Source organism: Natrix helvetica (genome assembly GCF_964273705.1).
Source record: "Natrix helvetica genome assembly, chromosome: 3".
In the NCBI taxonomy this organism is placed as follows: domain Eukaryota; kingdom Metazoa; phylum Chordata; class Lepidosauria; order Squamata; family Natricidae; genus Natrix; species Natrix helvetica.
The window spans coordinates 52,034,751-52,303,274 of NC_138549.1; the positions used below are offsets into that span (position 1 = coordinate 52,034,751).

At 42.6% G+C, this 268,524-nt stretch overlaps 3 protein-coding genes across 14 annotated transcripts; 1 reads left to right on the top strand and 2 right to left on the bottom strand.

Annotated features, from left to right (window-relative positions):
* Positions 1 to 38,882: 38,882 nt before the first annotated feature.
* On the bottom strand, positions 38,883 to 58,902 carry APOO (apolipoprotein O). The gene is made up of 8 exons (XM_081946255.1): positions 58,672 to 58,902; positions 52,620 to 52,730; positions 50,480 to 50,599; positions 50,094 to 50,148; positions 48,129 to 48,224; positions 46,570 to 46,661; positions 44,718 to 44,825; positions 38,883 to 39,193 (listed from the first exon to the last, which is right to left on the bottom strand). The coding sequence occupies exons 1-8, from the start codon at positions 58,777 to 58,779 to the stop codon at positions 39,185 to 39,187; spliced, it is 699 nt and encodes a 232-aa protein (XP_081802381.1). The 5' UTR covers positions 58,780 to 58,902; the 3' UTR covers positions 38,883 to 39,184.
* On the top strand, positions 58,853 to 136,994 carry LOC309388698 (uncharacterized protein CXorf58 homolog). Of its 2 annotated transcripts, XM_081946257.1 has the most exons (8): positions 58,853 to 58,992; positions 77,649 to 77,748; positions 83,908 to 84,002; positions 84,911 to 85,022; positions 87,187 to 87,318; positions 102,434 to 102,663; positions 121,588 to 121,729; positions 135,969 to 136,994. In XM_081946257.1, exons 1-8 carry the CDS (start codon positions 58,928 to 58,930, stop codon positions 136,113 to 136,115), a joined length of 1,023 nt encoding a protein of 340 aa, XP_081802383.1. In that variant the 5' UTR covers positions 58,853 to 58,927; the 3' UTR covers positions 136,116 to 136,994. The 2 variants fall into 2 exon arrangements, with proteins under 2 accessions (XP_081802383.1, XP_081802382.1); XM_081946256.1 differs by lacking the exons at positions 102,434 to 102,663; positions 121,588 to 121,729.
* Positions 85,478 to 235,806, bottom strand: KLHL15 (kelch like family member 15). Of its 11 annotated transcripts, none has more exons than XM_081946245.1 (5): positions 235,440 to 235,782; positions 235,106 to 235,172; positions 232,451 to 232,587; positions 193,978 to 194,689; positions 137,134 to 143,295 (listed from the first exon to the last, which is right to left on the bottom strand). In XM_081946245.1, the coding sequence occupies exons 4-5, from the start codon at positions 194,680 to 194,682 to the stop codon at positions 142,186 to 142,188; spliced, it is 1,815 nt and encodes a 604-aa protein (XP_081802371.1). In that variant the 5' UTR covers positions 194,683 to 194,689; positions 232,451 to 232,587; positions 235,106 to 235,172; positions 235,440 to 235,782; the 3' UTR covers positions 137,134 to 142,185. The 11 variants fall into 11 exon arrangements, 10 of the variants coding, with proteins under 10 accessions (XP_081802371.1, XP_081802370.1, XP_081802374.1 ...); XM_081946244.1 differs by having other exon boundaries at positions 235,376 to 235,782; XM_081946248.1 differs by lacking the exon at positions 235,106 to 235,172 and having other exon boundaries at positions 235,446 to 235,782.
* Between the last annotated feature and the right edge of the window lie 32,718 nt (positions 235,807 to 268,524).

The following is a 268,524-nucleotide window of genomic DNA, read 5'->3' on the forward strand; positions in this document are numbered from 1 at the left end:
CCCCAGTTACTTTTACCCAGTAGCGTTTCCATGCAAAGGAAAAGGATGGGACAAAATATGTGACCGTTTTTTAAACCAGTGGCAAAGAACTCTCTCGCAAGCTCAACTAGAATTCGATTGGTGGGGTTTCCCCTTCCTAACAACACTGTGCACGATCTCCCCACCCACCAACCGTTTTTTAAAAAAAACCTTTTCACAAGCAAAGCCGGTTGGTTAAGATGCTGGTGTGTTGCGGGGCAGGCGATTGAAGCGGTGCACGCCCCTCTCCTGGGAGGAAGGCAGTGATTGGAGAGGAGGGTGGTGACATTGCTTAAAGGAAACCCACAGCTATTTCCAGGTTTGTTTGGGTAATTTCGTCCTTCTGCCTGCGCCAATGGGCTTTAAACAGTCCATCTTCTGCTCGGCAAGTTTCTCCTTTCCATCTGAGAATTAGCTAAGGGGAAGCTACCAACCTAGGGGTGACGCCCTCTGCAGCCAACACAATACATGATCTTTTTTTCCTCACCCTCTTAGCACCCCCTGCTACCCCCCCTTACCAACTGCTGTTTGCACCTATTTGCTAGAACCTGTTGTTAACTTTCTAAGCAGTTCAGAGAACTGTTGTTGGAAGAAATCTCCTTTTGTTTTTTTCTACTTTACAAAGCTAATCCTGTAAGGAAGCCAGGAAGGAAACATTCTGGTGTTATTTCTAGCCTCAACTTTATTGCCTTGCTTACATAAACTGCCTCTTCATTAACCCTTATTGCATTCTTGGCAGTACACCCAGACTTATGTTGCCTCCGGAGCTTCTCTGGAGTTTTTTTCCTTTGGTGGTATTTTGCTGGGACTTGACTTTCTTAAAGGAGAAGGCTTGTTTTAAGCTTTTTACACTACTGTTGGAGGAAATATTCCCCTGTTGGAGTTCTTCCAGACATGAAACATAATCAGCACTTTGAAGAAATAATTGAATAATGAAATAGAGCTGCCGGAAAGAAGCTTTTAATGACAAGCAACCAAGATGAGTGACATTCAGCAAGGCTTCTTGGCTAGCTAGAAAGATTGACATTCAAATGTGAGTTTGAATCTTTCTCAGTTTTGGTCTAAAACTGGTTTTTGGTGAAGTTTAATTCTGTGCTTGGTGATGTTTAATCTTGTGTTTATTGATGGGATAATTTTCCCAATTCACCTTTGTTTGTTAGGAAAAAGGTTAATCTCTGTTCCTGAAAAACAACTGGGTTGAGAAATCTGGCTAGTTCCTGTGTCTTTTTGTTCTGGTAATTGGTTTAAGCAGCAACAGCTACTGTGTTTGCTCTTTTGCTACATTCTAGCACTAATTGCTTTCTTTGTAGTTAGGCTTATCTCAAATGTTTACACTTGAGCTTGTCTGGGTTATGAGCTCTGGCAGTGACACAGACAAGGCTTGATTTAGTTTTAAAAGGATTTAATTTTAAACTGTTGTGATTTAATTATTTGTATTGTGTTTGATTTTTTTTCCTGCTTCATGGTTTATTTTTCTATCTGGGGAGGGAGGTCTACCTTCACTGCTTTATTGGTTCCTGGCACTGTCCTTTCCAAGAGGCAGGCTGCAAGCTGGGCACTGATTTTTTTACTGCTTTTAGGGGAGGGCATGTGATCTTTCCTTAAATTTTGATGGTTTCCTTAGGATAACTTGTGAGGTGAGACCAGCTGGTTGTCAGACCTGCAATCATATTCCTTTTAGGGTCTTTGGCCCGCCACACACTGTTATTTTACTATGCTGTTTCATTAGTGGGGTAATTGGGAGGGGGAATAGTAAGGAGTAGAATGTTTGCTGTCAAAATAAAGCATTCCTTTCTAGAAGCCCAAGGTCATTCTTTGTCTCTGCACCTCTGCACCTGACCGGAAGTGGATGGGTGGAGATGCCAGTGTGGCAATGGAAGATTGGACCATGTGATGGACTTGTGGGTGTGGGGGCAAGATCATGAACTTTCAACTGGATGGAAACCGCAGGAGGTTTTCAGATTCGGGTTTCCACAGATGTGCCAACATGTCTCTCTTAATAAATTGGAACTTAGAGCAATGTTTTGCCTTGGACTCTGATTTAATTTTGGATGATATTTGGAACGCTGACACTAGTATCTTTAAGATCTTTAAGTGGTGCAAATGGATCTAAGGATTGCTTCTCCTGGGTGTGCTCTTTCTGGAGAACTTAAATGACCTCTCTGCTAAAGGGTTTCACCTTATGAGCAAGAGTTGGCTGTTTCATAGTTGTCATTGCATTTTAACTATTTTAATTCCTCAGGGTGCTCTTGCACCCTGCCTGATATGTAACTCTTGCAGGTCTTTTTAATCTAATGATTGGTATTTAGGGCAGTTTTTTGAAAGCAAATAAGCTTTTTGTATTTTTGTACAGGTAATCCTTGACTTACATCAGTTCATTTAGTGATCAAAGTTACAATGGCACTGAAAAAAAGTGACTTATGACCGTTCTTCACACTTATGACTGTTGCAGTATCCCCATAGCCATAAGAGGCCAGGCAAGAAGAAGCACCCCTCGACATGAGTGACATTGAGTTGGCCATGTCCACACAGTCACATGACAACCCAGCCACACTTACCCAGCTGGTCATTAGGGCAGAAAACTGGTTAAATTATTTGAATCCCATTGGTTTTGGCTAATAAAATGTCTTCACAAAAACAAACATGCTCAAATAGCACCAAGGAACAATGTTAATTAGTTTGATCATTTTTTGATAACTTCACTATCACCTTATGAAAAAGCAACTGATCTTTTGAAATAACTGCATCAGTTTGAACATGGTCGTTACAATCCCTCTTTGAAGAGAATTTCTGACAAGAATCCAGTGTTTCCTCATGTTGACACTGGTTGCTCTTAAATTGGCTTCTGATCTACAGATGTGATGACTGGGTGGATCATCCAATCAAAGAATGAAAACATTGGGCACCTCTTCCCATGTTAAATTCCAGCAGGAGAGAGCAATTTAAAAAAGGGGTTTTGGATTACAAGTCAGAGCAAGGCTCAGAGTGTAGCCTAAGAAACAGTCTCTCCTGTCAGGGAGACAGTGTTAGAAATCATTTTTCGGCCAGGCTGGGATGGTATTGATTAGATATTTGTAGAAAGGTGAACCTGATTTAAAGTACATTTTAATAAATGTTCATATATTATATGCACTAACCTGTATCTTCCCTGTATTCCAGACTTTAGCTTAAAGACTAAAAGGAATTTCTAAAACCTCAAAAGATTATAGTGGTGGTAGCAGAAAAACAATTATAAAGTAAAATGTTTCCAGAACAAGGAGATTATGTGACAGTAGGTGATTCATGATTATGTTCCATGAGTTTCAGTGGTTTGGAAGACTATAGATTCTTCCATGGATCTCTCAATTGTCTTTTTTTAAACCTTAAAACCTTTTCCTTCCTCGTTTATTTTAAGAAAGTTTCTTGCCATAAAGGTGAACATCTTTCAGTACCTAAATATTGAGCGGATGAAAGAACCCTGCAAGTGTAATGACAGCTGTCCTTAAGCAAAATAAATAAATAAATAAATAAACAAACACCCTTTTCCAAGTTGTTAACAATTTTCTCAATAGTTGGACCCAGCTGTTTACATTGAAGGCTTGGAGATATACAGCAAAAGCACCGAAATCCTTTTGGTTTGAGATTAAGTGGATGCTTTTTTTTTCTTCTTTTCTTATTACTTTCTGGTTCCTGGTTTGGCTAGACATTGCAAATAGGGTATTTTGTTCTTTCTCCCAGTTCAGCACTTTGGGATTATAAATATAGCGAATTGAGTGAATTGAAAACTACAACTCTTGGGGAATTGGTGGGCCCTGTGGATTACAAATATTATCTTCTGGGAGAAGAAGAAGAAGGAAGAAAAACAACCAGTTGCAAAGAAAGATTGATTGGATGAATTATAAAAGTTATAAGATTGTGAAATTGGGTGGAAATTGGAAGGGAAACAAGTGTTTTCTCCTTGGTTTATCAAAGTAATGGGATTGGAGATGGTTAGGGAACAGGAGATTAGTGTGGTGTACTTTGCTAAATTAAGTTTTACATTTACTTGATTAATAGACACAAGCAGAAATGGCAATGCTTGATGAAGAGGGCAGGCAGTGGTGGGATCAGCCAATTCTCCTCACTTTAACAAACGATTTGGCCAAACTGTTTGAATCCCACCTCTCCAATTGGCAGTTGGATCAGCCTCCCAGAATACCGCCAATCAGTTGCCTGTTGCCATTGCCGCCAATGCACCAACTCCCTCCCCCCAGGTATGGCTGATGCAACATTTGATGCATAAGACGTACCCAAATTTTCACCCTCTTTTAGGAGGGGGAGGTGTGTCTTATACTCTGAAAAATATGGTACATAAAGGAAACAATAGATGCCAGGCATATTTATACAGATGAAGAAGGAGGAATATTGATGGTGGAGGTAATAATAAATCAAAAACAAGTATTGTTGGTAGCAATATATGTAACGAATAACAAACAGGGAGAATTTTACAAAACACATCATATGAAAATAATGGAAATGGACTATGAAAATTTGTATGTTAGGAGATTTTAATGCAATAGTGGATGCAAAACTGGATTGTAACAGCAGGAAAATACATAAAAAGGCAAGAAAAACACTACCAAGGATTTTTTAAAAAAAATGACAGAAGAATTTTCACTCCAAGATACATAGAGGGAAATGAACTTAGAGAAAAGTCAATATACGTTTTATTCAGATAGACGAATCATGGTCGAGAATTGATATGATGTGGCTGACACCTGAATTAAGAGCAAATTTACAAGAGATATAAATTGAAATAAACCTATGGGTAGACATTATCCAATAAAAATAAAATGGAAAGGCCAAAGGAAAAAAAGAGATGGATGTTAAATCAAGTGATACTAAAAGATAAAGAATTTATTCAAATGATGGAAAAAGAAATAGGTTTTTTTTTAAGGAGAAGAGACTTCACTACAAAACTTATGGGATACAGCAAATGCATATATTTGGGGATTAGTTATAACCTATACAGCAAAAAAGAACAAGGAAAGAAGGCAAATACAAAAGAGATTGGGAGAAGAACATAAAAGATTGGAAATAGACTTACAGAAAGAACAGCAAAAAAGAAATTTAAAAAAACAAATAGTTAATAAAACATAAACTCAACTTAATGGAAACAGAAGAAAGCTGAACTACCCAAGATATCTGAAATAGTGAAGTATAGTGAATATTTAAATATATTAAATGAAAACATAACGATGATGGAATTAACAGAGGTGATTAAGAGACCAAAAAAACCAATAAAACACCAGGACCAGATGGATTACAAGCAGAAATTTATAAATGCCCATAAGATACCTTATGTATTCCAATGATGTTAGAGACTAAAATACCAAATACACAGATAAAAAATTATAGACCAATATCACTATTAAATGCAGATTACAAGATATATGCTTCAATAATTGCGGAGAGATTTAAAATATTTTTTAATAATATTTTTTATTTTCAAAACAAACACAACACAGGCTTCCGGTTCCGGCTGCTGATCCGACGGGCAGGCTCTGCTCGCCCCGCGCTCTTCTGGTGGGCCCCCCGCCACTTGGGGGGCACAGGACACCCCATAAAGGCTCCTGCTGAAGGGGCGGCACAGCGGGGGATCCCCTGAGTCGGTGGCAGCCGGGGGGCCCCCGCATCGCCCTAGGCACTGGGAGGCATGATGGGGAGGCGCTGCGGCGTCTTTGTGAGGAGGCAGCTGGAAGAATGCGCGATTTGAAGGACGCGGTTGCTGTGTGGTGAGGTGGAAGAAAAGGAAAGAAAAAACTGCCAGCTGTCTTTAAAGTCGTTTTCAACTTGGCTGGAGAGGCGTGACTGGAGGGAGGGGGATTTCCCCCCCTCGGACAGGCGGCTTTAAAACCTTTTGCTCTCAGCCCTAGAGGAGGAGGAAGGGAGAGAGCCAACTAATGATTTCACGCCCATAACAAAGGCGGATTTTGGATTTTAACTTTATAAATGAGGTGATGATCTGAAAACTTTGGAAACTTTCTGTTATGCCTCTAAACCCCGAAGCTGGCAGGGCAAGATGGCACACTTCCGTTGTCTTTATAAACAATGAAAATTGACTCCACCTATAGAAATTCAGGCTTCCTGTCTTTGTCCTCTGACACTCAGACAAATCTCCTGTTGAATTGCATCTCCCTGGAACAAAGGACTTTTTTACTCTACTGCCAGAAGCAATTAGAATAATTTCCTCTCTGCTTGGACTCCTAGCCTCCTAAACTCTCTCGGCGGTTTCCCTCCTTAATTTCCTCTCTGTATTGACTTTGAACTTTCACTGCTCAACATAATGCCACTTAAAAGACCACCTCCGGGGAAGCCGGGCTTTGCTGTCTCCGCCCCCACATCTACAGTTTCAAGTCTGAGTGGACAACAAACGTTAATATCACTGATGCAACCCAAACCTGCTGAGACGGACTTTCAACAGATGTTCCAACAAATTTTAAAGGGACAGGAGGACATAAAAAGTGAACTGAAGGAGATGAGAGAACAGCTGAAAGCGAACCAAGACCAGACGAGTAAAAACACACAAAGACTGGATCTTTTGGAGGGAGGGACGGCTGAGATGAGGGGGGAGGTGCAAGGGGTGCAGAAGGGGAACCAGGAGATTGAAATCCACCAAATGAAAACAGAATTTGAAAGAATGTCCTTTTTTCTTAGGTTCCAAAATATAGTGGAGGCAGATGATGAAGACTTAAGGGACATCATGACAAACATCTTGGCTGAATATATACAGAAAGAAAAACAACAGATGGGGTGGGAACTGGACCTGGTTTATAGAGTAAATTCAGCATATGCTAGAACACATAATGTTCCCAGGGAGGTACATGTTAAATTTCTCAGAAAGACCACGAGAGATGAGATTCTGAGTGCACAAAGAGGGCAAGTGTTGAAATATCAAGATAGAGAAATAACCATTCTGAAACAGATCCCCAAGAAAGTGAGAGAGAAAAGAAAAAATTATTCGCAATTAGCGAAGAAGCTTTACCAGAAAGGGGTGTGGTTTAGATGGTTGATGCCTGAAGGTATGTTAATTTTCTGGGAGGATACTAGAGTTAGAATCAACACAACCATAGAGGCACAGGCCTTTATGGAAAAAAATAAAGCACTCCTAGATGTACCTGATTATCTTACACCCGACATACAAGACACGGGAGGGGCCGGAGCTCTGCTGCCAGGGGGAGAAGGGGCAATACCAAGAAAACTCAGATCACAAAAATGAAAGGAAATCGGCTTTATACAAATTGATTGAAACTTTTATATGAATTTATATGCTGACAAATTACTACTATGTAATATTGAATTATTTGTTTAAATGAATACTATGAGTACGGGGGGCGGGGATACCCTTCACACATTGTAACTGCCAAAATTTGTAACCTACTCCAATACCCTTTTCCTTATTATTTTTTTAAAAAAACCAATAAAACTTTGTTTAAAAATAAATAAATAAAACAAACACAACACAAAGAATCCTCCTTTTTTGCATAATGTAGAAAGTGTATTAATTGGTTGCAAAAAAATTTGTGCATCTCTTCCACAGTCATCAATCATAATTCATATTAACTCAAGTATTTTAACTCAGATATTTATACATATTACCATCATCATACCTCCATTTTCATTTGACTACAATTGTTTAAACGTCCTTCATCATAAAATATATCAAGATTTAAAACATAATCACATACTGGCATTTCATTTGCTATTTGTAAAATCATCCAATAACACTGAATCCTTATGTCCTATTCTAGCTAAACATCTATAATATCTAGTAACAAAAATTTCTAATCCTCCTTACCAAATCACTGTTTACAATTTATATCCAGTTTCCTTATGTTGTACCCATACATATATTTTCCTTTGTATCATTATCCCTCATTTATTTAACTGTATCCTGTATCATAACATTTCCCCCGCTAATAATCAAAATTTAACTAAATTTAACTTAGTTTTTTTATTAGCCTTTATATATAACCAAAAAGATTTCTAATCTTCCTTTCATGGGTACCATTCAAATATTCATATCCAATTATTACTTATCATAACAATACATATGTATATATTATTATCATGATCAATTATTTATTTGACTATATCTATTGTCATTAAATTTCATTAAGTTTAACTAGTTTTAAATTATGCACTTCCATCTATCAACCTGTATCTTTCCAGTAGCAAAACAGTCTCATGTCTTCTGCCATTTGTGGTATCAGTCCTCTAATCATCTCCTTAATCAAATTTGTATGGACTTTTCTTAGCAACTCCTTGCTTATAAAATCTCTCATGTAATTTCAATGCCCTTCTTCTGTCTCCTTAATCAGCTTATCTTTAATTGTCAGTAGTATTATCAATGATGTTGCTAATAAAATTTCTCTCTTTAAATCCATACATTCTTTTGTTTTTTCTTCTTCTGTATCTTGCCATCTGGGGTAGAGTTCCCCTCCATTTAATTCCTCTTTCAGTGTTCCACTCTTTCCATTTCCACACACAAACCAATCACCATAGATATCAGCGGATTTAATTTCTTTTTTTAAAAAAGAATTTTATTGATTTTTAAACATTTATGAGAAAGGGTAAGTGGATATACAAAAATTTTGGCAGCTCCATCGTGCTAGAGGTAGAAATCTCTCCAAATCTCACAACTTTTACAGAAAAGAAAAAACAAAAGATAAAAGATAAGCAGAAACAGCGTCTTGTTATACATTGTATCAACCATGTGTTCAATCATCTCTTTTGCCACTTTCTAATATATCAACAATTACAGTGATATTTCAAATACATTTATTTTTATGACCTGAGTCTTTTCGATATTGCTTCCTCCCTCCTGTCTTCAGGCAGAGCCGCAGCCCCTCCCTCCTTCAAATCTTGTATATTGTCACCTTTTTCACTACCTCTTATATTTTCGTCTTCTAGGAGGGCACTATGTTTTTTAATGAAGGCCTGTGCCTCCACAACTATGTTAATTTTAATTCTGTATCCCTCCCAGAAGATCAACATTCTTTCTGGCAATAACCATCTAAACCAAATTCCTTTATTATATAATTTCTTTGATAAGGAGGAATACTTCCTCCTCTTATCTCTTATTTTTTTCAGAATTTGCTTAAGAATGGTAATTTCTTTGTCTTTATATTTTAGTGGTCTCCCTGTTTGGGCCCCTAGCACCTCATCCCTCGTGGTCTTCCTAAGAAATTTAACATGTACTTTCCTTGGAACATTATGTATTCTGGCATATGCTGAGTTGATCCTGTAAACCAGATCAATATCCCACCACAACTGTTCTTTATCTCTCTTAATATATTCTGTTAAGATTGTACTCATAATATCCTTAAGATCTTCATCTTCTGTCTCCGGTAGGTTCTGGAATCTGAGAAAAAAGGACATTCTTTCAAGTTCTATCTTTACCATAAAATTTTCCAATTCTCTATTCCCCTTCTGGACTGCCTTAACCTCCTCCCCCAGCCTGACAGCACCCTCCTCCAGGACACCGATTCTTTGTTTATTTTCTGTTGTTTGCTGCTGTACACCTCTGAGCTCTTCTTTAAAATCTGTCACCTCTTTTTTCAACTCGTTTTGTCCCTTCATAAGAACCTGGAACATTTGGATAACAGATAAATCTTTTGAACTCTCTCCAGTCCCTTGTTGTAAAAATGATGGAATTTTTGTCTGTTGAGTCGTTGGGCTGGATGTAGAGGAGGTAGGTGCCAAGGCTGCCTTGCCTGAAGGTAGTTTTCTGAGCCCCATTTGTCTGAGTTCAGAGATGACTGTAAATCTTTTGCAAAAGAAAGGGTGTCTGTGGAGCGTGCGGCTGGGTGAGTCCGAGAAGACAGGCAAGTCCAAAAGTGAAAGTTAATCCTCAATCACAGTTCCAAGCCAAAAGAAAAAAAAGAAAAGAAAATCAAATAATCCAAATCCAGAAAGATCACATAACAGGAGGAGCTCCAGGAGTCCTTCAGGGGGGAGTAGTAATATAAAGCCAGGAATTTCTTCAAAGGTAGTTTCAAAAGGCAAATTTCATTTATAAGTGCGAAGAAGAAGACAGAAGCAGGACATCTTGGCTCCCCCTTTCACAGGGAACCAGGGAGCAGAACATCAAAAGTTTCCATAAAGATTTTAAAACAGCTCAGCAATCACCTATTGCTATTGTGATATAAATCTTTCTCACATAGTTAGTGCAAGTGACTAATTCAACTTTTGCTCTCTCTCTCTCCATTCCGAGATTGAGAGATAGTCCAAATGCCGCTTTACCCGAGGGGGGTGAAAGCACCCCCCTCCAATCTTCCAACTTCAAATAGATTGAATCCACAACTTACAAAAGGCTGCTGCTCATCAGTTGAAGAGGGTTAGAGAGATTGGAGCAAACTTCTCACCTCCAGCACTTCAGCCACTACTTCTGATTAATTGCTTCCTTCCGGAGTCCATTCAGCAAAGGTGCAGGCAGCCGACTGCTGCGCTATGCACCCCCCCTCACTCACTGGCTCCTGAAGCGAGGCTGGAAAGCCCCCACGGCTGCTGCCGATTCCGGGGGTTCCAGCAAGCCACCCTACAGCAGGTGGTTCCTCCGAGACTGCCTGTGCTCCTAAAAGGAGCCCACCGGGGAAACGAACAACGGACGCCCAGCGTCCGTCGCCTTCGGAAACCGGAAGCGATCTCCGGATTTAATTTCTTTATGGTCATTTTCCTCTTCAGTTTTTAGGACTCTAACTTCCACTTTTTCCACTTGATAAACATCAATGTCAGCGTTCCAAATATCATGCAGAATTAAATCAGAATTCAAGGCAGAATCATCCTTAAAGTTCCAATTTAATAAGACAGACACGTTGGCATTGTGCTATGAAATCCCAAATCTGATTTACTTCCTGGGATTCCACCCAGTTGAAAGTTCATGATCTTATCCCCACACCCACAATCCATCACATGGGCCAATATTCTTCTACCACGCTGGCATCTACACCCCTCTGCTTCCGGTTAGGTGTCGAGGTGCAGAGACAAAAGATGACCTTGAGCTTCTAGAAAAGAATGACAACAATACATTCCACAATTCTACTCCTTTCTATTCCCCCTTCCCAACTACTGCACTAATGAAACAGCATAGGAAAATATTAGAAAGTGTGGCAGACCAAAGATCCTAAAAGAAACACAACTACAGGCCTGACAGGCAGCCTCTCCTCAGAAGAAAAATGTTTCCTGAAAAGAATAACATAAAAGTTAACATAACACAATTAATCACCTCTTCTCCCCCCAGGGGAACCCTTTGACTTATCGGGAAACTTCTCATGGAATTGTTTTACTAACTTCTCCACTTTTAGGTTCCCACTGTTCACCCAAGTACCTTCAGACAAAGGGTATTTATTATTTTATTTATTTATTTATTTATTAGCGTTTATATACCGCCCCCTCTCCCGAAAGGGACTCGGGGCGGTGTACAGTCCATATCAAAATACAAAAAGTTAAAACATAGTAATAACTACATAAATACACGTATGAGAGGAGGATAAAATATGCCAAACTGTACAGCTAAATAAATAAATCGATACAAAAGTTTAAAATCCCAATGTCATATCAAATTTAAAACACTATCCCTCTAAAAACCAGTAAGAATGTGTATGCCAGGAGGTAGACGTTATAAATTATGCCAGACCAGCCAGTCGGAACAGGTGTGTCTTCAGTTTCTGTCGGAAGGAGCGGAGGTCAGTAGTGGTTCTAATGTCGGGGGGGAGGTCATTCCAGAGGGTTGGGCCCATCACAGAGAAGGCCCTACTCCTCGGTGTCGCCCGTTGGCATTGCCTCGTGGATGGCACCAGGAGAAGGCCCTCCCTGTGAGAGCGAATTGGCCGCAGGGATGTATGGGGGAAGTATGGGGGAGGATGCGATCCCGCAGGTAACTAGGCCCTATGCCACTAAGTACTGTAAGCGACCCCTATTCAGCCTGGAGTCTACTATTTTTTTCACTTCAGATTGTGTTTCCCCTTCTATCACTACAGGAGGAGAGTGAGCTTGGGTGAATGCTCTTATGCTAGACCCAATTACTGGTTTCAACAAGCTACAATGAAATTCTGGGTCAATTTTCCCTAGACTTCTAGGTAGACTAAGTCAACTGTAACTGGGTTAACTATCTTCACTATTGGGAATGGACCTAGAAATTTTGGACCAAATTCCTTGCTAGGCATTCTTAATCTTATGCATTTGGTAGATACAAAAACTTTGTCCCCCACACAAAAAGGGGTTTGGAGCAAGCGATGTTGATCAGCTTGCTTCTTGTAGGCTTCTGCCGCATCTGCTAGAGCCTTCTTTGTATTCTCCCATCCTTTCTTTAGCGTGTCCATCCATTCATTCAAAGACATGGAGGAAGGAGGTTCTCTAGGCAACTCAGGCATGGCAACAAATTCCATGCCACTGGTAATCTGGAAACCTGTTGATCCTGTGCTGCTGTGGACCGCATCGTTGTACGCCACTTGGGCGAAGGGTAGCAAGTCCAACCAGTTGTCTTGCTGATAGTCCACAAAACACCGGATGCATTGTTCCACCACTGCATTGGCTCTCTCTGCTGCTCAGTTCATGCTGGGATGAACCTCTGAGCTCAGTTCTTGTGTGGACCCAATGGATCTCAGGACCTTTCTCCAGAACCTGACTGTGAACTGGACTCCGCGGTCTGAAATAATCCTCTTGGGCAATCCGTGCAGGCGATAAATGTGTTTTACAAACATTTTCACTAATTTCTTTGCGGATGGCAATCCTGAGCAAGCGATGAAGTACGCCTGCTTAGAAACCAAATCAATAACTGTCCAGATTACTCTTTTCCCACTGCTGTCTGGGAGTTCCACGATGAAGTCCATTGTGACCTCTTCCCATGGCCGGTTAGGGCTTTCTGCTACAGGTGCTGCAGGTTCTGGGCTCTTGGATTCAATCATCCACGGCTGGCCCTTTTCCTCTTCCGAGGCCTCCCCCTTGGTAGGACTTTTCATCACCTTAAGTAGGGGATCCTCTTCCAGAGCTCGTTTGGGTTTCCCCCCCCTCCTGTGGCCTCCCCCTTGGTAGGACTCTTTGTCACCTTAAGTTGGGGATCCTCCTCCAGAGATTGTTTGCCCTTTTCCTCCTCCGAGGCCTCCCCCTTGGTAGGACTCTTTGTCACCTTAAGTTGGGGATCCTCTTGCAGAGGTTGTTGGCCCAGATGGCCCTTCTGTGGTGGCATCTGGGGCCCTCTCTTTACCACCGTGGCAATTGGTACACATGTTTGTTCTTCAGCATTTCCCTCCTCCAAGGCCTCCCCCTTGGTAGGACTCTTTGTCACCTTAAGTTGGGGATCCTCTTCCAGAGGTTGTTTGCCCTTTTCCTCCTCCGAGGCCTCCCCCTTGGTAGGACTCTTCGTGACCGAAAGTTGGGGATCCTCTTCCAGAGATTGGTGGCCCAGATGACTCTTTTGTGGCGGCATCTGGGATCTTCTCTTTACCACCGTGGTAGTTGGTGCGCACATTTGTGACATTGTGGCTGGAGCCAAGCACTCTGACGCTCTGTGGCCAAGTTGACAGCAATGTTGGCATTTTATTGGCCCCCACAAGGAAAGGAACCTAGTTACATTTCTAAACTTAGGAACTGCCTCTACACATTATTCTGTTATCCATCCTACAGTCTTCCCCTCATTCATCCCTTCTTCCATTTTTGAGAACTCTTCTCTGTAGGAAGGTGGGGTAAGAACCTGTTGGGGCATTGCAGGTGCACATTGTCCTGCCATCCATCCTGCAGGCCTCCCTTTGGTAATCCCTTCTTCCCTTGTGGAGATTGCTTCTCTGTAGGAAGGTGGGGTAAGAACCTGTTGGGGCATTGCAGGGGAGACGGGAACTGGTGGGGAGGTCAATCCCTCGGTTGGCCACTGCCCAGTTTTCTGCCATGGTATCATCTGCTGAGGGAGGGCAGGTGCCCACTGGTATCCCTCCCATCCATGACCTGGGGTTAAGACCCATCTCGGGGTTGCCTGATTCAGGTTTCAGTTCAACCAACGATGGCTGACTAGGGGGGTTGATGTGCCAAGGACCCTTCTGCTGGCTTGGAGGAGTTATGGGCCAAGTAGGTGCCCTCTGCTGGCTTGGAGCATTTTCCCATGTTGATGGCACAGGAGGTGCCCAGTGGCATCTCATCCATCCATACTCTGGGAAGAAAACCCAATCTGGTGGTGCTTCATTCACAAGCTGCAGCCCAATTTGTGGTGACTGACAAGTGAAAGATGCTGGCCAAATCCCTTCTTGCTGTCTGGGTTGAAATTTTGATAGGGAATCTGTCTTCAGCTCAGTTGCAGGGTAATAAGTCATTTCATTTATCGCTGTCTGGAAAGGAGTCAAAATCTCCACTCCAGGCTTTTTTTCCAAGCCTTGGCTGGGGGAAGGAGGGGGAGCATACACTCACGTTTAGTTGTCCGAAATGGTCCGGGAAGCCCATCAGAGATGATTGTGTGAGGGTGGCTGGGATCTCCATTTATTTCATCTTCTGGCCATCCTCTAGTCGGGTGTAGAAAAAGTCTTTCCAGCCCCCTCCGTTCCATCCCCCTCAGGCTGTGCCTCTTGCCAGATGCAATAAATCTTGAAGCAGAAAGTGCCTTTGAAGATTTGCAGAGAAGCGTCTCATCTCAGCTTCTTATCTCCAAAAGCTTACTCATAATTGTTCGCTGATATTTTATGCTATCCCGGTCAGTGTTGGGAATTCAGCACCCCTTTCCAGCCCCCCCCCATGCGAGGGGGGTTGCTGGCTCTTTTATTTTAAAGGGAGATTTGGGATAATGTCAGCGTTCCAAATATCATGCAGAATTAAATCAGAATTCAAGGCAGAATCATCCTTAAAGTTCCAATTTAATAAGACAAACATGTTGGCATTGTGCTATGAAATCCCAAATCTGATTTGCTTCCTGGGATTCTACCCAGTTGAAAGTTCATGATCTTATCCCCACACCCACAATCCATCACATGAGCCAATATTCTACTATCACACTGGCATCTACACCCCTCTGCTTCCGGTCAGGTGTCGAGGTGCTGAGACAAAAGATTACCTTGAACTTCTAGAAAAGAATGACAACAATACATTCCATAATTCTACTCCTTTCTATTCCCCCCTCCCAACTACTACACCAGTGGTTCCCAAACTTTTTCAGTCCACCGCCCCCTTGGTGCTACAAACTGATCCTCAGTGCCCCCCACCCAGTGGTGGAATTCAATTTTTTTTACGACCGGTTCTGTGGGCGTGGCTTGATGGGAGTAGCTAGGGGAGTCATGTGACTGGGTGGTTTGCATGAAGGAATAAAGATAGTAACAGTAAAATTCAAAACTGTAACAATTAATTGCACATGTATTCAAAATCCAATTTAAAAACCTTTGTAGTTAGTTAATTCAACAAAATTGTTGAACATGATCCAGTGATACCAGGTTTTCAAAGTCTGATAGTCATTTATCAAGAACCTTAATAACTAGTAACTTAGTAAACTCAGTAAAATTTAGTAACTACTTCACTGTTCAGTAAATTCTTAATGTGATGGATGGCTTGATGAAGTGATACCAGTTTCCCAATGTCATGTTTTAAGTCACTTAGCAGGAGTCTTAAATCACCATGTTCAGTAATCTGGAGTCGATTTCTTTGCTTGGAGACCACACTGAAGCCATGTTCCACCAAATATGATGTTGGAAATGCAACAAGGAGCTTCTTAACCACTGTCCATAGTGCAGGATAGCGATCAGAAATTTCTTTCTGTAACCAAAACTCTTGGTACGATTTCTTAAACTTTGGCTTCAGCTCAATGTCACCAACATTTGCTTGAATTATTTGATGAGATTATTGCATGGTACCTAGGGATTCCCAATATGGAAAGTGAGAATGGGAACATTTTAACAGATCTATATGTTCTCTTGGGTTATAATTTTCACTAAAGAACCATGGGGATGGAAAGGGAAATAGAGACAATGGTGTCCAATCTCCCTCCTCAACAGTTTGGAAGAATAACTCTAGCAAAATGTAGCCTTTTACCTCTTTGGGGAATCATTTACTATTATTATTATTATTATTATTATTATTATTATTATTATTATTATTATTATTATTATTATTATTATCATCATCATCATCATCATCATTATTATTATTATTATTATTATTATTATTATTATTATATTGTATCACAGCGGCCAGTTGTTTCGCCGGATTTGGCATTGATTACTAGTCGGGCCCCACCCAGGGGCCTAGGACGTCGTAACATATTTTTGTAATATACGTGCAGATCCAAACAGTGCAGCTTTTTGCATTTGGCTGATGGTTATTTTGTCAAGTTTTAACTGCTTTAAATGTAATTCCAGTGCTTTTGGAATAGCACCCAGTGTGCCGATTACCACTGGAATTACCACTGCTGGTTTGTGCCATAATCGTTGAATTTCAATTTTTAAGTCCTGGTATTTCGCGACTTTTTCATGTTCCTTCTCCTCGACCCTGCTATCACCTGGTATTGCGATGTCTATGATTGTAACCTTATTTTTCTCAATCAGTGTGATGTCTGGTGTGTTATGCGCTAGTATTTTGTCTGTTTGTATACGAAAATCCCACAGGATCGTGACCATCTGATTTTCGGTGACTTTTTCAGGCTTATGTTCCCACCAGTTTATTGTTGTTTTAATATTATAATTTTTGCACAAATTACAGTGGATCATTTGTGCTACTGAATTGTGCCGCAATTTATAATCAGTCTGTGCGATTTTTTAACAGCAGCTGAGTATGTGGTCAACAGTTTCATCAACTTCTTTGCAGAGTCTGCATTTGGCATCATCAGAGGATTTTTCAATTTTGGCCTTAATGGCATTTGTTCGGATAGCTTGTTCTTGCGCAGCCAGGATTAGTGACTCTGTTTCTTTCTTTAATGTACCTGTTGTTAACCATAACCAAGTTTTTTCACTGTCCACTTTATCTTTTATTTTTTCCAGAAATTGACCATGTAATGCTTTGTTCTGCCAACTCTCCATTCTTGATTTTATCACATCTTTGGGGAATCATTTATTATTATTATTATTATTATTATTATTATTATTATTATTATTATTATTATTATTATTATTATTATTTATTTTATTTATTTTTCCCAATACAACTCATGCAAAGGGTCATCCACAACTACATTACATTTTCCACACTCATATTTGTGATTCCTTATAACTTCTTTAAACTAAACATTTTTAGTACAAATCAACGCATTGACATATATATCACTAATGCAGTTTCCTATCTCTTCCATTGACATAATTAACACCTTATGTATTGAATACAAGTATATCAAGTATAGGTTAAACATGAATTGAATAACATCTAATTCAAATGTATAAGCTGTGAATTTATTATATAATCACAGGCAAACATTGCACTTATGCCTAAGTCCTCTACCCACGCACATTATAAGACAGATAAAACTATCTTAGCTGGCTGTTGTAAATATTACTCTGCTAATTCAACAAGAAATGCTACTGCATGAATTCTTAATGCAGAACACAACTAAAAGTGACAATTTTCTTTCAAAGTTAATTCAAAATGTATATCCAAATGTTCCTCTTATTTTTTCCCCAAGCACTAGGGAGGATTATATTCAAAACCAGACACTTTTGCTCTGTGTGTGTGTGTTTGCTTGCTTCTGGTCTCCAGAGTCAGAAGGGCCGGTTGGTACCCCCAGAGGTCATCTAGTCCCACCCCCAGACAGCACCTCCCCACCCCACATTCCCCAGCCCCACCTCCTCTGGGAAGGATCCAGTGGGGTGGGGGGGAATGCAGAGCCCCTGCAGAGAGCCCCTGCTGCTCTCCCTCACCCTTCACTCTTACTCCCTCCCTCTCTTCGCAGGCCGAGCGGCCGCAGCATTACTGGGACGGTGATCATGGATGTGCTGTCGCCCCGGGGAGGGGAGGTCTGGCCGCCAGCAAAGGGCTTCCGCCGAGGCACCCCATGCGGACAAAATAGCAAGCGAAGGAGGATCAGACAGGGCACCGAGGCCCCTTCGCCTCCCACTTTGTCTTGATGAGGTCACTGCAACTTCCAGGCGCGGACGGACGGAGGTAGCCAGAGGGCGGGCGAGCATGCGAGCAATGGAGGATCAGGCAGCTCTCTCGCTCGGCCGCCCCCCCCCCCCGGGCTTCCCCACCACCCTAGCTACCTCCGTCCGTCCGCGCCCGCAGCTGCAGCGACCTCATCAAGACAAAGTGGGAGCGAAGGGAGGCGAAATGGCCTCCCTTTGATCACTCGTTCCCCCTGCCTGTCCGCACTATGCTAGCCCTGCTCTCACTGATTGACTGGCTCACCAATTGTCCCACCCACATCTAAGAGCCCTATCTATAGAAAGCCAAGCAGAAAAAAAGTTAACTGGGTTTAGATAGGGCTCTTAGAGGCGGGCGGGGCGATTGGTGAGCCAGCCAATCAGTGAGTGGGCAGGGCTAGCATAGTGCAGATGGGCGGGGGAAGTGAGCAATCGAGCAGCTTTTGGATGGGCGGGGGTAAGTGAGCAAACTTGTTCTGAATAGCTGCCTAGAGGAGGCCACCTCCAGCACTCCTTTGCCACCCCCCTGGCCTCTTACCACCCCCCTGCTGCCCCCCTGGCCTCTTACTGCCCCCCTAAGCCATCTCACCGCCCCCCAGGGGGCGGTAGCGCCCACTTTGGGAACCACTGCCTTAATCCATTCATTTTAAAAGGCTTGCATAAATTCCATCCATGAACATAGCATTTAAAAAGCAAGACAACCCACTGTCCAAAACCATTCAAAGCTTAACTCCGCCGCTTATTTCTTCTGTTCTCAAATTTAAATTAACTTTAAGTTTTTTATAGGCAGTCTCTTTTAAAACGGCAAAAATTCCTCACCAGCTGGAAACACTTTCTCTTTCCGTATCCTTCTGTTTTGGAGCTGCCCCGACTTCATCAGCCTAATGGCTGGATTTTTTGTCACTGGCTTGAAGAACTTCTCTTGGATCTATCAGGGACTTTGCCATGTCACTGAGATCAGCAAGATGTATTCTTCCTGTTCACTGTCTCTGTGGGATGGTTTAGATCCGATTGGACCACCCAGCAGCAAAAGTATCGGCTGCGGTTTCCAAGCAATGAGACAGCACGTCCATATCGTCATGACATTGGCTCCTCCTCCGCGAGATTAAAAAGATTATTGAACGAATTTATACATCAGACCAGAATGGATTTTTACCGAGAAGGCAAATTAAGAATAATATGAGAATTATCCTGAGCATAATGGAGTATTACGAAGTACATTCCAAAAAACAAATGACATTGATGTTTTTAGTTGCACATAAAGCATTTGATAACATAGACTGGAAATTCATTTTACTACAATTAAAATATATATGGGTTTTGGGGAGAAATTCGTTAACATGATAAATGCAATATATTCTAAACAAACAGCAAAAGTGATGGTCAATGGGAACATGACAGAGAACTTTAACATAAGGAAAGGCACGAGGCAAGGATGCCCTCTGTCCCCTTTACTATTTATATTAACACTGGAAGTATTACATAGAAGTATTAGAAAAGACTTCTAATTATTAGTCAAAAATGTTACAAAGAAACAAAAAAAGAGCTGGTGGAGAAGATAGATATTCAGATAGTGAAGAAAGTTAAATATTTAGGAATTCAATTAACAGCAAGATATGCAACTATTAAAGAAGATAACTATATGAAATTATTATAACAAATTAAATTAGATTTGGAGAAATGGAAAAAACTGCAGCTATCGATGATAGGAAGCAGAGGTGGGTTGCTCCCGGTTCAGACCGGTTCGGGCAAACCGGCAGTGGTAATTGGGCATGGGTTGCCGAACAGGTAGTGACGGCTGGCTGGCCATGCTCCCGAACTGGCCCGCTTGGGTGCTTGCCCTGCCTCGCCTTCACCATGTGGATCCACAGAACTGCCTCCTCCTGCCCACACACAGGTAAGCAGAAATTACCGGCATTGCAGCTGCCCCCCCTCCCTGCTGTTTGGAGCACTAAACAAAGTGCAAAGCGGCTCTCAAATAGAACAAAGTGGGCACGGCACACCTTCTTCGGAACAGCTGAGGATGGAAGATTTCTTTCAGGAGCGATGCCAGCGAGGAAGGTGGACAGGGTGAAGGGAGGCATAGCCCAAGCTCTCTGTGACAGGTAAGCAAGTGTGGGGAAGCGAAGGGAGGAGAATGCTGGGCAGGAGCCATAGGAGGAGGAGGGCAGCGACTCTTCTTCTTTGTCATTGCTCGGAGAAGGATGCTCCTGACTCAAGGAGACCGAAAGAGGGAGGCTCGAGGTGGCTCTCCACCCTAATTCATAGGCAGCCAGAGGTTGGTCTTGCCCTCGGGCAACAGCTCTGCCCCCCCTCATGCCCAGCAAGGAAGCCCGCTCCTCCCGCCCTCCCATCAGATCCACCCAAGGAAAGAAAGAGAGAGAGCCTGGCTCAGCTGAGCTGCCTCTTCCCAAGCTAGAAGAAGCAGCAAGCACCAGGCTGCCACCCCTTCTGGGTTAGCCTTAAATTTCAACCAACACCGCCTGAAAAAAGGAGCTTTATTTTCTCACTCGCGCCAGGGAGCGTCACGGTCTCTGCTCTGCAAGATACGCATCTTACCGGAAACTGGCAGCTCCGGATCTTGTGGCTTTTTTGGAGTTTTCTTTTTTAAAATGCCTCTCCAAACAATCTTGAAAACTTCCGAGGTTGTTTTGGGAGGGGGCAGTCGGGCAGCGTTTCCCCTCTCACAGGGCACCTGCAGCCTTAGAGTCTCGGAGCCTATAGCCTTGGAGCAATTCCCTGCCCTTGCACAGTAAAGAAAAATGCACTTGCAAGAAGTCAAACCATGGATACTTTCAAAGATATTTTGTTAGACATTCAATATAGTTAGTATGGGGAAAAGTTAAAGAGAGACATTATATGAAAACACTAGTCTGGCTCTCCACAATGGAGACACTGATACATGCTAATGTGATTTATGTGGGAAAAATTGTAAGATATAAGGGCATTTTGAATGACAAAGGGGAACTCAAATCTAAACAAGAACTGACCAATCAAGAGATTGATTTAGCATGGTGGCCATATATGCAAATAACTTATAAAGAACCAACAGAACTAGATCAAATACTACTAGGGACAGATGAAAAATTAATTTTAAAATATATAATTATTTACTGAGTATTAAACTGGAAGAAGAACAAGTGAAAGAAACAATGATAATATGGGCTAAAAACTTTGGCTACCCAATAGAATTAGATAAATGGCAGAAACTGTGGGATAGAAATTGTAAGCTAACAATGTCAATGGCCTATAAGGAGAACTTATATAAAATGTTTTATAGGTGGCTTCTACCATCAATGAGGTTAGCAAAGATGTATAAAAATTTATCAGCTAAATGCTGGAAGTGCAATCAGATAGAGGTTCATACTACCATATGTGGTGGACATGCTCAAAGACAAAAAAATATTGCAGGGGGAAGCTGAATGCTGGAGGGAGATGTCAAACCCCCCCTCCAGAACAGGAGGCCTGCTCCATGTACCCTGTCAGAGAGGATGAAGTGAACCTGGAGGACCCCAAAAAGCCCTGATGGTCAATCGGCATCAGGACGAAAGACAGCTGGGATGGCATGAACAGAGAAGTCACCCTCACTCATGGTAACCGAAAACCGGGGTGGAAATTGGAGCCAGAAGCCCCCTCTGACCAGGAGGAGCTAAACGAAGCCTCACTGAGAGAGGATCATCTGAAGAGACATGTAACCCAGTTGATGATGGAGATTTTGTAAAACCTCAACATCCGGGGGGAGCCAGAACGGCAACAAAGAAGCATTGGAAGGGCAGCAGCTGTAGATGATGCCAGGGTGGCTACTCCCCTCTGGGCCCTGCTGATCAAGCAGATAGCACAGCAGCAGCAGCAGGGGACCCAGCAAACCCTCCCCCACAGTTGGCGTGTGGATTGGGGCCCACTCCCAACCAATCCTGAAACCTGTGATTAGAAAAAAAAACTCCTTCCCTTGGGGTGAAGTTTGATGGGAACCCGAAAAAATTGGAATTCTTTGTGGCACACATCCTTCCCTTCCCTTTTCAAACCAAAGGATCCCAAGTGTGAATGGTTACCCTAGCCCTGGAAGGAGATGCTGCTAGATAGACGGTGACCCAACATGATGCTGATGCGCCAGAACTGCGGGACTTCGACCGGGTCATGATGGCTCTGTGATGACATTTCAAGGACCTCCTGGCAGACCACAAAGCACATGACCGCATTAAAGTTGTGAAGCAGGGATGGCAGCCAGTGGCAGAGTATACCGAAGAATTTTGAGACTTGCTGTGTCATGTGAACTGCCAGAGGATATCCTGGTAAGCTGGTTCAAGGATGGGCTTAGTGATGACCTCGGCAATGCCTGCATGGCCCGAGATACACCGAACCACATACATGAATTATATTTCACTGCTGAAGAGGCTGAGATCAACATGGTCAGGAACCAGTATTGAGCGGGACGAGTGTGGAAGAAATTCCCACCCCAATGGAAGCAAGAACCTTTTAATTTGCAAACAACATCTTATCCTAAACCCTCAGCCTGTTTCAAGTGTGGAAAGGAAGGGCACTGAGCTGCAGAATGCCATTCTCAAATGCCTGCTAGGAAACGAGAGCACCCATTGGGGGAGAAACCTTCGAAACCTGGCCAGCACAGGAAGGAGATGGCCCTGAGGAGCAGGGAGATCATAGAATCTCCACCCCCTCCCCTCTTTGAGGAGGAAACCCCGGCTTCTCAGCAGGAGGAACCATACTCATTTGGAAGTGACCCAGAGGATGAACCACTGGTAAACAAACCAATTAAACCATTTCCCCTCCCCCTAAGACTGTTTATCCCCAACTGGGAGAGGTGGATAAAAATCTCCACTTTAGTGGACTCAGGGTGCACCCGCTGTTTGATCAGCTGGTGAGCAAGTTGAGGATTAATGTAAGGAAGCTGAAAAGCCCAATAGCTCTTTGCCAACTAGATGGATCAATAGCAGTGGGGGAGTCAGCTTCTTTTGCCACTGAGCCTCTACAGATAGGCATTGGGAGCCATGAAGAAATAATTATATTTATAGTGGCACCTGGCCTGGAATGGCTGCTAGTTTTGGGCCTTGCATGGCCAAAAAAATGGAACCCCAAAATTAATAGGAAGCAAGGTATCATAAAAGTTCAGATGCATATGACTTTTGCTGAGAATACACACCAAGAAACTGAGTAGGCAGAACCCCATAGTATAGGCATTGCTGCCTATACTATGCCAACCCAGGACATACCCAAAGAATACAAAGGCTGATGTTTTTAGCGAAAAAGCCTCTGACGAGCTCTTCCCCCCCCCCCACTCCACTGACTGTGCGATAGAAATCCTACTCGGTGCCAAACTCCCTAAACCCAAAATGTATAGCACGTCCCTGAGGGAGCTGGAAGAACTGAGAGCCTTCATTGAGAAAAACTGGATTTTAGAAACTTAAATATGATCAGGGTGGAGAACATGTACCCCCCTCTCCCTCATGAAAGACATGCTAGAACACCTTGCTAAAGGGGGAAAAAAATTCAAAGCTGGATTTAAGGGAGACTTACTACTGTATCAGAATTAAAGCGGGAGACGAATGGAAAACATCATTTAACACTCCCCTTGGATCTACCAATTCAAAGTGCTCCCATTTGGGCTACAAGGGGCCCTTGCAGTGTTTATGCAATTAATAAACGAAGTGCTACATGAGCATTTGTATAAGGGAGTTTTGGTTTATTTAGATGACATTTTATTATATACCGAGACCAAAGCAGAAAATGTAACACTAGTTTGGGCTGTTCTGTACAAACTCCGCTCTGCCAAACTTTATGCTAAACTCTCTAAATGTGAATTCCACCAAGAAAAAAATGATTATTTATGATACCGTATTTCACACCAGGGCATAGAAATGGATCCTTTAAAAGTGCAGGAGGTACTTGATTGGGAACCACCCAGAACACATAAAGCTTCCTGGGATTCGCCAACTTTTACTGCCGGTTTATCCCCGCTTTCGCCTAGATTGCTCTCCCCATCACCAAGCTTTTAAAAACAGCTTTTGAACTGGACAATGGAATGCCAAGCTGCATTTGAAAAACTTAAATGGCTGTTTTCAGCAGAGCCAATTCTAAAGCACCTGGACACAGAGAAACAATTCATCATACAAGCAAATGCAGCGATGTGGCAATAGGAGTGGTCCTGTTTCAGAAAAATGAGCAAAACCAATTACAACCATGCACTTACACATCCAAAAAAATTGAATGAATCTGAGCAAAGGTGGGCCATTTGGGAGAAAGAAGCTTATGCAGTTTGGTAGGCACTTTTAACCTGGAGGCATTTCTTAGAGGGGAGTAAGATCCCTTTTGAAGTCTGGACGGATCATAAAAATTTAGAAGCCTTAAAGACACCAAAAAAATTCTCCCCAAAACAAATACGATGGGCTCAGTACTTTAAATGGTTTGAATTTACGCTCAGATATCTCCCAGGGGGAAAACATTTCTGGCAGATGCACTATCCAGAAAACCGCAATACAATAGTACGAAGCCAGATGTAATCAAACCCATGATACAAAACATCAGCTAGCTGCTAAAGTAATCACTAGGTCCCAGGCAAAACAAGAAATATTGATGGACAATGACACCACCCAAACTTTTAAACAAGCTTTAGCCACCAATGAACGGTTTTTGAGCCACAAATCCAGCTGCTTGATGAAAAATAACAGCTTGGGTGGAAGGGAAGTTGTATGTTCCAGCTAGCCAAAGACTGCACTTAATGGCAAGGTGCCAAAACTCCAAATTAAATGGACACTTTGGTTTTGTGAAAACTTTACACCAAGGGAAGATCCCCGGACTCTTACAGAAGGTAGCTGAACCCTGGAGAGAGATTGCTATGGACTTTATTGTAGAACTACCAGAAAGTGCAGGGAATACTATCATTTGAGTCATAACAGACCTGTTTTTAAAACAGGCACATTTTATACCTTGTCAAACGATCCCAACTGCCCAAAGTCTAGCCAAGTTATTCCTGATACACATTTATCGTCTTCAAGGAGCCCCGCAGAGAATCATCTCCGACAGAGGAGTCCAATTCACCTCAAAATTTTGTAGGGCATTTTTAAATTTACTTGGCACCGCCCAAGGGTTGAGCTTGTCACACCAAACCCAAACTAATGAGAATTGTGAAAGGTCTAACACAATATTAGAAGAATATCTAAGATGTTTGATTAATTTTCAACAGGATAACTGGATTGAACTTTTACCTTTTGTGGAAGTGGCATTCAATAATTCTGTAAACTCAAGTACTGGTTTTACCCCTTTTAGAGTAGCAACAGGCCAGAAGTTCAGCCCCATGCCTGAACCAACCACAGAAGAACACACTATCCCCTCACTTAAGGAGTGGATAGACACTTTACGAAACACATGGCCAGTAGTTAGATTAGCTTTAGAGGAAGCTAGAGCAGCTTTTAAAATTCAAGCTGACAAGAAAAAACTGGAACCCAAACCTTTCCATGTTGGAGATAGAGTATACTTATCTACAAAATTCCTGAAGTCATTGCAGCCATGAAAGAAATTAGGGTAAATTTCATTGGATCTTTCCCTATCACTAGGGTCATCAATTCAGTAACAGTAGAACTACTCTTCCCAAAGACACTTAGGCAAGTCCACCCAGTATTTCACATTAGTTTACTCAAATGAGAAATAATCTCACCACTCAAACCACGTGCACCTACACCACCTGTTCCTATCATGATAGAAGTTGAACAACACTTTGAAATCAAGGAAATCCTTGACTATAGGATCCACAGGATGAAAACCCAATACTTAGTTGCTTGGAAGCATCTACCCTTATCCCAAAATGAATGGGTTTTCGTCAGATGATTCATCAGATGATTTCATCAGATGATACAGCAGATGGGATAGGATGGACGTAACAGGAAGAGGACCCTTACATTACCAGAATTTAGCCAATAGGATGAGTGGGCAGTAACAAGGCCGAGCTTCTGAAAATGTATATAACTGTCATACATTTCTATGGAAGACGTCCTCCTTGGCTCCACCTTATGAGGATGGAGGTTTCTTTTGCAAAAGATAATAAATAGCTCTTTATTATTGTTCTGTTTCTTGGTAATTTCGCACCAAGGGTTATTCCCTAGGAATTATTCTCACAGAAACTGAACAAAGAGAAAAGCAACCTAAAACTAAGGTGAAACTTCCTGACAGTGAGAACAATTAACATCTCTGATATCATCTTTTCTGCCTGCAAAAGAAACCCACACTGGACTGACACTGAGCTTTTCATCAGCACTGCACTACCTGGCATTTGACAGCTTTGTTTTTTTGTTTATAAAACTTATTTGCTGCCCATCTCATTTCCAATGACATTTTTAATGGGCTTTTTGGGATGGTATTTGCTTTCTTATTCAACAAAGCTTTAGCAGACCAGTGTCCAACACACACATTGGCTATTTCCCGCATCAGTTATTTATTTATTTATTTATTTATTTATTTATTTATTTATTTATTTATTTATTTATTTATTTATTTATTTATTTATTATTTATTTATTTATTTATTTATTTATTTATTTATTTATTATTTTTTATTTATTTATTTATTTATTTATTTATTTATTTATTTATTTATTTATTTATTTATTTATTTATTTATTTGTATTAGGATCCTAAAATAGCCAAAATGAGTTTGTATATCAAGTCTGGTCCTTTCTTTCTTTTTTCTTGCCCACATTAAATGCATTTCATGTAGATGGAAAGTCTGAATGCACTGAACAACTGTACACGACTATCAGGGAGGACAGATTAAGTGAATCTCTTGGAGAAGGTTTTTTCTTGGACTCCCCCTCCCCAAACAAAAATAAAAAACCCCACAGGAGAAGAAGAGAAGGAGGCCATGCCTGCTGCTAGAGTTCGTTCTAAGGAAAAGAAACAGAATGCCAGACCATGAGGATAATTCCAAAAGCTGAGAAAAAAACCCACCATTTATTCCTCTGTTTCAGAACAAGAAATCTGAATTATTCCAAATGCTGCCTAAACCTTTGCATATTTTTACAGGGAAGCCACAGGGGGGAAAAAGTTGAGGTCTGGGCACACAGCTCTCCATGATGGAGCCTTCCTGGGGAGCAAAGCAAGAACTTACAGCTCCATCCTGAGGGTGGTGGCAGGCAGTGGGGAATAGGCGAGCTCCACAGTAGCCATGGGAGGCCAGTCTGTGTTGAGCTTCAGGAATGGAAGACAGGCAGGAAAATTCCCTTCCTCATTTTCCTGCCTTTCAGGAAAATGGCTCCATTCCGAGTCTTCAGCGTTGCAACCCTGGCATACACTGAAGGTTCGGAATGGAGCTTTTTTTGCGAATGGCAGGAAGGGAATTTTTCCACCTACCATCCTTCCCTCAGTTTGTGCTGAGCTTCAGGAACGGATGGAGCAGTGAGCGGGGGCGGGGCCAACCAGGGATGGTTTTTACCGGTTCAGCAAACCATTTAAAATCACTGCTACCAGTAGCCGTGAACTGTTCCGAACCAGTCAAATTCCACATAAGACAAAACATCAGCTATGGATTCATCTTTGGTGCTTTAGTTTTCCACTACTTTCCTGATTATAACTTTGGAGCTCTGGAATTGTTTTGGAAAAAAATCTGTTTTTGTCTTTTTACCTTCCATTGCTATTGGATTAAGGTAAAAAGAACCTGAAGCTTGGAGGAAATAAGGGGGACCAAAAACATATTTTTATTTTACAATTGTGGTCAAATTTTTTTACTATTTTTTGTTGTTGTCCTTTTTGTTGGAATTTGGTCTTTTTTCTTCTTTTTCTTTTCTTTTTACTACTGCAATTGGATTAAGATAACAAGAACCTGAAGCTTGGCCCATCAGACTTGGAGAGGCCACCTTCAGAATTTGGGGTTTTTTTCTCTTCTTTACTCTCTTCTCTTTTTTGATATTTGGATTATAAAAATAAATCAACAAGATGAAGAAGATAGCAGCATATTCCTCATTGACAGCAACAGCCTCCAGCCCTACAGTACAAAAATCATCAAATACAATAACACAACAAGATAAAGCTAGTATGGAATTAAAAGTATGCTACAGGCTATGCATGAAGACCTCAAAGAAAGAATGGACAAAGTGGATGAAGACCTGAAAGGGGTTAAAGAGATAATGGGGGAAATGAGCAGAGATTGCAGAAAGTGGAAGAAAAGGTGTAAATAACAGAGAAGAAAATGGAGGAGATGGATTATAGACTGGCAACAACAGATAAAAATGAAGAAAAAATAAATATTTTGTGGGAAATGGACAAGGCTGATTTTTATTTCAGATTCCAAAATATTGAAGAGGAAAAGGAAGAGAATCTAGCAGAAAAAATCACCGATATATTGGCAGACGGACTGGAAGAATCCAAGGAAAAGATATTAAACAGGGTCCATACAAGATATGCTATAAGAAATAAATTACCCAGAGAGGTACACATAAGATTTACTAAGAAAACACTGAGAACAGAGAGCCTGTAAGCTGCAAGGAATACCACAATAAAATACAAATCTAAAGAAATAATAGTCCTTAAACAAGTGCCAAGAAGGGTGAGAGATCTAAGAAGAGAATATCAATTCTTGACCAAATGCCTAATAAAAAAGGAGTTAATTTCAGATGGTTAATACCAGAAGGGATACTTAGTAACTTAGCAGGAACAAAGACATAGGCTGGATACAATAGAGAAGGCAAAATTATTTTATGAACAATACTTTGGACCACAAGAAGAAAGAGGGAGAGGCAGAGAGAGAAAAGAGGAACAAAACTACAAGAAGAGAAGGAGAAAGAACAGAGAGAACTAGCTAAAAATTGAAGAATATGGAAAAGTAGCAGATTTAAAAATAAATAAAGACAAAAAGAAGATTTTGACAAAGAATATGTTATCAAGACAAAAGGAAGAATTGGTGGAAACTCTGAAGATTCAAATCACGAATAAGGTCAAGTATTTGGGGATATACTTGACAGTAAGATGCAGCACACTTAAAGAGAACAACTACCATAAACCTAAACAGCAGATTGCGATAGACTTGGCAAAATGGGAAAATCTGCATTTATCAATAATGGGGAGAATATCTATAGTTAAGATGAATATATTACCTAGGATTCTATATTTGTTCCAGACAATTCCAGTTAGACTAGGTAAAGCCTACGACCTAAACAAAATAGTGTTGAAGTATATTTGGCAGGGAAAGAAAGCAAGAATAAAATTTAAATTATTACAAGATGCTAGAACAAGAGGAGGATTTGGCCTACCGAACTGGGAGTTATACCATCAGGCAAGAAGCTTGATGTGGGTTAAGGAGTGGATAACATTAAGAAATTCCAGGTTATTGAATGTAGAAGGACATGATTTGCTGTTGGGATGGCATGCTTTCCTATGGTACATGGGAACTAAAATGCAGGGGTATTTTAGAAGACATTACACACGCGAGGCTTTGTTATTAAACTGGGAAAAGATTAAAGGACAACATTATTTAAAAATTCCAGTCTGGTTATCAACTATTGAGGCATTTTCATATCCAATAACATACAAAAAGGAACAAACAGTTAGATATGATGAAATATTGAATGCAAAGGGTGAACTTAAATCTATGCAAGAATTGGAACAGCAAGATATAAAGATGAATTGGTTTTCATATGTGCAAATATATTCTAGATATGATAAAGATCTTAAAATGGAAGGCTTCCATGATAAAATGACTGAGTTAGATAAAATTTTGACAGGTACTGATGAAAAGGTGGTTAAAAAACTATACGGATATTTATTAGAGGTTAAATTAGAAGAAGAACAAGTTAAAGAATCTATGATTGCTTGGGGAAAACATTTTGGGCATGGGATTGATTTAGAGAACATAGTGATTGGCAGAAATTGTAGTCTCAAAATTATAAAATGAAAATGTCAACAGCGTATAAAGAAAATGTATATAAGATGTTTTACAGGTGGCATCTATCCCCAATGAGAATAGCAAGAATGTTCAAGAATAAATAGGAAAAGTGTTGGAAATGTCATCAGATACCAGGTTCATATTACCATATGTGGTGGACTTGCATAGAAGCTAAAAGATATTGGACTAAAACCCATACTTGGTTGGAAAAAATGATACAAAAATATATTGACTTTAAGCCAGAGATCTTTTTGTTGGAAATCATACCGGAAACATACAATACAGAACTGAAATATTTGATTGTAAATGTGTTAAAAGCAGCTTGAATTGCATTTGCTAAAAACTGGAAGAATGAGAAAACACCAATGCAGGAGGAAGTTATTCATAAAATAATAGAATGTGCTGAAACGAGTAATGACATTTGAAATTAGAGAATAGGAAGATAAACAATTTTATGGGAGATGGGATCTATTTTATCTGTGGTTAGATAAAAAAACATGGAGGTGAAAATTATTGAAGAATGTCACCAATATTAGAATAATAGAATGATTTAAAATAAGACATAAAAATACTTATTATTGGATATATTGAAGATGATGTAATGAATTACTATAATATAAATGCACCAGCGTAACTCGTTTAAGATGAAGAAATAATAGTGATAGTCAAACAAATTTATATAATAATGATGTATATAAATATATTTGACTGAAAATATGTGATTCTGTATAAAATGTAAGTGATGACTATGGAAAGGATGCACAAAAACTCTGTGACCAATCGACACACTGTATGTAATGGAAGATACTTTTATGTTACATGCCTTGTCTGTCTATGTTTGTTGAAAAATAAAAAAAATATTTTTTAAAAAAGAAGAATTTTATGGAAAACTCCACAAAAAGGTAACAGAATATGAATATGAAGAAATATGCATATTAGGCGACTTTAATCCGATAGTAAACAATGAGCTGGTTTATAAAACTGCAAAGTTGAAAAAGAAGTTAAGGAGAATACTGCCTAAAACATTCTTTACAATGATGGAGGAATTAAGTCTACAAGATGTATGGAGAAGAAGACACTCGAGAGAAAAACAATATACATTTTATTCAAATAGACACATGTTGTGGTCAAGAATAGATATGATTTGGTCAACAATAGATCTAATTGCTAAAACACAAAAGATTGATATAGAAACAAATATGTGGGCAAACCACAATACAATAATAATGACATGGAGAAATCAGAGAGAAAAAATGAGATGGACATTAAATCAAAATGTATTAAATGAAAAAGAATTTCAGCAATATATAGAAAAGAATTGAACTTTTTAAAAAAAGAGAATAAGAAGAAGGACACATCCCTTCAGAATGTGTGGGATACCAGCAAGGCATATACTAGAGGACTAGTAATGACTTATCTAGGAAAAAGAAGCAAACGAAACAGACAAACACGAAAGAAAATAGAGGAGGAATACAGGAGACTGGAAATAGAACTACAAAGAAGCCTACAAAATGCTAAAATAAAAAATTTGATGGACCTAGAAAACATAAATTTAATGGAAAATGAAGAAGTGGCAAATAAAGTAAAGACAAAATTTCTTTGAAAACGCAAATAAACCAGGACGATGGTTGGCGTATAAGATGAAAAAAGAGAAAGAAAAAAATTCATAAATCAATTGTTAGACTAAGAAAGGAATATTTGTTATCAAAAGGAAGAAAAGGAAAAAATAGTAGAAAAATATTATAAGGAATTATACCAGCAAGACACAGTGGCAGAGGAAAAGATAAAACAATATCTAGAGAAGGCGGAAATACTTAAGATTCCAGAAAAATTGAAAAAGGCACTAGAAGAGAGAATAACAATGATGGAAGTAATAGAAGCAATAAAAAGACCAAAAAAAAGGGAAGACACCAGGTCCAGATGGATTACCAGCAGAATTCTATAAAACACTACAAGATGTGCTAAGCAACATCATGCTAGAAATATTCAATGAGCTGTTATTGAAAGCAAAAATACCGGATTCTTGGTCAGAGGCCTATATAATTCTTATCCCAAAAGAAGAAACAGAGTTGCAGCAAATAAAGAACTATAGACCAATTTCTTTGTTAAACGTGGATTATAAAATCTTTGCATCGATAATGGCGGAAAGACTCAAAAGACTGTTAAGTGAATTTATACACTCAGATCAAAATGGCTTTTTACCCAAGAGACAAATTAGAGATAATATGTGAATTATATTGAATGCATTAGAATATTACGAAGTACACCCTGGGAAACAAATGGCATTGTTATTTTTGGATGCACAGAAAGCTTTTGATAATGCAAATTGGCAATTTATGATAATGCAACTGCAAATGATGGATTTTGGGGAGGGATTCACTAAATATGATTAAAACTATTTACAAAGAACAACAGGCTAAAGTGATGGTAAATGGAGTCATGACAGAAAAAGTGCCGATTAGAAAAGGGACCAGACAAGGGTGCCTGCTATCTCCACTATTATTCATATTGACATTAGAAGTTTTGAACAGAAAGATAAGGCAAGATAAAGATATAAAAGGAATGAAAGTTAAAAAGGAAAAATATAAATTGAAAGCATTTGCAGATCCAATTGAAACAGGTCTAAAACTACTAAAACAAATAGAAGATATGGAGGAGTGGCAGGATTGAAAATTAATAAAGATAAAACAAAAATTCTAGAGGAAAACATAACATAAAAACAGAAAAGAGAAATAATGGAGAAATTAGATATTCAAATAGTAAAAAAAGTGAAATATTTGGGAATACAGTTGACCAAGATGTGTAACTATTAAGGAAGATAATTATTATAAACTAAGAAATCAAATTGAAATAGATATAGAGAAATGGGAAAACTTACAGCTATCACTAATGGGAAGAATATCGGTAATTAAGATGAATATACAGTATTACCAAGAATATTATTTTTATTCCAAACAATACTGATAAAACTGGAAAAAAGTACTTTGAAAAATTAAATAAAATAATAGGAAAATATATTTGGCAAGGAAAGAAAGCGAGAATTAATATAAGAATGTTACAAGATTCAAGAACTAGAGGTGGATTTGGTGTACCAAATTGGGAATTATACTATCAAGCAGCAGCTCTAACGTGAATAAAAGAATGGATATTACTACTGTGTTTCCCCAAAAATAAGACAGGGTCTTAATTTCTTTTGCCCCACAAAATATGGCCTTGAGCTTATTATAGGGGAAGGGGTTATTGTTTTGGGGTTACCGGGCAGCTACTCCCTTGCAAGCGGGCTCCCGAAGAGCTGGGCACAGCCTCAGGGGCGAAGCAGCCATGAGGTGACCACGCTCACGAGCAACCACCTGGCAAACCCCCTCTCCAGCCGGGCATTCACTGACCTAGGGAATATCCCTAAGATGCCAAGGCACGTGGCGCTCTGCCCGCTCCCCAGCTCCCGCGACTTGGCATATTAGGGATGCCCCCTAGGTCAGTGCATGGAGCTCTGCCTGGCTGGAGAAGGGGGTTGCATGAGTGCCTGTTCTGCCCCCAGCTCACATGCCTCCCAGCCTCACCATGCCCTGGCCCAGCTCTCCATGCAGAGCCAGGACGCCGCCGTGCTCCGAGCATAACTTCTTCTCCGGCTTCCAAACTCCAAAACTGATGAGTCTTCCAGCAGCAGCCGCTCTAGGAGTGCGCTGTATGGTTGTGGGCTGCCTGCCGGACAGAGAGTCTTCTGGACAGAGAGTCGGCAGCCAAGTTTTGGAGTTTGGAAGCCGGAGAAGAAGTTATGCTTGGAGCACAGTGCTGGCGCCCTGGCTCTGCACGGAGAGCTGGACCAGGGCATGGGGAGGCTTGGGAGGCATCCGAGCTGGGGGCAAAACAGGCACTCGCGCAACACCCTTCTCCAGCCGGGCAGAGCTCTCTCTGTCTGGCAGCCAGCCCACAACCATACAGCCACTCCTAGAGCGCGCCGCCGCCGCTGCCTGGCTCTGCATGGAGAGCTGGCCCAGGGCATGGTGAGGCTGAGAGGCATGTGAGCTGGCGGCGGAACAGGCGCTCGCGCAACCCTTCTCCAGCCAGGCACAGCTCCATGCACTGACCTAGGGGGTATCTCTAATGTGCCAAGCCACGGGAGATGGGGAGCGGGCAGAGCATCACATGGCTTGGCGCCTTAGGGATACTCCCTAGGTCAGTGAATTGCGCTCTGCCCGGCTGGAGAGGGGGTTTGCTTGGCTGTTGCTCTTGAGCGTGGTCACCTCATGGCTGCTTCGCCCCTGAGGCTATGCCCGGCTCTTCGGTAGCCCGCTCGCAAGGAAGCAGCTGCCCGGAAATTCCCCCCTCCGGCCAGGCAGAACGCCACTCCCCAACCTAGCGGTATCCCGAAGGTGGCAAGCAATGTGAGCGTCTTTCCCCCTTGGCTCGGTGAGTGGTGCTCTGTCTGGCCGGAGGGGGGGTGTGTCCAGGGGGTGGGGTTATATTTTTGCCCATGTGAAAAAGGTGGCAAGGCCTTAGTTTCAGGACAGGTCGTATTTTCGGGGAAACACAGTAAGAAATGCAAGGTTACTATCCTTGGAGGGATACAATATGCAACTAGGTTGGCACACATTTTTGTGGTATGGGAAAAATAGAATACATGGTTATTTTCAGAGACACTATGTACGCAGTATGGGAAAAGGTAAAAGAAAAGCACTGTATGGGAGTACCAATGTGGCTTTCAACGGTGGAAGCTTTGACACATCCGAATATTAGTAGTATGAAAAAGGTTATTAGGTACAAAGATATATTAACAGTGCAGGGAGAACTAAAACAGAAGAAAGAATTAGAAGAACATGGGATTGATATAGGATGGTTTAAACAAATGCAAATACAAACAAGATATGAGAAAGATGTTAAAGAGTATGATTTTAATATGGAAAACTCAGAATTAGATAGGATACTCATGGGAACGGATGAAAAAATGATTTAAAAATGTACAGTTACCTACTTAGAATAAATTTAGAAGAAGAGGTTAAGGAAACAATAAGATGGACAAAAAACTTTGGATATACAATAGAATTTGAAAAATGGCAACAACTATGGGAAACCATTGTTAATTATAAATCAACAATGGTGACAACATATACAGAGAATTTATATAAAATGTTTTATAGATGGCACATGACACCTGAAAGATTAGCAAAAATGTTTAAGGATAAATCAGCTAAATGTTGGAAATGTCATCAATTGCCAGGAACATATATGTGGTGGATGTGTAGGGACATAAAAAGTTATTGGGTTAAAATACAAACATGGTTAGAGAAAATAATACATCAACCCGTAGAGCTTAAGCCAGAGATATTTTTATTGGGTATTCTTCCAGAGAAATATAGTAAAGAAGATTCATATTTGAGCATACAAATAATAACAGCATCTAGAATTGTATTTGCACAAAATTGGAAAGCAGACAAAATCCCATCGGAAGGGGAGGTAATAAAAAAGATATTAGACTGTGCAGAAATGAATAGGTTGACATTGAGAATAAAGGACAAAGAGGAATCAGTGTACTACAGGACATGGGGGCGATTTTATGAGTGGCTTGAAAAAAGATATAATAGAAAGAAAAAGGAACAAAACATAAAATAAATATCTCAGACACATGATTAAAATAGGGGGAAGGGCAATAAGAAAATATCAAAATGTAAATATACAGGCGGAAAAATGATATGACTTGACATATGTTTAAATAACAACTATAAGAATGTATATTTAAGAATGAATTTGAAAGGAAAAATAAAAAAAACTTTTTACAAAACAAAAAAGAAACCATTGGCAGGATGAATTGCACAAAGCATTATTGGCAGACCCCTGGGTAGAAGAAAACAGAACATTATTAACCCACAGAGAGGGGATAGCATAGAAGCGGGATGTACATACCCGAGCCACTTAGGCTCAAAGTATTAAAACAATGCCATGATGTCAAGCCTGCAGGCCACTTCGGCTTCTTAAAAACGTTATATCTAGTACGATGTCACTTCTGATGGCCTGGAATGAGGGCGGCGGCGGTGGATTATATCAAAGGCTGTTCAATATGTGCCTTCATTATATATTATACAGTAATGGACAGTGGTCGATCTATTTTCAAAACAGGCCTATTTTATACCATGCAGGAGTATACCATTAGCAAAACGATTGGCTGGGATGTTTCTCCAACACATCTACCACTTGCATGGGGTACCTCGCTGCATCATTTTGGATAGGGAGGTGCAATTTCATTAGAACATGTTCTCGGGTTTTATTTTAATTTTCGCTTCTTGAGGATATGCTGTTTGGAAAAGCCGTCGATTCCAAGACCTCATTAGTTCAGGGTGAAATTTCCCCTGACACTGTGCAATGTGTGCTGCCATGAAAATGAGACCAGGAAATCCCCCTGGACTCCTTCAGCAAGTGGCAAGCCCCAGTAGAACTTGGAATTGCAATGGATTTTATAGTTGAGTTCCCAGAAAATGGGGGAAACACCATAATCTGGACAATAATAGATTTATTTTCCAAGCAAGTCCACTTTATTGCTTGCTCTGGACTGCCTTCAGCAAAGAAGCTAGCTAAGCTATTTGTCGAACACATCTACCACCTGCACGGAGTACCCCAGGGAATCATCTCTGGCCAAGGAGTCCAAATTTAGAATAGAATAGAATAACAGAATTGGAAGGAACCTTGAAGGTCTTCTAGTCCAACCATCTGAGTATGAACGGTGCGGCGGAACAAGTGAACACAATGGTGGAACAATATATATGTTGCTATGTGAATTACCAACAAGAAAATTGGTCCAATCTATTACCATTTGCAGAAGTGGCTTACAACAATGCAATGCATAGCAGCACCAGACTGACTCCTTTCCAAGTTACCAGTGGCATGGCATTTGTCCCCAAGTCTGAACTGCCCAGAGAACCCCTCCCCTCTTCAATGTCTTTAACAGAGTGGATAGATTCTCTGAAAAGGGGGTGGAAAAATAGTAAAAAGGCGCTAACAGACACGGCAGAAGAGTATAAGAAGCAGGCAGACAAGCACTGTTCTCTTCAACTCCCATTTTGGGGGGAAGATAAAGTTTTCCTATCAACCAAATACATACGGTTGAGGCTGCCTAGCAAAAAACCAGGTTTGGGGGTCTGTTTCCAATAGTGAAAATAATTAATCAGTGCCAGTTCAGCTTAGCCTCCTCCGCATCTTAGCGAAAATGCATCCTGTTTTTCATTGCAGTCTGCTAAAACCAGCCCTTGAGTCTAGATTAAGACCTTAGACCCAGCCACCTCCGCCTCCTCCTATAAGTGGTGCAAGGAGAAACTCATTATGAAGTTAAGAAAATTTTAGATTCTAGATTGTATAGGGGCCATTTGCAGTATTTAGTTCATTGGAAAGGGTACCCTTTGTCTGAAGTTACATGGCTTAAAAGTTGGGATGTGAAAGCAGGTAGATTAGTTAAGCAATTCCATGACAAATACCTGTCAAGCCAAAGGGTGCCCCTGAGGGGGGTGTAGAGGTGGTTAATGGGATATTTAACTCCCTGCATTACTCTCATTACAGGATACATTTTTCTGCTGAGGGAGGGCAGGCTGTCAAACCTGGAAGCCATCTTTTACCTTTGGGACTTCAAGACTGCCACATTTTCTACTGTGGGAAAATGGGAGGGGGGAATTGTACAGAATGTGGATGATATATAGTCCAAATAACATTCTTTCTCAGAAAGTCAAAGCCATCTTGCTCTGCAGCTGCGATGAGGTGACTGGGAGGCATTTCCAGTTTTGGATGGCGCCTGATTGGATTATGTGATGGACATGTGGGTGCTGGGCAGGAACTTGAACTTTCTTTTGGGTGGGGAAAACCTGGAAACTTTCAGATTCGGGTTTTCCCAGATGTGCCAATATGACATCTCTAATAAAATGGAAATTTGAGGAAACTCAAGCCTTGGAGTCTTCTTTTGTTAGGGGTGTTACTTGGAACCCTGACAGCCCGCTTTTTTCAACTTTTAATCCCATCAGAGATATTTCATGCAAATAGCTATAAGCACTTCAAATTTTATCTGTCATCCCCATTCTAGGGTTGGATATTTGGATTTCTATACTGCACAATTTTTTTATTGATGTCCAAAAATAAATCATTAGTTATGCTATAATTAGTTCCTACCAGTTGAACATTCTAATCTATACTCAATTGTGCATTCAAGCAAGAAAAAAATGCTTAAAGGAGAGTTTTGTTCCCATCAGTCTAGAGAAGCAAGCTCACAGATGCGCCATTATATACCATATTTTTGGGAATATGAAATACACCTTTCCCCCACCTAAAAGTGGGTGAAAATTTGGGTATGTCTTATAGATTGAATATGGGCATTTTTGGCCTCCTGAATCCTCAGCACGTCATGTTTTTGCCCTCCCCATCCCACAGAAGCAATGTTCCACATGTTCCGGTTTTTCCCCAAAACAGGCCCATTTTTGGGCTCCCAAGCCCTCTGTGTGTCATGTTTTCGCCCTTCCAGGTCCCCAGCAGGACTTTGCACGTCAAAAACAGGCATATTTTTGGTGAAAAAGGGACATGCGGAGCACTGCAGTGCTTCTGGGGGCCGGGGAGGGCAAAAACACGACATGTGGAAGCCAAAAACTATTTTTTTCTTGTTTTCCTCCATAAATTTAGTCCTCCTTATAGTCCAGTGCATCTTATAGATTAAAAAATATGGTACTTCCCATTGACTTTTGTTATCCAGAAGAAATTAATTTGCAGAGGAAAGGAAAAATTCAGACAACCTATTGTAATTTTTATTTTTTTTACCCCTACCAACTTTGACAAGACAGATTACCTTTGTTATTTACCAAAAATGTTATTCATTTTCTCTTAACTTTCTATATAAATGCTAGTAAAATAGCACAATGTAATTAATAGAAGAAAAACAAAGAGATAAATGTTTTTTCAATATTCATTTTAATTAAGTCTACAAACAGTGACAAGAGACGAAGAAGTTTTGACATTAATTTGCAGTCTAATCTTAAACAGTTATGTAGCATTACATCTCATTAAATTTAATTAAACTTATTTCTTTACAAGTATTGCTTAGGAAATCAGAGAGAGACTCAGGTCTCGAAGGAGCTTAAGATAATCATGCAGAACTTTGACCATAAGCCCAAAGCTGGCAGAACACAATCATAGTATTTCTTATTCGACAGTTTTAAGCCAATCTTTCCAAAGCAAAGACAGTGGCAAACCATGTTCAATCTTCACAGATTCTGTAATTTAAAAAAAAGTGTTGATTTCCATGTTTTCTATCCATCTATATTCAAAAGAATAATGATATGTTAGATTATCTTGAAGTACATCCTCACCATCCCTGTTCTAGGATATTCAAATATGGTTTATAGTAATCTGGAATGCAACAAATCTTTTACATCTTTATACATTCACAGAAATCAACTGGCAAAAGTTAAATTCTGACTTAATAGAAAAATGTGAGAGAATTATTCAGGAGCAGTATGAAGAAATCTATGCTTTTCTGTACTGTTTTCCAACTGAAACAAAGCCCTAGTTTCACATTGATGGATGGAAGGAAGTATTTCAATTGTTCCTTTAGACCTGTATTATTTTAATTACTCAGAATATTTCGGGCACATGGGAAGTAAAGATACAGTTTCAATATGGAAAAAAGAAAGCCCATCACTGCTTCTTAGAAAAAAGTAAGGTTGAATAAGGTCAGCAGAACAACTAGAGTGGCTAATTCTATAAGCAAAAATGAAGGAAGTGGGTTGATAGAGTGGATTGTGATACATAATGCATAGAATAAAAATGAACTAGAGAAACATAGCCATATCATCTACAAGGAATACAAATGAAAATGTTTTCCTAAATATGTAAATACAGAGTTAAATAAATGGTTTTATATTTTTGTGTTTTTACTGCTTGTTTGCCTTGTATTTAGACTCTGGAGCAGTTATTTGTCTGCGAGCCTTTAGGTTTGACCTTTAGAGATACGGTAGTACCCTTGAGACTTTCTGAGTGTACCGTCTCAAAAGAATAGTACCAGATTCCTATTTGATGTTAAAGAGACACACATTGGTATTTTGAATAATCTGTAAATATCATTACCCCATGGATAGAAGTTTTTTGTTTGTTTACAATAGCAAGAATTATTAATTGCATGGATGGCAACATAGGAAACATATGTTGGATCAGTTTCTTCTCCAAGTTGTTCAATGTATTTTTTCCAACTGGCATCAGCTAGTTCTCTGTCTGAAAGGTATTTTTCCTGGAGAAGCCAAAGTATGATTTCTCCCATTGAACAGCATAGCAGAATTTATATTCTAATTCTTATTTTAAAAGTTAAGTCTTTACAGCAGGGGTGTCAAATTCAAGGCTGCGGGCCAAATCCGGCCCATGAGATACTTAAATCTGGCCTGTGGGGCTGGCCTGGAAATATCAAAGGACAAGCATGCAGTGCTTCTGCTGGCCAAAGCAGGCCACATGCTCCCCACCCTCCCACAGCCCGTTTTTGGCCTCCTCAATCTCCTGCAGCATTCTGCCGGCCCAAAATGGGCCGTGCAGAGGCCTTGTGAGACTTCCATGAGGCCCGTTTTTGGCTGGCTGAGTGCTGCTAAAGGCCATAACGGGCGAAAACGAAGCACAGGTGGCCACATGTGCCCCACACACCCCATTTTAACTGGCAAAGTGCTGCAGGAGGCTGTAAACGGGGCAGAAGGGGCCATCCCATCTCTTCCTGCTGGCCCACGGAGAACTACAATGCTGATCCAGCCCTCAAAGAAATCCAGTTTTACATCCCTGCTTTACAGAGTTATAGTTATCATTGTAATTTTAAAAAACTGTGCATGTTACCATGTCTTTGAAATTATCAGAAAAGATAACTTCAGCAATAAAACACAGTTAATGGTTTTTAAAGTAACCCTCTTGGCATGTTTGCTTTCTCAGCATATTTAAAAATAAATAAAATTTAATCTAACTTTACTGAATATTTTTTAAAACACTTTTTCTAAAATCCAATCAAACAAACAAGGCAAACAATGGACATTAAGTTTTAAAAAGTCAGCAATAAGAAAACAAGCCTAACTACCAATCTCACTCTGAGTTTGCATATTTCTTTACTTTCTTCCTAGCAGGTTTGCATATTTCTTCTCTTTTTTCCTAGCAAGGTTGTCAAGGAGGATTCAACTTTACATGAATCGTAGCATACCATTCTGTAAATTATAATGCACTGTGATATATTGGTTTAGAACTGTATCTATTTGACTACAGAGAGCCAGGTTCAAGTTTGCTCTCAATCATCTTGAGCTCCTGACCAAAAGGCAGGATATACTGTAAATGTAATAATTCAAGTGAATATGATGGCCAAATCTGAAAAACGTATTCTCAACTACTGTATCCATAGTTTATAAACGTTGTTAGGAGGGCAGCATGTTTAACAACGGTCATTAAATGGAAAATTTTAAACTGCTAATAGCTATGGTGAAAAAATGGAGGGGGGAAGTTATTTATTTACTTAAATGATTTATAGAGCCACACTTTCACAGCAATTATTCTGGGCAACATACAAAGTTTAAAACCTTTGTAACAATATAACCCCATGGTATCTTGGTTAAATAATAACCCTCCCTACAAAAGCCAGATCACCATCAAAGGTCACTGAACTACCTAGCCCAAATGCATAGGGAATTGCGCAAGAAGAATTCAGCATGTTTAAATGTATTCTATTTAGACTATTTTCATCTATTCCAATTGTTCATAGGTCTTAATTGTTGCTCTACTAATATTATAAAACACCTCAAATAATTTCTTTTAACTAGATAGTATTATGATTTAGTATATACTTTCTGTACGCAAAGTGGACAGTTTCTGGTCAACTAAAATTGCTGATCTATATATAGTGGATTAGTTTGATTTGGCGTGTGTATTAAATTATTCCACTTGTTAATTAGAATATTAGAACAATTTGGAGCAGAATTCAGAAATATTTATTTTTATTCTGTTTCTGATTAATTGTTAGAATAAAAATAAATATTTCTGAATTCTGCTCCAAATTGTTCTAAAAATGTTCTAATTAACAAGTGGAATGACAGCACTAAGTGGACCTTTATTCTGTCACTGGTATTCCTTATAAAGAGTACAATTTTAACACTACAATTTTGTCCTAAGAACAGTATATGCTTGCTTTTTTTTACCTGTTCAACAAGTAGTAATGGAGTATTTTATTTTACTGCTCTTTCTTCTTGTACTTTCAGGTCTTTATCACTTTCTGTATCGGACTTCATGAACAAGGACATTTTAAAAAAATACCGATTGAAGTTATTTAGAAACAAAGTTAATTGACAGATAACCAAGAAAGAAAGTCTTACAAAATTACCTCCTGAAATATTTAGAAATATTTAACATCTCAGATTCTATATGTTCATGTTAAGATGGTAGCTAATTTTTATTTCTCCTAAGCATGCATTTTGGAATATTTGAGAAAAAACTGTTATGTGGGCTTGGATTTTTTGGGCGGAACATAAAGTGACTCCTTTGATTATGTAACTTTGCCTATGGACAAAAAAATATATTTTGAGATAAATCGTCAGATATCTGAGTAAATGAGATACTTAGATTAAAAAACAAGATAGTATTGCGTATTAAAAGGAAAGTGTCTGCATCTATTTTAGTAATAAAATGGGAGTTAGCAAACTTTTCAGATTACATATTGATCACACTGATTTATTTCATTTTAATCTCAGGAGATATGGGGGTATTGCTCTGGAGACTAATACATGTCACTCATAGAAAAAAACATAAACCTAGTACAAAGTCCCTGTCCAACCCAACCCACTCTGATGCAGTTCCATAGAAAATGTAAAGAAAAATCCAGTTATCTCTTCCGGTTTCTGGCACGCGCACGCGGCACTCAGTGCTGAAAAGGTTCGCCAACACTCCGCTAGATAGGCTCAAGATCCAAATGGATTTTCACAGATTTGAACACTGGGCCCTAACTAAAAAAAATGAAATTCAATGTAGAGAAAAGTAAACTTACACTTTTTACACTTAGGCAAGAAAAACAAAAAGTACACATATAGACTAGGAGAAACCATGCTTAATAGCAATAAATGTGAAAGGGATCTTGGAGTCTTAGTGGACAACCAATTAAATATGAGCCAACAGAGTGCAGTGGCAGCCAAAAAAAAGCCAAGGCAATCAGTGGTGGGATTCAAAAAATGTTACTACCGATTCTGTGGGCGTGGCTTGGTGGATGTAGCGTGGCTTGGTAGGTGTGGCAGAGGAAGGATACTGCAATATCCCCATTCCCTTCCCACTCCTGGGGGAAGGTTACTGCAAAATCCCTATTACTTCCCCACCCTACTAACCTGCTTTCCAGCTCCGTTCTTCTGTTCAGGGCAACAAAAGATCAGCTGGGAGGCAGCGGGGGCGGAGCCAGCCTATTTGCCGGTTCTCCAAACTACTCAAAATTTCAGAACTAGCTGAATACCACCTCTGAATGCAATCCTAGGTTGCATTAACAGAGGGATTCAATCAAAATCATGTGAGATGCTAATACCACTCTATAAAGCCTTAATAAGACCACATCTGGAATACTGCATCCAGTTTTGCTCACCATACTATGAAAGAGATGCTGAGACTCTAGAAAGAGTACAGAGAAGAGCAACAAGGATGATTAGGGAACTGGAGGCTAAAACATGAAGAACGGTTGCAGGAAATGGGCATGGCTAGTCTAGTGAAGAGAAGTACCAGTGGTGACATGATAATAATGTTCCAATATTTGAGGGGCTGTCACAGAGAGGAGGAGGTCAACCTATTTTCAAAAGCAACTGAAGGCCAGACAAGGAATAATGGATGAAACTGATCAAGGAGAGATTTAACCTAGAAATAAGGAGAAATTTTCTGGCAGTGAGAACATTCAACCGATGGAACAGCTTGCTTTCAGAAGTTGTGGGTGTTACGTCACTGGAAGCTTTCAAGAAGAGACTGGACAGCCATCTGTCAGAAATGGTATAGGGCAGGGTTGACAAGCTTTTTGAGCACCGAATGCCGAAACGGGAGCACGTGGGGGAGTGCCAGAAACCAAAAGAGCAGCTCCCTGGCGCACTCGCGTGGGAACTCTGGAAAAGCAGTTAACTTCCAGTACATGTCCCATAGGTTTACCATCATGGTTATAGCATATGCTGCTTGGGCAGGGGGTTAAACTAAATGACCTACAAGGTCCCTTACAACTCTATTATTCTGTTATACATTGGCAACATAAACTTTATCATGTCCTCTTCTGGCTTAGAGAGACTAGCAAGACAAAAATTTAAAGATTTATGATTTCTACTAAGATTTATCTCGAATTGTAATGATCAACTAATACAGAGTAAATAAAGCTCATGTTCTATAGTTGCTATAATATACAACTGCCATTAGTAAATCCAGCATAGGCAATGGCAAGGGAGTTGTAGTCCAAAGCATACTGACGTTATCTAAACATTTGCCACTCACGCAGCCCCATTCCAAATGGGCTGCAGCGTAGTTTTGGGCCAAGACCCAGGGTTGAGGACCCCTACCCTAATAGATCTCCAGGCCAAATGGCAGAGTCAGGTCTTCAGGCTTTACCTAAATATTACTGAAGCTTGTGGAACAAGCATATAATAGCTTGTGTTTATCCCTGCATAGCTTTTATAACTATAATATAAGAACAAATAAGCAGAAATAAGAAGTACATGCCAAATCAAAACAAAAAAGCCAAGAACCACCAAAACAAACTCATCATCTCAAATACCATACCTTGCTACTTGCTTTTGCAGACTTTTCCTTTTTTGAACTATCTTTCCAAAGAGATTCTAGGTTTATATATGCTTGTAGACTCCAGTCATAGAGGCGAAGGCCAGTTACCTTTCAAAAACCAGTGATATGATGATAGTCATCTTAAGAGGTATACTTTGGCTTTATCAAGTTCAAGAAATAGTACATTTCTAAGTAGGTAAGTAGTATAATAAATCATGATATTAAGATAAAAAGCTATAATTATAAAGTAAACAAGACAGCAAGAAATAGCTGCTATTTTATTCAACTTATATGAAGATACCTTGATCATATACAAACACTGATATTCCCATTATACAACATTTTCAATTTCTCCAGTGCCACCATAAAAGTGAATTTATAGGTCAGCCACAAGTATTGCTCAGTATGACTTTTTCATAATATAAATAAAGTATATAGTTGAGGTTTATTTGGAAAAGGCAGCACAAAACAAAAAAGCACGACTATCTTACCAAATTTGAAATAAACTACAAATAGAAATCTTGCTTTAAATTATTGCTTACAAAAACAAAGAGAAATTCCTGTGCCTATTTTACATAGCAGCATCTTGCACTTAATCCCATGTTGACAAACAGTATTTCCAGAAAGCTTTTGAGGTGCCTCAAATCTGTATAGAGAAGGGGACTATTTTCCCCTTGTGTAAACACCCTTACATGTCCAAGCTATGATTCAATAGAAAGCATATTACTGAGTTACAAAATGTGAACAGACATAGCTAAAACTATGATTTAGAGAAGTGTGAGAGTTGACAGAAACAGATGGAAAAATGAAAATCATTTCACATTTAAAAGAATGTACTTTCAGGAATGTCTGGAGAGGGAATGGAATTGGAATGCCAAGACTCTGCAGATTGTGAGACCCTGTTGCCAACCCCAAGATCATGCTGCGCAGGTGTCTGAACGATGCAGATCGTTCTCATAACAAAAGGAACTGATTTAATTGGATAATGCAATGAACTGAATGGCCAAAGAGGAAAAGCAAGTTTAACTCTGTGGGTTTACAGAGCTGGTTTTGTTTCTTCTGTGTCAAAACTGCCAATGTAGTGTATTCAATAAAGTTTTACTTTTTGGGAGGAACAATGTCCCAGGAGTTCTTTTTTTGAATTTGCTAGCTGGACAGCTGACAATATACAGCTTTGTTCCATGATTCAGTATTTAGCATTGGAAAATATTGTACTATCTCAAATTATATTGAAGAAAGGTTGGCTATACAGTGCTAAAGTATTTTTTTAGCTGCAACTGATTAAGTAGACAAACTTTATAGGCATTCCATAAAATTAATACACAAAGCTGCTACAACTTGATATTCCAATATTTGCATTGTTTCATGAGCAACGCTATCAAGCTATTTATGCAAGCTTAATTTTAGCATTTATAAAATAAAAACCAATTTTTATTCAGTTATGTAAAAAAATCTGTCTTCAACATTAGTAAAAGGAAAACATAACTGATGAGAAAAGAAACTACAGGAACCCACAAAGTTTTTTCATAAGAGGCTCTGTAGAAAAAAATAGTGATATTAAATATGTGCTAATAAAAACATTTGGTCTCCTGGATTATTAATTTTAGTAAAAAAAATAGACTTGCAAATCCCTAAGATCTCCTTAACTGATATACTGGGATAAACAACAAATAATGATGGACTGAGACTAAGTAGACTCAACTATGTTTGTATGTGTATGTACCCAGGCATATTCACTCATGTCTATATTTACACTATATTTACTCAACACTTTAGACTAAATATTTAAATGAAATTACAAGATTTCAAGAAATATAAGGGTACATAAATAAGGATTATTTTCAATAATTACCTTGGCAACAGCAACTGTTTGCTGTGGATAGTAGACAGCAATACCAATCCCCACGAAGCTTATTGGATACACCAATCTTTTAATTTTAGAACCTATTCCATAGAAGAAATGTTACTTCTAATGTGTGATATACTGAATAAGATGAAATTAAAAGGGCTTACTTACTTACTTAGAGTACGGGATACAATGTCAGGGAAACCTACAAATGCTACACACAATGCAATCCTGAAAGCCTAAATTGCTAGTTCATTCTGTTTAGTGCTTGCGTGCCTATCCTTGGTACACCACAAGGGACAAACTAGTTTATACTAGCTGACTAGTGGTGTTCAGGTTGCTGACTCTTCCAGGCTCCTCTGCTGATGACACCAGCAGAGGAACCTGGAGCTATGTCCAGAGCCAGCTTCCCCTCATCACACACACAAATGTAGCTAGGTTTTTCCTATCACAGTGGTATCCATTTATCTACTTGCAATATTGCATGCTTTTAAGTTGCTAGGTGGCTAGGGGCTGGGGAGGAAGCGATAGAAGCTCACTCTGCCTCACAGAGCTGGGCTTGAACCGCCAGTGTGCAGACCATTTCTGGCCAGCAGTTCCAGCGTCATTAAGCCACTGCATCATAGTGTTCCCAAAAGGGCAGATTCTCAGCCAGATGAATTTGGTAATAAGTAGGTTGGGGAAAGTATGTTAAATGATGACAATTAGATATAAAGATATAGGAAAACAGGATAGTGAAGAGCAAAGGAATACTAAACGCTGTAGCAAGATGATGCAAGCCTGGCTTTGGTCATTGAAAGACCTTACCCACATATTATTAATTTATAATTCAGTCTCCAAATTCTAAAACATCTTGAAAAGTACATATTGTCTAGCCACATAGATTGATTCAACAAGTGATAAAGACTTGCTCTAGTAATTAAATGCTGTTTATGACTAACCAGTGCTTATACTGTGTCATTATTCATTTATCAATCTAGCCCAGAATGATGTCTGATTAATAGCAGACAAGGTTTAATCAGGATTCTTTTCTACCTCTACTTCATCTACTAGAGACTAAAAACTTATACCATATACAACATGTACCTTATAGCTAAGCCATGATCTTTAACATACGAATTCAGCAACAATATGAACACAATGCTTACTTGTGGTGTATGTCTATTATATATATAGTAATTGATGGCTTTAAAAGAGGATCATGATTTATGTAATGTTTATTCTGTACAAGATTATGTATATTCTCACTGTATAAAAAGGAGTCATTAAATGCATAATCATCATGTTCCTTAATGGAATTTACTTTTGAATTGGTACAACTGTTGGTTTGTAATAGGTATTTTTACACCTGTATTATACATAGTCTTCTTGTCTGAAACATGTTGAGCGTATTCCAAATAAACTCTTAACACTGATGTGTTTAAATTTTTATTTGTAATTTAATGATGGTAACACTCTGGTTGAGCATCACAGTATCAATTAATTGTATATTGCAGTTTAGGTTCTGCCTTGATGAAAGAGAAAATGGACACCAACATTTGAACAAACATTGAAAACAAACATACCTCTTGCCAAGAACAATCCAACAATACCAGCAAAACCTATAACACCAAGCCTTGGATAAAATCCTGGAGATGGAGCTTTGATGATTTCATAACTCTCTTTTAAAAAAAACAGTATTACATTACCTATTTATAATTATTTACTAGAGCATTTAAAGATTATTCCAGACTTTAAATGATTATTTTTATGTTTCCATTATCAATAACTAATTACAAAATTAGAAATACATTTGATATATTGATATCGAATATAATAAAGGTATATTAATTAGAAATATATTTGCATGGTGTCCTTGTGACAATTTGTTGATAGGTTAAACTAAGAAACAATGACTGACTAAGAAGTATCAATCAACTTTTATGTTTAATTGGGATTTGAATCAGGTACACCTGCCATAGTCAAATATTAACAGTTGGTTCTTTGGTTTTCCCTGTTCTTTACTGTTGCCACTGTTCATTGGTAATTAGCATATCAAGATCCATTTCCCAGGTTAGCATTACATTTGAAATATAAGTGTATGGGGTTGGGGTTATTTATTTATTTATTTTAAAAGCTGTTTGTTCTCTTGGAATTTCCTCAAGTTTAGACTGGATTTAAAAAAAAATGTAATTAAAATGTAATTTAATTTTTTTGCATTCAGATTAAGACATTTAAAATTTTGACCAAGTTTTAGACTTTTTACTAGATTGACATACTTTATCATACAAGTAAATACAGTATGTTATATATTACTTTCTTGAAAACCCTTCCTATTCAATGTATGCTCTGTGAGAGGAGGAAGGTTAAGGAATAAGACATTGCTTGAAGAAATTGTGTGCTTTTTTTACTGCATCCTCTCAGAGTGGTGAGATCAGAGAGTAAAGGATTTTAAAGAGAGTAAGGTATTTGCATAGTGTGCCCGTTTTAGGCTGTCAATGCAATTTATTCCTTTTGATGTGTGGAAGAGCAAATAGTTTACTCTCTTGTAATCCCTTCCTCTTCAATCTCCCCACTTTGAAGGAGAAAATAACACAAATCAGGCATAGGACAATGCATATTGCCATACATATGTAATACGTAAATGAAGATCACTGATTGAGGGACATTACAAAAGTCAAATTGTCTTAAATTGGCTATAAAGTTTATTTTCAGCCCCATCATAATTCTGAATGGTTGCTGAATCAGTAATTGGTAAGCAAGGATTATCCGTACTTGCTGAAATGTACGGAGGAGCCTGTAGATTACTAACTTCTCTGTTAAAACAGTTTCAAATGGTAACTCAAGAAATGGATGTTCAGCAAGGATTACCTATATCATGGAATTCTTAAGAATTTTTCCTTATCACTCACCTCCAACCCTCATGTTATTAAAGTGGCCTAAACATATTTTTTGCTCAAAAAGCAACCTAATGAAATTATCTGAAAGAATGTTATGGCCTGTTATAATTAGTCAATAGGAAAATATATGCCAGGTGAATGTTAAAAGAAGAGAGAGAGAAAGAGAGGTATTGGGTTCTGGAACTGTTCAAGCAGACATTAAATAGCATTTTTTAAAGATACTAGAGTCGGGAATGACTAGCACATATGTGCGAGGGGAAACTTTACCTTTACCTTTACCTTTAAAGATGCTTTGGTTTGAATTTCTACACAGAGCACAGGGTTTGTACTCTGGATCCCAAATGGTATTTTCAACTATACAAACATTAATTTACTTTCACTATGAATGCCTATGTCTAAACCAAATTTAGATATCTGAAGTCTAATTATAGAAAATATGTTCCAAATAATCTTTTTAAGTCTCCTTCTACTCTTATCAGAAGGGTGGCATGTGACCTTATTCATAAAACAATCATAGTTAGCGGGAATGTAAGCAGATTGAATAATGAAGTTACAGTACTTTAAAAATATGTACAGGAACACCAGCACCTAACAGTATATTATAGTATTTCCAAAATGCGTATAGTCTAATTTCTGGAAACATGCTCTCACCTTTAACATATTCACAGGCCTTTTCTACCTTAGGCATAGCATTCCCAGTACAGTCCTAAAGAGGGCAAAGTTGAAATAACCATTAGTATGTTAAAAGATTGCAGCATTTCTTCCAAAGCAACTTAAGTATGGGATATTTCTTGCTCTTCCCAGTGTAAACCACAGGCCCTGGCATTTTTAATCCAACCCTGATTAAATTTGTGAGGTCCGACAAGATTGGCTACCACCAAAATAACTGAGTTGACAAAGTAATAACACTGAAATTACTGTGTTTATAGTTTAGATTGCAAGAGAAAAGATTCTACTCATACAATTTCTGCAATAAAAGCTACATGCTTATACCAATTATTCACTCCTTGGGATGGTAACAAAATTGAATGCTATACCTGAACCCAAGCTGCATATGGCGCCAAAGATTGCCGCAGATGAGAAATAGTTTCTTCCAATTGTGACTCTGTTTCTTCCACATACTTTGATTTTGGTGATGGATTCGTATAGAGCGAAAGCTGTAAATAGAAGTAAATAGTTACTACTTATGTTTTAATACCATGTTTCCCTGAAAATATGACCCACCCCAAAAGTACAACCTAACCTGATTTGTGGGGGAGGTAATATAAGGCCAATCCCAAAAATAAGCCCGTGAAGGGGTAGGCATGGCCAGCACAGGAGGCAGCCCTTCCCTTTCCCGTCACCTCCTTACCCTTACCTTTATTTTGATTTTTATACCGCCCCCTCTCCCCAAAGGGACTCGGGGCGGTGTACAGTCAAATGAAATAGATAAAATGGACTACAAACATGCAAACATAAAAACATAGAAGAGGAGGCAATACAACACTGTACAGGTAAAGCAGATAAAAACAGATCAACAATCCTAAAAAATACCCAATTAAAATTACCCAGTTAAAATATATCTGCCAAGAGGTATAATAAGGTTATGAATGGTCCAGGCCGGCTAAACGGAACAGGTGAGTCTTCAGTTTTCGTCGAAAGGAGAGAAAGTCGGTGGAACCTCATGGAGGCTTGGCCCCTTAATTGCGGCCTGCGGATCAGTTGCACCAGCGGGGGCCAGGCAACCTGGCCCAGATCTCTGGAGCACTTCTCCAGTCGCCGGCCTGCCAGGGCCCCCTTCGCCAATGGTCGTACTGCCCTGCACAAGCTTCATGACAGTCCTGCAGCAGGATGGAGATTTCCCCTTCCTCCTTTGCACCCCAAAGCCCTGTCTTCCTTGGCTGCTGAACCCCCTGCCTGCACCCCTCTCACTGAAGCAAGACACTCAATTCAATACCGGTATTAACCGTGCAGGCCTCCCAGTGCAACGCTCTGCCATAGCTTTGGAGCAAACCGCCTTCTTCCCTGTGCAGGGAAGTACATCCCCAAAAGCCTTTCATCAAAGCCTTCAGCCTTGCAATCCTGGGATATGCATCTGTGCAGGGCTCCCAAGAAAAGAACGCGCTGTGTGTGTTTTTGTGTGTGTGTGTGTGTGTGTGTTTTCTCTCTCTCTCTCTCTCTCTCTCTCTCTCTCTCTCTCTCTCACTCACACACACACACAAAGAGACAATTGATTGCTTGAACTGCTGTGCACTTTTCACCCAGAGGGAGATGAAGTGGGCAAAAAGTGTTTGGGTGCCTGACAGGCGCTGGCCTGCATTGTCAAGTGTTTGGGCTGCGAGCGCTGGCCTGCACATTTACTCAGTGCTGCAGGAACCAGGCTACAGCTATGCTGAGCCTGGTACTTTTAGGGCCCTGGCCCTTGTGGCTGCTGCAGCACTCATGATTGTTTGGCGAGGCAAGCATGTGACTGCCCCTTGTCACCTGTAGTGGCTCTGCAGCCACCTCACTTTCTGCTAGGCCCATCCTACCACCAAGCGCCGGTTGCTACCCAGCAGCCTCCATTACCTTCCACTGGAGCTACCCCACACACAGCTGGCATGAGAGCTGCAGCACCCACCTGGGCTGTAGCCTGGCACCTGCAACACCAAGTAGGTGTTCAGGCTGGCGCTCAATAGCCCAAAGGGCACCCCTTCCAGCCGGGGTTCTGTGTCCAGACAGGGAGCGGTTCCCAGGACCGCCTGATTCTCAACCAGCCAGCAGCATGGTGGAAGGGGGCTTCCTGCCCACCTGAAAGAGAGGCTGGGTTGCATAAAAGGGCTTTCACCTCCAATACCCTCTCAAGCACTGGGCTGCGGGCTCCACCCCAGGGAGCCTCAATCAGGGCCAAGCTCTCAGCACGCCCTGGCCTCCACCCACCAGGAGGGCAAACAGCCCCCGCGAGGCCAGCAGCAGCCCAAAAGAAAATAAGAGCACGTCTTATTTTCGGGGAAACATAGTAAGTGTGTATTGGGGAGTTCTCCACATGGGATATTCTGCTACATAAACCACAACGAGGCAGCATTACAACACTGCAATGTACCTTCATAAAAAAGAATAACTTCATTAAAAAATAATAAATCTAATTTATAAATCTACATTCTGAAATTAGATAATGATTAAATAAGAAAATCACTTAGAGAAAAGATAGATTCATACCTCATCAACTTTTAATAGGTTCTTTTTGGAGGATTTATTCCCAGCAGAATCAGCATATATGTGTACAGCAAACAAGCTTAAGCTACCAGGTGCAGCAATCAACTGCCTTATCTAAATATAATAAAAATGCGGATAATTCATATGCACCAATGGAATTGAACTGATACATATTTGCAATTCAAACATGAATTAAGCAAAGTTATTGTCACGAGTCTGCACAGTTTTAGCAAAGTAGAAACGGAAGGATGCATATAAATACACAAAAGCACATTTTTGAGTCTCAATACGGCTGTTTCTTGAATCTCCTATATTTGGCATGTAATACCATGTTTTCCCAAAAATGAGACCTGGTCTTACTTGGGGGGGAGGGGGGGCTTGAAAATAAGCATTCAAGCTTATTTTCAGGGAGGTTTTATTTTTTTTAAATACAGGAGATGGCGAGAGCAAGGGGTGACAGGAGTGACAGCACAGCTCCCACTGGCCCTGCCCTCTCCATCCCATTGTCTGCTTGCCCGTGGCTGAAATGGGCCAAGCTCTTGGCCTGCCCCAGCCTCCACCTGCCCTGCCTGCTGGCCCAGCTGCTGCTAGGACACTTCTTGGCCACAGCACCTTGCAAGAAATCTTCGCCCACCTGGCAGGATAGATGGAGGCTGAGAACTTGACAGTGGGACAGAGAGGGTGAGGCCAGTGGTAGCTGCCCAGACTTTTCGCCCAGAGGGAGATGAAGCTTTGCCTGTTTGGAAAAGGGATGCTTTGAAACAGAACTAATCACATCCCCTTTGCAAGCACATTAAGCTTTTGAGTCTCTGTCATTTCTGTCCGGGCAAAATGTTTGGTCACCTATGGAGTGCTTGGGAATGGAGCAAATTGCTTTGTCTCCCTCTGGGTGAAAAGTGTGCAGCACAGCCAGGTGGTGGCAGTGGTGATCCCAACGCACCACCCACTCCATCCCACCATCTCTCGGCTTGCCTGTTGGCATGCTGAAGAGCTATCCACACAGGGCAGTGGGATTGTCTGTCTGCCCCATGCCTTTGTTTCCACTTGCTGCTGGTGCCACCATATGAGCCTCCTGCGAGCCTCCCGTGATACAGGCAACCACACAGCATATCTGGATCGTCTGTCTTCTCCCCACCCACCTCTGCCTCACATGCTTGGACTTACTGGTTTTTGCGCTGTGCCAAGGGGCAGGCTATCATGCTGGCCATGCCCTTCCCCCTGGGCTTATTTTGGGGGTAGGGCTTATAGTATATTAGGCCCACCCCTAGAAATCAGGCTTGTTTTTCGGGTGGGTCTCATTTTAGGGGAAACACAGTATATCAAATATGTAAGTTTCTATTTAAGATAGAGTTGAAACCTGTATTATTGGAAGAAAAAAATTCTACAGGAGCCAGGAATGTAAGACAAAGCACTGGGCTGACTGTGTGGGAAAATCCAATGACATTTTTCAAGAAGAGATGTAAACATGTTTTTGAAAAGAATTCATTCACTTGATCAAATTACAAGGTCAGATTTTTATGATCAATTAGTATTTGCTTTAGACACTGTGGCCTAATCTTAGAAACAAGGGAGTGGCAAATGTTTCTTGTACAGCAAGATTAACTTTTATTCAAATGGTTCATCAGGGATAACTCTTCGTTTGGAAGTTCAATGCTTCTACAACTTCCTCAAAAATAGCAGAAGTTTAAAACAGTCAAAACTTGAATGCATACAGCTGTCCTAATATTTCTTGCCATTAACATGTAGAATTCAAAACTCAAAAACAATCACATCACAAATAGATATGTGCAGGTCCCTGTGCAAAAAATACAGGATAGTTTTAAAGTAGCCACAGTGAGCTTTCAAAGGAATGCAGTTACTGTGCAAGACTACTTGTTATTTGGGTATTAAGGACTCAGCTAAAGCAACAGTGATCTGACATAGCTACAAACCAAACAATTTGAAAGGGACGGTATATGTTCTTCCACGGTAAAGGTAAGCCTACTTTAAAAAATAAAATTGCTTATGTATAGATCTCTTTACCACTATACTCTGTATTAATAATGTGAGATGTCAATGGCTCATACTTAATCATGTAAAATTATGAATTATGGAAAACCCAGGCATATACCTGAGAATTTAGTTTTTGCTAACTGAGTTGCTGAATCAAATTTTCAAGGACATAAGGGTCCCAATACAGGCTATTTCCATTTTGTAATTTGAACAGTTCAAATTGATAAAAAATCAATCCATGCAGAAGCAAGAACCAAAATAATATGACATTATAGCTATATTTTCTTAGATTGGACTTTGTTATACAAATGATTTGCTGTCTTAAATTTTGTAATGCTAATACAGGTGGAACTCGAAAAATTAGAATATCGTGCAAAAGTTCATTTATTTCAGTAATGCAACTTAAAATGTGAAACTAATATATGAGATAGACTCATTACATGCAAAGCAAGATAGTTCAAGCCGTGATTTGTCATAATTGTGATGATTATGGCTTACAGCTCTTGAAAACCCCAAATCCACAATCTCAGAAAATTAGAATATTACATGGAATCAATAAAACAAAGATTGTACATACAACAATATCGGACCTCTGAAAAATATAAATATGCATATGTATTCAGTACTTGGTTTAGGCTCCTTTTGCAGCAATTACTGCCTCAATGCCACATGGCATGGAAGCTATCAGCCTGTGGCACTACTGAGGTGTTATGGAAGACCAGGATGCTTCAATAGCAGCCTGCAGCTTTTCTGCATTTTTCGGTCTCATGTCTCTCATCTTTCTCTTGGCAATGCCCCATAGATTCTCTATGGGGTTCAAGTCAGGCAAGTTTGCTGGCCAATCAAGCACAGTAATCCCACGGTCATTGAACCAGGTTTTGGTGCTTTTGGCAGTGTGGCAGGTGCCAAGTCCTGCTGGAAAAAAAAGTCAGCATTCCCATAAAGCTCGTCTGCGGAAGGAAGTATGAAGTGCTCCAAAATCTCCTGGTAGACGGCTGCGTTGACCCTGGACTTAATGAAGCACAGTGGACCAACACCAGCAGATGACATGGCTCCCCAAATCAACACAGACTGTGGAAACTTCACACTGGACTTCAAGCATCTTGCAGTGTGTGCCCCTCCATTCTTCCTCTATACTCTGGATCCTTGGTTTCCAAATGAGATGCAAAAGTTGCTCTCATCAGAAATGAGGACTGGACCACTGAGCAACAGACCAGTCTGTTTTTCTTTAGCCCAGGTAAGACACTTCTGACGTTGTTTGTTGTTCAGGAGGGGCTTGACAAGAGGAATACGACATTTGAAGCCCATGTCCAGGATCTGTCTGTGTGTGGTGGCTCTTGATGCACTGACTCCAGCCTCAGTTCACTCCTTGTGAAAGTTCCCAACACTTTTGAATGGCTTTTTCTTGACAATCCTCTCCAGGCTGCGGTCATCCCTGCTGCTTGTGCAACTTTTCCTTCCACACTTTTCCCTTCCACATAACTTTCTATTAATGTGCTTTGATACAGTACTTTGGGAACATCCAACTTCTTTTGCAATTACATTTTGAGTCTTTCCCTCCTTATGGAGGGTGTCAATGATGGTTTTCTGCACAACTGTCAGGTCAGCAGTCTTTCCCATGATTGTGATTCCTACTGAACCAGACTGAGAGACAATTTAAAGGCTCAGGAACCCTTTGCAGGTGTTATGGCTTAATTAGCTGATTAGAATGGGACACTTTGAGCCTAGAATATTGCACCTTTTCACAATATTCTAATTTTCTGAGATTGTGGATTTGGAGTTTTCATGAGCTATAAGCCATAATCATCACAATTATGACAAATCACGGCTTGAACTATCTCACTTTGCATGTAATGAGTCTATCTCATATATTAGTTTCACCTTTTAAGTTGCATTACTGAAATAAATGAACTTTTGCACAATATTCTAATTTTTCGAGTTCCACCTGTACATGCTGTTCATTAGAGTTGGCCAAAACAAAATTGACATAAATTACGTCACTTTTTTTTACCCAATATCACAATAACAAATATTTTTTTAAAAAAGCCCAATGCATTAATGAAAAAACTCAACAGCAGCACCCCCCCCCCCCAAGTATACTGAATAGCACAACAGGCATATTCAAAGATTTGTCTTTGAAGACTTAAAGTAAAATCCACCCTGATATTTTGAAGGGGCCTGAAGACTTGGTTCTTTATCCAGGCTTTTGATTGGGATGATTGAAGCCTCGTTTTAATTTAGGTAATGTTCTTTTGTTTAAACTTGGTTGGTTATACTGCCATATCTACTTTTTTGGGGGGGAAGTTATATTGTCATGTTTACGTTTTCTATCATTTGTAAACTTCCCAAAGTCTCTGGGAGTTGGGCAGCAGATAAATTTAATAAATAATTACTATATATCCTAATTTTTAAAATGCTACAAATTTCCAATAATAACCAACCTTACAGGATTATTCTTGTGGGGAAAATAGAACATAGTGTATATTCACTGCCTTGAGTTACAAAGTAATAAAGGCGGGCTACGTACCTATCTAATACAGATTGAAATTATGTATTATTTATTTATCTAAAAATTCAACAGTAAAATCAATTACTTGAACAAGTGAAATCTCTAGAATATGTGCAAGCAGGAACTAGATTGCCATCTGTTGGATATCCTTAACTACATTGAGTAGTTAATGTAAGCTGAACTCAATGGTCTCTATTTTATTATTCTATTTTAATAGGGATAAAAAGCTATTAACTGACAGCACAAGATGTTATAATTAAGGAATAAACCAATATGTCCAAATTGTATTATAAATGAACATTCAGCCTGGAGTCTGAAAACAAATTTTCCATTCAATAGTGAAGAGGACATGAATTCTCTTTTACAGGGTTAGTTGACAATATGATTTGAATGTTCATATGGATTAAAAGGTAAAGGTTCCCCTCGCACATATGTGCTAGTCGTTCCCGACTCTAGGGGGCAGTGCTCATTTCCATTTCAAAGCTGAAGAGCCAGTGGTCGGAAGACATCTCTGTGGTCATATGGCCATCATGACTAAACACTGAAGGCTCTGATACCTTCCCACCAAAGGTGGTTTCTATTTTTCTACTTGCATTTTTACATGCTTTCGAACTGCTGGGTTGGCAGAAGTTGGGACAAGTAACGGGAGCTCACTCCCTTACTTGGCACTAGGGATTCGAACCGCCGAACTGCCAACCTTTCTGATCAACAAGTTCAGCGTTTTAGCCACTAAACCATCCCTTCACATGGATTATGAACTGGATTATGAACTGGATTATGTTATTTCTATACCATTACCTGTTGGTATAATTCGTCCATACCAGATTAATATTAAGCTTTGTTAATTGTTGTATTTTTTTAAAATATCTGCTCCTAAGACAAACTGCATTCAAAATAAGAAGTTCCCCTTCTACCATATCTTTCCCCAAATCTATGTCCTCTAGATACGCAACCGTATACTGGCTAGGAACCATGGAAATTGTGACTGAGGACTTCTGGAGGCATTCAGGTTGACAAAAGCATGCATTCATTCAATTGTCTATTTCAATGTTGCGATTAACTTTAAAATACAGCAGCTGAACTAACTTTTTTTAAAAAAATGTGGGTGTTTCAGACTTTTTTCCATTTCATTTTTTGCAACATTTAACATGAGGAAGAGTTTATATTTTGTGACTTTTACTTAATTCTAATAAAGATAACACTTAACTTATATGTTCGGAAATGTTACTTTAGTTTTATCGATCATCTCTTTATTAGACATTGAGCTGTCCATATCTCATTACGCGCTTGTCTTCTTTCTTCTCTCTTACTGTTCCTATTTATTTACTCGGTAACAAATGTTGTCGTTCGAGGCTGGATAAACTGGCACGAGTGCAATATCATGCCCTGTTCACCTAACCTATCTCCAACTAACAAGCAAAAGTCCAAAGAGTAAATACTACTCTACAGTTGATTTCAGAGAGCTCAAAACTGTCTATTGCGTGGAGCGCACCAAAGATAGAGAACGCTATGTCGCCAATTTTGTTCCTGAAAGTACTAAGGAAACTTTCTCACCTTGAACATAGCGGCAAAAATGTTTTCTCCTGATGTGTGGCCAGGGCTGATGACGTAAAAGGTATGCGCTTGATATACGGGTACTGTACTGTAAGAGCCGGCGGACATTACGTGCCACTTAAAAAAAGAACACTAATCAGAGGCGGGTTTTGTCTATCCTGCTTTCTGTTAAGTAGAGCGTCTGGTATCTAGGCAACAGCTAAAAGCGGTTGAACTGGAGACGCTGTGAAAACGGGTCTTCGAGCCAAAGTGCGGTATGATGTGGAACGATACGCCCCTATCGCCTTTCGTCTTAAACGAAAAGGAAAAAGAAAAGCAGAGGTAAAACTTCCCCCCTGTTATTCCAGGAGTTTGACTGTAATATGAGATCGGGTTAGCATAACCAGGTTTTGAACTCTGTTGCGAACGATAACTTGTTCTCTTTGTAGTTTATAAAATCATATAAGCTACATGTTAGTTCTAGCATACTTGCCTAAAATAAAAATCAATAGTCTCTTTTCAGCATGAAAATGTAACTTACTTTGTTGCCTCCAAACTCAGGGATAAGAAGTTGATGCCTAAATCTGAGACACATACGAAGGGGCTTCTTTGCCTAGCTGAAAATATGAATCACCAATATGATTCAGGCAAAGCAAAAAAAAATTAAAGGGGGGGGGGGGGTCAAGTATTTTTATGGAGTACAGAAACTACAGAAACATGACATTTGGTATATAAAATACATTAGAAAGCAAGTCAAACAATAAAAGACATTGATCAATCAATCACAGTAGAGCTGAGAGGGACATTGGAGGTCTTCTAGTTCAATCTCCTGTTCAAGCAGGAGATCCTACATTATTTCAGTCAAGTGACTGTCCAGTCTCTTCTTAAAAACTTCCAGTGATGAAGGACCCACAATTTCTGACAGCAAGCTGTTTCACTGGTTAATTGCCCTCACTGTTAAGAAGTTTCTCCTCAATTCCATGCTGCTTCTCCATGATTTGACATCCATTCTTGTCCTGCCCTTTGGTAAACTGAATCCCTCCTCTTTGTAGCAACCTCATATACTGGAATACTGCTATCATGTCCCCCCCTAGTCCTTTTCTCTAGACTAGCGAAACCCTAATCCTGTTCTTCATATATTTTAGTCTCCAAGCCTTTAATTATCTTAGTAAACAATAGAAAAGGCTGATTCTAGAAAGCATTCCACAAATGGCACATTTGGGTTACATTATTCTTTCCCATCTGGGTTTCTATCAGCCTTAAAACTTGCAAAGGAGATTCCGCTTCCTGTTTCTGGGGACGACGGACATGCTGTCTGCCGTTCGCCGTCTTGGTGCCCCCCTGATTTAGGGGGGGGCACAGGGTGCCTTGTAGGGGCGTCCTGCCGGAGGGGCTGCTTGCTGGAGCTCCCTGGAGCGGGAGCGGCCGCAGGGGGGCTGCCAGCATTGCCCTAGGCACTGGGAGGCATAGGGGGTGCGCAATGCCACGCGCGCCTTCGTCCTCAGGAGATTGGAAGAAACGCTATACGTGAAGGCAACAGCTGAAATGCGGTGAGAGGGGAGTTCCCCCGGGGTCTCCTTTTTTCTTTTCTGAATAAACTTGTAAATAAGGATTAGCAGTTTTCCTAAGACTCTTCGATCCTGGGAAAGTGTTAAGATTGGAGAGGGGGGACTTCCCCCCCTCTCGGAAAAGCGGCTTTATACGATCTCACTCTCAGAGGAGAGAGAGAGAATTGGAAAAAAACTCTTTTGATACTCACTTCTTTCAAGCAATGGGGCAAGGACTTCCTAGAACAATTGCGAAAGAAAGAATCTGAGCTGACTTTATAAACTATGTATGGAAACTTTCTGAACTGTTGCTCTCTGATCCTCTGGGAGGGCTGAGCCAAAATGGCGTTTCTTCCCCCTTTCTCACTGCTTTTACAAATGAACTGTATTGTATGAAAATTGTAGAATTGTATGAAAAAAATATCTGGTTTAGATGGCTACTTCCAGAAGGGTTGTTAATTTTCTGGGAGGGAGGTAGAGTGAGAATTAATACAGTGGTGGAGGCGGAAGCCTTCATGGAAAAACACAAGACTCTTCTAGACGGAACAGGAGACAGTGTGCAAGATATGAAAGAGGGAGGGGCCATGGCTCTGCCAACAGACAGGGGAGAGGAGGCAGCAATGAGGCTCAGTCACAGAAATGAATTAAAAGTACATTGCAATTGTTAATACAATGAAATGGTTAGAAGTGATGTAATAAATGATTGAAGATGTTAAAGAATTTGAAATCTAAACTACTAATGTGTATGTAATAATGATATTTTGATATGTATAAAATAAGAGAGAGATGTAAGATCCCGGGGAAGCACCACCTTCCGTATGATGTAGCTGTCAAAATTTTTCTCCATACTTATGTACCCTTTTCCCCAAAATATTTGTAAAAACCAATACATTTTTTAAAAAAAAACTTGCAAAGGACTGCCACAAAGAAGAGGGAATCAACCTATTCTCCATAGCACCTGAAGGCAGGACAAGAAGCAATGGATGGAAACTAATCAAGGAGAGAAGCAACCTAAAGATAAGGAGAAATTTCCAGACAGAACAATTAGTCAATGGAACAACTTGCCTCTGGAAGTTGTGGGTGCTCCAACACTGGAGTTTTTTAAGAAGAGAGTGAATAACCATTTCTCTGAAATGGCAATAGGGCCGTGATGGTGAACCTATTGCACGTGTGCCACAGGTGGCATGTGGAGCCATTTGTTAGGGCATGGGAGGCATTGCCCTCCGGAGCCTTCAGGAGGCTTCAGGAGGCATTGCCCCCCGGAGCCTTCAGGAGGCTTCAGGAAGTCACTTCCGGTTTGCTCATAGGACCGTTTTTTGCCTTCAGGAGGCTTCCCTGAAGGCTCTGGAGGGCAAAAAACGGTCCTACGAGCAAACACAAAGTCACCGTTCCCAAATTTCCGGGTTGCCCATAGGACCGTTTTTCGCCCTCCAGAAGCTTCAGGGAAGCTCCTGAAGCCTCTGGAGGGCCTCTGCAGGGTGGGGGAGCCTGTTTTTGCCTTCCCCAGGCTCCTAGAAAGTCTCTGGAGTCTAGGGAGTGCAGAAAAAGCATGCCAAAAGCGGGAGGGGAACTCTGGTCATGCGTGCGTGGGTGTGTGTGCATGCATGCAGGGGTCACGCATCTAGCATTATGCTTCCCCCACTTTTGGCACACATTCCAAAAAAGGTTAGCCATCACTGGTATAGGGTTTTCTACCTTAGCAGGGAGTTGGAACTCCAAGCTCCCTCCCAACTCTGTTATTCTGTTAAGTGTTTTCAAGAACATTCTGTTCCACAAAGTCTCAAATTGAGAGATGGGCGGCAGTACATTTAATAATAATAGTACCTACCTTGACCCTTAGTGATAAACTACCTTGACATAATTGTAGGGCTTGTGTGCTCTGAGGAACATAATTCAGAGAACTATGCCAGAGATTCAGCCGTACTGGACAAGTCTCATCAGAGGAGGAAGACAAAGAGTATCTCTCTCATAAAAAATATGTTGAAATGTAGTGGTGAAATCCAAAAATTTTCCCTACCAGTTCTATGGGCATGGTTTGGTGGGCATTGCTTGGTGGTCATGTGACTGGGTGGGTGTGGCCAACTTGTAAAATGTGGTGAAACTCGCTTAACAACGCTCTTCCTTAGCAATCAAAATTTTGGGCTCAATTGTGGTCATAAGTTCTGTTTCTTTCTCTTTCTGTCTGGGCCGGGATTACGGCGGTGGGGACAGCGACTCCTCCCCCACTGCTGCCACTGCACAATCAGGTGAGTAGCTGGCTGCGCAACGCGGGAGAGCCCCTGCGTTTCCACCAAGGGCCACCCGCCATCAGCCTTACCAACACGCTGCGTCCTGCGGCTCTTTGACCCCTCTCCTGTGGCTCCCTGTTGATTCATTCACGCAACCTGCTCTCCATCCTGAGAAGGCATAAGCCTCTCCGCAGAGCCCCATAGCTGAAGCGCCCCTATCATTTTCTCCGCACTGCCCGGGACCAGCTGCTTTTTGCAATTCCGCGTCCTTTGCAGGTAGCTCAGCGTCAGCTGCGGTCCCCTTCGTGTTGGCTAAGGAAGGAGGGGAATGGGGAGCAGCAGCAGCTGCCATGCAGGGAGGAAAGCTCCAGCTCTCCTGTGCAGTGCAGGAGAGCCCCGTGCAACGAGAGCCCGGGGCAGTACAGAAGAGGGGTCAAAGAGTTGCAGGATCCAGTGCATTGGTAAAGCTGATGGTGGAGACGCAGCCACTGCTCTGGGGCTGAGAGGGGCGGGGGGGGCAGTGAGGGTGCTCTGGGAGGGCAGGCGGTGCACGTGTGCAGCAGCCTGGGACATCCACCTGGCGCCTGCCCCTCCGGAGCACTACCGCCACATCCCACTCAGCCCCAGAGCAGTGGCTGCATTTCCACCAAGGGCTGTCTGACCACCCGCTGGCCAGGCCAGTCTGGATGCTGACTTCGGAATGTAAGTGAGCGTGGGGCACCACTGGAAAGGCCGGGTGGAAGGCAGGTAAGCATGGCATGGCTGTGGGGAAGGGAGTAGCATGCTCCCTTCCCCGCAGCTAGCCAGCCCCGACATGCTTGCCTGCCTTCCACACAGCCTTCTGCACAGTGAAACATCAATATCTGCCTATCCTTTGGAAGGGCTCGGTAAGTGATAAAAAGGCCAAATCCAGTCTAAACATCTGTGACCAATCATAATAATATTAATACCAGCAGGTCTTTGGCAAGGACTCGATAGGTGGATATAAGTTCCAAATGCAGTCTGAACATCTGGCTGACTGTGCAATGAATCCAGTGATGGGATTCAATTTTTTTTACTACCAGTTCTGTGAGCACAGCTTGGTGGGCGTGGCATGGCTTGGTGGGCATGGCAGGGGAAGGATACTGTAAAATCTCCAGGAGAAGATTAGTGTAAAATAGATGGGGGTGGGGCCAGTCAGAGGTGGTATTACTGGTTCTCCGAACTACTCAAAATTTCTGCTACCGGTTCTCCAGAACTAGTCAGAACCTGCTGAATACCACTTCTGAATGAATCATAATATGCTTTCTGTTGCTTAGTGCTAAAAAGACAAGTTCTTCCATATCAGTAGAAACGGCCTAGGCTAGCAAACAAAAACATATTTTCCTGAAGTTAAAAATGAGGTCTAGATTGCTAGGTTAAAATGCTAATATCATTTTTTTAAATGCTAATAATGAAGCCTAAAATTCCAAATAATATTATTCGGATGAGGATGATGATAAAAATATTTTTAAATACCATATTTAATATGGTAAAAAAATTCAGAAATCGTCACACTGGAAAGTTATCCCAAAGCAGCTAAAACATATGGCAATTCTTCTATTTAAATTGTTAACACTATATTCATATATAATGAGTAATAAATAAATACATTTCCAATGAGTATAGAAAGTTATTTCTATATTTTTAATAAAGATGAAAAATGTTCATATAGAAAAGTAAACAGTAACATTAGGAATAATTTAATGATTAAAGGTGTTTTATGGTTTTGTGGAACTAATGGAAAGGATTTGACATTGAATGGAGAATGCAAAGTCATACACTGGCATGACTAGTCCATTTATCAAGGAACATATAGTAAGAAATAATGGAGTGAAAGAATAGACAGACATGACATTGGCATTCAGGTGATCAGGAAGGCTAAAATAATTTGATGGCAGATATGGGTAGATAGTAATATGAAAGAAAGTAATTATGAGGGAGAGACAAGAGGCCTATATTTTTTTTTAATACAGAGACAGTTTTATTGCATGATCTAGCAATTGACTTAAATGAGCCCGAAGGAAAAGGAATTATCAAAGAAAAAGTCAATGTTTTAATAACTGTCTCCATGTGCCTCTCCTATCAGGGAAATCCCATGCATCAATTGCAAAAAATCATAAATATACCTTTTAATTCATAAATTATTCCCCTTATTCCTACTTATCTTTCTATATAGTCATTATTTTCCTTTTTATTGAACATATACATTATCATTACAAATCACATGCAATTAAGATTGTAATCGTGTGAGATAAAGTACTGACTAACTAAGCTAAACAAAGTCAAAACAAAAACATGAAAAGGAAAATGGGAAAACAGGATGTAAGGAATTCAGTAAATGTTGGTAAAGGACTGATTAGAAATATACAGTAAATGGAATAAAGTCACATAAAGATCAATACCACAAAACATTACAGTTGCTACATCTCTCAAGATGAAATTCCTAAAATAATTGTATCTCAGTTTTTCTGAAAAGTATCATGGCTAGACAGTTTGGTTCCCAAAGTGGGCGGTACCGCCCACTGGGGGGGTGACTTAGGGGGGCGCTAAGAGGCAAGGGGGTGGCAGAGGGGGGCTAAGAGGCAAGGGGGCAGCAGGGAGGCGCTAAGAGGGCGAGGAAAAAAAGATCATGTATTGTGTTGGCTGCAGAGGGTGTCGCCCCTAGGTTGCTAGCTTCCCCTTAGCTAATTCTCAGATGGAAAGGAGAAACTTGCCGAGCAGAAAATGGACTGTTTAAAGCCCATCGGCGCGGGCAGAAGGACGAAATTACCCAAACAAACCTGGAAATAGCTGTGGGTTTCCCTTTAAGGAACGTCACCACCCTCCCCTCCAATCACTGCCTTCCTCCCAGGAGAGGGGCGCCCGCTACTTCAATTGCCCGCCCCTCCAACACCGCTGGCGTCTTAACTGACTGGCTTGGCTTGTGAAAAGTTTTTTTTTTTAGGGTCGGTGGGTGGGGAGATCGTGCACAGTGTGGGGGGGGAGGAACCCTACCAATCGAATTTTAGTTGAGCTTGCGAGAGAGCTCTTTGCCACTGGTTTAAAAAATGGTCACATATTTCGTGCCATCCTTTTCCTTTGCATGGAGACACTGCTGTGTAAAAGTAACTGGGAGGAGGGGGTGATGAGCAGAAGTGCAGTTGCTCTCTTTTGGTGGTGTGGATTTTGGTTAGGGAGGTTTGGATTACCAGCAGGAGGGAGCTTGCATTGCAATCTTCCATTTCTAGCCTTGGAAATACGGGTGTTGTTAAACTCACGGGAGCTTTCTTTGATATAGGTATATGTTATGGCCCAGCAGGAGCCGTTGGAGCTGCCACCAGACTCCGAGAGTGAGGGTCCCTATCAGTCGGCTCTGGAGGACCCTGGGCAGGGTTCTGACTCTGAGCAGGGATCGAAGAGTCTGGTCAGCCACCAGGACGCGCCTGAGGCATGGAGCAGCGGTGAGAGCCAAAGGAGGGGGGGCTCCTGATGCCATGCCTTAGAGCAGTGGGGAGGAGTCACGGGACAGTGACTCAGACATCAGGGAGTTCTTAGATGCCCGTTATCGCCGCACCCACAGGCGCAAGGAGCAAGGGCGCAGTTACCGGCGGTAATTGCTCTCAGCTGCTGATAAGTAGACTCCCCTTCAGTCTATAAAAGGATTGATTGAGCATACGCCCTTTGCAGAAGTCAACAAAGGAACTATTCGGAAAGTTCTGTCTTGGAAGCTTAGCATGCTGGACAGCTGCTATCGTGTCTCTGTGCCGGAGGGTTCTGAGAGTCTTGTGGTGGATTGCTGCCAAGGATCTGTCTATCTGTCCAATAAATCCTGTTGAAGTAGTTTTGGTCTGGAGTGTATTCTGTGTTGGCGAGGGAAGAAGGCGGGGTCAGAACAGATTGACTTCTGCCCCAAACGAAGTTCCATTAAGCTGAAATGGAGCAACTACATGCTGAGAATGCCCTCTTGGCACAACAATTGGCTTTGTTGACTGGACAAATAGCCCAGGGGCTTGCTAACCCCCCTCCCAGCCAAGGAGAAAATGTCCAGTGGCTACTCCAGACAAGTTTGATGGCAACCAAAATATGTTTGCAGCGTTCTTGGGACAATGCCAGCTGTTTATCAGCTTGAGAGCGGAGGACTTTCCCACTGACCGGACAAAGGTGGGATTTATTATCAGCTTGCTCTCAGGCACAGCAGGGAGGTGGGCTACTCCCTTGCTTTCTCAGCCGAGCCCCCTGCTGGACGATTTCCAGGGTTTTTGTAACCATCTCAGGCTGATGTTTGAAGATCCCATTAAGTGGGAAACAGCCACCAGACTCCTTAAGGATTTGCAACAGGGGCGTGGTTCTTTGCAGGATTATGTCAGCGAATTCTGGCTGCTTAGTCAGGACTCTGCTTGGAATGAGCCAGCCCTCATGGACACTTTTCAGGATGGCCTGTCAGATGACCTGCAGGACAAGCTTGTGAGGGTGGACAGGCCTCCAACGTTCGACGCGTTAGTTCACTTGTGCCTCCGGATTGACAGCCGGCTGCAGAGACGGAGGCCTCACCGAGCGTCCCGGGAGGTTACTAGAGTGCCGGTCCCTCAGGAGACTACAGTTGCACGGGAGGAGCCCATGGAGTTGAGTGCCGCCAAACCCCACTTGTCACGCATGGAGATGAACAGGCGGCATGCAGGGGGGTTTATTTATTTTATTTTATTTATTTATTTATTTATTCGATTTATAAGTCGCTCCCTCTCCACGAAGGGACTCAGGGCGGCGTACAATTAAATATACAAGCATATGACACGGAGGAGGAATATACATAAAACATTTTTACAATTCATAAATAAAATAGCCATAGAGTTAAAAGCAGTAACAATAAAATTAAAACAATTAAAATACCCTAAAATTTGAAATTTATCATTTAAAATTGCCAGGGGGATTAGAGAATATAGTTCTAATTTAAGCCAGGCCGGCTAGTCGGAACAGGTGGGTCTTGAGTTTCTTGCGGAAGGAGCGGAGATCGGTAGTTGTCCTAATGTCGGTGGGGAGGTCATTCCAGAGGGCTGGGCCCATCACAGAGAAGGCCCTACTCCTGGGCGCTGCCCTCTGACACTGCTTAGTGGACGGCACCCGGAGGAGTCCCTCTCTGTGAGAGCGAATTGGTCGCAGGGATGTATGGGGCAGGATGCGATCCCGCAGGTAACTAGGTCCTGTGCCATGGAGCGCTTTAAAGATGGTAATCAACACCTTGAAACGCACCCGGTAGACTACAGGGAGCCAGTGCAGCTCGCGCAGGAGAGGTGTTACATGGGAGTACCTCGTACTCCCCATAATTGCCCGCGTGGCCGCGTTCTGGACCAGCTGCAGTCCCAGGGTGCATCTCAAGGGGAGCCCCATGTAGAGAGCATTGCAGTAGTCCAGACGGGACGTCACCAGCGCATGAGTGACTGTGCGAAGGGTATCCCGGTCCAATAGGGGGCGCAATTGGCGCACCAGGCGAACCTGGTGGAACGCCCCCCTTGCCACGGCTGCTACATGGTCATCCATAGACAGCCGGGCATCTAGGAGGACGCCCAGATTGCGCGCCCGCTCTACGGAGGCCAGTTGCTCGCCCCCAATGGCCAGCGATGGGATCCACTGGTTGAACCGGGGGGCCGGTAGCCAGGGCCACTCCGTCTTGGAGGGGTTGAGTTTAAGTCTGTTGTCTCCCATCCAGACCCGTACGGCTTCCAAACACCGGGACATCATTTCGACGGCCTCGTTGGGGTGGTTCGGGGTGAAGATGTACAGCTGCGTATCGTCAGCGTACAGATGGTATCCCACCCCAAAACCACGGATGATCTCACCCAGCGGCTTCATATATGTGTTGAACAGGAGGGGTGAGAGGACCGACCCCTGCGGCACCCCACAAGTGAGGGGCCTCAGGGTCAACCTCTGCTCCCCTGCCAACACACATTGCGTCCGGTCGGAGAGGTAGCAGAACCACCGCAAAACGGTGCCCCTTACCCCCAGCCCCTCCAGCGGGCGCAATAGGATACCATGGTCGATGGTATCAAAAGCCGCTTAGAGGTCTAATAGGACCAGGATAGAGGAACAACCCCTATCTCTGGCCCTCCAGAGATCATCTACCAACGCAACCAAGGCCGTCTCTGTGCTGTGCCCGGGTCGGAAGCCGGACTAGCACGGGTCTAGATAATCAGTTTCCTCCAGGTGACGTGGGAACTGTTGGGCCACCACATTCTCTACAACCTTCGCTAAAAAGGGAAGGTTGGAGAGGGACGATAATTAGCTAGCTCAGTTGGGTCCAGAGAAGGCTTCTTGAGTAAGGGCCTCACAACCGCCTCTTTCAAGGCGGCTGGTAGGAACCCCTCACTCAATGAAGCGTTCACTAGTCCCAAGAGCCAGCCTCGTGTGACCTCCCAGGATGCCAGTACAAGCCAGGAGGGACACGGGTCCAATAAACATGTGGTGGCTCGCAGTCGCCCACGCAACCTGTCCAAATCATCGGTGGCAACAGAGTCAAACTCCTCCCAGAACTCCTCAAGACTCGCCTCGGACATCCCCCCTGGATCACTGAGGGGGACCCATTCCCTCCGGATTTGAGCAATTTTATCCTGCAGATATTCCCCAAATTCCTCTGCCCTGCCCTGCAAGGGGGCTTCCCGCGGCCTCTGTGACAGGAGGGAGCGGGTCACCCGAAATAGGGCGGCAGGGCGGTTGTCTGCGGACGTAATAAGAGCGGCACAATGTCGGCGTTTGGCCACTCTTAATGCCACAAGGTATGTCCTTAAGTAGGTTCTTACCTGTGTTCGGTCAAATTCGGAACGGGAGGATCTCCATCTGCTCTCTAGGCGTCTCTTGTGGCGTTTCATCGCCCTTAGCTCCTCGGTAAACCAAGGAGCCAGGGTGGTTCGTTGCCACAGGAGAGGCCGCAAAGGCGCAACCCGGTCTAAGGCCCCGGCGGCCACACTATTCCATGTGGCTACCAGGTCCTCCATCTGGGAGCGGGTCAGGTCTACAGGAAGTGGCCCCAGCTCCGTCTGGAACCTATCCGGTTCCATCAGGCGCCTGGGGCGGAACCATCTAGGACATTCTGGTTCCGCCTCCCCGCGTTGGGGGGTAGTGCCAGGGAAGTCAAGCCGGAGAAGTGAGTGATCTGACCATGACAGGGGTGTGATGACTAAGTCCCCTATTCCCAGATCACTCGTCCACTGGCCAGAGACAAAAACAAGATCCAGCGTGTGGCCTCCCTCGTGCGTGGGGCCCTGAATTAATTGAGTCAGGTCCATGGCTGTCATGGAAGCCATGAACTTCCGAACCACCTCGGATGCTTCTCCCATCGACGGCAGGTTGAAGTCCCCCATAACTAAAAGTTTGGGGGTCTCAACCGCCATCTCTGCGATCAGCTCGAGGAGTTCAGGCAGGGCCGCTGATGTATAGCGAGGAGCCAAGTATACAATCAGCAGGCCCAGCTGTCTCCCTGGGCCCCATCTCACGCCCAGAGACTCACACCCGGGTGTCTGTGGCATAGTGAACTCTCTCGGTTCCAGACTCTCCCGTATAACCACCGCTACCCCACCACCCCTACCCTGGGCCCGTGGCTGGTGGAATACTCGGTAGCCTGGTGGGCACATTTCCACGAGGGGTAAGCCTCCCTCGTGGCCCAACCAGGTCTCCGTTATTCCTGCGAGGTCTGGCTCCCCCTCTGAAATCAGGTCTTTTATGAGGGGGGCCTTGTTGACAACAGACCTCGCGTTACACAACATCAGCCTCAGCCTCAGGGTTGTGTTTTTACTGTGGGGATCCTGGACACCTGGCTTTGGTTTGCCCCAAAAAGGGTAGGGGGGCTGCGCGGCCTGCGGCCTCCCCCTCAATTCCTAATCAACGTGTAGAGAAATGGGCGGAGCCCAATCTGAGAGAGACTTTAGGTTGGGCACAGGCCGGAACAGAGGTGGAGGGGCCTCCACGGCACATGATTTTAGCAGCACACATTCTCTTGTCGGGTAGTCCGCAGGGAATTCCAGCCCATGCCTTGCTCGATTCCGGGGCTACCACAAACTTTATGGATGCAGCGTTTGCTACTAAATGAAACATCCCTCTGTGTCCGGTGGACCCTCCAATGCGCGTTGAGACCATTGACGGTCATGTGCTTCTGTCTGGGCCTATCAAGGCCGCCATGCAGCCTTTGCGCTTGATCCTTGGGGAGCATGAGGAGGCCATCCAATTTTACGTGGCTTCGGGCCTGCATTTCCCCGTGGTGTTGGGCTTGGCTTGGCTGCGGGTGCACGACCCTCAAATCTACTGGTCTCAGAACTTGATCATGTTCCCGTCCTTGCAATGTGTCAACCACACCCGTCAGGTTTGTGCGGCCCAGGTGCCCAGTTTGCCCGAGGTGACAGTGCCGCCGGATTTTGCGGAGTTCGCGGATGTCTTTAGCGAACAGGAGGTGGATCAACTGCCGCCGCACCGGCCTTACGACTGTCCCATTGACCTAGTACCTGATGCGAAACTCCCGATGGGTCGTTTATATTCCATGTCTGAGCCGGAGTTGGCCGCATTGTGGGACTTTATTGACAAGAACTTTGCCCGGGGGTTTATCCGGCCTTCGACTTCGCCCTTGTCTGCCCCAGTTTTGTTTGTAAAAAAGAAGACCGGGGATCTGAGACTTTGTTGCAATTACTGGCGCCTGAATGCCATCACGGTACGTAACCGTTACCCGTTGCCCCTGATTCCTGAGTTGTTGGAGCGGCTTCGAGAGGCAACAGTGTTCACGAAACTGGACTTGCGTGGGGCTTACAACCTGGTCCAAGTCAGGGCGGGGACGAATGGAAGACAGCCTTTGGCACCTGGTATGGACATTTCGAGTATACGGTCATGCCGTTCGGCTTGACCAATGCCCCGGCTGTCTTCCAACACTTTATGAATGATATCTTCCGGGACCTTTTGGATCAGTTTGTCGTCATTTACCTGGACAACATCTTGATCTACTCCACGTCCCGGAGGTATCATCAATGTCATTTGCATCTGGTCTTGCAGCGACTCCGAGAACATCGCTTATTTGCCAAGCTGGAGAAGTGTCAGTTCTGGCAGACTACCATTAAGTTCCTGGGGCACCGTATCTCCCCTGAAGGACTTGCGATGGAGCCAGGCAAGGTGGAGGCGTTACGTAGTTGGCAACCTCCTCGATGTATGAAGGATGTTCAGCGACTCCTCAGGTTTGCCAACTATTACTGGACCTTCATCCCCAGCTTTGCTTTCTTGACCGCGCCCCTCACTCGGCTCCTGCAAAAGAAAGTGCCGTTTCGCTGGGGGCCCACGGAACAACAGGCGTTCGTGGCCCTGAAGCGCGCTTTTACAAGGGAGCCGATCCCGAAGCACCCTGATCCCCATCGCCCCTTTGTAGTAGAGGCGGACGCGTCTGACATCGCGGTGGGGGCGGTGTTATTGCAGGCTTACACCCCTGATGGTACCCTTTTCCCTTGCACTTATTACTCTCGGAAACTCAATCCTTCCAAGCACAATTATACCATCTGGGAGAAGGAGTTGTTGGCTATCAAGGTGGCGTTTGAGGCCTGGAGACATCACCTGGAGGGGGCCAGGCATCAGGTCGAGGTCTGGACGGACCATCGGAATTTGGAGTTCTTGACAGCGCGTAAGCTGAACCAACGCCAGTGTCAGGCGTTCTAAATACCATGCAGAATCAAATCATTGTCCAAGGCAAAGTTATCCTTAAAGGTCCAATTTATTCATGCAGGCAAGTTAGCACGTCTATGGAATTCCAACTCTAATGTTCATCCTTAAAGTTCCAATTTAATAAGACAAACATGTTGGCATTGTGCTATGAAATCCCAAATCTGATTTGCTTCCTGGGATTCCACCCAGTTGAAAGTTCATGATCTATCCCCACACCCCATAATCCATCACATGTTCCAATCATCATCTTACACGCTGGCATCAACACTCTTCTGCTTCCGGTCAGGTGTCGAGGTGCAGAGACAAAAGATGACCTTGACTTCTATAAAAGAATGTCAACAATACATTCCACAATCCTACTCCTTTCTACTCCCCCTCCCAACTATTACACTAATGAAACAGCATAGGAAATTAATAAAAAGTGTGGCAGGCCAAAGATCCTAAAAAGAACATAACTACAGGCCTGACAGGCGGCCTCTCCTCAGAAGAAAAACGTTTCCTGAAAAAAAGAATAACATAAAAGTTAACATAACACAATTAACCACCTCTTCTCCCCCCAGGGGAACCCTTTGACTTATCGGGAAACTTGTCATGGAATTGTTTTACTAACTTCTCCACTTTTAGGTTCCCACTGTTCACCCACGTACCTTCAGACAAAGGGTAACCCTTCCAGTGCACTAAGTACTGTAAGCGACCCCTATTCAGCCTGGAGTCTACAATTTTTTCCACCTCAGATTGTGTTTCCCCTTCTATCACTACAGGAGGAGATTGAGCTTGGGTGGATGCTCTTCTGTTAGACCCAATTACTGGTTTCAACAAGCTCCAATGAAATTCTGGATCAAATTTCCCTAGACTTCTGGGTAGACTGAGTTGAACTGTAACTGGTTTAACTATCTTCACTATTGGGAATGGACCTAGAAATTTTGGACCCAATTCCTTGCTAGGCATTCCTAATCTTATGTATTTGGTAGACACCAAAACTTTGTCCCCCACATGGTAGGGGTTTTGGAGCGAACGATGTTGATGGTGAGCTTGCTTCTGGTAGGCGTCTGCCGCAACTGCTAGAGCCTTCTTCGTATTCTCACATCCTTTCTTTAGCGTGTCCATCCATCCATTCAAAGGCATGGAGGAGGATGGTTCTCTCGGCAGCTCAGGTATGGCAACAATTTCCATGCCACTGGTAATCTGGAAACCCGCTAATCCTGTGCTGCTGTGGACCACATCGTTGTATGCCACTTAGGCAAAGGGTAGCAAGTCTGACCAGTTGTCTTGTTGATAGTCCACAAAACACCGGATGTATTGTTCCACCACTGCATCGGCTCTCTCTGCTACGCAGTTCATGCTGGGATGAACCTCTGAGCTCAGTTTTTGTGTGGTCCCAATGGATCTCAGACCTCTCTCCAGAACTTGGCTGTGAACTGGACTCCGCAGTCTGAAATGATCCTCTTGGGTACTCCGTGCAGGCGATAAATGTGTTTCACAAACATTTTCGCTAATTCGTTTGCGGATAGCAATCCTGAGCAAGCAATGAGGTGTGCCTGCTTAGAAACTATATCAATAACTGTGCTGTAGGTTCTGGGCTCCTAGATCCAATCATCCACGGCTGGCCTTTTTCCTCCTCCGAGGCCCACCTGATCCGGTTCGAGCAGGTTGACGGGTCGCTAATGGGAGGAGCCTATGCCACCCACCTAACTGAACCAGTGAGGCTAGAACTAGCGGATCACTGGGAAGTAATTCGATTCATAATAGCCCCCAAAATGACAGATGCAGTCATACTGGGACTTTCCTGGCTAGACAAGTGGGGACAGACCATCTGGTGGCAAGGGAGTACCCAAAGACTTAGGATATCAGGGGGCCCCCAACCCCTCCCACACCAGCAAGCAGAAACACCACCCACGCTGGAAACCCCCCAAGAAAGCCCGCAAGAACAACTGGCAACCACATCCGACAAAACCCCAGAGGCCGAATTGATTCCGATAGAATATCAGGACCTCGCAGAAGTATTCAATGAGGCTGAGTGCGATGTTCTGCCTCCTCACCGGGAGACAGACTGTGCCATCAAAATCATCCCCGGGGCAAAACTACCCAAGCCCAAACTGTATGCCATGACGCCCCGGGAAATACAAGAGATGCGCAAATACATAGACAAAAACCTAGCAAGGGGGTTCATTGAGCCAGCCAAGCCACGGGTCGCAGCACCAGTCCTCTTCAAAGAAAAAAAAGATGGCACCATGAGGCTGTGTGTAGACTTTTGAGGTATAAATGGGGTGTGCGTACACAACCTAAAGCCCCTCCCCTTCATGAAGGATATGCTATCTCATCTGGCCACAGGAAAAGACTTCAACAAACTAGACCTCAGAGAAGCATACTACCGAGTATGAATCAGAGAGGGAGATGAGTGGAAAACAGCATTCAACTGCCCCCTAGGGAGCTTTCAATTCAAAGTGATGCCTTTTGGACTGCAGGGGCCCCCAACGGTATTCATGCAATTAATAAACAAGGTGTTGCCTGAGCACCTCTACAAGGAGGTCCTCGTCTACCTAGATGACATCCTTATCTACACAGAGACCATGGACGTCCACGTACCCCTGGTCCGCCAAGTACTGGAGAAACTTCTGGCAGCCAACCTGTACGTCAAGGTATCAAAATGCGGATTCCACCATGCACAGTTAGACTACCTGGGTTACTGAGTGTCAAATGAGGGAATAGAGATGAACCCAGCGAAAGTGAAAGCCGTCCTAAGCTGGCATCCCCCTTGGACCCACAGACAGCTATAAAGTTTCCTATGGTTTGCGAACTTCTACAGGCAATTCATCCCCTCCTTTGCGAAGATTGCCAAACCCCTGACAGACCTCCTGAAGACAGGAAGCCCAGGAACGAAACCTCATCCGGGACAACCCCTACCATGGGACCTAACCTGCCAAGAGGCGTTCGAGACACTAAAAGAAATGTTTGCAAAGGAGCCAGTGCTGAAGCATCCAGACCCAGAGCAACCTTTTGTGATCCAGGCAGACGGCAGTGATGTGGCAGTGGGAGCGGTGCTACTCCAAAGTAACAATCAAGGAAGCTTACAACCCTGCGCCTACACCTCCCGCAAGCTCACAGACACAGAGAGATGATGGGCCGCATGGGAATAGGCTTTCGCAGTGAGATGGGCACTGCTAACCTGTAGACACCTGTTGGAAGGGAGCCAGAAACCATTCTAAGTCTGGACCGACCACAAAAATCTGGAGGCGCTTAGGACCTCATGGAAACTATCACCTAAATAAGTCTGATGAGTTCAATACTTCAACCGTTTTGATTTTGTCTTAAAGCACATTCCAGGCGGGAGGAACTTTCTAGCTGACGCCCTCTCCCGCATGCCTCAGTACAAATGCGAACGGGAGCACGTAGTGGACGCCATCATTCCCTCTACCCAAACCGCTGCCCAAGTGACCACCAAACGGCAACGCCGTGACCAGCAAGACCAACTTGCAAGCGACCTAACCATGAGGCTCAAAATTGAGTTGCTAGCAGACCCCTGGTTCCAAACCAACCAACACATCTTGACAAAGAGAGATGACCTTGCATGGAAGGGGACAAAACTCTACGTCCCAGAATTCCTACGTACCCTAGTTCTCCAGAGGAGTCATGATGCCAAACCAGCACTTTGGGTTTCCTAAAGACTTTACACTTAGCCCGGAGGCAATTCTGGTGGCCTGGCATGAAGAAAGAGGTAGATAGATATGTGAAAAGTTGTACCATTTGCACCACAATGAAGTGACGACCAGGAAAGACCCCTGGATTACTGCAAAGAATATCAGAGCCAACGAGGCCGTGGGAGGAGATTGCAATGGACTTTATAGTAGAGTTGCCAAAAAGTGGGGAAAACACAGTGATTTGGACTGTAATAGACCTGTTCTCCAAACAGGCACATTTCATACCCTGTAGCGGAATACCCTCAGCTCACAAGCTGGCTAAACTGTTGGTGAAGCATATCTACCGACTGCATGGAGTACCTCAAAGAATTATCTCAGACAGAGGGGTCCAGTTCACGGCTACGTTCTGGAGGGAGTTCCTGCGGTCCATTGGATCATCTCAGGGTCTTAGTTCAGCTTTTCATCCGAGCACCAATGGGGCAGCAGAGAGACTGAACGCCATGGTAGAGAAGTACCTGAGGTGTTACGTGAACTATCAGCAGTCCAATTGGGCAGACCTTTTATCTTTTGCTGAGGTCGTGTACAATAATGCTGTCCACAGTAGCACAGGACTCACACCATTCAAAATAGTGAGCGGTATGGACTTCGTTCCAATGCCTGAGTATCCAAGGGATCACCCCTCCTCAGTCAGCTTGGCTGACTGGATGTCGAAGCTGAAAGCGACCTGGGAAAGTGTCAAAAAGGTACTGGCTAAAGCGGCACAAACCTATAAGAAACAGGCAGACAAACACCGGGCTCCGCAACGGTCATTCTGGGTGGGAGAGAACGTTTATCTCTACACAAAATATTTGAGATTTAAATTGCCTAGCAAGAAACTGAGGCCAAAGTTTATGGGACCATTCCCTATAGTAAAGATCATCAACCCAGTCACAGTGCAATTGAAACTGCCTTGATTGTTGGGGAAGATACACCCAGCATTCCATAGCAGCCTCTTAAAACTCGTGTTTAGATCCACTCTGAGACCACTACCCCGGGAGCCCCCAGGCCCTATGGTCATAAGGGGCCAAACCCATTATGAAGTTCAGCGTATCCTTGATTCAAGGTGGCACAGGAGACAACTCCAATACTTAATCAAGTGGAAGGGGCATCTTGGGTGAAAAGTAGAAATATCCAGGCTGATCGCCTTATAGCAAAATTCCATGCAGAAAATCCAAGCAAGCCTGGGGGAGGGACACATCCCTAAGTTATACACCTGTACTCAAATTGCTTTGTTTTATACAGGTTGCTTTCAGGAAGTGAGGGGAGCCGGATGTCAACGCCTAAGGCGTTTCCATGACTACTATCACCTTGAGAAGGGGAGGGAAATTCCATGCATACTTTTGGCCAGAGTAAAACTCCCATATTTCTCGTAAATTAATTAGGGCAACTCTTAGATCTTCACAGCTATAACATTTCATAGAATACAGATAATTGAACAAACCTTATTGCATTACATTGTTGATTAAATTATCTTTCCATTGATATATAATTTTATGGCACTACTTGAAAAAAAGTGGTGTTATTAGCTTTCAAATCTCAAAAATACACTTTTCCCAAAAGGTTTCCGCAATTTTGGCCACTACTGTACTATCTGAGGCTGGTCCAGGATCTTGGCGCATTATATTTCATCTCAAACTAATTTAACCTCATTCTGGATTTGTTCTGAATATTATTGATGTTGGATGCTATGTATCTTATCTAAGGTTATGGATAATAAACAATATAGGAATATCTGACTTGTTACTAATAACTTCAGTTTAGAAATATCTGACTCTTCTGAGTTGTCTATTTAAATAATTTCCCAATATTTTGAAGTTATTGCATAGTTGTATGCAAACTTGGTAACATTTACTTTTTTCCACCAGGGTTAAAAGAGAGCAAGCAGCTATAAAAATTCAGAAGAGATGGTGGATGCATATGACAATAAGACTATTTAAACTTCTGAAACACACAATTCGTGCAGCGGTAATGTCTTGTATACCTTGTATGCCTGACTAAATATAGGATTATTGTTTTACCCTTTAACTTTTTCTTTCCACAACCCCTGTTTTAAGATAGATCCCCTAAATGCAGACATATTGGTTGTGTTCAAATAACAAATATTTCTGAAGTAAAAAAGTTTCTGTTTTGTTTCATAATATCAAAGTTGTAGAAACAGCACAGCTATCATCTGAAGCAAGCTATGTCAAGAGGCTGCTGAACAACTAAACTGAAATCCAAGTCAGATACCAGGCAAAAGTTTCCAAACAATCAGAAAACAAGCAAAAATAGCATCCAAGGACAAATTCAGAGGGTTATAAAGCAGAGATCCACACATGTTGAAGGAATGAATGAAATAGCATTGTTCCAGCTATAGCCTGCATTCAAAGCTGGTACTCTAAAGTCAGAACTCTCAAAAACATATACAGACTCTAGCATAGGAATGTCAATCTCAAGGCCCATGGGCCGGATCCGGCCCGCACAGCCATCCTGGAAACGGTAAGGGGGTGGCCCACATTGCTTCAGCCAGGCCCATCCCATCCCGGTGGCTGTGAATGTGCAAAGGAGATGGCAGGTGCACAGGCAGCAGGCAGAGTATGGGGGAAGGCATGTGATGCACAATACCGAATGCACCTGCTCTCATCCCATGTGGTTGTGACAGTGCAGGTGGCTGGCCAGCACATCCAGCAGGCTGAACCACGTGCCTCTCCTCTGCACCTTTGCCTCTGGCTACTGATGCTGCTGCAGGCCAAGACAAGGTGAGGAGGATGTGGGGTGGCTACTGCCAGAATCATCGGCCTGCCTACTCGGTCCCATCTGTTTTTGCTTGCGGTTGGAGAGCAGGTCGCCATTGGTCATCTCGGCCTCCTCGAGGGTCTTACCCTTCAGCTGCATGTGGAGTGCAACACACCTCGCCACCGCTGTGGGCTGCTGCCACCACTGAGGCCGCCAGCAGCTCATGCAGGTCCATTAGGCCGCTGCCATCATTGCCTGGAGCACCAGGCCCGCCCAGCACAAAGGAGGCAAAGCAGCCAGCTAGCAAGCTTGAGTAGAGGTGATAGAGCACACTCAGGCCTAAAAGGTAGCCACTGTGAATAGGGAAAGCTGGGTCCCCATCAGCGCTATGGTCTCCCAAGCCCAGCCAGGATTGCGTGCCTCCCCCTGTCTCTGCTGGGCCTGGGTAACCATGGTGCTGATGGGGATCTGTCTTTCCTTTATACCTAGCCACTTCACTTCCTTCCTCCTGAGTGGCAGCGGCAGCAGGTCTGCCAAACGATGGCAGTGGCTGTACATGGGGAACATCCTCCACAGGCAGGCCAAGGGCAAGACCCAAGAGAGTGCTGAGGAGAAGATGACCAGTGGCTACTTGCTCTCCAACTGCAAGCCAAATCAGACAGTGGGACAGAGTAAGCGCATCCATCGGTCTTCATCACTTGCCACTTCCCCACCTCCGTCTGCTGCTAATGTTGCTGTTGTGCATGCTGCTGAGACGGTGAGCCCGGTGGAGCAGGTTCCAGAGCTGCAGAGTGCGCCAACTGAGGGGCTGGAAAACATTGACACCCCCCCCCCACGCATAAAGGGCAGTGAGCGAGTGATGGCTGATCATTTCCGGCATCAGCCACTCACCCCCACCCTGACCCCCAGAGGACAATCATGATGCTGATGTGGCCCACAATGAAATCAAGTTTGACACCCCTGCTCTAGCACAATTAGCCATCAGGTCAGATAAAAAATCATTTTGACAAATGGTGCCTGGTGTCTGAATAAGGTCAACACTCTATTTCTCAGATAAATGCCATGTTTTTTTTTCAGATTCATTTTTTTGTGCCATCCAACTATTTTACCATTTTCCCCGATTCTGTTAAAGGTTCCCAACCACATAAAAATCTGAATTTTTCCTTTACATTACAAACTACAGAATTTGATGCTATCTGGAAAATTAACATTCTGAAAGTTTGGCACGCACGCTTGTGTGTGTGTGTATGTACCATGTTTCCCTGAAAATAAGCACCAACCAGAAAATAAGCATGATTTTTAGGATGCTTGCAATATAAGCCCTACCCCCAAAATAAGCCCTAGTTAAGATTGTCAGCCCTTGGGGTGGTGGACGTGGCCAGCACAGTAGGCAGTGAGCACATGGGGCTGACGGTGTCTGGCAGGAGCAGCATCCCGCTGGCCATTGGCTGGCAGATGCTGGGGCTATGCAACCCACGCTGCGCGGGTGAGTCCAAGCACCGTGACCGCTGGCCTGTCCATTGAAGCAGGAGGTGGAGGCATGGAGGGGCGGTTCTGACTGCGTCTTGGGAATGGGAGCTCTCTACCTTTCCTGTTCTCTGGGGCCGTCACAGTTGAGGCAGTGGATGGAAGCATCATCCTGTGTGTGAAGGCATTGGATGGCGGCTGAGCACGCAGGGGCCATTACGTGGCACCAACTTCATCCCACCACCTCATCTCACTTTGCGGCGGCAGAACCACCCCCTGGCAGAGGCACAGGAGGAATGCAATTCAGCCCCTCCAAATGTGCCGCACGGCCGCAAGCAAAAACAGATGGGATGGGGTAGGCATCCAGTGGACTGGATCATGTGCCTCCACTTGATGCATGGATATCTGGCCCAGCAGTTGCAGTGTTCAGACTCACCTGCACTGTGTCTTATTTTTGGGAAAATGTGGTAAGATGAAAGATAAAATCTAACAAAAACCAAGAAGGATGAACAAGATAAGAAATAAAAAAAGAACAGAAAAATGCAAAAAAGAAATACTTAAAAAATGACTTCTGATTACTTTTATAGCAGTTTTAAGTATAAATGTAAATTAAACTGTCTTATTTTTTTAATTAAAAACAATATATTATGATTTCATTTTTTTCCGTTTCACACAAAAAGTCACTAAAGGGTTCTGATCAGTATTAAACCAAGATAAACAGAAAAGTGGGAAAAGTGTATTTTTGAGGTTTGATAGCTAATAACACCACTTTTTTTCAAGTAATGCCATAAAATTATATATCAATTTCCATAATTTAATCAAGAATGTAATGCAATAAAGTTTGTTCAATTATCTGTATTCTATGAAATGTTATAGCCAAATAACCAGAAAAAGGAAGCACAACTTGCTTAGGTTGATATCCGGTAGCTTTCCTTTATCTCTGTAGCCAATGAATATGAGTGTTTAGAGCGCCAATTAGGTGTCATCTTGTTTTGTCAATGAGCCAATCAGATCACAGTAAGATTCAGTTATTGATGTCATGTATTGAAGCTGAGAGGAGGACATTTGTCAGTGTGTTATGTGATCACTATCAAATTGGTTGGTTTTTTTTTGAGTTCTTTCATTTAGTGAGCTTGTAAAACGTAATAAAATTAAAGTAATAGTGCAAAGAGTTGACTAGAAAGCAATGTAAATAGTATTATTAAGTGAACTAAAGTGAACTAAAGTGAACAAGGCTACAATTATAAAGAAATTAGAAGAAAAATTGCTGGAAACTTAACCAAAGGTGGCATTTCTAAATTTTTGAAGAGGCATAAGGAGACTCAGTCACTAGAAAACCAGACTGATAAAGGCAGGAGAAGGTGCACAACAGCAAGTGATGCTAGAATAATTAAGAGATTGTGTCTACGTGATAGAAGAAAATCATCTGGGTGTATACAAGATGAAATGGTGCAATGCAATGTGAAATTGAGTGAAATTTACTGTTCGGCGCAGACTGCAGGAATTTGGCCTAAAATCTAGAATTCCACAAAAAAAAAGCCACTTTTATCTCTCAAATAAAAGTTGAAAAGACTAAACTGGGCTAAAACCCATGTTACCTGGACAGAGGATATATAATTTTATTAAGGTAACCAACTTTTTTACAATGAAAAGGAGGACAAATAAATTGGAAAAAATATATTGTAAATAAAAGAAATATTTTATTCATTGCAACAATAATACACTAAAATATTATATATGCATAATAAAAACATTTGCAACATTTTATATTGTAATTATGCTTACATGCATGTTAATTATTATTTAAATGAGTACTTTTCCATTGAATTAATATTTTTTGTCAATGTATCATCTTCTAACAATATATTGGAAATATCTGAACAAGAAATATCCTTCATATTGAATTTTACGGCAAGTGCTGCAGCTAGAGTATCAACATTCAATCTCGATTTCTCACTTGTCGAAAAATCATTGGCAATTGAAAAAAACTCTTTCAACTGCTGCATTAGTTCCAGGGCAGCACAATGTAAATTGAACAAGTATAAATAAATGTTCACATGGAATATGTTCATTTTTGAAATGGCTGAAAATATCCACCCATCTTTTATCAATTTCAACATGTTGATTTTCCCATTGAATTAATTTTTCAGAATTTAAATATACATTCAGTCTTCTAATTTCTTCAAAGAGACAATTGTCGTCTATTTTAATGTCTAGCATTTCTTTAGATAAAAATTCAACACAAGATTCAATATCTGTTCAATATACTTGCGATGAAGTAAAAAAAACACCATTAAAAACTGTTTAATAAAATACGTCACATAACGCGCAACAGATTAGCCTTCAAATATCAAAAAGGAGGACATGTAGGAGGACACTTTTTGAGGGAGGACAGAACTTACAAAAGAAAGACTGTCCTCCCTAAAGGAGGACGGTTGGTCACCTTAATTTTATGGTACTACTAAAAAAAGTGATGTTATTAGCCATCAAACCTCAAAAATACTGTACACTTTTCCCAAAAGGTTTACACAATTTTGGCCACAACTGTAGATTAAACTGTCTCTGGAATTCTAAAGATTCATTCTGATTCTCTAGGAAAAGTATGAACTTAGTATTTAGTACAATGCTATATTAAGGTAAAATTCATATGTATATTATTTTGGTAAGTAATAAAACTTATATTTGATTTTTTTTATTGAGCATTCAGCTTTAATTTAAAAAACTTTTAACACTTTTACTGTAAAGATGTAAGAAAAAAAGTGCCCCCCCCCCAACAACAAATTCTCCATTTAAAAGACATGTAAAAGCAATAGGTTCAGAAAGAACATAAAGAACATGCCATTCTGAGATGGGAATTTTTCAAAATCTCCCCTCCTAAACAGAGATATTTGAGCTAAATTAATAGCTCAATGGATTTCAAAGATATAGAATAAAAATTGCATTGCAGATTCAGGGACAACAAGTAAAAAAAAGGATATATTTAAAAAATAATAATTAAACATATCCATATCTGAGCTTTAACTGTCACCATTCAAAATATATTAGAGTGCAGTATTGTACCTTTGCAATATTATGCTCCCCAGGGATCTAGACCTGCAATATATATATTCTGTATATTAGCTAGGCTTTATAGCTTGATAGTGACACTAGTTGCATTTCTCTGCATATATCACAGTTTCTTCATTATTTTCTTTCAGCAATCCACTACAAATTTTGAGTTTTCTGCCATTAGTAATAGGAAAGTAAAGATTTATTTTCATCAGTGAACTGATCATTTATTGGCAGTAAGAAACCAATTATTCTATTTCCCAACATTTGAAACAGGGAGCATTTAAATTATAGTACATATTCTAAATTAATTTTATATAGTATAAAAAAATAAAATATTTCCAAGTTTTTTAAAGCCTCATTCTTTCTTATATGTGTAAAATGTTTAGCTTTTTTGCATCATTATCTCACTGTGCCTTTTCCCCCCACTGAAAATGTTGGAGCCATGGCCATATATCTCTGTCTTACATTTGTAGTAATTACAAATAATGTGTTGCAAAATTTAGTGCCAATAAATATCTCAATATTCTAATTAAAATTTATTGAAAAACAGATATTCTTTTTTCTGAGTGAAAATTTTGAAAACCAGGGCTCTAATATTGTAGTGTGGATCACTTTATTCAGTATTCTTCCAAATAGTCATATAATATGATTTCTTTCAGGATTTTCCATGTCTCTTTCCCGTATAAATACTGAGTATGCTGAGTACTCATTGAGCTATTTGCTTGTTCAAATGTTTCTCCAAATAGTTCAGTTTCCAAATCTTGGGCTATTTTAAGCATACTGTTACCTCTGTTTCTCTTACTAACCTCAATTTGCAGACACAGTGATCATAACATTTCTGTAAATATAGAATGTTGCAAATCTATTGGGTAAATACTGTATTTCTTTCAGGAGTATTGCATTAGCTATGATATTCTAAAAAGAGTGAGTCCTTTAGAAGCTGAACTTCTTAAAGAACCTACTATTCAATATAAAGTCCGATTCAGGTAAAAATTAGTACTTATATTTCCTTAGTTCCATGTATGAGATTACTTTTGTCAATATGACAATGTTTTTGTATACAGAGAAAGAATCAGTGCATTTTAAGCACCATTCATATTTTATAGTATTAGGGAGACAGCCACTAAATTCTACACTACCACTACCAAGCCAATTGTGATTTTGTTTACCATATTGTTCAAACATAGTGCATGGATCAAATTGTGATTAAGGAGAAATATAGAAACCAGATTAATACCAAAATAAGAAATGTGAAGAGAAATTAATACTTTATTTTTTAATCTGTTTTCAAAAAAGTATTTATTTATGCCAAAGGAGAGCATTCAGATTTACAAAAGGGAAGTCTGAAATATAGTTTCTATTCAGTAATTTATGTGAACATCTAGCTTTTAACACGTACATATGTTAATCTGATTAAACTGATCACTTATTGATAAGAAAGATGAAGCAAGAGTTATACTGTACATTCACAATTGGTTTTTATTTATAATTGCTGAGAGATTTTTCAGAATTTTCTATACAGTTGTAATTCAGAAAGGGGAGACATTCACGAAATGTTCTTAGGAATTGGATGTAGACAAATGGAAATTGTTTCTCTTCATAATATTTACTGCAATGTAGTCAATTACCAAAAGGCATTTTTGCATATAGTACCTACAGTATGCTGACTCAGATTATGATAAAAAAAGCAGACTCATTTGTTTCTACATTGTGCTTAAATCAGAAAAGTAGTTCTTTTGGTTGCCTTAATTTACAGCCATTAAAAATGTTTAAAATAATAATGAATCATATTGTTTGAATAGGAAACACTTAAACGAGTTATGACTTCTAAGGCAGAATATAAATAAATTTTCCATAAAAATAGTTATTCAGTTTTTATATTTCCTCCTTTCAGATTTGCTGGATCTGATTTCCCCCCTTTTATTATATTTAAAATCTTTTGTAAATCAAGAACAAAAAACAACCAATATATCAGTGGGAAAAGAGTAATAACATCAAAAAGTAAGGTAATATACTGTTGGCTTGGATTATTTTTTATTTATCCAAACTTTTTTTGCATGTTTATTATCTATCATGTTATTTCAGCTAGAGTAGACATGTAACATACTTATCATAATTTGCAAATTTAAGCATTATTTAATATTTAATAAAATATGATTTGAGGATACCTTTACCTATTAATATATCTGTTAAAACTCTTTTTAACAGGTGGTTCTTGAGAAAGAATTCTTTCAGATTTTTAAAGAAATAGTTATTTTCAGGGGTGAAAACAACTTACCTTCATTACCGGTTTGCAAATGTGAGCGTGCACGCTAGCTTCACTCACATGTACCACCTCCACACATGAGCAGAGCGTCAAAAACAGGACGTGATGATGATGATGTCTTGGTGGGTGGACGGAGCCTCCTGCCACCACCACTACCGGTTCACACGGACCGGATAGAACCGGCTGAATTGCACCACTGGTTATTTTAGGAATATAATTGGATCTCTGAATTCTCAAGGGTTGTCGATGTCAATGTTTCCTGCAAAATATGTGAAATTCCACAAAAAGTTGTGGAGTTGAAGTCCACACATCTTCAAGTTGCCAAGGTTGAGAAACATTGGTGTAAAAGATTAGTATAATAAATTTCACCATTGCCACTACAAAATACATGAATATGGAGGTCCAACTATATATAGCAGCAGGGCTAAGATATTGCTTGGTAAATAATCTTAGAAATGTAAACCTTTAAAAATCATTTATTTATTCCTCAAATTGTACTTAATTAATTTATATTATGCTTTTCTGCTCAGTAATTATTTTAAAAATATTGCTTAGTATCAATAACATTTAAAATAATGAAATATAGAAAACAAACATTAAAAATAACTATCAGTTAAAATATGCTGTGTCTTGGTTGCTCTTCTGAAGGCAGAGAAGTGCAAGTTGAATATAATTTACAAAGGATTTTATTCCATAGTCTGAAAATAATAAAAAGAAAGGTTTTCACAAACAGATAAATGGAAATTTAAATGGGCAGAATTTAAATGGTCACCATATTTTACCCAATTCTGTCCCTCTCCCTCACCCCAAAAATGGTATGGGAGAGAACATTGAGATATCAAGTTCTCAATATATTGGCTCCCCATGTTGTGCTAAATTGCCATATTTTTTGGAATATAAGATGCATCTTTTCACCCCAAAAGAGAGGGTGGACATTTGGGTGCGTCTTATACACCGAATGTAGCCCCCACCCCACCGGAAGCCAAAACGTGAAGCAGTGATGGTCTGTGGCAATCCCTGCAGCCAGGAACAACTGATTTGGAGTATTCCAGCAGACCGATCCACCCACCAATCAGCTGTGCTGAATCAGATTGCAATAAGTACTTAAGCTGACCTAGCTGGTCAGAGTTTGCAGCAGCAATCACATTCAGAAAGCACACACAAGTAAGTAGGAGTCAAAATAATAATAATATACAATACAATACAATACCAAAAGCAGGTTTTCCAAGGTAGCAGTAAATACAAACAAAACATAAGCAGTTTCACTTTCAGTTCTCAGCTAAGCAAGGCTCCTTCCTGTCTCCTTGTTGCTCACATGGCAAATACTGTTCAAGAGTCCAAATAACCCTCATTGGCTGACTTAGTTGCTATGCCTATTCATTGGCTGACCTTGTTAACATGTGTTCCAAGTCAGGAAGCGAATGCCATGGACACTGGTAGGCAGAGGCAGAATTTTTCTTCTTCTTTTTCTCCCCAAAAACTAAGGTGTGACTTATACTCCGGAGCGTCTTATACTCCGAAAGGTATGGTGGATGTTGGGGTAGATTTGTGAGGGAAGAGCAATAGCAATAGCACTTAGACTTATGTACAATTTCATAGTGCTTTGCAGCCCTTTTTAAGCAGTTGTACAGAGTCAGCATATTGCCCCCATCTGGATCCTCATTTTACCCACCTCAGAAGGATGGAAGGCTGAGTCAACCTTGAGCCTGGTGAGATTTGATCTGCCAAACTGCTGGCAGCCGGTGATCAGCAGAAGTAGCCTGCAGTACTAACCACTGCGCCACCACAATAAAAGGGAAATGCCCTTTTATTGTAGGAATAAGAATATTTTCCATTAAGTATCTGAATTCATTCTTAGTGAAATATTATCGCTTTTTAAGTTTATATTTTCTAATATTTTCTAGGCAGCTGTTGATGCTTGCAAATTAATGGGCTATCGGATGTATTATAATCAGATTCTTCAAGATGAACTTCAGAATAAAAGGCATGGAATAACAGATGACATAGATATTGCTACAATAAGAGATTACATGCAAGTAAGCAGTGTTTAGATTTATCAATCACATGGGATTATATAATTTTAAAAAATACTAAAGTTCCATTCAGTGAAATCCAATCTCCTTAGAATTCAAATTAAAAGCATTTTCAATACATAGTTCTTGAATTGTTCTGTTGAAAGGACCTATAGCATTTGTGATAAATACTTCAACCATTAAATTACTCTTGCTGTTAAGCAGTTTTTTTCCCCTAATATTAAATCAAAATCTACTTCCTGTAAATTAAAATCATCACTTCATATCTTACATTCTGGGACAATACCATAGAAAACAGGCGCCGATATTCTCTGACAACTCTTTAGAGCAGTGGTGAAATTCAAATTTTTTTACTACTGGTTCTGTGGATGTGGCTTGGTGGGCATGGCAGGGGAAGGATATTGCAAAATCCCTATTCCATCCTCACTCCCGGGGGGAAAGATATTGCAAAATCTCCATTCCCACCCCATTCTGGAGCCAGCCAGAGGTGGTATTTGCCGGTTCTCCGAACTACTCAAATTTCCACTACTGGTTCTTCAGAACCTGTCAGAACCTGCTGAATTTCACACCAGCTTTAGAGATTTGAAAATACAGATAGCCCTTATCACCAATTATTTAACAACCATTCAAAGTTACAATACTGAAAAAGTGATTTATGACCAATACTTATGACTACCACAGATTCCCTGTAATCACATGATTAAAATTCAGGTACTTGGGACCAGCATGTATTTATGATGGTTGCAGCATCCTGGGTTCATGTGATCAATATGACCTTCCCAGTCAGTTTCCAAGAAGCAAAGTCAGTGGGGTACCATATGATTTGATTAATGTCTGTGTGATTTGTTTATAATAAACATAGTAAAAAAGTTCATAAAATTGAATGTGGTCATGTGATACCTCAATTAATGACAAATATACTGGTCCCTGTTATAAGTCAAGGACCACCTGTAGTTGTCATACTCTCCACCCAACTCATTATACGTAGTCCTTACCTATAACCATTTGGTCAGCTATCGTTCCAATAGTTTTTACAACTGGTGCTCAGAGTTCAGGCTGTCTCAGCATCCCTCTGGTCACATGATAGGGATCTGATTGCTTGGCTACCCATTCACACTTATGACCAATTACCAAGCATCCCACAATTAGTGATTGCCTTTTGCAAACTTCTCTTTTGCCTTCCCCAGAAAATTGATGGGGAAGCCAACAAGGAAGGTCGGAAGTGCTGGAGTAAATTCTCATGCACCTTCCCCCAACCCTTTTGCAATCATGCCACACTTGCAACTCATGCACTCACATGCAACATCACCAACCTGCACTGTGCCTTCCCTGTACCTACCCAATTTGCACCACGTCTCTGAAACAACCTCTCCTATTATTATTATTATTATTATTATTATTATTATTATTATTATTATTATTATTATTATTATTATTATTATTATTATTATTATTATTATTATTATACGATTGTATCACAGTGGCCAGTTGTTTCGCCGGATTTGGCATTGATTACTAGTCGGGCCCCACCCAGGGGCCTAGGACGTCGTAACATATTTTCGTAATATACGTGCAGATCCAAGCAGTGCAGCTTTTTGCATTTGACTGATGGTTATTTTGTCAAGTTTTAACTGTTTTAAATGTAATTCCAGTGCTTTTGGAATAGCACCCAGTGTGCCGATTACCACTGGAATTACCACTGCTGGTTTGTGCCATAATCGTTGAATTTCAATTTTTAAGTCCTGGTATTTCGCGACTTTTTCATGTTCCTTCTCCTCGACCCTGCTATCACCTGGTATTGCGATGTCTATGATTGTAACCTTACTTTTCTCAATCAGTGTGATGTCTGGTGTGTTATGCGCTTGTATTTTGTCTGTTTGTATACGATAATATAATTTATTATTATTGTTGTTGTTGTTGTTGTTGTTGTTTGAAATACTTAGTTGAGTAAAGGCATGATGAAAATAATGAAGGTCAATATTTACAGTTCTATCTCTTGACTATGAATGTTTTTATCGCATATTCCTTGATTTAGATAATGTGTATCATAAAATGACTAGCATGCCATTTTGGAATATTTTATACAGTGTGACAGAAATGTATTTGCTGAATCTGATAGTAATATGATAAACTAGTAATATGATAAAAGTTTAGCCTAAGAAGAAATAAAAGAAGTGTTTAAAGAATTTGGATAACAGAACAAAAAGAGCATGTATGGTGATTCCTTTGTTGCTAAATGTATTCATTTATTAATATATAAATGTTAACCTGTGGTAACATTAGAGACGTGATGGTTGGTGATATACCAGAGGTGGGTTGCTCCTGATACGCACCGGTACGGACATACCGGGAGCGGAAATTGGCCGTATGCTTGCACACTCATAGCGTCGGTGGCGTGGCCACGCCTCCATACCGGTATAGTCCCCTGGCCTGCCCCTGTTTGCAAGGTGCTTCTCAAAGAGAAGGAAGTGAGCGTGGGAGCCGAGGCAAGAGCAGTGTTGAAGCCCTCTCTGAAGCAGCTGGAAAAGGTACGTGTGGGTCAGAGGGGGGGGGAGAGGAATTCAAACTTCATCCTCTTGGTGCGGTGTGGGGCTTTGGGCAAAGGCTGGAGGGAAGGGGCCTGACTTGCTCATGCTCTCTCCCTCCCTAGTGTAGTTTGATGCAGGCAGAAGGCCACATTTTGCAAGCCTGCAGTCAGTGAAACTGGGCACCTGTGAGGGCTGGCTTTTTGCAAAGCTTTATCTAGCTGTGTAGGGGAGAGAAATAGATGGGGACCTGGGGAGGAAGTCATTCCTTCTTCCCTGACAGCTGGATATAGCTAGGCAAAAAGCCAGCCCAGCTTCACTGACTGCAGGCTTGAAAAAGGTAATGTATCAGGCCTGCAGCCAGTTTCCTTTTGGATCTTTGGCTGCCACATTTCTGTCTACTATGATGTTTCTATAGTGGGGAAATGGGAGGGGGATAGTAAGGAGTAGGATGTGATGTAACCAAAATAAAATTCCTTCTATATTGCCAAGGTCATCCTTTGTCTTGGTACTTCTGCACATCACTGGAAATGGATGAGTGGAACCCAGCATGGCAGTGGAAGGTTGGACCATGTGTTAATTCTTTGTCATGGTACCTCTGCACCTGACCGGAAATGGATGGGTGGAACTTCCAGCATGGCAGTGGAAGGTTGGACCATGTGATGGACTTGTGGATATGGGGCAAGATCTTGAACTTTTGAGTGGGTGGGGAAAACCAAGCAGCTTTCAGATTTGGGTTTTCCCAGATGTGCCAACATGAGTCTCTTAATAAATTGGAACTTTGAGCAATACTTTATTTTGGACTCTGATTTAATTTTCGATGTTATTTGGAAACCTGACATTAACCAGAATCTCCCTTAAAATACTTCATCAGCTATCCCAGGATTGGGAAGCTATTAGGGATACTGAATCCCAGTACTGACCCAACCCTGCGTAGTGCAAAATTTCAGATGGAGGAAGAAAAGAAAACTCCAGAGAAAGCCACAGATGATGGATTACCAACCTATATCGAGACCATTTATGTGCCTTATAAAGCTGCAGTCGAGGCGGCAGAGTTAACTGAAAGGCAAAGCCTCGGGATTTATCACCTCTAAGGAATTTCTGCTGGAGGGGAAGGGGGGTGCCAGGGAAGCTCCAACACATGACTGGAGAAGGTCAGAGCAGACACCAGCTAGCAGATCTGATGAATGGAGATCCCAGCCACCCTCACACAGTCATTCTCTGACCGGCCTCCCAGACCAATTCAGATGGCTAAACATGAGTGGAGTCAACCCCCTCTTTAGCTCAGGAACACTTAAGTGGACCCTGGCCCAGCCCACGTTCTTCTTCCCTAGCAGAGACACTGCAATGCACTGAAGTGGAGATTTTGGCTCCTTCCACACAGTGACCAGTGAGTCGACCCAACCCCTTGCTACTGGAGCAAAGCCAACATCAGTGCCCCTCCCTCACAGAGTGCTGACGGGTCCTCAATTGAAATGGGGAATTCAATCCAGCAGGCAGAAAGGGCCCTGGGGCACATCTCCCATTAGCCAGTTACCGATATTTCAGCTGCAACCTATGAATCAAGCACCACAGGGGTGTGCTTTCTTCCCGGGTCATGGATGGGCCCAATGCCAATGGGCGCCTGCCCCTCCTCAGCAAATGATGCCATTTCAGATAACTGGCCCGGGGCGGCGCCAGGGACTGGGGGTCCCACCGGTTCCAGCCCCACCAGCAATGCCTCAGCAGGCATTTGCCCAGCCTCCTGCCCTGCCGGCTCTCACGCCCCCATGGTTCCGGGCAACATTTGATGGGACCCTGGAGAAGCTAGCTTACTTCCTGAATTGAATCTGGACAAACTGATCAGGTTGGAGCACAATACCCTTCCAACAGAGAATTGATTCAAGAAATAGCAGAGGGGATGAATGAGTGGGAGGCTGTACAATGGAAAGCGGAGTTCAACAAGGAGGAGGCTCCTGAGCTAGAAGATGCAAACAGGTTCATCCAACTGATGCATGCCTGATTTAGCAATGTGACCCAACACATGGAAGCAGAAAAGCAGATGCAGGGATTGCGACAGGCTGATCATCCCGTGGAAGAGTTACTTTGGGAGTTCAGAAGAATGGCTGGAAGACTAAGAGATTGGCCAGAAAGACTCCTAGTGCACACATTCAAAAATGCCTTAGATCCCGAACTGAGGCAAGCTTGTAGCATACAGGGGCCCCCAGAATGAATCCAGAATTGATATACCACTGCAATCATACTGGACCACGATCTTCACCCTCATCAAAAGCCTGTGGTAGGGAAACCTGCTAGAAGGCCTTTGGGCCACCAAACGTAGACACAGCAAGCTGAGAAGCCTCCACCCCCCTTCCCTCGGGGGGAGGGGCAATAAAATGCTGCCAATGTGGTCAGCTGGGCCACAGAGCATCAGAATGTCTGGCTCCAGCCCCAGTCCCACGAGTGTGCCCACCACCCACCAGCGCGACAAAGAAAAAAACCCAAAAGCCACCAGAAAAGAGTCGGCTGGTACAACAACCTGAGAAGCATAATCCCCAACCTAAGGAGACAAAGTCCAACCATTGGGGAAGCTCCATCCATATCGGAGGAGGAGGAGAATACAGAAGATGACCCAATGGTGAGTGGACCCATCCTCCCCTTCATCATCAACTCAAAACTCCAAGTGCCCAAAATGGAGGGAAGAGGAAGTTGGGGCAATTGTGGACACCGGCTGCACTCGATACTTAATCAGTATGTTGATTGTGGAGCAACTCAGCATATGCACAAGACCCCTAACCCATCCCATTTGGTTTGAGCAGGTGGATGGAATGCTAATGGGGGGGGGGGGGGCAGCCATGCAAAGTACTAAATTGGTAAAGTTACAGATAGGCTGCCACTATGAATTCCTCAGATTCATCGTAGCTCCATGAATGCAGGAATCAATTATCTTGAGCCAAAGGGTCACCCACGATTGAACCCAATAGCCCAGACCGCCCAGAACCTGCAGCACCTATAGCAGACATTAAACCCCAGGGATCCAACAAGTACCAAAAGACTACTGGGATTTGGTGGGGGTGTTCAGTGAGGAAGATTGCAACTATCTTCCCCCTCACCGGCCCACAGATTGCGAAATAGAAATCATACCTGGGGCTATCCTACCAAAACTGAAAATGTACTCCATGACTCCCAAAAAGATGGTTGAATTGAGGAAGTACATCAACATCAATTTGAAGCGGGGCTTTATTGAACCAGCAAAGTTGAAAGTAGCGGCCCCAGTACTCTTCAGAGATAAGAAAGATGGCAGAAAGATGGCGGGGGTTTAACGCTGTATGCGTGAAGAACACCTATCCCCTCCCTCTCATGAAAGATATGTTGAACCACTTGGCTAAAGGCAACGTGTTCACCAAGCTGGACTTGAGAGAGGCGTATTACCGCATACGAATCAGAGAGGGAGATGAATGGAAGACTGCTTTTAACTGCCCCATTGGCAGCTTTCAATTCAAAGTCATGCCATATGGGCTACAAGGAGCACCCGCAGTCTTCATGCAGAACATAAATGAGGTGCTACATGAGCACCTGTACCGTGGAGTGCTTGTTTATCTCAATGACATCTTGATCTCTGAAACCCTGGAAGAACACATGAACCTGGTACGGCAAGTCCTGGAAAAATTTATAGCCACCAAACTATATGCAAAGTTATCAAAAGTGTGCGTTCCACAAAATCTCACTAGATTACCTTGGTTATCGCATCTCCAATGAGGGGATAGAAATAGATCCAGGAAAAGTGAAAGCTGTGTTAGACTGGAAACCCAAGTACTCGCTGACAACTACAGAGCTTTCTTGGATTTGCCAATTTCTACAGGCAGTTCATTCCAGCTTTCACAGAGATTGCCCTCCCATTGACTGAACTATTAAAAACAGGGCCTTCCCTGACAAAGCCAAAAGCAAACCAACCCCTAAAGTGGACTGTCAAAAAGCCTTTGAAAAATTAAAACGGCTCTTTGCCCAAGAGCCCATACTGCAACACCCCAACCCAGAACAACAATTCATAATCCAGACAGATGCCAGTGATGTAGCGGTAGCGGCAGTGCTACTGCAAAAGAATAAAGAAGGTCCCCTCTTGCCGTGCGCTTATGTCTCCAAAAAACTCACCAATACTGAAAGGAGGTGGGCCATTTGGGAGAAAGAAACATATGGGATCAGGTGGTCCCTGCTCACTTGGGAGACATTTCCTGGAAGGGGGGAATGTGTCATTCAAGGTCTGGACTGACCATAAAAATCTTGAAGCTCTCAAAGCCCCAAAGCAAGTTCACTGGGCACAATACTTCCAAAGGTTCAGATTCGAACTGAAACACATCCCTGGAGGGAATAACGTGTTGGCAGATGCCTTGTCAAGAAAACTGCAGTACGACAGTAAGAAGGAAGAAGTGATTCACCCCATTCTTCCTTCCTCCCACCAAAAGGCAGCCCAGGTCACCACCCACAGCCAGGATAAGCTGACGACAGCGATGAAATCGGCACTCCTGGCAGACCCGTGGCTCAACAATAACAAGGACATCCTGATGATGAAAGATGGCTTAGCCTGGAAGGAGTCCAAACTTTACATCCCCGCGAGTTGAGGCTGGAAGTTCTACAGTGAAGCCATGATGTGAAACTAGGAGGCCACTTTGGATTCCTAAAAATGCTCCACCTTGCCAGCCACCAGTTTTGGCCAAAGATGAAATCAGAAGTGGAAGATTACGTAAAAAACATGGCTTAGCCTGGAAGGAGTCCAAACTTTACATCCCCACGGGTTGAGGCTGGAAGTTCTACAGCGAAGCCATGATGTGAAACTAGGAGGCCATTTTGGATTCCTAAAAATGCTCCACCTCACCAGGCGCCAGAAATCGGAGGTGGAAGATTACGTAAAATGCTGTGCTATCTGCATGATGATGAAAACGTCACCAGGGAAGCCCCCTGGACTATTACAATGTTTGGCCAGTCCTAGCCGACCATGGGAAGAGATTGCAATGGACTTCATCATCGAGCTCCCAGACAGCAGTGGGAATAGAGTAATCTGGACAGTTAATGATTTATTTTCCAAGAAAGCGCATTTCATTGCTTGTTCAGGATTGCTGTCCGCAAAGAAATTAGCGAAAATGTTTGTGAAACACATTTATCGCCTGCACGGAGTGCTCAGGAGGATCATTTCAGACCACAGAGTCCAGTTCACCTCCAAGTTCTGGAGAGAGTTCCTGAGTCCATTGGGTTCACACAAGGACTTAGCTCAGTGTTTCATCCAAACATGAATGAAGCAGCAGAGAGGACCAATGCAATGGTGGAACAATACATCCAGTGTTATGTGGACTATCAGCAAGACAGCTGGTTGAACTTGCTACCTTTTGCTGAAGTGGCATACAACAACGCAGTCCACAGCAGCACTGGATTAACTCTTTTCCAAATTGCCAGTGGCATGAATTTGTTCCCATGCCTGAGCTGCCTAGAGAACCTCCCTCCTCCATGCCTCTGACTGAATGGATGGACACGCTAAAGAAAGGATAGGAAAATATGAAAAAAGCTATAGCGGAAGCGGCAGAAGCCTACAAGAAGCAAGCTGATAAACACCGTTCGATCCAACCCCCTTTTCATGTGGAGGGCAAAGTTTTCATATCTACCAAATACATAAGATTAAGAATGCCTAGCAAGAAATTTGGCCCAAAATTTCTAGGTCCATTACCAATAGTGAAGATAATTAACCCAGTTACAGTTCAACTCAGTCTACCCAGAATTCTAGGGAAAATTTACCCAGTATTTCATTGTAGCTTGTTGAAGCCAGTAATTGGGTCCAGCATAAGACTGTCCACCCAGCCTTCCCCTCCTCCTGTAGTGATAGAAGGGGAAACACATTATGAGGTGGAAAAAATCTTAGACTCCAGGCTGTATAGGGGTTGCTTACAATATTTATTGCATTGGAAAGGGGTACCCTTTGTCCGAAGCTACTTGGGTGAAAAGCTGGAACTTAAAAGTGAATAAGTTAGTAAAACAATTCCATGATAAGTTTCCCGATAAGCCAAAGGGTCTCCCTGGAACGGGGAGAAGTGGTTAATTCTGGTATATTAACCCCTACATTATTCTCTTTTCAGGAAACATTTTTCTTCCGAAGAGAGGCCGCCTGTCAGGCCTTGCAGCCAGTTTCCTTTTGGATCTTTGGCCTGCCACATTTCTATCTACCATGCTGTTTCTATAATGGGAAAATGGGAGGGGGATAGTAAGGATGTGATGTAACCAAAATAAAATTCCTTTTAGATTGCCAAGGTCATCCTTTGTCTTGGTACCTCTGCACCTGACCGGAAATGGATGGGTGGAACTTACAGCATGGCAGTGGAAGGTTGGACCATGTGATGAATTTGTGGGTGTGGGGGCAAGATCTTGAACTTTCGACTGGGTGGGGAAAATCAAGAAGCTTTCAGATTTGGGTTTTCCCAGATGTGCTAATATGACTCTCTTAATAAATTGGAACTTTGAGCAATACTTTGTTTTGGACTCTGATTTAATTTTTTGGTGTTATTTGGAACTCTGACACAATGTGGCTCCCACCTGCAATCAAACTTGACTGGGGAGGTGAAGCACAAGCAAGCACTGAGGAGACCACAGGAGGAGGGAAGCCAGGCAAAGGAGCATGCTATAGTGCACACACTTTCCTTCAGCCCCCTTCTTTTGGAGGGCTCCGATCAGCTCCCCTCCAGCTTCTCTGCCTCTCCTCTCACCCCAGCCTGCCAGCAGGAGGTGAGTGGGTGGGCTTCTTGCTTTTCCCACCCAAACAGCACACTTCATTTGCAATGGGGGAGGTGGTTGGGGAAGGTAACAGGGTTAGGGGGGAGGTTGGCAGAGGAGCTGCTTTCAAGCCACTCTTCAGCCGAGAGATTGAGTAAAGGAGAAAAACAAATACTGCCACTTCAAATCGGAACTGAGCATGCCTAGCTGTGGAATTCTCGGAGTTGAAGTCCACAAGTCTTAATGCTGCAAACTTTAAATTGAAGTTTTAAATTGAAAAGCTGCTCGGAAGGATGATTGCAAAATGACATTTAGCAGTTTGTTTCTGGGCTAGCTGAACAACAAACTGGAAGGATTCTTATGTGGTTCTATGTTTTTGAAGTTTTGGGGTTTATGCAATATGGGCTTTGTGCTTGGATGAATCTCTGCTTGTGAATGGAGCCAAACTTTTTATAGGTTTTTTATCTCATTATCTCAGGAATGTGGAATGAGCCTCAGGCGGGTTTCTTTGTTAGCAGAAAGAAAGAAAATCAGCAGAGCAATTTAGGGCTAGAAGGCTACTCAGAGGTCATCTAGTCCAATCCCCTGCTGCAGCAGGAAACCTTACATTGTTTGGATTATTTTGGTGCCTCTAACTGAGAGGAAAATTGCCAGAAAGGATAAGGAGTGTACTAGGACAAGGCTGCCATGCAGAGGAAGGCAGAGATAGTCCTTGACTTATGACTACAATTGAGCCCAAAATTTTGGTTGCTAAGCAAGAGTGTTGTTAAGTGAGCTTCACCACATTTTACCCAATCCATGATATCTCATGGTGAGTGACATCAAGTTGGCCACACCCACCCAGTCACATGACTGCCAAGGCACACCCACAAAATAGGCCACCCCAACATAATAGGTATTAAAAAAATTTGAAACCCACCCATGATACACGTATGTGTGTACTTTTGTATACAAAAGACAGCTTGTTTCTGGCTGAAAATGGAATAGGTTACAGCAAATTTTAGACTGTATGATGCAATAAGGAATAATTTATGTACTGTATTAGATACTAAAACCGAATTGTTTGATGGGGAACATGGATTGATAATTACACATGAAAATAAATGGTAAACATCTAACAGTAAGAAAACAAAAATGTTAAGATATGCAAATGTTTATTAAAAAATGGAACTATGTGATCTGTTGCAAGGAACATTTGTCAAAGGTGAAAGTGTCTTTACAATAGAGTGTGTTTCTGCCCACTTTCTATGTGGAAGCTGATGCTTGACTGTACTGTACAGTTCAGGATGGGCTACTTCCAAGGCCTCTATATCTCCCTGAATTTTTAAGAACTTTTGAAGTACATTAATCGCTCTGCCATTGAGGAAGGCATTGAGGAATCTGGTAAGGAAATATCTCTGAAACAATGACTCAACCGGTCAAGGATTGTCTAGTTATTTTTAATTATTTAAACTGAATGCTTCCCAAAAAGAAAGGTTGTTGCCCAAGAATTCTAATACTATACCAGCCTCCTTGCTATCTAGCAATCTCCCTATTTGACCTACTTGATTCTATCTTTGGGTTGGCAGTAGAGTTTCTCAGATCTTGAGAGGCTTCATTCAATCTGATTTCTGTAGGAGTGAGATCTAAGGTGGAATTCCCAGGTGTTCATGGCTACCAGGACAGCCATGGACCTATCTCAAATTATCCAAGGCCCAACACAGGACAGTGGTCATTCAGCTGATATGGTCTTCTTGTCGAGTAGTCACAATGTGATCTAAAAGTGGAGGAACACTCTATGAACTTTCTGTCATGATCAGATCATTCCCTGGTGGCCATGTGTCTCTGGCATAGCTCCAGAGGAAGTAGGACCTAGCTCCAAGGAAGTAGGACCTATTTGATTGGTCCACCTTGGTGACTGATGGATGTGGAAAGGTTCCAGAGGGAGCTAGAGGTTGTGCCTGATGGTCTGCTGCATGATCCTACTGAGGCCTCCGCTATCTCCATGTGGGAGATGTGGGAGAGGAAACTTCTGCCAAAGATTGGAAGGGCTCCAAAGAAATGATGCGTTCTGCCCAACCCATCACGTGTTGCCTGGTGATCATGCAGAAGAAGTCCGGCGAGGGAAACCCGACAACCCTGCCACCCCCACCCCCCTCTATCTATCTTGCCCACTCTGCGTGGCCCCTAAACTTCTTGAGACACCTCCTGGGAAAGCCCATGCCAAGCAGGTGCAGTGTCTCCTTTTAACAGCCAGGCTACCTTTTTGTTAAGCATGCCCGAACAGGTATTCTCAGTGGTGGCCACCAAAGTCACTCGCCCTTTCCTTTCCTCTCAGCGCCTTTTGGAAAGTGCTGCTCCCATGGAGGGAGATCACTTTGACTTTGGGGGCCATGTTTTGAACACTCTGACGCTTCTCATGGTTGACAGCTATCGACACAGTTCTTATTGGGCAGTGATGAACTTTTCGGCTTTCTTTGCTTTTGGGAGCTGAATTTGGTGGATGCGGGGCGTTCCGCGCTGACTGACAGCTTTCACTGTGATTGTCATCGAGTAGTGGCAAGGCTGCTTTTATAGGGGTTCGGAGCCTCCTTTGCAAGTAGCGGCAAATGCCATTTATTCCCCTCTTCAAGAGAAGCAGGTGGAAGAGGAGGAGGAGGCTGCATGAGTGGGGAAGTTTGGAGGTTAAAGGAGGAGGGGAGAGGCACTGAGAAAGTCAAAGCCCTCCCTCCTTCCTTCCCTCTTTTTCTTCAGCAGTCTCTCCCCCCCCCCCAATCCCAAGCACATCGCCCGCCTTGACTCCACCCTGTCCAGCTGGCGCAGCTCTGCTTTTTGCAAAGAAAAGGAGGAGGGGAACAAAAGTCCCAGGGCAAGAAATGCGCCTTGCAGGATATCGAATATCCCATTAAGCTGCACCTCCCCCTCCATTTTCCCTTCCTCTCCCGGCCTCCTCCATCTCCCTCCCTCCCTCCCCACTCTCTCTCTTGATGAGCCCGAGCCAACACAGCCAGCCAGGTTCGCTTGCTTGTTTTCCGGTGCTGTTTTTCAGAAACAGAAGCAGTCTTGTGGCCCAGCCCATCCCCTGCCCCTCCTCCTCGACAATAAGGCCACAGCCATATTTCTGGGGTCAAAAGAAAATAAGACCCTGTCGTATTTTCAGGGAAACATGGTTTGTGTGTGTGTGTCTGTTTGTATGTATATGTATGTATGTGTGTGTATGTATGTATGTACGTACGTACGTACGTACATACATACATACACTGGATCACGAAATCTCCAGAACTGTAAAGCCTAGAAACTTGAAATGTGGCAAGTATGTTCCTCTTGGCTTCTAGATGTTTGCTTAGAAAAGAGTTTTCGAAATGACCATCAGATCATTCATATTTGTTATATTATTATTAACATGCTCTGATGCTAAGGAGTTCTACTCCCTCCCTCCCTCCCTGAAAAAAATTATGTTCAAACTGCCACTTGGGCTTGGCCAGCGCATGATTAATCCGGCCTGCTGACTGGGATTTTGGAGAGGAGCCTGAGGCAGAGAAGGAGATAAGATAGGAAAGGTTTCTGTGGGGCAAGGCTGAGGGAGAGAAGGAGATAGGATAGGGGAGGATTCTGTGGTGCAAGCCTGAGAGAAAGAAGGGGATAGGATAGGTGGGGCTTCTGTGGGGCAAGGGTGTGGGAGAGAAGGGGATAGGATAGGATAGGTTTCTGTGGGACAAGCCTGAGGGAGAGAAGGGGATAGGATGGGAGACATTTCTGTGGGGCAAAGCTAAGGGGAGAGAAGGGGATAGGATAGGAGAGAAGGGGAGAGGATAGGGGAGGATTCTGTGAGGCAAGCCTGAGGGAGAGAAGGGGAGAGGAGAGTCCGATCCATAACTACTCATTAATTTTCAAGCTATAAGTGTCGATTTATCAAGCCCAATCACATAGTTTTGAAGCAGAGCACGGGTATTCAGCTAGTATCTTATAAACTTGTTTAATTGATTGTCTCTAATGTGGTTAATTTTGCCATCTCTGCCAATTTGAAAATCCATTCTTCAACAGTTGGCGTCCCTTTTTCTTTCTAAAATTTGGCATTGACAATATTTGCAGCAGTTTACCATGTAAAAAAAATAAGATATCTAAATAGTTTTTCTTTTGATTTGTCCATAATGCCTAAAAGAAAAGCTTCAGATTTAATTAGTATTTGCATTTTGAGTATTTTCTGCCTTATCATTATTATGTTTCTTCAGTACAATTTATCATACACATAAGACCACCACATATGATAAATGTTCCTGGAAGTTGATTACAGTTCTAACACTTATTAAAAGTTCCTGTATACATTTTTGCCAGTTTGTTCCTAGTCAAATACCATCAATATATTTTATTTTTAAAAATCTTCGGAAAATACTAATAAAATGGATTATCTGGTTTCCTTCCAGCCAGGATTGAGGTCCAAATTTGGGACAAAGACAGCATTGGCATTGGATGACCTCTGGTTGAATGAGTTGTGCATTCAATCCTTTCTCTACTTTTAACTCTTAGCAACTTGATATCATTTTATGCTATACCTCTGGGCCAACTTTGAGGGCTGGCATTGGGCAGCAGTGTATTGTGTTGATTTACTTCCTTCCTTTGAGTCCAGTTCCATTCAGTATTAATTGCGAGAAAAAGATTTGGCTTCTACTATGTGGAATGCTGCAAGGCTCAATACTATTTATTATTTGGCATATCATACATGGACTAGCAACATATATTAATATTTCACGTAGATTAGCAAAACACAAATAAATATACAGTAAATGTTAAAAATATTTACATTCAAATAGCAATGTCTAGGCCAGAGATGGCTAACCTTTTTGTTATTGAGTGCTGAAAGTGTGCGTGTGTGCACATGTGCGTGCCACACCCATAATGCAATGTATGTGTGACTACCTTCCTTGCGCCCCACCCCCCTGCACATGCACACATGACCCCCCTGTGCTTCCCCTGCCCCCCACGCATGTGTGTGTGACTCCCCCGTGCCCCATTTGGGGCTAACAGGCCTCCCTGAAGCTTCCTGGGACCAAAAACAGGGCATGGGGGGAGCACTGCACCCCCCCTGTACTCCCCCACCCTCCACACATGCACATGCATCTTTCTCCATGCATGCACGCATGTCTCCCCCTGCCCCCACGGATGAATGCACATATCCTGGATGCACCCCACCCATCCTACATGTGCAGCAGAAAGCTGAAAGCCACCTGGCCAGTGGGAGGCACGCACGCATGCGCGGTGGAGCTCAGCTGGGCCAATGGCTCACATGCCCACAGAGAGGCACTGCGTACCACCTATGGCACATGTGTAATAGGTTCGCCATCACGGCCTTATATCATGTGGGACCAGGTTGTTTAAGGGGGACTCCAGTCCCCAATTATCTACCCATCCCATCAGGTGCAGCAGAAGGGCGTGTTGTGGGTTCCGTTAATCAAGGAGCTTTGTTTAGCAGGAGCCAGAAAGAGTCTTTTTTACTGTTGTACCCACCATTTGATACATCATTTCCTCCCACCCGAGGTGAGATTGGCCCCAACTTTTCTGGCCTACCAGAAGAATTCTTAAAACATGGATGGGCATCAGGCTTTGGGATCTCATAGAGCCTGTTAAATGGTTACATTGCTACAGTGAATTCTCCTCTGTCTTTTTATTATTGTATTTTAAATGTAGATTTTCATTGTTTTTAATGGTAGAAGATTATGGTTTTACTTATGTTTAACTATATATGCCACTGAGAATCATATGCAAGTGAGATGGGCAGTCATATAAATTTAATAAATGAATAAAATCAATATATAATTAAGCTACCCGCCTTAATTGGATTATAATTAACATTTCATAAATGTTGTTTCTTTATGGCTTTCTAGTATGCCAGTTATATGGATGAAACTCCAGCATATTATGGTGGAAGACATAATTGTTGGAGAAGGCTGACATTGGAAAATTGGCCTAGAGCAATGATAGTGTATGACATCATGGATTATGCACAGTCTGGGAAGCTGTCTGCTAGACTTAGAGCTGAACTTCCATTTCTATTGCTGAAACCACAGAACGAAGAGACATGTCGTACTCAAATCTTGGCTGTTTGTCAAATTAGGTAAATAATGTCAATTGTCACCAAATTTGATTGCTAACTTTCTTTGGAATGTCTTTCTTCCCTTTTACTTTTATTTGTTAAAAGACAGATAAAAATTAATACCAAGAGAAATGTCATATTTGTACCTACAATATTCTGTATTTTTCAGACTGTAAGACTCACTTTCACCATCCCCCCCAAAAAAGTGGGTGGAAATGTCTGTGCATTTTATAGAATGAATGTTGCCAAAGCCCTGCCCACCCATCTGCCCCCATCCTTCGGCCTCTGCTTTCCAGCAATATGTCTCCTTGCAGCAAACAGCCTGGTCAGCTTCAGCACAGCCTGATTTAGCACAAGCAGCTGATTGGCGGTTGGATCTGTCTCCTGGAATATCACCAATCAGCCTTTCCAGGCTTCGGGGATCACCACCACCCATCGGTACCATTGCCACCCATTGGCGCTGCCACCTATCGCCATTTTTTGCCTCTGTGTGTCCCATTTTCGGCCGTGTGTCCCATTTCCACGTGGCAGGGATATACCAATGGGCGCCAGCAATCCCTACAGCCTGGAACAGCTGATTGGTGGTATTCCGGGAGGCAGATCCAACCACCAATCAGCTGTTCATACTAAATCAGACTGTGCTGACCTGGCTGTTTGCTGTTCGCTGTAAGTAGGCAAATTGCTGGGAGGCAGAGGCAGATTTTTTTTCTTGTTTTCCTCTCCAAAAGCAAGGTGTGTCTTATAGTCTGGAGCGTCTTATAGTCCAAAAAATATAGTAATCCCAAACTGCAATTTCTTAAACCTAACTCACTAATGTTATTTGTTTCTTTAATATGGCTGTTCATATCAAATATATGATTTTAGTGGCTAATAAAAACAAGATGAAAACAATATAATAAAATTATAAATACCGTATTTTTGGAGTATAAGAGGCACCGGAGTATAAGACGCACCAAGGTTTTGAAGAGGCAAATAAAAAAGTAGGTAGGTAGATAGATGGATAGAGAGGGAGAGAAAGAAAGAGAAATACAGTAGGTAGGTAGGTAGAGAGAGTAGGTAGGTAGGTAGGTAGGTAAAGGGATATATATAGAGAGAAATAGAGATAGATAGATAGAGAAATACAGTAGGTGGGTAGTGTGTGTGTGAGAGTAGGTAGGTAGGTAGGTAGGTAGGTAGGTAGGTAGGTAGGTAGGTAGGTAGGGGAATAGAGAGAGAGAGAGAAATACAGTAGGTAGGTAGGGAGAGAGAGAGTAGGTAGGTAGGTAGATGTTTCCAGGTGTATTTATCCATGTGCTGGAGAAGGAAATCGCTGACAAACCTTAAGACTTTGTTTCTGCTGGCACAGCACTTGATCAATGTAATTCTCATCAGTTATAAAGAGCTTTCCAAAAGGAAAAAAAAAGGTTTTGCACTCTGCAAACCTCCCAAAAATGGCCCGTTTTTCGCAAAAACGGGCCTGTTTCTTTCAAATAAAAGATATAAATAGCCTTGGGGGGCTTGCAGAGTGCTCCTGGGGGGTGGGGTGGGGGCAAAAAAGAGCACAAATGGCCTGTTTTTCATTAAAACGGGCCTGTTTTTTGTCAAAAAAATTGCATGGGTAGCCTTATGGAGGCTTATAGAGTGCTGCTGGGAGCTGGAGGGGCAAAAAATGGCCCATTTCTTTGCTTATTTCTGCTCTCCCCAGCCCTCAGCAGCTCTCTGAAAGCCTTCATAAGGCTATGCATGGCCATTTTGGTGAATGGGCGGGGCTTCGGGAGGCAAAAAATGCTGTATCCAATGTATAAGACGCACCCAGATTTTCAGCCTCTTTTTTGAGGAAAAAAGGTGCGCCTTAAACTCCGAAAAATACGGTAATATAAATTGTAAATAAGAAAAATAACAACTGTAAAAAAACAACCAACAACGACGACAATTAATATTATCCCATACAGCAGTTGCACAAGATGGTGGCACATTCACACAGCCCGAGCTCCTGGTATTGGTGTAATTGGCTTGGAATAATGTGTGTGCACAGTGCAGCGCAAGGGGCAAAATTTGCCTACACCCACATAGAGTTGATAAACATTGGGATTGCAAATCAATTTGGGATTACCAGAAATTTTCAGCAGTCCCACAACATACTGAACTGCATGGCTAGGCCTCCAGGATCTCCATGGATTGTTGTCGGGTCAGTGGGGAGGTGCCAACGAAAGCGAAAGGAGCGGAAACAAAAGCACAGCTGTAGAGCCAATTTGCTGGCTCGGCTTCAAAAGCAGCCCCAAAGATGAGTGTTGCTTAATGTCTTTTTGATGAATGCCAGATCCCTCGTCCACAAAATTAGAGCTGCAGATGGCAGCAAACAGGCTTCTCCGTGAAAGTTGTGTAATGATTGTCACAGAGACCTGGCTACATCCATCTGTACCTGATGCGTCAGTGGGGTTAACTAGCAATGTCATATATCACTGTGACAGAAATGGCAACTCCGATAAGAGCAAGGGAGGAGGACTCTGTATCTATATACATAGTGACTGGTGTGTTAACAGCAGAGTAGTATATACATATTGCTCCCCAGATGTGGAACTGATGACTGTCACATGTAGGCCATTTTATCTGCCTAGAGAAATCACTGTGATAATTATCTCCCTGCAAACAGCCAATGTTTCATCATACTTGAAAGCAGCCACTGTTGTCCCAGTCACGAAGAAAACAGCAATTAACTGCCTAAATGACTACAGACCTATTGCACTAACATTTGTTGTGATGAAATGCTTCGAGAGATTGAAGCACCTTAGGACATGCCTCCCACTGGACTTTGACAAACATCAGTTTGCCTACAGGGGAATAGGTCGACAGACGACGCCACAGGACTATGTGCTCAGTCCCTACCTGTATTCACTGTACACATATGATTGTGTATCATCTGACCCATGCACTGTGATCATTATGTTCGCAGATGATATCGCTGTATTGGGTCTTATTACAGGTGGAGATGAAACAGCGTACAGGGGGGGAGGTTCAAAAACTATCCACATGGCACTTACAAAACAACCTGCATCTGAACATCAGCAAGACAAAGGAGATGGTGTTAGACTTCCAGAAGAAGAGTGAGGAACCTGCCCTACTTTACATTGAGGGTTATGTAAACCCTCTGCATGGCAGTCTTGTCCTACTAAACTCCTTCTTTCTGGCAATTTTCCTTTCTGTGATGTGTAATTCAAAACTATACGGGCTTCTCCGGCCCCCTTTCCTGTCCCAGGGAAGCCCGTCTTGCTCCGCCCCATGGAAGCCCAACCCAGGAGAAGCCGAACCAGCCTCTCTGAGGAAAGCCTGGATCGAATCCTAGATAAACACATGCAAGCGCGGGAACTAGAAACCAACATGGCCTTCCTGAAGGAGACCCCCTCAAAAGCAGACATGGAATAGGACCACCAAATCCATGCATGCTAGATCCCTCTGCCCACTCTCAGAATGCTACTGGCCTACAGATTCAAATGGCTCTGCCAGGATACAAGAGAGGGAGGAGAGACAGTGAATCATGAGACTGGGTTGTGCAAGGAGGTAGAAGGAGAGAGAGAGAAGTCAGTGACTAACCCTGCATTTCAGCAGCAGCAACCACAGCCTGTACTCAGGAAGAGCCGCTGAAAAGCAAAGGCAGCAGGCGGGAAGGGGAAAAAAATCCACAGCAACGCTGCCATTCTCCACCATGTCCAAGCTTCTTCTGGGAAGGCTACTTGACATCTTGGACATCAATTTGATTCAGACTAAGTTTTAATCTGGAATAAACCACCCCATTTACAAACCACCAATCATTGCTTGCCAACCTAACTGCACACGCTAAACTTCATTTGCCTCAGGGCAGTGGGCTCAGCCTGGATGAGCCTCCTGCATGTTGCACCCCCCTCCCAGCCTTCGCCCGTACTTCTGCACCGTTTTCATATACCCACTTTGTCGGGCTGCCCCCTGTCCCCACTGCGACTGCAACAGCGGCAGCATCGCGAGATGCTAGCGCTGCGGGGACAGGGGCTTTGGCCCAACAACTGGCCAAACCAGTCCCAAACGGTAGGAACCCTACCACAAAAACAAGCCCTAGTTAGGCCCCTTCCATTGTCTGGTTGTCTGAGGTGGGGCGAGGTGCATATCTGCCCCACTTGCTTACCTTGGTTACCTCCCAAGCCCTGACACCTGTCGTGCTGCTACTTGACTTCTGCAGCCATTTGCGGCCACTCCCAGCTGGATGCCACATAGCGCATCATGCTGCTGCTGCTCATGGCATAGTGCTGTGTGGCACATTGCACCAGTGTCGCTGCTTGCTGCAGGATGCTGTGTGATACATTGCAATGCTGCCACCGCTCACACACGCAATGGCTCAATACGTTACATAGTCTTTTGCTGCGAATAGCAGCACCAGTGTGATGAGCCATGGACTGTCTTGCTGCTCGTAGCTGCTCATAGCAGCAAATGTCAGGCAGCAGCGTGACAGGTCTCGTGGCATGGGAGGCCTGGCTGCAGTGGTCTTAAGGTAAGTGGGTAAGACATCCCCTGAAAATAAGACCTGGTGCTTATTTTGCCCCCCCAAATAAGACCGGGTCTTATTTTCAGGGAAACATGGTAATGCCATCTTAATGTCTTTTTAGTACTACAAAAGGGAGACAATTGTTTATGTCATAAAACAGAAAATTGGTTTAATCATAGTATTGTATGCATAGGAAGATGACCCTATCTTTAAAGTACCCCCCCCCTTTCCCAAATGAAAAGGAGTTAGTTAAAAAAAGTTAATATAGAACTCACATTTCTGATATAGAAAATTTGTGTAATATACAGGAACCCACATTATCAACTGAGAACATACAAATAACGTATATTTGTGATACATTTGGTATACCTGTTTGTGTCTATGTTTACATATCTGCTGCAAACTACATTCCTCACCATCCAGTTCCCAAAAGGCATAGGTGATTGTATTAGTAACTATTCATTTAAAAAACCTGCCTGTAAAATAGCCACATTTAATCAATAATTCATACTAATATGCATGTACCAATTATTCTTTCTCTCATACATAAATCTCTCTTGCACATAGAAACACATCATGCATTCCCCTTCCTCTTCCATCAGGAATAGTAAAAAAAGAGAGAGAAAAGCACACCAACAAATGGAGTAGGAATAGGTGAAGGAAAAGAATGAGAACACATTTGGATGGTGGTAAGACAGAGGGAAGCAGTAATTGGATAGAGAAGGAAAAAGGGAAAGAAACTGTATTTGGTCATTATGAAAAAAAGATATGCATTCAGCAGGCAAAGAATCCCCTCTCCTTTCAGTTTAGATTCAGATCAGGACATGGTATGAGTCAGTGTTGGTCACATCTGTTGCTTGCCTATGGAAGGCAGGAAATGGAAGTGATGCATTCATCCTTCTTCTTTTTTTAGAATTGTTTTATCTTTTTAAACATTAAAAAAACATAAAAAATTCTCATCCATTACTTACAGCATGTTGTTTGGTTACAAGCTTTGTGCATCCATATTTCCAATTACCTATACAATCACACATTTTTCATCTAATATGAATAGGTACCTTACTTTCATTTTGCATCATATGTTCAATTACAATTTAAAATTTCTTTCCTTTCAGCAAGCCTAGTTTCCTTGCATTCTTAATTATCTATTTAATAACAATATACCTTTATGTAATCACTTATCTCATTCTAATTATTTTTACAGTGTAAAATTCCCCCCCCCAACTATTTATGTTTAAACATCACTACTTTCAATTATGCATAGTCCCATTGATTATCCATCTAATATGTTTATGTTCATTGTTGTCCTTGTACATCATACATTCAAACAAAAATATTATTCTTCATTTTCAAATAAAGTATTCTAAATGCTCGCTTCATAAATGTACCAATCCTTCATTACTTCCTTACTAAACTATTCATCAACAACAAAATAACTTTGTATTATACATCACTATCTAGTATTATGCATAATATTACCAATCATCTATCAAATGTACACAGATTCATTATTATCCTTATCCTTCATTTTAAAACAAAATATTCTAATTATTCAGTTCATATGTAAGTCAATCTTTCATTGTATCATTATTGATCTATTTAACAACATAATTGTATTATCGCTTGTCTCCTTCAATTAAAACATACATCACTATTATAATACTGCATTTGTTTGACTCACTATTATTTCTTCATCTTAAACGAGTTATGCTGGTGCATTTATATTATAGTAATTCATTACATCATCTTCAATATATCCAATAATAAGTATTTTTATGTCTTATTTTAAATCATTCTATTATTCTAATATTGGTGACATTCTTCAATAATTTTCACTTCCATGTTTTTTTATTTAACCACAGATAAAATAGATCCAGTCTCCCATAAAATTGTTTATCTTCCTATTCTCTAATTTCAAATGTCAACTTACTCATTTCAGCACATTCCATTATTTTATGAATAACTTCCTCCTGCATTGGTGTTTTCTCATTCTTCCAGTTTTTAGCAAATACAATTTAAGCTGCTGTTAACACATTTACAATCAAATATTTCAGTTCTGTATTGTATGTTTCCGGTATGATTCCCAACAAAAAGATCTCTGGTTTAAAGTTAATATATTTTTGTATCATTTTTTCCAACCAAGTATGGGTTTTAGTCCAATATCTTTTAGCTTCTATGCAAGTCCACCACATATGGTAATATGAACCTGGTATCTGATGACATTTCCAACACTTTTCGGATTTATCTGTAAACATTCTTGAAATTCTCATTGGGGGTAGATGCCACCTGTAAAACATCTTATACAAATTTTCTCTATATGCTGTTGGAATCATCATTTTATAATTTTGTGACCACAATTTCTGCCATTTCTCTAAATTAATCCCATGTCCAAAATTTTCCTCCCACGCTATCATAGTTTCTTTAACTTGTTCCTTTTGTAGTTTAACCTCTAATAAATATCCATATAATTTTAAAATTACTTTTTCATCAGTACCTGTTAAGATTTTGTCTAGTTCAGTCATTTTGTTATAAAGACCTTTTGATTTTCTATCTTCATTATATCTAGAATGTATGTGCACATATGAATACCAATTCATTTCTATTCCTTCTTGTTTCAACTCTTGGATAGATTTGAGTGCATTCAGTATTTCAACATATCTGTTTGTTCCTTTTTATATATTATTGGATATGAAAAAGCTTCAATAGTTGATATCCAGACTGGCGTTTTTAAGTCATGTAATCTTTTAACTTTTTCCCAATTTAGTAACAAAGCCTCCCTTATATAATGTCTTCTAAAATAACCATGTGCTTTAGTTCCCTTATACCATAAAAAAACATGCCATCCCAACAGTAAATCATGACTCTCTACATTTAATAATCTAGAGGTTTTTTTAGTGTTATCCACTCTTTAATCCACATCAGTCTTGTTGCTTGATAATATAACTCCCAGTCAGGTAAGACCAATCCTCCTCTTGTTCTAGCATCTTGTAGCAACTTAAGTTTTATTCTTGCTTTTTTCCCTTGCCAAATAAACTTCAAAACTGTTTTATTTAAATCTCCAAAAAAGTCTTTGCCCAATCTGATTGAAATTGTCTGGAACAGATATATAATTCTGGGTAGAATGTTCATTTTAATTGTAGAAATTCTTCCTATCATTGATAATTGTAAATTTCCCCATTTCATCAATTCAGTTGTAATTTGTTGCTTTAATCTAAGATAATTGTCCTCCTTAAGAGTACTACATCTAGCTGATAAATATATCCCCAAGTATTTGACCTTGTTTGTGACTTGGATCTGCAGAACTTCCAGCAATTCTTCCTTTTGTCTTGATTTATTTTATTTATTTATTTGATTTAATTTCTAGACCGCCCCCTCTCCCCAAAGGGACTTGATGATATGTTCTTTGTCAAAATCTTTGTTTTGTCTTTGTTTATTTTCAAACCTGCTATTTTTCCGTACTCCTCTATTCTTTCTAACAATTTGGATGCTGTCTCTAGTGGGTCTTCCAGAATAAAAACCAAGTCATATGCAAACGCTTGTAGCTTATATTCTTCTTTTTAAATTTTCATTCCTTTTATTTCTTCTTCTTTTCTGATTTTTCTGTTTCAAACTTCTAATGTTAAGACAAATAGTAACGGCGATAGTGGGCAACCTTGTCTCGTACCTCTCTTTATTTCAATAGAATCTGTCAATTCTCCATTTACCATTATCTTTGCTGTTTGTTTATGATATGCCATTTGTATAGTTTGAATAAATTTCTTACCAAAATCCATCTGTTCTAATTGTAAAACCATAAATTGCCAATTCACGTTATCAAAAGCCTTCTGTGCATCAAGAAACATCAAAGCCATTTGTTTTTCGGGATGGGCCTCACAATATTCCAAAGTATTCAAAATCATTCTCATGTTGTCTTTAATTTGTCTCTTTGGTAGAAAACCATTTTAATCAGAGTGGATAAAACTATTTAAGTACTTTTTAAGTCTCTCTGCTAATATGGATGCAAATAACTTGTAATCTGAATATAATAAAGAGATTGGTCTATAGTTCTTGGTTTGTGTTAAATCAGTCTCCTCTTTGGGTAACAGTGTAATATACGCTTCTGACCATGATTTAGGTATTTTACTTTCAGACATCACTTCATTCATAACTTCTAAAAGTGGGAGGGACAAGGATTCTTCTAATGTTTTATAAAATTCCACTGGTAATCCATCCGGTCCCGGGGCCTTTCCATTATTTTGTTTCTTAAGTGCTTCCGTTAGCTCCATCATCATTATTTTACCTTCCAACATTATTCTGGTTTCATCTGATATCTGGGGAAGATTAGCATCCTGTAAATATTTTTTGATTCCTCCCTCTTCTATTTTCTCTTGTCCGTACAGCTTAGCATAATAGTCTTGTATAATTTTCTTCTTCTCAGCATTTCCATACTGAATTTGTCCTTGGTCATCTCTTAGCTGCAATATTTTCTTTGCTTCTCTCTCTTTTTTCAATTTATATGCCAACCATCTGCCTGGCTTATTTGCATTTTCAAAGTAGTTCTGTTTGGTGCCTCTAATTTTTGTACCAATTCTTCTTTTTCCAGTAGATCTATTTTATGTTTGATTGTATCCATTTTTATTTTAACATCTTTTTTTTGTGGAGATCTCTATAACTCTTTTTCAAGTATTTTATAATTGTTCTCTAAAGCTTTATGTGTTTGTCTTTTCCTTGTATAATCTATTATTAGCCCTCTAGTAACAGCCTTCATTGTGTCCCAAAGATTCTGCATTGGTGTATCTTCTTTTTTATTTTCTTTAAAGAAAAAGGTCAGCTCTTTTTCCATTTTCTGTACAATGTCTTTCTCTTTCAATATGGTATTATTTAATGTCCATCTGGATCTTGTCCTTTGGCCCTTCCATTTAATTACAATTGGGTTATGATCCGCCCAGGTGCTTGTTTCAATCTCAACTTCTTGTACGTTACAAATCAGTTCTGTTGAGGCCCATATCATATCAATCCTGGAAAATGATGAATGTCTATTTGAATAAAAGGTATATTGTTCTTCTGTAGGGTTTCTTTCTCTCCAAATATCTTTCAAACTTGTTTCCTCTATCATCCTGAAAAATGATTTTGGAAGCAATTTTTTATTTAACTTCGTTGTTTTGTATGTTTTATAGTCCATGTTCTGATTTACAATGCCATTGAAGTCTCCCATCATACAAATATCAGCATAGTCCAGATCAACAATTTTTTGTGGAGTTTTTTTGTAAAATTCATCTTGTTTTTCACTGAGAGCATAAATTGCTATTAAAAGTATTTTTTTCATCCTTCTTGACCTCTCAGCAACTTTTAATACTATCAACCATAGTATTGGGGGTTGTCTTGGACTCATAGCTTCCATTCAATGAGCAAGTGGAAGCTATGGCCAGGAAATTCTTGGCACAACTACAGGTAGTGCAAACATTCTTGGGCTGGGACAATCTGCTAAACATCACTTAGGCTGTAGTTACTTCTCAAGTAATTTGGATTATTGCATGAGGCTGCCCTTAAAAACAATCTGGAAGATGCAGCTGTTCTAGAATCTAACAGTGTAGGTGTCAAGGTTCCAAATAACACCCCCAAGCAAATAAGACTCTGAGGCAAGCATTTCCTCAAAGTTTCATTTTATTAGAGATGTCATATTGGCACATCTGGGAAAACCCGAATCTGATATCTCCCAGGTTTTCCTCACCCAAAGGAAAGTCAAAGTCTATTCCCCTACACCCACATTACATGGTCCAATCAGGTCACCATCCTAACTGGAGTTGCTTTGCAGTCACACCTCTCCGGGTGCAGGCTGAACGTCCTTGACTCCCAGTGAAAGAATGTTGTTATGGCTATATATCTCACATACACCCTCCTGATTCCCACAGCATGCCCATCCACAAAGTGTGACAGCCCTGAAGATCCAAAGAAAAAGATGCCTCCAGTGCTGACAGGCTGCCCCCTTCAACTGATAAGCATGTCCTGAAACGAGATGAATGTAGGAGGTCCCTAGCCACCTCCCCGCCCCAGGACGACCCTTTGACTTATTAGGGAATTTATCACGGAATTATTTTACCAGCTTATCTGCCTTCACATCCCAGCTCTTAACCCAGGTAGCTTCAGACAAAGGGTATCCTTTCCAATGTACCAAATATTGCAACCAACACCTATGTAATTTAGAATCCAAAATTTTCTTAACTTCATAATGGGTTTCTCCTTGCACAACTATTGGTTTAGGTGCTGGGCGATCTTGTAGTCTCAGTCCTGAATTAACAACAGGCTGCTGTGAAAGACTGGATGCACTTTCCCTAACAGGCATGGGAGGATAAGTTGAACTTTTAACTGGGTTAATTACTTTCACTTTTGGAAACGACCCCAAGAACATAGGTCCTAGCTTTTTGCTGGGCAATTTCAACCTAATGTATTTGGTAGACAGGTAAACTTGCTCTCCCACACGAAAGGGGGGTTGCAGAGATCGACATTTATCTGCTTGTTTTTTGTATACTTTGCTGCTTCTGCTAGTGCTTTCTTGGTGTTCTCCCAACCACTCTTGAGCAACTCCATCCATTCAGCTAGAGTCATGGAGGAAGGTGGCTCTCTCGGCAGCTCGGGCATGGGAACGAGTTCCATGCTGCTTGTGGCTTGAAAGGGGTTATTCCGGTGCTGCTATGCACTGCATAAGTCACTTTTCCGAAAGGCAGCAGATCCTCCCAATTTTCTTGTTGGTAATCCACATAGCATCTTATGTAGTGCTCTGTCATGGCATTCTGAAGCTCCATTCGTTTTCGGATGAAAAAATGAGCTGACTCCCTGAATCAACCTGATGGATTGCAGGTTTTTAAAAGATTTAAATCAATTGATCGCTAAATTTATGTGGCAGGGAAAAAAACCAAGAATAAAAACCAAGAATAAACATGACCATTATATTGAAATACCCTTGGCTACCCACGATGGAAGCATACATATACCCAAATTTAATTAACATGGAAAAAATTGTCATACACAAAGAGTTATTGAACAAACGATAAAAACCAGATTAGAATTGGCATCACAAGGGGTACACCTAGAATGGTGGTCTTATCTATAGATACAATCAAGGTTTGCAGAGGATAGGAAAAAGGAAGGTATTGCCAAAGGTTACACAATATTAGATAAACTTCTGACAGAGATAGGTTGATCAAAGTGCTGTACAGATTTTTGTTGGAATATAAACTTGAGTAACAACATGTCAAAGAAACTATGGTCACCTTGGCTAAATTTTTTGGTTACAATGTGGAATTGGCTAAATGGGAAGACTTTGGACACTTAATCAGAAACTAACAATGGCCATGGCTTATAAAGAAAATCTGTATAAGATGTTCTATGGATGGCATCTTCCCCCAGCACAACTCTCCAAAATGTTTAAAAAGCTGGCCCCAAATTGTTGGAAGCACAAAAAACCTCCAGGCACCTTTTATCATATGTGGTGGACATATGCAATGAGGCAAAAATATATTGGAAAATGATACAATTATGGATGGAACAAATGGTGGGAGATCAAATTTTGTCCAAACCAGAAATTTTTCTCCTAGGCATAATACCGGAGAGATATAAGAAAGATGTGCTCTAACTAATTATACATGTATTGCATATAGCTTATGCGCAGTGTTGGAAAAAAGAAAATATCCCATCAGAGTTAGACATATCTGCTGAAGAAGATAGGCTCACCCTCGAATAAAAAAATAAAGGGGATTCAGAATACTATGAAGTTTGGAACAGATTTTATTATTTTATTATTGATTGTTGGTATAAAACAACATGACAAGACTGGAACAAATTGTAAATAATGTGATTGGATAGAAGGATAGATAATGTATTAAGTAGGCCAGCCATTGCAAACCTTTTTTGGTTCGCTTGCCATAAGGGGGAGGAGCGCAGGGGGGTCGTGCTCAGGCGTGCCGCACCCATAATGCAACGCATGACCCCACAGTGCGCATGCGTGCATGAGAGGCGCTCCCCCCTTTTTCCATGTTTTTTTCACCTTCCCCAGGCTCCAGAGACTTTATAGGAGCCTGGGGAGGACGAAAACATCCTCCCCCACCCCCTGGGCCTTCCCTCCTGAAGGTCCCTGAAGCCTCCGGAGGGCTTAAACCGACCCTATGAGCAAACCGGAAGTCCGTTCCCGAACTTCCTGTTTGCCCATAGGTGTTTTGCACTCCTATAAAGCCTCTGGAGTCTGGGGAGGGCGAAAAATGGCTTTAAAAAAGGCTGAACTCAGCTGGCCAGCGCGCGCATGCACGTTGGCCAACTGACAGAGCAACGCCTTGCGTGCCCTGACAAATGGCTCCGCGTGCCACCTGTGGCACGCGTGCCATAGGTTCGTAATCCCGGAAGTAGGCTAATAGTTATTGGACGAGATTATTTGTATATAATGTGATTGTATGGTCATTACGACTTCACTGGGCAGCACTGTTTTAAATATAAAAACAATAAAATATATTTTAAAAAATTATCTCTAGAATTTGGCAGTGAATTGAATGCTTCTGTCTGAGACTACTTGGCAAGGCACTCCATGCAGACGATAGTTCTGGAGACACCAGAACTGCCTCTGGGCTAAGTGGAGGGTTTTTAGGAAGCCAAAGTGACTGGCCAGCTGGGAGGCGTGGCTGCACTGCAAGACCTGCAGCCTCAAGCTGGTAGGGACATATAGTTTGGACCCCTTCCAAGCCAGTTCCTCTCTTATGGTCAGGATGTCCTGGTTTTCATTAAACCACTGATTGTCTGGGAGTGTGGCTTTTAGCTCAGCCATTAGCTGCCCCGCCCTGGGGTCATTTTAGCATTTGGTCTGGTCCCTGGTGGTGATTTGCCTGCTGATTGAGGTTGGGGGATGATTGCATGGGTGACTTCCTTCCTCCTACTCTCGAACTGTGGCTTTCTGGATAGTGCATCTGCTAGTAGGTGTCTCCCCCTCCCCCCCCCCGGATGTATTTTAACTCAAAGTTAAACTGTTTGAAGTACTGTGCCCAGTGGGCTTATTTGGGAGAAAGTTTTCAGGGTTTTTTTTAGGGCCTCCAGGTTTTTATGATCAGCCTTGAACTGCACTTTGCTCCCTTCTAAGAAATGCCTCCAGGAGATGAGAACCCAGTGGACTGCGTAAACCTCCTTCCCATATTGCCCACCGTCTCTCGGTGTAGAAGAATTTTTTGGACACATACGCGCAGGGCAAAGGTCAAGCCTGAGAATCATTTTGCAGAAGCACCGCTACCACGGCTACGTCGGTGGCTTCAGCTTGAACGATGAACTGCCGCTCAGGGTCAGAGTGTTGGAGGATTGGCTCCTCGGCAAAGAGTCCTTTTAATTTCTCGAATGCTTTTTGGCACCCTAGCAGTGGTGGGTTCCGGGCCCGGCATCGTTCACATGAACATGCGTGGCACACGTGCACATGCAAAACGCGCACATGCATCTTACCTTCTAGCGATGCCTCTGCAAGCCTCGGTGACACACCAGCTGCTCAGCGCATTGTCGCGTAGGCACTGTACTCACCATGCGCATGCGCAGAAGCGCCAAAGGCTTTAAAGGACAAGTAAGGAGCATGGGCAGGTGGCCCTCCAGAGCACCATACCGGAACGGTACCCGGTGCTCTGGGCAGTCTCCGGTGTTAGGGTTCTAAATACCATGCAGAAATAAATCATTGTCCAAGGCAAAACATCCTTAAAAGTCCAATTTATTCTACAGGCAATTTAGCACCTCTATGGAAAATTCCAACTCTGAATTACATCCTGTGGGTTCACCCAGTTGAAAGTTCATGATCTATCCCACACCCACAAATCCATCACATGTTCCAATCATCATCTTCCACGCTGGCATGTACACCCATCTTCTTCCGGCCAGGTGTCGAGGTGCAGAGACAAAAGACGACCTTGAGCTTCTAAGAAAATCCATAACAATACATTCCACAATCCTACTCCTTTCTATTCCCCCCTCCCAACTACTACACTATTGAAACACCCTAGAAAATTATAAGAAAGTGTGGCAGGCCAAAGATCCTAAAAAGAATATAACTACAGGCCTGACATCCGGTACACCTGTACCAGGGCGTACCGCCTTCAACCCACCATTGCACCCTAGCGACCAGGCCAGTGGTTGGGTTGGACACAGCTTTGAAGGGGGGGATATTTTTCAGTAGCTCCGTTAGGGGTATGGCAGTGACGTGCAGTCAGGTGAGGCAAGTGAGGCACAGCCTCACCGCTCTCATCATGAAAAGAAAAGAAAAATGTAAAAGGAAAAAGCTGAGCGAGTTGCTGCCTCACCGTGGATGACTCTGCTTAACTGTTAAAAAAAGCCTTTTAAAAGCGCCCTCTACTGTGAGGCAGGAGAACTGCATGCCTCCTCTAGTCTGACTTTAGGTGTTTTATGACCACTCGAGCAGAGTTAAGCAAGGGTTAAAAGCCTAAAAATTCCTGACGTAGGGGAGGCACGCAGTTCTCCTGCCTCATAGTAGAGGGTGCTTTTTAAGAGGCTTTTTTTTAACAGTTAAGCAGAGTCATCCACGGAAGCCAGGCAAAGAGCTATGCTGTAGCACACACACCCTCAGCCTCTTTCTTTTGGAAGGCTTGGATCGGCTCCCCTCTGGCTTCTCTGCCTCTCCTCTCACCCCAGCCTGCCAGCAGGAGCTGAGTGGGTGGGCTTTATTGCATTCCAGGCATTTCCCACCCAGACAGTAGGCTGCATTTGCAATGGTGGAGGTGTTTGGGGAAGGCAGCAGAGGAATGTGAGGGATGGCAGAGGAGCTGCTTTCAAGCCACTTGTAAAGATATCCAATCCAACTTTTGTGTGTGTGTGTGTGTGTTTGAGAGTGAGTGAGAGATGGAAGGGGGTAGGAGAGATAGTCCAATCCAACTTCTGTGTGTGTGAGAGAGAGAGGTGGGGGAGGAAGGGAGAGAGGGAGGGAGGATGGAAGAGAGAAGAAAAAGAAAATGAAAAAAGTAAACTTATTTCGCAAAGGAGAAAAACAAATGCTGTCATTTTAAATCGGAACTGAGCATGCCTGGCTGTGGGATTCTGGGAGTTGAAGTCCACAAGTCTAAAAATATTTGAAACCCACCACTGTGTCAGTGCCTCACCAGCCATAAACCTCACCACACGTCACTGGGGTATGGCTACTTCTGCAAATACTGGAATACATTACCTATGGAAGTTTGCAAACCCTAGGAAGCTCTGGAGCTGCTTGCGATTATGTGGGAATTGCCAGTCCAGCACCACTTTCACTTCCCTGGGATCCATCTTGATCCCATCAGTTGACACTCTTAGTCCAGGTAGTCTAGGAAAGTCTTATGGAATTCACATTTAGAGAGCTTCGCATAGAGCCTCGTGGTGAGGAGTTTTTCAGTACTTGTTGCACTAATTTAACGTGTGCTTCCAGCATTTCACTAAATATAAGAATATCATCTAGGTAAACCAGAACCGGCGAGATGCTCATGATTAGCTCATTGATTAGCTGCATGAATACAATGGGGGCTCCATGGCATGACCATAAATTGGAAGCTGCCTAGCGGGCAGGTGAACACGGTCTTCCATTCATCCCCCTCCCTAATCTGTATCCGATAGTAGGCTTCTCTTAGGTCCAGCTTGGTGAACACCTTGCCCTTCGCCAAGTGGCTTAGCATGTCCTTCATTAGAGGGAGGGGGCAGGTGTTCCCCACGCATATGGCATTAATTTCTCACCCCGTCTTTTTTCTCTTTGAACAGCACGGGGGTCGCCACTTTGGATTTGGGTAGTTGAATGAAGCCCCTTGCTAAGTTGGCATCAGTGTATTTTCTTTTGGGGTCATGGAGTACATTTTTGGCTTTGGCAACTTGGCTCCAGGTGTGAACTCAATCGCAGTCTGTAGAGAGGTGGGGAGGGAGGAAGTTGCAGTCCTGCTCGCAGGACTTGATATGGACTTGATCGCTTGATATGACGGTGGCCGTCATATCCCGATATTCCTTAGGCACTTGAGGACAGCCGGGGAGCCCATATGTGGTGGCTGCAGTGTTTTCCAGCCGGCTGGGGCTGCCAGGGTTCAGTGCCTGTTGGCATTTATCCCACAGAATTGACCAATGCCTATTCTTAGCTTTCGGTAGCCATCTTCCCACGTGATAGTTGGGCCCCATTTGTCCAGCCAAGCGAGACAATATGATTGCTTCAATCATTTTGGAGGCTATTATGAAACATATAAGCTCCTGGTGGCATCCCATCTCCAATCTAACCCGCTCCATGACTAAAGTGGTTGGGGTTCCACCTATTAGTGTCCCATCGACCTGCTCAAAGCATATGGGGTGTACCAGGGGTTTCCTGCTTATCCCTAGCTGTTGGACATTGGGGAAGCTGATCAGACACCTGGTGCAGCCGGTGTCTATGATGGCCTCTAAATCTCCCTGGGCCCAGTTTACCATCTACTATATGGAACTTAATGGAGAGGGGTGGATGGTTTCACTTACCATTGGATCCTCTTCCCCACTGCTCCCACTCGCGGACCCTGGAAGGATCTCTGAAACTGGAGTTTCCTCCCTTCCACTGGATAGGGGAGGAACTTCAACAGTTTGTTTGGTGATTCTTCCATTGTCTTGTGGCTTCCTTGGGGTTTTCCTTCCCTGAGATGCTAATGGATTTCAGCGTTGAGGTACTGGGGCTGGAGCCAGGCACTCAGATGCTCAGTGGCCTTGCCAGCTGCATCAGAAGTGCCGGTTGTGGTGCTTCAGCCGATTTTGCAGGGGATCAGTGACCTAGAGCCCTCTTAGCTGGTTTCTCAAGGGTGGGCTTCTGGTGCAGGTGGATCTCTAGGTCCATGGCTATGGCCATCGGGTACCAGTCCTGTATGCAGTCCAGAACTGCCCTATAGGTGCAAGTTTACCTGAGGTCCTGGTCCAGCACTTCTTTGAAGTGGTAGATGAAGAGGCGTTTAGGCCAGTCTCTCAATTTTCCAGCCACCCTTCAGAATTCCCAGACGAATTCTTTTGGGAGTTGGCCCATTTGCTTCAGGCTTTTGATTTCAGTTTCAGCTTCCTCTCTGTGGAACTGTGGGGAAGGGGCGCTAGCAATGCAGGTTGTGAGGCCAGTATAGACTGTGGGGCTGGAGCTGGCATCCACTGGTATTGCACCCACCCCTGGCCAGGGTAAAAGGCCCAGCCAGGGGATTTGCCAGTCAGCTGGAGGCAGTCTGACAGCTGACTGGCAAGGGGTTTTGGGGGGTCTTGGCAGCTCCAAAGGTTCACCCCCGCAATCCTGGGCTGCAGTGCCAGTTCTCGCAGGAGCTGTCATCCCAGTGGACCGGGACCGGCGAGGGAGGATAAGGAGCAATCCGCTTTGTGCTGTGGAACGAAGTCAAAGCTCCATTCTGGATAGTTGCGACTCCTCGATCCGGGAAGGTGAACATGGGTCAACTCAGCATGGGCTCCCCTAAGGGGCCAGCCCGGGCCAGGACCCAACCGGGCTGGCCTCTTAGGGGAGCCCATGCTGAGTTGGTCAAACTGTTCTGGAAGACCTGCTAGCAATTGGCTCTGCAACAGCAACGGGAAACCTCATTCCCTAAAATTGGTGGACTCAGGAGGTCTCGTTCTCCACTTGAAGACTCGCGTGCGCCCATTGTAATTTGGAGCTCCTAAAACATCTCACCCTGACTGCCAACTCCTGAGACCCTGCAGCTCCTGTGCCTTGCCCCATAGGGAAGGATCCTGCTGAGCGATCTGCCAGGGCACTGGCTCTTTGGGCCGGGTGCCCCACCAACGCTCAGGTTCTGCGGCCTCCGCTGCTGCCACCATGCTCTCCAAAGGGGAGTAGATGGTCTCTAGGATGACCTCTGAGCTAGTCCCTGTAGCTCCTTCTGTAGTTGCTGTCTTCTCCTCCATCTTCCCTGGGTCTTTCTGCTGCCTGACAATCAGGTTGGCATTTGGGGCTCAGGACTCCGGACAGCACACCGTGGAACTTTCCCATTTCTTTCCCATTTCTTCATTTTCATCAGTCATGTCATCTTCCAATTCACAGGTATCATTTGGGAAAAAAGAGTGCCTTGGATACTATTAGAAACTTTAATTCACTTAAGTCAATGCTTTCCAGAAGTGAAAGATGAGAAGGTAATAGCAATGTAAATTTGCACATATGTTCCTTAATAGGAATAAAAAAAATAAGTTAGCAACATGATCTTCTAGAGGTGTCTGTGGTGACATTAACTAGCTTCAAAACAAGTGCAATTTTGTCACTGAAGTCACACCCTTGTTATGTGCACTGCATGTATATAAAGAGGGTTGGGATTTCAGTCATCTGGCCAAGCTCACTATTTTTAAGACTACTGCTATATATATCTCTGCTTCAGAGCAAAAAATAGTAGTTTTCACAGTATTTATTTTAATATTTAATGACATTTCACATCCATAGTAGCATTTGTACTGTAGGATCTGTGAAAATAATATTCAAAACACAAGGTCTTTTCTAGGTCTATGTCAACTGGTTTCATAACTACCTCCCTATCAAGACAAGAACCAAAGGCAGACCAGAGAATGTCACAACGCCGCTCTTATCAAGCTAGGAAGAAGATTGCAAAAATGAAGAAAATTTATAAAGCTGTGAAAGAAGAGGTGAGAAGGATAAAGCACGTGGAATATTTGGTATTTAGAATGGGGCGTTGGTTCTTACCTGATACGCCCCTTCTCCTGGCGGTGGAGACAGCGGTCATGCATGGGTTAATTCAGTCAGTAACCAATAGAACTGAGTCTACCAAAGTGATGTCATCGTCTCTGTGGAGCATGCTCCCGCTTTTGTGATGAAGGAGATAAGTAGACTGCTGTGCTGTGAACAATCGCTCTCCTTGAATGACTACGCATTATGCTCCCAGAAGCTCCCTGTGAGGTAGGCCAGATCCCCAAGGGTGGGGATGACCGCTGTCTCCACCGCCAGGAGAAGGGGCGTATCAGGTAAGAACCAACGCCCCATTCTCCCAAGTTGGTGGAGACAGCGGTCATGCATGGGACGTACTAAAGCTGGCGTGTCCCCGGGAGGGCATGAGACTGGCCTAAGAGCTGGAAGAAGGGAGAACGTGTTGAAGGACGTGTCGTCCGAAGGTAGCATCTGCCAATGCATATTGATCCACCTTGTAATGTCTAATGAATGAATTAGGGGTGGACCAAGTAGCTGCCCTGCAGATTTCTTCCACTGAGGCTTGCCGTGCCCATGCTGCCGACGTGACCGCACTTCATGTGGAATGAGCCGTGATGTTAGGCAGAGGAGTGAGACCATGCGAGATGTAGGCCCGAGCAATGGCCGATCTGATCCATCAACCAATCGTAGAAGGGGAAGCTTTCAGCCCTTTGTTGGTAGGATGGAAGGATACAAGGAGGGCCTCGGTACGTCTGAAGAGGGCCGTCCTGGCTATGTAGACTTTAAGCGCCCGCCTGACATCCAGCTTGTGCCATTTGTGCTCCAGCCTGTGCGCTGGGGCAGGGCAGAAGTTTGGGAGAGTGATATCTAGGGAGCGATGGAATGCAGAATTGACCTTCGGGACAAATGTGGGATCAATGTGGAGAATCACTTGGTCCGTGTGGAAAACACATAAGTCAGAGCGGGTGGAAAGGGCCGCCAGTTCTGAGACCCTCTGTGCAGAGGTTATGGCCACCAAAAAGGCAGTCTTAAGTGTGAGGTGGTGCAAGGTTGCCGACCTGAGAGGTTCGAAGGGAGGGTCAGTGAGAAAGTCAAGGACTTTAGACAGGTCCCAGGAGGGAAAGCGATGAACCCACTGTGGGCAGAGATTGGACGCCCCTTTAATGAATTTGTGGACGTGAGGGTGCAGAGAGATGAGTTCATCCCGGTGAAGTGAGAGAACAGAAGAGAGAGCCAACACCTGCCTCCGCAAGGTGTTTGGAGAGAGACCCTTATTAAGGCCAAGTTGTAAGAAGTCGAGAAGTGGGGCCACTGAAGCCTTTAGGGGGTCTATCTCTTGGGAATGGCACCAAGCCACGAAGATCTGCCAGGTAGATTCGTAAATTCTGTTTGTAGCCGGGTGGCGTGAGGCCTGAATGGTATTGATTACAGTCTCGGAAAGATTGTCCGCCCTCAGGACCGCCCGCTCAGCCTCCAAGTGGTTAGGCGCAGCCAGTGCAGGTCGGGGTGGTGGAGGGAGCCTTGGTGAGGAGGGAAGGAATCATTGGTAGAGGCCATTGAGCCTCCACAGACAGATTGATCAGGTCTGTATACCATGGGCGGCGAGGCCAATTGGGAGCAATCAGGATGAGCTCGGCCTCTTCCTCTATCACCTTCCAAATCACCCTCTGGATCAGGGGGAAGGGAGGGAAGGCGTACAGGAGACCGCGAGGCCACCTGCACCTTAGGGCGTCCGTCCCTTCCGCGCCTGGTGTTGTGTATCGAGTCAAGTACCTGGGCAGCTGGTGGTTGGACACAGCTGCGAAGAGATCCAGGGATGGAGTTCCGTACCTGGAAGGCAGCTGCTGAAAGATGCGGCGATTCAGGCTCCACTCTGCGGGGTCGATCATTGCACGGCTTAGCCAGTCGGCCGTGGTGTTGTCCGACCCCGAAATGTGCTCAGCTCGTAGATAGAGAAGGTTGGCTTCCGCCCAAGCCCCTAGGTGGAATGCACAGTTCATGAGAGACGCCGCCCTTGTCCCCCCCTGGCGATTGACATGAGCCTTGGCCGTTGTGTTGTCCGTCCGGATCAGCACATGAGAGTTTTGAAGGGAGTGCTGGAACTGGAGGAGGGCCAGATGGATGGCCTTTAACTCGAGCCAATTCATACTGTGGGACAGGTCGGAATTGGTCCACAGTCCCTGGGCCACCTGATGGTCCAGGTGTGCTCCCCAACCCGTTAGACTCGCGTCCGTCGTGACCACGAGGCGCGGGGGTTCCCTGAAGAGAGATCCCTGAGCTATGGCCGGGGATATCCACCAGTCCAGAGAGCGCAGAACCTCTGGAGTCAGAGTGACCTTCACTAGGGAACAGCTGCTGTTGGTCTTCTGGAATGGCAGAAGAAACCATTGGAGGCACGGCTTCACAGGGACGATGGAAAAGCAGGAGACCATCTTCCCCAGCAGCTGAGATAGCTGGAGACGAGGGACCCTTCGGCTCCCTTGTACCTCCATGGCTAATTCCCTGAGACTGACCTGACGTTCTTGGGAGAGGAAGACTCTCTCCTGAGAGGAGTCTATGAGGGCTCCCAGGGAGACTAAGCGAGAGGTGGGAGAGAAGTGACTTTTCTCCCGATTTATGGAGAACCCCACGTTCTGCAATACCTGAAGGGTGTCCTCTAGGTCCCTGAGGGTCTGGGTGTGAGACCTGGACAGCAAGAGAATGTCATCCAGGTAGCAGAATATTCAGATGGGCATAGGCTGCAGATGGGCGGCCACCACTGACAGCACCTTCGTGAATACCCTTGGGGCTGAGGACAGGCTGAAGAGAAGGGCCCGATATTGGAAGTGGTGGCCTGCGTACACGAAGCGGAGAAACCGCCTGTGTTGCCTGTGGATGGGGACATGGAGGTAAGCCTCCGTGAGGTCTATTGATGTTAGGAGATCGTGCTTGTGAACACTCTCCAGAATTGACAGGAGAGTGCATTTTGAATCTCCTGTATCTGATAAATTGATTCAGAAATTTTAGATCAAGGATGGCCCTCCAGCCCCCCGAAGACTTCGGCATGATAAAGAGATGAGAGTAAAATCCTCGATCTTCCTGGCCTGGAGGCACAGGTTGGATGGCCCAAATATGGAGCAGATGGGAAACCGCCTGCTCTACCAGGGGCCTCTTTTGAGGATCCCTGGAGGTCGGGCACATGACAAAGTGGTTCGGAGGGCTGGATTGCAAATCCAGGAGAAGGCCGAATTGGATTGTGGATCTGACCCATATGTCGTTGGTGATGTCGTCCCAATGATCTGCGAAGGTGGCAAGGCAGAGGGAGGTCCTCCAGGCAGTGGGGAGGTCCTCCAGGCAGTCACTTCTGCCTCTTGAAGGAGCGACTGGAATTGTCCCTGAAGGGCTTCCTGGGCTGAAACCTCTGATTGGTTCTTCCTGATTTATTAGAGAAGGAAGGGTTCTGTCTGGGAGGAGCCTGTCGCTGCGGACAGGAGGTAGAGGCACCCCCGTCCTGTCCGTGAAAGGGCTGCCTATGATAGAAGGATTGACTCCGACCTTCCTGTTTTTTAGTGGCTGGTTGAAGGACCTTCCTCTTATCTTTGGATTCAACCAGAAGGGGCTCTAAGGGAGGACCAAAGAGAGGAAGAATAAGGGGAGGAAGCAAGCCTCCATTTGGCACGTGCTTCTGCCTGCCATTGTTTTAGCCAGATAAGCCGGCGGGTGGAGATGGAAGACGCAATGGCCTTAGATGCGAATCGGGCTGCGTCTAATGAGGCGTCTGCGGTGTATTCCAGAGCCGCCCTAATTTTATTGATATCTCTGCGCGACCTGGAATCCCTAGCTGGAAGACGCGCTTGAAGTTGTCTCAGCCACAGGAGGGCCGAGCGGCTGAAGAATGAAGCTGAAGTGCCAGCCCTAACAGACCAAGCTGAAGCTTGGTGGCCTTTGACCAGAGTCTGTTTGATCCTCTTGTCTTCCGGCCGCAGTTTTCCTCAGGAGCTGCCGAGGCCGCATTAGGAGAGGACAGGGCAATGATTGGTAGATCGATAGAAGGTACCTCTAAAGCCTTGGCAAGGTCGGGAGAGACATTGTACAGGTGTTTATCCAAGGGATTGGGGAGGGGGGTGGTACCTGGGGATGCCCACTGATTTTGGACAACATCCAAGAAGAAACGTGATGATGGGATCACCTCCTTTTCCACTGTAGGCTGGGTGAAGAGCGGATCAATGGTGTCAGCCTTGTCTGCTTCCGCAGTCTGAGCCGTCTTAGGAGAAGGAATGCCTGCGATCTTCCTGGCTTTGAAAAGGAGAGATTGAAAGACAGCAGGTTTAAACAAACCGACAAAGGGAGGTGGATCGGGAGGAAGACCCTCATCCTCAGACAGATCTGAGTCACTTGCTGGGTAATCCTCTCCCACGAAGACCGATTGCTGGTTGGAGATGCCGGGCAGGTCATTTGAAGAAGAAGCCGAGAGATCACCATCTCTGTGCCTGGAGCTGGAGGAAGAAGCAGACCTGCGAGAAGCAGAGCGGTTAGCAGACCTGTGATTGAGCCCAGCCACAATCCCACGTTCTATGGCTCAGAGATCATATCAGCCATGCCTGGCAAATAGGAGCAGTGCCTGCGGGGACAGGGAGTGATAGGTTCCTGGTAGAGGGGATCCTCATCAGGGGTAATGCTCCTGCCACAATCAGAATCATCCCCACTTTCAACCAAGGCCTCTGTGCCCCTAGCCTCTTCAGGCTGCAAGATTGAGGCAGCTGAAGAACAGTCCTCCTCCGAATCCGAAGGTAGATCAGGAGCTGGGCTAGAGTGGGCAGGCCTCTGGGCCTGGAACAGGTGAGGCTCGGTGTGTTTGGTCTTGGCTCTGGCCTTCTTGGCCGGGGCCGGAGGGGCCCTATCATCCTCCCGGGGGGGGGGTTCCACAGCACCCCCTGTATCAGGCCTTGGATTGCTGGGCTGGATGGCATCCCCTGGAGCAGGCCTTCGCTTGCGGCCCTTAGAAGCCGAAGGCCCGGTGGCAGGGGCAGTAGTCACAGGGATTGGAGGTAGCTGAGAGCCAGGATTGGGAGAGGAGCCATAGCCAGTACTCACAGTTAGTGTCCAAAATGGCCGCCGCACTTTTTTCGCACCCAAACAAAATGGCCGCTGAGGCTAAAGAGCCTATGGGCCGGAGCCACGAGGTAGCCGGCGCTGCGCTGAGGGCGTGGGCGGGTTAGGCCCTGCGGCAAGGCTGTGGGGCCAAGGGCGAAGCCGCGGAGGACAGCTGGGGCCAGAAAGCCGATCTGGAGAAGCGGCGGCAGAAACGGAGCCTCCCAGCGACGAAATGGCTCCATGCGGCTTTTTGCGGGCTCCATGCGGAGATCGGAGGCTTCTGGCGGCAGCAGCGGCAGTCAGCGTAGCAGGAGGGCTCCCAGGCGGAGAATCCCTTGTTGGAGAGCCTCTTCTGGCTCCCTTTGAAGGCGCTGCTGCTCAGAGGAGCCTTAGAAGCCTGAAGGCAGAAACAAGGCAGACCTCGCCGAGGCGAGGCAGTCCTCTCCAGCCCCAGGGGCTGTTGAGAGAGTGCTTAAACCTCAGCAGGAGCCCAATGGAGAAGAATTTTGTAGAATTTAGCAGAGAAGTCCAAATAAGTTCAAATTTGCAATAAAAGGAACTAATATTCAAGTTTTGTAGAGGAGAAGCGATTAGCACAGCCAGTTCTTAATCGAACTGAGTCTAGAAAGCGGGAGCATGCTCCACAGAGACGATGACATCACTTTGGTAGACTCAGTTCTATTGGTTACTGACTGAGTTCACCCATGCATGACCAACGTGGGAGAATATTACTGCTAGATCATTAGAAGTCTATCAATATGTTTTAAAGGGATTTAATCAAGTACCAGGTTTTTGAAAACTACTTTTAGTAGAGTGTTCAAATGGGAGAATATAATTTAATTGTACTGTATATGGATGGCATACTTGTATATGGTATGAAATAACACCTTAAAAAAGAGAATAAAACAGCTGCTGCTTTTTCTGTTATTATCCAACCTGATAAAAATAATCTTTGAATTCTGCCTTGAGAGAATTGATAATAACTGCAAGAGCAAGCCTGAAGTAATCTTGTAAGGCTTTCATTCTATTAAAGTTTTTGAAATTATTTCTCTTTGCTTAGAGAACTTTTGTCTTGCAAGAAGTCTTGAAACTACTTTTCTTTCTCTTTTTTTCTACTGGTGGCAGTGTTTACTTCTTTTGGTTGTGAAGTTGGGTTCCTTATCTGGTTATTTTCAATTTTTGGCTTTTTCAATTGGATTATGGCATAGAAAAGATTGAAGATTTTTATTCTATTTTTTGGGTTATTTCTTTTTTCTTCTTACATTTTTGATAGTAGACTCTTTTTATCTTTTTTCTACCTTGGACCATTCAATGGTCACTTTGGATTATAACTGATTTTTCTACTTTCTTCTTTTTACCTTTAACCACCTTATGGTCACTTTGGATTATAACTGACCTTTTCTTTTTCCTTTTTATCGCTATACCAAGCGGATTACAATTAGAAGATATTGGAGATGAGTAAAAGAATAATAACCACCGGCTCTGCAACAACAACACCTTCCTCCTCACCAGCAGGAGGACAAAGATCAATACAGACAATGTTGCAACAGGAAAAGGAAAAGGGAGAGAAGGCAGTTACCTTGGAGATGATTATGCAAGGAATTCAGAAACTACAAGCAAAACCAGACACCATTGAAAAGAGGACAGAAAACATGGAAAAAAGAATTGAAAGTATAGAACAATGAACGGAAAATAAGGAACAATGATGAAAAAATTGATAATATTCAACAAATGGTGATGAAATATGAAGATAGGCTACAAAAAATTGAAGAAAAGGGTGACCAAAGAGAGAAGAAAATTGGAGAGATTGATAACAGACTAATCCTGGTGGAAAAGGATAATATTGGAATACTGAATTGGGAGATCGAAAGGTCAGAATTCTTTTTAAGATTTCAAAATATAGAAGAAGAAAAAAGTGAAAACCTGTTACCAATAATGATAGAAATTTTGACAAATGTCCTTGACCTAACCCAAGAGAAGATGGCTGATGCTATAGATGAAACATTTCAAGTTTATACAAGATATGCAGCGAGAAATCAACTGCCAAGGGAAGTTCATGTAAGATTTACCAAGAAAGCAATTAGGATGCAAATACTTCAAAAAGCAAGAGATAGAAACCTGGAGTACAAAGGTAAGGAGATCATAGTTTTGAAGCAAATACCAAGAAAAGTAAAAGAATCGAGAAGAGAATACAAATTTTCGACTAAAATTCTATTCAAAAAAGGTGTTAATTACAGATGGTTGCTACCAGAAGGTTTAATGTTTGTATGGCAAGGACAAAATAGACTCAATTGAAAAAGCAGAAGCATTCTTCAAATAATATCTCAGAGGGAAGGCCGGGGAGACTGGACATAAGGAATCAGTGACAGAACTACAAGCGGTGTCTTCAGCCTTGACTGAAAAAGAAGAAGGAGCTGTAGGCAGGATTGAGATAGAAGAAGGTGCTGTAGGTGGCGTGGACATTAGAGAACCACGGGAACCTAGAGCTACCAGAGCAATAAATCCTATGTATAAAACATAAACATGGAAGAGAAGAAAATGATTTCAATTAATATAAATGGACTCAATTCAGCAAATAAAAGAAAGAAAATATTTCACAAATTAGGGAAACTAAAATTGGATATAATTTGTCTACAAGAAGTGCATATTCAAAAGCAACATGAACATTTATTAAGGCAACCAAAGCTGGGGAAAATATTTACTTCATTGGCAAACTGTAAGAAAAGAGGAGTGATTCTTTACATTAAAGATGCAATCCCAGTGGAACAAATCTATACAGAAATTATGGACAATAATAAGAAAATGCTACTAATAGCAATCTAATTGCTATCTAAGCAATCTAGCCTAATGATAAACAAGATGAATTTTACAGAAAACTACACAGGAAAATAATAGATTTGGCTTACTCAAATATTTGCATGATGGGAGACTTCAATGGAATTGTAGATAAGAACATAGACAAAAGAACAAGGACAAAAGAACATGGACTCCCAAAAAACCCAAAAAGTTAAATAGAAAGATACTCCCTAAATCCTTTTTTAAAATGATCAAAGAGACGGGTTTAAAAGATGTTTGGGGAGAGAGAAACCCTACTAAAAAACAATATACTTTTTACTCAGACAGACATTTATCTTATTCCAGAATTGATACGATTTGTGTAGTGACTGAACCGGCCTACAATATACAGGAAATTGAGATTAAAACAAGTACTTGGGCAGATCACAATCCAATGACAATTAAATGGAGAGGACAAAGAAAAAGATCTAGGTGGACACTAAATAATATCATTAAAAGAGAAAGACTTTGTACAGAAATTCAAAAGGAATTGGCCTTCTTCTTTAAAGAAAATAGGAAAGAGGAGACATCAGTGCAGAACCTCTGGGATACAATGAAGGCTTATACTAGAGGCCTAATAATTGACTATACAAGGAAGAGAAATATAAGGAAAAGACAAACACTTAAAGGACTTGACAATGAATATAAGGGTCTGAGAAAGAACTCCAGAATTCCCCCAAAAAGAAAGATATTAAAGTAAGAATGGATGTGATTAAACACAAAATTGAGTTAATGGAAAAGGAGGAATTAGCCCAAAAAAATTAGGGGTGCTAAGCAGAATTATTTTGAAAATACTAATAAACCAGGCAGATGGTTGGCATACAAATTGAGAAAAGAGAGAGACTCAAAGAAGATACTGCAGTTAATGGATGAACAAGGGCAAACTTGTTATGGCAATGAAGAGAAGAAAAAAATTATACAAGATTACTACGGTAAATTATATGACCAAGAGAATATAGAAGAGGCAGGAGTGAAACAATATTTACAGGAAGCCAACTTACCACAGATACCCAAAAAAACTGCAATAATGTTAGAAGGCAAAATAACTATGATGGAGCTAACCGAAGCACTTAAAAAACAAAAGAACGGGAAGGCCCCGGGCCCGGATGGGCTACCAGCAGAATTTTATACGACCCTGCAGGAATCGTCTCTTCCATTATTAGAAGTAATGAAATAGGTGATGTTAGAGAGGAGAATACCGAAATCATGGTCTGAAGCATATATTTACCAAAAGAGGAGGCCGATTTACTACAAATCAAGAACTACAGACCAATTTCCCTGTTAAACTCAGAGTATAAGTTGTTTGCCTCAATATTGGCAGAACAACTTAAAAAATACTTAAGCAGTTTTATTTACTCTGATCAAAATGGGTTTCTGACAAAGAGACAAATTAAAGATAATATGAGGATAATTTTAGACACTTTGGAATATTACGAGGCACATTCTGAAAAACAATTGGCATTGATATTCTTGGATGCTCAGAAGGCATTTGACAACGTGAATTGGTGTTTTATGTTGTTACAACTGGAACAGATGGGTTTTGGCGAGAAATTTATTCAAGCCATACAAACTATACTGTATATTATAAACAAACAGCAAACATAATGATAAATGGAGATTTGACAGAGCCTATTGAAATAAAGAAAGGAACGAGACAAGGCTGCCCATTATCACTTTTTGTCTTAACGTTAGAAGTTTTAAATAGAAATGTCAGAGAAGGAAAAGAAATAAAAGGAATGAAAATCAAAAAGGAAGAATACAAGCTACAAGCATTCGCAGATGACTTGGTCTTCATTTTAGAGGATCCATTAGAAACAGCACCTAAATTGATAGAAAGATTAGAAGAATATGGGAAAGTAGCAGGATTGAAAATAAATAAAGACAAAACGAAGATTTTGACACTTGATTCGTAACTTGCATCTCCAAAGTTTCCGCCAACTCTTCCTTTTGTCTTGCTGGTATATTCTTATATACCAACAAGACAAAAGGAAGAGTTGGCGGAAACTTTGGAGATGCAAGTTACGAATAAGGTTAAATATTTGGGGATATATTTAACAGCAAGATGCAGTGCTCTCAAAGATAACAACTACTATAAACTTAAACAACAGATCGCGATGGACTTGAAGAAATGGGAAAAATTACAATTATCAGTGATAGGGAGAATATCTACAATTAAAATGAACATTCTACCTAAAATCTTGTATCTGTTCCAGACGATTCCAGTTAGACAAGGGAAGGAATTTTTCAATGACTTAAATAAAATAGTGTTGAAGTACATATGGCAGGGGGAAAAAGCAAGAATAAAATTAAAATTGTTACAAGATGCAAGAACAAGAAGAGGATTGGGCCTGCCCAATTGGGAACTATACTATCTGGCTGCAAGTTTGATGTGGGTTAAAGAATGGATAACACTAAGGAATACCAGATTATTGATTCTTGAAGGACATTATTTATTGCTGGGATGGCATGCCTTTTTATGGTACAAGGGAACTAAAACACAGGGGTATTTTAGAAGACATTACCTACGGGAGGCCTTGTTATTAAATTGGGAGAAGGTTAAAAGACAATATTATTTAAAAATTCCAGTCTGGCTATCAACAATTGAAGCTTTTTCATACGCAATACTATACAAATACAATACTATTTCATACGCAATAATATACAAAAAGGAACAAACAGTTAGATATGGTGAAATATTGAATGCAGAACTTAAATCTATGCAAGAATTGGAAAAGGAAGGTATAAAGATGAATTGGTTTTCATATATGCAAATACAAGCTAGCGATGACAAGGATTGTAAAGAGGAAGGTTTTTATAATAAAATGACGGAGTTACATAAAATTTTGATGAGTACTGATGAAAAGGTAATTCAAAAACTCTATGAGCACTTGCTAGAGTTTAAGTTAGAAGAACAGGTTAAAGGATCTATGATAGCCTGGGGAAACAATTTTGGGCATGGGATTGAACTAGAGAAGTGGCAGAAACTATGGTCTCAAAACTACAAAATGACAAGGTCAACAGCATATAAAGAAAATTTGTCTAAGATGTTTTACAGATGGCATTTACCCTGGACGAGAATTGCAAGAATGTTTAAGAACAAATCAGAAAAGTGTTGGAAATGTCATCAGATACTGGGTTCATATTACCATATGTGGTGGACCTGTGTAGAAGCTAAGAGATATTGGACTAAGATCCACATGTGGTTGGAGAAAATGACAAAAAAAACGCATAGACTTTAAACCAGAGAATTTTTTATTTGGAATTATACCAGAAATATACAACAAAGATTTGAAATATTTGATTGTAAATGTTTTAACAGCAGCTAGAATTGTATTTGCAAAAAATTGGAAAAATGAGAAAATACCAAAGGAGGAAATTATCCCAAATATAATGGAATGTGCGGAAATGAATAAATTGACATTTGAAATTAGAGAACAAGAAGATGAACAATTTTATAAGGTTTGGGATTTGTTTTATCAATGGTTAGATAAAAAATCATGGTAACGGAAAATATTGAAGTATTTTTTATATTTTAAGAATAATAGAATGATATATGCAATACTATAAGGGTTTAGCATTGTTAAACAGATTAGAATGATGTAATGGAATGATATTATATGCATGAATTCAATATTTAGAATATTCTATTTAAAATTAAGGAATAATAATTATAGTTGAAAAATTGATATATAACAATAAGGTACTTATGTTTATCTATTGAACAATTTGTGATTTGATATATAATTATAAGTAGTGACCATGGAAAGGACGCACAAAATTTTTTAACCAAACAACACGCTATATGAAATGGCAAAAGGTTGTATATGTTTATGTTTTTGTTTGTCTTTGTCGGTTTAAAAAATTAAAAAAAACTTTTAAAAATATTCTTTGAAGGTGTGTGTGTGCTTTGCTGGACAATGAATTTTGTGATAACATGGTTTGAGTATGTTATGAATCAAATTAGAAAATAGTTTCCACCTTGCAAAACCATAGTGGTCCAGTGAAGTACATAAATTATTAGAAAATAGCTTCCACCTTCCAAAACCATAGTGATCCGGTGAAGTACATAATTTGGCTAAGGATTTGCTATAGCTCATTTTGCCTCAAAAGTTTAAAAACGAATCTTTCCATCTCTTATCATGATCTTTACTTGAAAAGAATGTAGTCTGACTTTAAGTGAGATTTATTATCTAGTGTTAAGACTGTTTTATATAGACCTGGTTGAGAGTCCATTTTAACATCTTCATACATTATCTTCTTTCTTTGGAAATTCAACTTCATGTTATAACTTTATATTATTATAAGGGTCTCTCCTCTCCGTTCAAGAAAGTAAACTCTTGAAACAATCAACATTTGAAAAGAAACCTTTTATTGAAGGAAGGGAATTGCAGGACAAGCTAAGAAATGTACCCAGGCCCCCTCCCCACAGGAATCTGACAATTATACAATTTTCCAATATTGTGTAGTTTCTTTTGTCCTGACATGTAGGGTATAAATGAAAGTGATATATAGTATAATGAAACTGGGATATAACATAAATGAATTAATATCCTGAAAAGGATACAGTCTCCAGGAACCTGGTATAGACTTTGGTATAGACAGGCAAGGAGGTTCCAATATTTGGGACTAGTGGGTACAAGAGCCTGGGTGGTGCATTGGTTAGAGTGCAGTACTGCCAGCTACTTCTGCTGACTGCTGGCTGCTTGCAATTTGGCAGTTTGAATCTCACCAGGCTCAAGGTTGACTCATCCTTCTGCAGTGGGTAAAATGAGGACCCAAATTGTTGGGGGCAATATGCTGACTCTGTAAACTGCTTAGAGACGGCCGTAAAGCACTGTGAAGCACTATATAAGTCTAAGTGCTATTGCTATTGCTATCTAGCATTTTGAAAGCTCACCAGCTATTTCAACAGAATGTAACAATGTACAAAGGAAATGTTTGTGCTGCATTCTTTCCCCTCTAGTCTCTACCTAGGATACTCCCCAATTCAAAAGTCCTTTTCCTGAAAAAGTAACCATAATTTCAAACAAAATTGTTTTAGCTGGGGCAATGTGTTATTTTTTTCCCTAAGATTTATGGGATCTATTTGGTCCAAAGACATTTTGGAAGTAATAACAATGTAGGACATTAACAATGTACTATACAGCATTTATTTTTATGTTATAAATTTAAATGATTTTAAATAGAATTTCTCAGATTCCAAGTGAAGTGTATCCCAAGATATATCACATGAATGAAGAACATTATGTACTTCGTAATAGCTGTCTGCATTACAAATAACTGAAAATAATCAAGCTGACACAAATTTTAAAAAGGAAATATCCAGGAAATTATAGGCTGGTTACCTGAACATCAAGCTCCCACAAAATCAATATATGATAATTTAAAAAGCAACAACTGTCTCACCAATCTAGGTTTTTGAAAGTGTCAAAAGGTATCCGGATGACAGTTTATCTTTCAATTTTCAAAAGGCCTTCGACAACATTTTTTCAAGGCACCCAAAGACAATTAGTAGTCAAGAGATAAGAGAAGCTGTTTGTGGGAAAAGTTGAGCAGTGGTTCAGAACATTGCTCACAGCTCCATTTTAAGCCAACAATTGCCTATCTTTTCCTTCTGTTCATGTGAGCCATATGAAACACACACCTATAGTAATACTTTGTTTGGATATTAAGAATCTAATTCCAGAGCTGCAGTGGGCATATGAATTTTATGTCAAAGAATACTGTTTGTCCAAGGATAGATTGCTCAAAGAATGCTTAATTTTGAGAAGAAATGTGCTTAGTTTTGGTTGAAATATTGAGACAATTACATTATAAATCTCAAGATCAGGAGTGTCAAACTCAAGACCGGTGGGCTGGATCTGGCCCACAGGTTGCTTAGATCTGGTCTGCAGGCCCGTCCTGGAAACAACGAAGGACCAGCCCATGGTACCTCTGCCAGTGAAAACGGAACCAGGGCGGGCTGCATGTGGCCTCCACGAGTTCTGTTTTCGCTGGCAGAGGACTGCAGGAATCCATTGCAGCCAAAAACGGAGCCTGGGCGGGCTATGCGCATACCCCTGGAACTCCATTTTAGCTGGCAGAGGGCTGGAGGAGGCTGTCGCGGCCAAAAACATAACCTTAATGAGTGACATCGAGCTGGCCATGCCCCCCTGAGGTCAAACACAACCCTGATGTGACCCCCAATGAAATTGAGTTTGACACCCGTTCAAAATATAGCTGCATTTTATTAAAAATCTCTGCAAAACAAGAATTTAGTTTAACTTTAGATTTCACTTTCAAATTGTTTGCTGTTTTATATTTTGTTTTTAGGACTTAAGCAGTCCTTCTTTGAGTGATCATTCAGCTGGAGATCCAGGACCAGAAAATCAATTTTCTAATGAAGATTGGGAGCAAGAAGCAGTAATGCTTTATGATTGGGCCAGAGCACTCCGAACTGAAGATATTTGGGAAGATTAATCAGAGATAAATGTATTTTTTGTTCACGTCTCCGCCATTTCTATCATATAGTTGCAACAACAGTTGAAATTGATTTTCCCCATGTAGTTTTGTTTGCTCTTTTTGCAGACATAGGCATACAAGATGAATATATACAATTCTCTGGCTTCAGGAAATTCCTAAGAAAACGAGTTACTGTTGATAGAAAAATGTGATGTTATGTGAGAAGAATAAAGTAATGTTGCCAATGTGCATCTGTTGCAAGTAATAACTTGAGGCATCTAGATGGAAAATAATAGGAAGATGTTGATAAATACTAAAGGTAACTAAAGAGAAGCTTCCCAATATGCATTAATATAAAGGAAACACATAAAATCATCAAGTGTTTCACAAGATTTACACAGCTGCTTCAAAAGTTGCTTTCAATTGTTTCTGTATACCTGCACAATCACTCTTCCATTCAGTCTACCAGGAAAACATTGAGTTTTCATGCTTATCTATTTTTTTTATCAAATTTGTATGACCGCCAATCACACCAAATGCAAGATTGACAATACACTCCAGATAAATTTATCATGTGAGATAACTATGAGCAGCTTTCAAAATAGCCACATCAACCTTGCAAAGGCGGCCACTAGTTTTATGCTTTGAAGAAAGGTTAATTCCTTCAATTAATAAGGGTGCTATAAAAATTTAGTAAAATAAAGTAAATTGGCTGTTACACATTTATGAAACAATTCTTTTAAATTCCTTTATATAGCCACAATAGTTTTAGCATATTAATGGACAACAGACAAAGCTAAGCACTTTAAAATATTGCTTTCAAAGAAAAAAGTATAGCTTCTTTACTTTTCCCATCAAAGTTATTAAGGCTCTAAAGTATTCAAATTTCATAACATTGTTAAAATTTACAACTGGTATCAATTGTTCTATTTGTATTTTGGCTCAGCTGTGTACTTTCACAAGTAAGCCAATATATATGATTTTAAGAATGTGAAGCAGACTTAATAGTTGAAAAGGAACAAAAAATGAAAAAAACTATAGCGAAAATTAAAAATATTTTATTTACATTCTTATTTATATACAATTTTTACACCTTACTTAAAAACAGAACAGCATATATGTTGTCTGAACATAATGCATTCACAGGATGAGTTGGAATAACATTTACAAAGAAGTAGAAATAAATGTTTTTAAGAATATTAAAAAATTGCAGTTTCACAACTGCTTCAGGTAAATTATTAGAGCTGCACAGTGCATATTTGAATAAAGTATTCCAATTTATTGTAGCACAATTCAAAGGTAACTCAAATTAACATGCAAACATTTTATTAGATATGTTGAAAAGCAGCATTGCATTATGCATAACCATCCTGCAACAGCAACTTCTCCAACTATTGTTACTAACATATGCTCAAAATTTGGCATAGTATTTGAAATTCTATTTATAAATCTTACATATGAAATTTAATCCTAATTAAGATTTATTAATTTAATTCAGAATAACTGGTCCCGATTTTCATTCAAATGTATGTCGCTGTCCCTTCCCCCCCCCAAAAAAAAGTTGAATAAATCCTGTAATATTATGGTATCATAAAATTGAGAGAAATCATTTTCTAGTTATGGAACTTTAAACAAGTTTTGTTTTCAGGTATTGAACCTTATTTCCTTTTCTTGATTATATTGATAGTAACAGAGATATTCTTGAATTATGTATAAATATTCTTGCTTTAAAAATGGAATTTTATTCTTTAATTCCAATTCTTCATAATATCAGTAGTTTATGTGATAAGAAAATTCAGAATTTTCATTCAGCCACTTTATGATATCAATAAAAAATGAGCAGTGATGAGATTAGCCTAGTGGTTGTTATGGTTTTACATGTGACAACCTTTCTTCTAGTACAAGTAGTTATACTACTTTTTTCCACTAAAATAGTATAGAAAATAGTATTCTCGTAAATTATATTAACATGGAGATGTCTTAAAATAAAATGTAAGAATAGGCTTTCTAGAGTAATTTATTAAAAATAATAATTTATAAAGCACATGTAAACATTCATTAATGCAAGAGACTAGAGCTTTTGGAGAGCCATTTCTTCTTAAGAATAAAGTCTTTTTCCCTAAAACCACCAAGTGTTTATACAGATTTCCAAGCGAAATGAAAAGGCCTTAGTCTAGTGCATTATGTCTACATCCTCTAAAACGTTCATGTGTCCTTCCTCTTCTATTTTGGCACTAGTTGGCATTTTAATTATTAATGAGATGAAATGGTTTAAACTAAATAGTGAGCTTTTTAAGAGAGCATGGATCAACAATTTGGGAGCTGTCCAAAGTTCAGTGTAAGTTGAGTAGCTATATTTTAAATACACTTAAATTATAGTTGTGACAAATATTCCTAAATTCTTTTCTCTTATAAACTTAAGCTACCTTCATATGCATAGGAATTTCAAGAAAGTACAATTCAGAAGAGTATCATGAACCACAGGAAGATACATAATAGGTTAGAAAACATCTGACATTTATAAGATGAAGAATATTTGCTTTTTAATCAAAGAAACAAAATCAAAATTCACATTAAGATAGCTAAATTGTGTTTTTATGCAACAGCAAGGTTGAAAAACTCGAGGCTCACATCTTAAGTAGGCTAATTTTAAGTATTGGTTCAGTAACTCATTTGAGCTAACTTTCCATCAAGTATATAAACAACCAGGCTTTTGTATTACAATGGAAGAGAAATTAAAAAAGCACAAGCACCATTGTCCCATTACATTTAATGTGCCTTTTCAGATAACTTACTATAATTGAGAAAGCAATTCATAACGTAACAGAGCTGGGGTCAATATGTGTGCAGTGGTTAGAATGCAGTACTGCAGGCTGCTACTGCTGCAATTTGGCAGTTCAAATCTCACCAAGCTCAAGGTTGAATCAGCCTTCCATCCTTCCGAGGTTGGTAAAATGAGGACCTAGATTGTTGGGGTCAATATGCTGACTCTGTAAACCACTGTAAAGCACTGTGTAGTGGTATATGTCTTAAGTGCTATTGCTATATCTATTAATATATTTCATAATTTTACTATTGTCTCACTGGTAAATTATTTTTTAAAACTCTTCTATATGATACCCAGGATGATTTAGGTATTGATCAGGCTACATAGCATATAAACATTTTATATATTAGTAGTGAAGACCTTGGCCTTAAAAGCCCTTTAAGATACAACTGCAAGGAGACTGTCAAATTCTCCCAAAGGTGTTTTTTTTTTCAAGAGGCAATTGGACAAGTATTGAAAAAAAGCACCTTTGAGACAACCATGACCTGAATGACCGTGAATCTCCATAAACGGGACTATCAAATTAACTTTACAAGAGATTAGAGTTATCAATATTCAAATATTACTTGAAAGCCAGGCAGGTAAGCCATTGCTTAAGCCTAAGATAATGATTTCCCCCAAGTTAGATGTAAACAAAAACTCTCATTCTCTACAGCCAGAAGTCTTTGATCTCATAACAACCATAGTGAAGCAGCAATAGTAAGTGTCTAATAATTAACATTATACAAAAGTGGCTCTTTAACGTACTTGGAAAAAAATCACTTCCATTTTTATCTGATCTTATCCTATCACAAACACTTCTAGAATTAGTTAATTTTAGTCTAATGAATAGGCTAAATAGAAGTAAATTTTATGGTGAGCAAAAATTCAAGTTACTGAAAAACTCTATACTTATTTTGAGAGATTATGTTCCTCTGGCAACATAAATTCTTAAAATGGGATGTGAGAAGTTATACGTCACATTTTGAAACATGCTGTGAATTAAGTTCATTTACAATTTCCTCCTCTTTATATATTCTATTCTATATACTAATATAAAAATGGATAGGTCTATAGGAAAATAGGAGAAATAATGGATGAATGTGTATATATAAACATTAGTATGCTGCTTTTATTTTATGAATAAAAGATCAGAATTCTTTTATTCATTCAGGACCTACTGCCAATATATACCAACTGATATGCCTTCAAAACTGAATCCAAGCAGGGTAGTTTGTCTTAAAACAGAACAAAATATTTTTTTCTGCTATATTTTCCCTAGCAAATACATTCTGTTATCTTATTATGTTATCAGTTACAGAATTAAGCTTTGGTTGCATCTTAATAAGGTTAGTAACTGTCCAATGTCTACGTTAAAAGTAGTAAACATAAGTTATACAAACAAGAGGATCACTTTCGATGTTACATGCATTTGATTTTGTGCTAGTACGATGCTTTTTTCAGAAACATATGCAATTTATGAACATTCAAATTTGTCTATGTGCAAGTAACTAATGAGAAAATTTGGCCTACCATTTTTAATAACATCTCAGTAAACATAGCATATTATTACAGGGGTAATTTATACTTTTGATCTTTGAGATAATCACAAAGTAATATTGCCCCATTAATTTATCTTTCAGAGAGAAAAGCTTGCAAAGAACACAATTATATAGTGATATTAAGTATCATTTGTTTCAGTCAAGTATGTTGCTGTTTAACAACAAAAATTGGGAACTTATCACATGCATCATGTTAAATTCCAAGAATATAGCATGTTATATAGAGGTTCCCAAAATGCTAAAATAAAATTGTGCAGCTTATATCTTTATGTTTTACATGAGCATTGAATCTCATGAGACCATTTCAGCAGTCTGCTTAGAGTCAACAAGTTTCAAATTGTCAGCTATTATTTTTTACATTTCCAAATTACTTTAAAGAGATAATGAAAGTTCAATGTCAATCCAAAGTTCTATTCAGATTGAGGGATATCACTCATTTTCAGACATGTGTCCACATATTTAGAGAGTGCTTTTAACAACATCTTATTGTCCAGAGGTGGGGACTCCAAATTTTGCCAACTGGCCTTGCTGACTGAGGTTGGGTATTGTAGTTCAACACAATTTCAAGGGATACAGGATCCCTCCACTGCCAGCCACCTTATTCAGAAATAGGGAAGCCAGTAATATTTTTAAGTTTGCTAAAATAATGCTGCCAGTCAAATCTGTTTTTAAGTACAACAGCTTAATCAGTGCAAGGAAATGGTTTTGCCAATAGCTGATAATACCTGGCGAAAATTATCTGCTCATAAAGAACAGACTTTATGCTTATTATACACATTTATGTTAGTTATTTCAGGGCAAAGCACTAAGAAGATAAAAATACACACACTTTCTTCCTTATTTGCATTAAAAGGAGTTCAAATATTACTCCATCAGTCAGCATATACATTAATGAGAATGAAGCTTTCAATTATCCAATGAATGTATATATGAAAGGATACCATCACAGCTAAAATTCTACAGATATGGCTGATATCTGTGCACTAGTAAAATAGATTTTTAGCTGCACATAAAAATATGCATTTTATCTTGACCTTACTTAATACATACATTTTATTCACAAACAATTAAAACAAAGGCAGTCTAGAATTTTCATTAAAAAACTTAAATTACTTTTAGAAACTTATTTTTCCGTAAGACTAATAGGAACTATTGCATAAAATTAAGGAAAATCATATAAAAATAGAAAACTATTTTAAATTGTGACCAATATCAATAGATGATGTGTCAAATTTGTTCAGGGGGCATAAAAGTGAAAAAGAAGTCTTGAAAAAACAAATAATGTACTTAAAACAAAAGGCCCATTGCACTGCTATATTAGAAGGGAATCTGTTCTATTAAGAATGTCCAAATTTTCACCTGTTTAAAAAATTAAAATCCATAATACATTTGCTTTTAAACCACCTTTCAAAAAGAGTATGTTCCAGTACTTTTTGAACCACAAATTTTTGTTTACAGACGTGTTCGTGTGCATCTATTATGGTTTTACAAGAAATAAAATGGAAGAACATCTTTTATTTTTTCTTCTCTCAGACCATATAATATGTAAAAAAATTAATTATTATGAAACTGCAGTTATTTCTAATAAACTTTGTAAATACATTCCTGTACGCTTTTTTCTTTATTAAGATGCATATTACACAGGGCAATGACATTTAATTTGCTTTATTTCCCTCTACTTTACTCTGCTTTTCACATGGATACTTTCTTCTTGAGTATTTTAACTACAACGTCTAACATGTTCTAGCACATATTCGGGAAAATGTAGGCTACAAACTTGTAAACCATCCAGTTTGCAGGGCATTCTTGGATATTCATCTTCTTTCCATTTATTATCTTCAGGATCAAAAGTAAGAATTGAATCACTGTAGTGACCATTGTAACAAAGGCCTCCAAGAACCATTATTTGCTTGTCCAGAACAGCCACACCATGGCCACTTCTCCCAATTGGCATAGAAGCCAAAATTGTCCACTGATCAGTATCTGGATCGTAAACCTCTGTAGAAGGGCAGCCTTGAGATTCAAATGAGGCTCTCAGGATTACACAGACACCTCCAAAAACATAAAGCTTGCCATTATAGGAAAGCATTTTATGAAAACATCTTGCATAATTCATTTTGCATTTGTTTTCCCAACAATTAGTCACCACTTGAGTCCTCCTTGTTCGCTGCTCCACAGTTCCTTCTTTACTGGGATCAAATACACATACCTGCTTGGATGTAGAAGATGATGTTATTCCACCAGTGATGTACAATTTGCTGCCAAGAACAGTTCCTTCATGTCCATATTTATTGACCGGATAAGGATCTACAAATTCCCACTTATCTTCTGTAATATCATATCGTTCAGTTGAATAAAATGTTTCATCTCTTGTTCTTCCAGCTACTGCATAAATGTATCTTCCAATAACACCAACAGCAAATTCTGACCGTGGCACAGACATATCTGCCATTCGCAACCAAGAGTTTTGCCTTGGATCATATCGGAACACCTTGGAGGAAGCATGAAATTCACCATCTGGCCCCAACTCTTCCCCACCCAATAAGAACACAAAATTATTAACAATAGCAAGGCAATCTGGTCTCAAAGGTACTTGTGGGCCTTCTAACTCCCACCACACCCTTGGCTTGTGCAGGAGTAGTATTTTGCTATTTACCATGCTGTGTCCTATCATTCCTCTAAATACTGCAGTCTGGGGTTTGGCAGAACGAATGCGATTTGATTTAATTTCCATCAAAGGCTGTTGATGCACACTATGGAAGTAATTCATAGCCTGTTCCACTTCATGCCGCAATTGTCTGGAATAACGATAAAATTCTGAAGTTTTCACCTAAGGATAGAGCAAAATATATATATTTATTTTCAAGATGCATCTACCCTCTGAAACTAAGCAGATTCTAGGTATTCTAGATACTAGCTTACAGAATTTACCACATAACATGCAATTTAAATCAATATAATTTAAATAGTAGTCCAATTTCAAATTAATGCTAAAAATAATGTTCAATTTATCAAATATACACTTGCTAGTTATAATTATACCCCAGGACTTAAGAACAGTCATATTTTCACTTGCATCTAGAACTCCATGAGTGTGAGGGCTATCCTTACATGAGAGTATTTCAAAGTAGGCAGAGCTACAAAGAATACCTCATGCTAGGATTCTTCCCACTATAACACCTGCCCCATTTGAGAAAAAGGCAGCAGCTGTTAGGGAGAGGTGATCCTATGTAGGCCCCAAACTATAGATGACTATATATGTAGCATGAAAATATTATAGAAAAATTGTTCAGAAATAAGTTGGCTAATTTCCCGAATTAAGGGAAACCAGGGAACAGATACTTCAAATACTAGCTAAAATAATAACTCAGAAGAGCTTTTAAGTAATCTGATCAACCAGTATTACTTCTACTTTGCTGCTCTTCAACAAAATTATTCAGAATTGTACAATTCAGGTGGTTATAGGCTACACTGAACTTTTTTCTCATTTTCAGTATGACAGATGCCAACACTGTTTTTTAAGGAATATTTTAAAGTAACATTTTTAGATTGGCCTTCTTCATAATTATCTCCTTCTACCATTTATATCATAATATACAATACTTTCAATAAATAAGAAAGTCCCTTTCTCCATTTTTAAATATCTATTTGTCCAAGGCCATAAAAATATGCAACGGAAGAAACTAAAGTATCTAGTCCTTTGAACATGGCTTTCAGATTCTAATTCAGAAGTTATCAGGCCCTAAACTAAAATACAAAACATACCTTATCAGCTAAATGCAAACTTGCATTTTACTAATTCACTTATGCAGTTCAACATAATAACATAGCATCACCAATAATGAATACCTTAATACTAATATTGAATTCCCTAAAGCTCTATTTTTTATAGAATATTAATGTTTAGTCTAACATTGAGGCAGGTTCTCCAATTACATTATATTACATTAACTCAACAACGTAGTTGGCCCTGCAAAATTCAGGCAGTCTTCATTTGATGACCACTTGGTCAATGACCATTTGAAATTACAATGGTACTGAATGTGATTTACAACTGTTCATCACAGTTGTGGTTGTCACAGCATCCCTTTTGTCATGTGATTATAGGTGTCTTGTAATTACATTGAATCACCCCATGGTTTCATGATAGCCATTTGTGATCTTCAGTTTCCATCAATGGGAAGCCAAATAACAATCACATGGCTGTAGGATGCTGTAACCGCATGGAATTCACATAACAATGGCAATTGGAACTACCACAACTGCTGTTATAAGTCAGCAGGGTCATATGATGTCGACTTATGACCATGTCCACTTAGTGACAGAGTTGCCAGTCCCAATTACCATAGTTAAACGAGGACTATCTGCATTTTAAATTTTTTAAAATTAAATATTTCCTTATATAAAAAATAGGAGAAAGTCTTCATTTACTAGCAATTACATGAATGAGAATTATGTGCTCTCATTTTCAACCTACATGAATTGGTTTTTAATACAACACACCTTTCTTAGTGCAAGAGTGCTTCTCTATCTCGTATCTTCTTATTTATCAACATATCGAGACCACCAACCTAGAAATGTATTTTAGTTGGTAAGTTTATTTTTGTAAATTGCATTAAATAAAAGAGATTTTGAAATAAACACCTACTTGCTATTCATGACTACTTAATTTCAAAAGGTACTGTTACAAGGAAAGGTTAGTTTTAACACTTATATTTCTAAACATCCGTATTTAAGAAAATAAGGGGTTAAGTTACATCTCTATTGGTTTTCACCATGAAAATGATTATTTACCAATTAATGAACTTAGTTTCGTAAATTATTTATATCAAAGTTTGAATCATTATAATAAAGTGAATAGTGTACAACATGGGTCTTGCTATAACAGGCTACCTGTTATATTCATAAAACATGAACTCTGAACACAGAAGCAAATGAAAAATAAATTTATGTAATGTCTTTAAAACAGTTTTGTTTGTCCATACCAAGTTCCTTTTTTTTAACAATACTCATTTCATATAAAGGAAATATTTCCTTCTTCTATATTTTGCCAATGAAGGTTCTGGAACTTTTAATTTGTCATTATTTGTTTAAGAATTATTTATTGTCATTCTAGGTCTAAATGCTACCAGCTATTAGCTTGAGCATTATCACCTTATTCCTCTTCTTTACCACCCCACTCACAACATGCATATGAAGATACCTTTTACTTAACAAATTAGGATAAAAGAGATGGTGCTAGAGCAAAGCATTTTGAAAAGAAATGGGTATAGTCCCTGGACAAAAAGTTATTACAGGTAGTCCTTGCATAATTATGGTAATTGGGATCCACAATTCTATTGTTAACAGTGGTGGGTTGCAGGCGGTATGCCCCGGGACGGGCGTACCGGTGTCTGCCAGGAGCACTGGGTACCGTTCTGGTATGATGCTCCGGAAGGCCCACCCACCCGCCCTCATTCCTTACCTGTATTTGAAGGAAATGGGCCATCTGCACACGTGCGTGCAGCATATGGCACCTGCACGATGCTCCGCCGAGCAGCTGGAGAGTCGCGGAGCACCGCAGGACATAAGGACGCATCCGTGCGCTGCGCTCATTGATGTGGTGGCTGCCGGGCCCCATTGCACCGTACCGGTTGCAATGGGATCTGGAACCCACCACTGATTGTTAAGTAATGTAGTTCTTAAACAAAACTTCATGGGTCCTTTATAGGTTTATCAACTCACTTCCACCACAGTCATTAAGCAAATCACATGCTTTAACCGAGACATCATGTGATCGAGACTTGCAATTTTAATGCCAAATTCTCTATTTTGTTTGTTAGAAGCCAAATGTGTATAGATGACAATCATGTGATTGTAGTACGCTGTGACAGTTGCAAACACTTGCTAGTGATGAAGTGCCTGAATCTCAATCATGTGACTTCAGGGATCCTGCAAAGGTTGTAAGTGTAAGGACCAATCATAAAGTTAATTTTTCAGCACTGTCATAGCCTGGAATGTTAACTAAACAGGGCAATCACTAAATGAAGATTACTTGCACAAATGAGACTAAGTATACACTGCAGATAGGAGATGAAGGACAACAATATGGATACAAATGAATTCACTAAGAAAAAAAATAAAACAGGATACAAAAGGATGCAACAGATATAAATACAGTATCTCAAATTGAATGATGCAATTAGCAAACATCATATAACGGAAAACAAATTAAAATTCAGCTCTTTAATCAATTCAAATATTTGTAACCAGATTACAATACACAACAATCATAATATTTATTTTTAAATATATATTTTTTACAGTCAACATTATAGCTAAATGTTGGAAAATATACTTGCAATACTATTGGTTACTTAGCTTGATTTCTTACGATGTAATTATTTCATTTTTACCTCAAAATATATAATCTAGGAGAAGTTGTGTATGTGTGCTTTCTTCACATATAAACACATAAAAATACAGTAATAAAAGACTCCCTTTGCTCTAAAATTTGCTTTTAATGTCAACTACATCAATTAAGAACTCATGCCTTTATCAAAATATACATGGATTTTAGTATTACGTATTTTAACAGATGCAATAATTTTATAGATATTAAAAGAAAACTGGGCAGTTGACACATCTTTATACTATTATAGTTCACTATTATAGTTCACAGTACACTGTTATAGTCAAATAACTTCAATTTTACAAATCATATTTGTGTATTAGTGGCAACTGAATAGCAAGTACAGCTTGTCCTCGACTTATGACAACTGAGCCCAAAATTTTCTATTGATATGCAAGACATGTTAAATGAATTTTGCTCTAGTTCACAACCTTTCTTGTCACATTGTTAAGTGAATCACTATAGTTGTTAAATTACTAATACTACTCTTAATCTGGCTTCCCCATTGACTTTGCTTATCAGAAGTTTGCAAAAAGTGATCACATGACCCCGGGACAATGCATCCATCATAAATTTGAGTCAGTTGTCAAGCGTTTGAATTTTGACTGCATGACCATGGGGATGCTGTAACGATCATGTGAAAAATGATCATGTCACTTTTTTTAGTGCTGTCATAGCTTCAAATAGTCAGTAAACGAACTATTGTGAGTCAAGGATTATCTATACAGAATTTATATTTGATTACATGATAATTTAGAAGTTCTATGTATTAATTAAAACTGTAAAATAACTATGCATTGATAGAAGATATATTTAAGAAGAGTTTGCTTTAATAAAATCTATTACCGGAATATGGAAGCTTACAGCTCTTTGATATGCTATGATATGCTAGTTTATAAACTCCAGCAGCTCTTTTAACGTTCAGGTATGTTAATACTTCTGAAATCATAGGCCAGCAATATCTTAAAAGTCATGATTTCTCCACATACATCTATAGGTGGTAAAACTGTCATTCTCATAACTTTTAAATGGTGAAATGGTGCATCGTAAGACAATAATTTTTGAACCAAGGGACCTCAAACAGACTGATTTACAGAATATGTCCAAAATCAAGGAGTCATAATTTCAGTGGACTTGAAATACAGTAGACTGTTGGTCCTACCTGAACGGTTGTTCTCTGTGCACTGCGAGAGAATCCAAGCATAGGTTAACTTCTGTCTGATTTGCCTAGAGAAGAAAGCTTTGGCCACGCCTTCTCTGTTAGACTATCTCCATTTTTTTCAATGAAGGCCATTCATCATGAAGATGCTGGTCACACCCTGACACTGGACCAAAGTCAAAAAGAGAGGGTTGGATTCTCCTGCAGTGCACAGAAAACAACCGTTCAGGTAGGACCAATGGTCTTTCTCCTGTGCGCTGCTTGGAGAATCCAAGCATGGGATATACCCAGGTTTAGAAAGTCAAGGGCAGGAAACTGACTGGTCCAGGGGCTGCTGCAAAGAATGCACCCTCTGTAGGATCCACCGACCAAAGGATGCTTCCACCAAGGCAAATAAATCCAGCTTGTAGTTCCTGATAAATGGCGATGGCGAAGCCCAGATAGCTGCCCTACAAATTTCTTCGACGGAGGCTAACTGGCCCAAGCTGCTGCTGTAGCTGTGTTGTGAGTTGAATGAGCTGTGATATGTCTTGGAACGGGATGGGCTTGGTGCTCATAAGCCATCGCTATGCAAGCCCTCAGCCAGTGCCCAATAGTAGAGGGGAACACCTTTTTCCCCCATGGAGGCCAGCTGGAAGGAAATGAAGAGCTATTCCATCCGACGAAATGACTTTGTCCTCTTCATATAACGATGGAGTGCCCTCTGAACGTCTAAGGTATGCCACTGCCATTCAAGAAGGTGGGTGACCCCTGGGCAAAAATCGGACAAAATTATCTCCTGCACTCTGTGAAACCATGAGTTCACCTTTGGGAGGAAAAACAGATCTAGATGCAGGATGACTGTGTTGGGCTGAAAAATGCATAGGTCCTCCCGAACTGACAGGTCCCCTAGTTCCAAAATTGGCCTATCCGAAGTCACAGCGACTAGAAAGGCCACCTTAAGGGAAAATAGCTGCAGGCTGACAGAATGCAGCGGCTCAAAAGGTGCTGAGGTGAGCACCTGCAGGACAACTGTAAGGTCCCAAGTGGGGTAACGATGCACCACAGGTAGTTTCAGATTTGCTGCACACTTCAGGAAACTGCTCAACCTCAGGTGATGAGAAATGGGATGTCTGTCCTCACTGGTCAAAATCGCAGACAAAGGGGATGCCAATCTAAGGGTGCTAAACCCTTATCCAGTCTGTCCTGGAGCTGCAGTACTGAAAGTGGGCCCAGGTGTCCCCTAACACACCATCTGCAGAAGGTGACCCAGGTCACGTTGCAGATTCGGTTTGTAGATTGGTGTCTGGAGGCCTGGATAGTCCAGATAACCCTCCCAGAGAACTCACCCCACCTCAGGATGTCCCTCTCAAGTGCCAAACAGTCAAATGGAGACACTGGGGGTCCAGATGAATCAGTGACCCCTGGCTGAGAGAGACCCTGTCAGGGAGAATTCTCCAGTGCTGTGACACTGACAGATTGACCAGGTGTGCGTACCAGGGGCGCCTGGGCCAGTGGGGGCGATTAGAACTTCTGCCCTCTTCATGAGCACCTTCCTGATAACCCTCGAAATGAGGGGGAGAGGAGGAAAGGCATACAGGAACCCCTGAGGCCAAGGGTTGCGGAGAGCGTTGATGCCCTCTGCCCCTAGTGTCTGGAACTTGGAGAAAAACCTTGGTAGGTGAGAGTTCTGTGGGCTGGCAAAGAGATCGAATGTGGGTTTGCTGACCCTCTCCGACAGGTGTTGGAACAGGTCCAGATGGAGACGCCATTCGGAGTGATCAATGATCGATCTGCTAAGCCAGTTTGCCTGGACATTGGCTGTTCTGGAGATGTGCTCCGCCCTTATGGAGAGGAGATTATGCTCCGCCCATAGGCCTAAGTTTTCTGCCTGATGCATGAGAGCTCTGGAGCAGGTGCCTCCCTGAAGGTTCACATGTGCTTTTGTGGCTATGTTGTCTGTCAACAAGAGCACGTGCTGACCTACTATCCTGTCCTGAAACTGCCGGAGGGCCAGATGAACTGCCCTGAGTTCCAGCCAATTGATACTGTTCTCCGACTTCTCCTGTGACCACCGAACCTGACTCAAGTGAGACTGGCTGTGGGCACCCCAGTCAAAGAGGCTGGCATCTGATGTTATGTGGGTTCCTTGAAGAGAGACCCTTTCCCCAGGACCAGATAGGACCACCAGAGAAGAGATCGTAGGACCTTTGGCAGTACTCGAACTGAGGAGATGAACTGCTCTTGTCGGATCTCTGATGCAGTAACAGGAACCATTGTAACATTCTGGCATGCAATCACGTCCAAGGGATGATCGTGATGCATGAAATCATTTTCCCCAAGACTTGGGAAAGAAGAAGCAATGGCACTGACCGGATTTGACTCACCAGCAACCTTATGCTGGAGGAGCGTTTGGGAGAAAAGAAGACCTCTCTGGAGATTGTGTCTATGATAGCACCTAGGTGAAGCAGTCTGGTAGATGGAATCAGATTGCTCTTCTCCCAGTTCACGGAAAATCCATGGTTTTGCAGGGACTGGAGCATGATGCGTAAGTCTCACTGTGTATGCCGGGTGGACGATGACTGGATGAGGATGTCGTCCAGGTAGCACTGTATCCTCAGCGGTCTTGACCTGAGATCTGCGGCCACTGCTGCTAGAAGCTTGGCGAAGATCCTGGGAGCTGAGGAGAGGCTGAAGGGCAGGGCCTTGTATTGAAAGTGACAGCATGTGTAACAAAACCTCAGGAACCTTCTGTGCGATGGACGGATGGTAATGTGGAGGTATGCTTTCTTGAGATCGATGGATGTTAGTAGATCTCCCTCTCGAATGCATCCCAAGATAGATTGAAGGGATTGCATTTTGAAGTGCTTATATGCAAGATGGACGTTGAGCTTCTTTAAATCTACACCCTCCTGAGCTCTTTGGGACTAGGAAGAGGATGGAGTAAAACCCTAGAGTCTCCTGCCCTGGTGGGACTGGCTCAATTGCCCTGATGCTTAAGAGATGTTGAACCTCAGCCTTTAGAAGTCCCCTTTTGGAAGGGCAATTGGGATTAGGACATTGAATAAAATGTCTCAGGGGACTGGAAATGAACTCTAGGGTGAGACCTAACCTGACTGTCTGCTGGACCCACACAGCCGTGGTCATTGCCTCCCATTGGTTGGCAAAAAAATTGAATCGGCCGCCAATAGGAGGACTGTGACTGGAGTCACTTGTTCCTATGATAGGGTGTAGTACCCGACCCTTGAAATGGCCTTCGGGTAGGGTTGTTGTCTACCTCTGTCACGAAAGGGCTATCTATCCTGAGGGCAGTCCTCACCTTGGGAGTACTGGCGCTGGAACTGGGGAGCATGGAAACTGGAGTCCGTGGCCCAAAAGTCCTGTCTACGAAAATAAGGCGAAGGTCTGTGTTCCGTTCATCTTTAGGAGAAAGGCAGTACCTTCCTCTTATCTTTATCCTCTATCAAAATGGGGTCAAGAGACTCCCCAAAGAGATTGCCTCCTTTAAAAGAAGCCAAGGCGAGGCGCTATTTGAATCTCATGTCTGCCTGCCAGTGATGAAGCTATGACAGTTGGCATGTGGTAATGTTAGAGGCCAAGGCCCTAGACGCGAATTTAGCCACATTAAGGGTAGTGTCTGCCAAAAATTCAGTTCAGCTGCCAATTTATTGATGTCTTGGCGCAACCTAACATTCTTGGAGAGAACCCTAGCCTGCAGCTGGCAAAGCCAGAGGAGGGAGGTCCTATTAAATAAGGATGCGGCCGTTGTTGCCTTAATGGCCCAAGCAGCTGCTAAATGAGTCTTGCGGAATGAGGCTTCCGCCTTCTTATCCTCCACCTTCAGACCTTCAGATAATTCTGATGGCAGGACAGCTGAAGAAGCCAGGGCTGCCACTCAGATGTGCACCTTGTGCCACTGAAGTAGCTCTTCCAACTCCGGCCCAGTAGTGTACAACCTTCTATCATTGCTGCTAGGTGCTGTAACTGACCCTGGTTGGTTCCATTGACGTTGGACAACATCAATGAACAGCTGCGATGATGGAATGATGTCCTGCTCTGTCACTGGTTCTGTGAACAGCTGCTCACTAGGATCCTGAGAGACTAAGGTTGCTTCTGCAGGTTACATGGGCCGTAGCCTTAGCCTTGTATAGGAGGGATTTGAACAAGGATGGTTTAAATAAGCCCATAAAGGTGGGCTTGTCTGAGGCAATACCCTCATTCTCCAATAATTCCTGTTCCCCCCTTGTCACCTTCTCCAACAAATCCTCGCTATGCACGGATGGTAGTGCTCCCTAAGAGAAAAGAGGTCCGTATCAATCTGGGCCTGCATGCTCGGGATAGGAGGGACGTAACTGGCTTCTGCCAGAGAGAGCATCCTCTGTGCCCTGAGAAATAACACCCCAAATATACCTGTGCATTTCAGTGGAAAGACCAGGGCCCTGACTTTCCTCTGACCGAAGACCCGCTGCTGTTGGAGTAAAGGTTGCTTCAGGTGCTGACTGCCTAGCCCTGCTCGCAGGAACTGCCCCTGCTGATGTTAAGCAGTCAAAGGAGGTAAAATCCTCCTCAAAACATCTGGCCTGCAAGGATTGAGAATTAAGGGTACCCTCTGGAGACCTATCCTGCCTTCCTTCCTGTCTTGTGCTAGGCTCAACTGAGAAGAAAAAATTGGGGATCGTCGAGCAGAGGAGGAGTGGCCAAAGCTTGCTTCTCAGTCTCTAGGCAATCGGACAGAAGTTAACCCATGCTTGGATTCTCCAAGCAGTGCACAGGAGAATTGAAAAATTTTATAAAATATTTTATGACATAAAAATTAATATAAAGCATTTTATGACATAATACCAAATAAGTCATAAAACATCTTGTTTAAATAGATACATCTCTAAATATCTCTCTGAATTTTTAAGAGCTTTTCTAGTGAGGGCAGTACATTAGAAGCTCAGTCACTGTTGAAGGCATTGAGAAATTGGGTAAGGAAATATCTCTGAAATAGTGCCCAGTGGATCATAAATAGTCTGGCACCTTTTAAAATTAGTCACATATTATTCCAGTCATCAAAAGGGAGATTCATATATTCCAAGGCAAGATTTTCCATTCCACACTGACAGGTTGAGATTGTCAAAAAGCTGAATTTTAGATAACATAGCAGTACATGAATTATCTCTTGAGGTTTTTTTCTCCCATTACACAATTCATTTTTTTTAAAAAAAAATAGATATTATAGAGAGGCTATTATTTATGTAATCAGATTTATGGATCAGGGGAATGTAGGTATCCTATCCAAGAAGGATGTTACATTACTTACAGGCTACACATACAAGTAAGCATAGAAGGTAAAAAAAGTAAAGGAGTCCCTGAGGATTTTACTCCGCTAGTCATTGCCGACTATAGGGGGTAGTGCTTATCTGTGCTTCAACGCTTTTAAGCCAGTACTGGAGAAAAATCATAGACTTGAAAGAAAGTAAATTTTAAGAAAGGATATAATTTTTAAAATACAGGAAGATTGGATTTGAATATCTAATTTACACACTTTGAAAAGGCATTTTAAAATCCTGGAAATATTGGACTGTGTATTGGAAAAAGTGAAAGAAATTATTTGAAGGGAATGGTTTTCAGCTGTTATACTGGGTGCAATGCTGAAATCTTAGGCAAGGATGCCATCTACTGGTGAAAGAAAGAAAATATACTACATTTTTACAAAGCTGAGAAATCATTCGGGTTAATCAGAGATACAGAGTGAAAATAAACATCTGAAAAACTGTGTTTTCTGCTGCATATTGTTTGATAATTATTTTTCTCAATACCGAGGAGGGAAAATTTCGAAGACTTTTGAAGATTACTAAGTAGAGTGGTTCACAAACACTTGTAAATATCATTGTCAAAGAGTTGGTTACCTGATTGATGTAGACAAGAGAAAATCTGGAAGGAGTAAATTGACTGGTGGAGGACTATAAAGGTAAAGGTTCCCCTTGCAAATATGTGGTAGTCATTCCCGACTCTAGAGGGCGGTGCTCATCTCCATTTCAAAGCCGAAGAGCCAGCGCTGTCCGAAGATGTGTCTGTGGTCAAGTGACCATCATGACTAAATGCCGAAGACGCACGGAATGTTGTTACAATACAATACAATACAATACAATAGCAGAGTTGGAAGGGACCTTGGAGGTCTTCTAGTCCAAACCCTGCCTAGGCAGGAAACCCTATACTGTTTCAGACAAATGGCTATCCAACATCTTCTTAAAGACTTCCAGTGTTGGGGCATTCACAACTTCTGGAGGCAAGCTGTTCCACTGATTAATTGTTCTGTCAGGAAATTTCTCCTCAATTCTAAGTTGCTTCTCTCCTTGATTAGTTTCCACCCATTGCTTCTTGTTCTACTCTCAGGTGCCTTGGAGAATAGTTTGACTCCCTCTTCTTTGTGGCAACCCCTGAGATATTGGAACACTGCTATCATGTCTCCCCTAGTCCTTCTTTTCATTAAACTAAACATACCCAGTTCCTGCAACCGTTCTTCATATGCTTTAGTCTCCAGTCCCCTAATCATCTTTGTTGCTCTTCTCTGCACACTTTCTAGAGTTTCCACATCTTTTCTACATCGTGGTGACCAAAACTGAATGCAGTATTCCAAGTGTCACCTTATCAAGGCATTATAAAGTGGTATTAACACTTCACGTGATCTTGATTCTATCTTTCTGTTTATGTAGCCTAGAACTGTGTTGGCTTTTTTGGCAGCTGCTGCACATGGCTGGCTCATATTTAAATGGTTGTCCACTAGGACTCCAAGATCCCTCTCACAGTTACTACTATTGAGCAAGGTACCACCTATACCAGCGGTTCTCAACCTGTGGGTAGCGACCCCTTGTGGGGTCGAACGACCTTTTCACAGGGGTTGCCGAGGATCCTCCGGCGGAGAGGCTGGTGAGAAGCCGGCCTGAAGGGAAGGAACGGCTTGGGTTCCCTGCGCAGCGGAAGGAGAGAGAGGGGTGTGTGTTTGTGTGTGTGTGTGTGTGTGTGTGTGTGTGTGTGTGTGTGGTGGGTGGGGGGAAAGCAGGAGCCGGAATGGAAGCGAGGAGGGGAGAAAGAGAGATGTGCACAGCACAGAGGACGCTGGGAAAGCAGCTCGCTCCGAGTGATGGAGGTTGATGGGCAGAGCTACGGAAGCCAAGAGGTACCATTTCTGAGGCGTAAAACAAGGCGGAAAAAATAAAATAAAATAAAGGAACGTGGGATGGCATACGCTGAGATCCCTTATTAAGACTGTTATCCATGCTTGGCATGGGTAACAGTCTTAATAGGCTTTGGCCCCTCTCCTGCGGCTCCCTGCTGACCCAATCGTGCAATCTGCTCTCCGCCCCGAGAAGGCACAAGCCTCTCGCCTGCTTTTGTGATTCCGCATCATTCGCAGTCAACTCAGTGTTGGGAAGAGTTCCAGTCCTTTTCTTGTGCTTATCTCTTGCGCACGCGCACAAGCAAAATACCCTCCTGGGCCAGGATCAAGGCGGAGGGGACAACGACTCTCCTCCAGCTCTTGCCACTGCGCAATGAGGTCCGTAAGTGGGTACGCAGTGCAGGGGAGCCACTCTGCGCAGGAGACTCCTCAGCACCAGACTCAGGTCAGCGTGAGCCGCAGTGCCCTTCGTGTTGGCTCAGGAAGGAGGGGAATGGGGAGCAGCAGCAGCAGCTGGTTGGGTGCAGGGAGGGAAGAGCTCCAGTTCTCCTGCGCTGCACAGGGCTCTCCTTGCGCGGGGCTCTGGAACTCTTCCCTCTCTGCATCCAGAGACAGCTGCTCCGGCTCTTTCTTGAGTCAACACGAAGGAGACCAACCTGAGTCTGGCACTGAGGAGTCTCCTGCACAGCGCAGCCAGCTACTCACTTCTCAGTGGCGGCAACGGAAGGAGTCTCTGTCCCTGCCGCCATGATCCTGGCCCAGGAGGGTATTTTGCTTGCATATGGAATAAAGAGATGAAAGAGAAAAGAGGAGAAAGAGAGAGAGAGAGAGAAATGAAGGAGGAGAGAATGGGAGAGAGGGAAAATAGAGGGAAACAAATTAGAGGGAGAAGGGGGAGAGGGAGAAACAAATGAAAGAGCTGAAGGGAGAGAATGAGAGAGAGGGAAACAAATCAAGGAGAAAGAAAGGAAGAGAAAAGAAAGAAAGAAACTAACTTTCTCAGACCTATGATGAAAGCAATGGCAAGCTAGATCTCTTGCCAAGAAAACTGCAGTTTGCCAGAAGGCACAAATTGGAAGCAAGTCTGATTTTTTAAAAAGAAAATAACAGAGATGGCAAAAAATGCATCTGAAAATAAGATTATTTATAACTTTGGATAACGCATTATATTGTGAAACTCAAAAGAAAAAATATGTATGTATGTATGAATGTATGTATGTATGTATGTATGTATGTATATACATACACATACATACATACATACATCCGATTGTTGTTAGTACAATGTTGCCAGTTTCTTTTTTTAATTAAGAATTTAATAACTTTACAAATATTTTCCCTTCTCCTTCCCTCCCTCCACCCCACCCTACCCCTACTCCAACCCTCTCTCCCCCAAACTCCCAGAGCAAAATAGAGGGTATAAACATTTAACAATCATACACTAACATAAGCTAACTAACTATAGCATCCTACCACCTCTTGTACTTTCACTCCCCTTTTATTAAACTAACTTTAGATAAATTGTAACATTTCTTGTACATTCATAATCTAATTGGAATTTCTTAGTCCGATATTTATTTTGAATGTAGTCAATCCATCGTTTCCATTCCAGCTTGTATTTCTCATCTCAATAATCCTTCAAATATGCTGAGATTTTGGCCATCTCTGCTAAGTTTACTACTTTTAATGTCAATTCTTGAATAGTAGGCAATTTTTCCTTCTTCCAGTACTGCGCCACCAACAATCTTGCTGCCGTTATAAAGTTCAAAATCAAATTAGACTCTATAGCTGTACAATGTGTTTATACCTAACAAGAACAGCTGGGGAGTGAACCTTATCCTCTTTTTAAGAATATTTTGAATAATCCACCATATTTTTATCCAAAATGCTTTAACTTTTTTACAAGTCCACCATACATGATAATACGTAGCATCAACACAATCACATCTCCAACATTTAGATTGTAAATTCGGATACATACAAGGTAACTTTTTGGGATCTAAATGCCATCTATAGAACATCTTATAAAAATTCTCTCTCAAGTTTTGAGCGTTGAACTTGTACAAAATGGAGTTAAAGGGCCCCTACCTTTTTCTCTCTGACTCTCCATCGTAGAAAACAGTCCAATCACCAGCCTCAGGGAAGTTAAAATGAAATTCTTAAAAGGGCTACAACCAAGTCCTCTTTGTCTCTCTGACTCGTGCCTTGTAGCGAGCAGCTCCAACCACCAGCCGCAGGAAAGTTCAAATGAAATTGAGTTAAAGGGCCCCTACCTTTTTCTCTCTGACTCCCCCCTTGTAGAAGAGCTATAATCACCAGCCTCAGGGAAGTTCAAATGAAATGGAGTTAAAAGGCCCGACCTTTGTCTCTCTTACTCCACACTTGTACAAAGCAGCTGCAATCACCAGCCTCAGGGAAGTTCAAATGAAATGGAGTTAAAGGGCCCCTACCTTTGTCTCTCTCCCTTATAGAAAACAGCTCCAATTACCAGCCTCAGGGAAGTTGAAATGAAATTGACTTAAAGGGCTACTACCTAGTCCTGTTTGTCTCTCTGCCTCCGCCCTTGTACAAAACAGCTGCAATCACCAGCCTCAGGGAAGTTCAAATGAAATGGAGTTAAAGGGCTACTACCTAGTCCTCTTTCCCGCTCTGACTCCCCCCTTGTAGCCAGCAGCTCCAATCACCAGCCTCAGGAAAGTTAAAATGAAGTGGAGTTAAAGGGCCCCTATCTTTGTCTCTCTGTCTTCCCCCCTTGTACAAAACAGCTCCAATCACCAGCCTCAAGGAAGTTCAAATGAAATTAAAAAGATTCTAACTAGTCCTCTTTGTCTCTCTGACTAATGCCTTGTAGCCAGCAGCTCCAATCACCAGCCTCAGGGAAGTTCAAATGAAGTGGAGGTAAAGAGTCCCTACATTTGTCTCTCTGACTCCCCCCTTGTAGAAAACAGCTCCAATCACCAACCTCAGGGAAGTTCAAATGAAATGGAGTTAAAGGCCCCCGACCCTTATCTCTCTGACTCCCCCCTTGTAGAAAAGAGCTCCAATCGCCAGCCTCAGGGAAGTTCAAATGAAATGGAGTTAAAGGGCCCCTATCTTTGTCTCTCTGCCTCCCCCCTTGTACAAAACAGCTGCAATCACCAGCCTCAGGGAAATTCAAATGAAATGGAGTTAAAGGGCTACTACCTAATCCTTTTTGTCTCTCTGACTCCCCCCTTGTAGCCAGCAGCTCCAGTCACCAGCCTCAGGAAAGTTAAAATGAAGTGGAGTTAAAGGACCCCTATCTTTGTCTCTCTGTCTTCCGGCTTGTAGAAAACAGCTCCAATCACCAGCCTCAGGGAAGTTCATTTGAAATGGAGTTAAAGGGCCCCTACCATTGTCTCACTGACTGCCCCCTTGTAGCCAGCAGCTCCAATCACCAGCCTCAGGGAAGTTCAAATGAAATGGAGATAAAGGGCTACTACCTAGTCCTCTTTCCCGCTTTGATTCCCCCCTTGTAGCCAGCAGCTCCAGTCACCAGCCTCAGGAAAGTTAAAATGAAGTGGAGTTAAAGGCACCCTATCTTTGTCTCTCTGCCTCCCCCCTTGTACAAAAGAGCTGCAATCACCAGCCTCAGGGAAGTTCAAATGAAATGGAGTTAAAGGGCTACTACCTAGTCCTCTTTCCCGCTCTGACTCCCCCCTTATAGCCAGCAGCTCCAGTCGTCAGCCTCAGGAAAGTTAAAATGAAGTGGGGTTAAGGGGGCCCTACCTTTGTCTCTCTCCCTTGTAGAAAACAGCTCCAATCACCAGTCTCAGGGAAGTTCAAAAGAAATGGAGTTAACGGGCTACTACATAGTCCTTTTTGTCTCTCCGACTCCACGCTTGCAGAAAACAGCTCCTATCACCAACCTCAGGGAAGTTCAAATGAAATGGAGTTAAAGGGCCCCGACCTTTGTCTCTCTTACTGCCCACTTGTAGAAAACAGCTCCAATCACCAGCCTCAGGGAAGTTCAAATGAAATGGAGTTAACGGGCTACTACATAGTCCTTTTTGTCTCTCCGACTCCACCCTTGCAGAAAACAGCTCCTATCACCAACCTCAGGGAAGTTCAAATGAAATGGAGTTAAATGTCCCCGACCTTTGTCTCTCTTACTGCCCACTTGTAGAAAACAGCTACAATCACCAACTTCAGGGAAGTTCAAATGAAATGGAATTAAAGGGCTACTACCTAGTCCTCTTTCCTGCTCTGATTTCCCCCTTGTAGCCAGCAGCTCCAGTCACCAACCTCAGGGAAGTTCAAATGAAATGTAGTTAAATGGCCCCTACCTTTGTCTCTCTGACTCCCCCCTTGTAGAAAATAGCTCCAATTACCAGCCTCAAGGAAGTCCAAATGAAATTAAAAAGGTTCTACCTAGTCCTCTTTGTCTCTCTGACTGCCCCCTTGTAGCCAGCAGCTCCAATCACCAGCCTCAGGGAAGTTCAAATGAAATGGAGTTAAAGGGCTACTACCTTTTTCTCTCTGACTCCCCCCTTGTAGAAAACAGCTCCAATCAACAGCTTCAGGGAAGTTCAAATGAAATGGAGTTAAAGGGCCGCGACCTTTGTTTCTCTTGCTCCCCACTTGTAGAAAACAGCTGCAATCACCAGCCTCAGGGAAGTTCAAATGAAATGGAGTTAAAGGGCTACTACATAGTCCTTTTTGTCTCTCTGACTCCACCCTTGTAGAAAAGAGCTAATATCACCAACCTCAGGGAAGTTCAAATTAAGTGGAGTTAAAGGGCCCCTATCTTTGTCTCTCTCCCTTGTAGAAAACAGCTCAAATCGCCAGCCTCAGGGAAGTTCAAATGAAATGGAGTTAAAGGGCCCCGACCCTTATCTCGCTTACTCCCCCCTTGTAGAAAACAGCTCCAATCAACAGCCTCAGGGAAGTTCAAATGAAATGGGGTTAAAGGGCCCCAACCTTTGTCTCTCTTACTTCCCACTTGTAGAAACCAGCTGCAATCACCAGCCTCAGGGAAGTTAAAATGAAATGGAGTTAAAGGGCTACTACCTAGTCCTTTTTGTCTCTCTGACTCCCCCCTTGTAGCCAGCAGCTCCAGTCACCAGCCTCAGGAAAGTTAAAATGAAGTAGAGTTAAAGGACCCCTATCTTTGTCTCTCTGTCTTCCCGCTTGTAGAAAACAGCTCCAATCACCAGCCTCAGGGAAGTTCATTTGAAATGGAGTTAAAGGGCCCCTACCATTGTCTCACTGACTGCCCCCTTGTAGCCAGCAGCTCCAATCACCAGCCTCAGGGAAGTTCAAATGAAATGGAGATAAAGGGCTACTACCTAGTCCTCTTTCCCGCTTTGATTCCCCCCTTGTAGCCAGCAGCTCCAGTCACCAGCCTCAGGAAAGTTAAAATGAAATGGAGTTAAAGGGGCCCTACCTTTGTCTCTCTCCCTTGTAGAAAACAGCACCAATCACCAGCCTCAGGGAAGTTCAAATGAAATGGAGTTAACGGGCTACTACATAGTCATTTTTGTCTCTTCGACTCCACCCTTGCAGAAAGCAGTTCCTATCACCAACCTCAGGGAAGTTCAAATGAAATGGAGTTAAAGGGCCCCGACCTTTGTCTCTCTTACTGCCCACTTGTAGAAAACAGCTCCAATCACCAGCCTCAGGGAAGTTGAAATGAAATTGACTTAAAGGGCTACCACCGAGTTCTTTTTGTCTCTCTGACACGTGCCTTATAGCCAGCAGCTCCAACAATCAGCCGCAGGAAAGTTAAAATGAAGTGGAGTTAAAGGCACCCTATCTTTGTCTCTCTGCCTCCCCCCTTGTACAAAAGAGCTGCAATCACCAGCCTCAGGGAAGTTCAAATGAAATGGAGTTAAAGGGCTACTACCTAGTCCTCTTTCCCGCTCTGACTCCCCCCTTGTAGCCAGCAGCTCCAGTCGTCAGCCTCAGGAAAGTTAAAATGAAGTGGGGTTAAGGGGGCCCTACCTTTGTCTCTCTCCCTTGTAGAAAACAGCTCCAATCACCAGTCTCAGGGAAGTTCAAAAGAAATGGAGTTAACGGGCTACTACATAGTCCTTTTTGTCTCTCCGACTCCACCCTTGCAGAAAACAGCTCCTATCACCAACCTCAGGGAAGTTCAAATGAAATGGAGTTAAAGGGCCCCGACCTTTGTCTCTCTTACTGCCCACTTGTAGAAAACAGCTCCAATCACCAGCCTCAGGGAAGTTCAAATGAAATGGAGTTAACGGGCTACTACATAGTCCTTTTTGTCTCTCCGACTCCACCCTTGCAGAAAACAGCTCCTATCACCAACCTCAGGGAAGTTCAAATGAAATGGAGTTAAATGTCCCCGACCTTTGTCTCTCTTACTGCCCACTTGTAGAAAACAGCTACAATCACCAACTTCAGGGAAGTTCAAATGAAATGGAATTAAAGGGCTACTACCTAGTCCTTTTTGTCTCTCTGACTCCACCCTTGTAGAAAAGAGCTAATATCACCAACCTCTGGGAAGTTCAAATTAAGTGGAGTTAAAGGGCCCCTATCTTTGTCTCTCTCCCTTGTAGAAAACAGCTCAAATCGCCAGCCTCAGGGAAGTTCAAATGAAATGGAGTTAAAGGGCCCCGACCCTTATCTCGCTTACTCCCCCCTTGTAGAAAACAGCTCCAATCAACAGCCTCAGGGAAGTTCAAATGAAATGGGGTTAAAGGGCCCCAACCTTTGTCTCTCTTACTTCCCACTTGTAGAAACCAGCTGCAATCACCAGCCTCAGGGAAGTTCAAATGAAATGGAGTTAAAGGGCTACTACCTAGTCCTCTTTCCCACTCTGACTCCCCCCTTGTAGCCAGCAGCTCCAGTCACCAGCCTCAGGAAAGTTAAAATGAAGTGGAGTTAAAGGACCCCTATCTTTGTCTCTCTGTCTTCCCCCTTGTAGAAAACAGCTCCAATCACCAGCCTCAGGGAAGTTCAAATGAAATGGAGTTAACGGGCTACTACATAGTCCTTTTTGTCTCTCCGACTCCACCCTTGCAGAAAACAGCTCCTATCACCAACCTCAGGGAAGTTCAAATGAAATGGAGTTAAATGTCCCCGACCTTTGTCTCTCTTACTGCCCACTTGTAGAAAACAGCTACAATCACCAACTTCAGGGAAGTTCAAATGAAATGGAATTAAAGAGCTACTACCTAGTCCTCTTTCCTGCTCCGATTTCCCCCTTGTAGCCAGCAGCTCCAGTCACCAACCTCAGGGAAGTTCAAATGAAATGTAGTTAAATGGCCCCTACCTTTGTCTCTCTGACTCCCCCCTTGTAGAAAATAGCTCCAATTACCAGCCTCAAGGAAGTCCAAATTAAATTAAAAAGGTTCTACCTAGTCCTCTTTGTCTCTCTGACTGCCCCCTTGTAGCCAGCAGCTCCAATCACCAGCCTCAGGGAAGTTCAAATGAAATGGAGTTAAAGGGCCCCGACCTTTGTCTCTCTTACTGCCCACTTGTAGAAAACAGCTCCAATCACCAGCCTCAGGGAAGTTCAAATGAAATGGAGTTAACGGGCTACTACATAGTCCTTTTTGTCTCTCCGACTCCACCCTTGCAGAAAACAGCTCCTATCACCAACCTCAGGGAAGTTCAAATGAAATGGAGTTAAATGTCCCCGACCTTTGTCTCTCTTACTGCCCACTTGTAGAAAACAGCTACAATCACCAACTTCAGGGAAGTTCAAATGAAATGGAATTAAAGGGCTACTACCTAGTCCTCTTTCCTGCTCCGATTTCCCCCTTGTAGCCAGCAGCTCCAGTCACCAACCTCAGGGAAGTTCAAATGAAATGTAGTTAAATGGCCCCTACCTTTGTCTCTCTGACTCCCCCCTTGTAGAAAATAGCTCCAATTACCAGCCTCAAGGAAGTCCAAATTAAATTAAAAAGGTTCTACCTAGTCCTCTTTGTCTCTCTGACTGCCCCCTTGTAGCCAGCAGCTCCAATCACCAGCCTCAGGGAAGTTCAAATGAAATGGAGTTAAAGGGCTACTACCTTTTTCACTCTGACTCCCCCCTTGTAGAAAACAGCTCCAATCAACAGCTTCAGGGAAGTTCAAATGAAATGGAGTTAAAGGCCCCCGACCCTTATCTCTCTGACTCCCCCCTTGTAGAAAAGAGCTCCAATCGCCAGCCTCAGGGAAGTTCAAATGAAATGGAGTTAAAGGGCCCCTATCTTTGTCTCTCTGCCTCCCCCCTTGTACAAAACAGCTGCAATCACCAGCCTCAGGGAAATTCAAATGAAATGGAGTTAAAGGGCTACTACCTAGTCCTTTTTGTCTCTCTGACTCCCCCCTTGTAGCCAGCAGCTCCAGTCACCAGCCTCAGGAAAGTTAAAATGAAGTGGAGTTAAAGGACCCCTATCTTTGTCTCTCTGTCTTCCCGCTTGTAGAAAACAGCTCCAATCACCAGCCTCAGGGAAGTTCATTTGAAATGGAGTTAAAGGGCCCCTACCATTGTCTCACTGACTGCCCCCTTGTAGCCAGCAGCTCCAATCACCAGCCTCAGGGAAGTTCAAATGAAATGGAGATAAAGGGCTACTACCTAGTCCTCTTTCCCGCTTTGATTCCCCCCTTGTAGCCAGCAGCTCCAGTCACCAGCCTCAGGAAAGTTAAAATGAAATGGAGTTAAAGGGGCCCTACCTTTGTCTCTCTCCCTTGTAGAAAACAGCACCAATCACCAGCCTCAGGGAAGTTCAAATGAAATGGAGTTAACGGGCTACTACATAGTCCTTTTTGTCTCTTCGACTCCACCCTTGCAGAAAGCAGTTCCTATCACCAATCTCAGGGAAGTTCAAATGAAATGGAGTTAAAGGGCCCCGACCTTTGTCTCTCTTACTGCCCACTTGTAGAAAACAGCTCCAATCACCAGCCTCAGGGAAGTTGAAATGAAATTGACTTAAAGGGCTACCACCGAGTTCTTTTTGTCTCTCTGACACGTGCCTTATAGCCAGCAGCTCCAACAATCAGCCGCAGGAAAGTTAAAATGAAGTGGAGTTAAAGGCACCCTATCTTTGTCTCTCTGCCTCCCCCCTTGTACAAAAGAGCTGCAATCACCAGCCTCAGGGAAGTTCAAATGAAATGGAGTTAAAGGGCTACTACCTAGTCCTCTTTCCCGCTCTGACTCCCCCCTTATAGCCAGCAGCTCCAGTCGTCAGCCTCAGGAAAGTTAAAATGAAGTGGGGTTAAGGGGGCCCTACCTTTGTCTCTCTCCCTTGTAGAAAACAGCTCCAATCACCAGTCTCAGGGAAGTTCAAAAGAAATGGAGTTAACGGGCTACTACATAGTCCTTTTTGTCTCTCCGACTCCACGCTTGCAGAAAACAGCTCCTATCACCAACCTCAGGGAAGTTCAAATGAAATGGAGTTAAAGGGCCCCGACCTTTGTCTCTCTTACTGCCCACTTGTAGAAAACAGCTCCAATCACCAGCCTCAGGGAAGTTCAAATGAAATGGAGTTAACGGGCTACTACATAGTCCTTTTTGTCTCTCCGACTCCACCCTTGCAGAAAACAGCTCCTATCACCAACCTCAGGGAAGTTCAAATGAAATGGAGTTAAATGTCCCCGACCTTTGTCTCTCTTACTGCCCACTTGTAGAAAACAGCTACAATCACCAACTTCAGGGAAGTTCAAATGAAATGGAATTAAAGGGCTACTACCTAGTCCTCTTTCCTGCTCTGATTTCCCCCTTGTAGCCAGCAGCTCCAGTCACCAACCTCAGGGAAGTTCAAATGAAATGTAGTTAAATGGCCCCTACCTTTGTCTCTCTGACTCCCCCCTTGTAGAAAATAGCTCCAATTACCAGCCTCAAGGAAGTCCAAATGAAATTAAAAAGGTTCTACCTAGTCCTCTTTGTCTCTCTGACTGCCCCCTTGTAGCCAGCAGCTCCAATCACCAGCCTCAGGGAAGTTCAAATGAAATGGAGTTAAAGGGCTACTACCTTTTTCTCTCTGACTCCCCCCTTGTAGAAAACAGCTCCAATCAACAGCTTCAGGGAAGTTCAAATGAAATGGAGTTAAAGGGCCGCGACCTTTGTTTCTCTTGCTCCCCACTTGTAGAAAACAGCTGCAATCACCAGCCTCAGGGAAGTTCAAATGAAATGGAGTTAAAGGGCTACTACATAGTCCTTTTTGTCTCTCTGACTCCACCCTTGTAGAAAAGAGCTAATATCACCAACCTCAGGGAAGTTCAAATTAAGTGGAGTTAAAGGGCCCCTATCTTTGTCTCTCTCCCTTGTAGAAAACAGCTCAAATCGCCAGCCTCAGGGAAGTTCAAATGAAATGGAGTTAAAGGGCCCCGACCCTTATCTCGCTTACTCCCCCCTTGTAGAAAACAGCTCCAATCAACAGCCTCAGGGAAGTTCAAATGAAATGGGGTTAAAGGGCCCCAACCTTTGTCTCTCTTACTTCCCACTTGTAGAAACCAGCTGCAATCACCAGCCTCAGGGAAGTTAAAATGAAATGGAGTTAAAGGGCTACTACCTAGTCCTTTTTGTCTCTCTGACTCCCCCCTTGTAGCCAGCAGCTCCAGTCACCAGCCTCAGGAAAGTTAAAATGAAGTAGAGTTAAAGGACCCCTATCTTTGTCTCTCTGTCTTCCCGCTTGTAGAAAACAGCTCCAATCACCAGCCTCAGGGAAGTTCATTTGAAATGGAGTTAAAGGGCCCCTACCATTGTCTCACTGACTGCCCCCTTGTAGCCAGCAGCTCCAATCACCAGCCTCAGGGAAGTTCAAATGAAATGGAGATAAAGGGCTACTACCTAGTCCTCTTTCCCGCTTTGATTCCCCCCTTGTAGCCAGCAGCTCCAGTCACCAGCCTCAGGAAAGTTAAAATGAAATGGAGTTAAAGGGGCCCTACCTTTGTCTCTCTCCCTTGTAGAAAACAGCACCAATCACCAGCCTCAGGGAAGTTCAAATGAAATGGAGTTAACGGGCTACTACATAGTCCTTTTTGTCTCTTCGACTCCACCCTTGCAGAAAGCAGTTCCTATCACCAACCTCAGGGAAGTTCAAATGAAATTGAGTTAAAGGGCCCCGACCTTTGTCTCTCTTATGTAGAAAACTGCCCCCTTGTAGCCAGCAGCTCCAATCACCAGCCTCAGGGAAGTTCAAATGAAATGGAGTTAAAGGGCCCCGACCTTTGTCTCTCTTACTGCCCACTTGTAGAAAACAGCTCCAATCACCAGCCTCAGGGAAGTTCAAATGAAATGGAGTTAAAGGGCTACTACATAGTCCTTTTTGTCTCTCCGACTCCACCCTTGCAGAAAACAGCTCCTATCACCAACCTCAGGGAAGTTCAAATGAAATGGAGTTAAATGTCCCCGACCTTTGTCTCTCTTACTGCCCACTTGTAGAAAACAGCTACAATCACCAACTTCAGGGAAGTTCAAATGAAATGGAATTAAAGGGCTACTACCTAGTCCTCTTTCCTGCTCCGATTTCCCCCTTGTAGCCAGCAGCTCCAGTCACCAACCTCAGGGAAGTTCAAATGAAATGTAGTTAAATGGCCCCTACCTTTGTCTCTCTGACTCCCCCCTTGTAGAAAATAGCTCCAATTACCAGCCTCAAGGAAGTCCAAATTAAATTAAAAAGGTTCTACCTAGTCCTCTTTGTCTCTCTGACTGCCCCCTTGTAGAAAACAGCTCCAATCAACAGCTTCAGGGAAGTTCAAATGAAATGGAGTTAAAGGACCGCGACCTTTGTTTCTCTTGCTCCCCACTTGTAGAAAACAGCTGCAATCACCAGCCTCAGGGAAGTTCAAATGAAATGGAGTTAAAGGGCTACTACATAGTCCTTTTTTGTATCTTCGACTCCACCCTTGCAGAAAGCAGTTCCTATCACCAATCTCAGGGAAGTTCAAATGAAATGGAGTTAAAGGGCCCCGACCTTTGTCTCTCTTACTGCCCACTTGTAGAAAACAGCTCCAATCACCAGCCTCAGGGAAGTTGAAATGAAATTGACTTAAAGGGCTACCACCGAGTTCTTTTTGTCTCTCTGACACGTGCCTTATAGCCAGCAGCTCCAACAATCAGCCGCAGGAAAGTTAAAATGAAGTGGAGTTAAAGGCACCCTATCTTTGTCTCTCTGCCTCCCCCCTTGTACAAAAGAGCTGCAATCACCAGCCTCAGGGAAGTTCAAATGAAATGGAGTTAACGGGCTACTACCTAGTCCTTTTTGTCTCTCCGACTCCACCCTTGCAGAAAACAGCTCCTATCACCAACCTCAGGGAAGTTCAAATGAAATGGAGTTAAATGTCCCCGACCTTTGTCTCTCTTACTGCCCACTTGTAGAAAACAGCTCCAATCACCAGCCTCAGGGAAGTTCATTTGAAATGGAGTTAAAAGGCCCCTACCATTGTCTCACTGACTGCCCCCTTGTAGCCAGCAGCTCCAATCACCAGCCTCAGGGAAGTTCAAATGAAATGGAGATAAAGGGCTACTACCTAGTCCTCTTTCCCGCTTTGACTCCCCCCTTGTAGCCAGCAGCTCGTCACCAGCCTCAGGAAAGTTAAAATGAAGTGGAGTTAAAGGGCCCCTACCTATGTCTCTCTCCCTTGTAGAAAACAGCTCCAATCACCAGCCTCAGGGAAGTTGAAATGAAATTGACTTAAAGGGCTATTACCTAGTCCTCTATCTCTCTGACTCGTGCCTTGTAGCCAGCAGCTGCAATCACCAGCCTCAGGGAAGTTCAAATGAAGTGGAGGTAAAGGGTCCCTACATTTGTCTCTCTGACTCCCCCCTTGTAGAAAACAGCTCCAATCACCAGCCTCAGGGAAGTTGAAATGAAACTGACTTAAAGGGCTACTACCTAGTCCTCTTTGTCTCTCTGACTAATGCCTTGTAGCCAGCAGCTGCAATCACCAGCCTCAGGGAAGTTCAAATGAAGTGGAGTTAAAGATCCCCTACCTTTGTCTCTCTGACTCCCCCCTTGTAGAAAAGAGCTCCAATCACCAGCCTCAGGGAAGTTCAAATGAAATGCAGTTAAAGGACCCCTACCATTTTCTCTCTGACTCCCCCCTTGTAGAAAAGAGCTCCAATCACCAGCCTCAAGGAAGTTCAAATAAAATTTAAAAGGTTCTACCTAGTCCATTGTCTCTCTGACTGCCCCCTTGTAGCCAGCAGCTCCAATCACCAGCCTCAGGGAAGTTCAAATGAAATGGAGATAAAGGGCTACTACCTTTGTCTCTCTGACTCCCCCCTTGTAGAAAAGAGCTCCAATCGCTAGCCTCAAGGAAGTTCAAATAAAATTAAAAAGGTTCTACCTAGTCCTTTATCTCTCTGACTGCCCCCTGGTAGCCAGCAGCTCCAATCACCAGCCTCAGGGAAGTTCAAATGAAATGGAGTTAAAGGGCTACTACCTAGTCCTCTTTCCCGTTCTGACTCCCCCCTTGTTGCCAGCAGCTCCAGTCACCAGTCTCAGGAATGTTAAAATGAAGTGAAGTTAAAGGGTCGCTATCTTTGTCTCTCTTTCTCCCCCCTTGTAGAAAACAACTCCAATCACCAGCCTCAGGGAAGTTCAAATGAAATGGAGTTAAAGGGCCCCGACTTTTGTTTCTCTTACTCCCCACTTGTACAAAACAGCTGCAATCACCAGCCTCAGGGAAGTTCAAATGAAATGGAGATAAAGGGCTACTACCTAGTCCTCTTTCCCGCTTTGACTCCCCCCTTGTAGCCAGCAGCTCCATTCACCAGCCTCAGGAAAGTTAAAATTAAGTGGAGTTAAAGGGCCCCTACCTATGTCTCTCTCCCTTGTAGAAAACAGCTCCAATCACCAGCCTCAGGGAAGTTGAAATGAAATTGACTTAAAGGGCTATTACCTAGTCCTCTATCTCTCTGACTCGTGCCTTGTAGCCAGCAGCTCCAATCACCAGCTTCGGGGAAGTTCAAATGAAATGGAGTTAAAGGGTCTCTACATTTCTCTCTCTGACTCCCCCCTTGTAGAAAACAGCTCCAATCACCAGCTTCGGGGAAGTTCAAATGAAATGGAGTTAAAGGGCCCCTACCATTGTCTCTCTGACTCCCCCCTTGTAGAAAACAGCTCCATTCACCAGCCTCAAGGAAATTCAAATGAAATTAAAAAGGTTCTACCTAGTCCTCTTTGTCTCTCTGACTGTCCCCTTGTAGCCAGCAGCTCAAATCACCAGCCTCAGGGAAGTTCAAATGAAATGGAGTTAAAGGGCTACTACCTTTTTCTCTCTGACTCCCCCCTTTTAGAAAACAGCTCTAATCTCCAGCCTCATGGAAGTTCAAATGAAATGGAGTTAACGGGCTACTATATAGTCCTTTTTGTCTCCCCGACTCCACCCTTGAAGAAAACAGCTCCAATCACCAACCTCAGGGAAGTTCAATTGAAATGGAGTTAAAGGGCCCCTACCTTTGTCTCTCTGACTCCCCCCTTGTAGAAAAGAGCTCCAATCACCAGCCTCAGGGAAGTTCAATTGAAATGGAGTTAAAGGGCCCCTACCTTTGTCTCTCTGACTCCCCCCTTGTAGAAAAGAGCTCCAATCACCAGCCTCAGGGAATTTCAAATGAAATGGAGTTAAAGGTCCCCTACCATTGTCTCTCTGACTCCCCCCTTGTAGAAAACAGCTGCAATCACCACCCTCAGGGATGTTCAAATGAAATGGAGTTAAAGGGCCCCGACCTTTATCTCGCTTACTCCCCCCTTGTAGAAAACAGCTCCAATCACTAGCCTCAGGGAAGTTCAAATGAAATGGAGTCAAAGGACCCCTATCTTTGTCTCTCTGTCTTCCTCCTTGTAAAAAACAGCTCCAATCACCAGCTTCAGGGAAGTTCAAATGAAGTGGAGTTAAAGGGCCCCTACCATTGTCTCTCTGTTTCCCCCCTTGTACAAAACAGCTGCAATCACCAGCCTCAGGGAAGTTCAAATGAAATGGAGATAAAGGGCTACTACCTAGTCCTCTTTCCCGCTTTGACTCCCCCCTTGTAGCCAGCAGCTCCAGTCACCAGCCTCTGAAAAGTTACAATGAAGTGGAGTTAAAGGGCCCCTACCTTTTTCTCTCTCCCTTGTAGAAAACAGCTCCAATCATCATCCTCAGGGAAGTTGAAATGAAATTGACTTAAAGGGCGATTACCTAGTCCTCTTTGTCTCACTGACTAATGCCTTGTAGCCAGCAGCTGCAATCACCAGCCTCAGGGAAGTTCAAATGAAGTGGACGTAAAGGGTCCCTACATTTGTCTCTCTGACTCCCCCCTTCTAGAAAACAGCTCCAATCACCAGCCTCAGGGAAGTTCAATTGAAATGGAGTTAAAGGGCCCCTACCATTGTCTCTCTGACTCCCCCCTTGTAGAAAAGAGCTCCAATCACCAGCCTCAGGGAAGTTCAAATGAAATGGAGTTGAAGGGCCCCTACCTTTGTCTCTCTGACTCCCCCCTTGTAGAAAAGAGCTCCAATCGCCAGCCTCAAGGAAGTTCAAAAAAAATTAAAAAGGTTCTACCTAGTCCTTTGCCTCTCTGACTGCCCCCTTGTAGCCAGCAGCTCCAATCACCAGCTTCGGGGAAGTTCAAATGAAATGGAGTTAAAGGGCCCCGACCGTTACCTCGCTTACTCCCCCCTTGTAGAAAACAGCTCCAATCAACAGCCTCAGGGAAGTTCAAATGAAATGGGGTTAAAGGGCCCCAACCTTTGTCTCTCTTACTTCCCACTTGTAGAAACCAGCTGCAATCACCAGCCTCAGGGAAGTTCAAATGAAATGGAGTTAAAGGGCTACTACCTAGTCCTCTTTCCCACTCTGACTCCCCCCTTGTAGCCAGCAGCTCCAGTCACCAGCCTCAGGAAAGTTAAAATGAAGTGGAGTTAAAGGACCCCTATCTTTGTCTCTCTGTCTTCCCCCTTGTAGAAAACAGCTCCAATCACCAGCCTCAGGGAAGTTCATTTGAAATGGAGTTAAAGGGCCCCTACCATTGTCTCACTGACTGCCCCCTTGTAGCCAGCAGCTCCAATCACCAGCCTCAGGGAAGTTCAAATGAAATGGAGATAAAGGGCTACTACCTAGTCCTCTTTCCCGCTTTGACTCCCCCCTTGTAGCCATCAGCTCCAGTCACCAGCCTCAGGAAAGTTAAAATGAAGTGGAGTTAAAGGGCCCCTACCTATGTCTCTCTCCCTTGTAGAAAACAGCTCCAATCACCAGCCTCAGGGAAGTTGAAATGAAATTGACTTAAAGGGCTATTACCTAGTCCTCTATCTCTCTGACTCCTGCCTTGTAGCCAGCAGCTGCAATCACCAGCCTCAGGGAAGTTCAAATGAAGTGGAGGTAAAGGGTCCCTACATTTGTCTCTCTGACTCCCCCCTTGTAGAAAACAGCTCCAATCACCAGCCTCAGGGAAGTTGAAATGAAACTGACTTAAAGGGCTACTACCTAGTCCTCTTTGTCTCTCCGACTAATGCCTTGTAGCCAGCAGCTGCAATCACCAGCCTCAGGGAAGTTCAAATGAAGTGGAGGTAAAGGGTCCCTACATTTGTCTCTCTGACTCCCCCCTTGTAGAAAACAGCTCCAATTACCAGCCTCAGGGAAGTTCAAATGAAATGGAGTTAAAGGGCTACTACCTTTTTCTCTCTGACTCCCCCCTAGTAGAAAACAGCCTCAAGGAAGTTCAAATAAAATTAAAAAGGTTCTACCTAGTCCTTTGTCTCTCTGACTGCCCCCTTGTAGCCAGCAACTCCAATCACCAGCCTCAGGGAACTTCAAATGAAATGGAGTTAAAGGGTCCCGACCTTTGTTTCTCTTACTCCCCACTTGTACAAAACAGCTGCAATCACCAGCCTCAGGGATGTTCAAATGAAATGGAGTTAAAGGGCCCCGACCTTTGTCTCTCTTATTCCCCACTTATAGAAAACAGCTGCAATCACCAGCCTCAGGGAAGTTCAAATGAAATGGAGTTAAAGGGCTACTACCTAGTCCTCTTTCCCGCTCTGACTCCCCCCTTGTAGCCAGCAGCTCCAGTCACCAGCTTCAGGGAAGTTCAAATGAAGTGGAGTTAAAGGGCCCCTATCTTTGTCTCTGTTTCCCCCTTGTACAAAACAGCTGCAATCACCAGCCTCAGGGAAGTTCAAATGAAATGGAGTTAAAGGGCTACTACCTTTGTCTCTCTGACTCCCCCCTTGTAGAAAAGAGCTCCAATCGCTAGCCTCAAGGAAGTGCAAATAAAATTAAAAAGGTTCTCCCTAGTCCTTTGTCTCTCTGACTGCCCCCTTGTAGCCAGCAGCTCCAATCACCAGCCTCAGGGAAGTTCAAATGAAATGGAGTTAAAGGGTCCCGACCTTTGTTTCTCTGTCTCCCCCCTTGTACAAAACAGCTGCAATCACCAGCCTCAGGGATGTTCAAATGAAATGGAGTTAAAGGGCTACTACCTCGTCCTCTTTCCCGCTTTTACTCCCCCCTTGTAGCAGCAGCTCCAGTCACCAGCTTCAGGGAAGTTCAAATGCAGTGGAGTTAAAGGGCCCCTATCTTTGTCTCTCTGTCTCCCCCCTTCTACAAAACAGCTGCAATCACCAGGCTCAGGGAAGTTCAAATGAAATGGAGATAAAGGGCTACTACCTAGTCCTCTTTCCCGCTTTGACTCCCCCCTTGTAGCCAGCAGCTCCAGTAACCAGCCTCAGGAAACTTAAAATGAAGTGGAGTCAAAGGGCCCCTACCTTTGTCTCTCTCCCTTGTTGAAAACAGCTCCAATCACCAGCCTCAGGGAAGTTGAAATGAAATTGACTTAAAGGGCTATTACCTAGTCCTCTTTGTCTATCTGACTCGTGTCTTGTAGCCAGCAGCTCCAATCACCAGCTTCGGGGAAGTTCAAATGAAATGGAGTTAAAGGCCCCCGACCCTTATCTCTCTTACTCCCCCCTTGTAGAAAACAACTCCAATCACCAGCCTCAGGGAAGTTGAAATGAAACTGACTTAAAGGGCTACTACCTAGTCCTCTTTGTCTCTCTGACTAATGCCTTGTAGCCAGCAGCTGCAATCACCAGCCTCAGGGAAGTTCAAATGAAATGGAGTTAAAGGGCTACTACCTAGTCCTCTTTCCCGTTCTGACTCCCCCCTTGTTGGCAGCAGCTCCAGTCACCAGCCTCAGGAATGTTAAAATGAAGTGAAGTTAAAGGGCCCCTATCTTTGTCTCTCCCCCCTTCTAGAAAACAGCTCCAATCACCAGCCTCAGGGAAGTTGAAATGAAACTGACTTAAAGGGCTACTACCTAGTCCTCTTTGTCTCTCCGACTAATGCCTTGTAGCCAGCAGCTGCAATCACCAGCCTCAGGGAAGTTCAAATGAAGTGGAGGTAAAGGGTCCCTACATTTGTCTCTCTGACTCCCCCCTTGTAGAAAACAGCTGCAATCACCAGCCTCAGGGATGTTCAAATGAAATGGAGTTAATGGGCTACTACCTCGTCCTCTTTCCCGCTTTTACTCCCCCCTTGTAGCAGCAGCTCCAGTCACCAGCTTCAGGGAAGTTCAAATGCAGTGGAGTTAAAGGGCCCCTATCTTTGTCTCTCTGTCTCCCCCCTTCTACAAAACAGCTGCAATCACCAGGCTCAGGGAAGTTCAAATGAAATGGAGATAAAGGGCTACTACCTAGTCCTCTTTCCCGCTTTGACTCCCCCCTTGTAGCCAGCAGCTCCAGTAACCAGCCTCAGGAAACTTAAAATGAAGTGGAGTCAAAGGGCCCCTACCTTTCTCTCTCTCCCTTGTAGAAAACAACTCCAATCACCAGCCTCAGGGAAGTTGAAATGAAACTGACTTAAAGGGCTACTACCTAGTCCTCTTTCCCGTTCTGAGTCCCCCCTTGTTGGCAGCAGCTCCAGTCACCAGCCTCAGGAAAGTTAAAATGAAGTGAAGTTAAAGGGCCGCTATTTTTGTCTCTCTTTCTCCCCCCTTGTAGAAAACAACTCCAATCACCAGCCTCAGGGAAGTTCAAATGAAATGGAGTTAAAGGGCCCCGACCTTTGTTTCTCTTACTCCCCACTTGTACAAAACAGCTGCAATTACCAGCCTCAGGGAAGTTCAAATGAAATGGAGATAAAGGGCTACTACCTAGTCCTCTTTCCCGCTTTGACTCCCCCCTTGTAGCCAGCAGCTCCAGTCACCAGCCTCAGGAAAGTTAAAATGAAGTGTAGTTAAAGGGCCCCTACCTATGTCTCTCTCCCTTGTAGAAAACAGCTCCAATCACCAGCCTCAGGGAAGTTGAAATGAAATTGACTTAAAGGGCTATTACCTAGTCCTCTATCTCTCTGACTCGTGCCTTGTAGCCAGCAGCTCCAATCACCAGCTTCGGGGAAGTTCAAATGAAATGGAGTTAAAGGGTCTCTACATTTGTCTCTCTGACTCCCCCCTTGTAGAAAACAGCTCCAATCACCAGCTTCGGGGAAGTTCAAATGAAATGGAGTTAAAGGGCCCCTACCATTGTCTCTCTGACTCCCCCCTTGTAGAAAACAGCTCCATTCACCAGCCTCAAGGAAATTCAAATGAAATTAAAAAGGTTCTACCTAGTCCTTTGTCTCTCTGACTGCCCCCTTGTAGCCAGCAGCTCCAATCACCAGCCTCAGGTTAGTTCAAATGAAATGGAGTTAAAGTGTCCCGACCTTTGTTTCTTTTACTCCCCACTTGTACAAAACAGCTGCAATCACCAGCCTCAGGGATGTTCAAATGAAATGGAGTTAAAGGGCTTCTACCTCGTCCTCTTTCCCGCTTTTACTCCCCCCTTGTAGCAGCAGCTCCAGTCACCAGCTTCATGGAAGTTCAAATGCAGTGGAGTTAAAGGGCCCCTATCTTTGTCTCTCTGTCTCCCCCCTTCTACAAAACAGCTGCAATCACCAGGCTCAGGGAAGTTCAAATGAAATGGAGATAAAGGGCTACTACCTAGTCCTCTTTCCCGCTTTGACTCCCCCCTTGTAGCCAGCAGCTCCAGTAACCAGCCTCAGGAAACTTAAAATGAAGTGGAGTCAAAGGGCCCCTACCTTTGTCTCTCTCCCTTGTTGAAAACAGCTCCAATCACCAGCCTCAGGGAAGTTGAAATGAAATTGACTTAAAGGGCTATTACCTAGTCCTCTTTGTCTCTCCGACTAATGCCTTGTAGCCAGCAGCTCCAATCACCAGCTTCGGGGAAGTTCAAATGAAGTGGAGGTAAAGGGTCCCTACATTTGTCTCTCTGACTCCCCCCTTGTAGAAAACAGCTCCAATCACCAGCCTCAGGGAAGTTCAAATGAAATGGAGTTAAAGGGCTACTACCTTTTTCTCTCTGACTCCCCCCTAGTAGAAAACAGCTAAAATCACCAGCCTCAGGGAAGTTCAAATGAAATGGAGTTAACCGGCTGCTATATAGTCCTTTTTGTCTCTCCGACTCCACCCTTGAAGAAAACAGCTCCAATCACCAACCTCAGGGAAGTTCAAATTAAATGAAGTTAAAGGGCCCCTACCTTTGTCTCTCTGACGCCCCCCTTGTAGAAAAGAGCTCCAATCGCCAGCCTCATGGAAGTTCAAATGAAATGGAGTTAACGGGCTACTATATAGTCCTTTTTGTCTCTCCGACTCCTCCCTTGAAGAAAACAGCTCCAATCACCAACCTCAGGGAAGTTCAAATTAAATGGAGTTAAAGGGCCCCTACCTTTGTCTCTCTGACTCCCCCCTTGTAGAAAAGAGCTCCAATCGCCAGCCTCATGGAAGTTCAAATGAAATGGAGTTAACGGGCTACTATATAGTCCTTTTTGTCTCCCTGACTCCACCCTTGAAGAAAACAGCTCCAATCACCAACCTCAGGGAAGTTCAATTGAAATGGAGTTAAAGGGACCCTACCTTTGTCTCTCTGACTCCCCCCTTGTAGAAAAGAGCTCCAATCACCAGCCTCAGGGAATTTCAAATGAAATGGAGTTAAAGGTCCCCTACCTTTGTCTCTCTGACTCCCCCCTTGTAGAAAAGAGCTCCAATCACCAGCCTCAGGGAAGTTCAAATGAAATGCAGTTAAAGGGCCCCTACCATTTTCTCTCTGACTCCCCCCTTGTAGAAAAGAGCTCCAATCGCCAGCCTCAAGGAAGTTCAAATAAAATTTAAAAGGTTCTACCTAGTCCTTTGTCTCTCTGACTGCCCCCTTGTAGCCAGCAGCTCCAATCACCAGTCTCAGGGAAGTTCAAATGAAATGGAGTTAAAGGGCTACTACCTAGTCCTCTTTCCCGTTCTGACTCCCCCCTTGTTGCCAGCAGCTCCAGTCACCAGCCTGAGGAATGTTAAAATGAAGTGAAGTTAAAGGGCCGCTATCTTTGTCTCTCTTTCTCCCCCCTTGTAGAAAACAACTCCAATCACCAGCCTCAGGGAAGTTCAAATGAAATGGAGTTAAAGGGCCCCGACCTTTGTTTCTCTTACTCCCCACTTGTACAAAACAGCTCCAATCACCAGCCTCAGGGAAGTTCAAATGAAATGGAGTTAAAGGGCCCCTACCTTTGTCTCTCTGACTCCCCCCTTGTAGAAAAGAGCTCCAATCGCTAGCCTCAAGGAAGTGCAAATAAAATTAAAAAGGTTCTCCCTAGTCCTTTGTCTCTCTGACTGCCCCCTTGTAGCCAGCAGCTCCAATCACCAGCCTCAGGGAAGTTCAAATGAAATGGAGTTAAAGGGTCCCGACCTTTGTTTCTCTGTCTCCCCCCTTGTACAAAACAGCTGCAATCACCAGCCTCAGGGATGTTCAAATGAAATGGAGTTAATGGGCTACTACCTCGTCCTCTTTCCCGCTTTTACTCCCCCCTTGTAGCAGCAGCTCCAGTCACCAGCTTCAGGGAAGTTCAAATGCAGTGGAGTTAAAGGGCCCCTATCTTTGTCTCTCTGTCTCCCCCCTTCTACAAAACAGCTGCAATCACCAGGCTCAGGGAAGTTCAAATGAAATGGAGATAAAGGGCTACTACCTAGTCCTCTTTCCCGCTTTGACTCCCCCCTTGTAGCCAGCAGCTCCAGTAACCAGCCTCAGGAAACTTAAAATGAAGTGGAGTCAAAGGGCCCCTACCTTTCTCTCTCTCCCTTGTAGAAAACAACTCCAATCACCAGCCTCAGGGAAGTTGAAATGAAACTGACTTAAAGGGCTACTACCTAGTCCTCTTTCCCGTTCTGAGTCCCCCCTTGTTGGCAGCAGCTCCAGTCACCAGCCTCAGGAAAGTTAAAATGAAGTGAAGTTAAAGGGCCGCTATTTTTGTCTCTCTTTCTCCCCCCTTGTAGAAAACAACTCCAATCACCAGCCTCAGGGAAGTTCAAATGAAATGGAGTTAAAGGGCCCCGACCTTTGTTTCTCTTACTCCCCACTTGTACAAAACAGCTGCAATTACCAGCCTCAGGGAAGTTCAAATGAAATGGAGATAAAGGGCTACTACCTAGTCCTCTTTCCCGCTTTGACTCCCCCCTTGTAGCCAGCAGCTCCAGTCACCAGCCTCAGGAAAGTTAAAATGAAGTGTAGTTAAAGGGCCCCTACCTATGTCTCTCTCCCTTGTAGAAAACAGCTCCAATCACCAGCCTCAGGGAAGTTGAAATGAAATTGACTTAAAGGGCTATTACCTAGTCCTCTATCTCTCTGACTCGTGCCTTGTAGCCAGCAGCTCCAATCACCAGCTTCGGGGAAGTTCAAATGAAATGGAGTTAAAGGGCCCCTACCATTGTCTCTCTGACTCCCCCCTTGTAGAAAACAGCTCCATTCACCAGCCTCAAGGAAATTCAAATGAAATTAAAAAGGTTCTACCTAGTCCTTTGTCTCTCTGACTGCCCCCTTGTAGCCAGCAGCTCCAATCACCAGCCTCAGGTTAGTTCAAATGAAATGGAGTTAAAGCGTCCCGACCTTTGTTTCTTTTACTCCCCACTTGTACAAAACAGCTGCAATCACCAGCCTCAGGGATGTTCAAATGAAATGGAGTTAAAGGGCTACTACCTCGTCCTCTTTCCCGCTTTTACTCCCCCCTTGTAGCAGCAGCTCCAGTCACCAGCTTCAGGGAAGTTCAAATGCAGTGGAGTTAAAGGGCCCCTATCTTTGTCTCTCTGTCTCCCCCCTTCTACAAAACAGCTGCAATCACCAGGCTCAGGGAAGTTCAAATGAAATGGAGATAAAGGGCTACTACCTAGTCCTCTTTCCCGCTCTGACTCCCCCCTTGTAGCCAGCAGCTCCAGTAACCAGCCTCAGGAAACTTAAAATGAAGTGGAGTCAAAGGGCCCCTACCTTTGTCTCTCTCCCTTGTAGAAAACAGCTCCAATCACCAGCCTCAGGGAAGTTGAAATGAAATTGACTTAAAGGGCTATTACCTAGTCCTCTTTGTCTCTCTGACTCGTGCCTTGTAGCCAGCAGCTCCAATCGCCAGCTTCGGGGAAGTTCAAATGAAATGGAGTTAAAGGCCCCGGACCCTTATCTCTCTTACTCCCCCCTTGTAGAAAACAACTCCAATCACCAGCCTCAGGGAAGTTGAAATGAAACTGACTTAAAGGGCTACTACCTAGTCCTCTTTGTCTCTCTGACTAATGCCTTGTAGCCAGCAGCTGCAATCACCAGCCTCAGGGAAGTTCAATTGAAATGGAGTTAAAGGGCCCCTAGCATTGTCTCTCTGACTCCCCCCTTGTAGAAAAGAGCTCCAATTACCAGCCTCAGGGAAGTTCAAATGAAATGGAGTTAAAGGGCCCCTACCTTTGTCTCTCTGACTCCCCCCTTGTAGAAAAGAGCTCCAATCGCCAGCCTCAAGGAAGTTCAAAAAAAATTAAAAAGGTTCTACCTAGTCCTTTGCCTCTCTGACTGCCCCCTTGTAGCCAGCAGCTCCAATCACCAGCTTCGGGGAAGTTCAAATGAAATGGAGTTAAAGGGCCCCGACCCTTATCTCGCTTACTCCCCCCTTGTAGAAAACAGCTCCAATCAACAGCCTCAGGGAAGTTCAAATGAAATGGGGTTAAAGGGCCCCAACCTTTGTCTCTCTTACTTCCCACTTGTAGAAACCAGCTGCAATCACCAGCCTCAGGGAAGTTCAAATGAAATGGAGTTAAAGGGCTACTACCTAGTCCTCTTTCCCACTCTGACTCCCCCCTTGTAGCCAGCAGCTCCAGTCACCAGCCTCAGGAAAGTTAAAATGAAGAGGAGTTAAAGGACCCCTATCTTTGTCTCTCTGTCTTCCCCCTTGTAGAAAACAGCTCCAATCACCAGCCTCAGGGAAGTTCATTTGAAATGGAGTTAAAGGGCCCCTACCATTGTCTCACTGACTGCCCCCTTGTAGCCAGCAGCTCCAATCACCAGCCTCAGGGAAGTTCAAATGAAATGGAGATAAAGGGCTACTACCTAGTCCTCTTTCCCGCTTTGACTCCCCCCTTGTAGCCATCAGCTCCAGTCACCAGCCTCAGGAAAGTTAAAATGAAGTGGAGTTAAAGGGCCCCTACCTATGTCTCTCTCCCTTGTAGAAAACAGCTCCAATCACCAGCCTCAGGGAAGTTGAAATGAAATTGACTTAAAGGGCTATTACCTAGTCCTCTATCTCTCTGACTCGTGCCTTGTAGCCAGCAGCTGCAATCACCAGCCTCAGGGAAGTTCAAATGAAGTGGAGGTAAAGGGTCCCTACATTTGTCTCTCTGACTCCCCCCTTGTAGAAAACAGCTCCAATCACCAGCCTCAGGGAAGTTGAAATGAAACTGACTTAAAGGGCTACTACCTAGTCCTCTTTGTCTCTCCGACTAATGCCTTGTAGCCAGCAGCTGCAATCACCAGCCTCAGGGAAGTTCAAATGAAGTGGAGGTAAAGGGTCCCTACATTTGTCTCTCTGACTCCCCCCTTGTAGAAAACAGCTCCAATCACCAGCCTCAGGGAAGTTCAAATGAAATGGAGTTAAAGGGCTACTACCTTTTTCTCTCTGACTCCCCCCTAGTAGAAAACAGCTAAAATCACCAGCCTCAGGGAAGTTCAAATGAAATGGAGTTAACCGGCTGCTATATAGTCCTTTTTGTCTCTCCGACTCCACCCTTGAAGAAAACAGCTCCAATCACCAACCTCAGGGAAGTTCAAATTAAATGAAGTTAAAGGGCCCCTACCTTTGTCTCTCTGACGCCCCCCTTGTAGAAAAGAGCTCCAATCGCCAGCCTCATGGAAGTTCAAATGAAATGGAGTTAACGGGCTACTATATAGTCCTTTTTGTCTCTCCGACTCCTCCCTTGAAGAAAACAGCTCCAATCACCAACCTCCGGGAAGTTCAAATTAAAAGGAGTTAAAGGGCCCCTACCTTTGTCTCTCTGACTCCCCCCTTGTAGAAAAGAGCTCCAATCGCCAGCCTCATGGAAGTTCAAATGAAATGGAGTTAACGGGCTACTAAATAGTCCTTTTTGTCTCCCTGACTCCACCCTTGAAGAAAACAGCTCCAATCACCAACCTCAGGGAAGTTCAATTGAAATGGAGTTAAAGGGACCCTACCTTTGTCTCTCTGACTCCCCCCTTGTAGAAAAGAGCTCCAATCACCAGCCTCAGGGAATTTCAAATGAAATGGAGTTAAAGGTCCCCTACCTTTGTCTCTCTGACTCCCCCCTTGTAGAAAAGAGCTCCAATCACCAGCCTCAGGGAAGTTCAAATGAAATGCAGTTAAAGGGCCCCTACCATTTTCTCTCTGACTCCCCCCTTGTAGAAAAGAGCTCCAATCGCCAGCCTCAAGGAAGTTCAAATAAAATTTAAAAGGTTCTACCTAGTCCTTTGTCTCTCTGACTGCCCCCTTGTAGCCAGCAGCTCCAATCACCAGTCTCAGGGAAGTTCAAATGAAATGGAGTTAAAGGGCTACTACCTAGTCCTCTTTCCCGTTCTGACTCCCCCCTTGTTGCCAGCAGCTCCAGTCACCAGCCTGAGGAATGTTAAAATGAAGTGAAGTTAAAGGGCCGCTATCTTTGTCTCTCTTTCTCCCCCCTTGTAGAAAAGAGCTCCAATCACCAGCCTCAGGGAATTTCAAATGAAATGGAGTTAAAGGTCCCCTACCTTTGTCTCTCTGACTCCCCCCTTGTAGAAAAGAGCTCCAATCACCAGCCTCAGGGAAGTTCAAATGAAATGGAGTTGAAGGGCCCCTACCTTTGTCTCTCTGACTCCCCCCTTGTAGAAAAGAGCTCCAATCGCTAGCCTCAAGGAAGTGCAAATAAAATTAAAAAGGTTCTCCCTAGTCCTTTGTCTCTCTGACTGCCCCCTTGTAGCCAGCAACTCCAATCACCAGCCTCAGGGAACTTCAAATGAAATGGAGTTAAAGGGTCCCGACCTTTGTTTCTCTTACTCCCCACTTGTACAAAACAGCTGCAATCACCAGCCTCAGGGATGTTCAAATGAAATGGAGTTAAAGGGCCCCGACCTTTGTCTCTCTTATTCCCCACTTATAGAAAACAGCTGCAATCACCAGCCTCAGGGAAGTTCAAATGAAATGGAGTTAAAGGGCTACTACCTAGTCCTCTTTCCCGCTCTGACTCCCCCCTTGTAGCCAGCAGCTCCAGTCACCAGCTTCAGGGAAGTTCAAATGAAGTGGAGTTAAAGGGCCCCTATCTTTGTCTCTGTTTCCCCCTTGTACAAAACAGCTGCAATCACCAGCCTCAGGGAAGTTCAAATGAAATGGAGTTAAAGGGCTACTACCTTTGTCTCTCTGACTCCCCCCTTGTAGAAAAGAGCTCCAATTGCTAGCCTCAAGGAAGTGCAAATAAAATTAAAAAGGTTCTCCCTAGTCCTTTGTCTCTCTGACTGCCCCCTTGTAGCCAGCAGCTCCAATCACCAGCCTCAGGGAAGTTCAAATGAAATGGAGTTAAAGGGTCCCGACCTTTGTTTCTCTGTCTCCCCCCTTGTACAAAACAGCTGCAATCACCAGCCTCAGGGATGTTCAAATGAAATGGAGTTAAAGGGCTACTACCTCGTCCTCTTTCCCGCTTTTACTCCCCCCTTGTAGCAGCAGCTCCAGTCACCAGCTTCAGGGAAGTTCAAATGCAGTGGAGTTAAAGGGCCCCTATCTTTGTCTCTCTGTCTCCCCCCTTGTACAAAACAGCTGCAATCACCAGGCTCAGGGAAGTTCAAATGAAATGGAGATAAAGGGCTACTACCTAGTCCTCTTTCCCGCTTTGACTCCCCCCTTGTAGCCAGCAGCTCCAGTAACCAGCCTCAGGAAACTTAAAATGAAGTGGAGTCAAAGGGCCCCTACCTTTGTCTCTCTCCCTTGTTGAAAACAGCTCCAATCACCAGCCTCAGGGAAGTTGAAATGAAATTGACTTAAAGGGCTATTACCTAGTCCTCTTTGTCTATCTGACTCGTGTCTTGTAGCCAGCAGCTCCAATCACCAGCTTCGGGGAAGTTCAAATGAAATGGAGTTAAAGGCCCCCGACCCTTATCTCTCTTACTCCCCCCTTGTAGAAAACAACTCCAATCACCAGCCTCAGGGAAGTTAAAATGAAGTGTAGTTAAAGGGCCCCTACCTATGTCTCTCTCCCTTGTAGAAAACAGCTCCAATCACCAGCCTCAGGGAAGTTGAAATGAAATTGACTTAAAGGGCTATTACCTAGTCCTCTATCTCTCTGACTCGTGCCTTGTAGCCAGCAGCTCCAATCACCAGCTTCGGGGAAGTTCAAATGAAATGGAGTTAAAGGGTCTCTACATTTGTCTCTCTGACTCCCCCCTTGTAGAAAACAGCTCCAATCACCAGCCTCAGGGAAGTTCAATTGAAATGGAGTTAAAGGGCTACTACCTTTGTCTCTCTGACTCCCCCCTTGCAGAAAACAGCTCCAATCACCAGCCTCAGGGAAGTTCAATTGAAATGGAGTTAAAGGGCCCCTACCTTTGTCTCTCTGACTCCCCCCTTGTAGAAAAGAGCTCCAATCACCAGCCTCAGGGAAGTTCAAATGAAATGGAGTTGAAGGGCCCCTACCTTTGTCTCTCTGACTCCCCCCTTGTAGAAAAGAGCTCCAATCGCCAGCCTCAAGGAAGTTCAAATAAAATTAAAAAGGTTCTACCTAGTCCTTTGTCTCTCTGACTGCCCCCTTGTAGCCAGCAGCTCCAATCACCAGCCTCAGGGAAGTTCAAATGAAATGGAGTTGAAGGGCCCCTACCTTTGTCTCTCTGACTCCCCCCTTGTAGAAAAGAGCTCCAATCGCTAGCCTCAAGGAAGTGCAAATAAAATTAAAAAGGTTCTCCCTAGTCCTTTGTCTCTCTGACTGCCCCCTTGTAGCCAGCAGCTCCAATCACCAGCCTCAGGTTAGTTCAAATGAAATGGAGTTAAAGGGTCCCGACCTTTGTTTCTTTTACTCCCCACTTGTACAAAACAGCTGCAATCACCAGCCTCAGGGATGTTCAAATGAAATGGAGTTAAAGGGCTACTACCTCGTCCTCTTTCCCGCTTTTACTCCCCCCTTGTAGCAGCAGCTCCAGTCACCAGCTTCAGGGAAGTTCAAATGAAGTGGAGTCAAAGGGCCCCTACCTTTGTCTCTCTCCCTTGTTGAAAACAGCTCCAATCACCAGCCTCAGGGAAGTTGAAATGAAATTGACTTAAAGGGCTATTACCTAGTCCTCTTTGTCTATCTGACTCGTGTCTTGTAGCCAGCAGCTCCAATCACCAGCTTCGGGGAAGTTCAAATGAAATGGAGTTAAAGGCCCCCGACCCTTATCTCTCTTACTCCCCCCTTGTAGAAAACAACTCCAATCACCAGCCTCAGGGAAGTTGAAATGAAACTGACTTAAAGGGCTACTACCTAGTCCTCTTTGTCCCTCTGACTAATGCCTTGTAGCCAGCAGCTGCAATCACCAGCCTCAGGGAAGTTCAAATGAAATGGAGTTAAAGGGCTACTACCATTGTCTCTCTGACTCCCCACTTGTAGAAAAGAGCTCCAATCACCAGCCTCAGGGAAGTTCAAATGAAATGGAGTTAAAGGGCCCCTACCTTTGTCTCTCTGACTCCCCCCTTGTAGGAAAGAGCTCCAATCGCCAGCCTCAAGGAAGTTCAAATAAAATTAAAAAGGTTCTACCTAGTCCTTTGTCTCTCTGACTGCCCCCTTGTAGCCAGCAGCTCCAATCACCAGCCTCAGGGAAGTTCAAATGAAATGGAGCTAAAGGGCTACTACCTAGTCCTCTTTCCCGTTCTGACTCCCCCCTTGTTGGCAGCAGCTCCAGTCACCAGCCTCAGGAATGTTAAAATGAAGTGAGGTTAAAGGGCCCCTATCTTTGTCTCTCTCCCTTGTTGAAAACAGCTCCAATCACCAGCCTCAGGGAAGTTGAAATGAAATTGACTTAAAGGGCTATTACCTAGTCCTCTTTGTCTATCTGACTCGTGTCTTGTAGCCAGCAGCTCCAGTCACCAGCCTCAGGAAAGTTAAAATGAAGTGTAGTTAAAGGGCCCCTACCTATGTCTCTCTCCCTTGTAGAAAACAGCTCCAATCACCAGCCTCAGGGAAGTTGAAATGAAATTGACTTAAAGGGCTATTACCTAGTCCTCTATCTCTCTGACTCGTGCCTTGTAGCCAGCAGCTCCAATCACCAGCTTCGGGGAAGTTCAAATGAAATGGAGTTAAAGGGTCTCTACATTTGTCTCTCTGACTCCCCCCTTGTAGAAAACAGCTCCAATCACCAGCCTCAGGGAAGTTCAATTGAAATGGAGTTAAAGGGCTACTACCTTTGTCTCTCTGACTCCCCCCTTGCAGAAAACAGCTCCAATCACCAGCCTCAGGGAAGTTCAATTGAAATGGAGTTAAAGGGCCCCTACCTTTGTCTCTCTGACTCCCCCCTTGTAGAAAAGAGCTCCAATCACCAGCCTCAGGGAAGTTCAAATGAAATGGAGTTGAAGGGCCCCTACCTTTGTCTCTCTGACTCCCCCCTTGTAGAAAAGAGCTCCAATCGCCAGCCTCAAGGAAGTTCAAATAAAATTAAAAAGGTTCTACCTAGTCCTTTGTCTCTCTGACTGCCCCCTTGTAGCCAGCAGCTCCAATCACCAGCCTCAGGGAAGTTCAAATGAAATGGAGTTGAAGGGCCCCTACCTTTGTCTCTCTGACTCCCCCCTTGTAGAAAAGAGCTCCAATCGCTAGCCTCAAGGAAGTGCAAATAAAATTAAAAAGGTTCTCCCTAGTCCTTTGTCTCTCTGACTGCCCCCTTGTAGCCAGCAGCTCCAATCACCAGCCTCAGGTTAGTTCAAATGAAATGGAGTTAAAGGGTCCCGACCTTTGTTTCTTTTACTCCCCACTTGTACAAAACAGCTGCAATCACCAGCCTCAGGGATGTTCAAATGAAATGGAGTTAAAGGGCTACTACCTCGTCCTCTTTCCCGCTTTTACTCCCCCCTTGTAGCAGCAGCTCCAGTCACCAGCTTCAGGGAAGTTCAAATGCAGTGGAGTTAAAGGGCCCCTATCTTTGTCTCTCTGTCTCCCCCCTTGTACAAAACAGCTGCAATCACCAGGCTCAGGGAAGTTCAAATGAAATGGAGATAAAGGGCTACTACCTAGTCCTCTTTCCCGCTTTGACTCCCCCCTTGTAGCCAGCAGCTCCAGTCACCAGCCTCAGGAAAGTTAAAATGAAGTGTAGTTAAAGGGCCCCTACCTATGTCTCTCTCCCTTGTAGAAAACAGCTCCAATCACCAGCCTCAGGGAAGTTGAAATGAAATTGACTTAAAGGGCTATTACCTAGTCCTCTATCTCTCTGACTCGTGCCTTGTAGCCAGCAGCTCCAATCACCAGCTTCGGGGAAGTTCAAATGAAATGGAGTTAAAGGGTCTCTACATTTGTCTCTCTGACTCCCCCCTTGTAGAAAACAGCTCCAATCACCAGCCTCAGGGAAGTTCAATTGAAATGGAGTTAAAGGGCTACTACCTTTGTCTCTCTGACTCCCCCCTTGCAGAAAACAGCTCCAATCACCAGCCTCAGGTAAGTTCAATTGAAATGGAGTTAAAGGGCCCCTACCTTTGTCTCTCTGACTCCCCCCTTGTAGAATAGAGCTCCAATCACCAGCCTCAGGGAAGTTCAAATGAAATGGAGTTGAAGGGCCCCTATCTTTGTCTCTCTGACTCCCCCCTTGTAGAAAAGAGCTCCAATCGCCAGCCTCAAGGAAGTTCAAATAAAATTAAAAAGGTTCTACCTAGTCCTTTGTCTCTCTGACTCCCCCCTTGTAGAAAAGAGCTCCAATCACCAGCCTCAGGGAAGTTCAAATGAAATGGAGTTGAAGGGCCCCTACCTTTGTCTCTCTGACTCCCCCCTTGTAGAAAAGAGCTCCAATCGCTAGCCTCAAGGAAGTGCAAATAAAATTAAAAAGGTTCTCCCTAGTCCTTTGTCTCTCTGACTGCCCCCTTGTAGCCAGCAGCTCCAATCCCAGCCTCAGGTTAGTTCAAATGAAATGGAGTTAAAGGGTCCCGACCTTTGTTTCATTTACTCCCCACTTGTACAAAACAGCTGCAATCACCAGCCTCAGGGATGTTCAAATGAAATGGAGTTAAAGGGCTACTACCTCGTCCTCTTTCCCGCTTTTACTCCCCCCTTGTAGCAGCAGCTCCAGTCACCAGCTTCAGGGAAGTTCAAATGCAGTGGAGTTAAAGGGCCCCTATCTTTGTCTCTCTGTCTCCCCCCTTCTACAAAACAGCTGCAATCACCAGGCTCAGGGAAGTTCAAATGAAATGGAGATAAAGGGCTACTACCTAGTCCTCTTTCCCGCTCTGACTCCCCCCTTGTAGCCAGCAGCTCCAGTAACCAGCCTCAGGAAACTTAAAATGAAGTGGAGTCAAAGGGCCCCTACCTTTGTCTCTCTCCCTTGTAGAAAACAGCTCCAATCACCAGCCTCAGGGAAGTTGAAATGAAATTGACTTAAAGGGCTATTACCTAGTCCTCTTTGTCTCTCTGACTCGTGCCTTGTAGCCAGCAGCTCCAATCACCAGCTTCGGGGAAGTTCAAATGAAATGGAGTTAAAGGCCCCCGACCCTTATCTCTCTTACTCCCCCCTTGTAGAAAACAACTCCAATCACCAGCCTCAGGGAAGTTGAAATGAAACTGACTTAAAGGGCTACTACCTAGTCCTCTTTGTCTCTCTGACTAATGCCTTGTAGCCAGCAGCTGCAATCACCAGCCTCAGGGAAGTTCAATTGAAATGGAGTTAAAGGGCCCCTACCATTGTCTCTCTGACTCCCCCCTTGTAGAAAAGAGCTCCAATTACCAGCCTCAGGGAAGTTCAAATGAAATGGAGTTAAAGGGCCCCTACCTTTGTCTCTCTGACTCCCCCCTTGTAGAAAAGAGCTCCAATCGCCAGCCTCAAGGAAGTTCAAATAAAATTAAAAAGTTTCTACCTAGTCCTTTGTCTCTCTGACTGCCCCCTTGTAGCCAGCAGCTCCAATCACCAGCCTCAGGGAAGTTCAAATGAAATGGAGTTAAAGGGCCGCTATCTTTGTCTCTCTTTCTCCCCCCGTGTAGAAAACAACTCCAATCACCAGCCTCAGGGAAGTTCAAATGAAATGGAGTTAAAGGGCCCCGACCTTTGTTTCTCTTACTCCCCACTTGTACAAAACAGCTGCAATCACCAGGCTCAGGGAAGTTCAAATGAAATGGAGATAAAGGGCTACTTTCTAGTCCTCTTTCCCGCTTTGACTCCCCCCTTGTAGCCAGCAGCTCCAGTCACCAGCCTCAGGAAAGTTAAAATGAAGTGGAGTTAAAGGGCCCCTACCTATGTCTCTCTCCCTTGTAGAAAACAGCTCCAATCACCAGCCTCAGGGAAGTTGAAATGAAATTGACTTAAAGGGATTTTACCTAGTCCTCTATCTCTCTGACTCGTGCCTTGTAGCCAGCAGCTTCAATCACCAGCTTCGGGGAAGTTCAAATGAAATGGAGTTAAAGGCCCCCGACCCTTATCTCTCTTAGTCCCCCCTTGTAGAAAACAACTCCAATCACCAGCCTCAGGGAAGTTGAAATGAAACTGACTTAAAGGGCTACTACCTAGTCCTCTTTGTCTCTCTGACTAATGCCTTGTAGCCAGCAGCTGCAATCACCAGCCTCAGGGAAGTTCAAATGAAGTGGAGGTAAAGGGTCCCTACATTTGTCTCTCTGACTCCCCCCTTCTAGAAAACAGCTCCAATCACCAGCCTCAGGGAAGTTCAACTGAAATGGAGTTAAAGGGCCCCTACCATTGTCTCTCTGACTCCCCCCTTGTAGAAAAGAGCTCCAATCACCAGCCTCAGGGAAGTTCAAATGAAATGGAGTTGAAGGGCCCCTACCTTTGTCTCTGTGACTCCCCCCTTGTAGAAAAGAGCTCCAATCGCCAGCCTCAAGGAAGTTCAAATAAAATTAAAAAGGTTCTACCTAGTCCTTTGTCTCTCTGACTGCCCCCTTGTAGACAGCAGCTCCAATCACCAGCCTCAGGGAAGTTCAAATGAAATGGAGTTAAAGGGTCCCGACCTTTGTTTCTTTTACTCCCCACTTGTACAAAACAGCTGCAATCACCAGCCTCAGGGATGTTCAAATGAAATGGAGTTAAAGGGCTACTACCTCGTCCTCTTTCCCGCTTTTACTCCCCCCTTGTAGCAGCAGCTCCAGTCACCAGCTTCAGGGAAGTTCAAATGCAGTGGAGTTAAAGGGTCCCTATCTTTGTCTCTCTGTCTCCCCCCTTGTACAAAACAGCTGCAATCACCAGGCTCAGGGAAGTTCAAATGAAATGGAGATAAAGGGCTACTACCTAGTCCTCTTTCCCGCTCTGACTCCCCCCTTGTAGCCAGCAGCTCCAGTAACCAGCCTCAGGAAACTTAAAATGAAGTGGAGTTAAAGGGCCCCTACCTTTGTCTCTCTGACTCCCCCCTTGTAGAAAAGAGCTCCAATCGCCAGCCTCAAGGAAGTTCAAATAAAATTAAAAAGGTTCTACCTAGTCCTTTGTCTCTCTGACTGCTCCCTTCTAGCCAGCAGCTCCAATCACCAGCCTCAGGGAAGTTCAAATGAAATGGAGTTAAAGGGCTACTACCTAGTCCTCTTTCCCGTTGTGACTCCCCCCTTGTTGGCAGCAGCTCCAGTCACCAGCCTCAGGAATGTTAAAATGAAGTGAAGTTAAAGGGCAGCTATCTTTGTCTCTCTTTCTACCCCCTTGTAGAAAACAACTCCAATCACCGGCTTTTACCTAGTCCTCTATCTCTCTGACTCGTGCCTTGTAGCCAGCAGCTGCAATCACCAGCCTCAGGGAAGTTCAATTGAAATGGAGTTAAAGGGCCCCTACCATTGTCTCTCTGACTCCCCCCTTGTAGAAAAGAGCTCCAATCACCAGCCTCAGGGAAGTTCAAATGAAATGGAGTTAAAGGGCCCCTACCTTTGTCTCTCTGACTCCCCCCTTGTAGAAAAGAGCTCCAATCGCTAGCCTCAAGGAAGTTCAAATAAAATTAAAAAGGTTCTACCTAGTCCTTTGTCTCTCTGACTGCCCCCTTGTATCCAGCAGCTCCAATCACCAGCCTCAGGGAAGTTCAAATGAAATGGAGTTAAAGGGTCCCGACCTTTGTTTCTCTTAGTCCCCACTTGTACAAAACAGCTGCAATCACCAGCCTCAGGGATGTTCAAATGAAATGGAGTTAAAGGGCTACTACCTCGTCCTCTTTCCTGCTCTGACTCCCCCCTTGTAGCAGCAGCTCCAGTCACCAGCTTCAGGGAAGTTCAAATGAAACTGACTTAAAGGGCTACTACCTAGTCCTCTTTGTCTCTCTGACTCCCCCCTTGTAGAAAACAGCTCCAATCACCAGCCTCAAGGAAGTTCAAATGAAATTAAAAAGGTTCTACCTAGTCCTTTGTCTCTCTGACTGCTCCCTTGTAGCCAGCAGCTCAAATCACCAGCCTCAGGGAAGTTCAAATGAAATGGAGTTAAAGGGCTACTACCTTTTTCTCTCTGACTCCCCCCTTGTAGAAAACAGCTACAATCACCAGCCTCAGGGAAGTTCAAATGAAATGGAGTTAATGGGCTACTATATAGTCCTTTTTGTCTCTCCGACTCCACCCTTGCAGAAAACAGCTCCAATCACCAACCTCAGGGAAGTTCAAATTAAATGGAGTTAAATGGCCCCGACCCTTGCCTCTCTTACTCCCCCTTTGTAGAAAACAGCTCCAATCACCAGCTTCAGGGAAGTTCAAATGAAATGGAGTTAAAGGGCTACTACCTAGTCCTCTTTCCCGCTCTGACTCCCCCCTTGTAGCCAGCTGCCTGACTTAGCTTGGGTGAGAGGGAAGTTGTATGTTCCAGCTAGCCAAAGACTGCACCTAATGGCAAGGTGCCACGACTCCAAATTAGCTGGATACTTTGGTTTTAATTTTACACCTAATTAAAAGACAATTTTGGTGTGCATCACTAAAAAAGGACATAGAGCTATGTAGCTAGCTGCCCTATTTGTGCGGCAGCTAAAAGGTGTCAAGGGAAAGCTACAGGACTCTTAAAGAAGGTAGCTGAACCTTCAGCGACCTGGAGAGAGATTGCTATGGACTTTATTGTAGAACTGCCAGAAAGTGCAGGGAATTCTGTCATTTGGGTGGTAACAGACCTGTTTTCAAAACAGGCACATTTTATACCTTGCCAAACGATCACGACTGCCAAAAGTCTAGCCAAGTTGTTCCTGATATATTTATTGTCTTCATGGAGCCCCACAGAGAATCATCTCCAACAGAGAGGTCCAATTCACTTCCAAATTTTGGAGGGCTTTTTAAAACTTGCTTGGCCCAGGGGTTGAATTCTTCGCACCACACGCCGACAAATGGTCAATGTGAGAGAACTAACTCGATACTACAACAATATCTAAGATATTTTATTCATTTTCAACAGGGACTGAACTTTTACCTTTTGCGGAAGTAGCATTCAATAACTCTGTACACTCAAGTACTGGTTTTACCCCTTTTAGAATAGCAACAGGCCAGGATTTTAGCCCATGCCTGAACTACCCACAGAAGAACCCACTATCCCCTCACTTAAGGAGTGGATAGACACTTTACGAAACACATGGCCAGTAGTTAGATTAGCTTTAGTGAAAGCTAGAGAGGCTTTTAAAATTCAAGCTGACAAGAAAAGAATGGAACCCAAACCTTTCCATGTTGGAAATAGAGTATACTTATCTACAAAATTCCTGAAATCATTACAGCCATCCAACAAATTAGGGCCAAACTTCATTGGACCTTTCCCTATTACTAGGGCCATCAATCCAGTAACAGTAGAACTACTCCTTCCAAAGATACTCAGGTAAGTCCTCCCAGTATTTCACATTAGTTTACTCAAACGAGAGGTACTATATTTTTGGGAGTATAAGAAGTACCTTTTCCCTCAAAAAAGAGGCTAAAGATCTTATACACAGAATACAGCATTTTTTGCCTCCCGAAACTCCGCCCCTTCACCAAAATGTCTGTGCATAGCCTCCAGGAAGCTTTTAGAGAGCTCCTGGGGGCTGAGGAAGGCACAAATGAGTAAAATTGTTCAATTTTAAACCCCCCCCCCAGTCCCTGGGAGCACTCTATAAGCTTCCTAAAGGCTATCCATACCCCTTTTTTACAAAAAACGTAAAAAACCCCCCCGGAGCACTCTGCAAGCTCCCTAAGGGCTATTCATGCCATTTTTGGGAGGGAAATCAGGCCCATTTTCGCAAATAATGGGCTGTTTTGGGGAGGTTTGCAGAGTGCGAAAACTTTTTTTTAAATTTGCCTCTTCAAAACCTTGGTGAGTCTTATACTCTGAAAAATACAGTAATCTTGTCACTCAGACAACCCGTACCTATACCACCTGTTCCCTTCATGATAGGTGAACAACACTTTGAAATCAAGAAAATCCTTGACTCTAGGGTTCACAGGGGGAAAACCCAATACTTAGTTACTTGGAAGCATCTACCCTCATCCCAAAATGAATGGGTCGCTAAACACCATGTTAGGGCCCTACCTTACTGGAAAAAAAATACTCCCAATACTCTAACAAACCTTGTTAAAATACTATGATGGATTTTTTGTTTCTATCTTTTCACAGGTGGAGTTCTCGTTCTTAGGAAGGCAGTGATACTATCATTCAATTGGGAGAAGGGGGAGATTTGAATTCAATTTATTAGCAGTGCCTGTGACAACTGACATTCTATAACAGGGGTGGGGAACTGTGGCTCTTTTGCGACTTGTGGACTTCAACTCCCAGAATTCCAGAACCAACATAGCTGCCTCAGGAATTCTGGGAGTTGAAGTCCACAAGTCGCAAAAGAGCCACAGTTCCCCACCCCTGTTCTATAACCTGTTTCCTGGTGTCGAAGCACCGTGAGATTTCCTCGTCTTTTGGGGAATGTTTAGGATGGCCATGTGGGATGGTTCACTTAAATGTCTTTACAGAAGACATGGTAAAGGAACCACCTTTATACTTGAGTATTGGCTAAAATCTGTATTCTCACTAGTGGGAGGGTCTCTACTGCTTCAATTATACTTGCCTTGCTTAAGGGGATTCATACGTTGCTTTGAACTTATTGTTTTCACTTCTGCTTAATAAAAGCTTCCTTTTGAAATACTTCGTTTCAAGATTCTTTACTTTCTTAAGTTAGAAGGAGAAGCATCCTTACAATATGAAACAGAGGCAGAATGAAATGGGGGAACTAGAACAATATTATTATGAATATTTTTATGTAAGATGTCAAAATTAGTATACAGATGAAATGATAAAAATGTAAAAAGATGATTGTATTATGTACAATGGTATCATAATAGTGTGAGGATGATCAATGTAAGCTTATCAAAAATATCAACTTTATTACTATTATTTGGTAACAAAATGAATGATACCCAGAAACCACAGTTCATGTATTTAATACTTATATATTTAAAAATAAAAAACCCTTATAACAATATAAAAAAGGATTCAAACCCTGGGCTGCCAACTTTCCAGCCAAGCCCAGCATCTTAACCGCTGAACCTCTGTGCCATCCAAGAACAGAAGACTCATTCTTTAATTACATAAAGAGGAAATTCTTACAGTTGGCCTAATTTATTTTTTGTATTTAATTTACTTAAGGAACATTACATATGATGTACAGACCTTACTTTCTCTGTTGTTTCACCCTTATTCATATTCTATCTAGTTATTTTTCTTTAATATTTTCTGTCCTGACCGTTCCAATTTTCTAAACTCAAATTGTGCTCAACTTCTTAAAGTCATATGTTAATCAGTAAATCTGGTCAATAAACCAGTCCTTAATTGATTCAAGTTATTTCTTACACTCCAACAACCAGTCTCCAAAGGTCTCTATCAATTTCAACACAGAGGATATCTACCATAATGCCCACTACTCTTTCATTGAAGAAAAATAACGCTGGAAGAAAAACCACAATTTATATCCCAATCAAAGAACAGACAAGAGAACTATAACTTAGTATCTCACATCTCTTTTTATAAAATAAAAATAAAAACAGTACCTATTTTTTTAAATTATAGATCCTGCACTGAATCTGTTGGAGCCAACAAAATAAAGCCAAGGGAATACTATGTATTCCCTCTTGAGCTCCTGTACAACTGGGATGTTGGCATTCTTTTTCTAGCACACTCTTATATTTTAAAATATACTTAAAAGAGCCACAACTGTGCCATGTCAATACACAAACCACAGATTTCACTGACTATCATAAACAGTCTTGTAGGCTTTTCACTACCGAATGGTTTTCACTTTGATTGGTAATCAGAAAAGCTGTAAACCTACCTGTTTTCTGGTTGTAAATTCTTTTGATTTATAACTGGGAAACTTTGCTTTAAAATTAAAACGGCACTCATTTCAGACATGATTCCACTTTCTAAAACACCCTTACATTTCCCATTCGACTAATTTTGGGAAATTTACTTAGGAATAGCATGCTGCCTTAAACACATGAATACTATCTACTGCTTTCAAATGCACCAACCTTTTCAAAAACACTGGATGGTGTCATCAAACAAAACCTGATATTCTGAATGATGGTGTCAGTATGTCTCCAGCGTCTTCTATCATGCCGCAGCCAAGTCTGAACAGCCTCATAGAGTTCTATCTCTGGGTATCTGCTCAGATGATCATTATCCAAATAAGTCATAAGCTTTTCAAAACTGAGACAGGACAAAAAATCAGGTCTGGCCATGAGAGGCACAAAATTTTCTAACAAAAAGGAATCCAGTTTTTCTCTTACTCCTTCAATGTTCACACCAAAGTCATCTAAAAGTCTCATAATTTCTGCACAGTTCTCCAAACATATTTTTGCTAAAAGAAAGGAGCAGCAGAACTTCACTACTTCAATAAGTTGAACATACATGGCAGCCTGCAGGATCTCATGAACAGTGCTCATGCTCAGTTCAATAGTTCCATAGTACATGAACTGGAGAACATGGCTGAAGCCTGTTGCTGTCAGTCCTTTTAAGTGGATTTTGTCCTGATCTCGTTCCCTCATATCAGCAGTAAACATAATCCTGAAGTAATCACTTTGAGTGGCAAGAAGTGCTTTATGAGCTTGAAATTGGTGATCCTCAATGACAAGAGTGACATCAAGCAGTAATCCCTCCTCATACAGTGTTCTGAACCCAGCTGAGATGCTGGTGTCATGGATGGAGGAACTAAACCCTTCCACGTCCCCTGCCATGAATCACCTAGAAAAATGTAAACAAAGAAAACTTTAGAATTTCATGAAATTCCTGAAGGTTGGAAACCTTAATATTTAATTCATTGCCTCATTTTTTAATCTTGAATAATATAAGTGACATCTTATACAACAATAGTCAGTATAGAAAATCTTACTTTAATAAAAGTAATCATAATAATCAGTTAAAGATTTGCTTGAATATTAACTTTTTACTCTTTATCCCCAACTTTCATACTATGCATATTAATTATAATTCTGTTTCATGGAACTAGGTTTAAACTACAAAGTATTAAATTTGAACAAAGACCAGCCTTATTTGCAAATGAAGGGATGATAGAGCAAAAGATGCTACATTTAAAAAAAAAAACATCTTTGAGTTATTCTTGACTAATGGTGATTGGTTAGATGTGTCCAAGCAGTTTTCTTGCAAGATTTTAAAAGCTTTTTAAAATTTATGTCACATAAATATATTTATACCAATTTAAGATTATCCTAAACTTGTGTAAAGTTGAACAGCATCAGTCATAATGGAAAAAAGATGATAAAAAATATTAATATAGCACAAAAACCAACAATCAAAACTCATAAAATACTGAGATCACATAAAGTCCACAGTATTTCAGGTGCTAAAATGGATAAAGAACTAGACAAATGCATCTCTACTGCAATTAATAATAAGCTCATTTTAAGGAAAATTTAGCAATGTGAAATAAGCAATTGTGTTTCATAACCCCAATCTTTTAAACATGGTTTAGAAATGGGATAAATTACAGCTAAACTTACTTTCTCTTTACTATTTCCAAATATAAAGAATTTGCTTAGTTTATATTCTCAGCCTAGGTAAATCAGATAGGACAGGGGTCTGCAACCTTAACACTCATCGTGTGTGTGTGTGTGTGTGTGTGTGTGTGTGTGTGTTCCCCCTTGAACCATTTCCAAAAACAGGTGAGGGTTGTTGTTGTTGTTCTTTCTTCTTCTTTGGTGACTTTTTACTATATGATTTGAATCAAGAGTCATTTCAGATTCCTAGATAAATAAGGCACTTTCCTCCCCCTGCTGTGGCTCCCTGTCAGCTGAATCCACCACTGGCTGGCCCTGGCCCTGGCCCTCACCCTCCCCTTCCAGTCACTCCTCACCTGGCCTGAGAAGCTAAGGACGACAGAGGGGAATGGAGATTTGCTCCTTATTTCAGAGTGGGAGCGATGATGAAAGAGCCGCATGTGGCTCTGGAGCCAGGGGTTGCTGACACTCAAGATAGGAAATACAACAAGATGAACTAATACTACTTTATTCTAAGGTTACATTGATAGAATCTTGCAAATCTGAAAGTACAAATCTTCCTCTATCTCTTTTTACCCCCTGATTAGGGTGGTAAATTAGGGCAGATCCTTTCTAAGTTTCTTTCTCTGCCCATTATGTATGTTGGGCTCTTCCCTTCCTTTCTCAAGGTCATATCCACATACCATTACAATATAAATATCAGAAAAGTCCAAATGATAAATTTCCTAATGTAACATTTATAGATAAGCAGCATACAGAATCACAATGCAAGTTTAAAGATCTTTTAAAATCAGTTATATTTTAATTCTTAACCTTCTCTGAACCTTCAAACAGATAAGTACTGTAATACTCTGGGGCATCACTCCAAAGACCTTATTTCAAAGTACCCTTTATAGAGAAGACTTCTAAGATCCCAAGGATTATTTCCTATATGTCTGTCATAATAAACATAAATATTTAAGAACCATTTTTGAAATATTAAGTTACATAATTTTAGTCTGATTGTTTTAAAAACTTGAGTTTATTTTGTAAGTTTTAGCATTTTCAATTTGGTTTTTAATTTTTTTCCCTTTTAAAATCAATAACAATATCCCACGCTGCAAGTGATGGTTGATAACATGGAATACTCATAGGTAGACAGAAATTTGTCTGGCAAAGCAGTTTTTCTGGTGCCATTTCAGTTCAAGTTGGGACAACCCAATTCCTTCTTCCTCCTGGTGGATTGCCAGGAATTAGGCCATGCAAATGAGCGAAGTCCATCCATGCACACACAGGATCCAGGCAGCAAGCAAAACCATACCCCCAGTCAGCAGAAAAATCCTTCCTCCACTGAACTGATCCTTGGTGCCCAAAAGTTTTTTTTTGGGGGGGGGGGGCACTGTATTATATGAAATTTCAAGATTTCATATAATACAAGTGATTTTAAGATCAATTTTACATTCAAGGAATGATATACATACATACAACTGTAATGTGATAGAGTTTATTTTTATAAGGAAAACAATGTATATAGATAAATGTGAAACTTAAAAAAAAATGGGAGCAGTGGGCTGCAACTCTTGAAGTAGATTGTTTTCAGACCCAAGCGATATGCCAGTCACACTGAAATATTCTCTCTCTCTTCTCCCTCACCTCCTTCTCCTCACTTGTTTGTGGGAAGGGAGGGTTGTTATTTACATCACAACATTCAATGCAACCATATGAGCAGCATGGTGCCTACTGATGAAGACGCTGGCCTCCCACTCGAAGGTTGAGAGTTCAATCTTAGGTAGCAGCAGATGTTTTTCTCTTAGGGCGTCAAGAAAAAAAATCTGGTGTGAACTCTAAGTAAGTGTCAGGAAAGGCACACACCCAGTAAACATGAGATTCTAGTCTAAAAAGATTTAGACTAGAAGCTTCATCTGCATTCAAAGGCCCATTTGCATGCAGATGAAGTTTCCAGTCTCCATCAGGTCTCCATCTGGGAAAAGAATCCTTGTGGTGGTGAAAAGGAGTTGGGGGAGGAGTAGGAGACAGGCTCCCCAAATACTTATCATGCCCAGGTGGGGATCTCCTCTCCCTCAAAGGGAAAGAAACCGCAGAAGAAAGGAGACAGATCTTCGCAAGGTGATCCAGCATGGCAGGGAAAGGGAAGTATGAAGTATCTTAGTGGGCTGGGGAGGCCTTAGGGGTCTGTTCCATCACTAGTCCCCCCATGGCCTTCCCTAACCTGAAATACCTCACGTGCACTTAACAAGCCATGCATTTGCCCACACATGAAATTAGTGAACATGTGGGCGAAAGCAGGGAGTGTTCAAGGTATAAGACTCACTCCTTTGAATCCTCGAGGTACAAATGGAATGGGCATTCGTAACTCGAGGACTACCTGTATTATCACATAATTAGAAAGAACGTTGGTCTTACCTGAACGTGTCTTTTTGGTTGATGAGAGGGAGGGGTCACATGAGGGTTTTATCACAGCCTGATTGGTCCATAGACTGAGAGAAAATTCTTAAATGCTCCTTCCTTCCCACTGGCTCCCAGTTTCCATGAAGGCAAAGGTACTGCATCTGTATAAAGGAAGCACAAGAAGACCCGGGAACCTCCTGACCCTATTCTTAACTACATAGGGCGGGAAAGTGACCCCTCCCTCTCATCCACCGAAAAGACACGTTCAGATAAGACCAACGTTCTTTTTCCGGTGGACTCGAGAGAGGGGTCACATGAGGGACATACCCAAGTTAAGTCCCAGGGCGGGAAACTAAGGTCCCGGGGGAGAGTCTGCTACCACCCTCTGAAGGACCCTACGACCGAAGGACGCCTCCGCGGAAGCAAAGGAGTCCAAACGGTAGTGACAGATGAAAGGGGTCAGGGAAGCCCACGTGGCTGCCCGACAGATGTCCTCGAAAGGGGCCCTAGTGGCCCATGCCGCCGTGGTAGCCGCGCTTCGAGTCAAATGGGCCGTGATGCCTGCCGGGGGAACCTGGGGTTCCCCCGGCAGGCCGACGTGATGGCCACCAGGAATGCCACCTTTAGGATCAGCAGCCGTAGATGAACCGTCCGGATAGGTTCAAATGGGGGACCCGTAACGGCACTGAGTACCAGGCGAAGGTCCCAGGTGGGAAACCTGTGAACCGGAGGGGCCCTGAGATTCGCCACCCCCTTGAGGAACCGCTTGATCAGGGGGAGTGGGAAAGGGAATGGGAGCCGTCCCCCCCACAGGACGGTGGCTAAAGTGGCTACCTGCCTGTGCAGGGTGTTTAGAGCCAAGCCGCTATCCAACCCCTTCTGAAGGAAGTCCAGGATGTTAGCCACCGAGGCATTGGCTGGATTGAGACCTAGCGGGGCACACCACCTGACAAACACCAACCAGGTGGAATTATAGATTCTGGTGGTGGAAGGACACCTAGTGGCTTCCAAGGTCTGAATAACCATGGCGGACAGGTAGGCTCCTCTCAGGCATTGCCGTTCAAGTGCCAGGCGGTCAGTTGGAGCCACTGGGGCTCCGGGTGGATCAGGACCCCCTGGCACAAGATGATCTCCTCCTGAGGTATCCTCCATGGCTGGGAAACTGAGAGTTGCACCAGGTCCGCGAACCATGGTCTCCTGGGCCAATAGGGGGCCAGCAAGATGACATGGGCCCTCTCTGATACTACCTTCCTGATGGTCCCTGGGATAAGGGGAAGGGGAGGGAAGGCATAAAGGAGGTCCCGAGGCCAGCTGCTCCTGAGGGCGTCTGTCCTCTCCGCCAACCGGTTCTGGAATCGGGAGAAGAACCTTGGGAGCTGGGTTTTGAGTGGGGTGGCAAGCAAGTCCACCTGCGGGGTGCCGAACCTCCGACATATCTTCTGGAACAACTGTGGATGGAGCTGCCATTCGCCGTTGTCGAGGGTCGCTCTGCTCAGCCAGTCCGCCTGATGGTTGGACTCCCCTGATATGTGCTCTGACACCAAGGATGACAAGTGCTTCTCTGCCCACGTGCCCAATTTCAGCGCCTCCAGCCAGAGAGCCCGGGGGTGCGTGCCCCCCTGACAGTTTATGTGGGCCTTTGTGGCAACATTGTCTGTCAGAATCAGCACATGACGTCCCTTCACCAAGCCCTTAAAGTGTTGGAGGGCAAGACGAGCCGCCTTCAGCTCCAGCCAATTGATGTTGTGGCAGAGATCCGAGGCCATCCTGGCATCCACCAGAGCCCCCCAACTGAACAGACTGGCATCTGTCATCACCGTCACTCTGTCCAGTTCCCAGAATTCGCTGGCCTGACGCAGGGCCGGTGAAAGCCACCACTGGAGGGATACTCGGATCGCTGCCGGAAGGCGAAGAGTCTGCAGGGAGTTGCTCATCCTCCTCTTCTGGTATGGAATCAAGGCCAACTGGAGCAGACGTAGATGGAGACGGGCCCACGGGACTATTCCAATGCAGGAGTCCATCTTGCCAAGTAGCTGAGACAAGGTTAGGATGGAAACTGACCGACTTTTGCGAACCTTGACTACGAGTTGAAGAAGACTGACAAGCCGGTCTGGGGAGAGCCGAACCACCCCGTCACTGAATCTATGACTGTCCCTACTTGCAAGATGCACGTGGATGGGTTGAGATGACTTTTGGGGAAGTTGACGGAGAACCCCAGGGACTGAAGGCACTGGATGGTGAGTTGGAGGTCGAAGGTGGCTTGGGAGAGGGACCCTGCCCGAACTAATACGTTGTCCAGGTAGCATTGGAGTCTCACCGGTATTGAGCGCAGGTGAGCAGCCAATTCCGCCAGAACCTTTGTGAAGGTGCGAGGGGCTGAGGCCAGGCCGAATGGAAGACCCCCGTACTGAAAGTCCCCGTGAGAGAACCTTAGTATTTGTGATGGGATGGCAGGATGGGAATGTGAAGGTAGGCCTCGGTCAGGTCTATCAAGGCCAGATAATCCCTCCACCGGATGCCCTGGAGGATAGACTTGAGGGAAGACATTTTGAAACGCCTGTAAAGGAGATATTGGTTCAGGAGTTTGAGGTCCAGAAACGCCCTCCAGCCACCCGAGCTCTTCAGTTGGAGTAATGGCTCCTCCCGTGTGTGGTACGGACTCTATGGCTTGGATCTCGAGAAGATGTTCTATGGCGAAATCCATCAGGCGCCGACGTTCCGGATCCCGCGAGGGAGGGAACATTCTGAAGAGCGTCGGGGGGAGGGTGGAGAGGAACTCTAGCCGCAGGCCGAACGGGACGGTGGCCTTGACCCAGGCATCGGTGGTGATCTCGTCCCACTGGTCTGCATAATTTGCCAGATGGCCGCCTATGGGAAGACTCAGATTCGAGTCACTTCCCCCTGCAGAAGGGACGGCCACCCCCCCCCCCACAAAAGGGCCGCCTGGACTGCCCCTGGAACCTGTTATGGTCCTGATAGTAAGGACGGGAGAATTGCCTGTCTAACCTGAAAGAGGAGTATCTCTGTTGATGATCCTGCTTGGGGGCCCGATAAGAGGGTCTGCGGTATGGGGTGGGTCTGGAATCTGCCTTCTTGGCATTGGAAGGGAGGACCTTCTTCTTATCTTTGTTTTCAATTAAGATGGGGTCCAGGGCTTCACCAAAAAGATTGGGGCCTGCATAGGGGGCCGCCGCCAGACTCCACTTAGCCTTATTGTCCATCTGCCAGTTGCAGAGCCACAACAGGCAACGGGAGGTGACAAAAGTAGCCAGGGCACTGGAGGCAAACCTTACTGCGCCCAGAGTTGCATCAGCTGAAAATTGGGAGGCAGCTATGATTTTGGTTATATCCTGATGGAGGCGTTCATCTTGGATCGGAATACGATCCTGGAGTTGGTGGAGCCACATAACAGTAGTGCGGTTAAAATAGGAAGCAGCAGCCACCAATTTAACTGCCCAGGCAGAGGCGTTAAAGTTCTTCCATAAAGTAAGCTCCGCCCTTTTATCCCCCTGCTTTATCTTATCCACCGCATCCCCAGAAACTACAGGGTAGGAGGAAACCAAGGCCGCTATAGGGGTGTCAATGTTGGGCAGCTGTAACGCCTGGGCAAAGGTTTGCTCTGCATTGTAGAAGCGATGGTTGTTACTGCCCGGGTTAGAGAAATTAGAAGGGCGTGCTCATTGGTTCTTCACCACCTCTAAGAACAATGGCAGGGCTGGGATCTCTGCCTTGTTCGTAGCTGTATTGGAAAACATAGCCATATCGGGATCCCTGGGAGGGGGAACCGTGGGATCCCCAGTACCAATTTTAGTGGTTTTCCTTGCCTTATGTAGGAGAGGCTTAAACATCGCTGGAGGAAGCAAGGCCGAGGATGAGGGGGAATCTGGAGGAACAGAATCCTCATCTTCCGAAAACCCCATGTGATTGTAATTGTCTTCCCTCCGGGTGGAGCCTTCGCTCACTACAGATGGGGAAGAGGCCATGGAAAGATGGTGTCTGAGGGACCTGCTGGAATGGGGAGCCCTGTCCCTTTGTGCAATGCCACGTGTGATGGCTGCCGAAATGAGCCTCTTAATGCTTTCAGGCAAAAGCTCCAATTCCTCAAGATCTGTCTGAAGAAGGCCAGGATCCTGTGGGGCTAGCCTGGGTGCAGGCTGAAAAGATCTAGAGGAATCCTCTAAAGGGTCAGTTTTCCCCCCCATCCAAGAGGAGCAAGGGAGGCTGGGGGGGGGGGGGGAAGGAGACACAGCTTGCCTGAAATCCCTAGTGGATCTAGCCAGGGATACTGAAGGAGAAGAGGGACTGAATCGAATCCCCTGGGTGAAGATCCTGACTGAACTGAGGGAGGCCTGACTGAGGACCTGGATCTGGATCTGGCCTGGAGGCCTGTGCCTGCCTCTCTGCCCTGACAATGGTCTTCTCCAAGGCTTTCTGCCTCCTCAATTCGTCCTTTGCATCTGCCCTGGAGGGACACTGATCAGATTGGGGCTTGGATGCTGCAGACCTGGTTCTAGGCCTGTCCGGCTGGGTTTCTCCACCCTCCATAAGCTCCCCTTCATGGGCCTGGGGAGGATCAGCTCAAGCCGCCATCACCCCACTCACGTGACAGGTGTTGAGCCCCTTCTGCTGGTCAGAAGTCTGAGGAATCCTCCTTGCTGTTGCGCCCTGCTGTGTGAGCCCTCTCGCCACTGAGTGAATGAGAGGCCCACGCGCTGCTTGCGGCCTGCACACGTGGCGCTCTTCAAAATGGCAGCCGGAGCCTTCCGAGTAAATAAGCTGCCGCAGCTTGAGATTTAAAATGCCACGGCTCGCGATCGTCTTGCTGGAGCCTCTCTGGTAGGAACGAGGCTCCGCTGGCTCCAAGGCACACCCGTGGTCTCCAAGAGGCCGGGACAGGCCCGCGCTGAGTTAAAGAGGCAGCGGCAAGCAAAACAGAGCTCTTCGCGCGCTTCTCTGGCACCAGAAAGGGGCTTGCAAGTACTCGAGGCTGCGCAGTGGAGAATGACACCCCCGCAGCCCGGGGACCGGTTCAGAGCTCCTGGCCCTCGGAGGGGGAGGGAAATGCCCCATGGGGACCTCCCAAACCGCCCGAAACAGAGGGGACTGTCTCTTGGGTCGCAGCCTTTAAATTTAGAATTTAGAGTCTCCAATTGCAATCCAATAAAAAATTCAAAATATTAATAGAAATAATTTTTCCTACCTAACAACAAAACACAGTGCTTGGACCAAAAGACTGAGAGGATACTGGGAGCCAGTAATGAAATTTCTGAGAAGCAGTGAGGAGGTCCAGTCTCAGGGAGGCCAGCTTGGGTTGTTTAACATTTTTCAAAGCCAACTGTCCAGGCTTCAGAATGTGCAAAGGAGGAATGCTGCACCTGGACCAGAGACTTTCTCAAAACATCTGACTGAATTCTGGTTGCCTGGCTACTGGGAGGTGGGCTCTGGGCTTCAGCTTTTTCATGTGAATTTTCTTCAGATCTTGCCTGGCCATTGCTGTATTCAATTAATTCCTAGTAAAAGTACTTTTTCTCTAAATCTATGGAGTCAAGGGTGTTTCTTTCCTAGGGATTGAACAGAGGCAGCCCTGACAATAACTTCATAACCTACAATTAATTTTCCAGGAACATTTTATATAGTATTTTTTTCAGACCTTCAACCGTAATTAACAAGAAAAAAGTATTTTTTAAAAAATGAACTGAAGTACAAGTAACATCACAATACTTAATGTGACAATTTGTCATAGTAATAACACTATTAATAAACAACACATAAGGTTTCCATATACCTCCAACACATAAGCTCCTCATTGCTCTTTAACATAGGACAGGGGTGAAATCCTCCCGGTTCTGCTCAGTTCGGCCCGAACCGGTAGCAACGATAGGTCACGGTTCTCCGAACCAGGGGTAAAAATCCCCGGTGGCCCCACCCTCGCAAGGTCACCCGCTTCCGGCCGCTTGGTGCTTTGCTTCCGCCCAACCACCCCCAATATAAGGTCCCTTTGCCACGTGGCCTAGCTACTTGGTTCGCCGACCCCTGCTGGATGAGAAGCCCTGATCAGAAGCCTCTCCTAAAATTTCTAAGAAGCCTCGCCGACAGCCTCCCACTCAAAAAGGAAAGCATTGCCGGTTGTGGCCTAACGTGGTTCCCCCCCCCCCCCCGGCTCCCCTGCCTGGCCTGGCTAAGCCATCTGGCTAACTACCAACTTCTCCCCCCTTCCCAAGCAAGATCTGAGTCAGAAAGAAGAATGCCTGCTCAGCTGCTTTTGAAATCCCCGGCTTTCTGTCTACAATCCATTTCACCATCTAGCAACTGAATCTGCCTGCAATCCATCTCTTTGGCTAGCAACTGAATCTGCCTGTCTGCCTTGTGCCTTCAATTGGATAAGTAAGTGGGTTTTTTTCACTTTTAAAAAAAAAGGTTATTTGGGGTTTTTTTTAAGAATTTTTTTTTTTAGGAAATAATGGCCATTTAAAATTTAGTTTTAGTTTCAGTTTTAGCTGCTTTTATATTTTTTAGATTTATGCAGCTTTCTGAGATTTTGTGTCTTTCTGTAGCATTTAACACTCACTACACAGACACACAAAATCACACCAAGCTGTATGTGACATTCTGTGTTTGTTGATAGTTGGTTTTGTGAGTTCTCTGTGACTGAGAGTTTCCTGCTTTTTGTTGCAGGGGACATTTTCTGTGCTTTTACATTGTGTGAGAATTGCACAATGGCATTGTGTTTTTCTTAAGTGTGAAAGTTGCTTTTTGAGCTCTCTGTGGCTCTGTGAGTTTCCTGTTTGTGGCAGGGGCCATTTTGTGTGCTTTTGCAATTCTGCTTGTGCAGGGGGTTGGACTAGATGACCTGCAAGGTTCCTTCCAACTCTGTTAATCTGTTAACTTGTTAAATCTGTTGCAGGGGCCAGTTTCTGTGAGGTTCAGCTGCTTTTGCATTGTGTGTGAGTTGCACAATGTTGTGAGACAGTTGTGTTGTTTTTGCATAAAGTGTGAGTTGCTTTTTTGAGCTCTTTGTGGCTCTGAGTTTCCTGTTTGTGGCAGGGGCTCTTTTGTGTGAGGTGCAGCTGCTTCTGCGTTGTGTTGCTTTTGTGTTAAATCTAGTTTCTTGTGTTTTTGTGTTTTGTGTGCTTTTGTATTAGTCCCACAAAGTTTTTTTTTCTTCCTTTTGCAATAGCAGACTTTACCAGCAAGGATGAAAAGGCAAAAAACTTTTATTGCTCTTATGTAAGTATTTTTACATAAGTATTCTTCATTATTCTTATTTAAGTATTAAATGAATGAAATAATTGGTATATTTTCTTTTTTTGGGTCATAAGGGCAAAGAAGTGATGTTGATTTGGCCATGCCCACTCGATCACTTGACCACCAAGCCATGTCCACAGAACCGGTAAGGAAAGTTTTTAGATTTCACCACTACATAGGGGTCCTGAACGATCTGCGGCCCCATTGAAACCAGGCTGTGGAGGCTGTGGGTGAGCACACATGCAAAACCTTTCCCCCCCCTGCTGCGGTTGCCTCTGGCACTCTGCTGAGCTGGAAAGGTTGGAGACTGCTGCTTTAAGACATATATGAAGGTGCTGGGAGAGAACATCTGTTTATCAGTTTGAGATAAGATATTTTCAGTATGCTGATGTTATATATAACTATATATCACCACCCACGATTGAGCCAGAACTGCTGTGGTAATCTTAACCTATTGTTGGAAGGCTATGAGAGTCTGGATGATAGATACAAGTCAGGGGTGGTTTGCTGCTGGTCTTACTACAAGTTTGCAATCCGCTTGTGCACACATGCACTGTTCAGTGAAAATTGTTCTTCACACATGCACAGAACAATTTACAGTGAACTGCACATGCACAGTGACTAAAAAAACAAAATGGTGGCACACAACAGCAGCAAGGGAACCAGTTTGGGGGCGTGGCAGGCCTGAGTCACTGCTGGTTCTGCGACCCAGGCCTGAATTCCACTACCAGTTCGCTCGAATCAGCAGCAATTCACTTCTGACACAAGTCCCAGAAAGATCGCTTTGTTATTTTCCTACCTCCATTCCTAAAAAATACTCTGTCTCAAATATAGTCTCACCATTAGCTTTGGATTAAATCATCATCCCACTGAAAGAACAGAAATCTTTTGGACTCAAGCCTCCACTTCAAACAACAGACAGAAGTAATTGACAGGGAAGTCTTTGCCCAGCTGAGGCTGATATTCCAGTTGTACCTTTATCCAGATCAGAAGGCCCTGCAACATGCTCCAATTACCATGTATTTAAATTATTGCAATGTACTTTACGTTGATGCTGTCTCTGAAAATAAATAGAAGCTAAAGCTGATATAAATGTGGCAACCAGTAATGTAACAGGCTAGAGCCATGATGGTGAACCTATGGCAAGTGTGCCACAAGTGGCATGCAGAGTCCCCTCTTCAGGCATGCGAGCTGTCACCCCAGCTCAGCTCTATTGCGCATGTGCGTGCATCTCCCACCAGTCAGTTGGTTTATGGGTGTCTGCCACACATGCTGGGGGAAGGGGCGCATACACAGGGGCGGGGGTCACAAATGCATGCTTGGAGGTCAAAGGCTGATAGGCGTGCCTCCATCAATAACCAAGAAAGAAAACTCCCAAGTCCATTATTCATGGAATTAAAATACTTTTACTGGTTATGAAAAGATAGCAGCAAAAGTAAAGCAAGATCTGAGCCAGAAAGACGCGAACAAGTACATATCAAATAATAACCCAACCCCCTCCCTCCAACAACCCCACCCTGGTGTCCAATCTGCAATTCCCTTAGGTGTCATGTGGGATGCATCACCATGTTGGTATGCAGGACGGTTGGCCTTGACCAGGTCCAAACACCGGCCACCAGCATGCGCAGAAGATGGTGAGAAGAAAACTCTCTTTTCCATATCACCTCATGTACCATTTATTCCCATCCCAAATACCATGCCCCCACCCTCCCTGTTTGTATGACAGCCGATAGCAAGTAAGCAAAGCAGAGGCTGACACAGGCATATGTGTGGGTGCATGGTGCATGCAGGGGGGTCACATGTGCATGTGTTGGGGGCGCATAGAAGTATGTAATGCTAATGTTAATGCTAATGCAACAGTCATATATCCATTCAGGTCCATCAAATATTCTCAACTACACACATTTTTCAAATATTTTAATTACATTTCAATTGCTACAACAAGCTAGCTATCCAGTTTTTCTACAGGTACAGAATATGAATTGAAAACTATGATGACACTTTTCCAAATTCCTGTTGTTTTCATATTTAATCCAGATTTTGCCTAGTTTCTAGCGACACATGCATTATGGGTGCGCATGCGCACACATTGTCGCATGCATGCTCATGCACTTTCGGCATGGAACGGCAAAAAGGTTAGCCATCACCGGGCTAGAGCTACTATGTGACCATAATACCTATTTTTTGGTGATTATTTTCTGATAGACTAAAGCTAGCCTTCCAATGAAATTCAAAATGCTGGTTTTTGACCTCCAAAGCTCTGTAAGGTTTGCCTTCACAGACTGTTTTCCTCAGAATATAATCTGCCCAGCCCATGGGTGCATAGAGAGAAGGGATGTTTAAACTGCCAATCCTGTGAGAAATTATAGGAACATGGACCTATACTAGGAAACCTCTTGGCCCTAGAGGTCTGCTCAATACTCTCCCTCTTGATCTTTTGGAACATAGTAAAACTATGGTATTAATTGGTATAAAATGTTATAATTTAGATCTTTAAAGTACCAAACTATTAATAAATATTGCCATGCATTTTTTTCATGATAGTCATGAAATTGTTTTACCCAACAACTAATTTTTAAATTCCACTAATTCTACTTACTTTGTTTGGTTTATTGCAATTTTTAAAAAGAGAACCATGATTCCTATGTTCATATGTTGCTTTCTTAATTCTTACTATGTCCATTTAATTATAAAAGGTTTTTAAAATCGTTTTAGCCTATTCTAACTCTATGCAGACCAAGGTGGGAAGAGTTGAAATAAATATCCCAAATGCAGTTCCAGTATGTATTTTACATTATTCCACCCTAAGTAGTCAGACAGGCTATAGAACATTCCTTTAAAGGATACAGAATTAAGTTACCAACATTTAAATAAGAGAATGGAGTAGGAGACGCACACAAAGATTCTATCCTGTCAGCCCCTACATTTTACAAAAGTAATATCAAGATCAAAACTTGCAATATAGTCCTTCATGGATTCTTTACACTATTTTAAGAAGCTCTGGCAGTAGTTGCTATTGAGAATCTTCATGCAGGTACATAATCCATTTTGTAAATCAAAGATAGAAACTAGTAACTCCTATGAAACACAGTAGCATACCTAGTGGTGAAGAAAATTAGGCTTTATAATATATAGGGGTCAGTATAAACAGAACTGGCCCCATTTGAAGTGTTATAGCAGAATATTTAACCCAATGTTCCATGGGTGAGTCTCTCACCAAACAGAACCTGACATTCCCTGAATGTTCCATCACAGAGAACAAGTCATTTGAAACAACTTCTTGATCAGTCATATTTTATCTTGAGGACAAAACTCTAGTATGAGTGCTATTTGCCATCCAATTTATTATAAAATAAGCATTTAAAAAAAAATCCATGATAAAACATAGAAACACATTTTGTAATTTTTGTCTGTATAAAGGATTGGAATGACCAATCATTCCCCATTCAAAACAAACTGCAAAAAGAATTAGCTTGGCCCTTTCAAACTCAAAATACCTTCTACAACCCAGCAAAAGGTAGAATAATTCACATTCCTTAACTTAAATTGAAAGTAGTATATACTACAGATCGCATCTACAAAAAAGAGAAAGTTATACAGTAATATTATTGCATGAATTCAGGCTAAACACTACTAATATTGTAGGTGTTCCTCTACTTCTTAAAATATCTATCCATTTTGGGCATATGACTGGATCATACATTTTTCTAGTTAAAGAAAATATTCATGTGAAATGGCAGTTGGTCTTACCTAAACTGCTATTTTCGGGGCTCGGACAGGAGGCTCCAGTGGGTATTGTCACGCCCATTTGGCCACGAGACTGGGATGAAGCTGAAGACACGCCTCTGTGCTCCACCCTTTCTTCTCCAGTTCATCAAAGTGAGCTCCCCCAAGACCTGAAAACAAGTCACAAAGGAGAACTCGCACCACCCCAGTTATTCTATTACCTAGGGCGGGAACTGGAGCCTCCTATCCGAGCCCCGAAAATAGCAATTCAGGTAAGACCAACTGCCATTTTCCGGAGCGAGGGACAGGAGGCTCCAGTGGATGGGACCTACCAAAGTTAAGTCCCATGGGCGGTGAACTAATGGTCTGCAATAACTTGCTGTAGCACCCTACGCCCAAACACCGCATCAGCCGATGCAAACGCGTCTAACCTGTAATGACGGATGAACGGCGATGGGGAGGCCCACATAGCCGCTCTGCAAATGTCGTCTATAGGAGCCTGGGAGGCCCAAGCCGCTGAAGTGGCGGCGCTCGTTGAATGAGCCGTGATACCAGCCGGCACCGGCAGCTTCTGGGATTCGTATGCCAGGGAGATGGCTAGGCGGAGCCATCTGCTAATGGTGGAGGGCATAACCATTTTACCCAGGGCTGAAGGTTGGAAAGATAGGAAGAGAGCCTCTGACCACCAAAAGGAAGCCGTCCGCTTTAAGTAAATATGCAGGGCCCGTCGGACATCCAAACGGTGCCACTGCTGCTCCCATTCCCTATTCGGGTTTGGGCAGAAATCCGGAAGGATAACCTCCTGGGAACGGTGGAAAATGGAATTCATTTTTGGGAGAAAGGCTGGATCCAACCTCAAGACTACCCTGTTGTTATGGAATATGCACAAGTCCCCCCTAGATGAGAGAGCTCCTAGCTCTGAGACCCGTCTAGCTGACGTGATCGCAACAAGAAACACCACCTTAAGGGTTAGATGCTTCAGGCTAACTGTCCACAATGGCTCAAATGGCTCCCCCGAGAGCCCGTAGAACGGTGGGGAGATTCCACGTGGGGAATCTGCGCACTACTGGGGGGTGCAGGTTGGAGACCCCCCCCGAAAGAACCTCTTTACAAGGGGTAGTTGGGTGAGGGGGACTGGACCCTTGCATGGGATGATCGTGGCAAGGGCAGCTACCTGCCTGCACATGGTGCCCTAGCGAGCCCTTTATCCAGGCCGTCCTGGATGAATTCCAGGACATGAGACACTGAGGCCCTGGTGGGCTTCACCTGATTCCCCTGGCACCAGGTTACAAAGGCAGACCAGGTGGAATCATAGACTCTCGTAGTGGATTTTCTGCGTGAGGCCTCTCTGGTCTTAATCACCTGCAGGGACAGGTGGGCCCCTCTCAGGAGCTCCCATTCAACTTCCACAAGGCTAGTTGCAGCCAGTGTGGTTCCAGGTGCCTGAGTTTCCATTGGTGCAGCTCTATTTCCCCCTCCGGGATACGCGAGGGAGGTCGGGCTGACAGGATCTTGAGGTCTGCGAACCAGGGTCTCCTCGGCCTGTGGGGGTGCTCTGCCTGTTCCCTGACTAGTTTCTGAACTACCTCGGGGATGAGGGGAAGGGGGGGAAATGCGTACGGCAGCCCCTTTGGCCATCTTGTGCGAAGGGCATTGACTCCTTCCGTTTCCTGAGCTGGGAACCGAGAGAAGAACCGCAGAAGTTGGGCGTTGGCCAGGGTGGCGAAGAGATCCAGTACTGGCCGTCCAAACCTCCGGCAGATGTTCTGGAACAGCTCCTGAGACAAGCTCCACTCTCCGTTGTCCACCGTCTTTCGACTCAGCCAGTCTGCCTGATGGTTGTCGATCCCAGTGATGTGTTCCGCCCGGGTCGACCTCAGGTGCATCTCCGCCCAGATGCCCAGTGCCATCGCCTCGTTGTGCAGCACCTTGGATCATATACCGCCCTGACGGTTGATGTGAGCTTTGGCTGCCACATTGTCGGTGAGGACCAGGATGTGATGGCCCTTGACGGAGTTTCGGAAGTGCCGAAGCGCCAGGTGGATCACCCAGAGCTCCAATCAGTTGATGTTGTGTTGGAGCTCCTGTCAAGACCATCGACACTGCGCCATCTGGGATCCCAGGGTCGGCCCCCAGCTGAAGAGACTGGCGTCCGTGGTCCCTGAACTCGCACCCCTTGAGCAAGGCTGCGGACAGCCACCACCTGAGGGAAATCAGTACCTGAGGGGTGGCCTCGACCTTGGCCGGTGAGCTGCTGGTGTTGGCCCTCTGGAATGGTAGGAGTCTCCACTGCAGGGTCCCGGCGTGCAACTGTGCCCACGGTACTACCTCGATGCAGGATATGAGTTTCCCCAACAGGCTGGAGAGAAAGGCTATGGGAACATAACGGTCCCTGCAGACCTGCTTAACCATCCTAACCAAACTGGACCTTCGGTCTGGGGAGAGGAACCTTCCCTGAACAGGAATCAATCACCGCCCCAAATGGAGTATCGTGGTGGACGGGACGAGGGAACTCTTTTCGAAGTTAACAGAGAACCCCAACCGTTGCAGGGTGTTTATGAACTGCGTAAGATCCGCTCTAGTTTGAGATGGAGATGTCCCCTAGACGAGGACGTCATCCAGGTAGCAATTCAATCTAATGGGGAACCCCCTGAGATACGCCGCTACCATCAGCACCTTCGTGAATGTTCTGGGAGCGGAGGTCAACCCAAAGGGCAAGGCCCTGTATTGACAATGGCGCCCCAGGAATGAGAACTGGAGGAAGCCCCTGTGCCTGGGGAGTATGGGGATATGGAGATACGCTTCCGTGAGGTCTATGGATGCCATGAAATCCCCTACCCTTATGCCCGCCAGGATGGACTTAAGGGATGCCATCTTGAACTTGCGGTAAACTAGATATTGGTTCAAGAGCTTCAGATCAAGGATAGCCCTCCAGCCCCCTGAAGCCTTGTGCACTAGGAACAAGTTTGAATAGAACCCCACACTCACCTGGTCCGGGGGGACCAGTTCTATTGCGGCAATGTCAAGCAAATGTTTGATAGCCTGACGCATCCGCCTGCGCTTGTCAATATTTTGAGATGGGGGAAAAGTGTGGATATAGTTTGGGGGGGATGGAGGTGAATTCTAGCCTAAGACCCTGAGAGACTGTGCTGAGCACCCACGCGTCTGAGGAAATCTCCGCCCAGGCCTCGAAAAAGAGAGCGAGCGGCCGCCAATAGGTGGGGTTGGATTCGACCTATTTGCCCCGGCAGTAGGGGCGCCCCTCGAAAGGGCTGCTTACTCTGTGTCTGGAAGCGGGATCTGTCCCTATTGAAGTTATGATCAGGTTGCCTCTCTCACCTGGGGAAAGAGTACCTGCTCTGTTGAGCTTCCAGTTCCAGTGGTCGATACAAGGGTTTGCGGTAAGGAGGACCTTTGCTCCGCCTTCTTCGTTGAGGTGGGTAGAACCTTTTTCTTATTTTTGTCCTCCACGAGGAGCAGTTCCAGGGCGGCACCAAAGAGGAAGCCCCCTGTGTAGTCAGCCGAGGCCAGCTGCCACTTCGATTTGCTGTCCGCCTGCCATCCCCAGAGCCAAAGGAGGCGACAGGAGGTCACGGATGACACCATAGCTTTGGACGCCAACTTCATCGCGTTTAGGGTGGCATCAGCCGAGAACTGCGCCACTGCCAATAACTTGTTTAAATTCTGATGCAGCCGCACATCCTCTGGAGGAATGCGTTCCTGGATCTTCTCTATCCACAGGAAAGCTCTGCGATTTAAGGAAGAGGCTGATACTGCTGCCTTGATGGCCCAGGCCACGGACTGGAACGTCTTCCTCAGGGTCATTTCTGCCTTCCTGTTGTCTACCTTAAGGTTGTCTGCAACGTCCTTGGCCACCAGAGACGCAGGAGATGCCAGGGCCACCAAAGGTGGATCCACGGTGAGTAGCTATAAGGCTTGGGAGAAATCTGGCTCAATGTTATAGAAGTGTCTGTCATTGCTGCCAGGGTTAGGAAGGGCAGTGGGCTTCTCCCATTGTTTTTTCACCACTTCCAGGAAGACGTGAGGGGCAGGGATGTCCTCCTTCACCTTCTTGGGCTTAGAGAAGACTGGGCCCCGAGGCCTCTTAGCTGCTGTCCCCTCTGAGGTGCCCTCCTGAGCCCCTACCTTCGCCCCTTCTAGCCCCCCCTCCTCTTCTACCTGCGCAGTGACACACGCTTTGCGTAGAAGAGAACGGAAAATATTAGGGGGAAAGAGACCAGTAAATGCTGGGGACTCCGGCTTGTTATCCACTTCATCCTCAGAAAGGTCAGGATCCTTCTGGGATCTATCCCCAACTACTGAGCCTTCGCTAATTAGGGAGGGAGAGGCAGGGTGGCTCATTGACTCAGAAGGAGGGCGAGCGTGGGAAGCACTGGCTCTAGGGTTCCCACCTTGATCTGGTGCTCGGGGCCGAGCAGCCTGCTGTTGCAAACCATGTGCAATTCCGGATGAAATTGCTTTCTATGAGGTTCTATAACCCCTTTGGCAGATTGTCCACATCCAGAGAATCCCAGCCGGAATTCGCTGGGTTTAGAGCTACCCCAGCCTGGGGAGCTAGTGGAGGCCTGGGTAGGGCCTGATCCTCTAGGGGATCCACATTGGTGCAGGGATCCTCCAGGTCCATGTCCTGGTCTTCCAGGGAGAGGGGAGGAGAGTGGGATATATCCCCAAAGAAACTCCCCAGGATATCTGGGGAACCTGGGGGGTTGCCAGTGCAGGCCTCATTCCCCAAGGGGGATCTGGAGCGAGGAGGGGAAGCACTGAGCTTGCCCTGTAAGGCCCTTAGTTTTTCAGCCCTGGAGAAGGTTTTCGAAATGGCCTTGTGCCTCCTTAATTCGTCCCTCTGGGTGGCACAGGAGGGGCAGGGGATGGCAGCCTTCTTAGCCCTGGCAGAGGCAGTGGGGCACTGCCTGAAGGATGGGCCCTCCCCCGGTGAACTAGGGGGAGAAGGGGACCTTCCCGCTTCCTCCACCATCTTGGCCACGTGGGGATTGAAAGTAAGGAAAAATTACTCACCCTCCTTGCGCAGTCTCCTGGCTCTCTCTCTCTTCAGCTGGAACAGTTAAAAAAGGAAAATCAATGTAGGCTCAAGCTTCCGGTGGCAACGTAGGTGCTGATGGATGTTCCTTTGGGAACGCCAGCCCTGAGATCGCGTTAGGCTGCTAGAACACGTAAATCAGCTGTCTGGCAGTTTGAAAACTCTCCCCTCGGGAAAAGAGGGGGAGGTGAGCAACCGGGTAAGGGTAGCGCACCCTTTGATCCACAGGAGTAATTCTGGGGGTTGAAAGGTGAGAGCCCCCCTGCAGCCTGATAGTGCTCTGCTCCCAGGGCGTCTCTGCATCGGCAGAACAAAGCACCATGACCACTCCTGCTATCAACATTAAGCATCAAGCATTAATCTACATTTGAATAAGAAGCAGGTGGAGCGAAGACAGGAGTGAATAAGAAGCAGGTGGAGCGAAGACAGTCCAAGTAAGGACTGTGACGTTGATGCTATTATACATCTTGGCACAAATGATCTGTCCCAAAAAGATGTACTTTCTGTGCAGAATGATTTCCAGAACTTGGGGTATGAACTTAATAGTATAGGTTGTAGGCTTATCTTTTCAGAGGTTTTACCTGTATATAAGGAACAAAAAGGGAAGGGCCAGCGTGTAGCAGAGTTTAATGTTTGGCTAAAGGTGTGGCGTAAAAGGGAAGGCTTTGGTTTTATTAGTCATGATGCCTGTAGCTGGTCCAATGAAAAACTGTACAAAAGAGATGGGTTGCACCCATCCAAGAAAGGGACTGAGTTACTTGGCATTAAATTCACAGATTTTCTTGATAAACATTTAAACTGAAGAGCGGGGACAGAGAATTAATAGATACAGAACATTTCTGTCCCCAGGAAACTAAAATTCATAGGGTTATAAGTGCATGTAACATAGATGTGTGTGTGGGTAAGATTATCACTCCTGCTGTCAAGCAAAACCAAGCATTTAATAGTGATTGCCATACCATGTGCATGAATCACACAAGTAGCAAGAAAATAGAGGCAGTCAGTCATAACACAGGTTATGTAGACAGTAAACACAGGGTCAATCAAAATGGACTCAAATGTCTATACACCAATGCACAGAGTATGAGGAATAAACAGGGCGAATTAGAAATTCAAGTAAAAGAGGGCAGATATGATATTATTGCCATTACAGAAACTTGGTGGGATGAAACCGACAAATGGAACATACAACTAGAAGGATTTAAATTATTTAAAAGAAATAGACCAAATAAAAGAGGAGGTGGAGTTGCACTATATATAAGAAATAACTACATCTCTACAGAAATAGAACACAACAATGATGAGAACTATCTTGAATGCATTTGGGTCAATATTAAAGGTTGTGGGGGAAATGACATTGCCATAGGTCTATACTACAGGCCACCCAACCAAGCAGAGGAAGTAGATGAACTTTTTGCTAGTCAGCTAACTAAGGTATGTAGGAAGCACACCACAATAGTAATGGGAGATTTTAACTACCCTGACATCAATTGGGAAACAAGCTCTGCACCAAGTGGAAGATCCAACAGGTTCTTAAGAAACCTAGCAGACAACTTTGTTTCCAAAAAGTAGAGAAGGGAACAAGGGGATCAGCCATATTGGACTTAATCCTCACTAACAGAGAGGAAATGATAGAAGGTGTTGAAGCCATAGGGGCAAGTGACCATGCAATATTGGAATTCAACATTATCCAAACACAAGTAGTAGAACAAAGCCAAACTAGAGTCTTGGACTTTAAGAAAGCTAATTTCAATAAACTTAGAGAGAGCTTGGGAAAAATTCCATGGATGAGAATCCTCAAGGGGAAAACAACTCAAGAAGCTTGGGAAATTTTGAAAAATGAGATTACAAAGGCCCAGTCTAGCACAATACCAATGAAGAAGAAAAATATCAGCTCCCAAAAGAAACCAGCATGGCTGCATAAAGAACTATCTGACAAACTGAAAGACAAAAAAGGTAAATATAAAAAGTGGAAGGAGGGGGACATAACTAAGGCAGAATATCAGCAAATAGCCCAAGCCTGTAAAGATGAAGTGAGGAAAGCTAAGGCTCACAATGAAGAAAGGCTTGCCACAAAAGTAAAAATTAACAAAAAAAGCTTCTTCCAACATGTTAAAAACAAGAAAAAAGTTAAGGAAACAATTGGTCCATTGCTAGGAGAAAGTGGCACGAAGGTAACAAGCAACAGGGAGAAAGCAGAACTATTTAACTCATGTTTTGCATCTGTCTTTACACAAAGGGATAAAACAGTCCAACCTGTCAAAAGCAGCACCACAAAAATCAGATTAGGAACACAAATTGAAATAGGGAAGAAAATGGTAAGTGAGCACCTGTCTACCCTAGATGAGTTCAAATCACCAGGACCGGATGGATTACACCCCAGGGTTCTGAAGGAACTAGCAGACGAGATCTCAGAACCACTGAATTATATCTTTCAGAGATCCTGGAACACCGGGGAACTACCAGAGGACTGGAAAAGAGCTGATGTGGTTCCCATCTTCAAAAAAGGGAAAAAAATAGATCCAGGAAACTACAGACCTATCAGCCTGACCTCAATACCAGGAAAGATTCTGGAAAAAATAATCAAGCAACGAATTTGCGAACACCTAGAAGCAAACAAGGTAATAGCCAAAAGTCAACATGGATTTGTCAAAAACAGATCATGCCAGACTAATCTTATTGCATTCTTTGATAATGTGACAAAATTAGTGGACCAGAGGAATGCCGTTGATATAGTTTACTTGGACTTCAGTAAGGCTTTTGATAAGGTAGACCATAACCTACTACTAGATAAAGTAGAAGAATGTGGGTTAGACAGCATCACCACCAGATGGATTCGTAACTGGCTGACCAACCGCACTCAACGTGTAGTCCTCAATGGAACTGCATCTACATGGAGGGAAATATGCAGTGGAGTACCCCAAGGCTCTGTTTTAGGCCCAGTACTCTTCAACATCTTCATCAATGATTTGGATGAGGGAATAAATGGGGAACTCATCAAATTTGCAGATGACACCAAGCTGGCAGGAATAGCCAACACTCCAGAAGATAGGCTTAAGATACAGAAGGATCTTGACAAACTTGAACATTGGGCACTATCTAATAAAATGAAATTCAATGGTGAAAAGAGTCAGGTTCTACATTTAGGCAAGAAAAACGAAATGCACAGGTACAGTATAGGTGGTACCGTGCTCAATAGTAGTAACTGTGAGAGGGATCTTGGAGTTCTAGTGGACAACCATTTAAATATGAGCCAGCAGTGTGCAGCAGCTGCCAAAAAAGCCAACACAGTTCTAGGCTGCATCAACAGAGGGATAGAATCAAGATCACGTGAAGTGTTAATACCACTTTATAATGCCTTGGTAAGGCCACACTTAGAATACTGCATTCAGTTCTGGTCACCACGATGTAAAAAAGATGTGGAGACTCTAGAAAGAGTGCAGAGAAGAGCAACAAAGATGATTAGGGGACTGGAGACTAAAACATATGAAGAATGGTTGCAGGAACTAGGTATGTCTAGTTTAAGAGAAAGAAGGACTAGGGGAGACATGATAGTAGTGTTCCAATATCTCAGGAGTTGCCACAAAGAAGAGGGAGTCAAGCTATTCTCCAAGGCACCTGAGGACAGAACAAGAAGCAATGGGTGGAAACTAATCAAGGAGAGAAGCAACTTAGAACTGAGGAGAAACTTCCTGACAGTTAGAACAATTAATCAGTGGAACAGCTTGCCTCCAGAAGTTGTGAATGCCCCAACACTGGAAGTCTTTAAGAAGATGTTGGATAGCCATTTGTCTGGAACGGTATAGGGTTTCCTGACTAGGCAGGGGGTTGGACTAGAAGACCTCCAAGGTTCCTTCCAACTCTACTATTGTATTGTATTGTATTGTATTGTATTGTATTGTATTATAATCGAAGTACAAAACCTAATTCAGATTTACTATAATTTCCTTCTGTGAAGATTAAGGGGGATAAAAGTGAAGATGGCACCTGAAAGTGCATGGTGAAAGTGAAACTTAAGAAGCAAGTATCTGTTAAGTGCTTGCTAAAGTTGTAAAAAGAATCAAGAGCTCGAGATAAAACAAAACAGCATTGGTTCGCTAACAAGCTATAAAAATTAACAAGTCTGGGGGTTAGGTGGACTTTTTGGATAACAATTTGGCCGCTGAAAAGTTTGATTTGAGTATTTGGAAATGGCTTCAAAGCAAACTAAATTAACTGCCTCTAAGAGCGCTGGAAGCTCTCCAGCCCAGACACAAAAATTGCAATCTTTATTACCCCTAGCAGAAGCATTAACACTTGAAGCCCTCCAAAGTAACCTGCAAAATGCCTTAAAAGAACAAGCTTCTGCTCTGGAAGGCAAAATTACTAAAGCCCTTAAAGATGTGTCTAACGAAATGTCTGAAATTAAGGACTTAATCCAAACTCGCAACCAGCAAATAAGGGAAGATATAGTGGATGCATTTAAGAGTTTGCTTGGTTACGTAACATCACTGGAGGATAGAGTGGAAGAAATCAATCAGTCCAATGTGAATTTGGAGAACAAAGTTGTAGACATTCAAAGCAAGATTGATAAGTCAGAGGCAGAAGTCACAATGACACAATATAGAGCTATGGAGTTTGCTTTGAGAATAAGAGGCTTGAAAGAAAGTAACCAAGAAAATTTAAAGGAGATATTTGTAGAAGCTTTTATCCAATTAACTGGTGAATCCAAGACCGAATATGACTGGCAGACGCGTAAATTTACCGCGTAAATTCATGGATTGCCAGACGGAGACAACTACCAAGAGATATTGTAACCTATTTTGTTACCAGGAAAATAAGGAATGGGATATTACAAGCAACGTATAAAAACAAATTGCAGGTCGCAGGTCAAGAGGTGACAGAATTAAAGGAAATTCCCCCTAAAATGTTGAGATCTAGAAAGGATTATGCATTCCTAGTGGATGAACTCAGAACTCGCCAGATACAGTACAGATGGGAGGTTCCAGAAGGATTGGTGGTGAACTACTTAGGAGTACGATATCGTCTTAGCTCAGTCTGAAAAGCAAGAGATTTTTACAGCAATGTATTAAAGGCTAGACACCCTCCATCTCCAGAATCTAGAGGAAGAAAAGAAGCAGGGGAAGATAAACAGGAAGATATCCAGGCACAAGTGGGTGCTGCTCAAACCCTGAACTTACTTGAGATAGAAGAAATCATGGAACAAAGACAAACCCGAGCGGCTACCAAACGTAAAGAGCAAGAATTAAAGATGCAACAAGCCCAGACAACAATCCAAGAAACTATAAGCATAAATACAGAAGCTGTGGGGGGGGGGAGCCAGACCAAAGAAGAAATTCCAGCAGGATTTCCAGGTGGCTCTTAAAAAGCTTCAGGGGGCTGAAGATGACAATTAAATTTCTAACCTGGAACGTTAATGGTTTAAACTCACCACAAAAAAGGAAAAAAATATTCCACTATCTGAAACAATTTAAAAATGATGTGATTTGTCTGCAAGAAACACATATTAGAACACAGGACCAGAAATATCTGATGAACGCAAGATTGGGACTACATTTTGTGGCATCTGCTCCGGAGAAGAAAAATGGTATACTTATATACTTAAAAGATTTAAAGGCTGAATTAATTGAAGCAGATCCTCAAGGAAGATATATTGCAATTGAACTATTAATAGAAGGAAAGAAAATACTTTTAACAGGAGTATATGTCCCCAATCAACAAGAAATTTTTTTACAAGTTGCTTCATACCAAATTAATACAATGGGATTATAGATCGTGTATATTACTGGGTGATTGGAACGGAGTATTGGACACTATGAAGGACAAGAAGAGACTCTTGCAAAATACTCAAACACGAGCAAGATTGCCTAAATCTTTTTTTGACATGATAGATGATATGGAATTGAGAGATACCTGGAGAGAACGGAATCTTAAAGAACGGGACTTTACATTTTTTTTCCGATAGGCTTCAATCCTTCTCTAGAATTGATTTTATACTAATTACAAATGATTTCCTTTCCAGGGTAAAGACGACAAAGATATGCCCGAGAACTCTAACAGATCATAATCCAGTTTGGATGGAATTGGAATATGGAGAGGGATCTAGGAGGTCTTGGAGGTTAAATGAAAGTCTATTTAGATACGAGAGAAATGTTACAGAATGCAAAAAATTATTGAAAGAATATTTTGCTTTTAACATGCACAAGGGGACATCTATGGAAATGGTTTAGGATGCAAGTAAAGCATATATGAGAGGTGCTTTAAAAAACTTAAATAACCTATATAGACGTAGACAGGGAGAAAAGCGAAGGAGTTGGAAGAAGAGATAAAAAAGAAAGAGCAGGTGCTAATATCTAACCCAGATGATAAGAAGACAAAAGAAGCAATCACTTTACTGCGAGGGCAGTTTAACATGTTGATGTCAGATCAAGTAGCCACTAATCTGCTATACGCTAAACGTAATACTTTTTGTAATGCAAATAAACCAGGCAGGTGGTTAGCATACATGTTAAGGAAGAAACAAAAGTTTCATACTATAGAGAAAATAGAATACAAAGATAAAGAAGTCTATCAACAGGACACGATTAAAAAGGCTTTTTTAGAATTCTATACTAGACTGTATGCTGGTGATAAAATACAAGGTTTAGATATAGATAGATATTTGGAGAAAGGGAAAATCCCTATAGTTACAGATGAGCAAAGGGAAAGACTGAATCAACCGGTAACCACGGAGGAAACTCTCCTGGCTATTAAGCAGCTAAAAATTGGCAAGGCCCCTGGTACAGATGGATTGACAGTGGTTTATTACAAAAAGTTACAATTAGAAATGGTAGAACCTCTTAAGGAATTATTTAATAAAATTCAATTGGAAGGAAGGGTACCACGATCTTGGAGAACAGCCTTTATTTACCTGATTCCGAAAGAAGATCAGGATCACACTCAGCCAAAAAACTATAGGCCTACATCATTACTTAATACAGATTATAATTTTTTTGCTAAAATATTAGCAAATAGGCTGATGTCAGTTATACAACACACGATTCACAATGATCAATCCCGTTTTATACAGGGGAGACAAATGAAAAGTAATGTAAGACAAATTGTTAATATATTGGAATATTTGGGGAAGAATAACCAAGTCCCTGCAGTGCTTATATTCTTAGATGTGGAGAAAGCATTTGATCGAGTGAATTGGCAATTTCTAATGAAAATAATACAAAAGATGCAGCTTGTAGAATATTTCACACAATCTATTAAGGCAATATACCAGAAACAGACAGCATAAAATTATACTTAACAGAATCCTTTAAAATTGAAAAAGGAACAAGACAGGGGTGTCCCCTGTCTCCATTATTGTTCATTTTAACCTTGGAGTTATTGTTGAACAGAATACGTGGGTCAGATGATCTACAAGGAATTAAGATTAGGCATTATGAATATAGAGTACGAGCATTTGCGGACGACTTGGTTGCAACTTTAACCCAACCAGGGAAATCAGCTATAGGTTTAATGAATATAATTAATCAATATGGTCAAGTATCTGGGTTTAAAATAAATCTAGGGAAAACAAAGATAGTTAAAAATATGACCATAAATCAAAAAGAAGAATTAGAAAGAGTAACAGGATGTGAGATAGTAAAAAAGGTTAAATATTTAGGAGTTCATATTACAACCTCAAATGGGAAACTATATAAGTATAATTATGAATCATTATAGCATAAAATACAGACAGAGATTACTAAATGGAAAAAACTACAACTGTCTTTGTTGGGAAGGATAGCAGCAGTAAAAATGAACATTTTGCCCAAGTTTCTATTTCTTTTTCAAATGATACCAATACTCAAAAAAGATGCAAATTTGGAAGAATGGCAGAAAGGTATTAATAATTTTGTTTGGGCAGGGAAGAAATAGAGAATAAAACTTAGAATAATGCAAGATATACGGGAAAGGGGAGATTTGAAAATGCCCAACTTAAAATTATACCATGAAACAGTAGTTTTATCAACAATCAGCGATTGGATTAATTTAACAGAGGACAGAATACTGAATATTGAGGGATATGATTTGGTATACGGTTGGCATGCTTACTTAATATATGATAAGAAGGTGGACAAGATTTTTAAAAGCCATATTTTAAGGAATGCTCTACTGCGTGTCTGGAAAAAATATCAATATAAGTTAAATGATAAGATACCTATGTGGGTAGTGCCCAGACATGCAATAGAGAATATAAGTATAGAACAAAAACAGGATGTAATTACATATAGAGAGCTTCTTAACATAGGAAGAGGTGTACTACAGCTAAAGCCTTTGAATGTACTAAGAGAGGAAAGGGTAATTCAAACCTGGTTTCAGTATGGACAGTTACAGGCCAGATGGAAAAAAGATCAGAAAATTGGTATCATGCAAAATGAGGATAATTTTGTAAAACAAATTAGGGACCAGGGTCAAATGCATATAAAAAGATTGTATAATATACTGATAAAAATGGATTCTGAAACAGTTAGTTAAAGATTGTATGATAAAATGGGCACAAAACTTTGAAGAACCAATAATGATGGAAACATGGGAAAAGATTTGGGTAAGGAATGTAAAATTTACACAAGCTCAAAACTTGAGAGAGAATTTCTATAAGATGTTTTATAGATGGCATTTAGATCCTAAAAAGTTAGCTTGTATGTATCCGAATTTACAACCTAAATGTTGGAGATGTGACTGTGCTGACGCTACGTATTACCATATATGGTGGACTTGCAAAAAAGTTAAAGCATTTTGGATAAAAATATGGTGGATTATTCAAAATATTCTTAAAAAGAGGATAAAGTTCACTCCCCAACTGTTCTTGTTAGGGATAATTACAGACTGTACAGTTATAGAGACTAATTTGATTCTAAATTTAACAATGGCAGCAAGATTGCTGGTGGCGCAGTACTGGAAGAAGGAAGAGCTGCCTTCTATTCAAGAATGGACGTTAAAAGTAGTAAACTTAGCAGAGATGGCCAAAATCTCAGCATATCTCAAGGACCATTCAAATGAGAAATACAAGTTGGAATGGAGAAGATGGATTGAATATATTCAAAATAAATATCGGACTAAGAAATTCCAATTAGCTTATGAGTGAAAGAACAAGGATTGGTATAATTTATCTAAAGTTAGCTTAGCACAGTGCTTCTCAATTATTTTCTGTCATGCCCCCCCTAGGAAGAAGAAAACATTCCCCCCCCCCGCGCGACTGTAAATAGTATCATTTGTCTATAAAATTGTTATAAGTACACCTCTGCATAACATAGCACACCGGTCTTTCCTCGTCTCCCACCGTAGTCACATGCTTTCTTTCCTCTTTCCCTCTTACTTGTCTATCCTTCCTTCCACCATCCCTTCCTCCTTCCCTTCCTTCCTGCCTCCCTTCCAGTTCCCTCCTTCCTCTTTCCCCCTGCCTGCCTGCCTTCTTTCCCTCCTGCTTATCTATGCTTTCTTCCTTCCTTGCACCTCCCTCCCTTCTGCCTGCCTGCCTTCTTTCCTCTTTCCCTATCCTCCTATCCTTCCTTTCTCCCTCCCTCCTTCCCTGCCTCCCTTCCAGTTCCATTCTTCCCTCCTTCCTTCTGCCTCCTTCCTGCCTGCTTGCCTTCTTTCCTCTTTCCCTCCGGCGTGTCTGCTTTTCTTTCCTTCCTTCCACCTCCCTTCTGCCCTCCTGCTTTCTTTCCTCTTTCCCTCTTGCTTGTCTATCCTTACTCCCTCCTCCCCTTCTTCCCTCCCTCCCTGCCAGCAGCTCCTCCAGCATCCCAGCTGGAAGCAGCAGCACAACAGTCGCCGTTACCAGGGGCGAAGGGGTGGCGGTGGCAAGATCGGGCGACCGCCGCCCCTTTGTCCCTTCCCCAACAGCGGCTGTTGCGCTTCCGCTTCCAGACGGAATGCTGGCGGTGGAGCTGCTGGCGGGGAGGCGAGCTACGCGGTGGCGAAGACGGGCGGTCCCATGCTTCCCTCCCTCCCACCCCCGCCCGAGCAGGCTTCTTGCACAGCTCCAGCCCGCGGCTCCAATGAAAATCCACAGTCCGAAGTGCTGCCACTTCCAGGCGGGATATATTATGCCTCGCCCACGCCTTCGCCGCCGTTGCACCCAGATGGAAAGGGAGCCTTCGCGCCCCCCTTTACGGAGCCTCGCGCCCCCCCAGGGGGGCGCGCCCCACTATTTGAGAACCGCTGGCTTAGCAAAAGAAGAGTTAAAGTACAAGAGGAGGAAGATGTTAAAGTTAGTTAGCTTATGTTAGCGTATGATTGTTAAATGTTTATACCCTGTATTTTGCTCTGGGAGGTTGGGGGGAGGGTTGGAGGGGGGTGGGATCGGGGTGGAGGGAGGGGAGGGGAAGGGGATATATTTGTAAAACTTATTAAAACTCTTTAATAAAAAAAAGAGAATCAATGCAGGCTCAGTTGCTGCTTCCTCCTCTTCTGGGCAGCCCCTGCCTCAACACCGAGATCGGTGTGCCTGGAGGCTCGGCTCAATAAGGCTTCGCGCGCTTTCCACTACTCCTGCAGCGCACGCACAATTCAAAAATATTTTTCGTGCTCTTCTCTGCGCTCCGCTGCTTGCCGCGGCTCAATCCCAGCCGCCAAAGACGTTTTGCGAAGAGTTGGGGCGATGGGAGACCCTAGGACTGGGAATCCTGAGCCTCTAGCCTCCAGATCTCCCAAAAAGCCCTGAGTCAGTGCCACATGTTTTGCAGTGCCGGAATGGCCGCCGCAACCTCCAGCACTCTCTCCGACTCCAGGGATACAAAGTATCACTTCCTGGTGGCTAGAAGGAAACCACCTAGAGCTACTCACAGGCTAGAGAGCTATTCACAGAGACTGCAGAGGCAAGGAGGTTCCAGTAGATGCAAAATTGCAGAAGTTGTTTAAAATAGGTCTTGTTATTTAGCCGGACTGAGATGAACTGGAGAAGAAAGGGTGGAGCACAGAGGCATGTCTTCAGCTTCATCCCAGTCTCGTGGCCAAATGGGCATGACAATACCATCCACTGGAGCCTCCTTTCCCTTGCTCTGGAAAATAGTCATATTCTTGCTGTTTCTGTAGTGGTTATAATTTTTACAGAGATGGTTTGATAGTTCAACACCCAACCCTCCTCTTCTCATCTGGGCTTGCTCCTGGCAATGGTGGTCACAAGTGACAGATGTCAAGTGCCACATTGTGACAGATGTCAAGTGCCACATTGGAAAAGCAACAGCTGTTTTCCAGAAGATTAATAAAATCTAATCCTCATCTCATCATCACTACTTTAGTCATTGCCTTTCTACTGCAGGATGGAGGACTTTTCTGCAGGTTTCCAACCAATATGGTCTTGAGTTTTCTTTTGCCAATTGGACCACCAACTGATGTTGTCGATCCATCTTGTTTTAGGTCTCTTTCGTGGTCGTTTATTATCAAGTGGGATCCATTCTGTGACTGCCTTGGTCCACCTACCATCAGAACTGCTTAACTCATTATTTGCATCAGTCTTCCTGCAAAAAGAAACTATAGCCCAACCTACCAAAAACTTAATTGTAAAAGACAGACTAGAAATAAAAGTTAAAATAAGCAAAACAATAGTAAGAGAACACCTGTCTGATCTTGACGAATATAAATCACCAGGACCTGATGGATTATGTTCTAAAGGAGCTAGCAGTTGTCATCTCAGAACCACTGTACCACATCTTTCAAAAAACCTGGAGCACTGGGGAACTACCAGAGGATTGGAAAAGAGCTGATGTGGTTCCCACCTTCAAAAAAAGGAGAAGAAAAAGAGACCCAGGAAACTACAGACCAATCAGTTTAACACCGATACTGGAAAAGATAATAAAAAAACAGATCTGCCAACATCTAGAAACGAGTAAAGTAATAACTAGCAGTCAGCATGGGTTTGTTAAAAACAGATCATGCCAAACCAATCTTATTTCATTCTTCAACATAGTGACTACCGTATTTTTCAGAGTATAAGACACTCCGAAGTATAAGACGCACCTAGCTTTTGGGGAGGAAAGGGGGGGGGGGAAATCTGCCTCTGCCTCCCAGCAATTTGCCTCCTAACAGCAAACAGTACAGACAATATACAGTTTGTGGTATTACACTTCAGACTGTACTTGTACAGATGCTGTTAAAATTGATGTGGATTTCTGGAAATATACATTATTCTCTGCTATTTAAAAGAAGATGTAATAGTACTGGGCCTCTTCAGATCAAGCATTTATTTTAAAAAGAATCTTCATTTTGTTAAGTTGTCTAGAACAATAATAAAGCAGTCTTTAAAAATAAGTCTAATAATTTGAACATTCTATAGGCATTAATAACTATTGACTTACCTCCTTGCAGAAAACAGCCTGTTTCAGATTAGCCTGATTAGAAGGGGAAAAAATCTGCCTCTGCCTCCCAGCAATTTGCCTCCTTGCAGCAAACAGCAAGTTTCACTTTCAATTTCACTACGGGTCTCCCAAAGATTAGCTGTTTCAGGCTGCAGGGATTGCCATAGCCCAGGGGTCAGCAAACTTAAACACTCAAAGAGCCATTTGGACCCATTTCCCACAGAAAAGAAAACACTGGGAGCCACAAAGGTCCTAACCGGAAGCCCCCTGTTCAATTCTGGAGCTGACCGGAAGTTCAGTTCCCCCACCATAGAGTCTCCTCCTAGCGCAGCATACTTTTTCCTCTACCTGTCATAACCGAAAGCCCATCAATTGTGGAGACAACTGGAAAACCCTCTCCTTGCCATAGTCTTCTCCTGGCGCACTGTGCTTCTCAAATACACCCCCACCGGAAGCTCCTCTCAAAATTGTGGCACTGACCGGTGACGGAGCCGCAGCAGAGGGAGGAAAGAGCCACATGCGGCTCCAGAACTGCAGTTTGCTGACCCCTGCCATAGCCTATTGCCGCCTCCAAAAACCCCATTTTCCCATTTGCTGCAAGGAGGTGAATTGCTGGGAGGCAAAGGCCAAAGGGTGGGGCCAGTGGGTGGGCGGGGCTACATCCAGTGTATAAGACACACCCAAATTTTCACCCTCTTTTAGGGGGGGAAAAGGTGTGTCTTATACATCAAAAAATACGGTAAATTAGTAGACCAGCGAAATATTGTGGACATAATATACTTAGACTTCAGCAAGTATTCGACAAAGTAGACCACAACCTACTTCTTTTATTTTTTTTATTTACCAAATTTGCAGATGATTCTAAGTTGGCAGGAATAGCTAATATCCTAGATGATAGGCTAAGATCCAGATGGATCTTAACAGACTTGAACACTGGGCCATATCTAACAAATGAAATTCAATGTAGAGAAAAGTAAAGTCTTACACTTAGGCAAGAAAAAACAAAAGTACATATATAGACTAGGTGAAACCAGGTTTAATAGCAGTAACTGTGAGAGATCTTGGAGTCCTAGTGGACAACCAGCTAAATATGAGCCAGCAGTATGCAGCAGCAGCCAAAAAGGCCAATGCAATCCTAAGGTGCATTAACACAGGGATACAATCAAGATCAATACCAGTCTATAAAGCCTTAGTACTGTAAGATGACACCTAGAATACTGCATTTGGTCACCACTCTATAAAAAAGATGTTGAGACTCTAGAAAAAGTGCAGAGAAGAGCAACCAGGATGACTAGGGGACTGGAGACTAAAACATATGAAGAATGGTTACAGGAACTGGGCATGGGTAGTCTAATGAAGAGAAGGACCAGGGGAGACATGATAGCATTGTTCCAATATTTGAGGGGCTGCCAAAGAGAGGAAGGAATCAAGCTATTTTCCAAGGCACCTGAAAGCTAGACAAGGAATAATGGATGGAGAGGAGAGAGCCAGACGTCGCGACGACACAACGTGCGGTCTCGAAACTCCGAGACCGCCGTTGATTCTTTTACCTGCTGCACGGTCCATATGGACCTAAACCGTCCCGGAGAGACGGTGACAGGGAGACAAATACTTGCTGGTCTCAGGGATACCGCAAAGTCCCTGATCGATCCAAGGGAAGTTCTCCAAGCCGGCAATAAACAGACAGCCCCCAGGGTGACAAAGTCGGAGACGGCTCTGGAAAAAGACAGTGAAAGTGAGTCCAGCTGGTGAGATTTTTTCTTTCAGAATGATTGCCTAAAGAATTTTTAAAAAAAAAGATAAATTAGTTCTTTAAGCAAAAGAATAAAGTGCCGACATTTATCTTTATTGGACTGCCTTAGAAAGTTTTTTTTCTTTTTTTCTATGTAACAACGTTTTGTGGATTGAAGTGATTGGAACACTTCCTGTTTCTCCTCTTAAGTGAATGAATTGATTTTTTCTCCTATTCTTTGTTACTTTATTTTTTTGGTTGATTTAAAACTTTTTTTACTTTAAAAATCCTTCCTCTTACTGTTTATTAAATTGTATTAAAGACACTTAGGAGATTTTTGTTTTCCTTAAGTCTGATACGAATAAGAGAAAGTTGAATCTGCCATTCAGAAGCCAGAACTTGGGGTTTTTTTTTGAAACAATGTATCCTTTGCTCTATTTTCTTGGATGCTGTTGACATTGTTTGCAGCTTATCTGTAGAGACTGATAACGATTCAAGACACCTTCCCTTGCAGGTGTCTTTGTGGAATATTTTGGACCAGGGAAGGGAAATAAAAGAAAAGATAGAACCCTCACTTTTTTGAAAAGAAAAGATAGAACCCTCACTTTTTTTGAAAAAATTAAAAGAATCTTATGTTTAAGCAAATCTAAAACAAAAATATTTTTATACATAAAAGAGACATTGAAGGCGAGAGTAGCAGTGGATTTTAAACTTTTTCTTCTCTTCTGGGTAATATGTATTTATATACAGATGAAGAAACTATAAGTTACCAGGATTTTTTGGATGGAATTTTAAATATATTGGAAGGATTTGAGAGATTTGATAAGAAGTTGGATAGACTGTTGTTTGGCACAATAAAAGATGAAGGGACTGGAGCCTCAAAAATTAAAGAAGAGTGAAGACATAGAAGATAAAGATAAGATAACAGATGAACCTAATAATGGAGCACCTATGAGTGAAAGTGGAAAGAAGGGAACATGGAAAAATGAACCTGATTATTATTATATACTTGATGATTTGGAGCTCTACCCCTCCTGTCAAGAAATGGATTTGATGATAGAATTAAGAAGAGAAACAGTTTTAGAAAGACATTTGATAATCAAAGATATTTTAATTTTAATACCAGTTCAAGGGCAACGAGACTACATGAGAAATCTTTCAAGCAAAAAAGTGTGGAGAGAAGTTTTTAAAAACTTTATAAAGAAGTTCATAAGAGAACTGACGCAACAACTGGCTAAAGAGATAAGATTGTTTTCTTACTGGAAAGACATAGGTTGATAATGAAGGTTGATAATCCAAAATTTAGCTAACCTTTGGTGATTAATAAGTAGGATTTTGTAGACACTTTTAGAATGTTTTCTTTAAAATGCTTATTCGTTAATTAATAACTCATCATGATAATAATAATGAAATAATAATTTTAATTAGTAAAAACAACTTGGATATAAATTGTAAATCGAGACCTGGGAAAAAGATTTATCAATTTTACTAATACACGTTTGCTTAGACTTTGTTATAAAGATGTAATTTCTCTTGGGTACTTATAAACTTTACTAACAAACTTTTGTTTAGATTTTATTATAAAGATGTAATTTTTCTTGGGTCGGAGGAGAGGAGATGTGATATAAATGGTTAAAAAATTCTTTTTTCTTTAGATAACTACAATAATAATAAGGAAATGTTAATGGATAATGCTTAATGATATTTATGCTATAAATGGGTAATTATTGGAGGCTAATAGCAATAGCTAAAGAATGCCAATAGGTGGTTGTGTCTTTAAATACAAATGATTCCAGCACATTTAAATAATTATAGCTAAATGAGAATGATGGTATATTGATGGTAAAATACATGAAAAATTTCGATTTAAAATGTAAATCAAAAATCTGAAGGATGTATAAAGAATGATTGTGGTAGTAATGCACGAAATTTATTTGTAACCAATCAACATGCTTTCTACAAGATGTAATGAAGAATGATTCTTTTTTGTGTGTTTTTGTTTAATTAAAATAGTAAAAAAATGTTTCCCCAAAAAAAGGAATAATGGATGGAAACTGACCAAGGAGAGATTCAATTTAGAAATAAGGAGAAATTTTCTGACAGTGAGAACAATCAACCAATGGAACAGCTTTCCTTTGGAAGTTGTGGGAGCTTCATCACAGGCTTTCAGGAAGAGACTGCACTGCAATTTGTCAGAAATGGTGTAAGGTCTCCTGCTTGGGCGGGGGATTGGACTAGATGACCTATAACCTCCCTTCCAACTCTGTTAATCTAATCTAATCTAATCTTCCTCCACTAGGATATCTGACATTTCCTCATTTATGGATGTTGTTTCTTTTGAGTGATCTTGATCTTTTTATAGCTCTGAATAGAATTTTCCAATAATTTCTAACTCATCTACATCACTGAAAATTAAATTGTTTGCTTGCCTCTATTGTGATCCTGATAACCATTTATGCCAGTGATACCTGGAAGGTGTCAGTGAGTATTAAAAGACTCGGTGTCTTCCAAAAAGATGCCTTTGCTGAATCCTAAAGATTAGCTATTTTGACCATGTTACTAATGTAATTAATACATAATTAATTAAGAAGTGATCCAAAAGAGTATCTCCTGCAAATTATATAACACTTCACGTGCAGAAAACTCTAACTTGCAATGCCATGTTCTCCACATGAAGAACAATCAAATTCCCAAGATGGCAATGAGATGGATTCCCCCAATGCCAAATGTCTAAGAAGACATCTTCAAAATACATAGTGAAGAAAATTCATAGAAGACTTAAATACTTTAAATATCACATGGCAATTATTCGCCCCAAATTGAAAATATGGAGACCCCTTGCTACCCGATATGCTGCATTGCATATGAGGATGTAATGCTAATGTTAATGCTAATATAATACAATACAATACAATACAATACAATAGTAGAGTTGGAAGGGACCTTGGAGGTCTTCTAGTCCAACCCCCTGCCTAGGCAGGAAACCCTATACCATTTCAGGCAAATGGCTATCCAACATCTTCTTAAAGACTTCCAGTGTTGGGGCATTCACAACTTCTGGAGGCAAGCTGTTCCACTGATTAATTGCCCTCACTGTCAGGAACTTTCTCCTCAGTTCTAAGTTGCTTCTCTCCTTGATTAGTTTCCACCCATTGCTTCTTGTTCTACCCTCAGATGCCTTGGAAAATAGTTTGACTCCCTCTTCTTTGTGGCAACCCCTGAGATACTGGAACACTGCTATCATGTCTCCCCTAGTCCTTCTTTCTCTTAAGCTAAACATACCCAGTTCCTGCAACCGTTCTTCACATGTTTTAGTCTCCAGTCCCCTAATCATCTTTGTTGCTCTTCTCTGCACTCTTTCTAGAGTCTCCACATCTTTTTTACATCGTGGCGACCAGAACTGAATGCAGTATTCCAATTGTGGCCTCACCAAGGCATTATAAAGCGGCATCAATACTTCACGTGATCTTGATTCTATCCCTCTGTTGATGCAGCCTAGGACTGCGTTGGCTTTTTTGGCAGCTGCTGCACATTGCTGGCTCATATTTAAATGGTTGTCCACTAGGACTCCAAGATCCCTTTCACAGTTACTACTACTGAGCAAGGTACCACTGTACCTGTGCATTCCATTTTTGTTGCCTAAATGTAGAACCTGACTCTTTTCACCATTGAATTTCATTTTATTAGATAGTGCCCAATGTTCAAGTTTGTCAAGATCCTTCTGTATCTTAAGCCTATCTTCTGGAGTGTTGGCTATTCCTGCCAGCTTGGTGTCATCTGCAGATTTGATGAGTTCCCCATTTATTCCCTCATCCAAATCATTGATGAAGATGTTGAAGAGTACTGGGCCTAAAACAGAGCCTTGGGGTACTCCACTGCATACTTCCCTCCATGTAGATGCAGTTCCATTGAGGACTACCCGTATATCATATATCCATTCAGGTCCATCAAATACTCTCAACTACACACATTTTTCAAGTATTTTAATCACATATGAATTCAAAACTCTGATGACACCTTTCCAAATTCCTGTTGTTTTCATATTTAATCCAGATTTCTAGTGATACAACATGCTGATTTTCTGAAATCAGTAACATATAGATATATCTACCACCCTGTGCTTAAAAAAGCAAAATTAAGACCCTGCAGATTTCCAGGTGCTAATACTGCCTTCCCCAACCTGGGCATTCTCCAAAAGTATGGACACCAGTTTCCAATATTCTTCAGGGCAAAATGTGCATATGTTCTACTAATCAGCAAGGTTCATAACAGCATACAACAGACAATTTATGTCTAGGAATAATAATAAATCTTAATTATCGTTAGAAATAAAAATTAACATGATATAGCAACTACAATGAATTATTTTTCCCACATTTAATTTTTTTGTCTAGAACCCATTAATTATGAATGTAAAATAGCCTGCTCTAGAAATTATTTATGTACCAATAGTATTTGTTTAGCTACCATTTGAAGTTACAATAGCACTGAAAATTGACTTACAAGTGATCCTCGCATTTATGACTGTCACAGCATCCAATCAGGTGATCAAAATTCAGGCTCTTGGTAGCCGGCATGTATTTACAATGGTTCCAGCATCCCAGAGACATGTGATTGCCATCTGCAATCTTCCCAGTCGGCTTCCAAAAGCAAAGTTAACAACCAAGTGATTCATTTAACAGTCAATCATGGCAAAAAAATGTAAAATTGTGCACAACTTGCTTAGCTGTCTTGCTTAACAGAAATTCTGGTCCCAATTGTGGCTGTAAGTTAAGAACTACTTGTACAGAAGGCAGAAAGCAGTATGCACATTATATTCCATATTAGAATCACTAATGACATATAGATGAAGCAATGTCATGGGAAAAGACATCCATATTATTCCATAAATATAATCTTATTATATTTAAGGCCAATGCTTATTTCTATTTTTATAATTTTCATTATAAAATTATGTTTTATCATTTTCATTATACAATCAATTAGACCAGTGGTGGGCAACCTTTTTTTTAACTGAGCCAAATCTCGCCAAAACCACGATTGAAATTTATTTTGAGAGTCACATTTTTAAAACCGAAAATACATAGGATGGTACACTGTTTTTAGTTTCAATAAACTCTGGCATTTGAAGCACGCAAGTCTTAAAGCTGTCAAGTTACAAGATCCTTGCATCCCTAACCCTTTAGGAAAAAAACCCCAAGGGGTCTTCAAACCTGACAGCTTGAAGACTTGTGGACTTCAACTCCCAGAATTCTGAGAATTGAAGTCCACCAAGGGCATCAATCATATTAGCCCAGGGATCTGCAAAATTGGCTCTTAAGACTGGTGGACTTCAACTCCCAGAATTCTGAGAGTTGAAGTCCACCAGTCTTAAAAAAGCCAACTTTGCAGACCTCTGTGTTAGCCCAAAGCCTGGCGCTGGGTGGGCCTTGCTCCCCCATTGGTGGAGCCCCAAGAAGCGAGGAGGGGAAAAAAGAGACGGAGGTCAAGGAGCTTCCCCCCCGCCCCCTCCCAGCAAAAATCTAACCGGGGAGCCGGGCAGGCAGTAGCAAATTAGGCGATCACGCCGCGTGGGCAGTAGCAAATTAACCGATCACGCGGCGTGATCGGCTAATTTGCTACTGCCCGCCCGGCTCCCCGGTTAGATTTTTGCTGGGAGGGGGCGGGGGGGAAGCTCCTTAGCCTCCGTTTCTTTTTCTGCCTCCTCGCTTCTCGTCCCCGCCCGACTTCAGGATCCTCCCTAATCATTGTGGGTCGAAAAGAAAAAAGGGAAAGGGGCGCTTGTTTTGAAGTGCCCGAGAGGAGGGAGGGGAGCGGGCGCCCGGCACACAGAAGAGCCGCATTAAAGTGTGTAAAGAGCCGCATGTGGCACGCGAGCCGCGGCTTGCCGACCACTGAATTAGACTAACTGAAAAAGCCAACTGTGGACTAACCTTGTAGCATATTTTGTTTTTCTTAAAAAATGATGCACTGGTGCCCTACTAATAAACATAGTTATTTGAAAAATGACCCAGAAAACTATTTTTAATATTAAGTGTTACAAAAAAGTGGCACTGCAAAAAATATATTATTCTTCACTGATACATACAAAATAAGGGATCAGTATTGTAGAATATAAATGCATTATCTCAAAATAAGTTATTTTTCCCTTTTCTCTGTTCAACTGGATGACAGTTAAGCGAGCACAAGGAAAGTTACAGTATTACACCAGATCAAAGTTTAAAGTTAATTAAGATAATGCCAATTACTTGAATGCAGGATTTAAGATGGTCAATACTGGATTAAAGCAGGGGTGAAATTCAGCAGGTTCTGGAGAACCGGTAGCAGAAATTTTGAGTAGTTCGGGGAACTGGCAAATACCACCTCTAGCTGGTCCCAGAGTGGGGTGGGAATGGAGATTTTGCAGTATCCTTCCCCTGCCACACCCAAGCCACACCCATAGAACCGTAGTAAAATAATTTGAATTTCACCACTGGATTAAAGTATTGTCAGGTACTGTAATTCACACCAATATAACTTGTGAAACATTTTAATATGTTTCTGGGAGGGGACAGGATGAAGCTAAACTGAAATTAAAGCTAAATAGTTCAATTCACTCAGAATTAACACAGAGACAGGGAAAATGGATAACTTATTTTAGATATAGTAAATTGAATTTATGTGGACACATCACTAATGCATTTACACAGAGTGAGCCCATACTCTAACCTGCGTTTCCACTTTTTTATTTTGCTAAATTAAGAGAGAAAATAAATTCCAGAACAACAAAATATATCTGAATATAAAAGATGCTTTTTGTTTATTCCTGTTATCAAAAGTAGCCAAAAAAAAACCAAAAACCCCACCCCCTTCCCCAACGTGGGGTAGGTAGCATCTATAAACAGAAAATCTTTCCACCCTTTTTCTATTGGAAATTTCAGCGAAGATTTCCTCTCTTCTTAAAAAAACAGTTGCCCCTTCTACATTAGAAATTCAGAGAAAAGTAAAAAGGTCTAGTTTAAGCGTTCATTTTGGGCCAAACATGGTAGCAAGAGAGTGAGAGTAGTAAAGCTTTATCTAAGAAGGATCCAAAGGAAAAATTACAACCTAAAGAACAGCAAAGAGGCCAGGAGCAGGGAGAGCAACGAAGGAGAACATCCCGCTCCCAGCTTCACATACCTCTCGGCAGCGCTGAAGTCACAGTTCTTCCCGCTGACCCTACGAAGAGGGGCGGTCTTTTGGGGACCTAACGATAGAGGAGAATCTCACGGTGGGGCTGAAGTAGATGGACATTGCAACTGAGGTGTTGCGCCTAGGATCTCTCTTCGTCAACGCGTTCGTGAGAAAGGCCTCTTTCGGCGGTAACGTCAGGGCACTGGCTTTTGCCGGGCCCTGCTTCGTCCCTCTCCTAGAATCCCTGTCTCTCCTTTCCCTGTCACAATTGTTTACCTTCTGGTTTGCCTAGAACAGCCACAGTCGGCATCTTCCCCCAACGACAGCACCCCACACTGACCGTCACTTCCGCTGTTGTTGCTGCTGCCGCCACCGCCACCACCTTGGGAAAGACAGAGAAATACAGAAAAAGAGGAGGAAAAATCTCCATGAATACGAGGTTGCTACTGCTGCTGAGGGCGTCGCAATTTCCCAGTGTCGCCACCTTCCCATTTCACGCATAACTGCCGCCCTATTCGTTACCTCTGCTGCCTCACAAAAGTCGACAACCGCGTACGCAACACTTAGCCCCACCTCGCCCGGTGCCTCGGCCTCTGAATCTCCTCCCCTTGAGGTTTTCATTCATCGTCGCCTTTCTCATTCGGTCTCTCCTTCGCCGCTAAGATTCCCCGGCTTACGTTCTTTTTCCACCAAAAGTTTTATCTGTTTGGCTTTGGCTAACAAATCCCTGTTAATTCATATTGCAAACCAGGGAAATAACCGGATTTATTTCATGGTATATACCTGAAGAACTAATATACTCAATGTACTCAAAAACTAATTTACAGTAAAATATGTCGCTTAAAATGTAGTCAAATCTATTTCAATTTATACCGATTCCGCGGACACATTTAAAGTTTAACTGCTTTAAACAAATTTAATAAATAAAGTTTACAAATTGTCACATATCCTTTATATTTAGGGAAATATATTTCTGAAAACTACTTCGATGAAAAAGGTTATGTTGGAAGTAGATTCGGTTTATTAGATTCGTAAAAAATGTTATGGGAAACTATTATCCACATTTTCCTCAAAATAATTCTATGAGAAGTTAGACAGAAAGCATGATTAACTGTGGGACAGTCTAAATTTTTATTTATTCTTTCTAGACATTAACATGCTATCACAATTTCACAACCCATCTTGCCTCGAATGACTTACCTGCAGAGAAAGAGTAAATACTAAAATGCTAAGTGTATCGTGTAGCTATGACTTTAAGATTATTAGTACAGATTTACTCCAAAAACAACTGGGGCAAAATCATTCAACACAGACATAAAAAGCAATCATTTTAATAGTAGTATGCCTCCTTGATAGGAAACAAAACAAGGAGGCAGAGAAATAAATCAGGTGGCTGATACTGTCTTTCAGATATAGCTTTAAATAGAACAAAGAGTGCAGCTGGCATTGATTAAAAGATATGGGGCATTAGAATCCAACAATATCCAAAATGTTGCCTACTTTTAGCAGGTATAATACTGTAATGTTAATTCATTTTTTCTGATAAGAACAAATTAGGGAATGATTGTTTTCCCAGATTAATTAATGTAAAATCAAGGGAATATTATATATGCAGCATTGTCCATTGACCATAATTCAGAGACATTGCAATCATGTGTTTACAGTACCTGAACTCATGCTTATTAAACCATGACTTACTGGATTAGCCAAACTGCTTTAACATAAATAGACTGGGCCATAACCTAGCCATTCATTTTACTGCATCAAAATGTGAAACCTAATTACTTATCTTCTTTCTATATAAATAAAAATGTAATGCTTGTTTGTTCAAAATCTCAAATCTACGAAAGTTCTTTACCAATTGCTTTGAAATTTTGACACAACGTTGCATTCGACTACGTGCATGTTTTTATATACGTATATTATATAGATGTTACACCTGTGACAGGTAAAACATGATTTTTTGTAAAAACATGCTTTTTTGAAAACCAACACCATCTGTTGGACGTAAAAGCAACACACGCTATACCATAGCATTCATTTCTTGAGTATAGTATATTCGGAACAGTTCGGCCTCTCTCCAGCTTCGTCCCGACGGTCCTTTTATATGTGTGGCTGGGCTGCGGCTGCACCCTTTCCCCTTTCCGCCCCTCCTCTGACGAGCTTCGCCATTTCCACCAAGTAATGGTAGAAAGTATTTCGGCCTCCCCCTCCCCTCTCTCTCCTCCTCTCCTGCCAGGTCTTTGCTGTCTGTGGCGGGGCGGTACCTGTCCCATCCCTCGGCCGCCTCCTCCCACCCTTAAGACGGCCTCTCCCTGCCCAGCCCAGTGGAGCTCCAGAGGATGTGGAGACAGAGCTTCTCAGCCCGGCCGGCTGCGTGTGCTCTCCACCCCCCTCACAGGGAGCCAGCTACGGCCTCGCCAAGGCGGCTCCGACGGGGTGTCAGCGGTGTCAGCCTGAAGCGCAGCGGGGCTGGGGCGGCCGCTGGGTGCCCCATGAGGCGGCGACTGCAATGGTGACAGCCTCTCTAGATGGGGCTGCGGCCAGCGGGGGCTGCCTTGCGTCTGCGTCGCCAGGGGCGGCTCCTTCCTCCTCCTCAGGGGACGCCAGCCGCCTCCTCTTGCCGCCACCGCTGAGGGAAGCCGGGTCAGGGGCGGCGGCCGCCTCCTCCTCCTCTCCTCCTCAGCTCAGCCGGGCCGGGGCCTGTGGGAGCGTCCTCCATGGCAGCTCTTGCAGGGACCACCGTGGTTCACTTCCATGCGGGGGCCGCCTCTGCCAGGAGACTTGCGATTTCTCTTTTCTTTCTTTTCCATTTAACCAGACTGGGCCACAGCAACGCGTGGCCGAGTACAGCTAGTATTAATATATTTAACATCAGTGCTACTTAGTTGAATAGATGATACTATTCAATTGTTTCATTCATTTCCCATTGCACAATGGCCGAGAATACAAGGAGAATGTGGGATTAGCTAGGCTAGGCTAAACAAATTACTCTCAATCTCCCATTATCTTTCCTGGGTCTCTTGGAAAGCAATAAAAATGTGAGTACAGCCATAAAAATGCTTAGAAGGCGAAGGAATGTTGATAATGGAAGTGATGTTTGAAGTTGAGGAATGCTCCAGAAAACAAGACCAGGGGAGCAATACTTATAAATTAAAAATAATAATAACAGTAATGACTATAATACAGAGCCTCTGAATTTTTAATAGCAATTGGCTTTGTAGTCTCTTCATTACATCAGTACCTCTGACCTCAAGAATTACATGTATACTTTGATTTGCATAAGTCTATATAAGGGGATTGCATTCCCACCCCTTTTGGGATATGCTATTGCAGTCCACCATACTGAAATTAACAGAATAGAGTTGAAAGGGACTTTGGGAGGTGTTCTAGCCCAACTCCCTTCTCAGGCAGGAAACCCTAAACCATTTCAGACAAATGGATGTCCAATATCTTCTTAAAAACCCCCAGTGTTGGAGCACCCACAACTTCGGGAAGCAAGTCATTCCACTGATTAATTGTTCTGTCAGGAAATTTCTCCTTATTTCTAAATTGATTCTCTTAATTAGTTTCCATCCATTACTTGTCCTGCCTTCAGGTGCTTTGGAGAATAAGTTGATTCCCTCCTCGTTTGTGGCAGCCCCTTAAATAATGAAACACTGCTATATAATGTCACCTCTAGTCCTTTTCATTAAACTAAATATACTCAGTTCCTGCAACCATTCTTCATAAATTTTAGCTGTCTTTTACTTTGTGAAAGAAATGTGCATTTCTGCTGATGGGTATTATGTCCAATCTCATAAAGGTCCTACAGAGGTTATAGAGGTGGTAAAGTGGCCCTCTTCTAATCTTGCAGATAAAATTTCAACCTGCACTACCATTTGTGTAATCATTCAACATTTATGGCAGAATTCCATCCACTTGTACATCATGACGGTCTTTAAATCAATTTCTGAATTGTATTAATGATGTTCAAAATACACCTTTAATCATAGAATTGAACCTACTATCTGAACTCTGCACTGTTTTTTTCCATTTATTTGATTATTTGATTAGATTGCAAAGCCACCCAAATCAAAAATATTCTGGGCAATGTACAATATCAAAAGCAAATAAAAACAACTTACATAAAATTAGAACACAAAGATTCATATCAATTAAGATTGTACATACTTTGTTACTATCTGATTCAACAACATTTTTTCAATGTTATGCCTGTACCACAGTTGATCCGAAGAGCTGTTGGAAGAAATGTCCTGGGTTCAGTTTCAAGTGGGGAAAAAGACACTGGAAACATGGAGGCTGCTTGGAAAGATGGTTTAATAGTGGACAGGACCACATGGTTTGAGGTCCTGGGAAAAAAAGTGATTACATGCTTCAAGATGTTGGGTGAAGAAGAAAAAGAGCCAAGATACTGAGAATGTCTTGGTTTTTTTTTAATAATTTATTTTATTTTATTTATGTTTTATTTTCAAAACAAACACAACACAAAAAATCTTCCTTCTTTACATACTGTAGAAAGTGTATCAGTTGGTTACAAAAGACTTTTGTGCATCTTTTCCACAAGTCATCAAGCATAATTCACATTAACTCAAGTATTTTAACTCAGATATTTATACATGTTACCATCATCATACCTCCATTTTCATTTGACTATAATTGTTTAAATGTCCTTCATCATAAAATATACCAAGATTTAATACATAACCACATACTGGCATTTCATTCACTATTTCTAAAATTGAATTCTGGGCTGAAACATTTTTATTAATGTAGGTGCACATTGAATGCAGCAACAGCAACAAATTAAACCAATTATTACCATGACTACAATACATACAAATTCAACAGTCAGTTCTGTTAATCATTTCTGAAACATTTTGAACATCCCACAGAAGGCAATTTTGGTCCCAATGTCCTTGTTCTGGAATGCCTTCCTGTGGGGACATCGTTGCCAAAGTTGGAGGGAAAAGACATGTAAAAAGTTTGCACAACACAATAGTGAGAGAATTTGAATTTAAGCAAGAAAAAGCAGCCACTAAAAAGTTTTCTGGTGTTGGCTCCACATTTTGATCTTGCAAGAGCTGACTGGCTTGAGCAGGCAAAGCCTTAATTTGTCCCCAAGTTGGCTTATGTTTCTTCCGACATGCCCGGTCTCGATCCGTTTGAGGATTCTGCAGGCTGAGGGAGAAGTTGGGTTTACACACCGCGCTGGAATCCACACGGGTCCTGTGGGAGCAAGCACAGCAGCATATCCTCGTCCCCATGTTAACAAAGGAACTGGACTTTGTTGTTTCCTGACCACCTGTACTGGCTGAGCCAAGATGGCCCACTTCCTCTTTCTTCTTTGTCTTTGTGCATGAGACTCCTCCCTAAAAAATTTTTGTGGCTTTGAACTAACTTCCACCCCAGAGACCTCCAGGAACCTCCTCAAATAAGTTTTCCCCCGGGATTTGGAATATCTTGATCCATCTATTTGTTCTAGTTTTGTACTAAACAACTTATTCTCCTTTGGATTTGCTCAACTGGTGGTCTCTACTGGCTGTGCTTTCTCACGGGCACCATATCTCTGTATAGAACAATAACTATCTCTGATGCGTCCGAAGAGGTTACCGCCTGGAAAGGCCTCCTCGGCCCCAACATCCTCCACGTCTAGCCCCATTGCTCAACAATCACATCTGGGAGCTTTTTTACAACCCAAAGCCTCTGAAAAGAGTTCAAAGGATTTGTCCACTCAGCAGATGCTTCAAGCCCTCTTAAAGGGACAGGACAAAATGAAAAAACAACTGCAGGACTTAAATGATCAGCTCAGAGAGACGCAACAACAAGCCACACGGAATGAGCAGAGGATATGTGTACTGGAGGAGGGTGTGGCCGGGATGAGAGACGACCTGAAGACGGTCCAGAGGGGGAATGTAGAATTTGAGAATCATGTGATAAAAATGGAATTTGAAAGGATGTCTTTTTTCCTTAGGTTTCAAAATTTGCCAGAAGCTGAAAATGAAGATCTTAAGGAGATTATGACCACAATGTTAGCAGAATATATTAATAGAGACAAACAACAGCTTGGGTGGGATATTGACCTGATTTATAGGATTAACTCAGCCTATGCTAGAACACACAATGTCCCAAGGGAAGTTCATGTTAAATTTCTTAGAAAAACCACAAGAGATGAGGTCCTAGGAGCTCAAAGGGGAGGACCATTCAAATATAAGGATAAAGAAATAACCATTCTTAAGCAGATCCCAAAGAAAGTAAAAGATAAGAGAAGGAAACTTTCCTTCTTAGCAAAAAAATTATACAATAATGGGGTTTGGTTCAGGTGGTTGTTACCAGAAGGCATGTTGATTTTTTGGGAGAGCAGTAGAATTAGAATCAACACAGTTGAGGAAGCAGAGGCTTTTATTAAAAGACATAGTGCACTCTTAGGAGATATGGGGGAGGCTACACAAGAAACAAAGCAGGGAGGGGCAGAGGCTCTGCCAGTGGACGGGGGGGAGGGAGCGACAACAAGAAGACTCAGATCACAAAAGTGAATTGAAACATCATTGCAATTGTTGTTATAATGTACCTTTATGGAAGTGATAAAAAGCAAAACGATTGAAACATATTGAAGATTTTGTGTTAAATTTAAAACTGCTAATATCTATGTAAATGTTCATTATTTTTTACTTTTTTTTTAAGTTGCGAGACCTGGGGGGCTTCTCCCCCCCACACGATGTAGCTGTCAAAATGTTCCATAACCCTTTAACCCCCTTTTTTCCTGTAAAACTTTTAAAACCAATAAAACTTGGAAAACAAAACAAAGGAACCGGACCATGCCATTCAGGATTAGGTAACAATCTATACATTACTTGTGGCTGAGGATGACTTGTTCTATGGCCAAAGTGATTATCTACTGGAGTAGATAAATTTTTTATATTAAGATGATTTAATGTAAATAGAACTTTGTTCAGCCATTCCTGTTTCCCAGGAAGGCCTACGGGGATTCCCCCTGTTTGTTTATGTTTTTCCAAAGCTGATTTTAGGGTGTGATTAGCTCGTGCGACAATAGCCTGCCCTGTGGAATTATAGGGAATGCCAAAAATGTGTTTAACTTGCCATTTCTCACAAAATTCAGCAAAGAGTTTACTACAATATGCTGGATCATTATCTGTTTTTAAAGTAGAGGGTAGGCCCATAACAGCAAGTGTCCTAATACAAGGATTTATAACATGTTTAGTAGCCTCTTCTTTTTGAGGAGTAGCCCAAATGAAATTAGAAGAAGTATCAATTGTAACATGAAGATATTTCCAGGAGAGAAAAAAATCAAAATTGTATTCAGAGCAGTCAAAAAATGTAACTGCATAACTTTTATATGCAGATGAAAGATCACAACAGTGAAAGGTAAAGGTGCAGGAGCTGATCACCCATTTACTTTAAATTTTTCAGAAGAGAGAGAAAAAAATGGTTAAAGTGAGCAGAAAAACTTCAGCCGCTTTTAATGACCCAAAAGGAAGGAGGGAAAGAAGGAGGGAGGGATGCACAGAGGCATTCACAGGTATCACTGGGGGCATTTCATACACACACTCATGGTAAAAATGAGAAGACACTCATTCTCCCCGCCTTTCCTGCTTCCCTCCAAAGAATGACCCAGAAGGAAGACGGGGGGGGGGGGGGGGAATTCACGCAGGCAATCACAGGTCTCTGGATCCCTTCACTTATCACTCCCTGGGCCATCGGGGACACATACTCACATTCATGCTGCAATCAAACCTTCATGCTTGGTCATGCCAACCAATCATAAGTATTTCAGGAAGCTTTTTTTTTCAAAGCCACCAAGCTTCATTTTCTTTTATTAGAGGATCTCACCCTCCCTTCAGGTTTGGAAATGATAACACACATGCGTACACACACATACCATTAAACAACCTTGCAACTTACTGTTTCTTTATATGAAAGGGAATCAAACTACATTCATGCCAACTTTTACCATCAACATATTCACAATTGCACTGCAATCATTAATTTCACATACAAAAATCCAATTTCATTCTTTCTTCATGCAAAGCAGTTATTACAATTATTTTAGGGAACTGTACGTAAGCCAATGAGCTCCATTTTCTATTATTAAAGGATCTCAACACCCACACACATACATGCACAAATACCATGGAACAACACTTTCAGGCCTGGGGGAGGTCCTGACATCTATGCACCCAGACTAATTTTAATGCATTGTTTATTTGGTCAAATACTTGTATTAGATCAGAAGGATTATCTCTTAGTTTTAATGCACCAAATAAAGGACTACGTATACTGGTAGGAAGACCCACATATGGGCGTAACCAGTTAATTGAACCTAAAAGCTGTTGTAATTTAACATATGACAATGTATCCTCTATTTTTAATTGAGGAATTTGTGGGTGTGAATAAGTCTGTAACAGCTTATGACCTAAATAAAGAAAAGGTTCTTCAACTTGTACCTTTTCTGGTGCTATTTGCAATCCATAAGCTGCAAGATCTTGAGTCAATTCAGGTAACCAATTTAAAGGAATCTTTGGTGCCGATACTAAAATATCATCCATGTAATGATAAACTATAGCTTGAGGATATCTTTTCCTAAAAGGTTCTAAAGCTCTAGATACAAAGTGCTGACATAAGGTAGGACTGTTTAACATACCTTGAGGTAAAACTGTCCATTGATATCTTTCCATTGGCTTTTCTGAATTTATAACTGGGACAGTAAAGACAAAAAGAGGTTTATCCTTTTTGCATAATGGAATTGTGAAAAAACAATCCTTTAGGTCAATCACCATAACTTGATACTCTCTTGGTATCATATTTGGATTTGGTGTACCACATTGAAGTGGCCCCATTGGTGTTAATATGGCATTTATAGCACAGAGGTCATGAAGAAGTCTCCATTTGCCAGATTTCTTTTTTATTATGAAAACTGGTGTGTTAAACGGATAGTGGTAGGTTCAATGTGTTTTGCAGCTAATTCTTCTTTTACTAGTTCTTGTAAAGCTGTAACTTTTCCTGTGTCAAAGGCCATTGTTCAATCAATACAGGTGTAGTAAACTGCCATTCCAAAGGAAGAGCAGTAGGGGGAGCCATATTACCATTTAGGCATTAATAATTAATTCTGCTTGAAACTGCTGCATCAAATTTGTTCTGGCTCCTTGGCCTCCACCTGGTCCATTGCCTCTATAGGCACAATTTCCTTTGGGCTTGCCAAAGTGCCTGTTTTGTAATGCAGCTGCTAATGCATCCATTTGAAATGCATTTTTGCCTATGTCTGAACATGCCTTCAGCATGTCTGCTAAAGTATATTCTCCTTTATTTATAGTAGACATCAAAGCTTTACGACAATCTGCATTAGCATGTTCATAAGATAGTCGTTTCAGCAATTCCCCGCTAGCTTCTTCATTATCTATTTGCCATTGGATGGCTTCTTGCAATTTATCAATAAAATCAGAATAAGCCTCTCCTGCACCCTGATGTATGGATGAAAAAGATTTACTAGGTTTTCCTGATATTGGCACTCTCTGAAAGGCATTTATTTATTTATTTATTTATTTATTTATTTATTTATTTATTTATTTATTTATTTATTTATTATTTATTTATTTATTTATTGAATTTATAGTCCGCCCCCTCTCCCAGAAGGGACTCGGGGCGGTTTACAGACAGAGCTAAAAAACCATATACACAATAAAAAATATATTAGATACCCCTTAAAAACGAATTAAATATAGAGTCTGTACAATAATAGTAAAAATTAAAAACAGCTTAAAAGTCTACCCCTAAAAATTTAAAATACCAGCCAGGAGGATTGAAAATTAAAACTACGATTGGGCCAGGCCAGCTAATTGGAACAGGTGGGTCTTGAGTTTCTTGCGGAAGGAGCAGAGATCGGTGGTAGTTCTGATGTCGGGGGGGAGGTCATTCCAGAGGGTCGGGCCCATCACAGAGAAGGCCCTACTCCTGGGCGCCGCCCGCTGGCATTGCTTAGTGGACGGCACCCGGAGGAGTCCCTCTCTGTGAGAGCGAATTGGTCGCAGGGATGTGTGGGGTAGGATGCGATCCCGCAGATAGCTAGGTCCTGTGCCATGGAGCGCTTTAAAGGTGATAGTCAACACCTTGAAACGCACCCGAAAAGCCACAGGTAGCCAGTGCAGCTCGCGCAGGAGAGGTGTTATATGGGAGTACCTGGTACTACCCATGATTGCCCGCGCGGCCGCATTCTGGACCAGCTGCAGCCTTCGGGTGCATCTCAAGGGGAGCCCCATGTAGAGAGCATTGCAATAGTCCAGGCGGGACGTCACAAGTGCGTGAGTGACTGTGTGAAGGGCGTCCCGGTCCAATAGGGGACGCAATTGGCGCACCAGGCGAACCTGGTGGAACGCCCCCCTTGCCACGGCTGTCACATGGTCATCCATCGACAGCCGGGCATCCAGGAGGACGCCCAAATTGCGCGCCCGTTCCACGGGGGCCAGTTGTTCGCCCCCGATGGCCAGTGATGGAACCCACTGGTTGAACCGGGGCGCCGGTAACCACAGCCACTCCGTCTTGGAGGGGTTGAGTTTGAGTCTGTTGCTTCCCATCCAGACCCGTACGGCCTCCAGGCATCGGGACATCACTTCGACGGCATCGTTGGGGTGGTTCGGTTTATGACACATCGTCCTACAACTGGGTAGGCTTGTGGAGGTGTTCCTGCAATTTGTTATTCTAAGGTAGAAAAATTTCCAACTCCATATATTTGATCTGGTATGAACTGCCCACCTGAATTGTTCCCAGCATGTATGGCCTCTCTTTGGTATTCTGAGTCCCAAACCACATATTGTGTGGGTGTGAGAAGCATTCTAAACAAATCTTTCCAGTCTTGTGGGATCAACTGATAACCATTAGAAATACCTTCCAGCATGCCTGCTGTATAGGCAGAAAGTAACCCCGTTTCAGTGATACTTTTCCGCAATTCTCTTAATACTTGATATGGTAAGGGATTCCACTGATATTGTGCCTGGCCTTGTGGATCCACTGTTTGTACCACTGGGAAGGCTTCAAGCCCTTCTGCAAGTTCTTGTCCTGTAAGATTTCATTTTTTCTGTTCTTCTAGAAATCCTGCTCGAACTGCTCCAATCGGCTCCTTTGTAGAGACAATTGATATTGGAGCAGTAAGGGAACTAGGTTCTATTGGGCTCAATGTATTTGCAGCCGGTAAAGCTGAGGCAACAGGTAAATAGGTACCTTACCTGAAGGGTATGGGAGCCCCCCCCTTCAGGCTCCCTTATATCAGAAGGATATTCAAGTCAGTATATTAATTGACCTTTGATTTAGGCTACTTAGTAACTGTTACAAATTATGCAGAAACATAAGTTACAAAACGCTTCAAGAGACGGACAAAGGTTCCGGTTCCGGCGGCTGACGGCGACGGGCAGGGACTGCTCGCCCCGTGCATCACCGGTGGGCTCCCCACTCCTTGGGGGGCACAGGATGCCCCACAGAGGCATTCTGCCAGAGGAGCGGCGAGGCGGGGGGACCCCTGGATCGGAGGCGGCTGGCGGGGGCCCCCCACTTTGCTCCAGGCACCGAGGAGCACGAAGGGGAGACGCTCTGGCTGTGAGGCTGTGCGGAGATAAAGAAAGCTGAAGGATGTGGCGGCGGTGCGGTGAGGCGTAGACTTCCTCCATTCCCATTACAAACTTGAAAACTTGTCAGTTGTGTAAACTTTACTTTTCGGCTTGACTTGGAGAGGCGCGGCTGGAGGGAGGGGGATTTCCCCCCCCTCAGACAAGCGGCTGGAAACAATTGTGCTCTCAGCCCCAAGGGAAGGAGGAGGGGGAGAGCCAAGCCAATGATGTCACGCCCTTACTAAGTGGATTTTCGGACTTAAACTTATAATATAATGATGATCTGGAAGCTTTGGGAATTTTGAACTTTGAAAACTTTATTTGTTGCCTCTAAACCCGAAGCTGGCAGGGCAAGATGGCACACTTCCGTTGTCTTTATGAAATGTGAAACTTGACTCCACCTTCAAAACTTCAGGCTTCCGGTCTTTGTCTCCGTGCTACTCAGACAATTCTCTTGTTGATTGACTGTTTTTGAACTCCCTGGAGTGAAAAACTTTTGCTCTTCTGTGATTAGAAAATTCCCCTCTGCCTGGACCCTCTGTCTCCTGGACTCTCCTGGCTGTTCTACCCTTCTGACTGATCATTCTCTATACTGACTGGACTCTTTACTTCATAAACAATGCCACCTAAAAAACCACCTCCTGGAAAGCCAGGCTTTGCTGCCTCTGCCCCGACATCTGCAACCTCCAGTCCTAGTACACAATCAACGATAATAGCCTTAATGCAACCTAAATCTACGGAGCTGGAGTTTCATCAAATGTTTCAGCAACTTCTACAGGGACAAGAGGAAATAAAGAGACAACTGAAGGAGATGAAAGAAGAAATTAAAGAGAACCAGGATAAAATTAATAAGAACTCACAGAGACTGGATCTTTTGGAGGGTGGGGCGGCTGAGATGAGGGAGGGGATAGAGGGGATGCAGAAGGGAAACAAAGAACTTGACACCCAACAAATGAAAATAGAGTTTGAGAGAATGTCTTTTTATCTTAGATTTCAAAAAGTGATGGAGACAGATGATGAAAACATAAGGGACATCATGACAAGCATTTTGGCTGAGTATATTCAGAAGGAGAAACAACAGATGGGGTGGGAAATAGACCTGGCATATAGAGTGAACTCAGCTTACGCTAGAACACACAATGTTCCCAGGGAGGTACACATTAAATTTCTCAGGAAAAGCACAAGAGATGAAATTCTGAGTGCACAAAGGGGGCAAGCTTTGACATACAAAGATAAGGAGATAACCATTCTGAAACAGATCCCCAAGAAAGTGAGGGGAAAAAGAAAAAATTATTCTCAATTGGCGAATAAATTATACCAGAAGGGGGTGTGGTTTAGATGGTTGATGCCTGAAGGTATGTTAATATTCTGGGAGGAGACAAGAGTTAGAATTAATGCACCCATAGAGGCGCAGGCCTTTATGGAGAAAAACAAAGTACTCCTAGAAAAAACAGAAGACTCTTTAACAGACATACAAGACATGGGAGGGGCCGGAGCTCTGCCAGCGGGGGGAGATGGGGCGACATCAAGAAAGCTCAGATCACAAAAATGAGTAAGAAAAGTCACCTGATATAAACTGATCGAAATTACCAATTGAATTTACCACACTGACTATATGTTACTACTTAATATTGAATTTTATGCAAATGTATACTATGAGTTTGGAGGGGGGGTGCACCTACCGCATTTCGCAGCTGCCAAAATTTGTAACCTTTCGCTTACCTTTTCCCTTTGTAAAATATCAAAAAACCAATAAAACTTTGTGTTTTTTTAAAAAAAGAGACGGACAAAGGAAACAGATGTGACTTGTGCAAGATATGAATCTGCCAGCTTGTGTATTAATGAACTGTTGCATTAGGAGGGTGCTGATGCCCACGTTTTCACTTCTGCTTATGTACTTTTCCAAAAGGGTACTTTCCACATTTTTATGTATACTGTGCAATATTATCAAATATGGTATGTAACCTCCCTTGATACTCCCCCAGTACCTCCTTTTTCTCAGAAGTACACGCCTGTGTGAACCCCCTAAATTCAGGTGGGTATAAAACCTCTGTCCTGGGCCTAGCCAGGACAGTTCAGACTTTGTTGTGTTAACGCTCTGAACTCGGATACATCAATAAACCTGTTTTCTCTTGGACGAGAAGATGGCGGTCGTCGCGGGCAGGCTTTTTCTTTGAGCTTGCCGACTCAATAGCCTGTAGAGGCGTTTTTTTTTTAAAGATCGTAAATGCCTTGGACACTCCAAACTCCTCAGAAATTCAGGAGAGAGCTAGCGCTGTCGGGTAGAGCCACTTGTGAAGCTCCCCAGAAGGTTTTATAGCCTCTGGGGTGTGAGCAAGGAGAGCCCCCCCTCGCAGCTGCTTTAAGCTCCGGTCTACTGGGAACCTCCGCTAAGGATTTAGCGGAGCAAGACACTGTGAACAACTTTTAACTCCAAACAACCCAAGAAGGAAACATTTGCAAGTATCTTAAATTTAAAGTTTGTAAAATTTTGTTAAAGAACGGTACCGCTGAATTTGAAAGGCGCGGGCTTAGAACATAGGATTCAGAACAAAGGCTTCAAAATGGCGTTAATTTATAGCTGAAAACTTAAAGAAAACAAAAGTTAACTGATTTGTGACAGCTGGAGGCGGAAAGGTGGTACGGCTGAAACAACTATTAACAATTCTAAAGTTAGTTTATATAACCTGATCTACTGGGAAGAGTATTTTCTGAGAAAGTTGGGAAGAAGTGTCTTCTTTTTTTTTGTTAAGCATGGCAACAGAACAAGGGGGGGCTCCCCCAGGTGCTGCAATAAACCTCCAGGATTTGAAGAATTTTATAGGTAAAGAAATTGCTTTTATAGGTAAAGAAATTAATGAGGTTAAAGAAATGGTCCAGGATACCATAAAAAAGTATGATCAGCTTGATAAAAACATCCAAGCAATAGCCACGGGTCTGTCAGAAGTTGTTCTTAAGGTGGATAGTAAGGTTGAGCAACTGGTTTTGGATTTGGAAACTAAAACGAAAGAAACGGATCTGAAATTTGTGGAAATGGCGGGGAATATGCAAAGGATGGATAATGAGATTATTATGATACAACTTAGATCTATGGAGTATGCCATCAGACTGAGGGGTTTAAGAGAAAATCCTAGAGAAGACTTAAGAAAAGTTTGTGCCGATGCTTTGGCCACGTTATTAAAAGTGGATGATCCTCATGAGATTTCTGCTAAGATTGATAAAATCTACAGAGCAAATTCACATATAGCATTACAAAGGCAATTACCAAGAGACGTGATATATTTTATTGAGAGAAACTTTAGAAATGACATTTTGCAGAAGTCTTTTTACTCTTCTCTTCAAATAGACGGGAACATGATTGGTGTTTTCAAGGAGCTAACATCAGCGATGTTAAAGTTTAGAAGGGATTTTGGATTTCTGGTAGTGGAGCTGAAGAAAAGAGATACAATATAGGTGGGATGCTCCAATGGGTGTTATATTCAGATATGAAGGGGTGAGGTATCGTTTGAACACTATAGACAAGGCAAGAGATTTTTACTATGAAATACTGAAGGCAAGTGCAATGCCCCCACGCACATCTACACCAACACCAGCAGATTTGGATGTTTTAGAGCAGAGGCTGTTTGAGAAAGAGGCAGAAGAACAAATAAAGCAGACACAAAAAGAGAAGGAAGCTCAGGGTGCTGTAGATGGATCCCAAGTGGATCCCTCTGGACTTCTTTTAAGTTCTTCCTTGGAGGAACTGTCCAAGACCCTCATTGAAACGCCATTACTTAAGCCAGTGTAACAACGTGTTACTAGATCTACAACTAGACAAATGCAAGAATCTCAGAAGCAGGGGAAGCCCCAAGCACAATGTGCCAAGAGGGACAAAGGCAAGAAGCAATTTGAAACTATGGGAGGAGCAGGGCCCAAGATTAGTCTTGTGGAGAGAGATCTTCAGCAAATGCTCTCAACGCTTCAGATCAGGCCAAAAGATGTTTAAATTATTATCTTGGAATGTGAATGGATTGAATTCTCCACAAAAAAGAAAAAAATATTTTATTATTTGAAGCAATTTAATAATGATGTTGTTTGCCTTCAAGAAACTCATATTGGGCTGCAAGATCAGAAGTATTTAGCGAATCCAAGATTGGGAACATTTTATGCAGCCTCTAATTTGGTAAAGAAAAATGGAGTGGTGATATATATAAATAAAAGATTTTCAGCTAAAATTATAGAGGCGGATGATAGTGGTAGATATATAGCAATTGAACTTGACACAGAATTTGGTCCTATTTTGGTGGTAGGAATATATGCACCTAATCAACAAGAAAGCTTTTATAAGATGCTTCACTCAAAAATTTTGGATTGGAATTTTAAGAGTATTTTAATTATGGGAGATTGGAATGGAGTGATTTCCCCAAGGATAGATAAGAGAACAATGACTAAATTTACTACCAAATTACCACAGGTTTTTTTTTGAATTACAAGACGACCTGGAACTAAAAGATGTTTGGAGGATACAACATCCAAACGAGATGGACTTTTCTTTTTATTCAGATAGACATAAATCCTTCTCAAGGATTGATTTTTTTTTTTTGCTAACACCGGATTTACTTCCTAAAGCTAAGAAAACTAAGATACTTTCCAGAACACTAACTGATCATAGCCCGGTGTGGTTAGAGATTGAGCTAGGGAAGAGGTCAAGAAGGTCATGGAGAGTAAATGAAAATTTATTTAGATATGAAAAAAATGTTGATGAACTTAAAAAACACATGAAGGAATTTTTTAGTTTTAACATGAATAAGGGTACCCTCATTGAAACAGTTTGGGATGCAAGTAAAGCTTATATGCGCGGGGTCCTGATACATATGAATTTTAAACATAAACAAAGCAGACAGAAAAAGAGAATGGAATTGGAACATGAAATAAAAAAGGAGCAGCTACTTATAACAACTCCAAAAGATGAGGCACTCCAGATGGCGATAAAGCTGTTGAAAGATCAATTTCAAATGCTTATATCAGAACAAACAGCAACCAACTTACAATTTGCCAAACATAACACCTTTGCTAATGCTAACAAACCTGGTAGGTGGTTGGCTTATACCTTGAGAAAGAACATGAATAATAGAATTATTGATAGAATTGAGTATGGAGGGAAAACGGTATATCAACAAGATTTGATTAAAAAATCATTTGTGGACTATTATGCTAAGTTATATGTACAGGACAATATACAGAACAAGTCAATAGATGATTTTTTGGAAGGAAAAAGGGTTACCAAAATACCCGTGCTTCAAAAGGCAAATTTGGAACGTTTGATAACCGCTGATGAGATTATTTTAGCTATAAACCAACTTAAACTAGCCAAGGCTCCAGGGACTGATGGATTGACTGCAATGTACTATAAAACTTTACAATTGGAAATGATTGAATATCTTACAGAACTATTTTGCAATATACAGCAAGGAGGTAAAATACCTTTCTCATGGAAAGCGGCTTTTATATCATTGAAGACAAAGATGGCCCTAAGAAACCAGAGGATTACAGACCGATATCTCTTCTGAACACAGATTATAAAATATTTGCTAAAGTACTAGCCAACAGATTAATGCCAGTTATCCAAGAGGTTATTCATTATGACCAAGCAGGATTTATTGAAGGTAGACATATGAAGGAGAATGTAAGGCAAATCATAGACTTAATTGACTATCTTGATAAGAATAAGCAGATCTCTGCAGTGCTGGTTTTCTTGGATGCGGAGAAGGCCTTCGATCGAGTGAATTGGAATTTTCTAACCAAGACTTTGGAAAAGATGGACATGGGACCACGATTTCGACAGGCGATTGGAGCAATTTATCAGCAACAAAATGCACAACTTATTATCAATGGAAGTTTGTCTACAACTTTCGATATACAAAAAGGTACAAGACAAGGTTGCCCATTATCTCCATTGTTATTTATTTTAACCTTGGAAGTCTTGCTGAATACAATTCGGGACTCAAACTCCTTAAATGGCTTAGCTATTAGACAAAAGAAATACAGAACTAGAGCATTTACCGATGATCTGGTTGTTACCCTTTCACATCCTTTGAATTCAATAATTCAGATGAAAAATATCATAGCAGAATTTGGCATGGTGTCTGGGTTTAGACTAAATCAAAATAAAATGAAAATGATGGTTTAAAAACATGACAGAGACTCAAAGAAAGAGACTTGTAAGTTTGGCAGGTTTCAAAATAGTTTCCAAGGTCAAATATTTAGGAATACAAATTGCAGAATCAAATACAAAACTTTTTCCAAATAATTATGAAGTGTTGTGGCAAAAGATATAGAAAGATCTTCAAGTATGGAAAAAGTTACAACTATCTTTGCTTGGAAGGATTGCAGCAATTAAAATGAACATTCTACCTAGATTCATTTTTTTATTCCAGATGATACCGGTGCTTAAATCAGATAAAATCTTGTTAGAATGGCAAGCAACACTAAATAAATTTGTTTGGAAGGAGAAAAAACTGAGAGTAAAGATGAAGATTATGCAAGATACTCGTGAAAGAGGTGGCCTCAGACTCCCAAACCTTCGATTGTATTATGAAGCTGTGGTATTGACGTATGTAGCAGACTGGTTTGGGAAAACAAAAGTGGAACTGTTGAATATAGAAGGTCATGACCTTGTTCTGGGATGGCATGCATATCTTTTTTATGAAGATAGGGTGGATAAAGTGTTTAACAATCATGTTCTCCGAAGTGCCTTGATGAGAATATGGAAGAAGCACCGCCCTAACTGGGATTATAAAATACCGCTTTGGTTGGATCTTGCAGACACCATGTGGATTACAAAAACTAAGTCACTCGGGGGGGTGTTTATATAAAGACGTGCTTATTGCTGATGGGGGCAAATGGAAGTTAAAAACTTTGGAACAACTGTTGGAAGAAGGAATTACTTTAAATTGGTTACATTATATACAGTTACAGAAGAGATGGAAAGAAGATCGTAGGGTTGGTTTTATGGATAAAGAAGTGGAACTGATCAAGCAGTTAAAAGAGACTGGCCCAAAACATGTTAAAAGAATATATAATGTATTGTTAGAAAGAGACTCAGAAAGTGAACTGGTCAAGGATTGCATGATCAAATGGGCTCAGAATTTTGATGAATTGGTTATGTTGGATACGTGGGAAAAAATATGGGTTCAGAATGTTAAATTTACACAGTCACAGAATTTAAGGGAGAATTTTTATAAAATGTTTTACAGATGGTATTTAGATCCTAAGAAATTATCATGTATGTACCCAAATGTTCAACCAAAATGCTGGAGATGCGGGTGTTTAGATGCTACTTTTTTCATGTATGGTGGACTTGCAATAAGGCTAAAGCTTTTTGGATAAAAATATGGTGGGTTATGCAAAATGTATTTAAGAAAAGAATACAATTTACTCCGCAAATGTTTTTATTGGGTATAATTAAGGATTTTACTAAAGGGGAAACGAAATTGGTTTTGTATATGGTTACAGCAGCTAGGTTGTTGATTGCTCAACACTGGAAAAAAGATTCTTTACTGACAATCGATCAATGGATTCAGAAAGTGGCGGGGTTTGCGGAAATGGCAAAAATTTCAGCTTTCTTAAAAGGTCAGAAGCAGGAGAATTATACACAGGAATGGGTAAAATGGATTGATTATATACAGAATAAATATCAGACTAGAAAGTACTATGTAGCCTTTAGGTAAGAATGTTTAGATTGACAGATGAACAGAGCAAATAACATATGGGATGTTTGGAATTACTGGAGTGGTGCATAGCGGAAGTCAGGGGGATGGGTTTGATTGAAAGGTGGGGGAGGGTTAGGGTGGAGGGTGGGGAAATATATATGTATAATTAAATTAGAAGATGGGACTAATGGGATATTGTTACTTTAAGAGAAATTTATGTTATGATTTATATATGTTCCATTAATTTAGAAGATGGGGTTAATGGTCACTATAAGAGAAATTTAAATTATGATTGTTGGGAGATGAGGGGGTACAATATTTGAATGAGAAACTTATCTTAAGACAGGGGGAGGAAAGAGGGTAAAGTACTTGTATGTGATCTATATTATATGTCGGGGGGTAAAAAGGGGGGGGGATTTGTTTGTATAAAACTTTTTCAATAGAAAAAAAAACTAAAAAAAATTCAATAAACCTGTTTTCTCTCGAACCTTGTGGTCTCACGTCCCATTTCTGGCGAATTGAGGTCTTAGGCCCCAATCCGCCGCAACAAAGCTAGTTAAAAATACAGAGGGGAGCAATCCCTCCTCTGGGATTGAAGAGAGCGATGAGGAAGGTGCCTTGAGTTTATGAGTCCCCATCTTCCCTATTATATCCTTGCATTTTTTCCACAACAATAAATGTTGAATAAGAGCTCGTGGCTCGGTATGTAATTGTACTCCAATTTTTATCTAGTCCCCTAATTCCTAAGTACCTGCCTTGGGATACCAGAGACATTGACAACCTATTTCACCTACTAAGTTTTCTAACTTATGTAGACTAACTCCTGTCACTTCATTACATTTAAGTAATTTCTGCAGCTCTTGTGCATGAAACTTCTGCGGAGCTGACAGTTACCCCTCCCCCCATGCTCACGTAAAATTGGGAGCGAAGTTCGCTGTGGTGCACCTCGGCTCGTCCGGCCGAATGAGTAGGAGGGAATCACGTCGGGGTCACCAGATGTTGGTGATGTAGAAAAAGCAGACGCAGACAGGAGTAAGGTTGTGCTGGGAAGGCCACCCGATGGAAGGCACCCTGATGGGAAGGGCACCCACCCAGAGCATTGTTCGGGGCTCCCTTTTATTGTTAAACTTCTCAGAATAGTAAAAGCTCATTGGACAGAAAATCCACTTGGCAACTATTGATTGGTTTACAGATGCATGGTTTTCCTCATGGACACCTCATGGACACTTCATGATGAAGATAGGTGACCCATATGTAATGATTGACTGCTGCATGGAATGTGTCTACATGTGAATTCCATCGTCTCTTGTAAGCAAAGGATTAAGAGAAAGGAATGTGGACTTTGACTGATTTAAACAGCGTGGTTTGCCAACTACTGATTAACCAATTAACCCCACATGTACCCATACATATATATACATTGTTATCATTATCCCTCCTTTATTTGATTATATCCTGTATCATAACATTTTTCTCCCTAATAATCAAGACTTACGTAACTGAATCTAACTTAGTTCTTTTTTATTAACCTTTATATATAATCCAAAAGGATTTCTAATCTTCCTTTCATGGGTACCATTCAATATTCATATCCAATTATTACTTATCATAACACTACACCTTGTATACATTATTATCATTATCAATTATTTATTTAACTATATGTATTGTCACTAAATTTCACCAAGTTTAACATTTTAAATTATACACTTCCATCTATCAACCTGTATTTTTCCAGTAGCAAAACAGTCTCATGTCTTCTGCCATTTGTGGTGTTAGTCGTCTAATCATCTCCTTAATCAAATTTATATGGACTTCTCTTAGCAACTCCTTGCTTATAAAATCTCTCATGTAATTTCGATGCCCTTCTTCTGTTTCCTTAATCAGCTTATCTTTGTCAGTAGTGTTATCAATTATGTTGCTAATAAATTTTCTCTCTTTAAATCCATAAATTCTTTTGTTTTTTCTTCTTCTGTGTCTTGCCATCTGGGGTAGAGTTCCCCTCCATTTAATTCCTCTTTCAGTGTTCCACTCTTTCCATTTCCAGAAACAAACCAATAACCATAGATATCAGCAGATTTAATTTCTTTATGGTCATTTTCCTCTTCGGTTTTTAGGATTCTAACCTCCACTTTTTCCACTTGATAAACATCTCCAACTTCTTCATCATATTTTACTGTTAGATGCTCTAAGTCTTCCAACTTCTTCTCTGTCCTCTCAAATGTGTTTGATAATTTCTGAATTTCTAAGAATATTTTTTGCAGGCTTAAAGTTTCTTTCTGCTGCTGAAGTTGTGCCATTATCTCCAGCTAACAAACACTGCTGCTCTAGCTTGGAAGGTTTTTACAAGATTAAGCATAGATTCACAATAAAGTTTTATTTTCACTTTTCTCTGGTTAAAGATATAATTCAAAGGGACATCTGTATGCTTTTCTTCTTATCATTCTCTATAAACAAACAGTGAGACCTTGGCGTGCCCAGCCAGGATAATCAGTAAGAAAAGTAAAAGTGTTTCATTTCCAATACACAAACCTCCTGTCAGGCCTGCAGTTATATTCCTTTTTAGGATCTTTGGCCTGCCACACTCTCTATTATTTTATTATGCTGTTTCATTAGTGTAGTAATTGGGAGGGGGGAATAGAAAGGAGTAGAATTGTGGAATGTGTTGTTGTCATTCTTTTCTAGAAGCCAAAGTCATCTTTTGTCTCCACATCTCGACACCTGACCGGAAGCAGCTGGGTGGAGATGCCAGCGTGGAAGAAGATTGGACCATGTGATGGATTTATGGGTGTGGGGATAAGATCATGAACTTTCAACTGGGTGGAATTCCAGGAAGTTCTTCAGATTTGGGATTTTCCCCAGATGTGCTAACATTTCTGTCTTATTAAATTGGAACTTTAAGGATAGCTCTACCTTAGACTCTGATTTAATTCTGCATGATATTTGGAACACTGACATTATCCCAAATCTCTCCCTAAAATAAATCACCAGCACTCCGCACAGGGGCTGGTGAGGGGGTGCTGATTTCCCAATGCTGACCGGGTCAGCATAAAATATCAGCAAACAATTATGAGAAAGCTTTTTGAGATAAGAAGCTGAGATGAGACGCTTCTCTGCAAATCTTCAAAGGTGAAGGAATTCTTGTTTAAGATTTATAGCATCTGGGAAGAAGCACAGCCTGAGTGGGATGGAACGGAGGGGGCTGGAAAGGCTTTTTCTACACCTGACTAGAGGATGGCCAGAAGATCTAATGAATGGAGATCCCAGCCACCCTCACACAGTCATCTCTGATGGGCTTCCCGGACCATTTCGGACAACTAAACGTGAGTGTGTGCTCCCCCTCCTTCCCCCAGCCACGGCTTGGGAAATAAACCTGGAGTGGAGATTATGACTCCTTCCAAACAGCGATAAATGAAATAACCCATTACCCTGCAACTGAGTTGAAGACAGATTCCCTATCAAAATGGGAAATTCAACTCAGCCAGCAAGAAGGGATTTGGCCAGCATCTTTCACTTGCCAGCCACAAATTGGCCTACAACCAGTGAATGAAGCACCACCAGATTGGGCTTTCTTCCCAGAGTATGGATGGATAAGATGCTACTGGGCAACTCCTTTGCCATCAACATGGGAAAATGCTCCAAGCCATCAGATGACACCTACTTGGCCCATAACTCCTCCAAGCCAGCAGGAGGGTCCTTGGCACATAAAACCCCCTAGCCAGCCATCATTGGTTGAGCTGCAACCTGTGAAGCAGGCAACCCCGGGATGGGTCTTAACCCCAGGTCATGGATGGGAGGGATGCTGGTGGGCACTTGCCCTCCCTCAGCAGATGGCACCATGGCAGAAAACTGGGCAGTGGCCAACCGAGGGATTGACCTCCCTACTGGTTCCAGTCTCCCTTGCAATGCCCCAAAAGGTTCTTACCCCACCTTCCTACAGAAAAGCAATCTCCAAAATGGAAGAAGGGATTACCAAAGGGAGGGCTGCAAGATGGATGGCGGGACAATGTGCGCCTGCAAGGCCCCAAGTGGTTCTTACCCCACCTTCCTACAGAGTAGCAATCACCACATGGAAGAAGGGTTTACCAAGGAGGAAGCTGCAAGATGGAGAGCAGTCCAATGTGATGAGGTGGTTCCGAAGTTTAGAGATGCAACTAGGTTCCTTTCCTCATGGGGGCCAATAAAATGCCACCATTGCTGTCAACTTGGACATAGAGTGTCAGAGTGCTTGGCTCCAGCCCCAATGCCACAAACGTGCGCACCAACCGCCACAGCGGTAAGAAGAAGGCCCCAGATGCCACCAGAAAAGAGTCATCTGGGCCATCAACCTCTGGAAGAGGATCCCCAACTTAAGGTGACAAAGAGTCCTACCAAGGGGGAGGCCTCGGAGGGGGAAAAGCCCAAATGACCTCTGGAAGAGGATCCCCAACTTAAAGTGACGAAGAGTCCTACCAAGGGGGAGGCCTCGGAGGAGGAAAAGGGCCAACCAGGGATGATTGAATCCAAGAGCCCAGAACCTGCAGCACCTGCAGCAGAGAGCCCTAACCGGCCATGGGAAGAGGTCACAATGGACTTCATCGTGGAACTCCCAGAAAGCAGTGGGAACAGAGTAATCTGGACAGTTATTGATTTGGTTTCTAAGCAGGCACACTTCATTGCTTGCTCAGGATTGCCATCCGTAAAGAAATTAGTGAAAATGTTCGTGAAACACATTTATCACCTGCACAAATTGCCCAAGAGGATCATTTCAGACCACGGAGTCCAGTTCACAGCCAAGTTCTGGAGAGAGGTCCTGAGATCCATTGGGTCCACACAAGAACTGAACTCAGAGGTTCATCCCAGCATGAACTGCGCAGCAGAGAGAGCCAATGTGGTGTGGAACAATACATCTGGTGTTTTGTGGACTATCAGCAAGACAACTGGTCGGACTTGCTACCTGTCAGGCCTGTAGTTATGTTTCTTTTAGGATCTTTGGCCTGCCACACTTTCTTATAATATCCTATGTGTTTTATTAGTGTAGTAGTTGGGAGGGGGGAGTAGAAAGGAGTAGAATTGTGGAATGTTTTGTTGTCATTCTTTCTAGAAGCTCAAGGTCATCTTTTGTCTCCGCACCTCAACACCTGACCGGAAGCAGAGGGGTGTAGATGCCAACATGGAAGATGATGATTGGAACATGTAATGGATTATGGCGTGTGGGGATAGATCATGAACTTTCAACTGGGTGGAATTCCAGGAAGAAGATCAGAGTTGGAATTCCATAGACGTGCTAACTTGCCTGTATGATTAAATTGGAACTTTAAGGATGATTCTGCCTTGGTCTCTGATTGATTTCATGCATGGTATTTAGAACGCTGACACTACCCTTCGCTGAAATGGTGTACAACAATGTGGTCCACAGCAGCACAGGATTAACGGGTTTCCAGATTACCGGTGGCATGGAATTTGTTGCCATGCCTGAGCTGCCTAGACAACCTCCTTCCTCCATGTCTTTGAATGAATGGATGGACACACTAAAGAAAGGATGGAAGAATATGAAGAAGGCTCTAGTAGTTGCGGCAGAAAGCTACAAGAAGTAAGCTGATAACCATCGCTCGCTCCAAACCCCCTTCCATGTGGGGGACAAAGTTTTTGTATCTACCAAATACATAAGATTAAGGATACCTAGCAAGGAATTTGGTCCAAAATTTCTAGATCCATTCCCAATAGTGAAGATAGTTAACCCAGTTACAGTTCGACTTAATCTACCCAGAAGTCTAGGGAAAATTGACCCAGAATTTCATTGTAGCTTGTTGAAACCAGTAATTGGGTCTAGCATAAGAGCATTCACCCATGTTTTCTCTCCTCCTGTAGTGATAGAAGGGGAAACACAATCTGAGGTGGAAAAAATTGTAGACTCCAGGCTGAATAGGGGTCGCTTACAGTACTTAGTGCATTGGAAGGGTTACCCTTTGTCTGAAGCTATTTGGGTGAAAAGTTGGAGCCTAAAAGTGGAGAAGTTAGTAAAACAATTCCATGAGATGTTTCCCAATAGGCCTGGGGGAGGAAGAGGTGGTTAATTTTGTTATGTTAACTTTTATGTTATTCTCTTTTCAGGAAACGTTTTTCTTCTGAGGAGAGGCTGCCTGTCAGGCCTCTAGTTATGTTCCTTATAGGATCTTTGGCCTGCCACACTTTCTATTATTTTACTATGCTGTTTCATTAGTGTAGTAGTTGGGAGGGGGGAATAGAAAGGAGTAGAGTCATGGAATGTATTGTTGTCATTTTTTCTAGAAGCTCAAGGTCATCTTTTGTCTCTGCACCTCGACACCTGACAGGAAGCAGAGGGGTGTAGATGCCAGCATGGAAGATGAAGATTGGACCATGTGATGGATTATGGGTGTGGGGATAGGATCATGAACTTTCAACTGGGTGGAATCCCAGGAAGCAAATCAGATTTGGGATTTCATAGCAGAATGCCAACATGTCTGTCTTATTAAATTGGGAGTTTTGAGGATAAATCTGCGTTTGATTCTGATTTAATTCTGCATGATATTTGGAACGCTGACAGATCCCCAACTTAAGGTGACGAAAAGTCCTACTAAGGGGGTGTCACTGCGTTAATTGGTTTGCTAGCTGAACTGAAAGAGTTACTGCGCAGGTCATAAGGTCTTATCAGCAATGATGTACTGCTCCTGCTCATCACACATTCCAGAGACTTCTTTCCTTTTGATCTTTGTCCGTCTGCCAGGAAGCTGGGAGACAAACTGCTTCTGCCAAAATGTAACAATTAGATAGATTTGTTTATTTCCTTATTTCTTATTTTTGTATTAAAGTTTGTTTTTAATTAGAACTTGTTATTGGACTTCATTTTCGCTTCTTGAAGATATGCTGTTTGGAAAAGTCGTCAGTCTAAGCCTCATTAGTTCAGGGTGAAATTTTCCCCCTGACAATGGCAGCAGGAGAATGGTTATAATTTATGGCTGTTCCTTCCAAGCTATCCTTAAGAGATAAGCGACCAGGCTAATTAACCATGCCAAGGAAGAAAAAGAAAAAAGACAGATATGAAACGCGCTCATAGGGATCCATTCCCTCAGACACAGAAATGCAAGACTTTTCATGCTGGCTTCCAAGTTCCCAAACTCCAGTAACCGGACTGGATGAAGACCCTGCTGTGGGGGAAGCTGCTACAGGAGGTGAAATCTACGAACCGAGGTCAGCAAATATCCCTTCTGATTATGCATGTTCCCAAATACCTCCAAGAGATTATTACATGCTCGGGGCAAAACTAAAACGTTCCACATTGCCAGAGCAAATTCACTCCCAAACTTTTGGAGATTATCAAACAACTGATGTCTGGCCAAAGCCCTCGCGGCAACTGCCGGCAGAGGAAAAACACCCCCACGCAGAAAGTGAAACTTATGAATCCTTCTCAGGCCCTGGGGAAGATATGAAAAGCTATCGTGACCAGATAGACTTTTTTGAAAAACAGGTCTTAGAAGCTAAAAAACACTATGAAAGGCTAGAGGCAAGTAGGAGGGGTTTCCCCACTTCCAAAATGTCTGAGGACGCCATCTTGCCTTCTTCTCCTTCTTCACAACCTAAGACACACCCCCTGGTGAAAAAAGCATCAGGCAAATCAGAACAGAGAGATATGTACACGTCACCGAGGTCATGTGATCTTCTCTATTCTACTACTTATGCCACGCAAACAAAAATTCTGCAGCCAAGAAGTGAAGCTGTACTGCCACCTCATGGTGAAAATTTATTAGAGCAACACTTAAATAAATTGCAGCAAACCTGGACAGATCTATCTATAAGTCGTCCAGATGATAAAGATGCAATGCTAATGCCTCCAAAGGTTAAGTTTCAACTCCCCCTGGTGGTGTTGGATTTTCCCTAGATGGAACAAGGCAAAGCCAAAAGCAAATGCCAGCCCCTCAAGCAAGCCAATTTAATGTTGCCACACAAAGACCAATGGTGCAATTACAGCGCCCCCTGGCTCAACAACCACATTTTCAACCTGCACAGCAAGTTCTTCAAATGCATATCCCGCAGCAGGCATTTTCTGTCACTCCTTTGACTGGTGAGTCAAAATTAAAGGAGTCAGGAGAGAATTAAAAAAGCCTGGGTCAGTGAGATTGCACTCTTGCTTCGCAGAGAAGGTACACACTGCATGGTTGTTAATCCTCCTGCACAACCGTGGACTCCTGCAATAAGAGACCTAGAGACTAGGGTGTGTACAACTTTGCTGATGTCTATGGATACTGAACTGCAGGTTACCTTTCCACCTGATGCAACAGCCCAACAAATTTGGGCTATTTTGGAAGATTGCTACAGGCCCATTTCAATTGAATCTTCATGTTTGCTCATGTCTGAGTTCCATGGTTCGAAGTTGAAACCTGGTGAACGAATTGGTGGACATTTGACCAAACTGAAAAGAATGAGAAGTGAATTGAGAGAAAGTGGTCATGTAATCGATGATATCCAAATGATTAGCATCATCATTAACTCATTGAATTATGAATGGAAAGATGCCATTGCAAAGATTAACTACGTGCCTATTGCCCAACGCACAGTTAACCACATTTGCAGACTTTTAGTTGAGGAGGAAGCTACCAAATTAGCTACGCCACACCTGCAACGACCCCCAGCATCAAAGGCTCCAGCTAGACGTCCCTTCAGAGGAAGAGGATACGCTCCAAGGATGCCAAAATGTTACAACTGTAACCGTATGGGACATGACACCCGGCATTGTCCCCAACGAGTTCCAGCTCCCGTCACATACCAGCCCAGAGGAACAGACTCCAGAGGCAGAGGTAGAGGCGGAAGACAAGGTCGTCGTGGTCCAAGGCGTGATCCACAACCTCCACTCGCAACATTGGCCATAACCAACGTTCCACAACCTGATACAAAATACAACAGACGTCTTTTGTGGACTTTAGATAGTGGAGAAGCTGTACACGTTACCCACAGAAAGGAACTTTTCACAGAGATGGGCGAGCCAGAGCCCGAGTATCGAGAACTGTACTCCTTCTCCAACCACACTTGCAAGGTCATGGGAAAAGGAACTGTTTACATTGAAGAGCTTGATACATTCATCCCTGATGTTTACTACATACCTTCAGCAACCAGTAATTTGCTTAGTCAAAGTCACTTGTCTAGAGAGTTAAAGTTCCAGGTTCACCACCTCGAAAAAGCAAGTTACATAGTTAAAGATGGAGATATTGTTGCTGAAACCATGCTGATTGGTGGTGTTTATTACTTAAAGCCAAAGCCTAAAAAGCAAGCACAGGCAAGTATGCAAACTCCAAAAAGGGACAGCATGGGCCCAGAGAGAGTTGGTTCAGAGAGAGAACCCGTTGCTATGCCAAAGGCTCCTAAAGCCAACAAACAGAGAAAACAGAAGCAGGTTGCTCAGAGCAAGCCTGAGGTTCCTCATGAAACTGTTAATGTTGAGAATTCACTAACTGGTAAACCTTTGCATTCCAGGTGTATCCACAAGTGGCATAGAAGATTGGGGCACGCCAGTTTCCGTGTTCTTAGAAAGATGCCGGAGTTCGCAAAAGGTTTGGATCTAAAGGGGTGTAAGGTGTTTTTGGATTGTGCAGTTTGCAGAAAAGCTAAATCCAAGGCAGCTGCAATTCCCAAACACACTACACGCCTGTCAACACGCATTTTTGATTTGGTACACACTGACATAGTGGGTCCTTTCCCACCATCATTTGGTGGTAGAAAGTATTTTCTAACTATTGTAGATAATCATTCTAGATATGGATTTGCATATCCTATGAGAGAGAAATCTGAGACCTTTCAGATCTTTAAAGACTTTGCAGCTTTTGTTTCTACACAATACCAAGTTCGCATCGCCAGAATCCAGAGTGACCATGGTGCAGAATTCATGTCTCAGCGTTTTCAGGACTGGATGCGTAAGAATGGAATTCTTCATCAGACATCCGCTCCATATACACCGGCTCATAACGGAGTCGTAGAAAGAAGACAAGGGGTTCTACAAACCATGATGCGTTGTCTCCTAGAAGATGCCAATCTCGGTAGCATATACTGGGGTGAAGCAATCAAATATGCAAATTACATTGTCAACCGTACTTGGAGCAGTGTAATCAATCAAACTCCTTTCTACATGCTGTATGGCTACAAGCCTGATCTCAAGAACCTCCACATTTTTGGTTCATACGCTATGGTGAACACTCCTTTAACTCAAAGAAGAAAGGGAGGTCCAGTAGCAAAGAGACTGAGATTTATGGGTATTGATGATTGTCACGATGTTAAAAAGTTTGCTAGACATGAACTGACTGGAAACTGACACTCAAGAGTTAAACTAAGAAAGCTTTATTGCGCAGGTCATAAAACAAAGTTATCTGAAAGTGATTTATTGTGCATGCTTCACACATTCCAGAACTATTCCTTTGTTCTTTTGTCCGGCTGCCAAGTTGGCAGACGGAGCTTTTATTATCAAAATGTAGCAATTTAGTTAACTTTCTGTTTTATTTACTTTTATTATTTTCGTATTAAAGTTTGTTTATTAATTAGAATATACTTCTCAAAGACTTTTATTTTATTTTCTTAACATCTCAAATGATATGCTGAAGGGAATCAGCCCGGTCCATAGACCTCATTTTCTCCAGGGTGTTTTTCCCCTGACAACTTGGTAGCAGAGGATGGTTCATGGCAACAAAGTTAATTGATGGAAGCTGAGATGGCTACAATTTACGGCTGCTTTCCCTTCGTGCTATCTTCAGATAACCGACTAAAGCTAATTAGCCATGTCGAAGAGGAAAAAGAAAAGAAAAAAACGCGGACATGGAAAGCGCTTGAAAGAATCCATTTCCTCAGACACAGAGAAGCAAGATCCTTCAGAATTACTTCAAAACCAAGAGACTTCTCCAGGTGCCGAGCCAGATGTGGGGGAAGGAGCTACAGAAGGCGAGATCTACGGACTGAGGTCAGTAAATCTTCCTCCTTATCAAGATACAATTAATGAACGGCAAAAGTCTAAACGGCAACTGCCGGCAGAGAAAAAACACTCCCACGCAGAAAGCAAAGTTTATGAATCCTTCCCAGGCACGGGGGAAAAAATGCAAAGCTATCGTAATCAATTAGAGCTGTTTGAAAAATATGCTAGGGAGGCGAGAGAGTGCTTTGAGGAGATGAAGAGGAGCAAGAGGAGCTCCCCCACTCCCAAAATGTCTGAGGACGCCATCTTGTCTTCAAAACAACAGTCTAAGACACACCCCACAGAGTTCATTGGTCAATCAGAACAAAGAGATATGTACACGTCACCGAGGTCAAGTGATCCCTTTGAGTCCATTGAACTTCCGGCCACGTATAGAGGGCTGCAGCCAAGAAGTGAAGCTGCACTGCCATCTGCTGGCGGAGAAAAATTATTAGAGCAAAAGATGATGCAGTTTCATCAAAGCTTTAAAGATTTACCTATGAGTTCTCTAGAAGCCAAAGCTTTGCCTCCAAAGGTTAAGTCTTCAACACCCCCTGGTAGTGCTGAATCCTCCCTAGATGGAAAAAGGCAAAGCCAAAGGCGAATGCAAGGAAGTCAATTTGATGTTGCCACGCAAAGGTCAATGGTGCAACCACAGCACCCCCTGGTTCAACAACGAGCTTTGCAACCTGCTCAACAAATTGTTCCGATGCATATTCCTCAGCAGGTACTTCCAGTCACTCCCTTGACTGGTGAGTCCAAATTAAAGGAGTCAGGAGAGAATTATAAAGCCTTGGTCAGTGAAATTGTGCTCTTGCTTCGAAGAGACGGCACACATTGCATGATTTTTAATCCTCCTCCTCCACCGTGGACACCTGCGATAAGAGACCTGGAAAACAGAGCAATCACGACTTTGCTCATGTCAATGGAAATTGAGATCCAGGGTATCTTTCCACCTGATGCAACTGCCCAACAAATTTGGGCTATTTTGGAAGATTACTACAGGCCCATTTCAATTGAATCTTCATGTTTGCTCATGTCTGAGTTCCATGGTTCGAAGTTGAAACCTGGTGAACGAATTGGTGGCATTTGACCAAACTGAAAAGAATGAGAAGTGAATTGAGACAAAATGGCCATGTAATCGATGATATCCAAATGATTAGCATCATCATTAACTCATTGAATTATGAATGGAAAGATGCTGTTGCAAAGATTAACTACGTGCCTATTGCTCAACGCACAGTTAACCACGTTTGCAGACTTTTAGTGGAAGAGGAAGCTATCAAGTTAGCTACACCACATCTGCAATGACCTCCAGCATCAAAGGCTCCAGCCAGACGTCCCTTCCGAGGAAGAGGCTACGCTCCAAGGATGCCAAAATGCTACACCTGCAACCGTGTGGGACATGACACCCGGGATTGTCCCCAACGAGTTCCAGCTCCCGCCACGTACCAGCCCAGAGGAACAGACTCCAGAGGCAGAGGTAGAGGCGGAAGGCAAGGTCGTCGTGGTCCAAGGCGTGATCCACAAGCTCCACTTGTAACACTGGCCATAACCAACGTTCCACAACCTGATCCAAAGTTCGACAGACGTCTTTTGTGGACTTTAGACAGTGGAGCAGCTGTGCACGTTACCCACAGAAGGGAACTTTTCACAGAGATGGGCGAGCCAGAGCCCGAGTATCGAGAACTGTATTCCTTCACCAACCACACTTGCAAGGTTATGGGAAAAGGAACTGTTTACATCGAAGAGCTCGATACACACATCCCTGATGTTTGAAATAGTGGGTTTTTGATTTGGTACACACTGACAGAGTGGGTCCTTTCCCACCAACAATTGGTGGCAGAAAGTATTTTCTAACAATAGTAGATAATCATTCTAGATATGGATTTGTATATCCTATGAGAGAGAAATCTGAGACCTTTCAGATCTTTAAAGACTTTGCAGCTTTTGTTTCTACACAATACCAAGTTCGCATCGCCAGAATCCAGAGTGACCGTGGTGCAGAATTCATGTCTCAGCGTTTCCAAGACTGGATGCGTAAGAATGGAATTCTTCATCAGACATCTGCTCCATATACACCGGCTCATAACAGAGTCGTAGAAAGAAGACAAGGGGTTCTACAAACCATGATGCGTTGTCTTCTAGAAGATGCCAATCTCAGTAACACATACTGGGGTGAAGCAATCAAATATGGAAATTACATTGTCAACTGTACTTGGAGCAGTGTAATCAATCAAACTCCTTTCTACATGCTGTATGGCTACAAGCCTGATCTCAAGAACCTCCACATTTTTGGTTCATACGCTATGGTGAACACTCCCTTAAGTCAAAGAAGAAAGGGAGGTACAGTAGCAAAGAGACTGAGATTTATGGGTATTGATGATAATTCAAAATGGTACAAATTCATTGATACTAAACATGTGATTGTCATTTCACAATCTGCTAATTTTGAGGAAGATATTGACTGGTCCAGGATTCATTCCAATGATCCTGAAGTTTATTTTCCTAGAGATGGTGTTCCAGATGCCACGCAGCCTGATGACAAGTCGCAGGCAGATATTCCTTCTACCAGTTCTTTACAACCTGATGTTCCGTCTTCGCAAGCCGCGGATGCTGATGCTAGCGACGAACGTGAGGACGAGGATGAGGATGAAGAAGAAGAAGACTGGACTGATGCTCCTAGACGTTCCAAGAGGGCCACAAAAGGAATCCCTCCACAACGTTATTCATGGCAACTGACAAAAACACCATTACCTTTGATTTGCAACGTTACTCTTCCTCCAGAGACATTCACACAAATCAAACAGCTTCCTGATTCAGAGCAAGACAAATGGTATGATGCAATGCAGGATGAAATGGACAGTTTAAAGAAACTTAATGTATTCACAGCTGCAAAACCTCCAGCAAACAAGAAAGTCATTGGCACTCGATGGGTCTACAGAATCAAGAAGAAACCAAATGGTGAGTCTTCATACAAAGCCAGACTTGTAGCTCAGGGTTTCGCTCAACGTTATCCTGAGGACTACACAAACACTTACTCACCAACTGTCAGGACTGAAAGTGTAAAAATTGCTTTAACCACTGCAACTATTCTTGGTTTAGAAGTTTTCCAATTTGATGTGGACACAGCTTATCTACATGCAGACCTAGATGAAGAGATCTACGTGAGAAGCCCTCCAGGATTCC

Coding starts and splice junctions, on each gene's coding strand:
- APOO (XM_081946255.1), bottom strand. CDS start 58,779: ATGTCCGCCGGCTCTTACAGTACAGTACCCGTATATCAAGCGCATACC. Junction 46,662..48,128: donor TGGATTGTTCTTGGCAAGAG/GTATGTTTGTTT, acceptor TCTATGGAATAG/GTTCTAAAATTAAAAGATTG. Junction 44,826..46,569: donor AAACAGTTGCTGTTGCCAAG/GTAATTATTGAA, acceptor GGTTTTTGAAAG/GTAACTGGCCTTCGCCTCTA.
- LOC309388698 (XM_081946257.1), top strand. CDS start 58,928: ATGATGTGGAACGATACGCCCCTATCGCCTTTCGTCTTAAACGAAAAG. Junction 77,749..83,907: donor AACACACAATTCGTGCAGCG/GTAATGTCTTGT, acceptor TATTTCTTTCAG/GAGTATTGCATTAGCTATGA. Junction 102,664..121,587: donor TTGGCTGTTTGTCAAATTAG/GTAAATAATGTC, acceptor GGTCTTTTCTAG/GTCTATGTCAACTGGTTTCA.
- KLHL15 (XM_081946251.1), bottom strand. CDS start 194,682: ATGGCAGGGGACGTGGAAGGGTTTAGTTCCTCCATCCATGACACCAGC. Junction 143,296..193,977: donor CATCCAGTGTTTTTGAAAAG/GTTGGTGCATTT, acceptor CTCTATCCTTAG/GTGAAAACTTCAGAATTTTA.